The 288,358-nt window shown below is 47.4% G+C and overlaps 1 protein-coding gene across 4 annotated transcripts; it reads right to left on the minus strand.

Moving 5' to 3' along the window:
• Positions 1–11,567: 11,567 nt before the first annotated feature.
• Positions 11,568–233,289, minus strand: LOC127462929 (plexin-A4-like). 4 transcript variants are annotated; one of them, XM_051771857.1, is made up of 5 exons: positions 208,780–208,918; positions 204,734–205,996; positions 185,725–185,907; positions 152,603–152,651; positions 11,568–11,674 (listed from the first exon to the last, which is right to left on the minus strand). In XM_051771857.1, the coding sequence occupies exons 1-4, from the start codon at positions 208,894–208,896 to the stop codon at positions 152,637–152,639; spliced, it is 1,578 nt and encodes a 525-aa protein (XP_051627817.1). In that variant the 5' UTR covers positions 208,897–208,918; the 3' UTR covers positions 11,568–11,674; positions 152,603–152,636. The 4 variants fall into 4 exon arrangements, with proteins under 4 accessions (XP_051627817.1, XP_051627818.1, XP_051627819.1 ...); XM_051771858.1 differs by lacking the exons at positions 11,568–11,674; positions 152,603–152,651; positions 208,780–208,918 and adding exons at positions 141,762–141,941; positions 232,959–233,289; XM_051771859.1 differs by lacking the exons at positions 11,568–11,674; positions 152,603–152,651; positions 208,780–208,918 and adding exons at positions 141,762–141,941; positions 231,814–231,972.
• Positions 233,290–288,358: the final 55,069 nt, after the last annotated feature.

Here is a 288,358-nt window from a genome sequence, read left to right on the forward strand (position 1 = left end):
TCCCCGCAATCAGTCACTGCCAAGTGGCTCCTAATGACCAACCTGCCAGTTAATGGCCTGAGGTGAAAGTCTCAGGGATAGATAATGCTCTTGGAGAGAGAGAGGAAGCCCCTCAGCGTCCAGGAATGGCTTGGGCTTACTCCCTATGAATTTGGACCCTTTTTTGGGATAATAAGAAAGCTGAGATCTACAGGCACGGGCCACACTGCAGCGTTTGGTTTCGCTGCCAGAAAGTGTTCCCTTTTTTATTGCATTTAACCACTAAATGAAATAAAACAAGGACATGGGAACAAAGGATGCTTTGTCCTGATGGAGGCCAAGGCAGTGCAAACGTCTGCCTGTCTCCTCCGTGCCAGTGCTCCGTGAATCCAACATTAATTATGTGGATCACCCTGGAGTTCCTACTCCATCAAAACGCATTCCTGATGGGATGCTTGGGGGAAACACGTGGGTTACCTTCGCTCTTTGGGGCAGAAACTACTGACACGTGAAGTCAAAAGTGCTTGGAAGGTTCCTTCCAGAGAAAGCTTCCCGAATTATGTCATGAGAGCAGGGATCTTGTACAAACACTGTCTTTCATCCTGGAGGAATCCAAAGGGCTTTACAAGTTATAAATACATCACAAAGGCATCCATGGATCCAGACTCTCAGGAGAGCAGGTATTTGGGTAGGAGTTCAGGACGGGAGGACAAGAAATGAATTCATCAGGTGAACTAAAGGAGAGGATTTCTAGGGAGCCAGAATTATGTGAGAAGTGCTCGGATTGGGATGAGAACTAAGAATTTAAGGATCATTGCTTCAAAAAACTCCCAATTTTAACATGACCTTTATTCAGGCAATGACATGGAGGACATTTGGCAGAGGAATTGTCATGTCCATGTGCAACATCCACTGAAGGGGCACCGATTTATCCACACAACTTGGTGCATGGATTTTTCTGTCCCCTCAAATCTTCCCAACCAACCAAACACAAGTTGCTGAGCAGGCCAAGGCTTACACTACCAACAAAAATACAGATATACCCTATACAACAAAGTATTGACCAAGTGCTCAGCTTGCTGGTTCAAAATATCTTTCTAAAGGACAAAACAACAAAAAAAAACACAAAAAAACCCAACAAAGCAAGACAGACTAATTTAGGTCTCAAGGATTCTCACTACTTCTTCATCCAGGTAGGAAATGAAACAAGAAAATAATTTTCAGGGTAGCTGAGTACAGTTGTCTCCAATCACAAACTGGAAAATCACAAAGACTGGAAATAAAACCACAAACCTCGAAAAAAAAAAAATCACAGTATGACTTTAAAGTTATTTTTTTAATAGAAAAGAACATAAAAGCCAGTTTGCCTTTCAAGGGCAGGTTCTGGAATGGATTTCATTTTCCTGTTCCTACTGCACACATCTATGATGATAATGACTATATCAAGTAATATAAACTGATGAAAGATATTTAGCAGGGGCCTTAAAGCAAGAAAGACTCAAAGCCATGAGTGCAGAAGACACAGCAAACTCTGGAGCACAGTTTTCCCTGAGTCTGACAATGAAATTCCTATTAATCCCCACTAACATGGAGCATGCTTAGGAGTTCTGAGGCATCACATGAAAAACAGAATATGCATTAGAAAATGATAACTCTGTGCACTTGTGGTGCAAGGGAAAAGCCCCAAGAGAGCAAATACTTGCTTCAAAGACAGTAATAAGGCACATGAGCCTGTAATGGAAACAACTTTTGAAGCATGTTTAAAATGCAGTAATTAAGGGAACAGTCCCAGACAGCCGCCAGGCACCGATCCGGGAAAGCACTCAAGGATGTGTCCAATTTAAGAGCTTAAACCCAAGAGGTGTGGAAGTGCCTGTGCCCCTGAGCCATGGGCACTGCCTTGCCCAGATCCTCCCTCTCAGGCTGGGCTGGTGTGGAATAACCAAAGCCAGGGGATGATTAACAAGCTGTGCTTTCCAGTGACCTGCAAAGGAGAGATCTGTGCAAGGCAGCCAGAGGAGGAGACCTGGCTGGCAGGGAGATTGGAGGAGACAGATGTTTAATGGAGTCCAGGATTACAGATCTGCCAGGCTTCACATGTAATCACCAGCTTCTTAGGCTTCCTCTTTCTTCTCCCCTTCTTCTGGGTCTGTTACAGGGTCAGGGGCTGGGGGAAGGGAGGGTGGAGATTTTCAGATTTCCAGCTAAATTCCTTGAGCTGCCCTTAATACTCTGACCTATTCCTAGCTGAAACCACAACCTACCAGCCTGGCAGGACTCAGAGAGACAAAGGTGGATATTTTTTGTTGTTGTTGTTTAAAACATGAGAGGGATGCATTTAACTCCAGATCCTTTTCCCTGAACAGCTCTGTAGCTCTACTGAGCAGCCTGTGTGTGACTCCACGGAGGAACAGCACCACAATCAATAGTGCCAGGTGACCTGCACTCCACGTGTCAGGCAGCTCAGTGCCCCAGGGGACACGTCTGCATGGCTTCCCACCTGTCACCCGCTCCTGAGGATCGATACTCCCTGCCATTCTCACCCTGGGAATGACTCTGCAAATGCTTTTTGCATTTATGGCTGTTGCTCACTCCTTCCTCCAGCCTTACTTTTTGTCCTCTGTGCAAGGCAGGGGGTAGCTGTGGGCAGAGCCCCATGAATTAGAGAACCAAATATTCCCACTTAAAAAACATAGTACAGGAGGAAGGAGACCTGGTTAAACTGAATGATCCACCTCATTCCTCATGTCTTGACTCCAGGCATTCCCTTACAATTGTGTCCCTAACATGGATACTTAAAGGCAAGGAGTCCCATGGATGAATTAAACCATCCTCTGCAGAGCACAGCACCTTGGAAAGCCTCTGTGCACCCTCCAGCTCCTGTGCTGCTGCTTTGAGCAGCCTGTGGAGGAACCATGCTGGCATGGGGATGGCTTTTTTGGCAAGCCAAGAGATGAATGCTGACATTAGTTCAAGCTGAAGTTCAAGCCAAATGCAGATCCACAGATGGCACTGTGAAAGCTGTAGTTCTCCCCTCAAATATTGAACATGTAGAAGAGGGCACAGCTGCAGAGTTCAGGCACAAACACACCACCACCATGCCTGAACACAGGTCTTGTAGGGTGAAAGGCTGGATCAGGCACTAAATTGAGTTAATGCACCCATGTGGATATAAGTGCACCCCAAATCCTGTCCCAGGGGTGATCTGGACACTCTGATCTGTCAGTATTCCTCTGTATGGGATGAAGAAAGCTTTAACTCATCTACAGGGGGGCTACAAAGAGGACAATTATTGTCTCAAGAAGCATTTCCCTCTCTGATACCCAGCAAAGCTCAGGCTGGATTTCTGATGGTAACTGAGAAAAAGTCCCTCTGAGCTTTGGGATCCAGCAAAGCCTTGCAGCTCTCATCAGGGCAGGCACACCAACCTCAGGTGTCAGGAGGAGAGCTGAGTTTCCAATAGTCACTGGCAGGTGTTACAAAGAGTTCCAGAAGAGGTCCTGACTTTGGAGATATCTTCTGTACTTACAGGACACATGGAGCTGCAGTGGTTTGCACACAGCTGATGTCATAGAATCATAAATTCCTAGAACATCCTGAGTTGGAAGGGACCCACAAGGATCATCAAGTCCAACTCCTGGCCCTGCACAGGACACCCCAACAATCCCACCATGTGTCTGACAGTGCAAGGACTCCATGAGGAAATGAGACTGAGTCTCCCAAATCCTGGACTGTCTCTCAGCTCCAAACCTTTCCTCCTTTCCAGTGCACTAAGCATAGTACTGGTTTTAGGGTAAAGTGGGGCACTTGAATACGGCATCAACTGGCTCATGAAAGTGTTTCCAAAGCATAAAAAGAGCCTTAATTCAAGTGTGAAAAGGGACAGCCTTAATTCAAGGCTGAGGGGACAGTGGGAGATGAAATTCCAGATGCCCATGCATCTCATGGGATGGACACAGCCCCCAGTGGAATTTCTTCCCTTGCCATGAATGGCTCATTTGGGACACCTCCAATACCTTGAATTAGTTCCTCACCTACTCATCTCAGCTTTTGGAGTTATTTTTGTTCCTGCTGGAACACACAACCAACCGAGACAGAGGTTAAGGGACTCCCTACTCCATGAATTATCCCACCCCTTCTTACTCCTAAATACCCCCGTGCCAGCAGCAAATGAGTTAAAATCAAGCCAAATGGTGACTTTTTTTTTTTTTGCAATAATATGCCTTTTGCTGATAAAGATTTTTTTCAAAAGAGTCGGCAGCTCAATGTGCTGCAGTTTTTGCCAGTGGGCCAAACCACTTTTATCATTCTTGGCTGAGAAACACAGGCACTCACACAGTGTCTTTTCCATCCTGAGCTGAGCATCCATGCGGGATTTTCCATCCATGCAGTCATTTCTCAGAGGGCGTCTGACCTTATTTAACAGGCCCTTAATTAGGTGAAAGCAAATGCAAGGGAGAGCTGAGTTCAGCCTCTGATATCACTGAGGGTAATGAGGGGTGTTTCAGGAGCAGGAAAGAACAATCAAAGAGAACAAAAAGTTGCCTTTGCTGCCAACTGGGATTACACTCATTGGCTTGATAGGGATTGACTGAACTCGAGGAACTGCTCTTCCCTATCTGTTTTGTGCAGGACTGCTCAAGAGCAGGACAGCTGGCAGGGAAATGGGTGCTTTGGAGCCCTCTTCTTTTGGGGATTTAGAGGGTGATGAATGTGACGCATCTTTACAAGACTGTGAACTTCAACCCATGATTTGGGTTTCTTATAAGCTCTGATGGCCCTGATCTTACCTAGGATGTCAGTCTGGTTTAGGAACAGCCAATTATAGAATCATAGAAGGGTTTGGGTTAGAAGGGACCTTAAAGACCATTTATTTCCACCCCCTGCCATGGGCAGGGACACCTTCCACTAGAACAGGTAGCTCCAAGCCCTGACCAAGCTGGCTTTGAACATTTCCAGGGATGGAGCATCCACAACTTCTCTGGGCACCATTTTCTGGTGCCTCACATCCTCTAAGTAAATAATTTCTTCCTAACTTCCTAACAGTTATTCCAAGGAAGAGATGATGCTGCCAATACCCTTCCAGAAGTTGGTTAGTGAGGTCCTGCAGAAGACCTGATTACTCCAAAGAGTGGATGTGCACAGTGGTCATCAATACACACAGTAACCCCTCTACAAGTTGAGATTCAATACTTCAAGACCAGAGCTGAATTACAGAAATTACAGAGATCTGCAACAACAGCAGCAAAATTTACAGTTTCTGGGTGTCTCTGCAGCTTTTAAATCCCCAGGTCAAAAAGTCACACCTATTAGACAATCTCAATTTCCATTTCCAAACAAGATCATTTCTGTCTTTCCTGGTTCTGGCCCAATGATGAAAAAAAACCATGGTCTGCACACAACCTGATGGCTCCCAAACAAACGAATGCAAATTAAAAGGAAAAAAAACCCTCTCGAGTTATTTTGAAAACTTGTGATCTTGAGCCAGTGTTTCTGGGGACAGCCTCAAATTGACAATCCCCTGGAAACAGCCATTCCAAACCTAGGAGTTAATGCTACTTGATATCATGTGCAAAGACCACATTTGGAGAAATTAAGCTGTGATTAAACAAAGTTATTAACGATTGCGTTAACTAATTGATAGGATAATGTAAGCAGCAGACAAGATTTCAATCAGTGGTCATGAAATCAGAAGTAAACTGGCCAGTCCCCACCTCTTCTTTGGCAGCTAATTTGCACACAATAATTCTGTTGCTGGTAGTGACTCAGCGGCAAAGGGAAGAAGAATAAATCTCAGGAGACAAATAGGTAGAAGCCTTCTCCATTTTAATGAGAAACACACACTGAAAGGCCAAAAAGAGCCTGTCAACATGATTTGCAGCACTGTTACTTAATTTTTACCAAATGTGCTTCCTGCCACGCTTTAGTAGAAGTACATATTTATTTGATATTTCACTGGCAAAGTTTAAAAGAGCCTCCCAAATATCCATCTGCTTCTGCTACGCATGACCCTACCAGTCTCACCTCAGACACACTGGAATGGTTTTAGGGAATGATAGCACTGCACAGATGTGATTTATTCCCAGATTGGGGATGGCTTTCTGCTAATTTTCAGGGAAGAAGCACAGCTTTCCTCTGGAGCATGAAGCTGACTCACCTACGTGGAGCAAACCTGCAAATCTCCTCCCTTGAGTCAAACACAGAATGGTTTGGGGTTGGAAGGGACCTTAAAGATCATCCAGTTCCAACCCTCTGCCACGGGCAGGGACACCTTCCACTAGACCAGGTTGCTCCAAGCCCCATTCAACCTGGTCTTGGACACTTCCAGGTTGCTCATAAGTAACATAAGGTTAGTCAGAACCTGGTTGCAGAACAGTCTTCCCTAGGCACCAGTAAAACAGAAGTAATAGGAAGTTCAAAGCCTTGGGATTTAAATAATATGAAGTTGGGGCCTCTTACCATTTGCCTTCTGTGTTTTGAGCCTTTAAGTTCACCTTCTGCAGCTCTTCCCTTTGATCCCTCTGTATCAAAGGGAAGAGCTGGGATTCCTTCGTCTTGGAGTTGCTTCCAGGTTCCGCATCAGCTTTGCAAAACACACCCAGCACTGGGAGAGACCCAGGAGTCCAACATGCTGAAACAGTTATTTAGGGGGTGATGGAGGTGACCTTCCAAGGGCTAATCCAAAGCCACACAAGGGAAATGAGCATCCTGCACCTCCTGGCATGGAGAGCTCTGTGTGTGTGTCAATGTTTGAGTGTGAAGGAAGCAGAGAGGCACGGCCAGACAGAAGTGTGGGGGATGCTGGGAGAGGAGAGAGCAAAGGAACAGGGATACCAGGAGTGGAGGAGCAAGTGCAAGCCTGCAAATGAGAGGACAGGGCCATAAGGAGGGATGGGATCAGACAGAGAGACAGGGTGAGTGGGAAAGGGGTGAAAGAATTATCTCAATCCCTGCAGAGAGTTCTAGAGAGCTTGTAGGTTTGGGCTTCTCAATTGGGAAGAGAAAGAAATTCAGAGATTAGAGGAGGAAGAGGGAGCCCAGGAGTCTGTGCATGTGTGATGGGGAGGGAGATGCAGAGACACTGCAGCAGAGACCCTCCTGTTCCTCCAGCAGCACTTGCCATCTGCTCCTCATCCCCTTGGATCAACCTGTGAGGCAGAGGATTCCTCGGGGTCTGCACATCAGAAACAGAAAAAGGAAAAAGAAACAGTCCAAGCCTCCAGTGATGTGAAAAATCTGGAGGGGAGCTGTTTACAAGGCTATGGAGTGACAGGACAAGAGGGAATGGCTTCAAACTGAAAGAGAGAAGGTTTAGATTGGATATTAAGAAGAAAGTCTTCCCTGTGAGGGTGAGGAGGCCCTGGCACAGGTTTCCTGGAGAAGCTGTGGCTGCCCCATCCCTGGAAGTGTTCAAGGCCAGGCTGGATGAAGCAACATGGTCTAGTGACTTGTACCTCTCTCAGAGCCTTTGTGAAAGCTGGAGCTAAGTGGATGATCTCCTGATAAATCAAGACAGATCCCATGTGTGCTCCAACCTTTCCCTGCTCCATCAACAGGGACTTGAAACACACATTCACACCTAAAATCCACACATGGCCACATCTCTGTGAAATCATGGGACCTTTATATACCCTGTCTCTGGGTTTCAGTGACAAATCCTCTCTCTTTGAATCACTCTTTCTATAAAATATGTATATCTATATAATGGAGCCCCTGTGATGGTGAAAAGCTGTTGCATCCTGCTTCCAAGAGCACTTCATGGCTGATAGTGGGCAAGAGCTGCTTGTCACCCCTTGATGCTCAGAGGAGCTGCAAGGGAGAACTTGTTTCAGCCACAGACCACAAGGCTGAGCTGGGTTCCCTGTTCCCTTTGCAGCCCAGGGAGTTCAGCTCCCAATGAAAACCCCCATGTGCAACCCAAGGACCCCCAAGTGCACTGAGGAAAGTGCTCCCATGCAGAAGTTGACCTTAAAAAAGGTCAGGGGATATATATATATGTTTTTGGCAGTACAAGAAAGCTGCTTCTTGTAGTCTGATTTATAGTGACAGCTCTTTGAAGGTATTTTGGGTTAAAGGTGCCTTGCTGGGACTGCCAGAGCCACGATAGGACTGGGACAAGCTGGAGAAATCGGCTTTATCACTGGGGCTTCTATTCTTGTTGAGGACTGGTGAGTGATGGAGCCAAGACTGGCAAAAACATAGAGTTTGAAGCATAAATCCTATGAAAGCAGCTGTTTAGCCTGGAGAAAAAGAGGTTCAAGGGCACCTTACTGCTCTTTACAACTACCTGAAAGGAAGTTGTGGTGTGGTGGAGGTCGGTCTCTCCTGTCAGGCAACCAGTCACAGGACAAGAGGGAATGGCCTCAAGTTGCACCAGGGGAGGTTCAGGATGGATACTGGGAAAAATTTCCTCATTGAAAGAGTGGCCAGATGTTATAACAAACTTCCCAGGGAGGTGGTGGAGTCACCATCCCTGGAAGTGTTCAAAAAGTGAGTGGATGTGGTACTTCCCAATATGGTTTAATGGGCGTGGTGGTATTCGGTCAAAGGTTGGACTTATGGTCCTGGGGGTCTTTCCCAACCTTAATGATCCCATGATTCTATGAAAACAGCTTTTAATGGAGCAAATATACAGCCAACAGAACCACTCTTATCTCTGGGGCGCAGACAGGGTTGAGCCCAGCAGACAGAGGCAGGAGAAACCTCCTCCTTCCCCAGGGATGGGACGAGTCCTGGAGCCTGTCTATCTTTAAAAAGGTCAGGTCAAGCCATCACCCTCCTGTCCTTCATCTCCAAGGGCCTCACAATAGCACTGTGGGCAGTGAAAACCTCTGATAAGTCAGATCTTCCTCCAGTTATAAAAAGATCTGTATGACATGGCTTGTAGGGTGGATGGGATATTTGCTCCCCAAGGCCAAGCTGTTCCTAATCCTGACTCCAGCACAACCCCTGCACCCACTCTCAGCCACCAAGGCTCTACAAATGCTAATTCATTCAAGCACTTGAAATGTGTTGTATCATGAGCACACAGGCAGTGACTGCACTGCTGTGGTGGCAGCTCTGTCACTCACATCACTTGCTACGCCTCTGATAAAATCAGACTTGGGCAAAGGCTTCTGTAGCATTGAGTGTTTCACAAAATGGGATCAGGTTTTAAATAACAACAGTCCCTGCCCTTTTCACTAACCTCTCTCACAGAGACACCCATGAGCTTCGAAGAAGGGTGGGAGGAGATGATTGAATAAATCACACAGGGACTCAGGGCTCCTGAGTTCTCTACAGGGCTCCATCAACAATCTGGGGCCCCATAAAAACCTGCCTAAGCTTGTGCTTTAGCCAATCACAAAATGCACCCACTCCTGTTTAAGGGTCAGGGATGTGTAGGTAGTCACCATGTCAGCAAGAATATGTTCATAGAACTTTCTGGAGAAAAATCAAATTGCTCCTCTCGTTCCAGATTTAATTTTTTAAGGAAGTGAGGCATTGAACATTGCTGTCCCACTGGCCTTTCCTATAGAGATTTGAGACAGTTCCTGGGCCCAACCAGCCCAAGGGAGCCAAACATCTTGTCTCTGTAAGTCTGAAGGGCTATACAAAGCCAGGGGTGGTATCTGAGGTGACTTGGCGCCAAATGGACCTGCACAAAAAGGACACGGAGCAAATCTGAAATCAGTGGGTTGGTTATTGCCATATCAACATGCTCAAGGGCTGTGACCCCCAAGGAATTCCATTCTATGCAGAAGAAGAAGACAAAGGGCCCACACAGTAAAAGGACATGAAAAAGGAACGGTGTCATGACCGAAGCCTCACAGAACCTCAAGCATCACCTGCCTCCAGCTTCCCACCCCATCCCAGCAGGTGACTGGGACTGTTTTCACTTCAGCACTGGAGATGACATCCAGTTCTTGCCCAGAATGGAGCAGATTGGAAAGCAACCGCAGCCCTGTCATCATGTCCTGTTCTCCTGAGTTATGACATCTCACAGCCTCTGTAATGAGGAGGAATGTACAGAGTTGCTCCCCCCACTTACCAAATTTTAGGTATAAATATCCACAGTAGAGAGAAATGGTCAGAGATATCACAGAGGCACAAAACACTTCAAATGAAATGGTTCAAGCAGAAGAAATGACACTCATAGGTTGGCAAATATAACCTCCCTACTGTGTATGTGGGGAAGCACAACCAGCCTGTCACATCTGAGCCCTTGGATCACAGCAACCCTCTTGAACACCTCCCTCCAAAATATCTCATATATCTCTGCCTTACAGGCCAGGAGAAAACACCTCTTATCTTAGGTAAAGGTTAATAATTCCATTGTTAGCCACGGTCTGGAAAACAGCCAGCTGAGGAGGATATGAGGAAGGTCTATAAAAACGTGGCAGGTGAGGAGGAAATGATTATTCACTGTGGCCTTTTTAAGGCAGGAATTTGTGGGTGGTAAAACTGCCACGGTGGTGGATGAGAAGAGGGGATTTTGTGCCCTGTCCCCATCCTTGAGGCCACTGACTGTTGACCACTGGTGCTGTCAGAGGGTGGGAGCACCCAGCACATCCTGGGGGGGACCTTGGTGTTAGGGAACTGGGTGATATTGGGAGGAAATCACACTGCTCTGAAGGTGGCAGGTGTCCTCCAGGCCATCCATAAAGACAATAAGGAGAATATCAGGTTGCTGTTTTATGTTTGGTGGTGCTTACACAGTCCAAGGCCAGGGTTCAATGAATACTGGAAGATCTGTATGGGTCTTAGTTGGACTGGTGACCTCCACTGAAGTGGTGCTGTAGGGCACCTGCCATCACCCCAACACAGTCCTTCTTTGCTCCCTTTATTTCTGCAGAGCTAGAGCCCCTCATGAGCATTTTTGAATAAACCAGTTACAATAACTCAAGTGACCCTGCACGTCCACAAGTCTAATTATACACAGTGGATTTTTTCATGCAAAAGTAGTTCCTCCTCCTCCCACCCCAACAGCAAACTTCTCAAGGCCAAGCATTCTGCTGAAATCATCCAGACTTCCATGCTGAACACCCAGATTGATCCTTCCCTGGGATCTGGCTGCTAGCATTTGCAAAATAACACAAATAACACAACAGGGACATCACATGAAACTTGGCCTGTACCCTGGCAGGCTGCGCCCTACACTCTTGATCACTGCGTCTCAAAGAGGCCCCAGCCTCTCCAAAAACTCCCCTTGGAGCCAAATGATTCAGCATTACACTTTTCCATGTCTGTGGCAGATGCAGCCACAGTTTGAGTGGGGGTGGAGAGCAGTGTGGTACCAGCAGATGCAGCAGCAGCTCCTTGTCATGCAGCCAGCAGGACATGGACTGCACAAAGCAACGCTGGGGGTGGCTTCTGCCCTCTTAGTTCTCTGCCCCTGGTCCCTAAATATTGCATCAGTGTATAAATGCAGTGTTTTCTGAGCATGAAAAGCCATGAGGTCAACGACAGAGCACATCTTTGTAGGAACTGTGGTCACTGTCAGAACTTCACGTGCAGTCCTGACATCCACAGAATGATGGAGCCAAAAGCTTTCAAAGAGCCAAGGACTGGTGGAGTTTCTTACCTGCTTCTCAGACATGATGTAGAGGTGCTCGTGGTCCACTGAGAAGGCCATGTCCCTCAGGATGGGGCCAGTGTCCACCACCTGCACAATCTCGTACTCCAGGGTGTTCTTGGTGGTGCCGTCCACACGGATCTGAAAAACAAAAGCAGGGAGAAAACATGAGTATTTTTCCTCCTTCCACTGAAAATGTAGAATAATCATAGAATCACAGAATGGTTTGGGTTGGAAGACACCTTAAAGATCATCCAATTCCAACCCTCCTGCCATGGGCAGGGACACTTTCCACTAGACAAGGTTGCTCCAAGCCCCATCCAACCTGGCCTTGAACACTTCCAGGGATGGGGCAGCCAAAGCTCCTTTGGGCATCCTGTGCCAGGGCCTCCCCACTCTCACAGTAATATGTATATATTTATAATATATATACGTAATAATCATTGGAGAAATGCATTGTGGAGTAGGTTTTTTGTACAACGACCACTGTCATCACTAAGTGGACTTTTCCCTTCCTCCTCACTGAAAGGATAAAGCAGATTTAACCACCTCTGCTGGTTCCATCAGCACAAGAGCACTGGAGAACAATCCAGGGCCTGCTTGCTATTATCTGGCACTGTCACTGTGCTGCTGTCATTGCCTGGACAAATCTACCGCTCCGAAAATGATGGCACAAGGGAAGGATTTGTGGTGGTGATGAGTAAAAAGATAAAAAACACACAAGAGCCTGAAGGACTGACTCACTCAAATGCTACTCTGATAATATTATTGCTCCTCTTGCTAATGTTCCACGAGGCAATACATTATTGCAGAGTGTTCAATGCAACACAGGCTATTTCTCTTGTTGATTGCACATATCAGATATTGAAATCGGTCCTGCACGAATATGGCACCTTATGATTTCAGACACATCTCATAACGGGGTGTCACTTAGGAACATCAATAACTGGGATTATGAGGAGGAACAAGACATACAGTTCCCAGTCTATCCCTGACTGTGATCCAGTGAATACAGAAGAAAACACAGAAAACGACAGAGGTTTCTTTACCTGTCTAAAAACGATTTCTAGAGTTGGGTTCAAAAATCAGCTGGAGAAGGTTTGCAATCCCTTTTAATATATAACAATTCAGGATAAACTAGCTATTCACAGGAGTCCTTCTGGATCTTGTGAAGCTCTTTACAGCAGCAGACCCCACAGTCATGCATTTCAAGATGCATTTCCTTATATCCCTCACTATGTTTTCACTGTGTTGCCTTTCACTTTCTGAGAATCTTCTACCCTGTAGCAACACAAACATCACAGTGTCCTTTTCCAGAAGAAACAAAGTTGTAGTAGGTCTGCATCTTGCTCCACATTATGATCTCCATACCTTCCTGACCAAAGCTCCCCAGTCCCTGGTTTGCACTTGTGCAGTTTGGGAGTTGAGTGAAAAGCACCCTTCCCATCCAAAGGGAATAACAAAATGTGGAGAACTTATGGCACCAAGACCAGATCCCACTGTTCCCTGGCACAGTCCTTGAGCCTGTTCCTTCTGTATCAACCTTTCAGCCAAGAAACTGAGCCTGAATCGTCTTCTGTGTTAGAAAGTCAAAGAGAAAGGAAGAGAGGGAGTGGCAAAGCGTCTGGAAGGGCTGTATGAGCAAAGGGCAGCAAGGATTTGCCTTTCCTCAATCTACTCAGATGCTGTGGGACAACACAGAAATATGATTTCCCCAGGAAAGACAAGGAAAATGAAGAAGAAAGGAGTTAGAGGGGCTCCCTGTGCCAGCAAAGGTTGTGGAGGGTGCTCAGGGATGCTCAGATCCTACGTTCTATCCATGGACCTTCACAGAAGTGGGTGCACGTGCAGGCACTGGCTGTTGGGTTGGCCAAATGACACCAGAGGGTCTGCAGTTCATTTGTCATCTTGATGGATCTGGTGATGACAGCGACACATGTCTCAACATCCACACACAAAGAGGTCAGGGCCTGAAGCCCAACTCTGAACATCCCTTCCTCCCACTGGCTCTGGCTGCCTGGGAGGAAAGGGCTCGTTTCCGTGGTCCCTCATGGGTGAATTCAGCTCCTTCAAATCTTTCTTCTTGGAAGTGGACATGGATGTGAATCACCCATGAGGTCAAGGGCAAAGATGCCAACAGGCTCAGGGTGAGTCATTCCCCTTAGGATAGTCAGGATAAGGGAAGGAGAGGGAGAGGGCTGCAGGTTGAGAGCACAGGAGTCTCCCTGCTGGGGCTCTGCCCCGGGCAGCTCAAATACCCCCACAGCAGGAGCCTTTCCCATTTCCCTCTGAGGCTCTCCAGCTCCAAGTTCTCTCTATCAGGGAGCAGTCAGTGAGCTTTGTGTGCTGTCTCCTCTCTGCCTCTCCCCCAGTCCCTTGTGGCAGCTCATCTCTGTCAGAGCATCCTCACCCTCTGCTGATCCCTGTGCTAAACAAACCTCACATCTTCGCTGCTTTGACCTTGATTTTTCAGCATCATCGGGGTCAGATCTGCAGGCCACCAGATATGTAAGCAGGCAATTATCACCCCAGGGCTCAGTCACCGTCCTCAGCCTCTGCTGGGCCCCATTAGAGGGGAAAGAGCTGGGAGATGGAAGAGGCAAGGCTGGAGAAACAGCCGGCTGGAGTTAACAAACCATGGAGACAGGAGGCACAGCCCCCAGGGATCTCCCCCCTGCATTTGGTGCAGGTAAAAGATTGCAGAGGCTTCACACCAGGAACACAGAGCTCCTCGGAAGTGATTTAACAGTGATTGCCAGCCTAATTGCCTGAAAAGTCATTATTTTGCCGACGGGGAGGGAGGGAGGAAGGGAGGGAGGAACAGGGGTTCGTCCCACCATCCGTGTGCAAACACACACAAGTGAGCTCATGCACACACATGTGAGTGCAGAACCTCTCTCTCTAGTTAAAATTAGTAGCTAAAAGAAAAAGAAAATTGAGAAAAAGGCCAGAAAATCTGGCAGACATCAACCCACACCGCACAGACCGTGCAAGCCCTGAGCCGGCAATGAGGTGATTATGGGAGACTGCAGCCAGGAGTCTGGCCTTTAACTCAAATCTTTACCTGCCTTAAACTCTGTCTTTTTTATGTTGGACCCCAGGCATGGAGCCCAAAGGATCTCCAAGTTTCCAGCACATTCTTCACAGTCCTGAGCATCAGACAACACAACAACAGTTTCTCCTTAAGAGAGATTTATTCCTGGCTCCAAGGCTCCCACTAGAACCAGGGCAGCAAAAAGAAAATCAAAAGAAGAGTCTGTGATGGTGAAATGAGAAGATTCTCATCAGGTGATCATCACTAAAGTCGAGAACACAGACACAGTCTCTGCTTGGGAAGCTCCCCAAGTTCCCAATTGCAGGGAATTTGAAGCACACACCAGCCATTTGCTCTGTTCCTGCTCTTCTCTGCTGGCATCAGCCACAAGCCCCACATGGAGCTGGGTGCTGGGATGGATAGAGTTTGACTGAAATATAGGTGTTCTTATATTCAAGATGATCTTATTAGGCTGTGGGATGAGAGCCTGACTGACAGTCCAGTTGGGATTGCTCCTTGAAAGAACCTGTGAACCACGAGCACCTCTGCAAGGCAAGAGGGAGGGGAGCAAGAAGCGATGGAGGGGCTCCAGGACCACAAACAAATCTCAAAATGCTCAGTCTGATCCAACCTCCACTACCAGCTGCGTGCACACTGATCCACAAACACCCTCGTCACCTCCACCACAGGATCATCCACCTGCTCCCGCTGCCCAAACATCTGTCTTGGCTCCTTGGACCCCAAGCTGCTCAACTCAGCCCCCCGAGCTGCCCTGCCCTCATTTAACCCAATGCACATGTGGGAGCTCCCAGGGACCAGCACTAATCTTGCTTCCTGGAAGGCTCCGCTCGCCGGGCTCGGCTCTGCAAAGCCAGCTGCTATTAAAACATCAGCATGATGCTTCCCGAAGGTCAGCTACCAGGGGACCCATTCTGGCAGCTGTTTGTTTGTTTGTCTGAACATTATCTAGGCCTGGGCTGTTTATTTACATCCATTGAAGTATCAGACAATAAATATCCTCTCCCAGTAGCAAACAGATGCTTGCACTCGAATGTTCTGGCGAGCGCTGACTTCAAAACGATCCCCTTAATGAGCAAACAACACTATTAATCTTTAAAGACACAGGCTCTGGCCTTCTCTGAGCTCCCATACTGGCCATGGCTAGACCCACAGGCATCCTGGCAAGCAGCCCGTGGGTCTGGGAGATGAAAGAAGGTGGAAGATACCTTCTATCACTCGACTGGCACTTTTCAGCATTATCTGGGTCTCCCCAGCTGCTGAGGGATCCGTGGGAGGGTGATGCTTGAGCACAGTTTCCCCATCAGGTTGGTGACAGATGCCTCAATGACACTTCTAAGAAGGAGATGGGGTTTGGAGGTTGGGATCATATAGTTGTTGAAGAGAGGGACACAATACCCCGCTCCAAATCATGAGGGTGGACTCAAAATGGTCAGAGAAAGAGCAGTGGGGTTGGAGGACAAAGAAGGAATTGGTGGTAGCAAGAACTTCGTGCCTTTGCTGGAAGATAAACCATGATTAGGGCAAAAAGAAAATATCTTTAAGCTGACCAGAGCCACAGAAACACCTACCTCCCAGACTGGAACATCAATCCTCTCCTATGATCTGACAGGAACATGTACCTCTGCTATCATATTATTCCTCCCTGTAATGGGGCACTTCCTGCTAAAAATCCATCCACATCAAATGTACTTCAGGAGCTTTACTTCAGACCTGTCAAAGCCTGACCCTATTGACTGAATCGATGTTTGGAGCACGTTAACATCATCCAGTTTTGGTTTAATCAAGAAAAAGGCACTGGCACAGGTTGCTCAGAGGGATTTTATACACCCCATCCCTGGAAGTGTTCAAGGGCAGATTGGATAGGGCTTGGAGCAGCCTGGGCTAGTGTCCCTTCAAAATTATCTTCAGACTCACTTCAGAAACACATCCCTAAACCCAAACTCCTGCTACTACCTCACTTCTATTTTATTGTCTGAGCAGCTTGCACTGCTCTCTGGCAGCAAAAAAACTGGATCATTCCCACTGTGCCAGCTGGGCTCAGCTGTTTCCTACTCCGCTAAAACCACCACCTCCTTCCCAGACCATCATTCCTGGCCCACCAGAGTCAACACAAGACCCCCTTCAATTAACATCTCTGTATAAAGCCCTTGAAAACCATGCAGGGTTGTCAAGAGCGTGGCTGGGAGCAGGATCTCGATGCCCAGCTGGGCAGGGCAGCAGGAGCAGACGCCGGGTGGATGATGGTCATTACAAATAATTAAATGAATAACTAAGCAGAAGAGGAACTTGGTGAACCATGGCCAACCCTTCCCTCCCCACCACTCTGCCTTTGTGCAGCGTCAGCAGCCTCTGGGCTGATGAAGTTAAAAGGGAATTCATCATCTCCTGCCCCAGCGCTTCCAGCCGGTGCTCCAGCAGCTCCAGCTCGAGGCGTGCTGGTGGTTTATTTTGGCCATGAAATTGCCCCAGTTCCCAAAGGAGGCGATTAAATGGCTGCCAGGAATATTGCAAGGGTGGTTTTCCAAGGAAAAATCTTTCGGGTCACTGAATCAAGCCCTGCTTCCTCTGCCTGGGTGCAAGGGAGCAGCCACAGCTGTGGCATCACCTTGGAGAGGAGGAAAAATGTTTTGGGGTAAGGAGAGCCAGACCTGGGAGGACAAGCTTTGCCCTTCCTATGCCCTGAGGCATCTTTCCTTTGTCATCCCTGCCTATGCTTCCTACAGGGCATCTCCCTGAAATCCCCGTCATTATTCCTCACTATTGGATTAAGGACCTACAAACAGCATTTCCAGGAGCTCCAAGCAGCCCTGGAGTCCAGCACATCAGTCCAGGGTGCTCTGAGCAGTGCCCAGCCCCAGCCTTACGACTGCACAGGGGCTGCTAATACCTCATTGCTTTTCCAATATCGGTTCCTCCCTGGTTTATGAACTTAATGTTCCCCAGTGGACACTGGGACTGCTGGCTGCTGTTCCTGGCATAGAGAAGGGGCAAAGACACAGCAGGAGGTGCATGATCTAATGTCAGGCTGTTATGATGATCATCTATTCCTGCTTTCCCATTGATCCGGGTTCCATGCTGTAGTTCTATCGATCAAAGACGGGGAAGGGCTGGTGACACTCCATGTTCCTCCCATTTGCCTCTGCTTTCTAGTAAAATAATCTGTTCTAATTTGCCTAAAGCCCATTAACAGGAGATCAATTCCTAATAAAACATGGCATTTCAATAGCCCTGTCCATCTACCGATCCAGAAGGCCTTTAGAAACGCTAATTGAAAAAGCAAGGGGTGAGGTGTCTTTAACTTGTGCCTAATAGTCAGAGCCAGCAGCTCTCTCTCTCTCTCTGCTCTTGGACAGGTGTTGGAAAGTGCTGCTTGCATGGACAATGCCAGCTCGTCCAAGTACAGATCTCAGAGCACCTTCAACCATGTGGAGAGCAGTAGCCTGGAAAACCAGGTGTTTAGTGTTCTTTACACTCATGGTTTCAGTGCTGTCCAGACCTCAGTGTGTCATGACATAGAATGCTTTGGGTTGGAAGGGAGCTTAAAGATCATCCAGTTCCACCCCTGCCATGGGCAGGACACTTTCCACTATCCCAGGTTGCTCCAAGCCCCATCCAACCTGGCCTTGGACACTTCCAGGGATCCAGGGGCAGCCACAGCTTCTCTGGGCAACCTGTGCCAGGGCCTCCCCACCCTGACAGGGAAGAATTTCTTCCTAATATCTAATCTAAATCTCTCCTCTTTTATATTAAAGGCTTCCTCCTTGTTCTATTAGCATCTACCCACGTAAAAGTTGCCCTCCCAATCTGTAGATACAGTTGATCACACACATCTGTTCCACACAAAGCAGGATGGCTTTGCAATCCCTTTGGGTTCCTGATTTATATTTCTTCTGTCCAGATCTAAATGATAGATTCAAGGAATCATACAATCACTGAGGTTGGAAAAGGCCTCCAAGATCATAGAGTCCAATCTTTGACTGAACAAATCTTGTTGTTGGTGAGCAAGTAGGACTTATTTGCTACAGCAACAGCCAAGGAGGATGGTTCTTTTCCGTCCACACAGTTCCCAGGGCTTTTTGTCCCAGCAGCAAACACAGGAAGTTTCAAGAAAACAGCTTTCCTAGAATAACTGCAGCCATTTAATCCCTGTCATCTGCAGGCATTGCACTGTAATCCTCCCCCCTCACACCCTCAGCTGGGTCCTGGCAGGGACACGGTGGCTGTGCTGGGCAGGGGCACAGGGTCTAATCCCTGCAGAGGAGTCACCCACTGACCTCATGTAATCCAGCCAGGCTGAAAAACTGGGTCAAACAGAGATGTGCCTGAGTACTAGGGAGATGATTACCCTTGCACAGCAGAGGAGGGTTCCTCTTGCTTCAGAAGGCCCAGGAGAAACACGGGACAAGATGCTGATGGGCATCTGGTTTCTTTTCGAGGGAGATGTGGGTCACCATGCCTTGACACGGCTACTGCATGCTCCAGTCTCATGATGGGTCAGTCTCACAACAGGTCAAGCACACTGGGATACACTGGAATTGTAGAATGACAGAAGGGTTTGGCTTGAAAGGAACCTTAAACACCATCTCATTCCAAACCCTCTGCCATGGACAGGGACACCTCACACTAAACCATATTGCTCCGAGCCCCATCCAACCTGGCCTTGAACTATTCCAGGGATGGGGCACCCACAGCTTCTCTGGGCAAGCTGTGCCAAGGTCTCACCACCCTCACTGTCAAGAATTCCTTCCTAATATCAAATCTAGATCTATCCTCTGTCAGCTGAAAGGCATTGAAATCCTGCTTTGGGCCAGAGGGTTCTTCAAGCCAGAAGACAAATTCCTAACTGACAGAGGTCCCCTTTTTTCCACAGCCCACAGCACATGGCTACTGTGCCATCTCACAGTGGTTCCCGAAATCCCCAATAACATTTACAGGAAGAGATCCTCCTGGCTGCAGTGAAATTATGATTTAAATTGGACAGAAATAAAAGACCGACCTTTCATTTTGAGTTTGGACATCACCTAACACAGAGGGTTTATGACTGCTGCTCCCAGCACCATAAAAATAATAATTACAGCTTGAAGTGTGTCCAGTTAGGCTGTCTCTGAACTGCAGGGCTCATCCCAGTGAAACAGTTACAGAGCTGGAAAGAGTGAGAAAGAGGAGATGACCAGGTCCTCCTTCTCCCTCACCAGGGAGAGCGTGTCAGGTACGTGCAGCTTTCACATTCATGAGCCAATTGACAGATGACATCATTTTTGAGAGCATGGTTTACACACGCTCCCCTGGCGCTCCCTGATTGATAAATTAGACACTCATGAGCCATGTGCTAATCAATGCAAATCATTAGTTTGTAACAACACAAGGCAAGCTCGGCAGAGCTCATTTTTCAAGGTAATGGCCTGCCAAGAGATCAGTGTTCAGCAACGAGCCCTGCCAGGCAATCCATTAACAGGCTGCTGGCACTCACCTATGGCACAGGGCTGAGGTCTTGCTGTCCACTCCCCAAAAAGGACTGGTCTGTGCTGCTCAGTGCAGGAGTCAGAGCCCTGAACCTGCAATTCCTCCTCCTTCCTCTCCACGAGGCATCCCAGCCCCTGGCTCTGCTGACAGTGGCCACCCTAGACCCGGACATTTGAAGTGCTTGTGCTCTTGTAGTCCCTGAACACTTATCCCAACTCTGAAACCTAAAATAAAACTCATTTGAGTCTGAAATACTGTGCTTTGTCCTCTACTGGTGGAAAATGAGGGAGGGTTCTCAAGGCATTGAGTTGTAGGTCTGTCCTAGGAAATTCCATGCTGGCATCTCTAAGGCTTGAGGTCATCAGGCTGTGTTTGGCCAAAGGAAGAGGTCATTTGAACCCTCTAGATGCCAGATTTACTATCCAAATTTTGGCTTCAGGCTATTACAAGAGCTGTCAGCTGAGCAGGTGCTTCGGGAGAATGAAATGACATCAGGGAAAAACCTGCCCCCACCGACCATTCTGCTGGAGCAAAGGGAAAACAGGAGAGTGGGACAACTCTGCTCCTTCCCCACAGGAGCCCGTACAGCCTCTGTGTCCGCTTCCCAAGTTCCACAGGATTTCAATCCCACGGACAACAGAGCAGCCTCTTCATCCAGGGGTCACTTTATCAGGCACATATCCAACCACAAGTGCTCTGCAGAGCAACTCCAGCTCCTTCATGGAGAATAAAGATTCTCATCTGACATTCCCAGAGGTAAAGTTCAGCACTCACAGAGTGAGTGCAGCACTCCTGCTGCTAAATGCTCATATTTATGATCCCAGTGGATAATCTCAAAGGTCATCCTAGTGCCACTCCAGCACTTTTGTTTCTCTTAAACTGGTGGAATTTCGTTTCCATGGCCAACATTTTGGGAACTTGCTACCTTTTATATATTTACCCTGTTACTGCCACCGGTCCTGATTCTTCATGAGCAGATAGGAAATGGATGCTTTGAGTCACAGTGGTTCTGACTGAGATTAAGGGATCAACAATGAAAAAAAGGATGGAAATTAAATTTTTACATACAAGAATGTGAGTGTCAGCTCTTGAGGTACAGAACCCAAAATGCTCCCCAAACTCTGGTCAGCTCTAAAGCAGGGGTCAAACTGTAGAGAAAAATAATTCAGACAAGCAGCAACACCAGAAAGACTCAGAGCCCTGCATGGTTTTGGTTCAGAAATACCCAGAAGTGCAGAGTGTGTGTGAATGGGACTGACCAGAGACAAAGATCTCAACACAGTCGGCCTGGAGTCCAAATCCCTGTGTGGGATGGCTCAGAAACTGAGGTAGGGAGTAATATGGGATGGAATGAAGACAGATGGATCGCAACATGGGCTGGATCATGAACACAAGTCCTTTATAAGTGCCTGTTCATAACAGAGGGACCAGATTCCTCGCCAGGATGAGCTCATCCCGCCGCGTCGGGAACGCGGTGACCCCGAGGGTTGGGAGTCCTGGGCAGGGGGGTGCAGAGCAGCACCACAAAGGGCCCTTTGACTGTGGCCAGACGGGGTGAGCTTTGAGACACCCACGGGTCCTCACGACACTTTGGCACTTGAGAGGGAGCCAGATGCCCTTTGGCAGTGAAATGTGTGTGGAGATCCGGGCACCGGCATGGACACGTGGGCAGCACAGCACACGTCAGCACAGCAGCGGGAAAGGGGGTGGGAATATTCCAGCAGGAAAAGCAGGGGGTGTGGAGACACCCAGCAACCCTTGCACACACCAGGCTCACCTGCCTGGATTGAGGATTCAGTCATCAATGGATCACGGGGTCTCCATCACGACCGAGGGGTGATGTAAAGATGAACACGCATAAAATCACAGAATCATGAAGTGTTTGGGTTGGAAGGGACCTTTAAAGGTCATTTAGTTCAACCTCCCCACAATGAGTAGGGGCATTTCAACTAGATGAGGTTGCTCAGAGCCCTGTCCAACCCGGGCTTGAATGTTTCCAGGGGTGGGGCAGCCACAACCTTTCTGGGCAACCTGTGCCAGTGATTCACCACTCTCATTGTAAAAAAATTCTTTACAGCTAATCTAAATGGACCCTCCTCAGTATAAAACCATCACAAAAAATGTCCTCATATTTAATCTAAATGGACCCTGTAAAACCATCACCCCCTGTCCCATTGCAACAGGCCCTGCTAAAACATTCACACCCGGCAGAGCATGGGGTGGGAACACACGTGGAGAGCAGAGGAATCCCTTCAAAAGGATCTGCTCCCTGCAGCAGATAACACAGGGAATCTGATCCCAACAGGGGCATTTACACACCTCGGCTGGAGCAGTGCCCTCTGCAGCTCCAGGCATCAGCGAGGGCAACGAACTCAATCACAGCCTGTCACATCCAATCTTGGAGATAGGCCAACACATCTGCAATTTCCCTTTGCAGCATAACAGAGGCAAAGTAAAGCTCCTGCTTTGCTGAGGATTTGGGCATTTTCGCCACTTTCTTTAAAAAAAAAAAAAAAAAGGGCAGCGAATCAAAAAATCGTATCCCAGAGATTGTATTACTGGTCGAAGTGAGATTGGCTGCTCTTGTACTGATATTTGTGTCAGGTGCTGGTGCTAAATGACTGCAGAGGTGCAGAGAGTGATGGGCTGTGAGTGCACCACCGAAAAGAGAAATCTGGGACCCAGAGCTCCTTCCTCACTCCCCTGCTAAGAACTGTGGGGTCTGGGCGGGTTTGAGTGGAGCACTGGGTTGGCAGCAATTCCTGTCAGCAAAGTGGGGACAGGTTATCTCCAAGGGGAACGTGAAAGAAAAGCTCTCCAAGGGAATCAGCCAGCCCAGACTCTCTCCTCAGTCCCTTTTGTCACTTGACATCCCTGGGGCTAAGGTTGAGATAATGAGGTCCCACATATCTCTGGGCCCCAGCCCCACTGACAGAGCTGTGCTCTGCAAAGGTTATTGTAATTCAGTCGCTGATTCTTTCAGCTCCTGGGCTTCTCAATGCCAAGGTGACCTATTAAGAACTTAATATCAGATAAAAAACCATCCCTTGAAGCTTTTTTTTAACCTTCATAATCTATGTTTATCCACAGAAAATAATAGGAGGAGAGAAAAAGAGAAAGCGAATGCTTATCTTCCAATATTGCCTCAGATAAAAGGGAAGTGCCATCTGGGGACAAAACCTCAAGTTTGACCTTTCTCCCCTATCATGCAAACAGCCAGAAAACTGATCCAGCACTGAAACAGTGGATGAGGCCTCTTCCATTCCCCTCCCATAGATCGATCCTCCTCTGAAAGGTGGTCCCAGCAAGTCCCACCTCTTCCATCAGCCAACTTCCATCAAGACCAAATCCCTCAGCAGCCCTCTCTGCTCAGCTGGGTCTCACTGAGGCCTTTGGATTCCTCTCATCTCCCATCAGTCAGGCTCTGCTTAATGACCCAAAGATGTCTCTCATTGTTTTTTTTTTCTTCCAAGAACACCAGACAATTCGCTGGTTCTCTCCAATACAGACTCATAGAATGATTTGGGTTGGAAGTGACCTTAGAGATCATCTCATTCCAACCCTGCTGCTGTGTGCAGGGACACCTTCCCTAGAGGGATTGAAAAGATGTGGCACTCAGGGATATGGTTCAGTGGTGGTCTTGGTAGTCCTGGACTTGATGATTTGGAGGTCTTTTCCAACCTTAACAGCTCTATTATTCTATGATTTTAATTATTACCTCCAATAGCATAAGAATGGCACACATCTCTAGACCCTTAATCACAGGGGCCCTTTGTACATCAATCAGAATTATCGAAATGTGTATTCAAACCCTTTGATTGAATTATCCAAAAGTAATTCAAATGAATTTAAAAATAACAGCGTGGCAGGCACATTTTTAATGCCAGTAAATCACCAACCAGGGCCATCAGAGTGAAGTCCCCATTCACAGAGAGACAAAAGGAGGGAATGCAGAGGGTGAGGATGGCAGGGAGTGATTTCCTCACAGCCAAGCACACCCCAGCATCTGCAGAGCATCAGCCCAGGTCTGTAGGAGAGAAGCTGATCACCCCATGGAGGAAACAGAGCCCTCCATGTACACTTAAAAGGATTAGGAGGTCTGCTGGGAATGCCCTAAGGAGTTGTATGGCACAGAGGGCAAGGCACAAGGCATGTTCAAGGGAGAATTAAGAGAGCCAGAGGGATTTAGGAGGTGAGTGCTGACATATTATTCCATTTAGGCAGAGGTAGGGGACTCCTGGGAGAGGAGAAAGGCTGCCTGAGCCATGTAGTTTGGCTGCCAAGCTGGGAATCATATCCTGGATCAAGCTGTTGGAGAGTTTAAGCTGCCTCATCAAAGGGGTTAGAATGGGGTTCATGAGCTTAACACAACCTTACAGCACTGATCCAGCCAGAACTTCTGGTCCATAGGAACTGCAGGGGAAATATGAAATGCAGGGAAAATCAGAAGGTAGAGGGTCTGGAAAAGCTGAGCATGAAAGGGAGGGACCCTGAGAGACCATGTCTAGGGATGCTTTAGCTGAACCAAATGATGGACAAGGACCACAGCCCAGCAGGGCAGTCAGAGCAGAGCTGAGGGTCACTGTCCTCCCAACAGGACCAGCTTTCAGACCTGCAGCTCCCTTTGGGCCTCACATCTTCCCCAAAACTCTTTATTTACATTTGTAAGGACCAGAGCAATGTCCTGCCTGAGACAAGACATCTGTTGCTTTTCTGGTTCAGGAGATGGAGATGCCTGAGCTCTAAAAGTAGCATCCCATGAGTTCCAGGACTCCTCCATCCTCTAAAGGTCCGTGGTTTGCTATTTACCTGTACAGCTCATCATCTTTGTGTAAGTAATTTATACCTGGCCACGTATCTGTGGAGACCAATAAAAAAATCCTGCCTGAAAACTTCTGGGGACAAAGTGCAAGTGGTTCCTCTCAGAGTAGATACCATGCCCCAGGCAATGGTGCTGAGTTGTGTGCTTGGACAGCAGATTTTGGGGAAAGGCCATGACTACTTCCTTAAGATGCTCATGGCACTGCTCTGTTTGAGGTCCCAGGGGTGCCCAAAAAGGATCTTTTCCCATTATCCCGAACATGTCAATCAAGGCAGAGAGCCCGCAGCAAGCTCAGCTGCACCTTTGGGGACGGAAAGGTGATGGAAGAACAGGCTGGGCATGATGTCCTGTCTCCATAGCCATCACCTGTTCCCCGTGGGTCAGGGAGGGACAGCAAGAGCGTGTTGCTCGCAGGAGCAGAGGGATCACTTTCCTCTGGGACCTCGGGGTAACCCAGGCAATGAAACTCTACCCAAAGCCCTTTTGACATCAGGTCGTGGCTCGAGACAAAGCAAGGTCAGGAGTTCAGCATCAATACAGCAAGTGCCAGTCAGGACACAAAAGCTCAGGGATCAGATGTACCTGCCAAGGGCTGCTTGGGAGGGAGGGCATTGAGGCTCATAATTACTCCTCCTTTCATTTGTGCTGCCCTTCCCCTCGGTTCACACGGGCTCTCCTGGCTTTGTCCTTGCACGGGGTGACTGTGAGCAGGGTCCCAGCCAAGGCACCCCCTCCTCAGCCACACCAAAAAGGGGGTGGCACAGTAACTGGATGATGAGGGTGTCAAAGATTAACCCCCCCCCCCCGTTTGCTGAAGGCTTCGGCAGAATCACCCCTAAGAGCAACCAGTAATTTCTGTGGTCTGCTCCAGCTTTGTGCTGGAGTAAATCACAGAATGGCTTGGGTTGGCAGGATCTTAAAGACCATCCAGTTCCAACCCCCTGCCATGGGCAGGGACACCTTCCACTAGACCAGGTTGCTCCAACCTGGCCTTGGACACTCCCAGGAATGGGACAGCCACAGCTTCTCTGGGCAACCTGTACCAGGGCCTCACCACCCTCACAGTCCAGAATTTCTTCCTACCATCTAATTTAAATCCACTCTCCTTCAGCTTAAAGCCATTCTCCTTTGTTCTGTCCCTCCAGGCCCTTGTCCCAAGTCCCTCTCCAGCTCTCTTGGAGCCCCTTTAGGGATTGAAAGGGGCTCTAAATCTCCCTTAAGACTTCACTCCTCCAGGCTGGGCACTCCCAGCTCTCCCAGCTTGTCAACAAGGTTATCACAGATTTACACACCAATAGCAGCACGGACTCCAGAAGAACTAATGTGGACTGGTGACCACAGCTGAAAAAAGAGGACCTCAAACCTCCAAAGTAGGAGTAACTCCTTTTCCTTGGACAGATTGAGTTAGTGCTGATGTTTCATATTCTCAACATTTGGGGTATTATTTAGTGAAATCCCAAGTCAAGGACCTATAATGTGGAAAACCCCGTGTATTTTGAGGTACACAATGATCTTCACCCAAACAACAGCTCGAAACACTGGCAATGTTGAGGATTTGTTTGAAAAACAGACCTTTACTGGAATTGCCGTTTGCTCCCTCTTTCCCAAAGCCTGATCTCATTTTTAGGTAAAGCTTTCATGTTTCCAGGACTTTGTTGTGGTGAAATTAGATCAGTTCCATGAAACTGAAACAAAGCACAGCAACCCCAGGTTTGGAGATCGTCACACTCCCTTGAGGATGCTTCACAGAGCCCTTGGGAAAACAGACTGGCAAGTGCCTGGAGCTCTCTTGTTTTATTCCCTCTCTCCAGATCTGCCTCATAGGACAGAAAGGGAGGGGGAAAAGGCTTTTTAATAGTTATTTAACCAACCCTTAACAGGTTGCATCAAAGATTTTCTTGGTCCACAGGAGATGGAGAAAAAGGTGGAAGAGGCGAGAGGCTCTGCCTGAACATCCAGCACAAAAGGAGGGGGAAGGAGAAGGGGTCGGGGATGGGCTGCCAATTATTTTTGGTAACTCCTAACCCAAAATGCTCCTTTTTTGGCAGAAGCTTCTCCACGTGTGCAGCAGATGGCGCAGCTGCAGTAGCTGTCCCGCGGCCACCCACTGTCCCCACTGTCCCCACGCCAGCCCAGGGCCCGTCCCAAAGCACATCCCTCTCTAGCTGGGGCTCTAATCCTACCCTTTTTTGGCTGAGCCCTGCACTGGGCAGCCCCCAGCACTGGGTTTTAGCACTCTCTGAGTAGTTTACAGGGATGAAAGCGGGTCACCAGCTGTCCCAAAGAGGGGGGACAGTCCACAAGGGATGCAGGAGGCACAACTCCATCATACAGAGATGGATGCGCCATAAAACCCCATAAAATCGGTGCCCCCTGGGACACTGGCACCATTCACAGCCCTGAGCTCAGCCTGAGCCCTCCAGCCCTCCCTGGGATGTTTAAAACAGGGTGAGACAAAGGACAAGCTACAAAACAGGCCGTGGGGAGCAATCCTGCAGTGGCTCAGGTGCTTCATTTCCATACTAGGAGGGAAGAGCCACATCCAGAGCGCAGGGTGATGCCAGTCTGGGGGATGGAGCCCAGAGCCCAACCAGCTGCCCCAGGAGCCAGAAGCCAACCCCCTCCCACTGCCTTCACTCTTCTGCATTCATGGGAGAAGACTGGAGCTTCTCATCATGGAATGGTTCCCACTGGACTCCTATTTCTGTCCGGGAATGACAGAGGAAGGCAGTGTGAAGCCTTTATTTTTGGGACTCCAGGCTATCTTTGAGGGCTTTGTTGTTTAAAGGGACATGCCTGCTCCCTTCATGACAATCAGCTGCTTCTTCTCTCATCTTCAAAGGCTGAAGCTAAAACTCATCACGCTGCCAATTTTATCCCGGGCCATCGACTCCCCCCACCCCTTTGGTGTTGAGGGGAAGGGCATGATCCTTATTTCTTTCTCTTTCTCTCCTCTCTCTTGGAGGAGGACTAGATGGTCACTTCTAAAAGGGAGAAATCTCTGTTTGTACACAGATCCTTTGGCAGTTGGGAAGGAAAACACCGAGGGGAAAATATTATTCTGTGTGGAAACATCTTGGCTGTTGTTGGCAAACTACAAGAGGAGAGACAAGGGGGGCAGGAAAGAGAAAGAGTTAAAGAAGTTTTTTTGGTGAGGAAGTGGCCATGTGCTTTATCTTTGTCGACAGTTGCCTTTTCCCACTCATCCCCCAAACTGGGAGCTCCTCAAAGCTTCCTGCCCTTGGCCCATGGCCTTGGGAGCAGAGTGGAGGCAGCTACGAGCAGGCTGCCAGCCAGCCAGCTGCCACTTTTGTCCCTGTGGCAGCACTAAAAGCACAGCTGGGAAACGTCTGGGAGGGGGTTGTTCCCCCTTTTTTTTTTTCTTTTCTTTTTTATTCCTAGAACAGTCACTTTTTTCTTTTTCCTGGAAGCACATTTTTCAAACCCAGATTTGCCCAACCCTCCTGTGAAAGTCGCTGCATTTCTTCCCGACAGCCACAGGGTGTCAGCAGCTCTATGGAGTGGGGTTCCTATAGGAATCCCAATTCCCAGAGATGTCCCAGAGCTGGAGCAGTGCTTTGGGAAGGGTCTCATCCTGCCCTGTACTCCCATCAGATATTCCAGTGGGCAAAGGAGAGCCTTGTCCCACAGGCTGCTGCCCAGGATTTGCTCCAAGACCTCAGCACAGAAGGTTTTGGGGATTTTAGGACTAGTGATGTCAGTTCTTCACCAATGGAGAAATGATCCCAAATAATCCAAAATGACCCATGGTGACATGTCCTGACCCAGGAGGGCTTTGAGGGGGGAACTGGAGGTCTGGAAGGGGGAAAAAATCCAAAGGTGACAGGGGTGACAAAAAGATGGGCTAAATTCCCAAATTCCTGTGTTTCTGAACATCTGAAACAAACTCCTGGGAAATATTATTCAGAAGACTTCAGTGGGATTGGGGCAGCCAAGTAAGACCCCAGACATTACCTTGATGGCCTCATTAGTGCATGGGTTGGATGTTCCTAATCAGGAATAAGGAGTTCTGCCATGTCCCGCCTGGGAGTTAAAAGACATCTTTTGCCTTTCCAGCTTCACTCAGTAAGGGAAGCAGAGGGAAAAGCCCCAAGCCCACAGGTAGAACCAGTGTTGTGGTTTAGCCATAATCCCTGGTGTCTGAGGAGCACAGGGCTTCTAGTCCTGTGCCAGTCCCACAGTGCCCTTTCCTGTCACTCATCCTGTTTTGTGTCCCGTCTGTAAAACGGGAACAGTGAAATCTCAGAATCACAGAACCGACGAGGTTGGAAAAGCCCTCTGAGGTCATTGAGCCCAACCTTTCACCCAACACCACCCTGTCACCCAGCCCATGGCACTGATGCCACGACCAGTCTGCCCTTAAACACCTCCAGGGACGGTGACTCCACCCCCTCCCTGGCCAGCCTTTCAAAGCCTGAGCAGCACAGGGAAGGAGCTGCTTTGAGGATGGAGAAACATGGCAGAAACCCTTCAAATTCCACGTTTTCCACAACCACGTCCCGTCTACTCCCCAGAGCACGACAAAACAAGGTGCCACTTGCAGTAACCCAGCTCAAAGCGGGATATTTTGGATGCAAAAAGGGGCAAACTAAACCAACCTAAAAGAAATGGATGAGGAACGAGCAGCCTGGCTCTGTCTGGCTCCAGAGGCCTCTCGCTGTCACCAGTCACCTGTGTGCCCTCCAGGCATCCACTAAACGTGGGATTCATCATGTTTAACATGGTCTTCCTGAAAATTAGACATCTCTCCTAATGAGTCAGGCGGGTTTCCCCTGGAGTCGATGGGAAGAGACAGGTTTCACCATGGGCAGATTTGTGCCATCCTAAATAGGTGTCACAGGCAGATGGAGTGAATTGCTTTCTGGAGGTGCCAGTCTCTCTCCATTATCTATAAAAGGCAGCTCATTTCGATTCAGTACTGATGACCAGCATTAGGGGAGACCAATTTCAGCCTGAGTGACTGTCTGGCATCTCTCACAGATGGGCCATCCACCCTTTCCTTGCTGTCCATGTGGGAAAAGGGGTGGGGATGATTTATTACAGAAAATTGAAATTTTGAGGGCAGTGTTTGCTTGTTTAACATGTCATATTGCAAGAAGGAGAGGAGCAGAGAACTGTACTTTGTCTTTCTTGGGATGCTGTTGTACACAAGTGGCACATGGTGGGATTCTTGGGGCATCCTGTGCAGAGCCAGGAGCTGGACTCAATCCTTGTGGGTCCCTTCCAACCCAGGATATTCTGTGACTCTAAAAAGAGCCTGTTAATCAATTGGGAGTGTTCATAGTCTGCTCAAACAAACCTACAAACCAGAGAAGTTGTGCCCTACACTCCGTACTTCTTAAAATCACCTCCACCTTGTTTGCAATCAGCTTCCACCATGAACAGCTTGTGGTCAGTACTGAGGCATGTTATTAATACCTGACAGTGGATATATCCAGTTCCATAGTGCTGGAATTTGGTCTGTGAAACCACACAAGCTCATCTGTAGCTCACAGGGCTTTGAATCACCATGGGGTCACTCCAACTCATTTCCAGGCCCCCCCGACACCGGTTCCTGAATTTTATGGTTGGAAATAAGATGCCACAGACAACTGTAAGCGTGGATTAGGGTGCAAAAGCACACTGAGCTGTGAAGGAATCTGGAAGAACTTGAAATCATAGAAACATTAAAGTTGGAAAACACCAGCAATATCAAGTCCAACCTTTGACCAAACACCACCGCACCCACTAATCGTATTTTCTCACCATCAGCACATACTCAGCAACAGTTTGGATCCCCAATGAAACACTGAACAAAGGACAAGGGACACCTTTCTGCACCTGACTGGCACTGGGTTCCTGTGTCTTTCTGCAACAGCCCAAAAAATCCCACCAAAGCATCCTGTGCCTCATCAGGTTCCTCCCAATGGGGCCCATTCCCAACACCCCTGGCACAGCCACATGTACCAGGCAGTGGGTCGGCTCCCAGCATCTGCCTGCCACATTTCCCATCCCCTGCAAGGGGCTTTCAGAGCAACCCTCAGCTGGCATGTTTGTACAAACATGTGTATTTACTGTGTCAACACACATTAGAGAGCAAACACATTAAAAGGAAAAGGAAACAGACGACAAGGAGTAGAGGCCTCTCCAAACCTCACTCCGTGAAAGCTCTTTTCTGGGATCTCAGGTTGGTGGTGAAAGTCCTCAATCCCAAAATCTCACCCCTCTTCTACCCAGCTTGTACCTGCCCAGACAGCCACAGGGATCAAGTCTCTCTGCCCAGCAGACACCCCAAGGCTCCTTGGTTATTTTTGGTTCAAAATCAGGAAATACAGCTGGGATGGAGCAGGGAGTGCAAGGGATTACGGTGATGTAAGGGACAGTGGGAAGCTGCACAAACACATTCCTGGTTCAATCCTGATTCCCAGCCACCTCCAGTGCTGTTCTGCCATAAAGTTTAACCTGAAGTCATCCTCCTAGTAGGACTCCCATGAGCCCAATCCCTGGGGAACTCTGCCTTGATACACCATCCCCAGGCAGAAGGCAAGTTCACAGAGGGAGAACCAATATTTAGCAAACCTCCCTTTTTCCCAAATAGGCCGAGGATTTCCAGGGTTACTCATTCCTATGATGCTGCAGGAGGGAAGAGCAGCACTGAGATGTAGCTAAAAAGATGTTTAAAAGGAAAACAATTCCTCCTGACGTGTCACATGCTGGATCCAGCTGTTCCTTGAATTCACTGCTTCCTCTTCAGCTTGGCACACAACTGCACGTGTGTGTGTGCGTGAACACACAGGCAAGACAGACAGAGGTAATTATGAAGCTGAAGCCACCTAGCACTTCCCAGCTGTCAGTCCCAGGGAAAAGAACATCATGATTTAAATGCAGAGACATCCAGCACTTCAAGTAGAAGTAGAATCCCTGCTACAGGATGTGAAAAGCAATTTAAATATGCCTTGGAGAGGACGGCGATCTGGGCACTCGCTGGGAAGTCCAGCAAAAACTTGGACATAAAAAGGAAAAAATATTGAAACTAAAATCATGAGAGTCATAGAATGGTTTGGGTTGGAAGGGAATGTAAGGATTATCTAGTTCTAACCCTCTGCCACGGGCAGGGACACCTTCCACTATCCCAGGTTGCTCCAAGCCCCATCCACCCTGGCCTTGGGCACTTCCAGGGATGAGGCAGCCACAGCTTCTCTGAGCAACCTGTGCCAGAGCCTCCCCATCCTCACAGGTTTCTTCCTAATTTCTAATTTCTTCCTAATATCTAATCTAAACCTGTTCTCTGTCAGCTTAATATCATCCAAGGACATGAGGAAAATCCCCTTGTTGTGCCATGCGAAAACTTTTCTCGGCCTATCCCACAGCACCCATGGCAAAATCGTCTCCTTAATTCCATTCCCTGCCAAGAAAAGCCCCAGGAACATGCACACAAGGCTGTGCTGGTACAATTCCCAGTTCACAGCCAGTGTAGCAGCAGCATATGGCATATCACACTTATATGGGGAGTAGGGATCACCCCATTTGCAGGAACCCAAATCCAAGGCTGATCCTTGAAGTTTTGCATGGCACAGCCTCAAAATTCCCACACAAGCCTGCCTGTCAGAGGAAAGCCTGGCTCTTGGGAGAGGAGCAACAGGGAGCTCTTTAAAGAAAAATCAATGCCAAATGATGTGATTGACACTTCAAAGGGTGTTTGGCACCTTGCTGGGGAAAACTCTCCATTGTTTCCAGGATCAAGTACAGAGGAGGATTCCCTGACCCAGATTCACTTGCCTGCCTCCAGGTCATCCTTTCCAGTGCTTGTGCTCTGCCTGGCAGAGCCTGGACATGGAGATACAGAGTCCTGGATGTCATAGGATGCTGGTGGTGAGGGAAGGAGGGATGCAGGAGGAATGCAGGAGAAAGCATATGTAGGTGAGCGATCTCCAAGGGATGTCACCCATCTGCTGCCTCTGGGAATTCAATCCCTAATTTTCACAGCACCAGGTCTGGAGTTACTCCAGAGGAACCTAAGGCAGTCTGAGCTTTTGTAGGGAGCTGGGGGAAGACACTTGCAAGCCCTTTGTCTGGCTGATATCTCCCTGAATTATTGGGATAAAGGAAGAAGCTTGTTAAATCAGGAAAGGCTGTGAGCAGGCTGGAGAGCCTGGAACACAAAAATGAGCTGGATGAACTAGAAAAAAACCCAGGATTGAACTCAGGGAGGGCAAATACTCTCAGGCAACAACAACTGAGAGCACAGAGTCAGAGCAGGGGAGCAGGGACTGGGTGGCACTGTGGGACTGAGGCAAAAGAGTCATGATTTAAGCACCCCATGTGCTTAAATCAACAGTGCTGGGCTGCTGCAGGACACACAGACCCCCCTGCCAGGGACAGTGGGCACCTGGGCTCAGGAGCACGTGGCACAGCCCAGCTGCCCTGGTGGTGCTGCTGAGGCCACGAGTGGGGCGCTCCAGGACATCAGGAGAACCTGGGAGAACTTCCATGGCAACACAGGAGGGACTGGGGATGTTTGGAGGAGATGGAGGGGGGAAAAAAGAATAATCAGCTTCAAATGTGGAGGAGAAAAACAAAGAAAATAAGTCTTTCTCCCTGGCTGGTAAGTCTGTGGATAACAGTGGGGATGCTGGCTTTGGGCACTGGAGAAGCTTTCTAGCCACAAGGAGCCTTGGAGCAGGCTTGGGGAGCCTGGAAGTTTAATGAACAGGCTGAAGAAGCTCCTGTCAGGTGGGATACATATCCTGCCTTCAGTGGGATGAGCTAGGCAAGCTCTCAGCTTTCTCCCAACCCTATTATCCCCTGTTTATAGTGAGCACCACCGTGCACAGGGGAGGTTCTGGCTGGGACTGACTCTGCAGCTGCTGCTTTGGATGAGAGGAGCTTCCCAGTCCCGCTGAGCTGGCAGGGACCCAAAGCCACCTCCCAGAAATGACAAATCCCTGTTCCTCACCCCTGCTGGCTTCATTCAAAGAGTGGATACTGTTCAAATTAGCAGCCACCTGCACTTCCAGGGAGCCACAGCTCTCATGAGCACATTTGCCCACTTGCTGGTGCACGGTGCTGTATCCCCCTGCTCCCTGTTGTTCTTAGTGCTGCAGGAAAATTAAGCACTTTTTAATTGCTTCTTTCCTCAAACACCATGGGACATGATGGTTATGCTTTTTTGGGTTTGGGGGGGAGAATATTGTGGCAAGATTTTGGGGGGATAATGTGGTGTTGTGTTGTCACAGGTTTCTGCCTCAGCCTTTTCCATCTGCATCCTATCTGGCATGATTAAATAGCACCAGAGGATCTTTGTACTTGACAGGAGATATGAATCATGTGAGACAATGAAGACCAGTCCCTAAAGTCCATCACAAATACCACTATCAGGTCCTTTTCCCAGCAAGGACAGCACAATCCATGGAAAAGGTAACACCACCTGCAAAAACAACCTGTAAGAGATGTCTACCCTTCCACCACAGAGTTTGTTTACTGTGCAACAATGCCCTGAAAACAATTCAACATCTCCTGGTCCCCAGAAAATACATGGCAGCCACACAGAAGTCCTCCTAGGTCAGGCTGAAGACAGGGTGAATCTATTTAGGTGAAATTCCACTTCAAATGCTGGATCTAAGGATGGCCACCCTGGTTAGATGTACAAGAACCTCACCATACCTCCATCCTGACACAAGGCTGGAGAAGGACTGCTGGTATCCATCCCCACCCTGCTCCTCCCAAACCTCCCTGGTGATGGACCATGTTGAGCCTTGTTTGTTGTTAATAACTGTACAATTTACATTACAAATTCAGAGCTTGCTGTACAGCTTCATTAGCACCTTTAATTTATTGTTCTATTTCCTTCAGGTTAATGGTTTGAGGGTTCATAAGAGCTTAATCTCTGCAGTTATTACAAAGTGCTTGTTTCTTGTTAAAATGGAGCCAACCAAGGAGACTTAGAGATGATAAACCGGGCAGAACAAATCTCTTGCCAGGGTGGGCTGAGTGGGTGTGGAAGGGGTGGTGACCACTGACCATTTTAAATGCTACAGGCAGAGATGATACACATCAGAAATGAGCAGACCTTATCAGTCTGTCTTCTTTGGAGACACAAACAAAGCAGAAGAAAAGGCAATTGTACCCCAAAATCCCATCCTGGAGGGAGCAGGCCTGAGCTCCCAGACTTCAAACAAGTGAAGAACACACTCATGGCCAGGGAGGTCACATTTGCAACTAGTCCATGTCAGAACATGTCATAGGGTCATAGAATGGCTTGTATTGTAAGGGATCTTAAAGATCATCTTGTTCCAACCCCCTGCCATGGGCAGGAACACCTCCCACTCTGTCCTACCTCTCTAGGCACTGGCCACAAGCCCTGCAAGGTTTTGGAGGACACAGTCCATTCCTCGTACCTTGTCATCACCAAACACTCAGTGACAACCCAAGGGGGAGCCCAGAGTGGGAAGAAATTGAAATGTGCCTTGAATCCTCAGAGAATCTTCCTGCTTTTCCCTCTTTTGGGATGAGGGAGCAAATTTTTACATCCCGGCAGCAGTTTTTTTGCCCACCTGAAGGAATCTCAGTATCTTCTGCAGACAGAAGAACCAAGGAGCAGCCCAAGAAAAATGGGTTTTGAAGCACAAAGCCTGGGAATAGGACCCAGGTGGGCATGAGGGATAGCTGGCATGTGATGAGCACAATGAGTTTGACCAAAAAAAAAAGGTAATAAACAAGCTTTTCTTCCTGTGATACAATTCCTGCTGAATGGCCAAGCTTGTACCTGCTCACAACCCCCCTGAACAGATCTGTCCTGCAATACATCATTCCTGCATCATTTGCACTGGTTGTCTTTGATAGTTATGCTCCTCCACATGGGTATTTCCTTTTAGTCAGTTCAAGGACAACAGAAAACACCTGAGTATGTATAAAATTCATGTTTTCAGTACATCACGAGACTCAGCTGACATGCACCCTCTTTCTGGAAAACAAAGACATCACACACAAAATAAATTATTCCAATAAGTGCAAACAAATACACCCAGGACATCCTGGAGTTTCATCTGGTTTCACTGGCTCAGGATAATGGAAATTCATGCAGCTGGGTGAATTATGTGAGTACAGAATGACAGAATCACACAGTGGTTTGGATCAGAAGGGATTTAAAGACTGTCTCGTTCCAAACCCCTGCCATGGGCAGGGACATCTCCCACTATCCCACGTTGCTCCAAGCCCCATCTAACCTGGCCTTGAACACTTCCAGGGATGGGGCAGCCACAGGTTCTCTTGGACAACTTGTTCCACCCTCACAGCCAAGAATTTTTCCCTAATATCCAGTCTAAATCCATCCTCTCTCAGCTTAAAGCCATTCCCCATTGTCCTATCACTCCATGTCCTTGCAAAAAGTCCCTGGAAACATAGAATATCCTGAGTTGGAAGGCACCCAAAAGGATCATCGAGTCCAACAGCTTGCTGTGTTTCTACACTCTCTCCACACTTGCTGATGGCAGTTCCTAGAGGCAGGACACAGGAATAGATGAGGGACCTCATGTTTAACCACTGCAGCCTTTCCTGACTTCCTCTTTGCACAGGGATTTGTAATTAAAGCAGTGGAAATTAGTTTGCTTCTGCTGGCTGGCAATAGAACTGCTGTTCCACATGCTCCTGGCATGGACAAGGCAAAAAGTAATGAGGACATGATAGGAAATTAGAACCAATCTTCCTTGGACATTGGCAATCCTGGTGGAGAAATGGAGATGATTATATGAGCAACCTTGAGCATGAACAGCATGAACATGGATGCAGTTGTTGAGGGCATTTTGCAAGGGATGCTAAAAGCATTCAATAGGCTCTTTCTCAGGCTAAGCCACATCAGACTGTGGCAGAATCAGGAGCAGAATATCCCTGGAAGAGTGCAAGGCCAGGTTGGATGGGGCCCTGAGCAACCTGGTCTAGTGTGTGGCATCGGAACAAGATGATCTTTAAGGTCCTTTCCGACCCAAACCATTCAATGATTCTATGATTCCAAACCCCTTCCTGAATGCTGGATCTATTCAATGGCCCACACACACACACAAGGAATCTCATATCCATAACCTGCCTGTGCAGCAGCAGCAGCTCTTCACTCATCTGTACCACCATCTGGATGTCAGGGGGTCATCCCCATCCATCACTCCAACACGGAGCTGCAGGACACACACCTTGCAAGGAGGTGCCCAGGGCCGTGCAGAGAATCAAAAACAAAGCTGTATTTCCCAGTCCTGGGTATTTATCTGCAGATACAGCACAAGGTGCAGTTAAATTGCAGCCTGGAGGCACGAGGCCAGTGCATTCCTCTGAAAGGCAAGTGGAGGGTGAAGGAGAGCACAGGGGCAGGGCTACTTAATTCAGGATAAATTGCAAGAGACTGTAGCTGCCCAGAGGTGGAACAAGAGCCAAGAGGCACTTGCAGTAATACCTGCCACCCTCCCAGGGTGAGATCTGAGCACACACATACGCAGACACACATTATAAAAGCTCTTTCCCAAATCTTTCCCCGAAGTGTGTTATTTTATAGGAAACTTGAGGAAGAATTTGATTTGATTCAGGTGAGATAGTCCCTAGAATAGATGTTGGGGAGGCTGAACAGGTAGGACAAGGCAGCCTGAAAGTTATGCTGTTATAAATGTGTGTGTTAACTGTTCAAGGCCAGGTTGGATGGGGCTTGGAGCAACCTGGTCTAGTGGAAGGTGTCCCTGCCTGTGGCAGTGGGGTTGGAACCAAATGATATTTAAGGTCTCTTCCAACACAAACCATTCTATAATTCTATGATATGCTCAAAACCCAGTGGTCTTATTTAACCTGTGGTACATCTAATCCAAAGCAGAAAGTTGGCTGCAGCATTGCACGAGTTTAGAGCTGTGGGGTAATAACAGATGCACGAGGAGTCCCCAAATTAGGGCCCCAAATAGGCAGAAGAGTGGGACAGCATGTTTGAGTTAAGCTTGCACACATGTCCCACTGCAGTGAGGAATGCAGTCATGTGCTCAACCTCCCTGCCAAAGAGGAGCATCCAACAGCAAGGCTGGAGCAGGAGAGCAGAGCCAGGGCATGTCTGGCATTGCTGGGAGCACAAGAGACATGAACCAGGAGGTGTGGACTGAGGGTGTCTTTGGCTTTGGGACAGTGGTGGGGTAGAGAAGGAGAAGGTGCATTGCTGGAGCCATGCAGAGGGTAGATGCCATATCTCAGAGCACATAAACACAAGGTGCTTCGGAATTTCTCTGTACCAGAAGTTGTTTTCAAATCTTGCCCTGCCCAGGCAGCCACCAAATACAGACCACCTCAGCCTTGATATAACAGAGGTTTGTGTGGCTGAAGTGTTCAATTTTAAGGACACAAATGTGCAGTATTGGAGCGTTATCCCCCTGGGAGGCGGGTCAGGGAAGCTCCTGTAACGCTCTGTGCACAGCAAAGGCAGGACTCTTGCTTCGTGACACACTTCAGCCCAAAGCCTCCTGCAGCACACCCTGAATATTTATAAGACAAGGCTCAGCACACCTACAAGACACAGGTTGCAACTTGGCAAAAGCAAAGATAAAAAAAAATAAAATCAGCTGGAGGACGAGTGGAATATCAGTTCTGGATTTGCCAGCCTGAGGAGAGCAGGAGACAGACAGAGCCAGGGAGCTGCAAGGCCATTTATCTGCTGGCTGTTCCCAAAAAGTTGTGCAGTTCTGAGCCATATTCTGCTCCTGCTGCCACAGCTGTGAGACTCAGGAGAGGCCCTAGGCTGACCACCCTCCAAAGGATGTCTCCTGAGCTCAGACACAAGGGAGATTCGTTGGTATTTACCTTCTCACATCCCAAAATTAGCATTAACAAAGTGCCTTCTCCAGGTTCCCATACAGCTGATGGAGACAGGCAGCTCTTGAAGGTGTTTTGTCCCATCAGCTCCATGCTCCTATTTCTGAACAGGATGAACCACCTGGCACCTGAAAGAGGAATCCAGCCAACCAACTCAGCCTCGACCCACAGATTCCATCACTCCTGACGTTTGCTGTGGGACGGGAAAATGGACTGGATTTGAAGCACCCTGGTAGAGATGATGGGGTGGGAGAGCTGTGGTGTGACTTGTTGGATTAGAAGATTTCCTCTTGGAGTTCCCTGGAGAAGTGCTGCACCCTGCTAGGAAACCAGTTGTGATCCACTCTGATTTGTAGATGATTAGGGAACATCCCTTGGGGCAGAGCAGGGCTTCAAACCCTACTTCCAACTCCTTTGGGTGGGATGTGGCTCACATAGCCATGATGAGTTCACTCCTTTGCCCAGACTCTCCCAAGGAAGCTTCCTCCATGTAATTCCTAGCACATGGAAGCTTCACAAGTTCCATGAAGCCACAGAGCCCTCCATGTGGTGGCCACTTTCCCTGCTTGAACAGCCACCTCACACATCCCTGTAGCCTCCAACCTTGGCATCTGCAGGAACTTGGCTGAGCCAGCCAAGCACTGTGGAGTCAGTGCCTTTGCCATCTCAGGAAGCCACAGGAGGAGTGGGAATGTGGGAAGGGGGCCTTGGCTCCAGAATGAACCCAGCCACCCAACCAGGAAGGGGCTGGTCCTCTTCCTCCCCCAAGAGGCCACTTTTTGTTCTCTTCTCCCAGCTGACTGGAAATCTGCTCACAGGAAGGTTTACACAGTCCAAGGAGCACCAGATCCCTCTTTCCCTCTGAGATTTCCAGCTGGGGAAGAGGCAGAGCACTGACAGGCAGAGTTCAACCTCCCTGGGAAAGTTGTCAATGTGGCAGGCGGAGTCCTCTCCCCGCCGCCCTCCCCTCCCTCTGCCTTGCATGAAGAGCTATTTTAAGTCCCACTTGTGGTTGCCTTTGTGATTTCCCTGGCAAAGTTGCCTCCCTGACATCAGAGTAGAACAACAGGCTGCTGGAAACCCTGGGAGCAGGGAGGCACTGTCCCCCTCCTCGGAACCCCTGCCCAGGGGATGGAGCACAGAGACTGCCCCCTGTGTGATCCCAGATGATCCTTGCTGCAGGACCCAAAGCCCCCTCCAAAGATCCAGGTGTGTGTCACCAAGGGGTTAGGGGAATAGGCTGGACCAGGATGGGTCTCTCTTTGGTGCAATTATCTGTGGTGGTCTCACATGCAGCTCACCTGGCTGATGTACAACTGAAACCTACATTTGGCATCCCAGCCACTGCCAGTTTGGGGTGCTTTCAGCATCCAAAAATCCTCAGACAGTGACAATAGCCAACTATTGAGATACCTTTTGCTTATAAGCAGCCTGAAAAGCACCTTGACTGGCTGCTTGCTCGGTGCAGTTATAGCCAGAACCTGGAGAGTTGCGAGCCCCAAGGAAGAACATTCCTGGAAGGAGCTTCTGGCTCAGCTGCTCCACGGTTTGTACTGGCCCCATCAGCAGAGGGGGAAGATGGATCCACCCAGGGAATCTGTGCCAGTGGGACACAGCCCTGGCTGCCTCAGAGCTGAAAATTTGTGCTTTGAGCACAACGTGGTGCCACAAGTTGCATCAGCTTTTCTTCTCCCAGACACCACCGACTCCCGCCGCTGCCTTGGATCATGGGAGCATGACAGAGAGCCAAATCCCTTCCCTGTGGGGCATTCTCCAGAGAAACAGCTCTGCTCATGCCTTTGTCACTGTCTAATGTCAAAATGGCCTGGAAAATGTTTGGGCTGAGGCCCATGCCTCTTCCTAAGATCCTCCTCTGAGTGACAGCAGGGAAGGAGATGGGCTGGAAGGAGCACTAAACTCACCCCAGTTGGCAGACTTGGTATCCCAGGCTTTGGGAGAGCCATGGAACAGTTGCTATATAACAACTTCATGTTTCCCTCCCCACTCAAAAGGTCCTATATCTATAATAAAGGCAATAACAGGGTAGGAAGGAAGGCAAAGGAGGAAAGAGTTGATGTAAGGGCAACACAGAGATCTGGGGTTGTCACTTGACTTCACACCCCAAATGGTCTTGGAGTCAGTGTTTCTGAGACACCTGCAGAAGCTGGTTCAGATCCCTGAACTGCAGATACAGACAGAATTTGGGGGTCTGAGATGGGAGGGACCTGCAGGGCTCCTGGGTAGACTGCAAGGACCTTGCATCCTCTTTTTCAGTGTTCATCCCACGGCCCAGGTGTGAGAGCCTGTGGTCTTCTGACAGAAAAAGATTGACACTGACCCTACAAGGTCTGTCCTGAGGCTCCACTGCCACAGCCTGACCCAACATCACCCCAACATCCCACAGCAAAACGGCCTTAAATAACCCCTGTTCCCTTCCCAGCCAGATTAGCAGTCTGAATCTCCTGAGAAACAGCACCTGGGAGAGCAGGGGACTGCAGCCAGCATTTGGCACCTGATACTTCTTTTTCTGGAAGGAACTGAAATGTCTCAAGGACACAGTGAGGAACAAGTACAGCACATCCGTGCATGCTTTAGGATTTTCCACCTTTGTTTTGACACTGTGCCTTGTGCATAATTATTATGAAGCACAGCCTGAACTCTCCTGCTGCTTAACAGGGGAAGTCAGAGCATCTTGGCAGGATCATTTTGAGGAAGTCTGATGTTGGGAATAACTTCTCAAAGCAGCAAAACCACTGAGCTCAAGAGTCACCAATAAGATACTGAGTACTTGACTTGGACACCAGGACCATAGGAAATGAGTGTAAACATCAACTAGAGGTTTTGGCCAGAATCATTTGTCCAGCACCACTTGTTATCCAGCACCACTGGCAGTTAAAATGTACCCCAAAGAATTTCATTCCTTGGGTCCTACCCTGGGACATTGGTGCCTCTCTGGTTACCAGCTAACATGGGACTTCCACTCTGGGACCACTCCTTTATTTGACATCAATATCTCCATGCTGACAACCCTCACTAGTTTGGAACCAATCACTCCTTTCCCAGTGGGATGCAGATGCCCAGGGTCAAATGGTCAGGTTGGAGACTGTCAGCTTGGGGATGCAGTGAGTCCTGAGTTTGTGCATCAGGGTTTCTGGTTTAATACATCAGGTTGGAGAGAGTTATCTCAGGACCACCTGGGCCTCCATCAAGACACACAGTGCATATTTTCTCACATTTTTCCCTTTGTGATATAACCCTAAACTGATCAATAGCTTGGAAATAGATGTATTGCACCCTGACTACAACATCTACACACCTCCCTGTCCCTGATGGGTCAAATACCACTGCTGGAGGGATGGAAAATTGTACAGATGGTAAACCTCACATCACTATGATTAATACCTCGTGCTTCACAGTATCAAGTATTATTACAAGTGACAGCAAGACTTGCATGGATGTGCAGCATGTGACCACCATACCACCTCTGCTCTCACTCTAAGTGGGTTTCGTTTGTTTCTCCCAAACCTCAGAGACTTTTGTTGTGCCCCTGACAGGACTCAGGTTTGCTGGTGGTGTAGGAAAAGAGACAGAGCCTTCACAGACCCATGGTGGTTGTTGGAAAGGTGATGATGAACCTGGGGACAGCTGTGCTCTGCGTTCCTTATCATATTCATTGAACTCTGTAGCCTCAAGAACTGAGGTTGTGTCCGACACCGGTGAAATAACTTCCTGATATAAACCCAGCACCAGCTGCAGAAGGGACCCCAGACACAAAACTGCTTGTCCCCTCTGGGTACAACCCCTTTCCATTCTGCCTGGCCTCCCCACACCCTCAGGAGGGGGCAAGGGGCTGCTCTGTCCCTCAGGCTGACAGGAGTGGCAGGGAAATTTCATGCCTGCCATTGTCCCTCGGGCTGGAGGGCAGCAAGACATGAAAGAGCTGCTGCTGCTGTGTGTCCTCCTGCCCCAAAACAACGCAGCAGGGAAGGTCTGACCTCCCCCACCACTGTTCAGCTCTGGCATGAGAGCAGGACTTACAGCCCTCCCTTTTTGTCTCAGCCTTATTCACAGACACCGAGGCTCACCTGGAAGCGGCCTGGAGAGGCAGCTCTGTCTTGAAAAAGCTGCCTTGAAAAGCCCAGCCTGGTTGAGTCTCCCACTGATTGAAGGAGGATGGAGGATTGCAGTCAGGGAGAGGCTGAGATGTGGCTGGAGCTCCAGCAGTTAGGGGCTGAGAATGAGCAAAACTCTTGACAGGGAAAGGAACAAGGTGATAAGCAAGAGGCCATCACAGCTGCCTTTGCCTTCCTGGCTGGAAGAACCTCCAAGCCTTGTCTCCACCAGGATGCAGCCTCAGCCTCTTTGGTTTTGACGATGTGGCAAAGCCAGAGGAGCACAGCAACTGAAAACCATTTGGCTCCTGGTCTCATATCCCTCTCAGATCCAGCCCTGCTTTCTTCTTGGCTTGGTTACTCACTTATTTCTCAACTGTACATCTGAGCAGCATCAAACTAAAAGACCTGGGGTGCCTCTGCTCAGCTTTGTGCTGTCTCTGCAATAAGGGGATGAAGCTGGCAAACCCCAACAGCTCAGAGCCAGTCCCACCTGGCTCTCCCCTGTCCTGTTTTGCTTCCCTCACACGTAGGTGCCTCAGCCCCAGTCAGCAGAGCCTTCTGGTCTTCCAGCTCTGGGTCTGTCTTCCCACTTACCACCCTCCTGTCCCTTCTCCTGTTTCATTCCTGCCCTCACCACCACGGAACACACAAACAGATCTTCTCCAATTATTCCTTTTTGGCACTTTTTGAGAAGGGTTGACCACGGAAAAGGTGTCAAGACATTAATTTAGGGCAGGAGACCTGCCCCACATCATTTTCATGCTGGGGCATGGAGGGAAAAGTGCCAACCTCCATTAACTCACCCACCAATCCCCCTTCAGGGGATGCCTGAGCCTTGGGCTTTCCTTTTGGAGGGACTGGCCAAACCCTTGCCCAGCAGGCAGTGGTGGGAGCCGAGTCCCTCCCCACATGTAGTCCTAGGAGCTGCCCCAGGAGCATCCATTGCTCCTCCATGTGTTAATAAGCAGCTTTGTTCTGCATCACCTCACTATGTAACAGCAGCAGGAATTTATACGGCCACAAATTAACAGCCCAGGCGAGCATCCAGCACGGAATGAGACACGTCCTAATGCTCTCACTGGAAGGGGACAGGAAGACGAATGCTGGGGACACTCCACTTGCTGTGGCCTCTCAACCCTGCCAGCTGGGCTGTGCTGCCACCACTAACAAGTTGCTTCTCTCTGCCAAGGATAACAGAGCCACTGGCACCCTACCCCACGTCAGGCACACTCTGCTCTTGGCTGCCTCAGGAACTCAAGTCAGGAAGGCTGGTTTTTTGGGTTTTTTTGCAGTTGTCATTTCTCAAGTAGGGAGGAACATCTCCCCCAGCTGCTTGGGCTGGAATCCAGATTTTATGTAATCAAATGTGACCTCTAGCTGTCTGTGTTTAAGGCTGCCATCGCCGCGATATCATTCATATGGGCAGGACTAAGTCATCCATCTCCTCAACTATAAATACCTTATAATCATCCCAAAGGACCTGCAGTGCTTCACAGATGGAGGTGCCTGGAGAAAAGGGTGGTTCGGCTCTGAGCATCACTTCACTCCTGAAATGCAGCTGCCTTTTAGTGTGAAATGTGCAGCAGATTTTTAACAGCTTCTGGTTAACTTTGACCAGCAGAAAACCCACGGAAATTGCCAAAAGGATGAAGAGCCACCCACACCCGATCTGTGACATTAATATAAGCACTTTTGCAGAAATTATGTCCGGGCCAGCTCTGCATGTTCGTCCCACATTGCATCCTGCTTTGCAGCGCAAGAGAGGGAAAAGCCATCCGTGCTATTTTAGATGACACCAGCCACTCCTGCCAGGTTCTGCAACGTGAAGTGGAAGAGAGATCAGAGCACACACAAAGCCCTTGGAATGCAGGTTTCTGCAAAGAAACCCGAACTGCCGACTCTTATTTACTTGTGTTACACAGTGTGATGTTAATTCGACAATTAACGCTCGGGCTGATAATGGCTGGTCCCACCTCCTCCCAAGTGTGCACCTGCTCCCCCTTCCAATGCTGCACTCCCCGGGAATCCACAATGAGGTGAGACCGCGCTGTGCAGAGGCTCTGCTTTCACAGCCCCCAGTGTTTGGGATAGAAACGCTCCGGTTTGGGTGAGATGTGCATTAATACAAGCGCCATCGCCTCATCTGCAGCCTGTGACAGCAGCTTTCCCAATTCCCTCCCTTCACAGACATCGCTCTCAGGCGCCAGACACCTCTGCTGAACAGGATCCACTGGCACATCTTGCCTGCAAAGTAATTGCCTCCTCCTCATCCTCCCACGGCTTCTGGGGTAGCTTTTGAGGACCCGGTGGGAGGGGAAGTGCCTCTCAAGCAGGGAATTTCTGAGCAGCCTCTGCCGGCACAGAGGGAGAGGTACAGTGTGCAGGTCATTGCCCTCGGGCACCACCACAATGGGACACTGATTTATTTGTTGGCTGCTGGTTTGGGGCTTTCTTTTTTGTTTTGTTGGAGGGGAGGAGAGATTGTATTGCGGTAAATAAGTCACAACTCCCTTTTCCTATGCAGTTGGTGTGGATTGGAAAAGATCTTAAAGACCATCTTGTTCCATCCCCCTGCCAAGGACAGGGACGCCTTCCTCTGTCCCAGGTTGCTCCAAGTCCCGTCCAACCTGGTCTTGAACATTTCCAGGGATGGGGCAGCCACAGCTTCTCTGAGCAAACCTGTGCCAGGGCCTCACCACCCTCACAATAATGAATTTCTTCCTAGCGTCTAATTTAAATATCCCCTCTTTCAGTTTAAAACCCTTTCCCTTTGTTCTATCACTACCTGCCTCTGTAAAAAGTTACTTTCCATCTTTCTTATAAGCTCCCTTTAGGCCCTGGAAGGGACTCTCAGGTCTCCCTGGAGCCTTCTCTTCTCCAGGTGAACACCCCCAGCTCTCCCAGCCTGGCTCCAGAGCAGAGGGGCTCCAGCCCTTGGAGCATCTCCAGGACTCTCCTCTGAACTTGCTCCAGCAGGTCCAACTCATTCTTGTGCTGGAGGCCCCAGACCTGGATGCAGTTCTCCAGGATTTGCTCAGTGAAACCCAAGGCAGAACGACCCACAGAGGTAAATAAAGCACAGATTGTGCCCACTCCAGCCTGTCCACCAGCGGACACTCACAGGGAAACAGCCCGAAATACATCCAAACCTGCTTGATTTCACATGCAACTCTCAAACATCTCAAACCATGGAGAATCCACAAACACTCTGGGCAACCTGTTCCAGTGTTCACTCACCCCTCCAGCACAGAAGTTTTACAGTAAGAAAGTTTTCCCACTGCTAGTAAGGCCTGGACAGAGGGGTCAGAGGGGGTGAGCCGAGATGTGCAGATCCCATCGAGATGAGCCAGACCAATTGACCAGAGGCAAATGCCCTGGTGAGCTCCCAAATGAGACAGCACTGACTGCAATGACAAACCCAAACAGTGCTACAGTTGGGGAATTATAAATGTTACAGCTACATATTTCACATAAGTTCATAGTTATTAAACTGCTCTGGTGTTTTCCAGCATGACAAGACTTGAAAGCAGCAAGAGCAGCAAGGGAGGTGGCCCAGCCACACAGAGTGCACAGACCATGGCAAGACAGGAGAAATAAGTGCTTTTTGTTTGGGTGTTTACTTTTATTCCACACAGCTAACATGATGAAACACCTTTTAGCACCTAGTGCAGATGCAGTTTAACACCTCCAAGGTGGGATTAGCAGGTCACAGTACACCCCAGGAGGGAGCAGTGTATGTGTGAGCACAGAGGCTTGTGCACGTGGCCCCTCTGCAGAGAAAGTGCTGTGGGAAGGCCCAGGCAGCAAAAGAAATCTCCTTTTAAGAGGAAATTAATGGCATTTATTTCACACTGTCTTAATCCTTTTGTTTCCACGCCATCCTGAGGACTGAGGCTCTGAAGATGCACCTACACCAGCATCTCCTGGTTGTCACCATGTGCTGCACACCGTGTCACACCACAGTACACATGAGCCAAATTCCTATAAGGCAAAACCCAGCCAGAAGATGGGAACAATCCACAGCAGGAACTGCTCATCCTTCGCTCGGGGCCACTAAACTGCAGCCAGAGTGAAACTCCTGCAAAACGTAGGGGGGTGTGTAGGCAGGGATGGGGGGGGAAGAGTAACAGCTGGGATTCTGCACCTCCTCTCCTGCTCCCCTGCCCCTTGCCCAGGGGCACGTCTGCCCCGTGACGGGGCATCTGTGTGTGCATCTGTCACACCAGCCCCGTCCCTCCTCGCCAGGTGTCCCCAGACTGGAGAAGCCTGCTCTGACAGCCTTTGAAGTTCGATGCCACACGGCATTTATCACCATTAAGGGCCCTCCACGGGGAAAGGAACCAGGGTTAGGGTTGTATTTGTGCCTTGTGGAACTTAGCACTCCCTTGTCAGCCCTCCTGCCTCATAAATCTCGTCAGAGGGGGTGTTGCTGGTTTTCCTCAAATGGCAGATAAAATGAGCCACAGCCACTTCTGCTGTCCCTGAATGACATGGCATAGCTTGGTTTTATGTTTGTGTATTCCTTTGCTACCAAAGCAGGGTGGTTGGGCACTGGAACGGGTTCCCAGGGCAGTGGGCACAGCACCAAGGCTACAGAGTTCAAGAAGCATTTGGATGATACTCTCAAGCACTTGGTGTGACTCTTGGGGATGGTCCTGTGCAGAGCTAAGGGCTGAGACTCAATGATCCTTGTGGGTCCCTTCCAACTCAGCATATTCAGTGATTCTGTGCTTACCTCAGCTCTGCTCACTGAGGATGGCTCTTGGTGGATTTTAACTCTTGGAGAAGGTCTGGGCTTAACCTTGAGACACAACGAATTGACTCAAGGTTAAACCACACAGGCAGGTGTGTTGGTAATTAAACAGTGGTCACTCAGTGGCCAGAGGTGGTGTTTAGCATCCTACCACAGACAAAACCTACAAAAATCCTTCCCCCCTGCAGCAGCACATGGCACCACAGCTCCAGAAACAGAGACAGAGGACACACTGCATCCAGCAGCAATGCCAAGAAACACACTCCAGACTTCCAGCTCTCTGGTACGGCTGCCAGCCCAGGAGATGCTGCAGCCCCTCTCTGGAAGCTGGCTGAGGAGTCAGTAAAGCACAGATAAAACTTTGACAGTCTGCCACCTCCCTTCATTATGCACGAAGTGCTCCTGCAGGCTGCTGACAGGGCTGGTGATCCACAGCGTGAACTCCGTGTCGAGAGAGCAGCTCAGCCCCTGTGTCAGCAACCTGCCTGGGATGCTCTGGAGACTCCTCTACAGCTACAGAGGGGACCCATGGGGAAAACTTCGCTGGAACTGGGGCAAGAGATGGGCAGACTGCACCAAGGGACTGCTGTGTGCAACCATCTGTGGATAAATGCACGGGCACGCCGGTAACCTGTTGTAGAATCGTAGAATCATGGAATCGTTTGAGTTGGAAGGGAACTTTAAAGGTTAAATAGTCCAACTCCCCTGCAATGAGCAGGGTCAGAGCCTGCTATTGGCAATGTCAATGAACTTAGGGCTGTTCACCAGATCCATCAACTTTAGGGGCATTACTCTTGCCCTCAGGAGCTCCCAGAAGAGTCTGGGGCTCACCATGCCGGGTGCTCTCCCAACACCAAACCAGATAGCAGAATCTCTCCCCAAGAGCATCCAGATCATCCCAGTCTCCCTGACAGTCATTGCTCTGCTGCCCACTCCTGAATTATCTCAGAACAAGGTAAAACCCAGTATACTGATGATTTCCTTGAACCATCTTTTGAGGAGAAACCCTCACTCACCATCCTTCACAACAGACAGAGCCACAAACCAGCCGAGGCTTTGCCAGGAATTCACATCCCATAGCAGCAGAGGTGGTCCCATGACACTGTCCACTTCTTCTGTCAGGAGGGGACAGAAGAAGTCCCCCTACAGCCTCCAGGTGACTTGTGAGCCACCTCCACGATCCATCAAACCGTGTGCGTCCCCTGCAGCAATCCCTGCCAGGTGACACTGCTGTTTGAGTGCATTCTGCACGATTTTGGTTTCCATATGTCAGGCCACTGCTTAAAACGTCTGCAAGCATTTAAGAGAGCAGTGCACAACACTTGGCTCTCAGATCTGAAAGTGGCACTGATCATAAATGCCGGGCTGTCAACGTGATGTGGGCAACATCTGCTAATCCAGCCCTTCACCCAGCCGTTCTCCACAGCGCTCTTCCAACTGCATAATAAAGTGTGTTGAAGGACAAACAGGATTTTTTACATTTTTAGCCTGTTTGAATGTACCAGTGCTTTGATCCCAGCTGCTGGGTCAAATTAAAAGAAAGTCAGAAAGTGGCCGACGTAGAGGTCAGGCTTTACCTTTAACTACTCACAGAACACACCAACATATGGTAAAGAAACAGAAAACATGTATATGTTGGAGTTTTTGGTTTGCATTCTTGCATAATTTCAGTAATATTAAGGGCATTACATGTGGTTTGTTGCTGTTATGTCCCGAGGCCATAGAATGGTGTTGGTTGGGTTTTTTTTTTTTAGTTTCCTCACAGGCCTTTGCAAGAAGCTCCGAGAACCAACTGTTGCAGAGCGAACTTTTGAACCTCTGCGAAAGCACAACGTGTTAAATTGCTAGAAAAGGGGGAAAACAAATGTATGATGTTCTGTGACATCCACAATCTGCAAAGCTTCACTCCTTTGGACTTCCCAAGGAGAAGAAAGGGATGACTGAGACATTTTTCTGTTTTAAACAATGACAAGCTCAGTAATAGATGGAGGCTTTAGGGCAAACCAAAAGCCTTCAATAACTAGTTGTTTAATAAAGCAGAGTCAATTTAATGTGGCCAACTAAAGAAATTATGCTACGGCCACCCTTGCATGTACAGGGTCTGGTCACAAGGGTGGGTAGAGAAAAATCCCAGCACAAAGCTAGAAATGCCCCCAAACCCCCCAGTGCATTGGGTGGAGTCCTGCACCACTAAAGTGAAGCAGCCTGGAGAAGCTTTTGTGCACTGCTTTGAAAAGACTTGAATAACTCCATCGTTTCCCTATTTCACGGGGCAGAGAAAAAAACCCTCTTAAGCTAAGAAGAGAAGCAACCTCATCCTTGAGGGGGGTGGAAACGGGAGCCTGGCTGCTTCCCTAAGTGCCCCCACCTCCCAGCCTCTCTCACCCCCACGTCCTGCTTTGCAAACAAACCCAAACCCTCCTGACTTTCCAACAGCTGCTCCCAGTCTGCCCAGCTCCCACATGGCACCAGCCTTCTGTGCAGCCCCCGGCATCCTGCCAGCTCCCACCAGTATCGGCATGCCCACCGCTCCAGTCTGTTGTGTCACTGCTGGGGCCTGAATGGGATGAGGAAGGGAGGGGGGGGGATGCTTCAGCATTTGACTGCTCGTGGATTTGTTCCATCATCATGATTTGCCCTCCAAGACAGATTTTGGAAGGAAAAGATTTCCTCCCCGCTCGCTCCCCCCGGACCCTTCAAAGCATCCGCGTGCCTCCCATCCGGATCATAAACACACGTTTGATCCCGCAAGGTGCTGCTTGCTTTCATCTCCCACTGAATTCAAGGCAGCCTTCCCAGCTCAGGAGAAGAGGGGTCCCGGATGGGAAAAGAATTTGACAGATGCTTGCAAAGGATTAAGAGTTTCCAGTCGTTCAAGAGTCTCTCAGAGCGGAGCCTGATGGAGACGCGATCAGAGGGAGAAACCGTGTTCGGACTGCACTGAAAAACTACCTCCAGTAAGTGGATTATTGGAGTGTTATCATCCAACACATCTCTCCTGGCAGGGATGGTGGCAATATTAGAATAATCTGTGCACCTGGTGCAGCAGCAACAGCAGCAGCTCTACAATGAGATTAATGAACCTGCTGGCTGGCACGGAAAACTTTGGGGAACAATTTGCCCTGCTGCTTCTTTCAGTTCCCCCCGCCGTGGCAGAAGGGGGAAGAATGGGTCTTAATTCAAGAGGAATTTAGGGTCGTGCATCAGTATTTCCCATGCAAAGCAGGAGAGGCTGGGAAGGCTGGGAACCTGCTCAGAAGCACTTCACTTCAGTATTTAACCTCCCTCCCCTGATGGAGTGTCTGAGCACGCAGATGGAGGTGAATTCCGTGGTTATTCCCAGGCTCAAACGTTCTGGTTGCAATCCAAGGAAAACGTCTCTTGTTGCTCTTAATTTTGGTCGGGGTTAGTCCACACCACTTGCCTCCTGCCCTTTTCTTACTTAAATGAAACAGTTGTGAAGGGAAATGGGTCAGGTAAAACAGAACAATTTGCCTGACCTGAAGCAAAACCTGTTTTTTCCCTCCTTTCATACTGGGCTTTTATTATTATCATCAAAAACAATGTCACTACCATGCTGATATTAATCAATAATATTACAGTTGGTTGGTTTATTTCAGTGAATTCTGAAGATAAGCTTGGTTTCAAGAAGAATAATTCACAAGTTTCATTTCAAAACCCTAAACACAAAACATTTCCCGAGTTTCTGTCCCAGCCTTGCTTGCTGATTGCTTTCATTGAAAAAAAAAAAAAAAAAATTGCCCTGAATTTGAAGCAAGTTTTTCAGTTAGCATCACCCTGCACTTTTTGGTCATTGAAATAATGAGGGAAAAGAGCTTGCAGGCACTTCCACACTCCCTGAAGTGAAGTGGGATCTCCCAACCTGCTCTGCCGGGGGTTGTGCAGAGCACAGCCCTTCCCGGACGTGTTGGATTTACAGTTGATCCCTACACGTGCCTGGGAGGTGCCCAGGGTTTCTGGGTGGATGGCAGCCAGACCAAAGTCTGGCTTTGCAGTGGTTCTGCTCGCTCCCAAAGGAGAGAAACCCACTGCAGATTTTTACGGAGAATAAAAAAAGGGAAAAAAAAAAAGAAGAAACCACATATGAAAACCACAGACCTCAAATACCACCCAAACAACGATTCTAGGTAGGAAAATGAATATATATGCCCAGAAATCACCTGAAGGCAACTCTCTTAATTCATGACAACAAATTCTGTGTGCAGCAACTGTGACAGCTAGTGCTGTTACCCACAGGAGGGCACACGGTGAGAGTGGAGCTGGCCTGGAAGGTGGCACAGTTTTCACCGAGCCATCACCATCTGGGCTGTTGGACACACCTTTTTTTGGATCTGTTGTGGTTATCCACATAGTATCTAAGCCCTGAGAAGGAAAATCAATCAAAAGGCCGGGTCTCTGGTGGATGTCCTCCCTCCTGAGGTTGGTTTTGAGCATCACTGAGGGGGGTGGGACGAGATGAGAAGGGCAAATCATTCTTAGTTTGGAGAATGAATGACACCAGGACACTGCTGTGCAATTAGAAGTGTCTCAAGCAGATGCAAGTGAAGCTAATCAAACACTGCTCTGCAAGTGTGATCATCAGCCTCATAATTAATATTACTCAATTCCCAAGAGGCAGAGGCAACGGGAATTCTCCTTTATGTGAGGTGTTGTGCAACAGCAAACCAAAAATCACAGTCCCTGCTCAAAAGTGCTCATGGTTCTGGTCATCTGCTTCGTGTCACGTGGTGTCACCACCTCCTACACACCATCCCAAACCAGGTCATCCCTGTCTGGAGAATACAAGCAGGAAAACACCCGGGAATCCTTTCAAATAGCAGCACAACATCAAGGCAAGGTGTTAAATAATTAAGTGCCAGTGACTCCTTTGCCCACGTGGTGAAGGTGGTTGTGATGTCAAAAGCAGATGGCTTTGTCATCAGGGGGGAGGTGGCTGCACAGCAGATGGGCACTTCAGATACAAAGATCCTTTTCATGCAAATTGCCCTCGAAGATAATTTAAAAAAGAAAAAAAATTACAGAGAGAGAGAGAGAGAACTGGAGAAAACATCTGATGTGTGAGCAGTGCAGTCTCTAAATGGAATATTTTCTCATTTTCCCAGGAAGCATCAGGAGGTTCTTAAGCTCCAAAGTGTTCATTTGATTCCTCGAGGCTCCAGTCTCACATCTCCTCTGCACTGTGCTGCCCTAATGTACAACACACTCAAAATTGCTGTCTCTGAGTTTATTTCTAGAAACCCAAACACTTTGCACCTGTTTACACACAAAACCTAATACAGCACAGATTATTTTTTTAAAGGAACTTCCATCCCAAGTGCCTCCAGTGGATTTACAGCCAACACACAAACAATGCTAGAAAACAACCAGTTTATACTTCAGATGGGTACACTGTGATTTTAAACAATATAATCAGACTCATCCTTCAAGATCAGCTCATTCCATGGGCAGGGACATGTTCCACTATCCCAGGTTGCTCCAAGCCCCATCCAACCTGGCCTTGAACACTTCCAGGGATGGGGCAGCCACACCTTCTCTGTGCCAGTGTCTCATCACCCTCACAGACAAGAATTTCTCCCCAATATCTAATCTAAATCTCCCTTCTTTTAGTTTAAAACAGTTCCCCCTTGTCCTGTCAGTATCTGCCCGTGTAAAAAGGTCAGTCAATACAGGGACAACTCCTCTTCTGAACCAGTCCCACTCCATTTATTGCAGTGTTAAGTGAGGTGAGAACCAAGAATAAATCTGAGAATATCAAGATTGCTATAAATTAGAAAGCATAGAAAATCTCTTAATCCACTGAAGAAATGCAGCTAATTCTGGGGTGAGACACGACAGCAACTGGAAGTTTATTAAGCATCTGAAATTCTCCCAGATGTTCCCAGAGTGCCTAAATAAGAAGGGAAAGTAAGTATGCAAACAAAACTATGGCTTCAAACCAAGCCTACTGCAACCACAGAAACACCATCAAAGACATAAGCCATGGAATCATTAAAGCTGAAAAAGACCTGAGATCATTGAATCCAACCATTAACCTGACACTGCCACCTTCATCATTAAACCATGTCCCTAAGAACCACATCTACCCATTTTTTGAACACTTCCAGGGGCAGTGATTCCACCACTTCCTTGGGCAGCCTGTGTCAATGTTTCACAACCCTTTCCATGAAGAAATTTTTTCCTAATATCCAATCTGAACCTTCCTTGGGCACAACTTGAGGCCATTTCCTCTTGTCCTCTTGTTAACTGGGAGAAAAGACCAACTCCCACCTGCCTGCAACCTCCTGTCAGGGACTTGCAGAGATCAAAATGTCCTGGTCAAGAAGAACAGGTGTATTTAAACATTCACCGAGCAAATAACACGTGTTAAGCACACTCCCACATGCCCAGGGAAGGGAAGATGTAAATAATGGATGTGAGATCCATTTCTCCTGAACTGGAGCAGGTCCCAAATGTGTGGTCCATCTCCAGTCTGAGGATGCAAATAGGTAAGACTCAGGAGAGGGCATTTTTAGGGATATCAGAGGAATGCAAGCACAGCAGAGGGCATTTTTAGGGATTTCAGAGGAATGCACATGCAGGGATGAAAGCAGGGAGCTGCTGTTCCATAAGCACTGGAGCGTGGTCTCCCTACAGGGCAGCCCTGCTCTCCAGAGGGGGTGGTAACTGAAAAGTAGGGATGGTACAGCCTCCTGCTCTCAAAGAGCTCAACTAGACCACAAAGCACCTCAACAATGATAAATAGAGGCGTTTATTTTGGGCAAGGAGCTCCAACCCTCAAAGACACATTTGCTGTGAAGACTGAAGCGATTCGGGCAAGGAACTCCAACTCTCAGCGGCACGTTTGCTGTGCAAACTGGAGGGATTTGCTTTTCCAGCTTTCAGCTCCTTCATCCCCAGCTCCCATCCCTTCCCTCTCCCTCTCTTCCACGTGTGATGTGCAGGCAGGGATGCTGCCATCCACCTCCTGCCCAGGGCATCGTGTCATCTGCTGTGCTGAACTGGCTTCCCCCTGGGAACCCGAGAACTACCATCTGAATGGGGCTGGAGATAATGAACCCTCAGCAATGAGTAAATAACCAGCATCCTGCCCATATGCCCAGCTGCATCCAGGACCCTGGTGACAGCTCCCTGACAAGGGCAACAATGTTTTTTGATCCTTTGCCTGCAAGGTATGGTACCATCCAGCTCAAAACAGTGGGGAGTAAAGGCTACAAGCACCAGGGAGCATCCTGTGTTCAGAGATCCCTTTAATTCCCCTGCACATGGAACTGCTGCCCCCATGGCAGCCTGCATACCCCCCCTGCCAGCACCAAGGAGGATGAAAGGACTGGGAAGATGTGGGAAGTGAGATGGGTAAAACATCAGGTGATGCTGAGATTTTGGATGCTTTTCTGGCTTGATCGCCGGAGTTGCTGAGTGCAGAGGTGAGACCAGCCCTGGGTAAATCCCCACTGACAAAGAGCCTGGATGGTACCAAATGTTGCTGGCCTGAATCACAACTCATTTCTTTCCCTGCTGTTTTTTTCTCTCTGCCAGTGCAGCCAAATCCACGACACAGGAGGTTATGGCCAGCGCTGGTGCAGGTGCATCCTTCCCACATGTTACCCATGATTGCTGGTCAAGGGGTTAATGTCGGTTCAGTTAAACTTGTCTGCCCAGATGAATGAACACATGGGCATATAAACACTCACAGAGCTCTGCCAGTTGATTTAGGATATCACATCAATGCCCTCCCGGTCCCTGCTGAGCTCTGGTGTCTGCCACCTCCATCCAAACTTGGGGCTCGCAGTGGCACAAAAGCCGTGGGATGAAAATTAAACCACCCCCACTCCGTGGCTTGCAGTCTGTAAGAGGTTCAAGTCCTGTTGACTTGAACCATGAAGACAGTGGGACCAGAGGTGTCTGCAAAAGATGATAAAGATGGAACCTTTCTCTAGCTGGAGGAGGTCAAAGCAATGGGTCACCCAGCCTGGACGCAGACCCTCCGAGTCCCTGCACACCTACACAAGCCACCAGCCCAGGCAGGGCTGATGTCCCCCTTCACTGCAGCCAAATTCAACTTTTCACCACAACAATCACACCTTCAACTGTGATTTTACCTGAAGCCACCTCAAGGACTGGCTACTCAAAAGAAAATAATAGTAGGCACAAGTCTTAGAAGTCCAAATCACAGACACCAGCAGGTTGGTGGCAGTTTGAGTGGTGGATTTTGGTGCAGGACATCACCTTTGCAGTGGTTGGATAAACTTAGTCTAGTTCATGGTTGAAAGCTCCTCAAAACCGAAGGACTGGAGATTTTGGGGCTCTGGTTTGATTCCATAATAGCTTATATTAAGTCCAACAGAGATAATGTTTGGTTCAAACAGAAGCTGGTTCTAGTAGGAGGCCCTGAAAGCTGTATAAATTACTAACTTTTACTTTTCTATGCTTTTCAATACTCCACTTTTTCCTCTTTCTGAAATCTGACTATGCCTTTGACAAGAAATGAGCCAAACATAGAAAAATGAAGTCAAAACCAGAGTTGTTACTGGTTTGCTTTCACCCCACTGAGCTTTAGTCTGTCACTGCGATGCTGAGTTGGGAATTAAGTCATCTCAGGCTTCCCATCCAGTCAACAGAAAAAAAGACAGGTACCTTCCCAGAGCAAATCAGGCCTGAAATACCCTCTGGAGGTTGTGACCACACAGTAATTGTGCATCGACTTAACTGGTCATTTTTAACACATTTCTAGCAGCTGGGCAGAAGTGAATAATTTCACCTTCCTGGGGTCCAGCTGCACAGTCTAAAGTGAGAAACTGTTTGTGGGCAGCTGCTTGGGAAGGGGTCATGTTGTAAGTAGATATGAGAGATCATCTGTGCTGCTTCCCCAGTATCCCAGTATCTCTAATTAGACAGAGTCAGCCCTGTGCTGGCCACCTTTGAAAATCCTGCTGTGACATTTTACCCAGAAAATCAACAGTAACCTCACATTTAAACTAAAAATCCACTGAAATGCCCCCTCTGAAGCCTTGTGGAAAGGAGCACACGGAGTCCAGGCAGGGAGGACAGAGCTGTTCTTCTCACCATTCAAAGGCCTGATCTCTCCAAAATTAACCCTACACTGTGGAGCTAAAAATCACCTACATACAATTTTTCCCTCCTCTTCGTGATTATTCAACAACATTGATAGTATTTTGCCTTTGTCTGCAGTCATGTCCATCTCATGCTGGCAAGAACTACCAGGTTTTATTAGAGAATTTATTTTCATTTCTATGAGGATGCATCTGAGATGATTCACACAGAGCAAACTTCACCTGCACGTCTGCAGAAAGCTGCCCCTATAGAAATGGGATCCTGAGAGTTGCCTTTATCCAGTTGCTAATGGATGTTTAGCATGTGAGAATCCGTATCTGCCGAATTTTGAACATAATAAGCTTTCTGTGAGCTTTTCATATGAGAGATATCGACTGGAAGTAATTCAGAGAAGTTATTCAGCAATTGCTTGGCACAACAAAAGAGCTTGAAACAGATTTACTGCCAGTTGACAGCCTGCATGCCACACTGGTGCAGCTGCCCACTTCTCCAGGAGAATTCCTGACATGCTGTCTGATCTGGGCTAGCCCACACCACCAAGACACCTTCAGAGAGGTAAAATAACTGTATTTTAAACGGAGAAAACCAGCCCAGTTTATTAATCAAACCTCTGGAGGCAAAAGCCTGGTTTATTTATTAATGTATTTGTAGGATCCACAGGCTGTGGGTGTTGGAAGGAGAAATTCACAGTGAAGATGGTCTCAAAATCCAGCCAGAGAAGCCAGCAACACTCACACAGGGACAGACACACTGCAAGATAATTTATTTCCTTTCCCATCATCTGTCATTTGGATACACACATTTTATCCTTCAGGCTTGCTCTCTACATCAACCATCGCCCCAGCTGCCTCAGTACAAGATTTGGCCAGTTTTACACCCTGACAGGGGGATCTTATCCCAGTATCTCATTCCCTGGCAGCTTTGGCGTGTCACAGTGTCCTGGCTACAGGAGTTTTGAGCAGGTGCAGCCCCACTATGGCTTTATAAGGATGCATTTTTTGCCTCTTTGCTCCGTGACTTGGTGCTTCAGGTCTGAAGTGTTTGTGGGCTCCTTGCCAGGGCGTTGCTTTCACACTGGATCCCAGTTTAACGTCCCTTGTTTTCCTGCCTCCTGCCAGCAAGTGCCATTTTTTTTTCCTTTTGAAAGTCTTCACTGCAGCAGGTGGAAGAGGGTGGAGACTCAGCAAAGTGTGCATGGGAAAAGGCGGGGGGGGGGGAGAAAAAAAGGTAAGAGGGGCCGGGTTCCAGTCTCAGCACCTACTTTTTGTGTGAGTTAGAGATCAGAGAAACTAAACCCAACGGAGTGGTTTGATTATCACAAGGGCAGAGGGTGAGGATGGGGAAGATGAGAGCTGGGAGACCCCCTCCTTCACCTCCTGCAGGGCATCTCCTCACCAGCCCCTCATCTCATCTGGAAAACCCACCTGGTTTAGGGCAGAACAAAAAGATTCCGTAATGATGGTGTGGGGAAGCAAAGGACCTGTATAAAGTGAAGGAAGGGAGGAAAGAAAAAAAAAAAAACCACAACAAAAAAAACAGCATCAAAGAGAGGAGGGAAGAATAAAAGCACTTCTCTGCTGATCCACAGCTGAGCTGGGCAAAGTTATACAAGATAAATAAAGCTGACATTACAAAGCTATGGTTAATTCATTTTTCTACTTGTCACCACTTGGGATAATTGGCCTATACAACAAATGTGGGGGAAGGAGGTTGGCTTTTTTTTGTCTCCTTTTTTTTTCCTTCCTGAGAGGTACAACCAGGATTAGACTGTGTGCTACACCACTGATAACATAAAGGGAATGATCCAAAACACTCCAACTTTAATCCAGAGGGGTCACCAGTGAATAGTGAGAGTGCTGGAGGATGAAGTGAGACCTGGTTGTCTCTATGGTAACTAAACCATCACTAGAGCAGGGATTGACCTGGAGCCTTCAAGCAAGTTTGGCTTTGTCCAAGGCACTGTATGGTGTGAACTATTGTCTGTCCTCCCTCCCAGTTTCAGGAAGATTTTCACAGTAGCTCAGTTTATTCAGAATTCATATAATCATTTAAGAATTCGGGTTGGAAGGGACCTTTGAAGGTCATCTAGTCCAACCCCCCTGCAATGAGCAGGGACATCTCCAAGTTGCTCAGAGCCCCCTCAAACCTGACTTGAATCCAGGCTTCTGGATCCTTCAGCTTCTGGATTCAAGTGATTCACTTGGAATCCCAGCGTTCTCTTCTTTGGGAAAAAGGAAGCTCTGGATGGGTGAGGAAAAGCCTGAAATTATGACCTCACATGCTTCAAAATGAGGAGGGACAGGTTTGAAACAGCCCTCCCTTTTATATGTGCTGCCAAACAGAAGACACCAGCTTGGAGGTCTCAGAACACAAGGACAAACCAAGATAAAGGAAGGGGGCTGGAAGTCACCATAAACACAGAGAAACCAAAAGACAATCAAAAAAGTTCAAATTTATAATAATTTTTAATCTAATGATTTTGAAGCCTGACTTTGTGATTTCAGAGCAGGTGACCCCAGATGGCCACTGGCTTCCAGGGCTGTTTTATCATTCCATGAAAAGTTTATAGAAGCAACCAGCTCTTCATACATGTTCCCTCCTATCAACCAGAAAATTGTCTCTAAGTCATCGAGGGAAAAAAAACCCCAGCTTCTTTTCTCTCTTATCATGACAAAAGCATCTTTTCTTTAAAAGAAATCATCTTCTACCTGTGAGACAATTCTACCAGCAAATGCTTTTTGCTCAGTGCCTAATTCTCCTCGTTTTCTAAATGCCACATGCCAGTTAAATACAAAATGTGTGGGGAAACCCATTTTTAACAGATAGAACATGTGCCCATGAGCAAGACTCATGGTGGGCAGCAATCAGGGTCTTCAGGACCAGCTGATCTGGGGCATCAGCTGAGGTTCAAGGGGTACACCATACATATGAAATTAGGAACTTGTTATTTGCCTAATTAAATCCAAATCTCAAATCCCAATGCCCCTTCTAAATACATGAGTGTTTCTACATTTAGTTACAATTAAATATTCACAGCCCCTAATGGCAAAACTAGACAAAAGTAGGTGGTCCAGGCAATGTTTTCAGGTGGCTTAGTGTGTTCAGATCCTCACCAAGTCTCAGCTTTAGCCTCAGTATTTTCTGTTGTAAAATGTCCCAGGAGAAGGAGACAACGAAGAAGTGTCTGGTTTTAAAGGGAATTTCCAGAGACCAGTGGGTGTCCCTAAGACATGGGCTCTGCCTGGGAAGCCTCCCTGACCAGCTTCCCTCAGTCTGGGAAGAGTGGCCTTGGCTCCACAGGAGAGCAAAGAGAAGGAAAACATTTTCCACTTCAAAACCCTTTAAGGGAAGGACTGGCTTTAAAAGAGAGCAGTGGCATGTAGGAACAGAGGTGTTTTTGGGGAAAGTTGATGGTGCCATACCCCAGCTGAGACAAGGCTCAGAGTACAGCCAACAAAGGTGGATTCAGCTCAAAGACCCATTTCTGGTGGTGAATGAAAGCAGGACTATTCACAGAGAGTGAACGAGATGTTTCCTCATCAGATTAATCTCCCCAAATGGGAAAACCATGACCCTTTGCTGGTAAAAATCAATGTATTGACTTCAATGTGGTCTCCTTCTGACTTGTATCAGCTGAAGATTTGGCTACACCAGGCAATGAATGCTCTATTAATGGTGTGGTCGTGGTGCTCACACTGCTGGGAGAACCATGGAATGGTTTAGCTTGGAAGGGACCTTCAAGACCATCCAGTTCCAACCCCCTGCTATGGACAGGGACACTTTCCACTGTCCCAGGTTCCTCCGGTCTGGCCTTGAATGCTTCCAGAGATGGGGCAGCTACAGCTTCTCTGGGCAAACTGTGCCAGGGCCTCATCACTCTCCCAGACAGGAATTCCTTCCCAATATCTTATCTAACCCTGCCCTCTGACAGTGGGAAGCCATTCCCCCATGTCCTGTCACTCCTTGGCCTTGCCCAAAATCCCTCTCCAACTCTCTTGGAGCCACAGGCAAGGTCAGCTTTTTGCTGCTGGGCTGCATTCACGAGCCTTGGGGAAAGGCAGATAAATGAGGGATGGAGGAGACACTGAGCACCAGGATTGGGGAAGGGCAAGGTAAAGTGGAAGGGAAAGATCCCAAATCATGCCTGGGACCATATCACCTTTCCCTGAAGCCCCTACCTGGACCACAGCAGTGCAGGGAAAGTGCACACATACACACTCATCAACACGAGTTGTGGTGCTACTCAGAGTTTTAACAACATTAGAGGGTGAAAGTGTCATTTCCTTACACGTGAGGCTCTCAGTGCACAGCCTTGGAAATAAATCCATTTCCCTCTTGCTTCTCCCATACCTCTATCTTGCCTCCATAAGCCAGAGCCATTTAAGAAAGTTTAGAGACCTTTCAAGAAGTTTGTAAAGCAATTTATTGGGACTAGGATTCTTGCCCTCTATGAAACCGGATGACTGAGTCACCCTGGGCTTAAATGTGCAGAGCACAGAAGGAGCCATAAAAACCTTGAAAAGAATCCTGAACAGCCTCACTATGCATAGAAAAAAAAAATCACATTTTTATATCTAGCATTTAAATGCTTCTAGGATTAGAAATAAATATGACACATCCTAATGCAGGCCCAGTCCCTTGGATCAGAGAAATTCCACTTCTCCATCTCCTTGTGTCCCTGGATATAAAGACATTTTTAGGCCCAAGAAAATTTGGAAACCTGCCTGTCCTGAGCTATGGGAAGGATTAGCGTGAGAATTGAAACTGCAAAGTTAGAGGCAGAGGAGGGGGAAGTACTAAAGTACTAACTTTGGCAGATTAATTTCATTTCTCCGTGTCCTTGGCCGCTGAGGATGCACAAGAGTTTTTTGGGGTCAGAACGAATTCAGAGGATTGGGTGAGAAGGAAAGGGTCGGCAGAGCATGAACAAGAGTGCAATTAAACACCATGTGCTCCTTGAGATCTAGCTTGGGGTTACCAGCAACAGGGGATGAAGGAGATGACAACTCCCTGCCCTTCACCAGCTCTTGCGCTATTCCAACCTTTTCTTTCCTCGCCGCCCGCCAGCTCTCCCTCCACCCCCAATCCCAAATGCCCAATCCCAGCCATCCATCCCCCACTCCTTCGCCTTCTGCCCCCATCCCTGAAGGATGGATGAGCTTTGCCAGAACAATCTGGCCCTTGCTGGAGAAAGTGCTGAAAGCCGGCAGGCGGAGCGAGCGCGGCAATCGATTGGACACGGGACATTACGGATCCGGGGCCAGAGAGCGGCAGCTTTGTGAGGCTGAGCACACGTGAGGATTAGGGCATTAACAAAGCTCCCTTAACCCACCAGCCTGCCCCAAGGTAGGCTGGGGTGGGGAGAGAAGGGGATAAAGAAGTGGCAGCATGAAGTCGCCTTCCACACATCCCCCGCCACACACCGTACAAAGGAGCAGCGGGAATAAGAAGTCCTGGAGACACAAACTGCCACCTGGGACCACGGAGCCACAGAGCCGCTCCTCGGGGCTCTGGGCCAAATTTCCTACCAGCACAAATCCGTTTGCTGCCAAGAGAGTAACCCAAAGATGAATTGGACCCGATGGGGAGGGTTTATGGCCTTTAGTTCAGGCAGGAGAGAGGGGCTGTGCCAGCTGGGGTGTCAGACTGCCTGGCTCAAAAGGGCTTAGGCACCTAAATCTATTAGGTACTCCCAAAAAAAAAAAAAAAAAGAAGTGTTTTCTCTGATTTTAAGGTCTTTTTTTTTTCCCCCCTCTTTTCTCTTTCCTGAAGGCAGCTTTGAGGACCTCTGTTTACTATTGTTCTTAATCGAAAAATAACAGTAACAACTTGCAAGTACAAAGGGCCTTTTATGTTTCTGCCGAAGCTTTTTATCTCCGCGCGTTTTAGTGAGTGCTACATCAAAATCACCCCGCCCACCACCGAAATTCCGCCGTCTCTGGGCTGCAGAGCAGCAGCTGGGGAACAGTGTGGAATAAAGCTGAGCAGTAGCCCAGGACAGCCAGGAAAGGGGAGCAAGGTGTGAGGCTGAAGCTGACAGACCCCCCCCTCCATCCCAAAATCAGGACTCTACCTCATAGCAGATGGGTTGAGCAAATAGCTGGCAGCAAGAAGCAGGCCCGGGCTTTTATACGTTAGATATGAGGAAGAAATTCTTTACTGTGAGGCACTGAAACAGGTTGCCCAGAGAATCTGTGACTGACCCATCCCTGGAAGTGTTCAAGGACGAGTTGGGTAGAGCTTGGAGTAATGTGGTCTACTGGAATGTGTCCCTGCCCATGGCAGGAGGTTGGAATGAGATGATCTTTAAGGTCTCTTCCAACCCAAACCATGCTGTGATTCTATGATTCTATTTAGCATCTTGGAAAAATGTACCTGCAGCTACAGGCTGCTGTTTTCCTGGGCTTTGAGGGGATGCCCCTACTTAGTTGGTCCTGAAGACCCTGACTGCTCCCACCAGGAGACTTGTTCATGGACACAGGCAGCAGAACATCCTTCCCACATGGCCATGTGCTCTCTGCACAACTCATATCTCGGAGAAGATCAGATTCCTACTCAATCAAACACCTTCAGAGCACACCCAGGCTGACCAGTGCCTGAGCAGAGTAGTCTTTATATCCTGGCAACACCATCCAGGGAAAGGAAGCCTCACCAAGCCTGCCAGATTTCAAGGAGCATCTGGATGAGGCTCTAGGTCATATGGTTTAGTTTCAGGCAGGCCTGTGAGGAACAGGGCCTTAGACTCAATAATCCTTCCAACTTGAGATGTTCTGTGGTTTTGTGATTCTGTGAATGTTAATGCTGGAGGAGCAGGGGACTGTGGTCCAGCAGGACTAAAGGACTGAGGGATTTATGTAGTTATCTCAGTAAAAGAAGTTCAGAGAGCAATCTGTGGGACAATAATATGGCTGTTTGAGAGACGTCTTCTGAAAAATCCTAATTTTATGGAAAAGAATGGACATCTCCCAAGCAAGCAACGGAAGAGAGCACCATGGGCTGCTAATTGACATTGAAACACTGGGAGAGAGGGAGGGCACGGGGAGGTCCAGTGATGGAAACCCTGACAGAGGATGGAGCCAGGGAAAGTGCAAAGCTGCAGCTTCCAGGGAGCATGAAGAGGATGGTGGAGTGATTAAGACACAGGGAATGAGGGCAGAGAAATCAAGTTTGAGGTGTGTGGGTAGATAAGAAGGGCTGTGTCTCTGAAGCCATCAGTGAAAGGCATCTGCAAAAAGCTGGCTCTGTATCTGTGACTGTAGGAGAAGGTCAGATCCTGTGCTGGGACTGAGTGATGGTCAAGGCAACGATTTTGACCACGATGCCTAAGAATAGTAAGGCACAGAAAGCCTGAAAGAGAAACCAGACCCTTTGCAGTCTGATATTCACTGCTTTTCATTACAGATCCCAACCTGGGATGTCTTTAGAGAGACTTCCCACTGTCAACAAATGAAGCAAGTGGAAAAGAGGCAACCTGCTGAGGTGAGCTGTCTGCTGTCCCTGCTTTGGAGAAAACCTTTTCCTTCCCAAAAAGGGAGCATGCATGTGGAGCCCCCTTAGAAAATAAAAAGGGGCCAATTCCCTCATATTAAGCCTGTTATTAGGCTCAGAATCAAATTAAACCACAGGACTTTTCACTAGCAAAGTGCTATTTTAAGGCTTATTAGACTACATTAGGATTGGCATAAATTTCCACTGACATAATATAGGCCTTTAATTGGATTTAAGGGCGAGGAGGCTGCATTAAACTAAAATCAGTCCTCGCAGAGGGAAATTGGGTATTCTCCTCACAACTCCTCTGCTTTCCCTTGGCGTGAATCCCAAGCAGCCGAGCAGGCTGGGTAACCCATTCAAATCCAGATGCAATTGCTTAGAGCCTCCTATATCAATTTGATAAGCAAGCTGGCTGCCAAAACACAGCACAGCCACCACTGCTTCTTAGCCAAAGCCTTGGTGCCGTGGCCAGAGCTCTGGTTTCCTTTGCAGCTCGGGCAAAAAATGGCATTTTCTTGGCCACAGTCTGCCTGCCAGACTCCATGTGAAGTATTTGCCCGTGAAAGGTTATAATAACAAAAATCTCAAAGCCAAGACCTTGACTTAACCTCCAAAGAGCTGAAGGCATCAGAGCCACAGGCAATAATGAAAACATAACCCCCTGTGCTGGAAATGTGAGTCAGGAGTCACTCCTGTGACCCGGGTTTTTTCATGTGTCCCCTGATTAGATACGGGAGGGTCTCGGGAGCTCGGAGGTCACGGGCTCTCTGTGACACATCCCTCCTTCCCCCAGGAATCTGAGACCAGCCCTGAGACGTGCACAGACAGGTCTGGCACTCTTGGCATGAGTGGGGTTTACGCTCATGAGTCCTCAAGATGTTCTCCACTGAAAAAGATATTACAGGAATTAGGAATTTTGTGTGTGTGCGTGTGTATGTTTCTCCTAAACCACCCACCCCTTGTGAGAGACAGAAGCTTGGGAGGAGAAAATAAATCCCACTTAAATATTGAGTGGGGCAAACTGCACCTCAGGTTTAACAAAGGCAGAGACTGAGTGATCATTCACTGATCATTCATCCTGCACCTTAAGAGATGTCCCTTATTTGTGACTGGCTCTACCAAAAGGCATCTGAGCTCTTCTGAAGTCCCAGAGACATAGAGGCACCTTCCACCACGAAAATACTGCTTTGTACATTGCCAATTGATATGATGAGTTTGTCCACACCCTGTAATGTCTTGTGACAACTTTGTCAAACAAACACAACCCTTTCCTTACAACACCAACCACTTCACATCTGGCCATGCAGGGATGGGGGTCTCCTAAACTAATTCCTGCAGGTGGGAAGCAGTTTTAATCTAAGTTCAGCCAAGCTTATGGATGCTTCAAGATTCATTCTTCCAAGGTCACAGAGCTTCTAGATAAGCTTCAGAGTCTTTTCTCTCTTAACCCACAGCCTCCTAAGTTTGGGGGATGCTCTCAAACCTTCCCTTCTGAAGTTGCCCAGTGCCACAGTCGTCAGACACACACTTTCACCAGTAGTGGAATATCAAGAAAATTAATTTGCCGCTTTTTTGAAGAAGAAAAAATCCCAAAGGATGCTCCCAGGTGAGGATTAATATTTTTGAAAAGTAGATTTTTAGCAGAGATTTTGTTATGGCATGTTCCACATGCGGCCATGAGTGGTGTTTTTGCATCACACGAGTGTGTGTGTGGTGAGACGTGACATGTCACAGCTCTGCAGCTGCAGCCCATTAGCAACAAACCTTCAGCTGCCCAAGATGGTGATATTTTTCATCTGATGAAACAAACCTTATTCCTTCTCTGATAGTCCTGGGATTACTTCAAGATGTGTCCTGGAAGCTCAGACAGGCCAAATGGGAGCTGATGGATTCAGGGTGGCCACACACCTCAGCGAGGCTCTGTGCCTTCCAAGCAGATATAACCCTTTTGCTGTTGCTCTGCTGCCACATCCCTTGCAAGTGACCATAAAGGTGACACTCATCCTAATTTGAAGCGTGTGGGACACACCTGCCATGCAGGGATGACTCAGTGGCCAGCAAAAGCTTCATGGGAGTAGCTGGAGCTGGACAAAAAACTTTGATTACACTGATATCTCAACCTCATGCTTGGCTTTGATCATATCCATTAGAAAAGCCCAGTTGACTTCATTGTGCAGTGCCTGAGAAAACCAGGGAAAGGAAAACAAAGCTGGGAACCCCAACATGCTGCTGAATGTCAGGAACAAAGATGGTTTTGCTGGATGACAGTCACAACTATGAATTTGAGACCTAAAGGTCTCTCTGGGCAAACCTTCCCTATCCAGGTACCTTGCCTGTAACCAACATATAGCAGTCTTTGTAGTGCAGATATCGTGGAAAACATGACCTTGCTTTGGGGAGTTATTTCTCAGTGGTTGTAGGAATCTCTTTTTTCCTTCAGTTTGGATGGAGAAAAGCTTACTTTGGAGGTTTAGGAGTTTTTGGTGATCAGTGCAACTCTGCAGATGAGCCACACGTGGGCCAAGGAATGGACCTGCAATGCTTTAAAGAAATTTCTGCAGTAAGTGAGCTCTGTCAGGGGCTCTTCTGGAGAAGATCCATCATGAAAGGGCTGCTCTGGCTCTGGTCTCAGCCCCTGATGGTCCCACACCCGCCTGTCCCAGTGAGAAACAGGTGACTAAAACAGGAGGAGAGAGCACAAACTCAAAGCAAGCAGGAGCTGGCTCCTCAGGGCATTCCTATTTTAAATATTCCACATGATTCTACACTTTCTGGCTCCAGATGGGACCCAAATACCAACAGATCAGGGAAAATGCTGTCCTCGTGATATTTCCAAAGTAGCCAAAGTCAGGGAAATTCTAGACAGAAGATGGATTTTCCAGCTGTAGAGAAAGTAGGTCAAAATATTTGGACTTTTGGATGCTTTGCTGCACTAAACTTCCTCCAAACGCTCTGCTGCTCTGTGCAACCAGAGCACTGCCAGCTGTGCCAGGACTGCTCCAGTGATGCCAGAAAGGCAAACCAAGAAGAGGCAGATGATTTTCCAGCCCTGTTGCATTAACAGACAGCTTTAGAGATGCCTCACAAATGCGTTTCTCTCCTCCTCTGCCCCTGGATGTGATCTCCAGACCTTTCCCAAGTGTTGAGAACAGACTTGCTCTATTTTGCAGCTGCTGAATTCTGCCTCAGCAAGAAAACAGAGGCTGAATATTGAGGCACATTTCTGTTAGTCTGTGGGCTGGTCTCTCCTGAGACACAGGAGAAGTCCCATTGCTTGAGGCATTTAGAGTTAGACTGGCCAAAGCTCCTGGGAGTCTCTGTGGGGAGAGAATCTCGCCCCAGCCCCTGGAGAATGGAACAGACCTAATAAGCCTTCTCTGTGTCTGATTTCTCTGATCCTCTGATTAAAGTGTGTTCATATCATTTGCATTTGAATTTGCTTTTATCCACACACCCCCCCCCCCCCCGATGCCAAAACATGTAGGCAAGGCAATTCAGGAGATGATGTGTTTATGTAACTGTAAACTAGGTTTATAGCAGTTTAATTAGTAATATTAATAATGTCACCTAAGCTTAATGAGACCAATTATAACACAGTAAATATTTCTTATTGGATTACAAGTAACAATATTGAAAGATGAACTTTCATGCTCGGTCAAACTTTCTAAACATATTATTCAAAAAGAGCGATAAGACAGTTTGCTTTTCACGTGTGGATTGCTCTTTTAATCTCAAAAAGGGATAATTATTGCATATAAATATTTGCAGATGGGAAACACTGTCCCATTAGACAGCACCTCTCCTCCTCACGCTTTTGCTTCTACTTATTGGGAGGGTAGAGTGGGTTACCCGCTTGTACCAAGTGAAAACACCTTTTTGATGCCCCAAAAAGTGATTATGAGCCGTTGTGATGCACAGAGAAAAAAGGGTCAGAGATGTGCCAGAGAGGATGATGGAGGTTACATTAATCTGCTTGTGATGTGCTGTATTTCTTTAGGAACTGTGGATGCAGAGGAGCCCGAGTTAGGAAAGACCCTCTGGGTCATCTGGGATGGGTCTTTCATATGACTTCCACTTCGGCCCCAAGGCAGCTTCTGAAGGTGGCAGATGGAACCAGTGAAGACAACTGAGAGCTGTTTAAAATCCTATCAATTACACAGCCTCATCTCTCCTCATACCATGTAGGATTATCCTTGGCAGTGTCTTGCCCCTCAGGAGTACTCAGATCCTGCTCACTATTTCCTGAGCCTGGTGAATTTGTCCCAGTTCTCATTCCTATGCCTGGTTGACCAATTGCCTTTGTTTGGGTACAAGTAATGATCAAAATTGAAATCTCTGGAATAAGAGTTCTCTTTAATATTTTAACAGTTTTATCAATTATCTGGGTGAGAAGATTGAGGACACCCTCAATAAGTTTGCAAACAACACCAAGTTGGGTGGGAGTGTTGATGTGCTGGTTGGCTCTGCAGAGGGACCTGGCCAAGCTGGATCCTTGGGCTGAGGACAATGGGATGAGGTTCCACAAGGCCAATGTTGGGTCCTGCCCTTGGGTCACAACAACCTCCTGCAGCTCCAGGCTGGGCCAGAGGGGCTGGAAAGCTGGAAAAGGCCCTGGGGGTGCTGATGAGAGTGGCTGGACATGAGCCCAGGGGGGCAGGAGGCCAATGGATCCTGGATTGGATCAGGAATAGTGTGTCCAGCAGGAGCAGGGCAGGGATTGTTCCCTGTGCTGGGACCTGGGGAGGCCCCCCTGGAATCCTGGGGGCAGTTCTGGGCCCCTCAGACAGGAGAGACACGGAGGGGCTGGAGCGTGTGCAGGGAAGGGAAGGGAGCTGGGAAGGGGCTGGAGCAGCAGGAGCAGCTGGGGGAGCTGGGGGGCCTCAGCCTGGAGCAAAGGAGGCTCAGGGGGGACCTTCTGGCTTTGCTGCTCCCTGACAGGAGAGGGGAGCCGGGGGGGGGGGGGGTGTCAGGCTCTGCTCCCAGGGAACAAGGGACAGGAGGAGAGGAAATGGCCTCAAGTTGCACCAGAGGAAGTTCAGATTGGATATCAGGAAAAAAACTCTTCACATACAGGGCTGTCCAGCCCTGGCACAGCTGCCCAGGGCAGTGGTGAAGTCCCTATCCCTGGAAGAATTTAAAAGATGTGCAGATGTGGCCCTTGGGGACGTGGGTAAATGGTGGCCTTAGCAGTGCTGGGACTCAATCTTGAAGGCTGTTTTCAACCTAAATGATTCTGTGATAGGATCCTTATTATATAAAATGGAATAATAGAAGCAAATTGGCATCATCCTGACTATGCTTCCTTGATATTCTCTTCTAAACTTGGATTTACTAGAACTGCCTACCAAAACAAAAGACCATTCCAGTTTCCAGCATGAAGTTGCTCTTTAGAATTGCTCCAGAGGCAGCCAAGAATATAATTTCCCTGCTGTTGCTCTTTAGTTCTTTTTACATGGCTTTTCTTCCCTGGGAACTTCCACATCCCACTTTTCTCTCCTCAGTCAAGACTTCCCGTGGTACTCGTTTAAGCAACAGGAGCAGACCTCACTTCCACTCCTCTTATGGAAACTGGGGGTATTTCAACAGCAGTTCAAGGAAAGTGTCTCCCAGGAGCAGTGAGGAGAGGAGGCCTATGTGGGGTCTGTTACCAGTGTAGTTATCAGAGCACTGGAGAACACAACAGCTCATGGGCTTAGCTGGAAACCACATCCTCAGGTCACAGCTGAAGACAAGGCATTGTGCATCCCCCTCAGGAAGTGCCATTGATCCCAGGGAAAGCTGAGCTTGCTGCTGTGCAAGAAATGACAGCTTTCAGAGGTCTGAAATACAGGGATGGGAATCCCCTGCCTTAATACCACCACTATGAAAGCCAGCTGCAAAGAAACCAAGGGATGAGAGGAACCCCCAGATCTGACTTCTCATGGCGGTGCCTCCACCATGCACAAGACATTCTTCTCTCTCTGATGACTGGGTTTTTGATCTTACCATCACAAAAGTGTGCAATGGGGGGAAAACAAGAAGAGCACAAAGGGCTGCGGAGGAGCAGGAAGGGGTAAAAGAGCAGAGGAAGGGAATATGTCTCTATCCACATAATTTACAAGAGGGGGCAACTCATCATAAATAACCCGAAGCTCCTGGGAACAGTGACCTAATCAAGATGTATAATTGCTTGCCTTATCTAAATAAAAGCATCATTTCAGAAATGATAATGTGCATCACCATGGATTCAATTGCTATAGAGTTCAGCACTGAAGGGTAATTATAATGTTTAACAAATATATTCCCTTCGGGGGCCTGTAGTTAAAGATGTCATGTCCCTGTTTCCCCTCATGATGCAAGTTGACTACTACATTTTGAGGGTTTCTCCTTGATTTCCCAAAAATGGGTGGCTCTTTTCATGTCCACACTGGTTTTTTAGGAAGGTGAGAGGCATGGGGAAAAAAAAAAAGAGTTAAGTAAGAAATGAACCAAGGAAAAAAGTAGGTTCTAAAAGGGAAGAAGAAACCAACCTACTTTCCTGCTTGTTTGGCATCTCTGCACAGGGAATGCTGCAGAGATCTGACAACTTTGAGTTAAAGACTGTGACCAGACTCCTACCACCCTGCAAGGAAGGATGTTCTCCCCTCTAACAGCCTGGATATTTGATATGGTTCCTCAAAAACCGTTCTGTTAATTTTCTCCCCTTCCTCCTACTCATATCCCTCTGGATAATGCCTGTCCCTCAGGGGAGAAAACACGGCTCAGATCCCTCCAGGTTGGTCCTGTGCATAATTGATACGTCACACCCAGCAGGAGAGAAGGTCTGACACAAACAGGTGCTTTTTTATATTAATGCATGATGTTTATTTTCTATATTTATTCAGAAGAGGGGCATAAAATAACCAGAAGTACAAAACGGCTTCAGAAAAGGAGATACCAAGCAGGCCAGCAGCTTTTAGCCTGGAGAAGAAAGAAGAGATGAGGTGTCCATGAAATCACAGATCAGAGGCAGGGAAGAGCAAACAGCTCTTTCCCTTTCCAGCATACAGGAATGAGGGATCAGGCAGAGGCACCAGAAGGCAGCAGGTTGGAGACAAAAGAAGGGAAGTACTTTTTCATCCAGTGTATAATTAAATTAGAGAACTGGTCTGGGCAGGATGTCAGGCAGGCCAAAAAATATCAATGAAGTAAAAAAGAAATTACAAATCAAATGATTTGAAGGAGGATGGGCCCATTAAGGGCTATTAAACACTGCTCAGGATATAACCTTCACCTCAGGAAGTCCCTACACTACTATCTGCTGGAAGTGCAGAGGATATCCAGGACAAGGATTACTAAGCACATGCTCTTTTCCATGTGCATTTCCAGCACAGTGTGCAGGGACCACGGTATGTGGTGCAGTTTAGGCACATCAGCTATTCACCACCAACATGTTTTGGCCTCTCCAGAACAAGACCCAACTACCAAGAGAGATGCAGAGCAACAGCAGAAGGAGCTTGGGCAGAGCTGCCTGTCCAAGGATGCTCCAGTTCTCCCTCAGAGGCAAAAGGAACACTGGTTGCTCCACGGAGATGCCTTAGAAAATATCCTGCAAACAGACTGAGCCCCCACTCCACCCTGGAAGCATGAAAACAACCCCAAAAAGTGTGTGCTGCTGCAGTTGTGTCTTGGTTTTCCCATGCTGGGAGTGGGTTTGTCAAAGCATGGATGAGCTCAGGTCATTGCTGCTGTAGGGAGGGATAAGCCCGTGGAAAATAAATATTTTTTTTATTATTCTTTCTTTTCTTTTTTTTTCTTCTTCATAAATGATGGATGAATTCAGCAAGAAAGACAATCTAGTTTAGAGACAGATCTGTCAGCTGCAAAATAGCTGATCCTGCTTTGGGTTATTAGTTGGGAAAAGAAAATTGAGCCAGCACTGTATTTTGAGAATCTTTTTAAACCCACATTAATAAAAAAAGAGAGACAGAAAAAAAAAAAAAAAAGCAGAGGGAAAGAGAGCGAGAGGGGAACTTGGTTGGATGAATAATTTTTGTGTTGTCTCCAACACTCTGATTAAAGCTTTGGTGCCTAAATCAAAGATACCAACAGCAACCTTAAAGGGAGACTGAAAACAATTTTGTGCGCTGCCATTTTTCCCCTCTGCCTGTGTTTCATTACAGAGAAAGTTTTATTTTGTCCTCTTTTGATCTTTCAAAGCAAAGAAGAAGCAAGAGGGAGGTAGGAAAAATAAAGCCACAAAAAAAAATGTGACACCAATCTTGTTTGCCTCCTTCTCCTTTGCTGCATCGATAACTCAATTGGATCAGAAGTGAAGCGCCAGCAGAAATGAGCTGAGCACAGGCACCAAATGAAAACCAAATGCTGGGCTGCAAGAGCAATATTTCCACTAACATGAAATTACTGGGCTGACTCCCCTCCCTTCCCCCCATCACATCACAGCCAGGCTGTTGAGGCCACCAGGGCAAAGTTTTATCTGCCACAGAGGGGACAGGGAGGCTCTGCCCCTCAGCAGCCCCAGGGCCACGTTTCTTGGCAAGAGACCAGCAGCTTTTGGGGGACCAAAACGATTTATATGGAATATAAAGCTTCAATCCCAGGCTGCCTGGGGAGTGTGGAAGAAAAATGGGTGCATGAGACCTGTTTCATTCCCATCTCTCCTACCACGTGTCTTGGACAAGTCATAGAATCATAGAATGGTTTGGGTTGGAAGGGACCTTAAAGATCATCCAGTTCCAACTCCCTGCTATGGGCAGGGACACCTTCCACTAGACCAGGTTGCTTCAAGCCCCGTCCAACCAGGCCTTGGACACTTCCAGGGTCACGGCACCATTCTCCACATAGAATCATGGAATAGTTTTGGTTGGAAGGAACCCCAAAGATCATCTAATTCCAAACCCCTTGCCATGCTCAGAGACACCTTCCACTAGACCAGAGCCACACAAAGTCTATATTTGCAAATTAGGAAGTGTCACACCCCCTCTCCTTTATTAAACCTCAAAAAAACAAGTGCAAGCTGCTTGACCATTCTGAAGTTCTGAAAGTGTTTGCCCTAACCCCCCCAAAAAACCCAATCAGGGAATATTTCTGCTTTCAAAACCCCTCTCTTTCCTCTCCACAATCCTCAGCAATGGGTGGCACAGCAGACTGGCTTCTCAAAGACAAGGTGTCCAACCAACACTCATTGCATCAACTCATCAACTCATTGCAACTCATCTGCCTTTTGATAAGGGTTCTCTGCCTGGCTAGCAAGGCCCTGCAGGGACAAGGGTCACTGCTGAGGCACACAAGAGGATAAGAGTGATCCTTCACCCCAACCCCACCTCCCGTGGCTGCTGTCATTTTTCCTCTCTCCTTTTCCCAGATGTTCCCCTCCCAAGTTATGGGTAGTTATCTTGTGTCTCCCAGCCAACCAACAATCCTAATTCTGGAGATCCATGGCCCATCAGCATGTCCATCTCTTGTCTAAACACTGAATGACAAATTGAATGCTAAAATCCAGAGGGGAGGACCTTGTCACACACCCAAGTACCTACCTGTCCAGGAGGATGTGTGAACATGCATTGCAGGCTAATGCTTTCCTGAGTTTGGTTTTCCCATTTTAGGAAGGTGAGTAACCATAAATACAAAGTTAAACACCATGCTGGCAGCACAGGGGTCTCTATTTCCCCAAATATGCACATCTTCCATCAATGATTGCATTTGAAATCCACAGAGTGGCCCAGTGCAGACTATTCCCAACCCTTCCTACCATCTATCCAGGCACTTAACCTCCAGTGACACAACCCTTTGTGATCCATCAATGCTCAGCAGAAGAACCACAAGCTTCTGACATGTTTGTCTTCACGTGATCCAAGGTCTGAAACAGCAGCCACTGGCTCCCCATAAAAGATAAGGGGATGTCCTCGGGTTTTTACTTTGGCTTCTGATCCAGCACATGGATTACCCTACCCAAAACCTACACCACAGTGCTCACAGCTTGCACATGGGAATACTGTGTGTCACTGGAGCCTGGGAACTTGTCAGGCTTGGAAGTGGAAGGACTGGAGTGACAAAAAGTTGATCTCAATACAGTGATTTTTTTGGGGTTTGTGTAACGTTTCTGTCTGGTGTGGGTTGGGGATTGTTTGGGATTGGCTGTGTGCACATGTGGAGGGAGGGCAGTCAGAGGGAGGAATCCATTAGCATTTTGGTCCTTGCATATCCATGCTCCAAAACACGTGGAACAAATAGGAGACCCATCGGGGAGTCCTGCTTTGCAAAAAGCCCTCTGACACCCACAGCTGTGGCCAAAACCAGCCAGATTCCCATGGCTTGGGACATTCCAGGTCACCTGTCCTTCCAGGAGCCTTTCCACCACTGGGTGTTTTTCCCACTGCTTGAAGTGCACCTTCAGTGCAATTTGATTCTCTGATTTCTCATCACACCCAAAGTGAGCACACTGAGTAGATGAGTCTCTTCTTCCATGAAGCTCCTGCTGATGTGCACAGGAATGGTCTGATATCTCATCCCTGCACATCTCTGAGCAACCCAAGTCCCTCCAACCTGCCCTCAGGTGGTCACACTTTGAAGAAGAGTCAGCCAAGCTCCACAGGGAAAGGGATGCAAACAGGAAAACACACCAGAACACAGCATCCATCTCTGACATCAAGAGTTCATTCCCTTGGTTTTCTTAGGGATAGAAGAGCCATGGGATAACAGTCCAGCAGACTGATACAGGACCAGGGCATGTTCGGGATAGCAAAGATCCCTTCAAAACACAGCGATATGTTCTCCCCACCTTTTCATCTCTGGTCTGTTGGGAAGTTCATTAGAAAGGAAAAGGAAATGACCTTACAACCTAATAAGGTCTCATGGACCTTGCAAGGTCTCTCCAGGAGCTCTGGCATAGGAAGAGGCAATTGTCTCATTAGTTTCAGTTGTATGTTTGTTTTTCTGACCACTGCTGCTCCTTTCAAATCTCATCTTCCCCTCAGGCAAAAATCACTTGCACAGGCTGTATTAAGCTTTTCACTAAGCCTCTTCTTTGATTACAATTCCCAGCAAACCACCAGGGTGCAAGAAACATAATTAAATACCTTGCTTGCTCTGTAAACAGTCGATCCCCAGAGAAGGCAACCCGGGACTCCCCAGATGGCCTACCCAGAAAAAGTCTCCCCAACTTCAAGGTGAGACTAGAGAAGCATTTCTGTCCCTGAGACGGGATCTCACCAGGCCATGCAAAATTCCAGTGGTGGAGTAACCCAGAAAGGATGAAAGAACTTGTTTAAGAGATAAGTGACTTGAACTGATAAAAAGTAATAACTGTGCGAAGTGTGGAGCCAACGCACGTTCCCTGCCCTGAATGCATTGCTTTGAACATACAACTCATCAAAAGCATTTAGTTTTCATACAATTTCTTCAGAATGCCAAATCTAATATCTAATCTGTTCACAACAAAGCCCTGGGAACGGTCTAAGAAGGAGCACAGATGTAGCCCAGCAATGCTGCAGAACCCACCCTCACTAGAAGAAATAAAGAATGATGGTAAACCCTCTTCAGACTTTTTACCTATCTGGAATACCGTCTGGGAATGCCAGGGGTTTCCCTCTTGCTGTCTCCAGAGAGCCCTCACACAGCTCCCAGCCAACACACGGATCTCGGGAGGATAATTAAAGCAACAAACTCGAGGCAGAGTGACGCAGGGATCAGAGCACCTGTGGGAAGTGCTGCAGGGGTGTTCTCTGGGGAGGGGGGAGGTGGGTCTCCAAAGACTGGGGTGACCAAGTACACGGTTTTTAGTGAATTTTAGTGATTTTTGTAATTATACGAGAGAAGGAGATAAAATTAGGGGAGGGAAAAAGAAGACAGAACCCTCAGGCTTTGCAAAGGAAGTTCAGCAGGGAAGTTTGCATCACGTTGCTGGGAAGATGAATTAAGGAGGTTTTTCACTTCCATCTCCAACTTTCAACAGTCAGTGCCAGACTGGGATTGTCCCCCTTTCTGGAATGTTCCACCACAGTATCAGCTGAAGAAAACCTGCTGGAGTCCAACGAGAGGCACTTTTTGAGAAGAGCCAAGGCTGTCAGAGGTCTCCTGACCTCCCAGAAACGTCTCGAGGTGGGCACAGGAAATTTGGCAAGGGCAGAACAGGCCACCAGCTGTGAACAGGAATGTGTGACTGTATGGAGCCATGGAAGAGTGGAACTCCAAAGCTCCCACCATGAAGAGGATGTCACCTTCAGCTCCAAGGAGGAGCTTTCTCAAGCCTCCCCGAAAGAGCCCTGTTGTGCTTCCAGAGCAAACCAGCTCAGGGGCACAACGTGCCTGGTTGAGCATGAAGTCCAGGTGTCCACCTGGAAAAACCTCCCTGAACAACACCTCCAAAGATATGAAGATGTGAAAGCAGAAGGAATTCAGGCACAGCCCCCAAAACCAGCTGTTCTCCTTGATCTGCAAACTCACTTTGCTCTCCTGGAAGGTGGATGGCATGACCCAGCAGTGCTTGGGATGCCAATGGGAATCTTTGATGCCATTGTGCTCATTTAAAACATCAATGGGGCCTTCATTAAACAAGAAAGCATTTTGGATGAGATTGTTATTAATTGCCCTTTTAGCTGTTGCATTAAATAACTAGATACCCATATGGAATTGGAGGAGGGGGAAGCCACAGTAGCATAAAGGAAAGGAAACCAGGGAAATGTGAAACTTTCATGTGAGATAAGAACCTCATAACACTGTTATTATATCCCTCTGCAGTCAGGCAGTCTCCTGGTTTTAATAAAATCTCATTTTCCTTAAATTTTCCCATGTGGCCAACGTATTATGTGTGGAGTTTAATGTAGCAGGATATGATCTAAACTTAGACTCAGGTGGTCTGGGCCCTCTGGAACAGACGGGATGGATTGTCAAGCCCTGATGGGGAATATAAACAGCAAAGGAAAGCGCTTCCTTCTTTTTTTTTCTTTCCCTTTTCCAAGATCTGAAAAGACCTTACTATATTCAATTAATGATCCTGCCAGCCAGCCCAAATCAAAGAGACATGCATGCAGTTGTGAAAGGGTGGGGGGCTGAGGGAGGGGAATATAATCAGCACTCACTTTTCTTTGTTGGAAATAAAAAAGACATTAAAATTAAAAAAGAAAAAGGTTTTGAGATTTTGCAAATGACCGATTCGTGTGTTTTGGTTGGATTTTGAAATTATTTTTATTTTTCAAGGGGATCTGGTTTTGCAAACCTCCCCAGCTCTATTCCCTGCAGAACTCCTTAAGGTTTTCATTACGATAGGGATATCACGTTCATTAGGATCACTGGTCCTGATGAATTCATTTTTGTTGTCACATACTATTCCATAAGTGGATTTCATTTATAGTTCCAAGGGTGATCCTCTGTCACACAGCATCACTCACCAGATCTTTAAGAAAGAAATATTCCTGAAAAGGGGTGTATTTCAGTACAAAGAAACATTCCCCACAACAGCTCCACTCAAGAGCACTGGGGCATTTTGGTTTTTAGTTTTCTTGGGTTTTAATTAAAGAAGTATTCCATTAAATTGCATGTTCCTAAGAGCAGCTCACCAAGAGGAATTTCCAGAGCTGATGCAACACCAAAGAAAATTCTTTGTTCTGGTTGTAAAGCTAAGTCCAGCCAACTTCTTATTTTATTTGCAACATTTCCTGCCCTGTGCTATTCCTCCTCCCTGCTCTTCCTGCACACATTTCCAGAAGGCACAGCCAGGTTGTTGCTGCAGAAGGGAGAACATAGGGGGCAGTTAAGCAAGGCATAATGGATCTGTGGTGCCCTGCTGAGCATCGATTTAGCAATTTCTGTCCGTGGCTGCAGGATTCCAAATATAGGATCTCACAGTCAGAGATGCCCAGGATTAACTGGCAGGACTTCCTGGGTCTGTATTGACTGGTCATCCCAGTCAATGTCAAAGCTCCCTCCACACACCAGGACACGTTGCCACACAGAAAAAGAGCACTCAGAGCCTGGACTGTGTGTTGGGAAGGTTTCTGTGGAATAACTGGGATCAGGTTGATGAATACGGGCACAAAGAAAACACCCAACAAGGAAAGGTGGCACATCCTGAGCACTCAACTGTTCCCCATCTGCTCTGACCACACTCTGACAAACCTGAGGGAACTTCAACCTCCTCTTTACACCCTGTCCTGTGTGTGAAGGTGGGGGAAGTTCAGACACTGGAAGAGGCTTTCCAGGGAGGTTGTAGAGTCTCCTTCTCTGGAGATATTCAGAACCTGCCTGGATGGCATCCTGTGCAACCTGCTCCAGGTGAGCTGCTTTAGGAGGGAGGTTGATCTAGATGATGTACAGAGGCCCCTTCCAACCTCAACCATTCTGTGATTCCATGAGGCAGAGAAGGGTTAAAGGTCAGGGTCTTTGGCAAAGGACTAAGAAGGTCTTGTTTTCCTGCTTTCAGTGTTACTTTGAAATAAGCCATGGAGGCTTTTAGAGGGAGTCAGGTCTCCACTGGAAATCCTCCCTCAGAAGTAAGGCTAATTTGAAAGCTCCCTACCTTCAGTTGCTTGCTCCTGAGCCTCCATCCTTTCCTGGAAAAACCCCCAACCTCCACCACTGTGCCCCTCCATGCAGCTGCAAGAAGGGGAACCCAGAAAACAACGGCCTAAGATAATTTCCAAAAGCAGAACCACAGCCTCGATAAGCAACTTGGTTTGTTCAGCCCGGAGGAAAGGAAGCTGAGGGGAGACTTCAGTAGGGTTTGCAGCTTCCTCACAAGGGGCAGCACCAATCTCTTCCCTCTGGTGACCAGTCAGAGGACCTGAGGGAACAACTGGAGCTGTGTCAGGGGAGGTTTAGGTTGGATATTAGGAAAAGGTTAATTACTGCGAAACAGAAACCCTCTGGTTTGTGTAGTTTATTGTGCTTCTGTAAATGGTCCTGGTCAGCAACAGATGGGACCTTCGGGGACTCATCAAAAGCTATGGATATTTTACATCAGAGCTGGGAATTGCACCTTGAACTCCTAAATTGCAGCCCAAAGCATTAACCAGGGGCTCATCCACTTATATTAAAACAGGGGAAACATTGCCTCCCTGAGGACTTGTCTTCTGGAAAAACTCACAGTCTTTAAATTCACACTCTGTTGTGCTCTGGAAGAACGTTCATGTGTCAGCAGCTAAGCAAAATGATTAAAGATAACTGCTTTCTGTTCCCCTGATTGTAAAAATAAATAAATAAATAAATAAGTAAAATAATTGTATCAGACAAAGACAACCTTCAAATCCCTTTTCCCATTTCCTGAGTGAATAGACACTATGGGGTATCCCAAGCCCAGAGCACTCCCCCATCAACCTGCTGAAACAACTCATTCCCACTTTGCTCTGGTTTCAAAATACATCTGGAAGGAAGAAAATCTTTTTTGAATGAGCACCTTTCAAGCCGTGTCAAGTGAACGCGGACTTTGTGACCGAAGGGGCGTCCAGCAAGATGCAACTCATCAAGGCTGAGAATTGCAGGCTTAGATGTGAGGCCCGGGGGGAGGTAGGGGGAGGCTGTTGCCTTCCAGACCCAACGCTCCGAGGGTTCTGATCAATCTCAGATAACGCCGAACCCCAAGAGGGAAAATTAGTAAAAACTGGTCAACTGATCTCCCAGCCTCGCAACAGCACAAGAGCTAATCTCCCTTAATCTAATTCAATGGGCTCTGCTTAACATCCCCTGCCCTTTCATTCTCCAAACGGGAATAGTGAGGGATGAAATCAACTCCTTTCCGCTCCCTGGTTGTGCAGACAGTGCATCCCCCCCTCCCCTCCTCCTCTCCCACCCACAGAGCAAAATGCCACCCCAACACACTCTTCTCTCCCCCTGCCACCTAAGGTTCCTCCCCACCTGGTAAATAGGGAACCCACCTCTCATTGCCCTGCCGTTGCACCCCACGCTTTGAAGTCTCCCAGAGCTAATTAGATCCCTTGATTTGAGCAGGAAGAGCGGGATACAGCCCGGAGCAGTGTTTGCTTACGGAGTAAACTCGTCCTGCCTTCGTGCTTGCTCTTCATCAAACATGAATGTCAACAAAACCTCACTTTCCTCCTTCATGAATTTTGAAAGAGCTCTTTCTGCTTTCTGTTTATTTTTTGGTTCTAATTTTTTTTTTCCTCTTTATTTCTTCCTCCTCTTCCCCTGGGATTCTTGGAAGAGAAATGGTAGAGTTTTATTACAGAGGTCACTACATGAGACCTGTGAGTTTGATGGTCCAGAGCCTTCCTCGTTGCCGTTTGACCCTGTATAAAATTATTATAAAAGCTTTCCATGTGACATTGGTCCTACAGCAACACACCCCCCCCCCCCCAAGGCTGAATATGAGCAGAGGCTGCATCCAGACCTCAAATGCAGCAAAGAAAAGGTGCTACAGCAATTCCAGGGAAGAAGAAAAGGGCAGTTTTCACTTTCAGAGGCCGGGAACATCCGTGAATGTTTAACACTACTTAAACCCACGGATGAGGACAACACCTGGACAAGGCAGTCTATGAATCACATTCTAATGAGCCATAAATGATGAGAGAGTTGTAAACAATCAGGCTGTGAAATTGCGTGTTTGGCATCTGAATTTACTCTCTCCACAGTGCTGGGATTAAGTTACTTTCTGCACTTTCTTCTGCGGGGACAATAAGATGAGCCTGACTGATTGTAGCTCATTTTAGGGTCTTATTCCAATAGATCTGAGCTGTACTATTGTGAGAGTGTTCCAGACCTGCAGAGGAACATGTTAATTCCAAATAAGAAATAAAAAATATTAAAAAAAAAAAGGTTAGGAAGACTTAGGAGACTTTATAAAACCATGGCTTTTCTTTAAATCATGCCAAAGTCTGTTTTTAACTTAAGACTATCTGACAGCATGGAGATATATTTTTACTGCACACAAAGTCCCCATTAGGAGAATTTCTCCACTTAAGGATTTGGCTTTTGTTTATTATTGCTTTTTAATATTTCTTTAGGAAAACTGATCCCATCTCTATTTTCCATTTATCACCCTCTTTCATTACAAATATCAGTGGAGTGGCTCCCCCTACACACACACTTCTCCCATTGCCCCTTTTTTTTTCTATTGCCCTTTCTCTGTTTATTGATTACAGTAAGAGCCAATCTATTTTTTCTCTTTTTTTCCCCCCCTTTTTTTTTAATGGATATATATCACTGAGTCTTACAGCCACAAAGAACAGGCATTTTGAAACTGGTCTGAGCTCCACATGCTGAGTGGGCCAACAAGGATTTAATTCAAAGGCTCCTGGAATCAATACTAGCCTTTGACTTGTCCTTATTTTATCCTTGTTGATGGTTGATGTCTGTTGTCAAAACTCCTGGAAGGCGTCTGCTGTGATTTGCTGTAGTGGCTGTGGAGACTTTAATGAGCAGAGTCGTTCTTATGTTTGAGATCACCTTCAAAATCCATTACCTGGTCTCACTAGAGAGATCTTGGAAATCTTCCACATGGACGAACAGCCAAACACCTCCTGTTGCACTGTTTTCTCTTTTATTGTTGGATTTATCCTTCCTTAAATTGGCCACTTTGCAGCCCACAGCTCTCCTGACCTGTTCTCTCAGCCCAGGGCTTGCTCCCCAACGCAGAGGGTTTGGGGACACCCAGCCTCCTGCATCCCTTAGAGTCCCAAGACAAGCTCACATTTCCCATTTGTCTGCTAGTTTTCACAGGAATATTTCAAAGGGCATCCCAAGCTGACAAGGAGCCATTATCCTCATTACTCTACCCAGGAGAGGAATCAAAGGGAAAGATTTGCCCCAGGAAACTTCCTTTGGTGAGTCACACAAGCCACAAAACCCCGTTCCCAGCTCCTGGTCTAGCAGCACATCACACTCCACATGAGCTCCTGTGAAGCAAGAGGACTAAACCCATTCCCAACCCTACCTTTATACAGATTGAACAGCCAGACCTCTGATAAAAACCCGGGGTGAGACTGGACCTTTATCACCCTGTTTTGGTCTGAGCAAACCGAGAAACCACATCCTCTCTGGCAGTCCTGCTTCAGCTGAGCAATAAAGGCTCTCACGGCAGCCCCATCCACGAGCCATCCTGTTTGCTGAATGGCTGTAATTTACCTTCTGCTTAATCGTTCTCATGCACACCTTAATTGTCCTCCTACACGAGCAGGGTGCTAATGGGAGCTCAGATAACCCCTCCATCCTACTTTACATGCTGGTTCACGCTTTCCCTTATTTTAACTGGAGCCGCTTTTAATTCCAGTTAGGAAATTGATTATTCACACTCTTATTTGCCTTCCTTAAGAAGAAAGCACGGGAAGCACGAGAGGAATTGTAAATGCTTAGGTTGGGACCAGAAATGGAAATCTTGCATGTCAATGTGGGTGCGTGGACCTGTAGTGAGCACGAAGGGACAGAGGGGAAAGTGTCCTCATCCTGCTCCTGATCAATATTTGGGATGCTTTTTGCAGAAAAGGTGGTGAGGCCAGGTCACCAGGGTATGGGGGATGTCTTTTCAGGACTGCAGTAAATCGGAGAAAAAAAGCCTTAACCCAGCACTTAAAGCCTTGACAATGTTGGGGTCTGCCTTGTTTTTAGATGCAAAGGCTGTGCATGTCTCAGGGGTTCTGAAATTTTAGGACAGAAGCTTGGGAATATGGGGCCAGAAGGGGAAATGGAAGTGCAGTTGAGCACCAGGGGGGGCAGTGAAAATGGGCATAAAATCACAGAATGGTTTAGGTTGGAAGGGACCTTAAAGATCATCTAATTCCGACCCCCCTGCCGTGGAAGGAAACCTTCCACTGGACCAGCTTGCTCAGAGCTCCAGCCAGCCTGGCCTTGAACACTTCCAAGGTCCTCTGACCTTGGGCCACCAGGAGGAAAGTGTGAGACTTGTTTGTTCTCAGCTCCTGCTGGCGGTTTGCTTATGAGCAAACGAGAGTTCAAATCAACATGCTGATCCCAAAGCCCTCAGTGACCCCCTCAGACCTCACAACTACGTCGAAACCCACTAAACTCAGGCTCCACTGTGCTTTTCCTCATCTGAGCTGGTCACTCAGCTCCCTCAACAGCCAACAGAGGAACAGGCAGTTCTGGTCACCATCCACCTGAGCTCTTTTAGATGGGGTGAGACGGTTTGCTGTTCAGAAATTCCCATTCCTCTCCATGTACTACAAAGCTATGGCATGACTGCAGCCTGTGGCGACATCACAAGGCTTCTGGAGACAACCCAGGCTTCAGGAGATCTCTCCCAGGGCATTGTAACTTCTCCAAGGGGGTTACAGAAAGCAGAGGCAGGTAAAAGGATCTGCTGAAAAACACACAGCAAGAGCAGGTTTCAGGTATGGAAAGCAGGAAGATGCTGGGGATGTGGTAGAGAGGCAAATGTCCCGAGAAATCTCCCAAACAAAATGTTTCTCTATTACCCAAGGGGCTCATTTAAAGCTGTAATTTTAGATATCCTCAGTTTCCATGATCCTGTGCAGCCTGAGGTCTCCAGGTGATCACCATCCCTCATGATATGCCACAGTGAGTGGTAGGAATTAGGACATCATGTCATTCTCTGGCAAATGGGGAACACTGGAAAATTCTCTTGCAAATGAGGAAAATTGTGATTCTCTGGGAAACTGGGAACTGTTGTTCCTGGAGCACACAAAACCAAAGCACAGCAATCATTAATCTCAGCTGGCATCTCTTCTTTTTTCAGTATTCTTCTCTTCTTTTTTTTATATCTGTTCTTTTTTTGGTTCTGATGGATACACCAGAAATCTCTGCACAGTCCACATTCTTCTGAAAACAAAAACTCATTCAGTAAAAAAGCTGTCTTAGTGCTAAAAGCAATAACAATAATAAGGAATAAAGCTATTTTAGGCAGATAATGCTTGACTGGCTCTTATAAAAACCTAGAGGAAGGATCCAGAGCCTGACTCTGTGTTCACATGCATGGACAGTCTTGGCTTTCTCTTGCACACTTGATTCCACTGAGGTCAGATCGTCAGGCTGGTTTTATGATGTGGACAAACCCCACCCACAGGCTAAGGAAATACAAAAAAAAGGAACTATTTTTTCCCTTTTGACCTGTTTTAGACTCCAAAACAGACCAGCAGCCAAAGGAATTAGAAGGCAGCATCATGTATTAGTATCCAGCTACTTCCTCTCTGGCTGGACACGCTCCGATGAAGTAACAGCAGCAGCAGGGTCCAGATGCACGTGAGACAGGCTGGGTGTGCAGAACACAACAAACCCCCTCACTGGGCCTGGCAGAGGCAGGAGCATCTTTATTTCTGTCTGGTCTCCTCTACTTTTCCGCCCGAATGCACCGGGAAGTTCCATTATCGGACGTAAAATGTTTGGTGCCGCTGAGCTGGATCTGTGTTCCTGATATGATCAACCATCAGGAACCAGGCTTGGCTCAGGGTTTCTCAGGCACCTTCAGGTCTCTATTAAGCAAGAGAAGAGACTAAAACTGGCAGAACTCCTGGAAGCTGTGGGGATTTGAGAGCTCTCTCAGTCCTTCCCTGAGTATTTACAGTTCACTTGAACCTCCAGCTCTAGTAACTTGATTTTTCAAGCAAACTAGTTGAGGACCCGACTAAATGCTCTTCCCTCCATGCTCTCAGCAAGCAGCAGTGCCAGGGCTATTACCTGCCTATCCTGTCCTTCCAATCCTGTTCCCCCTGGGCTGTGCATTGCTAAGCCCCAGTGGGATGTAATTACTCCAGTGTGGGCTAAAAATTCAAGAATCAAATCTGTTCGAAGAGTTGTGGTTTGGAAACACCAAATTCTGACTGTGCTTTTCTCCCCTCCCCAGGCTGCTGACCAGCAGGTAAGGAGTTACTTTAATAAAAGTGGAGGTGACAGGATTGAGTCCATAAAAAAACATCTGCCCTAAAATCTCCCTCAAACTAAGCGATATTTTAGGTACTCTCTGCATACAATGACCCTCTCTAAAGAACATCTGCTCTGGTGAACATCAGTTATGGGTTCTCCTCCTGGAAGCCTCTATAAATAATAATGCACTGAGGGCTGAGTAAAACCTCATTAAATTTGGAAAGCCTGAGGACTGTTCTTCACTCAGGACCCAGGCAGGGCAGGAAAAGAGAAGAAGCAAGAGAAGGCAATGGCCAAAACTAAGTCCATGTGCAATGTCAGAATAGGAGCCCCAGGGGCACAGCCCTGTTTCAAGGCACATGGATTGAGATAGTGGGGATTTGAGGAAGAGCCAGAGACATAAAGAAACCAGGCTGAGTTCCCCATAGGCAGATGGAAGGGTGGAGGGAGAGTTTTTAGGCAGAGTGCTAACTAGAAAAAAGGAACCACAAGCGAGTTCACTCCCGTTGTTTGCTTGCCAGATATACTCAGGGAACAGAACTTTATGCATCCTTTATACGAGAGCGGGATCTCATCAAAGGGATAATAACTGCATCCTCAATTTCTCCTCTTGAAATGAAACCCAAACACTGCCTGAATGCACAAGCCGACAGCAGTAGCAATAACGTTGCTGGAAAGAACTCCGTAATTGCAGCGCCATAAACCATAATCTTTGTTTTAGAAATAACACCTGCTCTCCAAGTGACTCGCTCTCCGCGGTACCACCTCTAGAAACTCCCTGCTAACAGTGTCAGACGGCTCAGGAGCTCACATAAAACGCTCAAGCACGCCCGTTCCGTGGAAACATATTAACTAAATGGAGCTGCAGGCTTCATTCCTCTTTCCTAGAAGATGATTCTCTGCCTCCAGCTCCACTCCTCGTAATTTATTTTGCCTTTTTAAGTGCTGATATGCACACTCTGACAAAAAAAAAGAAATGCCTTTCTCATTCTGCTGGCGGAGAGGAGGCTGCAGAGCTGCTTTTCTTCTCTGCATGGGAAACTTCAGTTCACTTCTCTCCAGTGAAGATTTCTTTTTTATCTCCTTTGGGTGTTTTCGTTTTTGGTTGGGTTGTTTTTCTGTTGGTTTGGGTTTTTATTTGAAAGCTCAGACGTACCTATTATCCTCTCCATCAAGCAAACTTGCAGCTGCAGAAATCAGGGAAAAGTTGTTACCCCGAAGAGCAACAGGGAACTATTTAAAGCAAAGAGGGTTTGTGCTCACTGGGGACAGGACAGGGATGGAGCAAGTGACCCATCAGAAGGGGGGCAAGTGGAGTTTGTGCCACTCCACAGTTCAGGACAAAGTGAGCTGAGGATTTGTTAAAGGTGCTGGTTCAGTGGTCTGGGTTGCAAAGCTGCTTCTCCTGCTTTTCCTTCATCTGCCTGAGTCCATCACAGAGAATATCCTGAGTTGGAAAGGACCCACAAGGATCACAGAGTCCCACTCCTGGCCCTGCACAGGACACCCCAACAATCCCACCATGTGCCTGAAATGAAAATCCTGCAAATGTGATTGCCTTTTTAATCAGGAACATGATAAATCAAGAGTCTCTGTGTGAATTTGCACTGTGAGGGGGCACAGCCCTGTACAATCCCTGCTGACTTTCTGTTCCCTTTCTGTTCGTGCCAGAGCTGCTGGTGGGAACCACCATCTACTCCTCATCCAGGAGCCAAACACTTCACCAAGACTTGGGTGTAAGGGCTGAATTTCTTTATTCCTCTGTGGGGTCTGCCAACAAATTTCTTATCAACCACAAGGCTTCAAATTGTGTGTTTGGAAACCCCCCTGTGGGTACCACTGGGGGAAACGTGAGACTTTAATAGCACTCACATGGCCAATATGAAAGAGAGATGGAAAAGCACCATGGGAAAAGAAGGGAGTGATAGGGGAATGCTGGCCTTTGCAGGAGAAGGGAATGATTTTTGGGTTTGAAATAAAACTCACCCCATGTTGCTGTAAGAAAATTACTCTGCGTATTGCCTGGAGCCTCCCAAAGTAACAGGAGTTTCCCACTGACTTCAAAGGGCTGCAGACAAAGCCCACAAAGAGTTTCTCACTTCCCTGTGCTGATAGAGAACTGAAAATTGCAGGAATTGAAGCAAATCTTTTCTCCTACATTTGTGATATGAAGGGATTCCCCAGATGGGCCATTCCTACATGACACAATTTAGTCCTTAGGAGAGGCACCAGGATAATGGGCTTGAAAGGAAAGTTGGGAATTCATCCACAGAGCACATAAAGCAAAGGAGACGTGTCTCTGGATCCCCTCCTTCCCCGACCTTATTCTGTGCTTGTCTTTGGGCAGCATCAGCAATTCAGGAGGACAGAGTCAAACTCAACAGCTATGGGGGGGGTAAAATAGTCATAGGAAACCTTTTCCCTCCTCAGCTTGGAATAACAGCTTTGGCAAACCTCACGTCCATGTACATCCCACTACCATTCCCTACTGCTACATTCTGACGTGAGCCGTGATGGGTCCTGTGAATCACAGAATCATTGAGGTTGGAAAAGTCCAACTTTTAAACCAGCACTGCCATGCCCACCACTAAACCACATATTATGAAATCAAAACATCCAACTCTCTGGTCCGAGGGCAGAAGTTTCTCCTGCCCTGATTTAAAGGACCAAGTCCAAAAGCGCAACCCGGTGCTCTCACTACCCGTGGGGTTACACCACCAACCCCAAAGCCTTAACTCCAGCTTTCTCCTCCTCCTCCTCCTCACGCAGAGCCAAGAGAACTGATGTGGCCCTTATTTGCCTCCAGCTCTTTTCCCAGCTCTATCTGTGGGACTTTTGTTCCTCCCAACAAAGGGAGACGCTCTGTTCCCCAGCCAGGGAGCTCCGTTACTGTCTGGGTCCCGATGAAAGGAGCGACACTTGAAACCAACCCCGGATGGCTCGTGCCCTGTTTCTAATTAGCACATCATCTGCTTGCTGCTAAAAACAGCCGCCTGCATGGGAGCCTGGAAGGAGAGGCGCTTGCAGCAGCATCTTGCTCTCCAAGCAGCCTGGAGAGAGGCCCGTGGGGCCACCTGGCCACGCACCGGGGGATCTGCTGTGGTTTTGTGGTGAGCGGGGAGGTTGGTACCTCAACACAACCCAACCCCACCCAACACAATCCAAGCAGAGGAATTCAGACCACTGGGCATTCAGCAAAGCAAAGCAGGGCGTTTTCTTCATCTGAGCTGGCAGATTCCTTGTCCCCTCCGCTCTGGGACTTCTTCAGACCATCAAGTTCTCCTTGAGTTTCTCTCCGTGCTCCAAGTCTCGTGTTGGGATGCCCAGGCTGTGTCTGGATACTCCAAATCAACACCTAAACTGCTTTTACACAGGGCACAGATGCACAAATAAGCAAACTGGAATGGGGTTTTGTGGTGTGATTTCTAGCTGCAAATAACAGTCTAGGTCACGGAATCATAGAATTATTAAGGTTAGAAGAGACCTTTAAGATCATCAAGTCCAACCATTAAGGTGCACGCTCTCTCCTCATTTTGATTCATTCCCTGTCTTTAAAGTGATGCCCTGAACCAACCAGCCTTCCTTCCTTCCTTCCTTGCCTTCCTTCCTTTTCTTTTCCTTTTCTCTCTTTCTTTGTTTTCCATCCTTCCTCCCTTCCTTTCTTTTCTTTTCCTTTCCTTTTTTTGTTTTCCTTCCTTCCTCCCTTCCTTTCCATCTTCCCTTTTTTTTTCTGCTTTTTCTCCTTTCTTCCTTTTTTTGGTTGTTTTTTTTTTCCTCTTTTTCTTTTTTACTCCGTTTTCTTTTTAAGTTCATTAGGCAGCACAGCAGGAGTTCAGCCACTGAGAAACTTTCTGCAGTGCAAAAAAAAAAACCACAACCATGTGCCTACTCAGGGAACAGATATGTGTGGGAGAGAGGTAATTACTGCTCTCCATATCTGTCTTTAGCTCTGAAATTAATCCATGGAGAACACTGAATTAGCTTAAGACCGGAGAGATCTGAGGACTGTTCCTGGCAGTTTGTCCCAGTTGATGCTGGACCTGGTGTGAGTCTTTGGACAAGAGCCAGCGTTGACTGCAAGCCAAAGGCAGGACTGCAGACATGCTAGGTCCTGCTGGAACAGACAGTCTGTGAGAGGGATGCACAGGAGAAATTAGGGAATATTCACTGTCCTGTCCACTTTCCCAGATCACAAGGAAGCCAACAGTCAGTGAGGTTGCATGTTAAAGATCTTAGAGATGAGGGTGACTAGAAAAACACCAGAAGGGAAGGAAGAGTCAGGTCCAGGTCAGAAAGGAAATACACAGGACCAATAAAAGGATTATATTCCTTCCACCCTGGCTTCTATTTCAGATCTGAGCCCAGTCAAATCCAGCCTCTCCTGAACTTTAGTTCTGCAACAACAGTGAAGTGAGAGATTTTTTTTTTTATTATTTTTTTTATTTTTTTTTTTTTTTACTGAGAAACAGCCACTGTGCCCAGTGGAATCTCTGTGTCTCTGCCTGGAGTGAAGCAGGAAGGGGATCACAGACAGAAAATGTCCAGTGTAAGGTGCCCACGCCCATGGCAGGGGGACTGGAATGAGATGGTCTTTAAGGTCCCTCCCAAACCAAACCATTCTAGAATTCTATGAAAAAGAAGTGAATGTTCAAAAAAAGGACAGAGAGTGGATGGTAAAATTCGGATATTTGGGGCCTGTTGTTTCTCCAAAGCTTGGGTCTTCCTTAAACTGAGGAATTGGAGATGGGAAGCATAAATCTGTATCTGTATTACATCTATAGTTATAGTATTGAAATAATGATGAAGTCAATCTTAGACTTTAGGGCTTAGACTTTAGGTAGACATTAGATCTGCTCTAGCCTGGATGCAACTTCCTACAGACAGCAAGGGCATCCTTTGACCTTAGGCAAGGCTCTACATTTTGCTCATGACTTCTCCAAAGTTCGTGTTCTAAATCCGAGTTCAGCTCACAGGAGGAGACACACAATCCTGATCCATTCCTGGGCCAGGTTTCACACCTCCCACTCGGCAGCACTCGGATTTGTTTGGTCTATCCCTGTTCAAACGTCCCTCCTCCTCTGTCACTGCGAGATGCTCCACATACCCGGAGAGGTTGGCTGGGCAGATCCTAAGAATCCTAGCCAGCTCTGCCAGCTTGCCCACATGACATGAGTGTGGCACTCTCAAAAGGTATCAGGGTTTTGCAAGCTGTGAGATTTCCTTTCTGAGCACAGCTCGAAAAAGCCCAAGATGTGATTTCTCTGAAGCTTTGCCCAACCAATCTCCAGCTTGCCCTGAACCCCTGGGGGTGTTCAGCAAAATGTGGTCCAGATGGCACTGGAAGCCACGAGACATCAACAAGTCCCATCCAGGCTAAGACAGTGATGTCCTTACAGAGCCTGCCCATTCCCAGACCATGACAAGGAAAATCAGAGCTGACCTGAAAAGCAAAGGGAGCTTCCCCTCCTCACAACGCTGCTTCTGCTTCACGAGACTGTTTCCAAACCCACCCATTACCTCGCTTTTCCTTTCACAGTTTCTTCACAGCTCCATCTCAGCCAGAAGTTGAGCCATCTGAGCACATGAGAAAGGCTTTTCAGATGTGAAATCTGGCTCGGTGGGAAACCTGAAAATCTCAGAGGCAAACTGGGCACATTTGGTTCACTAGCAAATATCCCAAAGGTTCGTGTGTGTGTCGCCAGAAAAGAGCTGAGCCTCGAACACTTAATGAACCCTCTGAGATTTGTCCATCTTGGCACAAAATCACATCACAGCTCTCCTTCTAAAATCCGTGTTGAAAATCTCCCCCTTATAATCAGCATTTTCTGTTCTCCCTGTCTGCAGTTCATCTGGCAGTGCCAGCTTGGGAGGATTCAGTCCATACAAAAGGCTCTTGAACATTCACAAGCACCCCTGAGGAAAAGGGAGACAGTGAACAGACTCCCTTATATCTCTGGAGAATGAATGCAGAGTAAACTACCCCAGCTGACCTTCCCCACATACCAAGGGACCGTGGCAGCATCTCAAGCACAAGCCTCACCTCCCAGCACCTGATAGAGATGCTGAACAACTCTGTCTCCATGTGACAGTACAGTAGGCACTGATTGAAAAACCCCTGGTATGGAATGCCCTCACATCACCTCCGAGCACTGCTGACATCCCTCAGTCTGCTTCACGCTGGAAAGAATCTGCTGTATCAGTTTGCAGTTATTAGTCACCGGGAGAACTGGGAGTCACCTTCGAAATGTTTCCCTCCAAGCATCCCCGTCCCCTGCCCTGAATGTAAACACAGCCCAGAGCCAGAGCTTGGTTTCCACAACTGTGGCTATTTATACATCCCTGGTCCTCTCTGCATAAAATAAGTCAGTAATTAATCCTTTGCAGAAGCAATTGTGCCTGAGATTATTTGATGGGGGAGCTCCGAGTGCGGGTTCTCAGCGGCGACATCGAGGATATACCAAATATTCCCATCTGTGCCCTGCCAGATCCACACCTCAGCTCTTCCTTCCCTAACAAGGGTGATCACTCACTATTGGGGGATTGTGAGCAGAGGGATTTGGGAAGGTTTAAGCATGGAAGGGGGATTAACACGGCCTTGAGCTGTCTGGCTGGAAAACGCGGGAGGCATGATAGTGGTATTCACGGGATCCAACAGTTCAGTGGGGCAGGACAGTCGCTGCCTTTCTTTCCATCTTCTGCATGGAAATGTAGGAAAAATTTTACATGCACCTCCTAAAGATTTAATCTTTGGTGGGGTTTTCCCCCTTTTTTTTTTTTCCTCAGCTAGACCACAGGTAGATGATGATTTCCATGAAGGGAATGGCCCTGCTGGGAGAAGGGTGGTTATGGTCCCTCCTCTCTGGGAAGAGGCCACTCAGAGGGATTACCTGTTCCCTAAGCCATCTTCTGTTAGGATACTCCATGGTTGAAGCCCCCACAGATGTAGGTTAACACCCCCCTGGTGACAGGCTCCCCATCTGACCTTGAACATGTTGCTTAGAGGTTCATCTCAGAGCCGATTAGGGGATTTAAAATAATTTTCCTTCAAACTAGCAGGAAGGGTTTGCTTATAATTTTTTTTTTCCTCCATTTCTCTTAAATCTGTTAGGTGGCTTTGAATATCTCAGTTCTAATCTGCCTGGGTTGCAGATGCAGCCACTCAGCAGATGCAACTGCTATACCAACAGTGATAACTAATGAACTCCAAAATCTTTGGACTGAGTGCACAGTTCCTATATTAGAATTTCTCAGTCTGACCAAATAAACTGACTTTTCAGAATCAAGTTTCATTCTAAAAATGAACATAAACTGTGGTATCTGGGAAAAAAAATCATCTGTAGGAGTGCTGCATCCTACAAAAAACCACTTTGTGATAGTGTCCAAACAGAGCAAAGAGAAATGAGCTGCAAACACCAAGCAACACGTCCCTTCACACACTTTCACACCAATCATCCTGCTTTGCAGGACTCACAAGACCTCAGGTGACCTGGAACTGGACCAGACTTGCAAGTTCTCCTTGATATTCCCATGGGGCCAGAGCTAAACTTGCTTTGAGATCTATTCTGGGCTCCTCCAAAGGGAGCAATGAGAGTGCAGGGAGGAATAAAAGCGATCAGATGGCCAAGAGCTATATTTAATCTTGTCTCCTAATATTAATGTCTCTTCTGAGCCCAAATTAAACCACAGGATTTTGTGATACTTGGGTGTGAGTTCGTATCTGATACTGAGATAAACTGAAACAGAGCTTTATGAGATCTCATCAGATAAAATGCTGCCTTATTCACCATCACTCCAGCTATGACATTTTTGCCCTCTAGCTACAGGGACTGGGTGATCATAGACTTTATTTCAGCACTGCAAGAACAGAGTTTAGATCTCCTGTTGCACTGTGGATGCTTGTTTTCCTCTCATGTTAGAGGAAAGCTCCAGACAGAGGAATCATCAATGATCTTGGAGAAAAAGGATACCACCTTCTGTGAACCTTTCTGTGTGACCTCCCCAGAGAAAGTCATGTTTCCAAGTTCAGATGTTGTTAAGATCCTCCATCAGTGGAGGAAGACACAGCAGCTGACAACAGAAAGAAAAGTCCCAGCTATGGCTTCAGTGTCAAGGAAATGGGGAGAGGGAAATGATATTAGTCCAAAACACCTCAGGTTTTGGGTGGAGAAGGACGAATTTCATCCTATTTCTCCAAACTGTTCTGAAAAACTCAGAAATAAAAAAGCACTGGGACAGAGATGAGCAAAGCAGTTCCTAAAGTCAGTATTTAACACCAAGATGCCTCTGATGCAAGTTTTTTGGGTTTTGAGAAAGCAGGGAGTGTGTACTCCATGGCAAACTTGGTTTAGATGATATTCCTACAGAGTTGGCATTTTCAGTGGGGATGGGGGGCAGTGCTGGGCTTAAGAGTGAGCTGATATTCTAGACAATACTCCCATAAAGACAGAATAAAAGGGAATAACCATCTTGAAAAATGTAGAACCAACTATTAATGCCTTTGAAAACACCCAGGATTTCCTTTCTGCTGAATCCAGCACATCATCCCCGTCATCTTCCATAAGACCTCTCTAGTGCTCCTAAATTTGGCAGCTGTCATCTACAGGAGTTACATGATCTGGAGCTAATACAATTAGCTGTGACTTTGAAGGCACACAGCAGCTTCTCATCATTCTCAGAAGAGCCTTAGACAACTTGGGGACAGCAGCCAAGCTCAGGATGACTGCCAGGAGTGTCATGTGCTGTTCCAGAGCTGAGATAGTGTCTGCAATGGGAATGGAGCCTTGAACAGATTGGGGAAGGGATGTAGGAGGGAGGGAAGGCAACAGTGAATGAAGACAAAGAGGGATCCACATCAGAGAAGGAATGGACACACATTATAGGGTCAGAGTGCAAGGGGAAGTGAAGGAAAAAGGGAAGGATGGTGGGAATGAAGGATGATGGGACATAGGATATAGGGGGGGAAGGTGAAATAAAAATAACCAAGTGGATTCTAACTTGAGAAAGCACATGCAGTGAGAGGGGGAAGGCAGTGCATCAATATTGGGGAGCTGGGTTTAGTTTGTACTAATTATAAGAAGCTTTTCAAATGCTGTCATAGATGGGTTATGGTTAAACACGGCCTGGCAAAAAAAGGTGAGATCACCAAAGTGTCATCAAATGCAGAAAAGAGCCACTTGTCTGCAGGAGATCAAGTAAATAAATCAAGAAATAGTCCCCGTTGGCCCATAAAACTGTTTTTGTTCATGTGGTTGGGTCTTTTATCAGACTTGACATAACACAAAAACTTACAGCAACTACTTCCAAAGACCAGGTTTTCTTCCAGAGTCTCTTAGAGAGTTCATTGTCTTCTGTCATACTGTTGCCAGAGAGGCACCATTTTTAACACACCTTTACCAAGGAGATCCCAACACTGGTGGTTGTGAGAGAAGTGTCCCAGACACACCCCGACAATGACTTTGTGTTCCCCGGATGTGCCTGAGCACTGGGGAGGGAGGGAGTATTTAGGCACAGACACACAGGCAGGAGCTCTTTAAACTAGACAGAAGGAAGAAGTTGCTCACACAAGTGGTAGGTGTCCCATCCCTGTCCAAGGCCAGGTTGGACAGGGTTTGGAGCAACCTGGGATAGTGGAAGATGTTCCTGCCCATGCCAAGGGATTGGAACTGGATGACCTTAAGATCCCTTCTAATCCAAACTATCCTATGGTTCTATGGATGGAAAGGGTCAAAAAGGGCTGTGATATTGCAGCAAGCCACAGTAGCATTTCTTAGGATTTCCAATCTTATCCATCATTACTGTCAACCCAGAGGGACTTTTAGATTCCTGTTTTTCCCCCAAGGTTTTCCAGGCTGATCTGCGTCACTCCTGAGCCCTCCCTGTGCTCAGTGTGGCTGTGACTTTTGGCTGCAACCTGTGCACACCTAGAGCTCTGACTCTCTGTGCCTGCACACGCCGTGGACATCTGGGTTTCTTGGCCACAGAACAGCCCTTGGTGGGAAGTCTGTGCTTGCAGACAGTCAGTGTATGGCACCTGCAAAGCAGACACAGTCAGAGCCTTTCATCGTGGAGAAGGCTCTGCCAGAAGCCAGGAGCCACGGATAAATGCAGGACTCTCTCCAGCTCCACGTAGGAAAGAACATGCCTTCATATGTTCTCTGTATATGACAGTTACACACAGATATCTTAACATATTTCTGCCCTGAGAGTTGGTTTTTGGAGGCTGCAGCTCCACAGCCCATTGAGCTCTGCACACACAAAGTCCCTTGTGTTATTTTGAGCTCCATAATAAGGTACATGTGAATTCCCATGTGTTTGTTTTCAAGGATATAACGTGCATGCAACGCATGCAAGGACAAGCACAGCCTAAAAACAGATGAGAAGCCAACCAGTATCACCTGTTTTCTGCAGCAGAGCATGGAGCTGTCCCTGGCCAGTGTCAGGGCCCCACTATCTGGACATATTTCACCTTGGAGGGTATCTGATTTTACAACTCCAAAGAAAACTCCACCCCAGAATTTCACACCTTCCAGGAAAAGGAATCACAGAACCATAGAGTGGCTTGAGTTGAAAGAGATCTTAATCTAGTTCCTCTTAAAGATCATCTAGTTCTAACCCTCCTGCCATGGGCAGGGACACCTCCCACTAGACCAGGTTGCTCCAAGTCCTGTCCAAGCTGGCAAGGAATTCATTCACATGAATGAATGAATTCATGTGGCTCTTTCAAGACTAAAGGGCCTGAGGGAGGAGACTGGTGTAATTATAAATCAATCCAGCATCACACACAGACCTCATAAGCCTAAACTCCTCCAGCATTCCATCTTCTTCACCCTTCCCAGTCCACAGACCTCGGTGCCTGCCATGGTAACCCAGGGGGGATGCAGAGAAGCTGCTGTAAACAGATGCTGAACTAATCAGTGTGTTGGGGTTGGGGCAACCAGGCATAGAAAGATAAGCAGGAGTCAACATCCCATCACCTATGACACCATCCATCACTCTGTCAGGCTGAGACAGGCTGTCTCCAGGTGGCAGATAATCCATCAGTGTGGGATGCTGGACCAGCAGAAGGGGCTGGGTGAACGTGCACCACGGTGGTGCCAGCCACGAGAACCTGGAAAAGACTGATGGGGTGGGGGAGAAAAGCATCTTTCTGTGGTTTGCAGGAGGAGAGAGGAGTCTGCCTCTCTTCCTGCAGCAACTTGAGGGATGGGAGTGAAAGGAGAGACAAGCAGCCGCTTGAGATGCTCCGGAGAGACATGTGGTTCAACGACGGTACAGAACTTCCTCTGCCTGAGCAGCTCAGGTAATTAAAGCTGCACAAACACTGTCTGCTGTGCAAGGGGACTGTGAAGTGAATCGTTTAGCAGGGGGAAGTTTAGAAAGAAAAAGAAAACTTGGGAGTAAACATATTTCTTTTCCCCAGAGCAGCATCCTGTATCTTGATGGAAGAAGATGACAGCTCTGAGCCCAACCCTGTGCTGCATCCAGGAGAGATTGCAGCTGGGGGCCTCCATGAGTGGTACCCAGCCTGGTATAAATTAGATGGGAAAGGAGAGGAAAACTGCAGCTAATATTCCCAGAACAGCCAGGACTTGGAGGTTATTAACCCCTATTTTGTCATTAACTTCTAGCTTAGACAAACACTTTTCACTCATCTAATGTATCACAGAGAGATGAGTCACTTCTTCCCCTGCACAGCTGTCAGGGATATTGCTGGGCTGTTACCCCATTGCAGGGAGAGCAGCTTTTCTCTCCTGGGTGCAGCAACGTATGATGGATCAGAACCCTTCCCTGCGCCCTCTCCCAGATTTGGTTGTTTGCAGGGAGCTGGACTCATTGATCCTTATGGGCCCCTTCCAACTTGAGATAGTCTGTGGTTCTATGAGTGGACAAACCCTCTCATTTTAAGCCTAAAAACATCATAAAGGATCATGTTGATCCAGCTCCTCATGTCACCACATGTGCCTTTAATGCAGTGGGTTTGCAGAGCATGAACATAGGGTCACTGCAAAGTATTTCCCAAGTCTGACAATCTGAGGCTAAAAGCTGCAAAATTCACATGCCACAGGAGGAGGGAGGGAAGGACATTGCCAGCACCAGCTCCTTGCAGCAGCTGCTTAATTTGTCAAGTAGTAATTCATTAGGTCTTAATACACAGGGTGGATTTAGAACAATGAGAACTTAGCAGCACTCAATGTACACGTCCCGCGACATGCCAGCAACATGGAACTCTCTAGACAGCCACAGATTTGTTATGTTAATACCCCCCTGTCTCCTTCCGAGACTATCAAAAGACAGGTGCTGTCATGCAGGAAAAAAATTATGGTTGGGGATGGATGGATGTGACTGGTGCTTATTGCTCATGGGAAAGCACTCAAAAGAACGCTGAAAAATCAAGCAAAAAAAAAAGTGTTTTACCATTTTTCTTCTGATTTATGAAACATCCCCCAGTTGGGACTCTCTGGACCAGATTCTTCCTCCAAGAATATGCTGGAGTAATGTCATGGATTTCTACAGGATGGAGTAAAAAGGGTGGGAATCTGCCTTTCCCTCTGTAAGGTAGGCTGCCCTCAAAAGCTGCAAGCCCCAGGGAACGGGGCAGTGTGGGAGTGCTCCGGAGCCTGCAGGCAGAGCCTACAGTCCTAGACAGTGTTCAGGAAGAGCTGCTTTAGTTTTCAAGCTCCTAATTGAACTAATTGAGCTCCTTGCAATTTGCTGGAGTTAACCCTCCCCTCTCCCACCGCGGGAGGCCAGAACCTTGATGCCGGTTTGGTTTTCCAGGGCACCCGCGCTCGCCTCTTCCACAACAAAGGGGAGATGGGAAATGTTGTTGCTCCTGGACCTCTCAGGGTCTCCCTTTGATTGTTGCATTTCTTCCCAGTGTCAGCACTTGTGATATTAATGATGTAGGCACCGGGTCATTAAAAACATTCGGGGAGGGGGGATGCAGCCACCTAACGAAGGATTAGAGCCTCGCCATTATTAAAGGGTGAATATTCACTCTGTCCAATTAAAGGGATCTTTGCCTAATAGCAGGAACACCAACTCCCCTCTGGCAGGAAAGACGTGGAATAATTTCATCACCCTCCCCAGTAAAGCTGAGGAGATATATCAAACAAAGAAACTGTTTTTCAGCATCTGAGATGCCCCACTCCAAAACATGAAAGTGGTGCCGCTCGGGGAATCACAGGCTCCAGGCTGAGGAGGTTCACAGAGATGTTTCAACCAAGGGAAACTGGTGGTACAGCAAGGGGAGACCTCCAATTTCAGTGCTCTTTCATTTCCTTTCAATGTTAATGGGATTAACATTTCAATTGGTTTGAGGTGTGTTTTTGCCTGTGTGAGATAAAGATACACAAATGCGAGTGCTGTTGATGGGAGAGGAAACGGAAAAAGAGGAGGATGAAGAGGCTCTGGTGGCTGGAAGAGCAGCTACATCCATGGCTTCTTCCCTGGGCTTGGGGAAAGCAAGATCTCTTCATTCAGAGCTGTGAACCTGATCTTACCCCTGGGTCTGGAGTGGTGGAAAATAGGTTGTTTTTTTTGTTTTTGCAAGAAACACCATTACTACAAAGACAAAACAGCAATGAGCTGTGAAGTAGTAAACAAGGAGTTTGGTGAAAAGAGTTCTGTGCATGCAGCAGTTTCTCATAGTCGTGTTACCTATGGGGAAACTTACAGGTGAAGGAAAAAGGGCTACAAAACCACAGTCCCCAGTGGCCCCTCAGCATGGCCTCCACCAGAGCTGCTCCCAATTTACAGCATCTTCCAGTATTGCCAGTCCAAGAGGTCAGCACCCACCAGTCTCCCCTCAGGAGATGGCACACAAAGAAAATAGATTCCAGCTTGTTCTCTTCCATCCTTTGCTCTCCTGGCCCCCAAAATGACCCTGCTCCACTTAATTGGACCCCCACCTGACCTCCAAAACCACCTTCACCCGCCGAGCCTCAAGTGACCTGCATTCTCCAAATGAATTCCCTGGCAACGGGGGTCCCAAAATCTGCTGCCAGCTCACGTCTTGCTCTGCCGTTCTCCGAGCTCCCGAAAATCACCTCACCCGGGCATCAAAAGAGAGCACCTCTCCCTCCCCTCTCCAGGTTATCGGCTGTAATCTCCTTGAGTGAAAAGCACAATGAGAAAATACGATATTATTACAGCTACTTTCCCCACCGGAGCTGAATTTAAGGAAGGTAAATAATTGGCATGAGAGAGGCTTTTGAAAAGCAGGTCTCTGTGCCCATTTGTTGTGGATTTGCAGCAAATGCATCACCCAGGCTCTCTACAGCGAGCCACATCACCACCACATGGAGAGACAGAGATTAAAAAAAAAAAAAATAAAAAGCTTCTATTTATTATAAAACTTTAATTGGCTTTAAAGAGTGACTGTCGTGCTGTCTGACACTTTAAAGTGTTCTGTACAGTAGGAGACATAAAACATGAATCACTGCACTTGTTTTCCATCGTCTTTCCTGCCACATTTGCTAATTATTTAATCTCCCGTGTCAGAAGTGGGTCTTTTGCTCTTTTTTCTGCCCATTTCTTAGCTTCCAACTCTCTCCTGCACTAGAATATGGAACAGGTACTGCCCTGGTGCAGTTTGGGTGCCGATGGCATGGGATTTGGAGGGGTCAGGGACTGGGAGGGATTCAGAAAGGGGGTTAAACACATGCATGGGTGGGAGATCATCCACAGCAACTGAACATGACAGTCCCAACACAACCTCTTGAATTAATATCTTCTTGGTGGAAGTTGAGGGTCCAGGCATGAGGCCCACTCTCTGCTCCTATCCCATTCCATAAACATCTCCATGGCCACCATCCCTGGAGGGATTTAAACGCCCTGTGGATGTGGCACTTTGGGACACAGTTTAGTGGAGGCCTTGGCAGTGCTGGAAAAACAGTTGGACTCGATGATCTCAGAGATCTTTTCCAACCTAAATGACTCAATGATTCTATTTATGATTCTAAAAGACTTTTCCAGCACGATTCCAAGTTGGATATGGGATATTGTCCCCAAGCTGGGAGAGCCTCTCTCGACTCTCTTTGATTGTTAAAGTCTAGTCAACTGTAGGCTCACAGATCACGAGGTTTCCATGGGTCTTGTTCACAAGGGACCAAGAAGACCAAGAAATATTTGTGGAACAACTTCCTGAGGCACCAGAGAAGTGTTTCTTTGTTGGGACAGAGCAGCTGCTCCCGTCCAGTCAGAAGAAAGTGGATTCCCCCTACGGAATAAGGGGAGCAACACCTTCATTCAGCACTTCCTACCACATCCATCATCATCTGGAGATAGACACACTCCTCTCTTCATCCCTATGACAGTGTCCTCTCCATGGAAAGAAAACAGATCATAGAATAATAGAATTCACAGAATTCATAGAATTTACAGAATTCATAGAGTTGGTTTGGGTTGGAAGGGACCTTAAAGATCGCCTCGTTCCAATTTCCCTGCCACAAGGGTGAAAATCCTGGTGGAAATCCTGCATTCACTAGAAGCGGTTAGAAGATTTCAGAGAGAAAAAATACGTTATATTTGTAGTCTGTATGTAATTTTTCTAGTTTTCAGCACTGAAACAGAGGTCCTAAAATAATGCAAGATAGTCCAGGGCAAGGCACAGAGAAAAGCCCAGACATAGAGATGGATGAAAGTCACAGTCATGTCTTTAATACTGTAAAAATTACTAACAAAATCCTTCAAAAGCCAAAAAAAACACACTCAGATTTTTAGTAAGAAGATACCGATGCTGATGAGGGATCTATCTTTTGGAATTTACACCAGTCCCTCCCAGAAAAGTGTGGCTCAGCAGGGTCTCTGTGGCACAGTTTTCACTTCCAACAGGGAAGTGTCATCCTTGGCAAAGCCTTAAATAACAGGAATGAGAGTGAAGGAACACAGCAAGCCAGAAAGAACTCATCCCTATAACTCAGAGCGGGACCTGAAGGGTACAGACTTTCCCAGTTGGAAAAAGTTTTCCAAGTTGTTCACTGCCCACCCTGGAAGTGTCCAAGGTCAGGTTGGACGGGGTTCTGAGCAACCTGATCTCGTGGAAGGTGTCCCTGCCCATGGCAGGCAGGGTGGAATGAGAAGAACTTTAAGATCTCTCCCAACTCAACCCATTCCGTGATTCCATGATTTCCATTGAAAATTGGGCTTTCTCCTCTATCTCTATCAACCAGCCCCCAAGGCCTGGCATCCCAGGGGGATGCTCCCTCTGCCAGGCTGAATGCCCACGCTGTGGTTTATCTCTTGGCAGCAGAGCTCCGTGGCACAGCGGCTCCTGATGCACACAACGCCCTCCTGGAGAGATGAATCCAGGAAGGGGACAAGAATGCATCCCCTGGGATGTTTGGGGCTGCTGTGTGGTGCCTCTGATTGCAGGTTCCTGAAAGCTGCCACTGTTTTCAAGCATGGGAGTCAGGGGGAGGGGGGGGATGAAGAAGAGTCTCAGATGTTTGCAGAGAACAAATAATAATCGCACTAATAAGGCTGCATAATTTTATGGCTCCTGCCTCCCCATCTTCAAAGGGCATCCCACAGCTTTTGGCAAGGCCCTGTGAAGCAGAAGAGAGTCACCAGCCCGATGCCAGCTCAGGGTTTAGCGTTAGTGGGATTTAAGGTGACTGTTGATGTCATTAATGTGTTTGTGTTGGGACACAAACGCTGGCTGCCAGCCATCAGGGAGAGCATGGGCCTGGGCACTGCTCACCAGGGGAAGAAACCCTAATTCTGGGTGCTTTGGAGGCAGAGGAAGGGATTTATTCCCCAGTAATTTATTCAAGTAATTTATTCAAGTAGTCACCTTGCAGTGAGAGCAATCCCAGGAAATCACTTGATTTCGTGTGGGACGGTGCCAGAGCATCGCTCATCCTCTGCTCCCCAGCCTGGGACAGGAGCCTTGTTGCCCCCCATTCCCCCCCACCCTGTGCCTCCCTGGGTGCAACCCAGGTGAGAGGTTCAGCCCCAGGTCATCCCTCCCCACCTGAGCTGAGTCTCCCCATCACCCCCTCCAGGTCTATGAAGATGCTCCTGTGCTGCAGGGACAAGAAACTGGCCACGCACAGAACCTTTTCCAGGTGCTCTCTTGCAGTCACAGCCCCAAGCTGTGTTCAACTCGACACTCAAAGGCATCTGAAGAAGGGATTTCTGCACCCATGAAGCCTCTGCAGATATCACAGCCCTGCCCAGACACCTCCTGCACTATGAAAACAACATGTGAAGCGTTATCGGTGAGGGGCTGCTGGGACAACTTACTGACCCATGCAGGCAATCAGCTTATGATATGAGGGATGGGATCATGTTGGCTGAGCAGGCACAGCTGCTAATGTTATTCTTGTTCATCAGAATACTTAATCCTACTTTTTTTTTTTTTAATAAAAATAAATCCTCAATGACTATTTGCCCGAGGCTTTGGTTAGAGCAGCTAATGGGGCAGTCACATGAGCTGAACCGTCCGTGTGGAGCAGGGAACAGTAGCAGGATTGCTGAACTCAAGGAGGGAGGGCAGCAGGAGCCATAATATGGGAATAAAAACACATATGAATGCTCTGCTGTGAATGCACAGGGCTGTGGAACCTCTGGATAAACGAGTGTGAGAAGGTTCACGTGCAAGCCTGTGCAGGGAGAGGTCAGGAATTGCTACAACCCTTGGAAAAGTCCCAAGTAAACATCAGTGTCACAGTCCCCAGGGATGGCAAATGTGGCAGGTTGGAATAAGACAGAGCAGAGCCCAAAGGGGCAAGAGGCTGGGCAAGAAATTAGGCACAGCTCCCCTCTCCTGCCCTGTGGGCTCTTGGCTGTGGGTCACCCCATGCACAGCCAGGCTGCTCCATCAGTCCCAAATGTTGTGATGGTGCTGGAATTCTGGGAGAGAACACACAAACCCTTCCTCCTCCAGATGCACAAACACTCCAGTTCCTGGCAGGCAGCAGCAAATCTCATTCAGGAGACAGCAAAGAGCACGTGCAGCCCTGCTCTGGTGCCAGAGGCAAGTGTTGGCACTGTCCCACTCTGAACGACGTGTCCTGGTGCCCGCCGGACTCCCTGCACCCTCCCAGCATCCCAGGGAGCCTCACACCAGCAGATCCCACGCTCCACAGCCCACCAGCCAAAGGAACCACAGAGAGCCTTGAAAAGGCTTTAAAAGGTTTAAAACCTCAGCCAGCTGACGGCGAGACCTCGGGAAGAGGAATGCCAGAGGGGCATATCCAACCCCGAGCAGGAGGCAACCCTGTTTTGTAGCCTTTTTTCTTCAGTTTTGTTTACAGCCCCCAATTATCCTCCTCTCTGAGCAGCCAGAGCAGTCCACACCTGCTTTGCTCTGGGCACAGAGTCCCTCTGAGCCAAGTTTGAGCCCGTCCCCACAGTGCCACACAAGTCCTGCAGCCAACAAGTTTCCAAGACACGCTTGGCATACAAAGGGAAGAAAAGAAACGCCGGAAGATTAGACCTTGAGCTGAAACTAATTGTTCAATAAGCCATGAACAATATAGCGTTGGTGGGGTTTGCTTCTCTGCCTTTCATCTGTGGGAAGGAAAAATAAACAGCACAGGGAGAAGGGCGAGAGGTGCCAAGAGCCAGGATGGGCTTGGAAAGCCGGTCTGAACCAGGATGGAGCTGGGATGCTCCCTGTTCATCCCATAACAACACTGCCTGCTCTCACCAGTGAGATACTCCACGGAGCCTGGCAGGTTTTTTGGTCAAAGAGGGCTTGATTTAGCTCAGAGTGGTTCACCAGCCTGATTCCAGGGCCAACAACACCCAAGTCTAGCCCACAGAGCAGATGAGAAATAAGACTTTACATTCCAGGCTATTATTCCACGAGCAGCAGCGACTCATTCAGATTAGATTAATTGACAGGAGTAAAAAAGAATATGTTGATAACTCCGGACATGCAGGACGTTTTTATTCATGCTGGAAAGAAGCCCAGATGTAATAGACTTGCCCAGACACCCCCCCCACCTCTCCCCCCTCTCCCTGCAATAGGCACCATCAGCAATTTTTTTTTTCCCTGATCCTTAGCAAACCGAGGGCAGGACGGGATCTGGGGCACCCGGTGAGACGGCGGCATCGACACAAGGCAGATTGCTGGGCTTTGCCCTACTGCAAAAATTACCCATCCACCCAACATATGGGTCCCAGAGTGTCTCCTGCAGAGCCCACTCCTCCCTCCAGCTCCCACCCCCCCCCCCCAAGCAGGATAATCCCCTTATTGTTATTTAGAGACACAGAGGTGGATCTGATCCGCAACCCCAAAATCCCCACGTCTGGGCAGAGCTGAGGAAGAGATTAGAGATTCACCTCCCATGAAGGGGAAGAACTGAAGAGTCACACCCCAGACTGCCCCGAAATCTGTGAGCGTCTGAAATTTGGACTCAGACCCAAATTTCTCAGACACAGCCTGACTCCATCAGCACTTTGTATGCCCATAGAAGGGTTAGTTGCTGCAGCCTAGCAACTAACAGCTGATTCCCTCATGAGCTCCAAGCCTAAGGAAGAAAAAAGAGGATCAACTTCAAAACAAGGACAACCTCCCAAAAAACACCAAAGACTTGAGGCACGTGAAATACAGATATAAGGAAGAATTTTTTTATGGTGATGGTGGTGAAAGACTGGAACGGGTTTCCCAAAGAGGTGGTGGATGCCCCATCCCTGGAAACATTCAAGGTCAGGTTGAATGGGGCTCTGAACAACCTGTTCTAGTTGAAGATGTCTCTGTTCATGGCAGGGGGGTTGGACTAGCTGACCTTTAAAGGTCTCTTCCAACCCAAACTGCTGACAGATCAATCAGAGACATAAAGAGGACCAGCATTTGTAAGTCAAGATTGCCAGATGTTTTCCCTCCAAACACAATCCCAGCCCCACTACCTGCTCCCGTGGCGTGGAGAAGACAAAATCCCTGAGCACAGCATCCAAAGATATGTTGCACCAGCCTGGTGCAACCCTGTGCTCTCTCCTGCCTCATGACTCGGTGTGTTGGACACATCCAGGAGGCAAATCCCAGCTCAGACTGACCAGCTGAGCCTGGCAGGGAAGCAGGGAAGACCCACAAGTACCTGTGTGAGACACCTCATCACCTGAAAAGAAACCCAGAGGCAACTTGATCTGCTGTAAGCAGGAGTGAGATGGCCATGATGTGTTGAGACTGGATGGGGCACCAGCTCAGCTTCCAAAGGTCACATCATTTGGGATATTTTACTATAGAACAGTCTCCCAGATGCTGTCTCCTACAAAAATAATCTCTCTTCCTTTCACACACAGTCTCAGAGCCACCATACAAGGGTCAGGCAAAAAAATAAAAAGCACCTTTTATTCCTTCTCAGAGCCTGTCATTCCTGACAAACAAGAACTTCTGGATTGCTTTGCTCATACTCCAAAATCAGTGCAAGGTCAGATCCAGAGGGAACTGAAATCCAGTGAAAACTTTCTTTCTGTCTTCCAACCTAGAAACCATCAGCAAGTCTGTCAGTGTGCCCCAAAGCAGCCAGGAACAGCGGGGCCTTTAGGGAATATCTTGCTGGCACTGGGAAGTGGGATGCCAATGTGCTGCCATGTGCTGTCCCTGATTCAGTGCCCAAACCTGTTCTACACAACACACACTCCTTGTTGGAGCTAAATTCCCACTTTTTTCCCCAACTCTTTTGGGACTGAGGCAAATCCAACTCATCTTCCCAGACGTTCCCATGCTGTATCCCCAGATCCTCCCCTGGATCAGCAGGGAACCTTATTGACGTGCTGGTTGTGGCAGCAGAATTAACTGCTGGGCTGATTTTACACATCAATCCCATTTTCTATTATTAGACATCTGTGTGTTGTGTCCATTGATCCCGGGCACTAAATTTCCTCAGGGGTTAACAATATTTTTAACACACGGGCAAAAATCCATGGAAGCTTAAAGAACACTCAAGTGCAAGATTCCCAGAGGTCTCTGAAGCCTGTGTTTTCTTCAGTTTATACAGATACATCAATATATCTCCCTGATTTCGTTTTATTAGTACTCCTGTATTGGATGTGTATTCCCCCTAGATTGACTTGAGGGAGTTTTTGATGACAGATGGGAAGATAAACTGTCCCACTCATTAGGTGCACCTTGTGCTTTGGGAGCTTGGTGGCCAGTCTTCAAGACTGGAGCAAAAATGTGTCTAATGCTTTTGGTTTCCACAAGAAAAAATATAGGTATTAAGGTCTCTTGTGGATGCAACATGCAATTCCAAAGGGATCCTATTAGAAAAGTCTAATTAATGCTCTATTATGAAATGAGATCCAATGAATATCCCCATTAGCTAAGCAAAGATGGGCAGAGATTTTAATATGCAAGATCAACAGTGAATAGGTAAATGGAGGCTAAATGAACAGCCAAGGGTTGATGAGAAGAGCAGACAGATACCAGGTAGAGAAATAGGAGATCCCATGGAAGTGCAGGAATAGAAAGAGGCACAGAGTAGCTTGGCAGGATGATTGATGGATGGATCATCAGAAGGAAAACGGGCATTGTTAGCAGCCTAAACCTATCCTGGTCCTTAACCCCTCAGCACTCCCCTACAAAGGGCACTGGAACACCAGATCAGGCTCACAGGAAGGGGCTGGAAAAAAAGAAAAGAAAGTGCTAGAGGACTAAAAGTGCTTTCCTAGAGATGGACACCATTCCAATCACGATCCTGACAACTTAAAACCTAACCCTGGGATCTCACTCATCTCCCAAAGTCCTGCAGAGAAGGTTTAAACAGGTACTGAACATTATATTGGTGGTGAGGGACCAATTTTGCTGCCACGGTGCTGCTCTAAATGTTAAAGAGTTTCTTTTACTCCCGCAAAGTTACACTAGAACGTTCAAAACCCAAATCTGGCCCATTAGAGCTCACATTTACCTTCTGTGCAGAATGCAATTTTCTTACATCTGTTCTAGCTAACAAGCAGACAGAAAGGGTGAGGCACTGAAGGCAGAAAAGACAGGAACAGTAGTTAAATGATGGCTAATGGGCAACTGATTGAGTAGAAGGACAGATGCAGAGAGAGATTAATAGAATAGATAAACAGGCATCAGACCCCAATCTCGCAGCAATTACAGTCTGCTCTGGATATCCTAATCTTCTGCAGTGTGGCTCTCCAATAAGTCCAGTTAAATTAGTTATTATCCCTCATTTGTGTTTGTCCCTGGAATTATTTTGGTGGCGTGGATCAAAGGAACGCCACGGGCTTTAATGCGGCGTGTGCTGCTGAAAAGTCAAAGCATTAGGAAGTGCTCCCCACTCTAATGCATTCCTGTCTCGTGCCAGAACGTGGATCTTTAACTTCTAATTAGTGCAGCCCTGGATCTGTCCAAACAACCCTGCCATGTCTTCCCTGGCAAACACAAACAGAGGAGGTTCCCCAGGGACTCGGAGCCAGCTCAACACCTATGAGGGGTAGAAGTGCTATCACAATTAATAAAGCATGAGCAGGCACCAAGCAACACTGAGTCCCTGTTTGTACTTTATTTTCCCTTTTCCCACTTGATTCGCTAAAAAAAAAAAAAAAAAAAAAAAAATCCCTTCTGAAACTGTACTGAAAAAAAGAAGTTAAAAAAAAAGGATGAAGAGGGGAAAAATAAATCTCATTACAGATTTAATTTAAAAATCTATCAGTGATTAGGATATTTATGGACTGATCGCCCGCCAGATGTTACAGTTTAAATCAAAGCTGTTTGGCAGTGCTGCAATTAGCAACCTGGACTAGTGGAAGGTGTCCCTGCCCACGGCAGGGGAGGGTTGGAATTAGATGGCCTTTAAGGTCCTTTCCAACCCAAACCATTCCATGATTCTATGAGCCATAAAGGAGACTGGTTTTCCTCTGCTTTGGAAAGAGTCACTCCCTCAGAATAACCAGGAAAACAGCAGACAAGGAAATGATGGAAAGATGGATAAATGAGAGTGAGTGTGACAGAATGAGGGGTTTAAATCTGCAGCTGGAGGGAGTTCCCCCGGAATATCTGGAGATCTGTGGTGACCAGCATGAGCAAAGCAGTCAGCACTTATTTATACATCAGTATTTATACATAAACAGAAATGTTCAGGGCGTTCACTGGCATCAGCTGCTGGCTGTGGATGTGTCAATGGGATGAATCCCATCATTGCATCACACACAACTGTCAGGACAACACCTGAAATACAGGGACACGGTACTGTCATCCTTCTCAACCCACCTAAAGGATTGTAGGGCCAAGAGAGGCACCTGTGGCAAAGGGATCCCCCCAAAAATGAGAGAGGCAACAACAGCAGCTTTGAGATCCCAAGGAAGAACCACTTCATCCACAAGAGTGGCAACCTCCCCTTCCACCCACATACCCCCATAAACACCTTCAGAGCAATAAGATGCTCTGAGTATGATGCCTCTCAATGCCCAAACTCAAAGCAAAACACACCTTTGTGGACAGAAGGGCATCAACTGCAGGACATTTGGGGACAGAAGGGAGGTTTGTCAGCTGTGAGGATGTGGCTGAAATGCTGTGGTGCCACTTGAACCAGAGAGGACCACACACAACAACGTGGCCAGAGATCTGCTGGCCAGTCTGATTAAGTGATCCGGCAGGGCTAACTGCACATTTTCTTCTAATTTCAAAGCTTAATTTAGGAGACCAAACAAAATCCAGGCCCTAGACCACAGCAGGAAGGTCTGATCAGGAAGCTGAAGTCAAACACTCTGTTTCTCATCTTGTCTGAGACCAGACCAGCCAGACCTGGAGGAACATCTAGGTGAAAGGACAGCTTGGATTTTCAGATTTATTTTAGTGTTTCCACTTTAAAGACATAAAAATAATTAAAACTAGTCTTGAACAAACAACTTCTTCACATTCAGAACAAGTCCACGTGGAGTTCAGTAGCTCCAGCAAACTCAGAGGCCCCAGTGGAACTGTCCAGGCTATCAGGAATTGCCCAGGGGACAGCCCTAATCTGCTTTCTGACATGCACAACGCCCATAAACAAATGATTACGCTTCTGTGCCTGAGTCTCCCTCATTTGCAAAATGTTGATAATGATCAGGGCTAATTGAAAATTTCCCATCAAGCGTTATTAGGATGGGGAACAGGGATTTTGAATGAGCCATTTGCAAAAAGCCCAATTTCCCCCACAGATCTGATTTTTGACAGTAAAACAAGCAAACAAAAAAAAAACCAAAACACCAAAACTGCCTTAAGTCTTTGGGAAAAAATTTCCATGGGAAACACTTTGTATTTTCTGGATAATTCAATGACTTCCCAGGCTTCATAAGGCTTCTGAGGCTTCTTTTAGTGCTCTTTTAAATAATTACAGATGCTTTCACAACAGGCTCAGTGGAGTAAGCTTTATTTTTGACGATCATGCTCAGACCTCTGGCCAAGTGTGAGTTAAGTCTCACGCAATTATTTGGGGAGAGAGCACTTCATTCACTAATGGGATAGAGGGACATCCAGACGAAAAGCACAAGAATGGCCAATCCCTGTGGTTTTCACACCTGATCCCAGCAGGTTTTTGAAGAGCAGTTGCTGGCAGGGAGAAGAGCAGGGAGAAGGGAGACCCTCCTGCCACCGTGTTTTAAGGAGGACTGGGCGGCTCCATTTGTAGATAAGCAACTAAATCAGATCAGAGCTTATATTCCAGTATAACCAGTTCATACCCACACTCCTACCAGCACAGGGGTTACATCTAAACTGCTGCCTGGGGGTGAAGTCCAGCCCAAATTACCCCAAACCTTGTCTGAGCATCAGCTGGGAGCCGGGAATTAACTCCGGGGACATCCACGGATCAGAGCTTCTGCCTGGTGCATTTTCTGTCCCTGACATAGCCTGGAAAGCTGAGCCAGTCTGGTGGCTGCAGAATTAACTGCTGGGCTGGGAGACCTCAACAAACCATCAGCAACCTCAGATTTGGAGGCTGGTGCTCTTAAGCACCCACCAAAACTGACTCCAGCTGCTGTACCTGCCTTGATCTGCTGCCCAGCCAGGACTGGCCTTCTTACAGTTTAATTGCAGAGGTGACCCAAGGGTCTGGGGTTGTGTCACTTCCATTAGGAAGACTGCCATGTCCCTGGATACTCTGGGCTTTGCCTGGGAGAGCAGGGCCAGGGAGAAACACGGAGGGCAGGAGGACACAGCAGTTGTCTGCATCGTTGGACTAACAAATACACACAAATAATGACATACAGCAATGTTCCCAAGCAGTTAAAAACAGAGAATAATTAGCAGAGCCCTCACTAAATGCACAGGCAGAAACACAGCGAAGTCATGGGAAGACTTCTGTCAACATGAGGGCACATTTTGGAACAGGCACCAAAAGACACATCCATGATTAGTGAATTTTAGACACCTACATCCTTCCCTGCAATATGCCTTCAAGCCTGGCCTCTAGTCTTTTTTGCAGCCTAAAAGGAGCAGAGAGGTTGAAAGAAGCCAGGAGAAGAAATATCACTGATGAGGGTTGAGGTTTCAAGGAAAATTGCTTCCAGCAGGACTGGAGTTGAGCTCAGGATCCCTCTGTCAAATTGGACCTGATCTGAAATCCCAGCTCCCACCTGAGTTGCAGGAAAGTTTAGGTCTGAAATCCCAAGCTTCTGTGCTCTGCAGCTGGAAAATCAGAGTCCTGTGGGACCCCAACTTCTGATTCACAGTAGATCACACAAATTTGAGCTTCTACTTGTGTTCGCTCAACTGGATAAAATGTCACGTTTGGAAGAGTGAGACTAGGAGGTTCATTTTAGTGCCAGTGACTTCACTTTGAGTTTCATTTAAATGAACACGGCAGAAGAAACACTCTTAATAAGGCCAAGGTTCATTCAAAAAGACAAACTCCATGATTTTATTTCCTGATTGAATACAAGGTAGTCACTTCTTTAGCACAAAAGCCCCACACCAAAATGAAGAAGCCTTGGCAGAAAGTTTTCATAGAGTCATAGAGTGGTATGGGTTGGAAGAGACCTCAAAGATCATTTCATTCCAACCCCTTGCCACAGGCAGGGACATTTTCCACTATTCCAGGTTGCTCCAAGCCCCATCCAACCTGGTCTTGGACGCTTCCAGGGATGGGGCAGCCACAGCTTTTCTACAACCTATGCCAGTGCTTCATCAACCTCTGAGAAAAGAATTCTTTCTTGATGTCTACTCTAACCCTCTGTCAGCTTGAAACCATTCCCCCTTTTCCCGTCACCATATGCTCCTGTTCAGAGTCCTTGTTTTGACATGGAAACAAGCTGCCTTGGAATGCCCTGGAAATATAAACATAATTTATGTATATATTAACTCCTCCAAGAACTTCACAGCATCACAGTGCTCATCATGTGCTGCAGGGACTGGCAAAGAGGTGTCTGCCCTCATCTGCCCCCATCCCCACTGCCATTAGGGAGATGTTGCCTCCTGATCATCATCTGTGTGATGCACAAACGTCCAAGCAGGATTTGTCCCTCAGCACAGGCCACCTGCAAACCTGCAGAATAACAGGACAGATTTGCCACTGCAGGAGAAATCACCAGGCAAACTTAAAAGAAGATGTAGCAGAGGGGAAAGGAGAGGAGGGGGTGGAAATCAGTCGCCAAATAGGAGGGCAGAGGGAAGCAGAGAGGTGAGCTGTGCTGAGAAAAGGGATTAGCCACAGTGCACGGCCCCCAGGGCTGGCAGAAAGCCTGACAGAGCCTGGTCCACAGAGCTGTGACCTTCTCAAATCAATCTGGTACCCCTGCTCTGCCTGCCTTGAAGAGACAAGGACATGATTCCTCTGCTGCCCACCTGCCTGCCCCACCAGTTCCACATGCTCTGGAAGGCATCTCCAACAGCCATGTGGGACCCCCTTTTTTGGAGGAGAGAAGGGCAAGGTTCCTATTGTGGCCAAGTTCAAAGTGCAAGGTTATGGCTTGGCAGTGCATTTGTCATGGACATGAAGCCCTGCAGGAACAGGTTATCTAGTCCAATCTCACTGCAATGATCAGGGACACCTTCCACTATCCCAGGTTGCTCCAAGCCCTGTCCAACCTGGCCTTGAACACTTCCAGGGATCCAGGGGCAGCCACGGCTTCTCTGGGCAACCTGTGCCAGGGACTCCCCACCCTCGTTGTAATAAACTTGCTTCTTATGTCTAATCTAAATTGAACCTTCTTCACTTTAAAACCATCACCTCTGTCATATTGCAACAGCCCTGCTAAAAAGTCTGTCCTCACCTTTCTTGCTGCCCCTTTAGGCCCTGGAAGGGGCTCTCAGGTCTCCCTGGAGCCTTCTCTTCTCCAGCTGGACACCCCCACCTCTCCCAGCTCCAGAGCAGAGGGGTTCCAGCCCTTGGAGCATCTCTGTGGCCTCCTCTGGACCTGCTCCAAGAGGTCCATTCATATGTCCCTTCCCAACCACCCCTTCCAGGCAATCAAAGCTGGCCTATGCCTTGGCATCCCAAAACCCTGGGATACTGAGAGTGTGGCAGCCACAGGAAGAGAGATGCACATTGCAGGGGTGGAAAGGGAAGCTCAGTCAGAGATCCCTTCCATGACTGGAGGGCTCTGGCTGCCTGTGATCAGGCATTCAAGATCCAGGGAAAACCAACATCCCATCCCATTCTTGGAGAGAGAGATCCAGCTGCTGTTGCTGTCCATGAATTGCTCCCCTTGCTGGCCAGACCCCATGGGTCGGGACAGAACAGGAGTCCCCACACTCAAGACTTTCACTTTAAAAAAAAAACCAACTACTATTTAATACCAGTTTTCCTGAGTCTCTGGGGAAGGACTCATAAACTCTCACAGTAAGTCAAGGGCTTTGCAGACCTCAGCTGCTCCTGCTGCACGTGCAAGGGGGATTTCTCCGTCCCTGCCTTCCCAAGAATGAACATCTGGCCACACATACATTAAATAAATACCTTGATGTAAAGTTCACCTTATGAAGGTTCATTCCTCCTGCCTTTCCCTCAGCACATGTTTTCCTGCCAGCCCTACCTTGTGGAGTCTCTGGTGTCCTGTAACGTGGCTGTGCCCGCACTGAGCTTTGCCCAGAGTCACAGCCCTCACTTGACTCTCTCTCCTGTGCTCAGACACCTGCTCCCATAAAAATCCTGGGAATGGAAAATCTTGAAGGCCTTTCCCTCCTGGTTGAAATAGAGATGATTTCCTTTGTGCAAAGGGCAGCCACTGGTCCATTAACTGTGATCCCTGGAAACTTTGCTGGCAGAGGAACGGGAGACAATGTGGACCAAAGCTCCCTCCAGCCTCCATCATACTTCTGGCCAGGCTTCAAGTTGCTGATTTAGGAAAAAGCAGCTCAACCAAATCATCTCACATGTGTCCAACTGATCAGTGCTTTGCAGGGATGTAGGAGAGGGTGAGATTTCAGCTGATGATCAGTTGAGGTTGGTCAGCCTTGTCATCCAAAGAGAAGGCAGCCTGTCTTGAGACAGGTCTCTGTGATCCATGAAAAGCAGCTTCTGCTGGTGGCAGAACTGTCTCACCCTCAGCAGCACTGGGAAAGGGACACTTCTATCCATGTGGAACAAGCTTACATGGGTTGCACCAGAGCAGAAACCAAATCAGGTGAGATCAAATCCTGGGTGAAAACTCCAGAAAGTTCTTGTGTCTCCCCCTTCCAGCCCAAACCACAGGCACTGCACCACAAGGATCCAGAGCTGGTTGCCACAGCATGAAAGCACAAAGGTCACAAGCAGTACTTGACAGAATCATAGAATTGCAGAATGTTTTGGGTTGGAAGGGACCTTAAAGCTCATCTCGTTCCACCCCCTGCCATGGGCAGGAAAACCTTCCACTAGACCAGGTTGTTCAGAGCCTCATAGGGCTGAAGGAGGGGTGGGGAAAAGCTTCATTCCTTCACTGATCTCACATAACAACACTACAGAGTCTGGTAAAAAGGGAAAAATGGCTATTTATTTCATTTAAAGGCTCTTAATGTGACTGAGCTGAAGTTGACCAACATGGAAAACTCTACAGGATAGTATCAGCTGCCAGGAGTGCAGTGGGGTGGTGACTATCACTCCAATGAATACCCCAAACTTGATCCCATGCACTCAGTCTCACCAACTGAAGGCCTCAGGGTGCTTGGGACACGGGGGTGGTAAAATGATCATTGCCAAAACTGGAGAAAATGAGAGAAAGAGGATCCTTCCAACATCACCCAGCAAACGAGGGCATTGCCCCAGGACAGTGTTCATTCTCTAGGTGATCATGTCCTTCCCACCAAACCACTGCAACCTCAGGATTCATAATCCCTGGGATTATAGTAGGGATCCTTTAATTACTCAGACCAGGTGGGATTTGCAAATTAACTCTTGTAGGGGTATTGCAGACTTGGTCCAAACCCTCACCCCTGTGGACAGTCCGTAGGCTCTGTGCTGAGTAGAAAGGTCTGACCTCCAAGGACCCTTAACAGTGCAAGATTAAACAGCACCTAAACCCTAGATGCAAGTTTGCAAAGCAATCATTATTGAAAATAATTATAATCGCCTTATTTAAAAATAAACCTCGGCATTTTCGAGCCAAGAAGCTGCTTATCAGAAATCTCGGAACGCTGCAGCTCCAAGACTCGAAATCTCATCTAAAGAGCACATTGTCATTCTTGCAGCTGAAGTGTAGGCCAATTTCTCTTTAATAGAATAAGATCTTCCTTGGAGGAGATTGTGTGTTGCTGATAATTATCTGATGACATGTTGAGGTTTAGCAGATGGATTAATTTCGTTTTACATTATGCTGTTAGTGCCACTGGAGGGGTGTGTGGCTACATCCTTTTGGGTATTAACTTAAAGAGCTAGTAGTGTACTTTTCAGACACCAGAAACAGCTGGGCTAAAAACAAACCTCCACTGATTTTTCTGGGGGAAGGGCATCTATTGTGGATCTCATAGGGAAAGGCCACACTCAGCCTGTTAACTGAAGATGAAGGATGCTCCAGGTGTCCAGGTCCCAGTTTGAGCCTCAGGAGACCTAGGTGAGGCATCAAACTGTGCATCAAACGTCAATCCCAACACGATACCAGCTGAATATTATGAGTTGTGATGTCCCTTAAGGCTTTCTCCCACCTGCAGCCCCGGGAGCTGGGCAACTTTCTGCCCTCCAGCAGCACTTGCTGCCAAACAACTCAGACCTCTTGATCTGCAGGAGCAATCTTCTGTGCTCTCTGCTGCAGCCTGTACACACAGCAAATCAAATGGCTGCATCCACCATACAGAGTGCATGTTTGTTTTAAAGATACTTCCCAATCTATCCACCCCTGCTTCCCAGAAGATTTATTATACACGGGCACGTGCAACAGGGGAACCGGGAGGCTGCTGCTCTCGGAATATTAAACAAATAAATTGGTTGCCCTCTCAGATACCTTTTTTCTCCCAAGATGACCCAGGCTACTGAAAAGCTAATCCAGCTTTCTACGAACTGGAAATGGATGTGTGGAGTTCAAGAGGGCTCAGCTATCGAGCTCAGCTCAGATAAACAGCTAAGGTGGAAAACAGGACAACGAAATGACTCTAAAGAAGGGTATTGACTGATTATCGTGTGGGATGGCTGGAAGAAACCTGAGTGGTATCTACAGAAAATAATACTGAGAGTAGCATCTGTTATACTTTGAAACATTCTCCAAGGAGGGGGGAGAAGATGGGAAACTCCATTACCCTCAGCAGGAACATTCAGGCTGGGCAAAATAACCTTGCAGGGAAGAAATAACCTGGCATTGACTTACATTACCGTTCCCTAAAGCCTTGTGCTGCTGTGATGGAGCTCCAGGGAACTAAGTGGAGTTCAGAGATTGCTGCCACTCTGAGAGGCTGGGCCTCCACAGGGGCTGTAGGGGAGAGTCAAAGTTGGCTTTGTTATGACTTTATGCCCTCCTAATACCAGCCTGCTCTGACACAACAGCCAGAGGCTGAACTGACACCCCCAGGTTTTATAACTTCTCTTCAAAGTCAGGTTAGATGGGGCTTGGAGCAACTTCAGTGGAAGGTGTCCCTGCCCATGGCAGGGGTTTGGAACTGGATTATCCTGAAGGTCCCTTCCAACCCAAACCATCCTTTGATTCTATAAAACCATGAGACAAAAAACATGTCACGAGGCTGTTTTGATAGTGGGTACTCCCACTTGTTTGGATGCATTCTGGGGGACATGGGCCACACTGCCAATCCCAACGTGGTTGGAAGAAGGAAAGCTGCTGGATTTTCAGCTGATGGTCCCTCAGTGACACTGTTGCTCCCTCCCAGCCACAGCAGCTGAGCAACAGCAGCATTCCACAGTGCAGCATGGAACTGGCACTCTGGGTTATTGCTGCACACAGAGTCCCTATTTTGGGAAGCTGTGCTTAAGAACATACTTTTTTTCCCCCCTCATTTATAACTTAGCACTGACTGGGACAGAGCAGAAAAATCCAGCAGGTTAGTGGACAAAATTTCAGAGGCAAGGACAAGTTGTTTAGCCTTGCCAAGGGCAGCAGCTCTCCATATGTCAGCTCCTTTTCCTCCTTCATCTCAAAGTTCCCAAGAGCTCAGCTGGATCTCACCAGACCTTGTCTCCAGCCTCTCTCAGCACGTGGAGACTGGTAGGTGTTTAAGCATTTCTCTTGAAAAAAATGACAGGCCCTGGGGCCCAGACTTGCAGTGAGAAATGGTTCTCATTTCTGAGAGTGCCGTGGGTTCAGCCGAGGTCGGGGGGAGCGGCGCCGAGGGAGAGCCACTGGAAAATATAACTAACTTTCCCATCACTCACTCCCCTCCTTCCTCAGCAGCCTGTGGGCTTGCTGGAGACAACAAGGGAGTGGACAGGCTTGGAGAAACATGGGCAGCCTCGGTTTGGGCTGAGGGATTTGTGCTCCTCTTCATCCAAGGGTATATCCACCAAGAGCACATGTTGCCGAAGACAAGACACGCAGCAAGACCTGACCCCTCCAAGCCCAGCTCATTTAAAACAACCACCTGAAAGTCACCTCACAAATATTATAGGTGCCACAAAATATATATATCCATGTAAAAATACACACCAGCAACACAATGCAGCCCGTACCCTCTGAGCTTAGTGGGCAGAGATGCTCTGCCTGATCGTGCACCTGCACATTCGCTCACATGGGGTTCCTGCTCCTTCCCTGGGTTTTCCAACCTCCTAAAAAAAGAGAATCTCCTTGGAGCATAGTGAGAAACCTTTGCTGTTCCCTAGAGAGAGTTGCCAGTGTCATGTATGGCAAAGCATTCCAGCAGATCACCTGTCTTGGGAATCACCAGGATGAACTTGCAAAATCAGAACTCTGCAGGACCTACTTATTTCAATGAAACATGTCCTCGCTCCAGCCCTAAACAAAGTTCTCCTGCCACTGTGAGTTTTAACATTACTAAAAGAGGGGAGTTATGAGCATGATGACCGAAGAGTGAAGTTAATTGGATCAGCCAGAATTGTTTATTGTTGCTACCACAAAGCCCCTGGTTACAGCTGACTTGGAGCTCACCCCTGAGCTGTGTCACCTTGGCCTCCTGAGCTCCTCTGACTCTGGTTAGAGGGTCTTGGCAAGGTGCAGGTCTGGGCAAGGCAAGCTGCTCGCCTGGGGGGAGATGTCCTGGCAGTCTGTCCTGAAATGCTACAGGGAAAGAGTGAAAGGGGAACAGGGATTGTTGCCAAAGGAAGCACGACAAAAATCCTATGCCATGTTGAAGAGGAACGTTAATTCTGCGAGCAACTCAGGTTCTACATTTGCTTTGATTTCTTTCTACAATCCATTTGCTGCTATAAGAGACAACATCACTAGTAAACTGCAATCAGAGTGGTTTTTTTAACTGTGGGATCCTGATTCAATGCAAAGATTTCTTTTTTGCACCTGTGATTTCTGCACCAGGATTTAGGATTACATCCCTTATTTGTGCTTGGCTCTGCATCAAGAGGAATATCCCATTTTTTAAGGCTGCTGGGGTCACATTTTAGCTGAGGAGATGTGATGTCAGTGCTGAAGGTGCTATGCTCCTCCAAGACAGTCATTACACCCACCCACAGCACTAATCCAAACCATGTGTCAGGGCTGGCTTGTGCATGTGGAGGCCACATTTATTATATTTTATAAGAGTTATACATTAAACTTTACTCCCCAAACTCCTATCATTTTCCTAACAACTTACCACCCTGCACTCATGCAAAGCAGCAAGACTTCTGAAGGGATTATACTGGGCTTTGACATTGAGCAGCAGCTCAATAAGAAGACAAACAGCCCATCCTTTGCTGTCCAAAATTGCTCCCCAGAGAGAACACCCCTCTATTAACACTAATCATAAAATCATATAATAGAACCACGGAATGGTTTGGGTCAGAAGAGACCTTCAACATCATCTAGTTCCAATCCCCTGCCACAAGCAGGGACACCTCCCACTAGACCAGGTTGCTCCAAGCCCCATTCAATCTGGCCTTGAACACTTCCAGGGATCTGGAATCCTTTAGTGACATTTTACCTGGCAGCATAAACCTTCTGCCACATTTCTGGCAAGCCCTTGTCACCCTGTCTCATCATCAGCTCCTCTCTCATGACATAATTCAGGAGGAGCAGTTCTGGGTCCTGGCCAGGTAGACTTGGCACTGGGTGCCTGGCAGGGATGTGGGATGTGCTTCCTACAGCCTTCCCTGACTCCAACCTCAATGCAAATGGAAATAAAGAGCAATCCAGCCTCTGCCTGCAGGAAACACCCATGACAGCTGCATCTGCATGGAGTGTTGTGTTGTTTGGTGTCATGTCACTGTTTAAAGGTTGACAGATTTGGTCCCACGAGGAGCTGCAATTAAGTGCCAGGCTCCCCTTTTTTATTCATCTCATTTCACTGTGCTGGAAAGGCAGCAGTGAAACCCCAGCTCTGCTGGAGGGACCAGTAAAACTCTGACCAGGCACAGACAAAACTTCCCCCAAGGTGTCAAGAACAGAGGGAAGAGTGAGTAGACTCCAACTCCACTTTTCGCCTCCAGCCATCCATCTACTTGGATATTTATTTGATCTTCTGTCACTGCAATATCCGAGTGTTCACAGCACATCACCATTCACGCCAAAGCTGAATGAAAATCCTTAGCGGTGTTTACGTGCTGTGATGCCCCATCAGTGCCCACAGTCACCTCCCCTGCATACGAATGAAAGAGAGAGATCCTCTCCTCCTTCGCACTGACAATTCACACGGGGACAGAGATTTGCCGAGGGCTCCCCGGGTGCAGATTCCTGATCTCGGATGAATAATGGTTTAGTTTATTGGAAATTCGCTTTTCATTTTACTTCAATTAAGTGACCGGCGAAATCAATCACACACCTTCTGCAAACACTAAATCTTCCAGAGGGAAAATATTTATCAAGTCCCAAGCCACCAGCTTTAGTCCCTTTATCCCTCTTGCTCTCTTGAATCGCTTTGCAATGTAGAGGGGGAAAAAAAAAAAAGTCAACTTGACAAACTGGAACTTGAGAGGATAAAAAATAGATTTTGAAGCAGTGATGAAGGTGCTCAATAGAGAAACAGCCTGTGGAGTTTAGCAGAGACAAATCCAGGTGGTTCTGTGCATGTATCTAAGTGTCCCTGAGATGACAGAACCTGAGGGAGCAGCACGAAGCTGTGTCAGGGGAGGTTTGGGTTGGGTATAGCTAAAGGTTATTCCCCCACAGGGTGATTGGGCACTGAACAGGCTCCCCAGGGCAGTGGTCTTGGCCCTAAGGTTGCCAGAGCTCAAGAAGTGCTTGGTCAACACTCTCAGGCATGTGATGGGATTGTTGGTGTGTCCTGTGCAGGGCCAGGGGTTGAACTCGATGATCCTGATGGGTCCCTTCCAACTCAGGATATTCTGTGGTTCTGTGACATGGCTGAGATGAGCCCCTCTGCACAGTTACTATATTTAGTAATTTTTAACATTCTCTGAGACTTCTACTGTAGGTATGAAAACTCCACAAACCAGAAGATGGTTAAATTGAAAGTTTTTTGTTTGATTCTGCAGGACTCCTCCATTTGGCACCAGCAGGAATCTGCCATCGGGGACCCGAAGTGGAGCAGTGACGGCTTTGGCAGACTTCAAATTAAACTGGGTTTGTCTCAAGCATCAGGTCATGGTGAAGCCTCATCTCGTTATACCTGGCTGAGCCTGGCTCACAGCACAGTGCTCAGGGATGGACAGGTTGTCTTTGGCAATACCCACATTCATGGGGATTTACATCTGTGCTGCCTTTTCATCCCAAAGCCGCTGCTTTTGCCAACCACAGGGATCCTGTTCCCATTCCACTTACAGTTCTTATTTTCTGAGTGCTGGGACGCTGCAGGAGCATCACCTACAACCCAAACTCAGCTAAGTGGAGAATTTGTAGTTTCATCCTTATCCACATCCAGATTTCCTTAAAGTGGGATTAATAGAGACTGTGCTTTCCTCACTTCCTTGCTTACACAGTCTGGGATTTCCTACTGGATTTGGAAATGTCACCCATGAAACTGGTCCTCAGGAGAGTGCAGTGACTGCAGACACCTGTCTGCTGGCAGAGAACAGTGGAATTCAGCTGCCCTGCAACTCCCTGGAGGGAGCTCTGAGGTGTGCAAAGGTCCAAACTCCCAAGAACACTGGGGCTGAGATCCTCGCTGCTGACATCCAGGGAAGCAGCTCATTTATAACACTGCAGGCACTGGAGATTCTTTTAAAGAGCTACTGCTTCACCAGATGCTTTTCCACCCTCCTTTTGCACCAGGAGACAACACTGAGTGGCAAAGGACACAAATCTGAGCTGCAGATCGTGTGCTAAATGAGGTTGGGGTTTTACCTTGGACTTCCAAAGCACAGAAGTGGCATTGTAAGTTGAAAGCAAGATCAGACTGCTCAGCAGAATCAGGGTCCCTCCTAGGACCACCAGGACTATGGCACTGTGTAAAATCCTTTTTTGAAAAAACAGCTTTAGAGAACAGAGGCATTTTGGTGAGGGAAACCTTTCCTAGCAACCTCTAACCTAATACATCTGAGAGAAAATGAAAAAATTTGGTGATTCTAGTGTGGACTGAGCAGAACCATTAAAAAACATCTGTCTGAGGAAACACCACATGCAAACAACACTCAACTGTCCCACTGACCAACCCACAGGAGATCTGAGTGCAAACACAGTTCTCATCCCAGGCACAGAGAGGTTGATTCCTAAAGAAAGTCTTTGTTTGGGATTTGACCTGGAGCATGGAAAGCCAGAGGGAGTTGTCCTTCAATTTGAGTTGGCCTTAGACTGGTCACCATGAGATCACTGTGTTAGATACCCAAAAAGAGCTGAGGAGCTGAACTGGATACCCATCCCATTCCATGGTTTCTCCTGCCTCTCCCAGCTGACCCATTCCTGGGATGAGGGAAGGAAATGGTCCAGCCAAAAAGATCAGAGCCAGCCAAAAAGATCAGAGCCATGGGAGGGACCAGAAGCCACCAGCAGGCAACACACAGGCACCAAAGTGGTTTGGACATGTCGGGACTGAGGCTGAATAAATCAATCCAAAACCTTTGAGAAGCTTGAGGGCAGGGCCAGGAGTTTAAGATGTTGCTCAGTGATCAGAAAGGGCTTTCAGGCAGGCAAAAATCAGCAGTGCAGCAGCAGAGACAGCTGGAAGGTTTTGTTCCACATGAGAAGACAACAGATCTCCTGAGCCAGGGACACAGCCTTCTGCAGCCCAGCATTCCCATGGGATCCAAGTGGCTCTCCTCTTGCTTGCTTTGTCCTAAGTTTAATGTCCCACTTCTATCCCTTTGCCTCCCACAACAAACCACTTCTGGGATGTTTCCTTGCTTCATATGCCAGTGTGTAACAACCATATCCTTGTTTCCCATCCCACAACATCCCTGCATCCATTTTCCTGATTCTAATACAAAGCCTTTTTCCCTCTTAAACTACACTAGTCATCCAGCATTCCTCAACAAACATTGCCATCCCAACCTTCAGCCTGCCCATGCAAGCTCCACCTGGAAAACAGATGGATTAGAATGGATATAAGGAAGGAATTCTTCCCTGTGAGGGTGGGGAGGCCCTGGCACAGGTTGCCTAGAGAAGCTGTGGCTGCCCCATCCCTGGAAGTGTCCAAGGCCAGGTTGGATGGGGCTTGGAGCAACCTGGGCTGGTGGAAGTTGTCTCTGCCCATGGCAGGGGGTGGAACTGGATGATCTTTAAGGTCCCTTCCAAACCAAAGCATTCTCTGATAACAGTCAACTGTGCACATTGCTTTTGCCTCCACTCTTTCCACCTCTCCTTTCCCTTCCCACAGCTTTGTCCTAACTCTTCCCTTCTCAGGCATCGACAGTAAGCTGCAAGAAAAGAGAAAAGGGTTCATTTAGTGAAGTTTCCACAGATGGTCTCAAAACTCTTCACATCCTCTCTAGATGCTCCATTTACTACTCCTTCACACACAGCAGCTGAAGCTCTGGAGAATATTATGACTCAGTGTTTTTTTAGGCTCTGGTTCACAGGAAACTTCTATAGCCACACAAAAAGGTGACAAAGAAAAGCAAAGCAATAATAGATACTATAAGCAAAACTTTGTGTATGACATTCCTAACCAAGAAAATAGAGTCCATAAATGCCTACAGAACAGTTAATACCACTCCAGTTGTTTTGAAGGCCTAAGCTGGATTTGGCCAGGATGTTGAGGTCCATAACCTCAGCCTGCTGGCTTGGCCTGTGGGCCACTATTGATTTAAAACAACCACAAGGAGGTCAGGACTAAAATCTTAACAACTTTAGCTTAACATGCCAAAACATTAGTGCAATCCAGAAAATACGATGCCCCCCATTCTGCCACAGCTCCAGCTTCTTCCATTTGGAGTTTTAATGCTCCTGTCCAAACGCTAACCTAGTCCAAACACTCTTAGCTTAAAGGTTAGAGCAAAATTGATGCTTTGGGATCCCAAACTCCAGCTCAGTGCATTGCTCCCAGCGAAACCGCTTGGCTGAGGACCAAATAAATCCCATGCACAACTCCAATAAAGCAATTCCAACGGGCAGAAAGACTTCAGAGATTTATCTGGTTGCAGGACAAGGTCGTCTTTTCATGCAAAAATCAGCAACTTTCCTGTGAATCTCATTTAAGTGGCAAGAGAATAACAATTCATTTCAATTCTTTATGGATCTTCATCCATCGCTTCCTGCGGACAGAGGCTCTTCCAGGCGTGTCCAGTGATGTGTTTCTATCAATGGTTATTGATGTTTTTCAATTACTTCTGTGACACTTTCTGAAATACATTTGTATGTGGAAAGCACTCCATATAATCCCACCCCAGCACTTTCCAGGCTGGGATCCTCTTATTGCTGAGCTGGGCTCACAGCTCTGCAGTTTGTGAGGCAGCTCTTCACTGCTTGGCCAACACGTTCCTTGGTGCCATCCCATGGACATTTTCATTGCCAGGATAACTCCTGCTCTCTCTCTGGATCCAGCTAACGTGGATTAGGATCAGATCTCTCAAAAGCATCCCTATGCACTAAAATTTTCTCAAAATATCTTTGGACTCAACTGCAGTTACATCCTGGAATCAAGATCCCTGCAATAATATTCCCAAGTGTGGTTATTTTGCCTCTCAATCCCTCCCTCCAATATTTTTTTTTTTCCCCCAGCCTTTCCTGCTTATTTTTCTCACTAATTTCTGAGTCTGCAACTGTACTTTCTTTGAAACATCACACTACAGTACCAAAAAAATCTCTTAGCATCTCTGCGTTTCTTGCTACCAAATATTATCCTGCACTGCAGTTTATGCAGAGACTGTTAAATAATTAAAAGCTGTGTTGAATGAAGACTTTGCCTTGCTGGCAGCATTCCCAAAATCCGTGCCCTCAGCTCCCAAGCAGCCCAGTAGTCTCTCCAACGTGATCACTTCTTCCATCAAACTTTCTGCACACCAAGAAATGACAAATGAAACCAGACCTCGGCGCCTTCCATTTTTCGCCTTGTTTCTCTGGGAAAAAACTCAAACTCTGCTGTGACTGCTCCATCCACACAAACCCCTGGATCCTATGCAGGATCGTTCCAAAACGCAGTGCATTTCATCCAAGGAACCAAATGTCCTCATGGAAACTACACAGTTAGCACAAAACCACAGCTCTACCACAAAATGAACTAAACCAGATCAGGAGCTGAACCGATGGGAGGAACATTTTTTCACATTAAAAAAAAATCCTTCTTTGATTTTTCATTCCTGACTTTTATCATAAATTTATGAAATGCCTTCAACACCAATTTGGGGAACTAAAATTCTTATTTTTGCTGAAATTAAAGACCACGGGCAGCACAGAGCCATTGGTTTCGTGGCCAAGCACAGCTCTGCCCGACAGCATTTCCCTTCTGCTCTGGTACTAAGAGCATTTTTTTCTCTCTCTCCCACTGTGGCTACAGACCTGCCTCCTCCACTGTTCCTACCACCCTTCTCAGCTTTTCAGATGCTAATTGCTTTTCTCACCAAATTGAAGGCTTAATTAGATTAAAGGAAGAACAATAATTGTGTCTAACTAGTATTTAACTGGGATTTTGCTGTTTCTTTTCAGATCTCGTGAGGAGATTTCTACAGTAAAACTGGGTGCCTATTTGTTTGCAGTTCTATTTTTTGATGCAGTAGAAGATATTTTGCCTCTTCTTGCAGATTTGACACACCTGTATCATTCCATCAGTCTGGATGCAGAATCACCACAGATAAATCCACAGTAGTAATTTAGAAGATCCATATATATATATTGTTATCGTACCCACCACATCTGTCTTTGGGTTGTTTTATATATATTGGAAATGGACACAGCTAAATAATAAATTAGACAAATAATCATCATTATTGCATTTAATATTTTATAGTATCTGTCAATGGTGGACAACAAAAGGGATTTCTTTACCATTATCAGTGAATCGAGGTGATTTTCCAGTAAACTGAACAGAAACACTGGTGGCAGGAGGGTTGTTGGTGGAACAGTCAAACTCTGAAGGTCAGGACACCCAGGTACCTGAGCAGAGCACTTCAAACAGCTTCACCCCTCACCTCCACATTCACTGTCTGGAGGTATCCCAGAACATTTAGAGAGCTGGAATTCAGGGAAAAAAAACCTCCTGGTTGCAGGATTTTTTCTGGGTAAGCCACAGCAGCCCTGTCCTTGGCAAAGCCTGGCAGGATCCATCACAAACTAGAAGCTATTTTCTGCCTCAGACAGAGACAACCACATCCCTCCTCGATGCTGCCTCAAACTTTAATTGTTAATAAGGAAACCAGCAACTGGCTGAGGTCCTTCCTGACTCTCCTTTCCCATCCCACTTCTTCAGTGCTTACTTAGGACTGCACTGAACTTGGCAAAAGCCCCTTAAGGGGGGAGGAATGTTGTTTAGGAACTTCCTCTAAGCAAACTGTAGGGATTAAAGGTATGAAGAACCCAGTACATCAGCAAGATAAAAGTCTTCCCCCCAACAAAAAAAAAGCCATAGGGGGCTTTCTCTTTGCAGAATAAGTCAGGCAAACTTCTATGTTTGGTCTGCAAAACATCCTCCTGCCAAAAGCTCTGAAAATGGGGTGCAGTAAAGAAGCTGTTGCCTGCCGGGAGGGTTTGATGAGGAATATGAGTGAAGGGAGATAGGAGTTTATCTATGCAAGCTGAAACAGGAGCTGGAGAGGTTTAAATCCTCTGGATAATCAAAATTAGATTAAATTCTTGGTGTAGGACCCGATTCAAAATGAATTGTAATTATAATGAAAAGCTCTACAGTAAAAGCATTTTCTTACAGGGCTTTTTTTTATCTTGAAAGATTCCCCAAGTCACAAGTGGCCTGTGGTTTTCTGCAGGATGGGATGCAGTGCATGGTGATAAACCTTGCACATAAGGCAGATTATTTTCTAGCTGGAAAGAGGAGAAGAAAGACAAACAAAAAGAGAGGGCAGTTTGGCTTGGACATATAGGCTCAGTGTCTACAGACTAAATCACCAGGTAGCTCCACAGCATCATGGAATCGTTAAGGCTGGAAAAGACCTTTAAGTATCTCCAGCAGTTGTAGGAGAGTCAAAAAGAAATAATCAAAAATAAACATAATGCACCATAATTGCCCCACAGGGCAGTGTAACCTGCCTGGCAAATTCAACCTCTTGCCACCTCTAGAGGGTTTTTTAGGAAGGTAGTCAGGTAGAGGTCAAACACATCTGGCTTTGGTCACTTGTGAGACCAGACAGGGAAAACAGGGACTCTGATTCACACTGAAACCTCCTTACTCTGCCCAGTGCTGTAAAATAGATATAAAAAAGATGTAAACATGACAGACATCCATCCCAGCTGACCTAAGTGCTGTTATCCAGAACAGGGTAAGGTGACCTCAGGGCAATAAAGGATGGGTTGACATAGGACACTCAAAACCAAGAATAATTCCCTGAGCAAAACTCTCACCATCTCTTTCTTTACTTGTTTTGAACTTGTACATCTTGTCAGCTGCTTGTTCAACTCACAGTGAGGTCCCTGATCCTCACATCAGCCCAGAGGACGTCATGGAATCACAGAATGGTTTGGGTTGGAAGGAACCTTAATGATCATCTCATTCAAACCCCACTTCCTGGAGCAGGGACACCTTCCACTAGACCAGGTTGCTCAAAGGCCAGGCCAACATGGTCTTGAACACTTCCAGGGATGAGACACCCAACTTTTCAAGACAAACCACAGACTGGAAGGCTGGTGGCATCTCTGGTGGCCATTGGCTGATGGCCACATGACAGCAGATCTCAGCAAAGCCATTTTGGAGGGCTCTGCTCCAACACTGGTTTCCTCCATGGTACAAACCAGACTTGTCACCTCTCCCTCCCATGGTCTGGAGCACTCAGCACTTGTTTACAAAGTTTCTGCAGTTTTGCTTAATTTAGAGCAGGCTCTTCTGGTGAGTGTCACCAGTTCCACTTGGCTGGCTTTGACAAGCTCAATGTGACTGCTGGGAACTGAGACAACCCTTCCAGAGCTCTCACTCTGATTGTCCGTGTCTTTCTCTCCCTGAAGCATCTTTTGAGTGGAAGGAGGAGAGAGGAGTGAATGCTGTTGGATCAAACAGCACAGAGGCATCTGCAAAATGGCCTCAGGGATGGGTCACTGCCCAAGGCCTGAGTAACCTCAGGCGTTCGAGCCTTGCTTTGACAACAAATATTTTAAAGGAAAGAACATTTTCATCCTGAAAGAAATCAGTGGTAACTCCAAGTCAGATGCTTCCAGAGACAGCAATACTCCCTGTCTTTAGGTTAAAATGAAAGTTTCATCTTCCCTGTTTGGACCAAGGGGCAGAAAACACAAATATTTTCCCCTAAATCCCACAGACTTGGTAACCAACACTCAAACAGAGCCTCCATTTCCTATTCTCTGCCTCATCCCTCATTGTTTCACATGTCTCTTTTTACACTGTCTTTACAAGGGCACCATCACTCTCAACGTTTGATGTGTTGGCACTGGCAAGGTCAGTGGCCCCAAATCTCATGTCTCTCATGTTCTTTACACTTGTCCTCAAAAAAAAAAAGGGGCAAAAAACAAAGGCAAGAAACTCAGTTAAAAGCAAAGATGCAAATCTTAAATTCAACACTGTGACTCTCGTGCCTCTGTCTTCCCTGGATCTTTGTGGTGTGTTGCAGCCATGCCCTGCCTATACAAACACAGATGGATCCATGGGTACATCACATGGATCCACCTGGTTGGCCAGATCTTGGACCCACTGCCTAGATCAGTACGTGATGCCCCAATCCTGCACCACAGGAGCTCAGGTAAAGCCTCATCACAGACCACGCTCAGCCTCCTGGTCTGAAAGAAAAGAAAGTCCAGAGGTTTGCAAGAATAGACAACTGCAAACTGCATGACATGAGCCAACCTAAGAGTAGGGGTCCATGGAGCAGCTGTTGGAAGCAGTGGTGTGGAAGGGAAGGGTGCTGGCAGGAGGCACCAGCAGCCCCCTGAAGATTGAGGGAGCACTAATGAAGGAAAAAAACCATGCCAAGAGCCAAACTGGAAAAGCATCAGAGCCCACAGGTGTAGGTTGTGTGGGGACCTGTTTTGTTGTGAAAAGCTGTCCACCTCTGCCGGCTTGGTTAAGAAGTATTAATTAGCCAAGTGGTCAATAAATACACTGACCAAGGTTTGACCATTATCTACTGAAGAGCAAAAAACGATGTGTTTTGGGAGAAAAGGGATAGAGCAGGAAACCTACACAGTCCTGCCCTGTGGCACTTGTCTGCCTCCTCTCCCTCATCATCTCACCAAATACTTTAGAAAACCTCGAAAACAGGTCTCCTTTTCTTCCCTCTGGCAGATTGTGTTTCCTCGTTATTCACAATGACTGTAATTGTATTATTTCCATAACAACAGACTGTGAGATCAGGGAGCTGCAGATGATGGGTGGGAAAAGGAAATCAGCCTCATAGACGATCTTAACTTCTCTGTGGTTCTTGTGTGCTGGGTGGGACTTCAGGAGAAGCTACACTTAAACTACTCCATGAAAAGTCACTGGAGCTACACCAGTATAGTCCAGTTGAGACCCCAGCTGGTGCTCCAAAACAGCAAAGGAAGGAATGGGACAATGTGCAGCCTCCCTGCAGCTGATGCCAGGGTTGGAGGAGGAGATGGCCATGCACAAAGCCTGTTGTTTGTCAAGCCCTTTGTTCATGTCCCATGTTAAGCCCACACTTTGATTTGTGTCACAGTGAAGTCCTTCATCCTTATGTAAGAGGTGGAGCAGGTCAGCATCTCCCCAAAAAAGCAGCAAAGAGGCTCTTTCTCCAGAGTGGCAGGGCAGGATCTGTGGTGTGAGCAGATGGGGAGAGCAAACAGCCCCTGAGCAGGAGCATCCACCCCAGCTCCATGGGTTGCAGAACGTCAATGTTCTTTAAGGGAATGACAAGTGACAGGAGAGGATGTCACCTTAGAAAGCAAAAGTGGCCTCAGTCTTCTCACGCTAACATTCTGTCCCTCTGAAACTGCTTCACATCCCCAGAAAGAGATGGGAAAGGGAGGGAGGGAAACGTGCTGGCAAGAGCAATCAGCAGCCCCTGGAAGAGGCAAGGAGCACTAATGAAGGGAGAACATGCCAGGAGCTGAACTTAAAAGCACCAGAGTTCACAGCCAGAGGGAGGGGAGCTATTTTGCTCTGAAAAGCTGTCCACCTCCGTGGGGTGTGCAGAGGCAGTTGTCACTGTCTCCAGGAGCACAGACGGGAGGCACCGAGGGCGATCTCCCGACTTGTCCCACAGTCACGCGGGACAGACACGTGGGAAACACAGACCATGTAGGCCGTGTCCTCCCTTCACCTTAAAACTGAACATGCACAGAAAGAATCATAGAATGGTTTGGGTTGGGAGGGATCTTAAAGATCATCCCGTTCCAAATCCCCTGTCACGGGAAGCGACACTTTCCGCTCTCCCAGGTTGCTCCAAGGCCCATCCAACCCGGCCTTGAACACTTCCAGGGAAGGGGCATCCACAGGAAAACCTGTTGCAGTGCCTCACCACCCTCACAGCCAAGAATTTCTTCCTAATATCTAAAGAACCCCCCAAGGCCAGATGGGTCAGGCAGAACAGCCGTCACTAAACCAAGTGTGGAAATGGTTCTAAAAACCAGCGGCCGTGGCAGGAAACACTCTTGGCTCTGGTGCAACCACGTGATACCAATGTCCACTTAGCAGGGATTTGGCTCACAGGGCACCTTGGGACTTCAGCCAAGGTGGCTGCTGTGACACTGGCCAGCAGAAAGCCATGGATTGTTCACGAGTGAGTTACTCGTTGTGTCAGCTGAATGGTTGGACTCCATGACCTTCAGGGTCTTTGCCAGCCTAAACATTTCCATGATTCTGTGATCCATGCAACAGGCTGTGCATGTACTTAACACTTATGTAAAAGCAGAACAGACCATTTTTAATCTTACTGCTTTCCCAGTTTTCCCCAGCAAATACCAAACAGTCACAATTAGCCTGGAAAGAAAAATATCTCTAAGACGCATCCGGTCGGAGAGATGACCAACTACTTTGTGGTTTTCATTTAGGCATTTGGTAAGGGGAGAGGGTGAGGGGTGTTTTTAATAGCTCATTAGACAGCTTTCTTGAGCAGTCATTAAAATCTGCTAATTATCCCATGGTCTGAGAAAGAAGAAGAAAATCTCTCCCTCCGGATTATTCCGGCGCTGGCGAAAAATCTTCAAGGCCAACAAGTTGTCACTTTCAAACTTGGAAAATAAACTCCAGGAATTAACCTCATGTTGGGATTTTCGCTGCACCTTTTCTGCCTTATAAATGGTTTCTATGGGGTCAGAGGTGAGTGGGTTTCCCGATGAGTTACACCCAAAAGAGGTGGTTTTAAATGGCAAAGTGATGAAGGTTATAAGGGTTGTGTCAGAGTTTAATGTGGGTCTGGAAGAGAAGATGGAAGAACAGGCATTGTGATGGATTTGGCACCACTTTCACTGGCACTGCTGGAGATGTGACTACCAGCTCAGCCCTTTTGAGCTGTTTCAGGAGATGCTCAACCCAGCAGTTTGATTCAGGGGTCAATGTTGTCCCAGGAAGATCCAAAAATATGGATACCCTGCACCACAGCTCTGGTAGGCATTGCTTAGCCACAGAGAGCTTGACAAGAGCCTTGAATAATCCATCATTTTGTGTTAGTGCTTAACATCTGACAGCAGGGATACATCTCAGCCCCTCTCATGTAGTGCTCGTGGCAGTATTGACCTGTGCAGACTAGTTAAAGACAGAAAAATTCAGGCTTCTTGGAAATATTGGCACAGAGCCTCTTGAAAGATGGTTCTGAGCCCTCATTTTAAATCAAATTAGTCATTCAATATATCTTCATCACATGAAGGATTTCCCTCTGAGCTCTGTGTTGTTTATAAAAGTCCATACCTTGGTGCTTAAGGCCCCAAGCTGAGCATGGGGAAGCTCATACCAGAAAAGCTTCATCCTCTGCTTTGAATTTTGGATCAGCAGGAGCCCCAGCAAGGAGTAGGACTAAATGACAACCCCTGGAGAATGTATTGCCTCATTAGCTTACACCTACAGACAGCTCTGAATGCTCATTTTAAAAGTTGAAGTCCATTTTCCAGCAGTTTCAATGTCATGGTAGGAGAGATGTAGAAAATGGGAGTCACTCCTGGCTAAGGAATCCCCACATGGATTTGCAGGATGGAGTTGAGAGCAACCTATAAAGGTTGTAGGACCACTAGCAGTGAGGCTGGAGTCACAGAAGCAGAGAAGAGAGTGTTTGGCAGGTTGTTAGAACCTTTCACAAGGACAAACTGAGCCAGCAAAGCTTATTCATCACAAAAAAATAGCGTGTTGACTCAGGCTCCCCAAAGAGAAAGGCATTAAAGCAAGCAAGCAAATAAAAACATTGCCCCTGAAAAGAAAGAAAACTTAGGATTTGTACTGTGTAAAATGAGTTGCAAATCCACAGACAGCTGGGGAATCCAGGTAAACAGAAGAAAAGCAAGGTCCTACCGAGGAATTGGCTGGAAGAGAGGAGCTGGGATTTCCCAGCTCTGAAGAAAATGACTCTGTTTTGTTTTTTTTTATGAGCAGAAGTCAAGACACTGATCTTTCTCACAACCAAGGACTGGTTCCCCCTGTGTCCTCCACAGCCTCCTTTTGCTGCACTGAAGCAGAGAAGGCACAAGTATCATCTCATTAACACCTTCCTGCAGCACCCATGAGTTCCATTTGATGCCTCAGCTCAGGAAACCTGAGGAGACCATGACTTGAGGGGCTGTGAGTCCAGGACAGAGACCACTTTGTCACCTGAGCACTCCCTCACAGACAGTGAATCCAGACAAGATGAATCACAGAATTATTTAGTTTGCAAAAACCTCCAAGATCATCAAGTCTAATTGTTCTCCCAGCACTGCCAAGGCCACCACTAACCCATGTCCCCAGGTGCCACATCTACACACAGCTTTTAAATCCCTCCAGGAATGGGGACTCCACCACTGCCCTGGGCAGCTGTGCCAGGGCTGGACAACACTTTTGGTGAGGAATTTTTTCCCCAACATCCAACCTCTTCTGGCACGACCTGAGGCCAGGAGGAGAAATCAGCTTTACTGCTGCTGGAAGGAAACAAGGTCTGCAAAGACCCAGGGGATGAAGGACCTGGAAGAGCTTTAACTGGAAGACATAGAATATCCCAGGCAAAAAACAAGAAGGAGGATGGAGGGACAGCAGGAGTGGTGCAAGGGTGCCCAAATATAAGCGTTGATGTAGGTAAACAGGTTTCTGTATAAATATTTTTATCTGAGACTGAGCCTGGAGGATAATTCAACCTCATTCATTAATGGCTGTGGCCAATTCAGCACCCTTCTGAAATATGGGTGACTCTGAAGGGTTCTTGTAGGTCCATGGACTTCCTGAAATAAGCTGCTAAGTGGGGAAAGGGAGAGGGCTTGTTGAATTCTCTCTCTCTCATTTTAAACACTTGAACAACCTACAGGCTAAGAAAACAATAAAAAAATATAGACTCCATTAAGCTACTTAGAAAAAAAAAACACTGCCTCTGGAGCGTTGAAGCTTGCCAATTTTCTGCCAGTCTCACTGTATTTGTTCTAGTCTGAGAAAGAAAGGAGGAGAAAGGGAAAGGGCAAAAAAAAATAAAGAGCACTAATAACAGATGAAAAACAACTGCGTGAAACACACTTAAATAACATGAGTTGCTCTGATTGTATTTCCCAACAGCCAGTCCTGGGATTGTGCTCTGCAGAAGAAAGTCATGCAAATGTGTAGGGAAAGCAAAGTAAATACACACCTCACACACACACACACAGAGAGAGAGAGAAATAAATAAATAAATCAATCCTGGAATTGGAGAGGGAAATAATTTGCCTCTTCCTGAAGTCTGGAGACAGTGTTTGCAGCTGGGAAGGAACTGAGATTTCCTCCCCATTAGAGTGAGTTTTATTCCAATATCCTCATCCTGACAGCAGCCTCTGCACCCCAGTGCCAGGTGCTGTTCAGGTCTTGGCTTAGTGGGGAAAAAAAGCCCTCATAATATCAGATTTTCTAGTAGAACATCCACCAAAGACTCCTTTGAGGATGCTCTTGTGCAGTCCAGTGTTGGGTGGTCTCCCCTGTTTGTCTGAGATGGGGCTTTCTGTCTGCAGCACCATGGACATGTCACTGTGTATTTTGAGATGGGTAGAATTGCCACCCATCCCAAAAAAGCAATAGCCTACCCTAAATATACTCCAGAGAGCTGTGGCAAGACTGATCAAGGTCATGGCAAACATTTGCTCATGAAGAGGGATTGGCGAGAGCTCTCAGACTGTACATTTCAGAGAGGAGATGAATGTGAAGGGATGATAAAGGTGTATTAGAAAATGATAGAGGGATCTTTTGTTCTTTCTGCCTCATAACACAAGAAAAAGGACAATTCCGCAAGAAAAATGGAATTTAAAATGGGGGAAATATGAAGCTGACAGAAGGAACTGCTTTTTCGCTGCGCTGTATCATCATGGGAACTTCTGAGGCAAAAAGTCAACTGAGCAAAAGGAAGAAGTTGATGTATTTATGCAGCCAACAACAAGAACCACTGCTAGGGAAAATATCTGCCAACCATCCAGTTGTGTGTCTGTCAGCACTGAACAAGTCCGGGATACACTCAGGAGACAGCAATGGGAACTTCTTCAGCCTTGGGCAAAACTGAGCTGCCCTCACGTTCACACAAAAGCAAATCCCACACCCACAGGACCAGGCATTTGCCATTCCCTCACCCCTGGTACCAGCAGAGTTGCAGAGATTACAGGAGATAAGGCCAGAGAGGACTGTGCCAGGGCCTATCCAAACCACCCATCACACCATTCCCTACTCCCTTCTGTCTTTCATCTCTCCAGCTGCTCCTTTGGGCTGTTGTCTTCCCTCTGGTTATTTCTTATCCACCCCTGCCCAGAGGTGGCTGGAGATCACCACAGCTCAAAATCTTCAAATTCCAGTGCAAGCCAGAGGTGAACCACCCCACCTGCAGCCTCCAGCTCCTGCTCCTTACAGCCCCATCTCCCTGACCCCACAGCAGTAAGGAAACCTCCAATCCAACGCTGAGGGCAAACCTCAGGCAGCATTTCTCCTCTCCATCCCACAGAGCCCTGCACAGTAGACAGAGAGGCCAGGCCAGCTGGGACAGAGCTGGCAGCAGCACGTGGAGAAGTCAGAGGGGGTGGTAAAATAGAACAGCTCTGGGTTTGTAGGAGGAGAGGACAGCTCTGATAAATTCCTTTTTCCCTCTCTTGACTGCCCCTGCTTGGTCAGCAGCTCCTCAAGCTCCCAGCTGACAGCACTGTCAGGACACGGGGGCAGAGACTGAGCACCCAGAGATAGGGATGAGGAAGGCAAGTCAGCACCAGCATCCAGAGGTGACACAAAGCCTCCTCCAGTGCCTGCAGCTGATCCCATATGGGTGGACAGTGTCTGCTTTCTGTAGAAAAGATCCCACCTCATCCCATAAGTGAGCCCTGCACATCACAGGGGTGGTGATGTTGCTCTGTGGGATGCCCTGTCCCCCCACAGGACTCTGCTCTCTCCCCCTGCCACGAGAAACTGATGCTCAGAGGTTACACCTGGAAGATCAGGGCTTGTTTTGGCCTTCTCTAGACAAAACTAATAGCAGCAGTCCTACATCCTCGCTTCCCACTGTGCTGCAAAAGAGGAATGTCAGTGAAAGAACAGAGGGATATTAGACCAGGTCTCTGCTGGATCCCCAAATACCTCTGTGATGTACATCACTGCAAAAAACCCTCACCGACACGTGGAGAGTGCGGTGAGGGATGAACAGCAGAGAAAACGAGAGCCAACATAACAACAACTGGTTTCTCTGGAGCTGCACCCCACGGCTCCCCTGAAACCAGCTGCCAAATATGAAGAAACCTCTTTGCAATCCCTCCCTCCCCCAGGCCCCTCCTTCTGCCCTGCGCTCGCCCCCAGATGCACCAAGCCAAAATTCCCTCCTTTTTTCCTTTAATTTCTCACACGCACACGAGCAAACAAACAACTCAGTGCCGGAGGGAGAAGCCCACAGAGTCTCCCGGCGATGGGCAAAGTCCCCCCCCCCTCCCACCCCCGGGAGGGTTCAACCTGCGTCATTGGAGTGCTGGGAAGGAGGAAAACAGCAAAGCTCCCAGGAAGGAGAGGTGTGCAGGGATAGGGGAAGGCTTGTTTCTTCAGTGTAACCCAGATAATCGCATATTCATGAGCCTGAATGAGACATCCCCTGCCAGCACCTCCCAGCCTGGCAGCAGTTCAGGTGTCCCCTCGGTTCAGGTCCTGGCATCCAAGTCTCCACCGTGGATTTATTCTTTTCTTTTTTTTTTCTCTTTTTTTCTCATTATCCTTGCTTTTTCTCTCTCCCTTTCTGGAGATTTGTACTATGCTGGCAGCCTGCCATGCTCACGTCTGCCTCCCACTTCACCCCCATCTGCCATTGTTTCCAATCAGTTTAGGAAACAGCACTGAGAACAATTAGAAAAGATAACGAGGAAGAATTACATAATTACAGGCCACCACATCCAAAGCATTTTCCCAGGCTGAGCTCTGCCTGAGGGAAGGAGAGAGGGACTTAATCACACTCTGTCTTTGCCTTAACTTGACTGTCTTGCCATCATCATCATCACTGGGAGACAGGTCCCCTCTGCAGTTGGACACAGAAAAGGGTTTCACCCAAAAAGACAGTCGGGAGAGAGGAAAATCTTTCTTTCTCCCGTGCCTTATCTGTCTGGGGGAGGTTTCAGCCTCAGCCCTGCCCAGCTGTCTCCCTGGATCTCATCTGAGCAACAGACTTCACCATCGGCAAGAAGGAAGATGCTCAAGGAATTAATCTGCTCTCGAGGTCCCCAGTGGCTCTTATGCAATAGTCCCCAGCTAAGGGAGGCTCTGATGTGCCAGCAGGAAGATCATGAACTGCAAGCAAGACACTGAGAGCAGCTCCACGTGCTGGAACAAAGCTGTGCCCACAGTAGGGGCACCCTCCCAAACCCCCACCCCTGTGAGCACTCCCCTCCCAAACCCTGTCCCTCTAAGGAGATCTCCTTGCTGAAAGGAGCCAAAATCTGGTTGTGAACCTAACTCAGAGCTGTCCTCTACCCCTGCCATCCAAGTCCTGCTTGACATTTCACCTGTGTGGCCTAGGCCACCCATTATTTCAGTATTTTTCCCAAATTCCCCGCTGTGACACCGGAGTCCAGGTTTCTCCAGGTGGCTGGGAGGTGAAGCCAGGAAAGCCAGCGCCGAGTGGCTGCTGTTTGCCTTGCTAAACACCTGCCTAATTTCACCTATCCAATTGCCTCATCCCCCTCCCTACAACAGGTTCGCCACCTGCCAGCTCTTACACTGGAGCTACCAGAGAATATAATGCCAGGAAAGGAGACGTTTTCCCAGGAGAGCACTGTCTTGAATGCTTTTCTTCAGAGGATTTCAAAGCAATTCTCCTGTCATCATCCTTGTGGGGATGGAGGCAGGGACTGCTATGTGAACTGATATTTGATCTGGCTTCAGAGCAGCTCTGAGCTCACTGCATCCTCCTTGCCATCCATGCCAGGGTTGATTTGCTGCTCAGGAGTTATTTCTGGGAGCAAAGAAGCATCTTCGAATTTAAGAATCCACTCATTTGGCCGCAAGCGACTCTTAACAAACATCAGAGTAATTAAAAGCCTCCCAAAAGCAGGGGATCTGGGAAATGCCTTTGATTCTTGCTCTGACTACGGATGCTCTCTCATCCTGACTCAGTGTGTCACAGATGTTAACTGTGAATTCCCCTTCATTCTTTAACCTCCTGAGCTCAGCAAATCCACCATTGCCACGTCCTTCCTGATCGAGGTGTAATTCTGAGCTTTTGAAATTAAACCCCTTTCATGACACCTTTGATTGAGACGTTCCTGCAGAAGGACTCTAGGGCTTCTCTGGTCCCTTTTAAGATGCCATGAAAGAGAGAAACTGTCCAAGCTTTGCAGGAGAGCTTGAAATCTGAAAATCAGGGAAATAACACACAACATGTGGATGTACAGGCTTTCATAGAAGCTTGGAGCAAAAAGGCTGGAGAAGGGGCTTCTTGGAGGTTCCTTCTCCAGTTTGGCTGGTGGCCTTCTGTGTTCCCCACTTACCAGGTCTTGCTGTGCAGGTGGAGCATTAAGTGATCTTTGTACAAAAATCCCCATTTTCTATCATTTAAAATAAATCAGAGAGTGCAACCCAACCTTGGGGAATTACACAGATGAGCGACACAGATATTTCCAAATTAACTCATCTGAGATTCACCATCACAGTGAGTATTCAGACCTGGATTCTTATCATATAAAGTTAAGGAATTCAGGAAATAATCTTAGGAAACTAGTCACCTGCTGCATCAGGCAGATACATGAGATGGAGAAACACTTTTGGAGAGCAGCTCAGATCCAAGGTAGGGACAGACACATCTGGACATACTGATGGCTCAGCATTGCCTGTGGAAGGTTCTAGTGGAAGGTGTCCCTGCCCATGGCAGGGGGTTGGGACAAGATGATCTTCAGGGTCCCTTCCAGCCCAAACTATTCTGTGATTCTGTGAAGCCCAAGGGAGGCCAGGGCAGCTCACTTAGGTGGGTCTGTGTTTCTTGAGGACACGATTCTCAACCATAAATATGCAGCATACAACCATAAATAGACAGGGATTGCACTTTGCTTAACTGGGAGGGGACCAGTCCCGCTGGGGAAGTCTGGACTGGGACACAAGATGCTGGGTAAAATTGTGTTTCCATACATATTAGCAAGTCTGTGGAAGGTTACTCAGATTTCATAGAATCATGGTATCATTTAGGTTGGAAATGACTTCTAAAGTCATTGAGTCCAACTGTTCTTGCAGCAGTGCCAAATCCACCACTAACCCACATCCCCAAGTGCCACATCCACAGGGCTTTTAAATCCCTCCAGGGACGGGGACTTTGCCCCTGCACTGGGCAGCCCCTTCCAATGTCTGACCACCCTTTCAGTAAAGACATTTTTCTCAATATTCAACCTAAATCTTCCCTGACACAACCTGAGGCCAGTTCCTCTTGCCCTGTCTCTTGTTCCCTGGGAGCAGAGCCTGCCTGGCTCCAATCTCCTGTCAGGGAACTGCAGAGAGTGAGAAGGAAGATCTTTAGAAGAGGATTGACTGGCCACCCCATATTTAGGGTTGCCCAGGCCCACTCTGGGTGCAATAACACTCTCAAGCTCTTGCAGGGAGGGGTTTCACACACAGAATTTGAAGAACTCGGGATAGGCTTGGAAAGAGCCAGGGGAAATCCCAGGGAGGGGACAAAAGAAAAAACACACAGGGAGGAGCCAGTGTTTATGAATATGCTTCTGTGATTTAAAAGAGAACACAAACCCAGACAAAGCAGGAGGTTGGTAAAAATAAAAATTCATTGTCTGAAACACGAGCTAAGGAAAATTCTCCTCAAATGAAAGCTCTTCCCCCAAGGTGAGGAGCCCAGGGAAGGGTAGGGGAGGAGGAGGGAGTCCTCTTTTGTCTCAGAAGTGCTCCTTGTGGCACTGGTTTGATTTCCCATTGTTCACAAGATGCCTTCCCATCATTGCCACCATTCTCAAGAGCAGTGAGGTGATGGAGAGGTGTCATTAGCTTAGATGAACACCCCAGGGAAGGACTCCCCTGGTGAAGAGCTAAGATGCCAAGAGCATCCCAGAGGGATGGCTTTGGGGGAAGGGTTTGGTTGGGGTATTTTCCATCACTCCCTCTGGTGACCAGCACCCTGCCAACATTGTGACCCTCCAGGGTCCATCAGACCCCATTTCACCAGGATCCCTACAAGCTTTGCTGCACCTGAGAGGGTCTCCCAGTCTAACCCTCTCTGAGATGAGCAGCTTCTCTCAGTGCCTTCCTGGTCCCAGGAGCCCATCTGCACCACCTCACCCCAGGAGAGCAAATCTCCAACAAAACAACAGCAGAAAAAGAAGCTTTGAGGGCGGGAGAGGAGGGAAAAATGGTTTCAAAACCTGGACACATCAAGAGACTGTTTCCATGGCAACCTCTTGTTCCTCCAGCAACTCAAGCCTGTTTTAATCAGTGGTAGCATTCACCAATAAACTCTGCTGGGGTCTGTACTTCCCTCCCATGGATCTGCACTGGGATGGGTGGGGCCACACGCTCCCAGGGGCAGGGAACACCTTTGGGAAATGATGGTGATTATTTTTTTCCATGAGGTTTCAGTAGCTGCATGTAATCCCTATCCCGTGCCACGGATGGGGTGCAGGGAAGTGCTGTGGGTGCAACCATCCTTAATCTGATTTCTCCTTCTGGAAATTCTCCATCCAAGCAGCTTCCCAGCCTCTTCGACCTGCTGTCAGCAAGTTTAGGCTGTGGTGGCTTGCAAAGCTGCCCCAAAAGCCATGAGGTGCCTTCAGGCTCAACACACACAGTGGAGGAAGGAGGGGTGGGAAAGGTCCGGAGGAAGCTGCTGTGGTGGCACCACATGGTGAGTGTGTCATGGAGGAGGTGAACAGTTCAATCTTCACCAGTGGACACTGGAGATCTTGGTTTTGGTTATTTCCACTGGCCTAATTCAAACCCAGCTTGCTCTTTCCTACCTGGAGCCTGCAAGGTGCCGAATCACACGGTGATACCTCACGGTGGCTTTCATGTGGTTTGTGATGATGTTATTTCCCAGGAGTCCGAGAAGAAAAAGTGGAAATTCAGCTCTGGTTCAACTCCAGAACAATAGATCTGGTTTAGATGGCTTAAATCACCTTCCAGCTCAAGTTCACCTCCATTCCCCCAGGGTTTCTCAGGGCAAGTTTAAACAGTACAAACCCAAGTGATCAAAATTCCCCAGTGCCCTTGGCCTCGGATCTGGAGCAGCTCTGCAAAAAATTCCTCAAGCAGAAAGTGTCACAAATCTCTGTTAAAAAATCCTCATGCTCACTCTTTATACAGCATCTGTCACTTTGGGGTCTGGATTAAAATTGGACAGAGATGTTGACTTGTCATCAATCAACACAAGGCAAGCATTAACCACAGCAAAATACTTCTCAACGTTTTTGATAAGTTTGAGAAGTTTCTTTCTAAAATTTCAGTCTTAAAGTTGTTGATGTTTTATTGCAGAAGGTATTTTCAATCGATTTTTTTAAATGACGAAAATTAGAAAATATCAAAGGGAGGAAGAAAATATTTCATTGAGCTTCAGATATTGAAGAGGGCCCTGTGTTAAAGCTGTGCATTCTCTTGCTGCTTCCTTAAATGCCTTTATTTTAACAGAAAACTGGGGGGAAAAAGTGTTTTAGGTCAACCAAAACATTTTCCATGTGTTTTTGCTTTGAGCCACTGAACCTAAAATCAATTATTTGTACATGTTTAGCCCTGATCCATGACTAGGACTTATCCAGTAATTCAAATAAACACAAATTGACAGTAATCTCATTTTGTTTGGGTTTGCTCTCTGCAGATGTTCCAATGGACCAGTTTGCTTTCTGCAGACGGACCAGTTTAGCACCCGGGAATTTTTTCAGGCATAAACACGGAGCAATTTTCAGGGACTGCCTCTGGAGAGTGAATTTGGAACACAAGAGTCTACGACAGAGCACATAAATAAGTGGTCTGTCACGTTGGACCAACCACAGCCTGAATTTCGTGGGTTTGGGATGAAATACCTGACAGAGTTCTCTGCTTTTTCCAGCAGGGATCACCCAGTGGACCTGATTTGCCCTAAAATGATGGGCAAATTCTTTGCTGTCAAACCATGAAGCTCCTGCCTCAGGGCATCCAGAATGCTCAAGGTCTGCACGGCTTCCAAAGGCAGATTTGGGGAAGAAAAATCCACTGCAGGCATTAAACACGGTAGCAGCACATAAAACCATCCCAGCCTCTCCCCAGGAATTCCTCTTCCCCATGGCAAACTGTGTCCCTGGTGCCTCTGTGCACCTTCACTTCAGCTTCTGCTCACTGTAAATATTTAACAAAGCTTGATGTCTCCAGAGACCCCCTCGCAGCCTCCTCGGCTGAGCATCTGAACACCAGCCAAGGTTAACAAATTTGAGTGAAATGTCACAGCTTAGCCCTTCCTTCCTTCTCTGGCACCCTCCAGAGTGTGGATTCATGCTCCACAAGCCACAGGGTGTTGTTGTATTTGTTTTTTCTTGCAGGGAGCTATTCCCATCTAATGCTTTGCCTGACAGCTGCTGTGATTAATAGGGGACGTGCCAAAAGCCACATACTATTATTATTATTATGGCAACATTTAGAGGTCACAACCAAGAGCAGGGTCCCGTTGTGCCAGGCACTGCACACTGTTGGAAGTGGTGCCTGACTGAGAAAACCTCCATCTAAGCAGGAACTTCTGGGAATAGAGGAAAATATGTTACAAAATCCTGAGTGGTGTGGGGTTTTTCTACAGTTCCATGCACAAGGCAAGCAGGAGAAGGGAATAAATGTCCCCCAGCGTGCTAATCCATGCTGCCCACCAGCTGGGGATTAATGTTCAGGCATCATGATTCCAGCATTGCACAGAGTACATGCACAGGTACAAGGTTTTAGGTTACTGGGTTAGATTGCATCAGCAAGGTTAGACTAGAACATTCATAAGAGGAAAAAAAAAAAATCCAGTCCAAAACAAGCAAAAAATCCCCAAAATATTGTTAGTCAGTGTTAAAAAGCCATGCCTTCAGTATAGACTTCTTATTCCACCCTGAAGAGCTCAACATTCCCTCTTTGTGACATGCATGTTACAGAACTGCCTCACTTCCTAAAAAGATGAACCCAAACATCAAATCAAGGGACTTGACCAAGGTTTCAGAACAATTTGCTGCCAATGGCACACATAAAAACCCGAAATCATCACAGCTTGTCCAATGTGTTGTCACATAGATCCCACACCCTGCTCTGGAAGATCCAGCATTCCTCATATTTCCCTGCACCATGGGCCTTATTGGAAACCTTCTGGTCTCCAAGGTGGAGACTAAAGGTCCTGGCTTGATTTTTGTCAGATGGTAAGAAGTGGAGATTTAGATGCCCAGAGGAAATATTATGTGTCCTGCAGCCACACAGATGAATTCCCGGATTCATTCAGCCACATGAGGCTGGGTAATATTCCATCTCCAGTTATCTGTTTGCCTTTGAATTCAGGTATCATTCCACCCCCAGTAAGATATTGCAGCTGAGAGGGAGAGAAACAACAAAAAAAAGGGTAAAAAATACAGCAGTGGAAGCACAGGCATAAATTATTATTTAAAAGATACAGTTACCTACAAGCTGTAAGCTCCTTATCATCCCAAAATATTTAATTTTCAGGCTTTGTTCATGTTTGCGTCCAGGGGTTGAAATCTGAACCCTGATATCTGCCCATATCCACTTTTCAGCACTACTCCAGAATTGATGGACTTTTCAAGTCTTCATGGACACTTGTGTTGTCAGCATTGGGAAATGTAAAAAGACACAAAAGCAGGTTATGAACCCCCTAAACTGGAGCCAGTTTGGGCAAAAAGAGACCAGGATACCTGAGGATGTGGTAGATTAGTTTTAGGACTGGCCCTGTTTTCCCCTTGAAGGAAACTAGCTGGAGAAAACAGGCAGAGGAATGTTTTCCATCTGAATCTATGAATCATTCATGACAAACATGTGCCCCTTTTCTGTTCTCCCAGCCCTGAATCTCCACTGGCAAGCTATGGACAAGTGCAGCTCTGTGACTTTCTATTCTCTGCCCTTCCCACCTCCCAGTGGAAAAGTCCTAGCTTGGGATCTCAGCTCTGTGTGATCCAGGTGGAGGTCTGGGACCTCACACAACCCTCATGTCATCTCATCTGCTCCCAGGAGCAAGGTCTGTCTCCAAGTGCAAGGTGGGAGCACAGTCAGAGCCAGAGCAAACCCTCTTCCCAGGGTTATTCCAGTCCCACACAAAGGAAGAATTACTGAAAAGAGTGAAAGGAGGGAATAATTTCTGAATATACAAACTGCAACACATGAAAGTCTTGGATGTTGCCATGGACTGGTGCTCCTTTCTCTACCCAACAGGAATAAATCCTCCACAATCACACAGCACAGGGAGCTCAGTGTGGGTTTTGTATTAAGTCAGAGCCACCTTCACTTCAAAATAGAATAAATAAGTAAATAAGAGTGAATAACACAGGAAAGCTGCCTTGGATCCTGGTGGGATATTACATTTGCCTGGGCCTGTCAAAGCAGGTAAACTCGACTCTGCAGAGGAAATTACATTATGATACACCACGGCCAACTGGGGGAAGAAAGAAAGTTGTCCCCCAATAAAACCCAATTTGCCTTCCTTTTGCAGTGCTGTCTCTGAACTAACCAGCCTGAAACTGCCTAAAAAGGCTCTGACATGCAATTTATACCACGGTGGAGGACAATAATTTCCCTTAAAGATGAGAGATCATCAACTGAATCGGAAAACGGTTACACCTGTGGAAGGTGAGTTTAATGTAACAGTTCTGGGAGAATGGAAGAAGTAATTCCACTTTAAAAACAAACAGAAAGAAACCAAAATAAAATAAAAAAAAAAATAAACCCCAAACCCACCACAACTCCCTGCAATGGAATCAATCAAATCTCTCCTCCGTGGCCGGTTGCTGACTGTCCCTTGTTTGTGCAAATAAGAGGCTCAAACAAGATCTGGGGCTTTGGAAGTGCTTCTGAGTTATTGGCTTTTCCGTGCTCATGAAAAATCATCATGTTTATGATTTTTGGAGGAAAAAAAAATTAAAATAAAAGAAAGGAAAAGCATATGGAACATCAGAGGAGAGGGGGAATGGCATGGAGCACAAAGCCACCCTCAGCAGAACCCACCAGCAGCCCGTGGAAATCCTTTCCCTTTATTACAGATGCAGCTGAAGAGCATTAAAAGAAAATAAAAACCAACAAGAAGCAGGGATGGTTTTATCAAACCTCCACAAAAGTTGAACTGCTCCTGGGAGCTTTTTTTCCCCCCCTGTTCTGAACAATTCAGCAGCGACAGAAAGGCTGATTTCTCCTGTGTACACCCCCCGTAATTCCAGCGTGGGATTTGATGTTTCAAAAGGAAGCTTCAATCCCCGTGAATAAAAGCAACTGTTTGAAAGAGATTATTCACCTGCCATGTAACCCAGCCAGGAGGGAGCTGTGATAGGGCAGACTCTACCCCTCCAAGTCCAGACTCAAGCAGAGACATCAGTAATGAATTTTCATCAAGTGCTGATAGGAAGGAAGTTATCTGCAGCTCTTCCTTCTCCCCGTGGCCTCCTCACATCTTGAGTATTTACCACAGCCTGCACTGTCCCTTTCTCCTAAGGCTGATATGGCTTGGCTTTTTCTGAAAGAGCAAAAAAGATTTGATTCAAGAGGGAGCCTTCTTTATTTGTTCCTGTCTGTAACTCCAAAGTCAAGGCTCCATCTCATGGTTTCTGGAGGCCTCATAACTCTCCTCTCACACAGATCTGTTTGTTGCCTGCTCTGAGCTTCCTTCACATTCTCCCTGCTGCTTGACTTTCCCCCAATAACCTGTGTTACAGACCTTGGAAAGAGACAGCCAGTGATAACCTTGGAGATAACTCCAGGTTTTTTATCTACTGGGAGGAGAGAAAATAGCTTTAAATAAAAATGGAAATTTAAAGGGGAGGGAGGACAAGAGGTGATAACAACACCCAGGTCCTGCTGTCAAATAGCTCAGTGTAGTGTTTACCCTTCATATAAACCCATGAGATAGCCAAGGGCTTTATTATCTTGAAAATAGCCAGCACTGGATTCAGCTTCAGCCCATCTATTTTGCAGGTGCTCTCTGAAACCTGTGTGATGGAGACAATTAATTGCCATCAGCGTATCCCTGCCTTTCCAGTTTCCCTCCAGACAATCCTAAAGTCAGTCACCTGACCCTGCTTTCCTCCTCCCTGGGTAGCAGGTCTCCTTTCTGCTCCCAGGGATGACACAAGGAAGCATGAAGAATAAAGGGGAGGACAGTTCCCTTGTCCATCTTCCCAGGAGATAGCAGCCACCTCCAGCTCCTAAGGATCCTGAGAGACCACATCCACCTCTCATGAAAAATTTAGGCAAACCCTGAAGACAATTAGGATACTGGGGCTTAGAAGATGCTTTACCAGACCTGCACTGGACACATGGAAGTGGTTCATCCCCATGATACTCTAAAATAACAGTGAAACCTTGGATTAGTCTCATGTGGTGTCCACCCCAAGCCATACAAAGCATTTCAGAAGAGGGAACAAAACCTTCACTGTGAATCACATAAAAAAATTCCCCTGTGGAAATTAATGATCTAAGACCTGTCTCCAACCTGAAGCACAAAGCTTAAAATTCCCTCAAAACTTTTCCTTACAACACACACTTACTGGCAGCTGGGAAAATGAAGCTTCCTCAGGCTTCTGATGGCACAGAGGGTTGGACTGGTCCTAAAACTGACCCCAACAGTTAAAGCAACTGTGTGAAGATGAAAGACAACTCTGTGTGTTATTAAACCTGTCTCAGTCCAAATAATAAGGATCACCAGGCACCTGGAATAGCATAAATTTCAGTGTAGACAATAAAATCTGCTTCTTACTATGACTTCAGCTTACTTTAGCCCTAAATCTAAAGGTCCATCAAAGCTTGGACTTGATCTTTGAGGTCTTTTCCAACCTTTATGACTGTAAATCAGAGCTCCTTCCATGGGCTTTTTGGTTCCAGTGAGTGGAAGCAGAGGAAATCATAAGAGGACAAGATAAGAAGCTGAAGTATCAAACAAGTGGAGATCAAGATTCCCTTGATATGCAAGAGTTTATCTTCCTGAGTTGTTTATTTCCACCCTCCGTGGGTTTTATCCATATGCTCTTTGTCATGGAGCCTGTCTCTGTTGTCCTTTCAAACCTTATATCCAAAACATGTAAGCTGGAAACATTTTTGTTTTGTGCCTTTAGGGAAGCATCAGGGGAAGGAGAAAATGGAAGAAGCAAAAAGCAGTGGGAGAGGGAGAGAAAGGGGAAAAAACCTAATAAAGGGGAAAGAGGAAAAAATTAAAGGGAAAAAAATATAATTAGCAGAAGCAGAAACTTGTCCTGACACAAATTAATCCTGTTCTTCTAGGCGTTATTCCAGGGAGGAAAAAAGGGTCAGGGAACCCAATTTCCTACCCTTCTTTGATGGAACTTTGCAGTGCCAAGGAAGCAGAGTATTCCTATCATCCCAAGCTATATTTAATGTCACAATATACGAATTTGCATGCTTGAGAAAACAAAAATGCAGATATTCTGGGCCAAATTTATGAAGAACCAGCTTGTTGCTCATCCATAGAACTATTCCCAAAAAGAGCACAAATCACAGGTAATCCTTGAGGTCACCTGGCTCATAAAAGTTTTATTCAGATCCCCAACAGGGATACATCACCTATTTTCCTATGGAACTCTAATTGCTTTGTTCTGACTTAGGAGGAGGGTTTGGATTTTGCTTCTCCTTGGTATTACTGAAAAAATTAATAACTTGAAAATAATTAAAACCTGCCATTTTTCACCCAGAGGTGACAATCTCCTCCCAAGCCAACAGCTTGACACAATCTGCCCACACCCCTCTTTGGGGACTGAAAAACTGGGATTCAGCCCTGTTCAGTGACTGACAAATCCAGTGACTTCCATCAGCTTTGGCTCAGATTTTAACTTTATTAAAGTGATTAATTCTGGAGGAATGCAGCATCTCCTCTCTCATCACTCTTGAAAACATACTCAGATACATCCCCAACCTAAAAAAGACTCCTTACAGTCACACAGCCCGGACAGTCCCATTCCTTTGGAGGAGAAGTTGCCAGCTGTCTATTTTTAAGACCTTCACTGAGGAGGGAGAAGACAACCTTGGATTTTTAGGCAGTTGGAAAGGTTTTGCTGGGTCTAAGTCACAGGTTCAGGGAACAAACAGCTGCCTCTGGCAATGGCCAACAGCAGATGCCAAAGGAAGAGTAGAGGAAAAGGGTGAAAATACAGCAATATGCACCCAAAATACTCTTTTTGAGCATTTTAGGCTGAGGGACGTCCCAAGCCAAGTGTAGAAACTTCACAGTTAATGGACCTCCGCTGAAAACTTTGCTGAAGTTTTTTGTGGCTGTTTTTTTTTAAATCCAGAATATGTCCTGCAGCAGGAGGTTCTACCAGTCCATTAGTTTTTGTGACCTGAAAGATGTTGGGGGTTTTTTTCCCTCAGAACAAGTTTACATTTGTTTCGAACCTGACATCTCATTCCCTGAGAAAGTCCCCAGCTCTTACGCTGGAAAAGACAATAAATAATTGATATGTACACACTTCCCATGGAAGTTACTCCCCCCAGGCCCAAAATGAAGCCAACAAAACCCAACAACAGCAAAGATCAAACAGTGCTAAAAGCTGGATTTTTTTACCAGGAAAAGAAAATAGAGGAATAATGCTGGGGCTGTCTTTTAGGAGACCTCAGTTTTCAGATGATTTTTAATCCATTCCAGCCTTACATCATGGTTCCATGTTTGCTGTTCTTACTAAATAATTGACCCCTACATAACAACATCTGCTTCTTTACCAAAACTTCTTTTTTTCTGGCAAAAATTTACATCTTTTGCTGCCAGGCTCTCCCAGGACTTGATTTTATGGATGTCAGACCCATCTCACTTTCAGATTTCAGCAGCTAAACCTAAATTCAGCACCCCCCTCTCTCTCTCTCCCTCTGGGTTTCTGCACGTCCATTATGCACATTTTCATTAGGAACATTTTGCAAGTGGATCTGTTGATTCATTGTATTAGAATTGCAAACAAATGGCATCATTTTCCCTGCACGCTCCTCTTGGAGAATCCAGCATTGATTTCCCAGCATTGTGGGGCTACTTGACTGACACTTCTGGCTGATTTGAACCCTTTAAGATTTCTTGCTGAAACCCCTTCTGCTCATCAGCTTTTCTGCAAGAGCTCAAGGGCTTGCAGGAGCTCAGGCACCTGTATTAGTTTAAACAGGCTCCACATTTCCCTGTTCTGTACAAGATTTGCCTGGAAATCAGAATGTGACAGCAGAAAGCTGGAAACGAAGGGCCAAATTCAACTCCATCCCTCATGTAATTCCACTGCCTTCGAGGTTTGTCAGATGGGCATGTGCATTTTTATCCAGACCTTCAAAGGGCCCTTGATGCTCTAGGCAGTCAATGCACTATTTAATCCTTCAAGTGCTGGGGTTTTTTCCTTTTTCCTCTGTGTTTTTGTCTTTTTAAGAGATAAATGTGAATTTGCCATGGCTGCTGTTACGTCTGAAACCCCAGCAAAGTATTTTCAAATACTGTCATATTCTTTGCTTGCATAAAGACCCATATTAATGGGTCTCACACACCTTCACAAATATCTGGGGATCCTGATGTGTCAGACTTGCATGGAGAAGTTTAGGATCTTGCAGAGGGACAGCAGCAGCAAATGATTTGTCACCACTGCTGCAGAGCAGGGTCTCTCTGCAGAGACCAATGCCAACAAAACAACGTGTTTAAATGTGACACTTACAAGAAATCAAATTATCTTTTCATTAGAGGGGAAAACAGGATAGAAAAAGTCCATTTGGGATTTCCCATGGAAATCACCAGGAATTTTTGCACTGCTTTTAGTGGGAGCTGTGTCCTGCTCAAAGTTCTCATAATATTTCAGGGTATTCTGCCTTAAAACAATAAGGGTTTGCCACCTTCAGTAGTAAAGTGTCTTCACACTCCTATGAAATGCAGAATCACAGAATGGTTTGGGTTGGAAGGGACTTTAAAGATCATCTACACCCCCTTGTCATGGGCAGGGACACCTTCCACTAGCCCAGGTTGCTCCAAGCCCCAACCAACCTGACCTTGGACACTTCCAGGATGGGGCAGCCACAGCTTCTCTGGGCAACCTGTGCCAGGGCCTCACCACCCTCCCAGGGAAGAACTTCTTCCCAATATCCAATCTAAATCTCTCCTCTTTTAGTTTAAAGCTATTCCCCTTTGTCTTATTAATGTCTGCCCAGGTAAAAACTCACCCTCCCCCTTTTTTTCCAAGTCCCCTTTAAGTACTGGAAGGTCACAATGAACCTGGACAGTGATGTCAGAGATCAGGTCTCCTTGCAAATGGCCAATTAAGGAGGCCAAAATGTCCAGTTGCTAATCTCAGACTTTAAAACAAAGCACCAGAGCATCAAAACCATTGATTCAGTACCAGTACAGAACCCCCAGCTCATGAGGAAAAGGGCCTTTAGGTGACCAGAGTCCAGATGTTACACAGGAAGCAGAAGGAAAGATCTTTTACTGCAGGAAGCAGTCTTTTCAAGACAAGTGAAATTATTTCAGGTCCTTAAAAACCAAATTGTGCAAAGCCCTGGATAGCACACTGATTTGATGCTAAATGTGAGCTCTTGAAGAGGAGATAATTGACAAACCCTTCCAAATGTTCTCCCTTTGCTGACTGGAGAACTGAGCCTTCATCCAGCTGGATTCAAAGGCATCTCGTGCAGAGACCTGAGGGCATCTCAGTGCAGGAATGAGCTCCTCTCTCTGCTGATGTGCCTCCCACACAGATCATCCAAAGCCTGGCCCAGTGCCATCAATAATGATATCTCCTGGGTGTGTTTCCCTTCTGACTGGCTGACTGATTTTATTACTGTGGCAGAGAATTGCAAAATATGAAGTGCTCAGTGCACCAAAGTGACATTTGTGTAAGTTACACTGTAAATAGTTCCTGACACGCTGACGTTGTTGGGAATGTAAGGATGGTAAGAGGCTATTAATTACATTATTGCTTAATCAGCACCAAGCACTGCTGTTCTCCTCTCCAGTCCAGCTGCTTGGCTGGTGACGTGTCCTCCAGAGAGCAGGCTGGGAATGCAGGAGAGCACTGCTGATGCCAAATGATGGTGCACAGCAGGGCAGAACCCCACACAACATCTGTGCACATCTGGAGCTGCCTTTATGAGCCTTAAATTAACAGGGTGTCTGGAAGATATCAGTTCTGTCCCAGCCCTGAACTGAATCTATGAGGAGAAAGGGCCTTCAGCCTTTTCTTGGTTCCTCGGATGAGTATCAGAATTGATCTTTCTTGTTTTTGTTTTTTTTCCCTGCCTTCTCTTTCCTGTTTCTCCACATCCTTAGAAAACCCCGCTGCAAATCTGAGAAACTAATTCTCAGTGCTGGAGTAACTCAGGCTTTCCCTATGCCCCAAAAAGTCGTGTACATCCAGGACAGAAAAAGATGATTTCACCCTTTCATGGATACAATTCTCAGATTTATGTGAATGTCTAAACCTGTGGGATTTATGAACTCTGATATCTTCATTGCTTACTCGAGGAAATGGCCTCAAGTTGTACCAGGGAAGGTTTAGGCTGGATATTAGGAAAAAGATTTTCATGGAAAGGGTTGTCAAGCTGAGGAACAGGCTGCCCTCAGGGAGGGTCAAGTCACCATCCCTGGAGGAATTTAAAAGCAGTGCAGATGTGGCATTTGGGAATGTGGTTTAGTGGTGGCCTCAGCAGTGCTGGTGGTTGGACTCAATCTGAGAGGTCTTTTCCTAAATGACTCTGTGATTGAGTTTTATAAAATCCATTCTTTTACACGCTGTCAAAGTTCCTTGTAGGTCAGATCCAGAATCTCTGAGACTCCAAGAAGTCAGAGCGAGAGGGCAGAAAAAGACTGAAAAGTCATCTGGTCTGACCCTCTTTCAGTGCAAGAAGAAAGAGGCTCCCTTGGGGAGACTGGGGCGAAAGGACACAGAGAGGCAGCTCTGGTAATGGGGAAACCATTAGCCCAATGAGTTGAAAAAGTGACAGACTGATAAGAAGTAGCCTGAGTATGAGGAACAACTTCCTGACAGCAGGAAGTATCAGACTGCAGGAGAGAGGCCCGGGGGGGAAATGTCGAGAGGACCAGCATCGAGCCACTTAAAACAGAACCAAACAAATTTGGAAGGAAACCTGCAATGACCAGGAGACTAAACCAGCTACAATATCTTAGCAATAAGTCTTTTCCATAGCTAATAATTCATGAGGAGATATCAGGAGACCCAAACAATGTCCAGAGAGGAATGCAGCTGAATTACTCGACTTCGCTGAACGAGCGGACAACTACTGCAGTTCATGTGTCCCCTGGGACCTGGTGCAGCTGAACTTGGCTCAGCAGAGAGATTTGCAAAAAGGCCAGAATGGAAATCCCTACCCAGTACTGGCCAGAAGCAGCAGCACTGCAAGATCCACCACTACACGTGTTGTTACAGGCAGGAATGTTGCAGCACTTAAAGGATTTCTAATCTCCAGGTGACCCCCAGAAGGTTGGGAGTGTCATCCAGTGGGGATCTGAAATTTAGGACCAGTCTTTACCAAGTAGAAAGCCATGCAGGAGAGCCTTTGCCAGATCTCTTCCCACAACTCTCAGCTTGGATATTGAGTGACAACACAGTCACTCAGAATCATAGAATTTAGAATCATAGAATGGCTGGGGTTGGAAGGGACCTTAGAGAACATCTAGTTTCAACCCCTCCACATGGGCAGGGATGCCACCCACTAAATCAGGTTGCTTAGGACCCCATTCAACCTGGTCTTGAACACTTCCAGGGATGGGGCAGCCACAGCTTCTCTGGGCAACCTGTGCCAGGGCCTCATCACCCTCACAGGCAATCATTTCTTCCTAATATCTAATCTAAATCTCTCCTCTTTTTGTTTAAAACCCTTCCCCCTTTTTCTCTCACCATTTGCCCAAGTAAAAAGTCACTCTCCCTCTTTTTTATAAACTCCCTTTAAGTACTGAAAGGCCACTGAAGAAGTCATTTATCATCACAACTGTCCCCTGGGAGATGACCCATCAAGGACAATGTACCCATCAATATCCTGGCAGGTCATGCTGATTCCAAGGATAAACCACAGATAGTTGGGAGCACGTTATTCACTTCCAGGGTTGCACTTCTGCAGAAACAACTGGGTTAGGAGATGCTGGGACATCAGACCCAGAAAGATTTGAGTTCATCCAAGCCTGGAGATTTAAGAAGTGAGGGCTACTTGAGTACACACCACAGCCCCTGAATCAAGACTCACATTCATTCACTGGTTCTGCCTCTGACTCGCTGTCTGACCTTGAGAAAGTCATTTAATCTCTCTGTGCCTCAGGATCTGCATAAAAATAATTATTATGGTTGATGTTTTATGGGAAAAGACTGCTACCATATAAAACATCACTCTAAAACGCCCTTTTCAAATCCTTCATTAGGAAAAAAATCTACAGGGGGGCAGAATTTCAGAATCTTATTAAGCATTTCCCAGTGCCTCAGTGTCTTTGACTAACTCTCAATACACACTATGCTACATTTAGATCAAAATTGGGACTATGAATTGTTCATAAAACCTTCTATCTTACACCAGTGGCAGCTTGAAGTTCAGATGATGAATTGTATCTAATTAGTTATTTTGTCATTTGCAAAGATAGCTGGATAATAAATCACTATTTCTAGCTAGAAAACTTTGACTTAGCATCTCCCTTCTTAATCAACTTTTGAGCCATTCATTAGGTTTTCATACGGAAATCCTTTTTCTAACAATTGTCAAGAAACCAACATTTTTCATGTTAAAATGAAGTTGGAGATTGGGCAGTTATTTTCTTATTTTAGGAAAAAAAATCCTTGATTACTGTCAGCCAAAAAACCATAATACATTCAGCTTAAAGCTTATCTTCTGTAAAATAAACATTGCTATGATTTTTCACCCCATTTCAAGCCTTCCAGCCAGAGAGCAAAGGCAGGGCTTTATTGACAGAACTCTTTGCCAGAACAGTTTTCCTCCCTCTGTCTCAGGTTATGATCTCTGGGAAAGATGGCAAGAAAAAGAGGGAGTTTTTGAACCCCTTCATACCATCATCATTCCTCAGCTGGTCATGCAAGGTCCTTCAAAGAGGAACAGTCTTCATCATCCCAACACAGAGCCCAGAAGAAAATGAAGGAAGAGATTGATCAGTTCAGAGGGATCAATTCCACCCTCCCATATTATTTTCCCCTCTTTCATGGCAGAAATTATTAAGCAGGTCTTTAGCTGCCACTCATCCCAACTGCAGAGACAAAAGTCTTCTGCGTGGAGCCACCACAGCTCAATCAGTGTCACCACGATTCCTGTCACTCACATATCACCTGAGTCATTTATATGAAAGATTTTCACCGAGCTGGGACTGTAAAATGTCTCAGCATCACCTGCTTTTCACACAGAAATACAAAGGAAAGGCAGGGCTGTGTTTCCTTGGGCTGTTTGGGAAGCTGCAGTGGTGGCAGTTGCTGGTGTTTACTGGACAGAACTGTCACTGTTAGAGGAAAAGAAGGGTGGTGGGGAGCATGAGTTATGCCTTCAGTTATTTAAAATCAACATGTTGATGTGATAGCTTTCTGGTCACAGCTTGGATTTCCCTCACTGGGTTTCCAGCAGGATCTTCCTGCCTGCAGCCCTGGAGAGTTTCTGGAATTCTACCTTTGCCTCCAAGCAAGCTCCTGTGAGGGATAAGCCAACTTGGAGGCTCGGAGGATGGACTCTCCTTGTGGCCCACACTGCAGAGAAGGTCAAGATGACCAGCCTGATTAGAAATTCAACTTTGGCAGGATCAAGGAAAGTCAGTGCAGTGTGAGATACAATGACCCGTGTACTGAGCTCATGCACCTGATGGATATTCTGGGAGGATATTCCACCTTCAACTCCACCTCTGCCTAATAAGACCAGAGGGAACGTCAGAAGGAGCACAAAGGAATCCAGCATCAGTGTCCAGAGCGTGCTGATGAATCCTAATGGCCTAAAAGGGAGGGAAAGCCATGGCCAGGGTCATCCTCAGTGATTACACGAGGTCTCTGGACACCCAGGGGGGAGGGAACCCCCACATTGAGGGCAGGTCCTTCTGTGAACTGTTGTGCTCTGTATGCTCAGCTGCTTCCCTGGGCTGGTCCTGAGCTTAACCACAATAAAGTCCCAGAACCACAGAATCTGTTAGGTTGGAAAGGACCTCCAGGATCATTGAGTCCAACCATTAACCCAGCGCTGCCAAGCCCACCACTAAACCACATCCCTAAGTGCCACATCTACAAGGCTTTTAAAACAATTCAGGTGACAGAGTTCCAAGGCAACAAATTAAGACAGATAGAAGCATCCTGCCAAATTCTTCCAACACTATTCCTCAGGCTATTGCTGCATGCAGTACCTTTTGCCTTTAATCCAATACCTCCTTAACTTTAGGAGAAGGTTTGATGTTTTCTTACTGCCCTCTATGCAACTAGTCCCCTCAAAATCAGGGATTTAATTTAAAAGTGCACATAGACAACACCAACTCCATGCTTCCAGTTTTTCAAGGAGATTGATCATACAATCACAGAATCACAGAATGGTTTGGGTTGGAAGGGACTTTAAAGATCATCCAGTTCCACCCCCCTGCCACAGGCAGGGACACCTTTCACTAGACTAGGTTGCTCCAAGTCCTGTCCAAACTGGCCTTGAACACTTCCAGGGATGGGGCATCCACAGCTTCCCTGAGCAACCCGTTCCAGCATCTCACCACCTTCTGAGCAAAGATTTTTTTTTTCTTAATATCCAATCTAAACCTACTCTCTTTCAGTCTGAAACCTTTCCCCCTTGTTCTCTCCCTACGTGAGGCAACGAGATCGCAGCAAAGCCTCCCCTGTTTCTCCAAGTTCAGAAACGAGCCCTGGATTCATTCATACGCACTCAAATCCTGGCATCCTTCTCGTGCCTGAAGGTTTTGCAGTCTTCCGAGGTTTCCACTTGAATTACAGCAGCAGTGGGAAAAGACTGAATGAGTCACAGTCTGGAGCTGTGCCCTCCTCCCATCCCCTTGACTCACACACAGATAACCTGAGGAGAGGTTGTGCGTCAGGGAGCACGAGGCAGCCGCGATTTGAGACGAGCCCCCAGCGTCCGATACCAACAGCTCCACATCCAGAGCTGTGGGGGGAAAAGTCAGACACATCTCAGGCACAGGTCCAGCCCTGCTCTCTGCTCTCATCTTTAGGGAGTTCATGCCATGCTTGCAAGAGAATAGGACGCTGCAAGAGAGGGAGATGCCAGTGGGTCCTCTATGTAAAGGGCAGGATCGTGGGGTAGTAGAGGAACGTGTGCAGTCTTGGACGGTCCTGAATCCCACAGAAACATCCTGTGGACTCCATTACTCATCCTCAGGGATGCCTTTAGCTTAAGTTTGTAAGGCTACATCATCTGTAACTGCTAATTTTCCAAGCAGAAAGGTCACAGCACAGATGTGAATAAATACGCCGTAAACTGGGTGTAGTAAATAAATCCACTCCCCAGGAGCAGTGGCATCAAACACAGTAACACTGCAAGAACTGGCAAAGGAGTCTTGTCACTAATTTTCTCATTATATGAATTAATGACTGGAGTGTCTTTGATGTGAGGTTAAACTCCTGGTAAGTGAAGTGTAACTACAGGACTCGTTTTATAAGATGGGACCTCCTGTTTCTCACTGGTTACACCTCAACCAGCTCTGCCAGTGCCTTCAGCTCTGACTTGCAAGGCTGTAGCATCCAGTCCCATCTTCCTTACCATTGTTTTTGGCTGTTGTGTGTCTCCTGAGATTTTCCTGAGCTTGGGATCCTGGATTTGGGATGCACTGGAGGAAAAATCAATCTGCTCCTTGTGCCATAAAGCCCCAGCTCTGATTGCTTTTGGAGGCAGGAGACGAGCCTTGGATGGACTCAGTATCACCAAAATCTTGCCCTAAAACTTGTGACTGAGACAGTTGATTCCATTTTATTTATTTGGACTCTTATTTGGAGAAAATTTGATGGGTCACAGAGGGGTGGAGATGAGGGACTGCTGGGTGTAAGGAAATTATCAGGGAATCACTGAATGGTTTGGGTTAGAAAGGACCTTAAAGGTCACCCCCATCCTGCCATGGGTAGGGACACCTTCCACTATCCCAGGTTACTCCAAGCCTCATCCAGCCTGGCCTTGGACACTGGGCAGCTACAGGGATGGGACAGCTACAGCTTCAAGGTTTATGTCTTGAAATTTTATGTTTCAAGGCATAAGCCAACCCTGGGGGTCCAACCTCATATAGAGAGGTGAAGGGGAAATATTCCCACAGGTTGGAATATCTCATAGAATCACTACAGTTGGAAAAGACCTCAAAAGTCCAACCATCGACCCAGCACCACAACCGTGTTTTTTCTGACAGCTTTCCCGCACCTTTTTCAGAAACAAAGGCCAGAAAACCCCCAAAGAGCTGGACTTCAGATCTGCTCTGATTCTCTGTTTGGTCAGCAACGTTTTCCAGCCTGTGAAGTGCTCAGGTGTCATCTTTATAATGGGAATTTTGGTCAGGGAGATGGGGAGTGGAGAGAAAGCGAGAAGCTGACAATTCTCCATGCGCCACATTCTAATTGGGGTCAAGGGATGCAACAGTTGGAGAGCAGCAAGTTATTTTCTGCATCACTGGCCTGTCAAAATTATGTTTTTACTCAGATATAAGGAAGGAAAAGGACAGAGTCTGGGAACTGTCCAGTCAGTTCCAGGTGTGGAGTGCCAGCAGCTGCCATCCTGAGCTGGGCTCAGCATCCTGGAGATGGTATGGAGCTACGATGGTTAATGGAAAACCTCAACCAGCCACAGTAGAAAAAGGAAGTACAATTTGAGGCAAAATCGTCCAGAAATCATTTTCACAGATAGCTTTTGCCCATGAGGTGATACAACCCTCCTGCTGACATTTGGTGGACTTTAAATTATCAGTCATGTTTACCCAGTTCCTGAGGGCATCAGGGGTAAAGGCTCATCCTTGCACTGCCAGGCAGGTTTCCCAAATCCCATAAAATTCATCTTTACCTCAGTACAGAAGCAGAGCAGTTCCCTCCCCACCCAGCTCACTCCAAGAGAAAAGTTGCTAGTCAGGATCTTCACTGTAAGTCTAGAAAGCTTAAGACCCATATTCCAGTTGGTCAAATGGTATAAACCCAAATCCTCAGATGGAAAAGCCTCTTCCTGATGATAGAACTGCTACAACACTCAGTGTGGATGTGGAAGAAGAAGAGTTCTTGTGATGATCATCTCCAGCTTAGGCTGGAGAGCATGACCTGATTCCATCCTTCCCCTGATGTCTCCCCCAGGCTTATCCATCCCAGCTAAACATACTGAACAATGAGGTATAAATTCTCCCACCATGAGCAGGACCCCTGCCCAAAACAGGGCCAGAACAGCATTTGCTGGATAACTCAAGGCAAACTCCCCCACCAAGGGGCTTTTCTGTGAGGACAGAGGGTCTGAAGGGCAGGAAGCAGATGAGAACAGGGACAGAAAGGAAAAATCTGTGAGAGGCAGAATATAATCCTGTAAGAAAGCCAAGAAATAGCATTTATTTTGTCACACAGCTAGCTGGAATGACAGAAAATTTGAGGTTATTATTCAAGTGAATATTCAAGCGAGGAGAGAGGCTGAACCAGGGATTCCAGAGATAGATACATCTGTGTACCCCTATGGGGGATCCTTTTACTGCACTGCCCCAACAAAGAGGTTTGGATTTGATCCAGAAACATCCCATATCATACTAAAAGCACAGCTCAGTGTTTGGTCAGGCTCCTCTACTGACATTGCCACTAAAAAAGTACCCAGTCTGATGCCCTCCCTGTCCCAGGAGATGCCCAGTCCCCCATCACAAACCAGGAGACACCACAAGCACAGCACCCAGCTAGAAACCAGCTCCATCCTTAGCACACAAAGAGCTGTTCCCTGTGTACAGCTCTTTATAAGCTTCCCCCCTCATAAATGAATGATGAGGCCCCTTTAATTGAATTAATTCTGAATGCTGATCCCAGGATGAATTATCAATGTAAAACAGCAGCGTAAGCATTGGGCAGCTACAGCAGCTCACTCACTGCTCACAAATTATTCCAATATTGTGGGAAGGGAGGAGCCAGGATCCAAGGGTTTCCCTGATAGGATCCTCAGGAGTTCCTGCAACAGCCCCTCTCACCTTCTGAAAACCCTCAGCACTGGCAAGGACATGTCTGGGGGGTCCTTTGGAGCCAAAAAAATCCCTTAAAATCCAGTGTTAAGCTATTGCTTGTATAAGATAGAAATGACACAATGTATGTGAGACAAAAAGATGCTGCTGTTGTCCAAAGAGACATCCAACCACCCCAAGGGATGAGACAGAATCAAAGAATTATAGAATGGTTTGGGTTGAAAGGGATTATGAAGGGAGTGTGGCCAGGAGTTTGACCACAGACATGTGGGACAGGACAAGCTCAGAGCACCCCCATCTCGGTCCGATATTTGACCCGCAGAAACACTTCCCTTTGATGAAAACAAGGTTTTAGCAGCCAGTTCAACCAGCAGCCCCTGAAACACTAAGCCAAGGCTCCTCCTGTCCCACCACCCCGTCTCAGCACAAAGGATCTTCCCCGTCTCGCACCAACGCGCCGCCTCGGAGGGCTCGGAGCGGGATCGCGCCGCACGAGCCAAGCAGAAAGCAAAGCTGTTCCCACGTCTGCTCTTCCCAGCAGGTAGGTGTGAGAAGCCCAGCCATGCAGGAGCAGAGCTGCAGACAGAAATGTGCCAGGCCAGGCTTTATTTCCCCAGGAGCTGGCACAGTTGGTGGGGAGGAGTTCGAAGGGAGGGGGGAAAAACCCCACCAAGCAAAGTGGAGATAAGTGAGCTGTGCGTGAGCAGTGGTGCAGAAAGCACCATGGAAGCAGGTGAGAACGATCCATACCCCTTCTCCCACAAACACTCTCCCCAGAAAATATGCTTTACTCCTCTGCCACAACCTGCAGACATCCCTAGTGCTGTTTGCTCTGATAGTTGTTCCAACAGGACCAGGATTTTACCCAGTCAGTTAAAAAAAGCCCCTACAATTGCTTGTTGCTGCCCAGACACACATCCAAAATAAACTGCTCTCTTGTGAAGGTATTGGCACCTTAGCAGCTAAATCCCTCTCTTTTGAGACAGGATCTCTCTCCTGCAAATTCAGGCTATCCCACCTGTTGCCTCGGGATTACCTTCCCTCTCCAGTTAATCCTTGGCACAGCCATCAGCTCATCATCCTCCCCATGCACAAGCTCTGTCCTTGACAGTGTTTGTCAAAGACTTTTCCTGAACTTCCTGAACAAGTTGCCTAGAGAAGGTGTGGCTGCCTCAACCCTGGAAGTGTCCAAGGTCAGCTTGGATGGGGCTTGGAGAAACCTGGGATAGTGGAAGATGTCCCTGCCCATGGCACAGGGTTGGAACTGGATGACCTCTAAGATCCCTCCAACCCAAATCATTCTGTGATTCCCTGATAATTTCTTGACACTGAACAGTTTCTCAGTTCCAGGCCTCTGTGGCCCACCAGGTTTTCTTCAAATAAGAGTCTAAATAAGTAAAACTGAAACAATTGTCTCAGTCGCAAGTTTCAGGGCAAGATTTTGGCAACACTGAGTCCATCCAAGGCTTATCTCCTGCCTCCAAAAACAATCAGAGGTGGGGCTTTATAGCACAAGGAGCAGGGTAAGTACAGATTGATTTTTCCTCCAGTGCATCCCAAATCCAGGATCCCAAGCTCAGGAAAATCTCAGGAGACACACAACAGTCAAAAACAATGGTAAGGAAGATGGGACTGGATGCTACAGCCTTGCAAGTCAGAGCTGAAGGCACTGGCAGAGCTGGTTGAAGTGTAACCAGTGAGAAACAGGAGGTCCCATCTCATAAAAAGAGTCCTGTAGTTACACTGCACTTACTAGGAGTTTAACCCCACATCAAAGACACTCCAATCATTAATTCGTATAATGAGAAAATTAGTGACAAGACTCCTTTGCCAGTTCTTGCAGTGTTACTGTGTTTGATGCCACTGCTCCTGAGGAGTGGATTTATTTACTACACCCAGTTTACAGCGTGTTTATTCACATCTGTGCCGTGACCTTTCTGCTTGGAAAATTAGCAGTGATTTAGAGGCAGCTAAAATAAAAGAAGATATAAAATAAAATGGCCACGGCATCATTCAGCTGTAATTATTATTGAAATGGGGCCTAAAAGAGATTCCATCTGTGTAAAACTCTTTCTTTAGATACACACACATATATATATAATATTTAAAAATAAACACAGACAGATCTCTTGCTCTGTAGGTGTAATTATACAGCTACATCATCTATACACAGCCACACTGTGTGTATATCCCACAATGCACATACAGTAGGCGGGATAGGCATGAGAAGAAAGTTATAAACTATATTTAAAACATGATCATTACTCAGAGTGTTTTACACCTCGAGTATCAAGAGATACATTTGCACTGAAATCATATTCTATTTGCTAATCACTCAAACAACACGAGCTTCCTATGAGTTTCCTCTCCTCAACAACAGTGTCCCAGCAATGGACTCAGCCATCTAAAAAGTCCAAGAAACATTTCCTGCTTGTCAATTAAAGGCAAAGGAGAACTGGTTGTGCTGAAAATCATAAACAAAACCAGTGCAAATTCCTCTGAGCAGAGGATGGGTGCTAAAAGCTGACTCAGCTCCCCCAGAACACAGAGCAGAATGTAAAGCAGCCATCAGAAAAGCACTTAAAAATCAAACTGAAACAAAAAGGCAAAACTAACCCTCTCCTGCATGACAAAAATCAAAGGAGGCAGGAGCAGGAGCACGTATTGCAGCACCTCCACTAATAAATCCCTTCATCAAATTTGGCTGCTCTGTGTGGGGGGGTGTGTGAGGTGAGCATATGTCTCTATCAAATATTCCTGGCAGAGGCACTTCCAGGCAAGACATTTGTAATGCCCATTTTTTGCTGCTCTTCACAAAAAAAAAAGCCACGGGAGAGGCAATTTCTAAGCGCTGTTGGCAGTGTGCTCCTTCCGGAGCATCAATCCAAGGCTGGAGTCACTTCTCATTGCAGCAAACAGGAGGCTTAGGTTGGACATGGGGAAGAATTTCTGCATGGAAAGAGTTGTCAGGCATTGGAAGGGGCTGCCCAGGGAGGTGGGGGAGTCACCATTCCTGGAGGTGTTCAAGGAATGACTGGATGTGGCACCCGGTGCTCTGGTCTGGTTGATAGGGTGGTGATCAGTCACAGGTTGGACTCAGTCTTGGAGGTCTTTCCCAACCTAAATGATCCTATGATAATGATTCTATGAAACCTGTTGGCTTTGGGGCTGTTATTTTCACCTCCACTCCAGGTTTGGATTACTGTTAAACAGGCAGCTACATCCCACAGACACCTTGCAAAAAGCAGCATTTTGGGGATCCAGGTCTCACCAACTTTGTGCAGAGAGATGCAACGTGCTCTGTTTGCTCTCCCCACACAGGATAGAAAAACCCCTTTGGCCCAACCTCTAGGATGTCCTCTCTGTGCTCCAGCAAGGACACAATCTGCTGGAAGAGGCACATTCCTTCAGGCCAGTCCTTAGCTCAGCTGGGGCTTTGCTGGGATAACCTGTTCTCAGTTTGGGTCCAGCTCAGCCCATCTCTCCCAGCTATATCCCTATATACCCTCAGCCTGCCCAGCCCACCAGCAGTGAGAAACTCTTGGGCAGGGCAAGTAGAAGAAGCAAATGAAGGTGAGGATGGAGCCTGCAAGGTTTGCAATCAGAACCACACAATGTGATGCCAGCAATGGCAAGGGCACAGATTTGACCCAAGATGTGCCTTCCAGTCCTACACCTCTGTCCATGGCCCAGCTCTGCTCCCTGGCCCTTCAACAAGTCCTGACATAGCAGTGTGTGGTCACAAAAGTCCTAACGTGGAGCAGGACACGTTTTGGAGGGGACACTGATGTACCTTATTCCTTGACCTGCTGTGATTTGAAATGAAGCCAATGAAGAAATCAGGAGCTAAACCAGCAGCTCTGGAAATGAAGCAGATAGAGAGTTTTGTTTTTTATTGCAAAGCCCCAACTGTGCAGAAATAAATGCAGAGAGGTGACTGGCAATGACCCTCCGGGGACTGCATGAATGAAATCACGGTGACAAGGGACTCAGAGACATGGAGGAAGAATGGGATACACTTCAAAAAGGATAAAAAACATCCCACTGACACACCAGAGGCTGAGAGCAGAGAACAGGGTGTCTGTACATCAGCACAGAGACATCCCTGACACCAAGAATGCTTGGTCTTCAGAAATCAAAATCACCAGCACTTGGGTAGAAGGGGAGCAGAGATGTTCCCAGAAAGAGAAAGGTGGCCCTCATTTGACCAATTCTTCTGCAAACGTGGTTTTGGGAAGAGCAAAGAGGGAATTTTCATCTCAACCTCACAGATGCTGCATCTCCTGGAAAAATCATTTCTCTTAGGAAACAGAAATAATCACGGGGCCTTGTGTGTTTGTGGTTCAGGCAGTGAGATGAGATGACACACTGCCCACTCTGCCCTTTAAACATTTCTCTCTTGCAATGGGAGAACCAGGGACTCCAGGAGGAGCCTTGGGCAATGGGAAACTGAGGTGGCAGAGGTGTTGAGGAGGCACAAAATCGTCATGAACTCTCCGGGTTGAGGATGTTTTGCTTGAGGTAAGAAATCTCTTAGATATTGGATTCTCAGGATGTTCCACCAACAGTAGGTGATGCCAGAGAGATTTGCAGATCACTTGTCCTAAACCAGCCATGGCTGGAGAAACACAGGACCACTGAAGACTCCTGAATTAAGTGAAAGGTCTGATTGTCAACCAATATGGGGTGCAAAGAGAGTAAAAAATGCCACTACACAGGCACTCTGGAGGCTGAGCACCAGCCCTGCTTTCCCTTCCTGTGTATGCCCTGAGCTTGGAGCACAGCTTCCCTCCTAACTTATTCATGATGTTCTGGCAGCCTTGCCAAGTTCACCCCAACTCAGCTCATGTAAAAAACAAAAGCTTGGAGCGTTACAAAGGGCATTTCCCCAGCACGGTGGAGGGAGGAGGGAGTTCCCAGTGCTTTTCCAAGGAGAGATACAGCTCCAGGAGCTGCAAAGGGCAGCGGGGGAAGGTTATGAACTCAGGCCAGCTCTTCTGGGAAGTCAGGGCCTCCCACCGGGATGCAGAGTCAGCTACAAGTGGGAGGGTTTGAAGCAGAGCCACTGCAGGGAGCTGTTTCCAAACGGGACTCAAAAGGGATCCTGTAATTCCACCTCTGTTACCCCTGCACGTCCCTCCCCACAGGCACATCCAGGCTGAAAAAAATAGAAATATGCTCTTAGCAACCTCCCAGGCCAAAAAAACCCACAAAGTTCATTTATTTTTCTATACTACTCTAGCCACTGGTTATTGACAGTAATGCTCAAGCACATGGTGGGAGTTTGCATCCTCCAGCTGAGCAGATATCCCTGCAACAGGGAGGAGGAGTGTGGTCACCTCGGCCTTCCTCCTGCTCCAGGACACCACAGAGCTGGTGTTCAGACTGGAAAGGAAAGAGTCACAGAGACTCAGGCGCTGAGGCTTCGCTAATTCCCTACTTTTTATCCTGTTGTCAACCCTGGGAGATGTCCTCTCATGTCAGCACTGGAAGGAGGAGATATAACAAATGTGATAATGCCAGATGCTGCTGATAAGGGATGGAAAAAAAGGCAGGTAGGGCTGCTTGCTCCCCTCCAGGGAGAATAAGTGAGATAAAACTGCAGCTCAGAGCAGCCTGTTACCTTCACTGTGAGGACCCTCATTTCATTTACCTGGGATCCTCTCCTCTTACCATGTGGGGATGTTTAGCACTTGCAGCACCCCAAAAAGATCTGCTGGATTTTCAAGAAGGCAGCACAGTGCCCACCCCAAAGAGGCCCTGCTCCTGCACAGAAATGATGCATAAATTTTGATATTTTAATATTATTAGCACAAAAATTATATTTTTAAATATTATTAACAATGAGTGGTAAGGCAAACACAGAAAGTGTAGATGTACAAAATTGCCTCAGAGAGTGTTCCCTTCAGCCCTTACAAAGAGCATTCTGCAGGATACACTTCACATCCTTGCTGCATTTCATTCCCTGCAGGCTGTGGCCTCAGGGGAAGCTGAGGATGAGGACAGAGCCCTGTGGCCAAGGGCAGGGAGAGGTCAGGGTCACCACCCCACCCCAGGCTGAAATCCAGCCCTGCTGCACCCTCTGAAGCTGTGAAGGGGCACCAGGAGGGGAGCAGGTGATGGAAACCCAACACGGGCTCCAGCTGCACAACTGTGGGCAGGGCTGCTATAAATAACATCATCGTGGCCCTCAGGGAAAACCTATGGAATAAACACATCCACACATCGGGAAGCAGGGGATGGACACATGGGCAGAGAGGTGGTTCAGGGCAGATCAAGTTCAAGGCAAACCCAAACCTTGTGAAATTCATTGCAAGTCTTGAACAGGCTGATGAGAATAATAATCCTTGTGGGGTTTGGAGTTTTAGGTTGTTTGGGGGGATTTTTGTTTGGGGCTTTTTGTTTGTTTGTTTGGGGGTTTTGTTTGTTTGTTTGGGGGTCTTTTTCAGGAGGTCTGGGCATTTTTTTCAGGGAATGTGTGATGATCTCCAGCACAGCTCTGGAAGATGTGACCTCTACTCAGCCCTTGTGAGACTCCACCTGGAGAACTGCATCCAGCTCTGGAGTCCTCAGCATAAGAAACACATGGACCTGTTAGAGAGGACCCAGAGGAGGCCATGAAGATGCTCTGAGGGCTGGAGCCCCTCTGCTCTGAAGACAGGCTGGGAGAGCTGAGATTGTCCAGCCTGGAGAAGAGAAGGCTCCAGGGAGACCTTAGAAGTGGCTTCCAGTACTTAAAGGGAGCTTATAAAAGAGAGGGAGAGTGACTTTTTACACAGGCTGACAGTGATAGGACAAGAGGGAATGGTTTTAAACTAAAAGAGGAGAGATTTAGATTTCAATTAGATGCTAAGAGAATATTCTTTACTCAGATGGGGGGGAAGCCAAGGTACAGGTTGCCCAGAGAAGCTGTGGTTGCCCCTGGGTCCCTGGAAGTGTCCAAGGCCAGGTTGGATGGGGCTTGGAGCAACCTGGGCTAGTGGAAGACATCCCTGTCCTTGGCAAGGGGTTGGAACATGATCCTTAAGGTCCCTTCCAATGCAAATAATTCTGTGATATTATGATCTCATCCTGGCTCTAAAAACTATTTAACTCCTTTGCATCCCCAGCCAGAGGAATGGACACATTATTTCCTGTCTTTGGCAAAAAGCTCAGAGATCCAAGGAGGAAAACACCCTGGAAACATGGAGAGTGTGTGTGTGTAGTGCAGCAAGTGGAGAACTCTGAGTAAGCTAAAAATCAGGGAAGGAAAAGCGTGAATTCTGCAGCTTCAAACTTCTCATCTGCCTTCTGCCTAGACCATTCTGATAATGCCAGCAAGGTTCAGCCCAGCTGCCCCTTTAAAATGAGCCTCCCCACATAATTTAAAAATCCCCCACACTCATGCCAGCAATAACTTTGAACCACACCACAATCGCTCTGTATTTATAGTCACGATTCCTTCATGCCACACACCCATGCATTGCCCCCAGCAGCACACCCAACCCCATAAAAAAGGGATTTTGTTATTTTAACAAGCAGTGGTGACACTCATTCCTACCCAGCAGTGAGTTTAGGCCCCACAAATCCACATCAGTACCAGATTTCTCCCCTTCTATTCCCAAGCCAGACATGACAGGCCAAATCCTCCTGAGGGTTAACACAAAGCTACAACCACTTCCATTTGAGCCATAATTGAAAATCAATAGGAATGGTAGTCAGAATGCTCATGTGCTTAAAGCAGAGGTCCAGGAGTCAGGAGCAGGAGTGATTTCTTCTCCTGGCCATGATCATAAACAGGGATTTTTTATTTTTTTTTTGAGTTCTCTAGGCTTGTGATCCAGCACCCATAAAACAGAGATAATCCACTGATGGGTTGGAATTCACTAGAGCTTCAAAACTGCTGAGGCAGAGAGGTGTTGGGATGTACTCACAGAGAGCAAGATATTTTTAAATATATTGAAGTGAGAGGCAGTGAGGGATGCAGAGCCTTCCTCTTTTTAGTTTTTTTTTTTTTAAGAAGCATCAAAGAAAACTCTGCATCAGCAATCCTTGCTCCACCTGACTAATGCCAAGAAGTAGCAGGGCCAGGACACCCAAACTGAGATGAGCATCCAAGTGCTCCCTCAGGTGGAATCATACATAGAATATCCTGAGTTGGAAGGGAAACACAAGGATCATCAAGTCCAGCTCCTGGCACTGCACAGGACAACTCTAAAAATCCCACCATGTGCCTAATAGTGCTTCTTGGACTCCTTCAGGCTTGAGGCACTTCCCTGGGGAGCCTGTTCCAGTGCTCAACCACCCTCTGGGTGAAGAAAATAATGGACTTTGCTACATCATCTGACCTCTGCCCTGTGCCACCAGGGCTCCCAGGAATGGCACTTTATGGATATTGTGAGCAGGCTCTGAAGAACAGAAATTCATTTCACTAACAGGGTCAAAGAACATAGTGAAGGTGAGGGGGGAGGAAGGTGTAATTACCAATTTATCCTAAACCAGGATCTACAACAAGAGAAGAGGATAAGGGTGTCACCAGCTGCATCCTCTATCCATCTGTCTACCTAGGCATTTATCTACATCTCCCTCCTCAGCTGCAGGAATCTCACCATGCACTGCCCCACATCACTTGTCAACGAGGAGGGGGTTTTAACCAAACCAGTGCTCCAGAGTTATCCCAGATTAGGAGGCTTTGCTGCACCATGACACGTTGTGCTCCTGCCACAGGAACTGCTGCACTGTTGAAAGCACTTGAAGAAAACAGCAGGGAGAACATCTGATTTCTTTATTACAGCCCATCAGCACAACTCCTGTGGCAGTCAGGGTTTGTGCCACTGCCTGAGACACTTCACATCTGGCCTTCAGCTCCAAAGCAGCTGCCCAGTTCCTACCAGATCCAATCTGAATCAGTAACACAAACCTTGTGGTCCCTCAGGCACAGGCAGCCTCAGTGGAAACCTTCCTTTTTCCCAGCCCAGCTTGGAGGTGTCATTAAGAATCCAATCAATGTGACGTCATGGGTGTAATTGAATTATATGTATGCTCAGCAGACCCTTTCCACTTGGTATCCCCATTGGTTAATGTGGAATTATGATGGATCATACACAGGGATATATGAAACATGCATGAATAACCCAAGCATGCATTTTTAATGATACAATCCTGATAACTTCCCCCTCCTAACAAAATCAAAATGAATTAAACACAAGTAGCTGTCAGTGGCATTAAAGAAAAAAAAAAAAAAAAGAGAGAAAAACCCCTCATCATTTAAATGGCAACACTGAAATGTTCCCTGAATTGCAGCGTGACTGGAACCGTTTGTTGTAATGATACCAATTAACATATCTATCCATTTAAAGTTTCCAGTGCAAAACCAGAGTAGCTTGGGTGATATTCATGGTAGGGAAGAAAGGTGAAGATAATGGATCACAGGGAGTGAATAGGACTGAAATGAATGGGGTAATTCAGATGAACTGTCTGACAATGGCTGGATAATCCCCCAGAAGAGCATGTCCCCACATCCACTGAAATGAAATAAAGGCAAAACCTGCAAACCCAAAGGTCAGAAATGATCCAAGTGAGGCACAGACCACTTGACTCCAGGGATCTTGCAATGGCCAAGTTAACCTGAACATCCCAGAGGAATGGTTCAGCTACAGTGGCTTTTCTTTGGGGCAGATGGGATCCAAGGATTCCTTGGGGTCACTTCTATATCTGTATTCTCTGATTTAACTGATCGTGATCAGAGAAGAGGGAAGCACCCATAGGAGTGGTCTGGCATCTTGGATTTGTGTTCTGTATCAGGACTGACCTCTTACAGCCACAGACAAGAGTTACCTTGGACAAACTTCAACTCCCCATTCCTGGAAGTGTTCAAGGCCAGGTTGGACAGAGACTGGAGCCACCTGGTCTAGTGGAAGGTGTCCCTGGGGAATGACATGATCTTCAATGCCCCTTCCACCAATCCAAACCACTCTATGATTCTATAAGTAGGCAACACGGACCCAGGTCTGTGTGTCTCCATCTATCAGAGCCATCTTTTACCTTCTGCCCCACCAATATATCAATATCAATTACCTAACACACCCTTGTTGTAAGCACTGTGTCCAGCGTTATAGCTTCAACTACCTGGGCTAACACCTTTCTGATTTCTAAATCCCTGGAAAAAAAAAAAATGGGTAGCAGCTCTGAAAGAAACAAAGGAAAAGAAAATTAAAAAAAAAGGCCAATTCTAAAAAAGTAAGTCCTTGGGGCCTTCTAAAGAATTTCAGTCACAAAGAAGAAAAATTTGTTCGCACTCTGTGGATCAGCAGCTCCTGCCACGTTCAGTGAAAATCAGAGGGTTTTGTCTCGCTGCAGGTTTACTATAAAGCACAATGTCACAGACCTTGTTCCTAATTGCAGACAGGCTGGACACGGTGGCAAAGGATGGAGCCACCAGAGATCCCAGTGTATGTCTTGTAACAAGCTCATTAGCTCCAACATCAGACCCCATGTTCCTCAAAAACTGACCCAGGGCCCCCTCAGGGTTTGTGCTGAGCTTGCTGGAGCAGGAAGTCTCTTGGAAACCTGGAGAGAGGAAGTCAGTATACTTCATAACAGATGAGTGAAGGGTCGTCCTTTGCAATTAATAACGAGTTAAATAAAGAAATGAGAGCTTGTTTATCATCTCTAAGTGTGTGGCTGGCATGCCTTGCTTGTCCTTCTATAAGAATTTGGCATGTCAAGCACTATTTTGAGGTTGGTGGGGCCTGTTTTACAAAAGTAAACCAAAATTCAGCATAGAAACAGAGTCAGGGAATAGCCCTTCTTTCCCAAGTGCAGCAGGATAACTTCTGTGATTAAGGGACCTTGAGGTTCATCCCTGTCCTGTGCCACAACTCACGTAGCTTGTGCAACTCCAGCCATTTCCCTGTGATGTCTCCCATAGAGTCACATACCCCTGCATCACATCAGGAAGGACATTTTCTGACTCTCCCTTTAAGCATTTGACTTATTTATCTAGAAAACAGGTAGGTGTCTCCAGGGGGTGGCACAAATGACGCTTTGAACTCTGCTGACCATACACACAATGACATCCTGGCCAGGAGGTGATCTGAACCACCTTCTTAAAATTAAATATCTACCTCTTTTCCAGGTAAATCCACTTTAGTACAGAGCCTGAATAGTTTTGCTCTCCCTGCAACTCAGGGACAGTCCCACTTCCATACCAGTCAGCACAGCTGAAAGGATAAACATATTATTGATTCTGCAAGTGGCACATTTAGCAGCATCCACAATACCCAGCAGAGATCCACAATTTGGTTGGGGCACCAAATGCACTTCCCTCCAAAAAACAGCCAATGTTTTTTTTAAGGAACTGGTATTCATCAGGACAGTAGGACTGGAAGAAGACACCTTGATTTCTAAGGATTCACGAATCCCAAAATGCCAGAATTTCTGATGCAGCAAGATCTCAGTGTCCAAAGTCACATCCCAGTTTTCCTGAACGCTGCATTTCACAACAGACAGAAGTTTGTGAGAGAGTAGAAGGAAGCACCACTCCATGAAGGGTTTATCGGTGACCAGAGCTGTGAACTGCTCTTTACAGACAAATCATCCCTTGGAAAAGCATTACTGTCTTACACAGGAAAATTCCAAGTTAAGTGAGACGGGGTATTTTTCCCTTCCCTTTCTTGCTTTGTACCGACTTCTGTCATATGTAAATGTTAAATCACAACGGACGTTTTTAACTTAAAGAGAGTCAATTCATCTTTTGTGAAGGAAAACAAAACAAATCAGAAAAAAAAAGATGCTTCGGCTTTGTTAAATTTCGAAAATAAAATCACTCCATAAAAGCTGCTCGAAGATGGGCCATCACTGGGAGATACTTAAAATGCAGACAGCGGGTTTTAAAAGGCTCCCGAGAAACCCTCCCGTTGAACGGAACGAGGGCCATGGGGTTAAAACACAGCCATCACAACCTTTATTGCTTCATTTTGTGAAGCCATTAACGACAGGAGGACCCCAGATGTGCCGCGGCTCCAGCAGCTGGAGCGAAATTCAACCCCCCCCCGCCCATCAGAACCTAATTTATGATCAACCTGTTGGGAGGGAGCAGGGGGGCCGGAGCACGGCATTCCTGGGAGCTGCACGGCAGGAAAATCAGGGATACAGGGGGGTCTAAGCAAAGGTTCTCGTCTCGCACAAACACACCCGCGTGTGCCAGAGGAGCCTCGCAGCAGGGAAGTCTTGCGAGCAGCTGAACCCCAAAACACCCGGCTTTGAGCCCAGGGTTCGGCTGCCAGGGAAAGCTCGGGAGGAAAGCAAAGGGTCGCTGTGCTCGGTGCAGGACACGCTCGTTGAGAGGGAGAGTCCAGTCAGTCCCTGAAAATCTCCCAGGGAAGAGAAGAAGGGATGGAGGGAGGAAAGCGTTTTGCCTGGGGTCATGCTGCAATCAGCATCATCCCGGGAATGGATCAAAGGTTCCCGCTCTGCCATTACGTCATACTGAGGTTTTTCTGACAGACCTTGGCACCCTCATGTTCTCCACGTCACCCCCAACCCAAACTGACCTTTCCCATCAACCACCTGCTCCTCTCCACTCTGGTCCTTCCAAGGAACTTGCTCCTCTCCACACTTTCCCCTTTGGGTGCCCTGCTCCGGTTACTTGTGTCCTTTTGATTGCAAGTTCCTCGGTAAAAGGACTGGAATCATACACTGAAGTACTTCTGGAAAAGTGTCTTAATTGAACCTTTGCATGTCTAAATACTCCCTCACTTCTTTAACCCACCCCATCCTGAGAACTTGAGCCTCCAAAGCATATGGAAGTACGTTGGGCATTCCTAAATATCTTCAAGTGTGTCTTATCACCCAGAGCATCCTGTGGTGCATGGCAATGCAGCAAAATTCACCTGACTGTGACTGCCAGATGTGTGATCCCAAGGAGAGCCCAGCCTGCTCCTCCCACTCAGAACTCCCTGAATTTGCTGGCAGTGCCCCCAGTCACTGCAGATGCCATAAATTCTGCAGGCTTTCTTTCCCTTTTAAGTGAGAGTAAAGGTTTTTCCCTAAGCTTTCAGCAGTTTAGGGAGCATCAATAAGAATCCGTGGATAGGGGTGTTGGGTCTGTTGGCAGCCCCTTTTTCTCCTGAACCATGTGAGTTGTAGCCCAGTGTCTCTATTCTCAAACAACCTCCTAAATATTCTATGCAAACTTCAGGAGTATGGCCCGGGTCAGAGCACCTGAGCTTCACAGAGGAGGTTGGAAAACTCACCTGCAGCAGAATGAAGAAAATACCAAATGCCAAGGGCCAAAAGCAGTGGCCCCATCTGAGCATGTTAATCAAACTCCAGCACGAAAATCATGCATAAAAAAAACAACCCTGCACTGAGCTTTTTTATTATCATAATGTTGGAGCACCTCACGACCACTAATTGTTGATGAGACCCCTGGCAGAGCAGAAAAACACCATTACTGTCACTTTACAGACAGGGAACAGAGATAGAAGAGGTGTTTATATCTGAACAAGTTGCCCTCAGCTCCCCTTATCATTAATGGAGAGAAAAAGACATTTTCGGACATAATTCACTGCCCTGTTTTAGGGCAGTTTCAGTCTCCTGCAGGATGAGATTGTGTTCTAAGAGATCTGATTTCTCTCGTTGGACTGGGAAGGAATTTAGCAACACCTCCTGGGGATGGAAATATCCCCTTTTACTGAAAGGAATCCCAACTCTCCAAAAGGTGGGTCCATAAAAGTCAGTAGCAGAGCAGGAATTGAATTCAGGATTCTTATACTTTAGTCTGATGCTTACATCAAAACACAGATGGGCATCTAAGGTGAACAAAGGCCAAGGAGCCATCCCAGCAGTAACAAAATTGAGGGGGCTTGAAGGAAGCTACTTATGGGTAAGGAACAAAGGGGATGGAGGAGGGAAAACTGAAATATCCTAAAAGAGCAGGTTAAAAGGGCAGTCAGGAAAGGGGACTATTGGAAGAAAGGAAACAGATGACAAGATAGCAGAGTTAGAGGTCACAGACTGTCCATAATACGCTGCAGATGTGGGGAAGATCCAGGGGCAGCACACACTGAATATCCCAGTGAACATATATGGGAAAATCCCTGCTAAGACACCATCCCCAGTCCAGATGGTGTTAAGGAGGAACTCAGTCCTTTCCCAAACACCTTCTTCACACTCCCCTCTTCTTCATTTTAATAACTGCAGGAGAAACAGGGAAAGCAGACAGATGACTCCAGAGATCACATAGGGAATACAACTGGGAGCAGATCCCACCATTGCACTCCAGGCTGAAACCCTGACAGTGAATATCCTGGGAATTGGACTCCAATTCCAAATTCTGCAGCTTATTTTTATTTATGAAAAAAATATACAGAGGTAGGCTTGGAAATGGGATGACAGGGCTGACCTGTTCATCTTGGAGGGGGGACCTGCAAAGTGGCCACCAGCAAGTGTTTCCATCGGGAGAGTGAACACAAAAAAGTAATAGCTCAGCTCTCTGCAAGCCATTAAAGGGCAGTTAATGAAATCACCTGCCACAGAGAATTGACAAAACATAGAAAATCAGTCACTTCAGAGTCTGCCAGAGCATCCCTGGCACGAACAAGGGGCCTGATGGCTGGGGTATATTTAGTGCCAGTGAGATCATCTTTCCTAGCAGGGCTTGCCTTTGCAGGGAGGAGAAGGGCAGCACTTCCATGGCAATGTCAGTGTGAGCCTGAAGAGGGAAGCGCCTGAGATTTCCTTAACAGGGAGGAAAGCAGCACAGAGGCAGCCAGGGCTACAGCAGGGGCTGCAAAGCATGATTAAGGTTAAAACCCAGGGGAAAAAAACCCCACATAATATCAATACTGGTGTGTTGGACAATAGCAGGTATCAGCACAAGGAGTTTGTGGTTATTCAGCTCCTGTTGCCACATCCCAACCTGGGACTGCTCAAAGCTTTTTCAGGAGGGGTAGAGCTCAGATCCCCCCAGCAGGTACCTCTGGTTCAAGCTAAAGATCAATCCTTTTTAGCATATAACACCTTGGTGAACAGTCCTGCACCTGCACATACACACACACACACACACACACACACACATTGTGCTGACAATTTGTTAAAGCAGAGCACTGGAATACTAATTACAACAGATCTTTCAATCCCTTGCCCTTCATCACTGCTTTGCAGCACTAAAAAGAATCAGATTCCTCTCAAAAAAAGAGAGACCTGCTTAAAAAAAAAATAATGAATTAACCATCAATGCTCAGTTTCAGGTGGTTATTATACTTACTATGAGTGTCAGGATGCATTTGGGACTTTCAGTATTTATATGTTACATTTACCTGCGTCTCCCCAGCACAAGCAGCCCCCTCCCCTCAAAATAAAAATATCCCAGTCATGTGCCCCAAAGCCAAAGCCATATTACACCTCTAAATGAACAGATGTAATACAGCAGGGTAGTGCTGCACTACTCACCATCTTCAAATCTATTCTTTTCCTACTATATTATGATAATTTATTTCGCTACCGGGGCTCCCAGGTGAGTTCAATTCTCCAGCTTCCAAGCAGACAAAAATGCTAACCCGGCAGAAGAAGTTTAACAAAGAGCCTAAAGGCAGCAGTCTCCTAAGATCTCCCACCTCTCCATACATATTGCAGGCTGAGACAGACGTGCGAGGAAAACAGAGATAGAAATTTGGAAACGTTTTCTTTTTCTTCTCCGTGAATAGCAAATTAGCTAAAAATTCAGAATTTACGTGGGATTTGGGGAATTAATTTACATCATCACAAGGGGGAGAAGGGGCTCGAAAGCATCAAAAGATTTTGACTTTTCCATCTCGCAGTAGAAATACCTGCAAGAAGAGAGCTAATTAAACAACAGCAAAAAATAAAAAGAAGAGGAAAGAGGAGGTGGGGAGGTCAAATAACCATAAGTGGTTGTTTCATATGCTATAAAACTTTCACAGCTTGTTTGTTGTATTGAAAAAGAGGAGGGAGAAAAAAAATCAGTTTTGATTTGGCACCGGGCTGGGTTTGGGCTGGGTTTATTCATTCTTTCTGAAAAATTTTTCTCTGTTCTGTGAGAAAACAACAAAATGAGTGTGAGAGACACTCCAACCTAACATGATGCCAAGGTCCTATCCCTTACAGACTGTCTGAAGGGCAGGAGAAATGCCTCAATGTGTGTCCCCATCCCTCAGGGCAGCTTATCCTCAACATATTCCCTTAGACCCCAAGGATATAAATCAGCTGTGTACAAAATCCCAGAGAAACCCACAGAAACTTGTAGGCAGTGGGGAAAAGATCAAAGTGCCCGTAGTGTGTGAAACCACATCCATCCCAGCAGATATCACAAGTCATAAACTCCCCCTGATAACCCAGCCTTAATCAACCAGATGACAAATGAGGCAAACACGGGGAGATTTGCACAGTGGCAGCCGAAATGTTTAATTAGATTTCATCAGAAGGGGTTCTGAAAAATTCATATGATGAGGTCTCTGCCAGTCTCGATGATAACCTTTTCCCTGACATGGCTGGAATTTATTGCCAGCTTCAGTTTAAAAAAAAAAAAAAATAAATAAAAATTACCAGAAGTCAAAAGGAAAGATGACTCCAGACCTCATCTATGAGCATCCCAGCAGGGTGGGATACCAGCAGGGCTGGCAGGAGGAGCAGTGGTTTGCATTACCAGGATGCCATAGATACAAGTATGCTGGGGTCCTTTGCCAATGCACCACAACAGCTAAAAAAAAAACCCCAACCATCAGCAAAGCTTCCCAAACCCACCAAAGTCCCTTAGGAGCTCCTGTTTTGTTATCCAAAGGGACCCAGCCCTGTGAATCACCAGCAGAACACGTTCAGCATGGCAGAGTGTAACCAGAGCTGAAACCCACAGATGATTTGCTCCCAACTTTCCTCTCCAGACTTTGGCACCCCCAGGGGCCCAACCCATCTCCCTTCAGAGCCTTGGAGCGTTCCATTTGTTTCCAACACACACTTCCAGGCTCACTGCACCAAGGGGGATCCCAGCCTGGTACCTACTGGATGCAATGCTACTGATACATAAAAATAAACTCTTACCAGGAGTTATCTTCCATGGGATTAAGGGATATCTCTGTTAACAAGGTCCTGCTGCCTCTGTGGGCACCAACCCAGCTGGGAAATCTATTTTTTGTGGTCTTACATTGAAATATTACTCCAACTCTTCACAATATCCCATGTCTTTTTTAGTTTAGGAGATGAATGATCCTCCTTGGGATCACAGCTGTTGTAACAAAGGCCAGTATGGAGACAGTCAAGCAACGACAAAGTCAAATTCATAAAAAAGTCATCATTGACATCAACCTAGATTTGACACCATCAGGTTTCAGTCATCTATAGGGTTACCTGTTGCAATCACAGCTGGGAAGATGCTTTCTGGTCACCCTGGGCACAACATCCCAAGGGGACTTTGCAAATCTCATCTTTGATTAACTGCCCTGGTCTAGTCTTCAATCTATATTTTTACCCCTCACCCAGCCAATCAAAGCTTTTCTAATTCCAAAACTGTCCAGGAACCTGCAGCTCTTCCATATGGTTTCATTTAGAAGAGGTGAAAGGCCACTGACAGGGTTTTGAAGGGTCAAAAAAAAAAAAAAAAAAAAATCAAGACAAAGCAAAAAGACAAGTGTGAGACCAAGCAGGAACAGATCCCTGAATCCTGCAGAGCAACACACTTCTTCACTCCTGCAGACACCAGACAGGCTGGAGTCTACAAAACCCAGCACAACTCTCTCATTCCTCCCCCCAGGCTTCACACATCAGTCCTACAACCAGCAACCCATCGAAGTCTGATTGCTCTCAAGCCAGGCTGCCACCACACGAGGGGGGGAAAGATCAAGTTGGAGAGGGACAGGGTGGGTGTTATTCCTGCTTTCCTTTCTCTTGGTTTTCCAAGCCCCACCAGCAGCATTCCCAACCTGTGGATGTGCTGATGGCATTAAAGTTCCCTGACAGGGGCTCACATCCTTCCCTTGGATGCTGAGGGGCTGCTGCACACAGGGGTGTCTGGGTGTGTGCTGGGGAGAGGTGGAGAGAGACCCTTCAAATTATCTCCAGCACATTCCTTTTTGCCTTTCAGTTAAAACCTGGCTCATAAACCAGAACTCTTGTCCCCACACTTTGGTTGCCAGTTAAGGGAAGGGCTCTTTTTCCAAGGCCCCCTTATACAAAGTGTGGTCCCTTCTCCAACTGCAGTAATGTGACTAATTACACCACTTTTGTTTACTCTTATGAGCCCACCCTGCCTTTGCCAGACCAGGAATTGGACTCTGATCACTGCCAGAAGTGCCCAATTATGGGTCACAAACGGAGCAAAGCCTCTCCCAACTTAAACATCAGCAGTGGGGGGAGAAAATTCCTGTTAAACTAAGCATTTCCCTGTTTTTCCTCAGGGGTATCCACAAATTGGTTTCAAATTAAAGGGTTCCTAGAGGTGGGCTGGGGGAACTACTTGTGGCAAACTGTTTCCACAGAGCAAAAACCAGAGAACAAAGCCTGAAAGGCTTTGTTTATTTAAGAAGTGTTGGTTTCATACACCCCCTCTCCATATATATATGCCCATTTTAAAATACATTTCAAAATTCTTCATCCATGGCTATTCTGTTTTCAGCCAGTCCAAGCCACAGCCATCTTTGTACCCTCCTTTGGATGCTCTCCAATAACTTTATATATATATTTTTTTATACTGTGGCACTCAAAGCTGCACAAAGGGCTCGAGGTGAGGCTGCACCAGCACAGAGGGACAGTCACCTCCCTCAACTGCCTGGAGATGCTAGGCCTGAAGCCCCCCAGGACATTGTTGGTATTTTGGGCTGGCAGAGCACACTGTTGGCTCATATAAAACTTGCCATGGACCAGAGAGAGCAAGGCATTGAATCTGGACCTCATTTTCATGGTTTACTCCTCACCAGTGCTCAGCTTCCATCCTTTCTGATTCCTTCCTGCAGACAGGAGCTGCCAAATAGTGATATCTCCATCCACCCCTACCTGCAGCAGAACCAGGGATCAGTCATCTGGCCAAAGGGAGAGGGAGGAGGTGGGACAGACCGTGGAGGTGATTCTGGGCACAGATACAGCCACAGGATGGTGAGGGGGACGGCGTGGAGGATGCTGAAAGGAAGAGATGGATGCACAGTGCCTTATCAGGGACTTGCTGTTCTTTCAACTGGCTCCCTGATAACATATGGAGCTTAATCAAATATGCAAATGATGTCCTATCTAGAGACAAGGGAAATAGAGAAATAAACCCAGGGCCCATGCATGAAAACAAGCCGATAAAATGAGGGAGTGGGGAGAAGGTTTCCTCTTTTTGATAAAATTCTTTCAAAAGATTAAATTAAAGCAAAACTAATTAGGGGAACCGCACTTAAGACGACTTCCCGTAAGAAGGGTCAGCAGGCAAGAGGCGTTCAAATCAAAGGCAGATGCAAGAGGCACTTCAAGGGCTCCCTGAAAAGTCATTATCCCAGTCAAAAAGGAAGGGGATAGAGAGGAGGAAGGCATGACAAGAGCCTTTTTGGCTGGGCATCCATCCTGGCATTAGGTGGAGTTAAACAGCCTCTCTTTGTCACCCCGGAGAGCAGAAGTAGCAGGTGAAGACCAGAGCTGATCACCTGATGTTCCATCCACAGCACCAACCCAAGAACAAAGGGACAAAGGGAAGTAAACAGACCATGGGGACATGGGAATATATTTGCTTTTCCTTGTATCCCACCCTGCGTGGTTTCCACTGACAGCACAGCCGTGCCAGGTTCTGCAGCCTGAACACTCCACACACTCAGAGCTACTGACACCATGCAGAAAATCACCTGCCACCACAGGGCAGGTGACAACCAGCAGCACAGCAAGCTGTCCCCCAGGAGGCTGCAGGACCCACGGATTTCAGCAGGTAACAGGCAGCAGGACATTGTCACCTGTCTCTTTGTGTCTGGTTTTGTCACTAACGTTCCCCCTGCCTGCACAGCACATCCTCAGCCCGCTGTGGGGGAATCCAGCTCAGCTGCTCTGCCACTGGAAACCTGTCAAATGCAAGCTGCATTTAAAGGAAGAGTCTAAAAAGATGATGGTACAACCTGCTGCCTTCCCTGCTGCTCTGGATCCACTGGAGCTTGCTGTTCCTAGTGGAGTTGGGAACAAAAACACACAGTGCAGCAGTGCTGATGTGGAATTTGGAGGGATTAGACAGTTATTTGCAAGTCTCATTGCATGATCACAAGATCCCATCTCTGACAAGACTCTGAGTCACTGTTTAACCAGAATCTCCAAAAAAAAAAAAGAGCAGCACTCAACACATTTACACAAGGCACCCAGTGAAAACACAGCTCAGCCAGAGCCTGAACACCAGCACGGAGATGGCTGAGTAGTCAAGAAGCAGAGAGGGGTGCTTGAAGGAGAGACATGGAAAATTAATAGCTCTCTGCCAAAGAGCAGGCTCCAACCCTTCCTGCCAACAGCAGTCTTTCTAACAGGAAAGAAAACCAAACAGGGAGTTTTCCTACTGCAGTTGGACCCTGCCATGGGCAGTGAGCTGGTTGCAGTGTGTGACACAGGCAAGTTGTAGCTGGAAGTCCCAGAGCAATGGAAATGAGGGATGTGGGAGTCAAAGCAATCACCTGCAGTGATGGACCCATTAGTGGGTACCTAAAACAACTGTTGTCTGCACCAGGATCTGAACACAGGCACCCTGGTGTGGTTTAGGGCAGAGGATGGATCACATTCAGGCTGGAAGGCACCTCAGGTGATCTCTAGTCCAACCTCCTGTTCAAAGCAGGGTCTGCCCGGAGATCAGACCAGGTTGTTCTGTCTATTCAGGCCTTGAAAATTTCCAAGGATGGAAACTGCACAGCCTCCATGGCAACCTTCTTCAAGGATGGGTTCTCATGGGAAAAAGCTTTTCCTTCTATCCAGTTGTAAGTGCTTTCATGTCAACTTATGCCTGTCTCACATCCTCTTCCCACCCATGAATGCGAAGAGCCTGTTTCCATCTTCTCAATAACCTCCTTGTTGACATGGGAGTGCTGTTGTTAGGTTTTCTCATCTCCAGCCTGAATAAGCTCATTTCTCATCCTCTCCTTTCAGGGCTGATTTTCCAGCTGCTGGCCAATCCTTTCACCCTTTCCTGAACCTGTTCTTGTTGATCAATAACATTTATGTTCTAAGGAGCCTAAAAAACTGGGCTCATTATCTAGATATGGCCTAGCAATGGAGTTCAAGAGGATTACCTTCCCCTCTATCTACTGGCAGTGCCCCTATTTGCATGGCTGAGGATGTTGTTGGTGTCTCTCTGCCTGGGCACACTGATGGCTCATGTGAGGATGCCCAGGTACTTTTCTGTGGAGCTTCTCCCCAGCCAACCAGTCCTCAACCTGAATCGTTCCAAAAATCCAGTCCTGCGTCTTTGATTTCACCCTTGGAGACAGTATCCATTCACCCAACACTTTTAGGCCATGCCGGACTTCATTATCACCAGCTATTGGTGATTTTTACATGAGCCAGGACAAGTGGGTCTCACTGCCCACACTGACTCCCACCCCCCCAACACGAACATCAAGTGCCAAGTTCACCACAGCCGAAAAATCCCAAATTTCTGAGTGCTACAGCCAGGAAAATGAACTGCTTTTCAGGCATCTAAGCTGGCAACAACATCTCAAAGTGAAGCTGCATATCAGTGTAGGACACAGACAACCACAGCCTTCACAGATGTCAAACTCAGACGGGAATCAGCATCGCTCCATCACAAGTCAGTGAAGCACTCGGACTCCTGCTGGTTTAGGAAGCTGTGAGGAGAGGCCAGGGTGAACAAGCCCCTCTTGCAGAAACCATCTTCCCAGCAGGAGCCAGAGCCTCTACAGCCTGTTTTCAGAGCAGTCAAGTCCACTTGCCAAACAGCTGGGGGGAAATAAAAATGAAATTCAAAAAAACCCCGACTCTTTCAAGGCAGTGGAGGGAAGGAGAAGGAAGCAGAGTTTCCCTGCTGACATTCACACAGAGCTGTCAGCAGCAGGATACCCTCCAGGGAATATCAAAACTGAGCAGGGTTTCTTGGTTTTTGTGTATTCAGAAACCCCCTTGCCTGGAGAAACAGTGAGGATCTGCCTGCAGGTACCATGAGACTGTCACCCTGCTCATGGTGAACTCTGGGTGCCACAGTAGCTCCAGCTCCTTGGATGAGAGGTGAGGAATCAGAGGAGAAGAGGGAGATACTCCTCTTCATGCGGGTACATTATGACATCACCAACGCACTCAGAGCTCTGCTGCCTGTGGGTTTCTTCCCACCTTTTGAACCCTTTTACCTTACTAAGACTTTCTGCATGAAAAACAGAATAGTTTGGGTTGGAAGGGACCTTAAAGATCATCTTGTTCCAACCCCCCTGCCATGGGTAGGGACATCTTCCACTAAGACCAGGTTGCTCAAAGCCCCATCCAACCCAACCTTGAACACTTCCAGGGATGGGGAAGCCACAGCTTGGCACTTGAGTGCAATCCAGCTTGGAGGAAGGACCTCACATGCAGCCAGTGCCACCAGGATTCATCTGCTTTCTGCTAAACAGAACAAATCCTGCTCTGGGAAGGGATCTCACCCCACATGCAAGGGGAAAATGATGGTGGCAAGAGGACCCACCACAGTAATCACACAGAATATGCTGAGCTGGAAGTGACTCACAAGGATCATCGAGTCCAGCCCCCAGCCCTGCACAGGACCATCCCCAAGGGTCACACCATGTGCCTGAGAGGATCATCCTAACATTCCTTGAGCTCTGCCAGGCTTGGGTTTGTGCCCACTGCCCTGGGGAGCCTGTTCAGTGTCCAACCACCCTCTGGGGGAAGAACCTTTTTCTAGTATCCAACCTAAACCTGTCCTGACACAACTTCAGGCCATTCCCTCAGGTCCTGTCCCTGGTCCCCATAGAGCAGAAATCAGTGCCTGCCCCTCCTGAGGAACTGCAGTTGTAGACTGTAATAAGGTCTCCTCTCAGTCAGACCTGCAGGTCTGGGTGCCCTTCAGGGTTACCTGGCTAAAGTTGTCCTCACCCTACCACAAAGCAAGGTGCATCTTCTCCAACCTACAGGCTCCATCCATACCTATCAGTGGTTCCCACTCCCCCTTTGAGGCAGGTGGGCTATAAATAGCACTGTAAATCCAACCAGGAGAGCTGCCAGGGACAGGGCAGCCCCAGCTCCACATCCAGAAACCTGCAGGGGCTCAGACTCACATGTGCTTTCCAATCCAATTATGTATTGGAGGAAGCCAACCTTCCCCAACACTACCATGGGCCGAAAGGAGAACTGCAAATCCAAGCTCTCAGATCTCATATTCTCCCTGTGGTGTTTTGTCTCTGGATCCAAGGAAAGCAGGGTCTCGAGGGTTCAGGGTAATCCAGAGGGTTGTTCGTGGAACTGATCAGTACTGAGAATTTTCTACTAAATGGAGTTGATACCTGTTGGAAGTGCTGGCCATATTCCAGAGCTGTCTGATGTGAGTGAAAACCCTCACCCCCAATGGCAAGTCCAAATCTAAAAAGCCCTTCAAAGTCAGCAAACTGATGGGATTTGATGAAAAATGAAATCCAGGCCACAGAGCGAAAGTATTGGTTTTTAAGCCAAGGTTCTATCTCTGCGAGGAATTTAGCATAGAAAAGGCTTTGAGTGAAATATTTGGATGGAATAAATAAACCCTATTTCTTCTGGGGAAGTTTCAAATAAATGGAAATTTCTACTGCTCCATTTTCAAATAAACATTTCAAAATGGTCCAAGAGTTTTGTCTTGTTGGAAGCAGAATTCCTAGGGCTGGTCCCAGGTTGACATTTGCAAACTCAGCTCGCCCTTTACACCTGCACCTACACACAGAATAATTGTAGGTAAGTTGTATTTCTTTGACTGGAAATGATCTGCACAAAAGCAGTGACCCATAAATTAAATGCCTAGGGAAGGAATGCAAGGAATATGGAATCCTGCTATGCTCCCTTAGTGATGACAGGTATTAGTGGCACATGATTCGACCAGACACACCAGGAAAAAAAATCCAAACCAAGCATAAAAAACTGTGCAAAACATCTCCATGGGTACATCTCTGCTTTTCTCCTGCCACTGCAGTGAAGAGCCAAGCATGTAATGAGAGATTGAGCAAAGGAAAAATCAAAAGCCAGTGGATTTTGGCACCTGGCTGTTTTACAGCATAGTTGTTTGCAGGAAGGACATACCCTGTTTGCAGGAAGGAATTACTCCTGTGCTGTTTGCAGGGAGACAAAACAGACATTTGTTAAACTCAAGTGGGTTTTTTGTATCTCCTGAAAGAAATCAGTAAAAATTCCCAGGGGTGAATTTCAGCCATGGGTGTTGTCCCAAGCATTCAAGGAAATAGGGATCCACTTCTAAGGAAGCCCATCAGGCACCTGGATTATGAAGTTGTGGCAACTCTTACTGACATTGTCCTGGGAACACCACAGACCAGCCAGCACAGGAGGTAATTACAGATGCTGGGTTCAAACCAAAGCACTGGCAGATTAAATATTTCTCATTAAACAATACCACAGCATCTTTAATGCCCACAAGTGGTCAGGAGCTGGTTTTCCGTCTCATCTGTTGAGCTGTTTGATACGATCATACACCTCACAACACTTAATGCATTCATTTTCTAAAATGATCTTTGAGCAAGGAAAACATTCCCTAACATTTGCAGGAGAGACAAGGAGTGAAGAAGACACACCAGGAGTTTCTGGCAGAGCAAAGAACCAAACCCAGGTGTCTCCCAACCCACTTCTCCCTGGGCCACCCATCTCCATCCCCATCCATGGAACCTTTAATCCAAGGGCAGAGGCCTCCATGCATTAGATATGGGGGAGATTTTTGGGGGGATTTTTCTTTTCCGTAGCTCTGCATTCTTATCCTATTTATTTCCTCATTCTGCAGGGCTGTGGACGAGCCAGCAGAACTGGAGGGAATATTTCTCCAGCACGTTATTCAGTGCCTTCCTGATGGGCTGCACAGGCAGCTTTGTGAATGAGCAAGGGTTGCAAAATGCATTTTGCCTGGGGCAGTGAAATCGCTGGGGCCAAGCAAGTCATTTGGTTTCGCTCACACTTCCCCTGCCCTATCTCTATCTTAGTTTTTCCCTTTTCTTTCTCCCTTTGTTGTCTTGGTTACACGGGCAGATTCCTGATACGCTGCTAGTTTTCATTTTAATGATATGCTCCCGTAAAGCACAATATTTTGCTTCAAGTTGTGTGTGCCACTGGATAAACTCCTCTGCCACGTGTGACATTTGTGTATCAACTGACAGATATTGCTTTATGACTGTGGGTATTTTGCAGAGAACTCACAGATCACGTAAACCAAAATCAGATATGCAGTCTGCCACTTTCTTAGGAAAATACACACAGAGAGGAAAATGCTGGAATTGCGGGGGGGGGAAAAAGAAGGAAAGTCTCTCCCAAACCATCTTGCAGCAAGTCTTCCAACCACTGAGTAAATCCTGCTATCTTGGAGATAGTCTCCTGACTCTTTCATGTTATCCAAAATGTTCCACTGCAGCTTGACTGAGTAGCTGCACTGTACCAGAAGCAGCCTGGTAGGAGCCAACAGCAGGAAAAAAAAAAAAAAAAGGAGATAATTCCTGGGATTTGTCCACTGGTACCTGGAGTTTCATATAATCCTACAAAGTTCATCCTAATTTAGTACTGTTTTTTAAACAGAACACAAACACCATGCCAACATAATGTATTATGCTGGAGTTGCAATCTCAATGCAGTATTTTCCTTGCTTCCTATTCAACAGCACCTGATGGATGGAAAACAAAGCATGAGAAGGCCCATGAAGTCTTGACAGGGGCCAAGGGGAATCCAGGGGAAATCCTGAGTGCCAAACTGGCCTTGTGTAGCACCCAGAGGGGAAACCAGGCTGGTGTCCTGAGCTCAGACACCCTCAGGAGCACTGGGGGAGGACAATAAGTAGAGGAGAGTCAATAATTGCACAAGTCATAGCAAGGATGGGGCTGAACCTGCAGGAACTAAATGCTACCAGGAGTCTGGATCAAGTGGTCCAAAACAATGCCACATGTTCAGAGGAGCCCCATTTTGCTTTGTGTTCTGCCTCTCTGGTGGAGATTTACTCATCCAAGAAAGGTCCCAGTCCAAGGCTCCAGCCCTGCTCCAACTCATGCACCCAAAGCAGTAACAACCACAGGCAGAATATTCAGCACATGAGGAAAAAGGGAATGAAATGAAGCTTTCTCAAATTACATCAGCCACTTCAGCTCCCCTCTTCTCATTCTTTACCCTATAAGGCTGTCCTTGCTCCCTACCACACTCCTTGAAGCACGGAAAGCTCTCTCTCCTATTTTCCCCTATTAAAAAGGAATCAGATCTTGGATTCTGCAACGTGACCCGCAAAGGCAAAGAGAGCTGTGGCTGAGTTTGCTTCTCCTGGAGCCAAAGGAAAAACCAAAGGCTTGGGAGTGCAGGGAGGCAGCAGTCATTAACTGTTAAGGTCTTTTGGATATTTACCATTCAGATCTCAGCCACCCCATTTCCCCCCCCCCCACTCCCATGCAAGAGACTGACTGGAGAACTGAACAGTTTATTATAATATCACAGATGACAGGGAAGCAAAACCTAATTAGTCAGGGGAGGAGATTATTTTCATTATGACCATTTAAAAAACAATTTGGCTCCTTTTCCACGTGCCTGAATTAAAAAAAAAAAAAAAAACACAAACAAAGAAACAAACCACCAACATATTCTCTTTTCAAAAGCACAAGCAGCCTTTCCTCTGTTGAACAAAACCAGAGACATTTGCCAGTGGGCAGGATCTCATTCCCCTTGCAGCCCTCCCTCAGCATGGGGAAAATGCCATCTGAATTTACAACCCTGGTTTTCTTTTCAAGTGCAGAGACAGGTAGAGGAATAAAAACAGATTTCAGGCATTCCTTAAGCATCTATGAGCAAGCAACTCCCTTCCCCTTGTCCTCTCTTCCCATCCTCTGCACAAGACACAGTGGGTCACCTTCTCAAAGCACCTTCCTTTCCCCAGCTTGGAAGTCTTTACTTGCAAGAGGGATTCAAAGAGAGAACAACACCCAACACAACCCCCAAGGCTCTGCCCAACCTCCCTTTCCCAACCTCTCACCATTATCATGGCAAAGCCACACAGTCTCCTTGCACATACAATATTTTACAACCCTCCCTGGGCTGAGCTTTCAGACAAACATTGTCAGACTGGCACAAAGAGGTTCAAATGGAGGCAAGGTCCATCATTAACATGAGAAGGTCACTTTTAACACCTCTTCTTCCCTTGAGAAAACCACAGGTAGATGATTCCACCTCGCAAGCCTCTCTTTTATTGCCTTACACAGCAAACTGCAGAGCTACTGCCATGCAAAGGGCATTTTCTAGTGAGAACACACAGGGAGGAACATAAATACACTCTTTATTGCATTTGAGATTATGTGGCATCAACCATAAACATAAAAGCTCATTATCCTTCAAGACACAGCTTTCTTTTGATGAAAACACTCTTCCTTCAGCACAAGCACCAGGCCTGACACAAACAGAGCAACCACTAATCCCATGCTGGACTCGTGCTGAAATCACAGCCCAGTCACATTGAAAGACCTCCAGAGCATGAATCCTGTTGCTTAAGCTTCAGCCACAATCAGTTTTCCTCCAGCATGCACAGATACCCTGTGACCAACTGCTTAATTAGAGATGGTCTGAGCACAGACAACTCTGTTGGATGTGAATTACATCAAGCCTGTCTGTGACTGGACGTGTGGTTTGACTTCAGAAACGTTCATCTTCTGACGAGTGACAATTTGGAAGAAGGATTTTTATCCTTGTCTCAGATTCTCTCAATCCCTCAAGGGTGAAACACAGGGTATTTTTGCCAACCAAAACATTTTTTTTTAATCCTCAAAACAGGAGAACCTTAGCATAAAAACTGTTCTCAGGCTCAGTGCAACGCAGCAAATCTCCTCAAGAACATGAAAATCTGGAGTTAGAGGATCACATCAGGTCTTACCTTTTTGAGCTTCCCGCTCTTGGTGCCCACAAAAGCCAGGGAGTGGTTCTTGTAGACGTAGGCAATCACAGATGTCATCCTGTCTCCATCCTCAGTGTAAATGGGGAGCCCTCTCACCATGGATGATACTCCCAAGGGGGCATTCATGTCCAGGCCACAGAAATTGTCATCGATTGTTAACAGCTGCAAACAAAAAGAAAAAGAGGGTGTAAACAAGTGAAGTCACCCATTCTTTAGCCATTTGGGAAGTGTCCACCCGTTGCATAACAGGTCTGTAATTTAGGCAAGCTGACAAACCCCTGAGGGCTGGAGAAACAGAGAGGTGGAAAAAAAGCTTGTCCAAAAGTTGTGTGATGAGTTACAGGCAGAAGGAAAACTGGAAACTTGGTTGTCTTGAATGACAGCCCAGCAGGATACATTACTTTAAGCCTTTTTCCTACTGCTTTACCAGTCAGTTCAACCAGTCAAGACCCAGCAGTCAAAGACAAAATCTGCTGAAAATGCCTTAAACATATCTAATTCTGTCAAAAAAAAAAAGTATGCACATTATTCCCATGGGATCCAGAATAAGAATCGCTGAACTAAATCTGCCCTGGCAAATAAAAAAGACCTTGACCTGCCCTCTGGGCCCGAGATCCAATATAATAATCACATCTATGAAATCTAATTAATCCTCCCAATTCCAAACTCTTTAGGATTGCTCATGCTACATCTTGGACATTACAGTCCTCCAAGGCATGTCCAGGAATTGTCTGGGAGAGAGATGGTCAGCCCAGGCCAAATCTGCAGTAGAGGCCATCAGAAGAACTGAACTCTATAAACTTAGAGCCCCTTCCTGTACCTAAAGGGGCTCCCAGAGAGCTGGAGAGGTATTTTGGACAAGGGTGAATGGCTTCAAACTGACAGAGAGGAAGGTTAGATTGGATATTAGGAAGAAATTCTTTCCTGTGAGGGTAGGGAAGTCCAGAAAAGCTGTGACTGCCCTATTCCTGGAAGTGTCCAAGGCCAGATTGGAGCAACCTGGGATAGTGGAAGGCATCCCTGCCCATGGCAGGGAGTGGAATGAGATGGTCTTTAAGGTCCCTTCCAACCCAAACCATTCTATGTTTCTGATTCTCCATCTTGCAGGGATACTGCAATTCACTCAAGTTCTTTGGAGAGGAGGGAAGGTTTCACAGCTATCAAGGAAGCTTTCCAGCATTTGTTGGAGACACCCATGAACTCCCACCAACCAGAGGAAAACCCCTGTTCACTAATGCTGCTGCCTAAGCTCTAATTTAACCTGTTGCATTTGAACTCCACAGGATTGTCATCAGACAGATGCTCCACTGGGATCCTCTCACATGAATGCACGTGGTGTCTGGATATCTCTGAGGGTGTTTCCTTGGGCTTCAAGGAATTATAGAAGCACAGTGGCAGTGAGGTACAGACACTACCAAAGTAGGTGAAGCTAATCCAAGTTACACATCTCCACAGAATAAGTCAAATAAAGCTGAAGCCCCAAAAATCCCAGCACTCAACTGCCAAAGCAGTTGGACTTTATTAACTTCTCTGTGACCACTCACAGATTTGAAGTTAAGCATTCACTTAAAATGTTTTGGTAGACTATGGCCTAGGAAGGCAATAATTGACTGTACAGGCAGGTTACCTAATTTTGATGTATCAGGAATAAAGGACCATGACAATTTTCTTTGTGTGAGCTCACATCTTCCTGGAAACATGGCTAGAATTTGTGATGCTCCATGCTTGAGTTCACCAGCAGTAAAAGCCTGATAGCTGATTCACTTTATCCTCACCCAGCAATTACAGGCAATAATTACAGATGGTTTTTACCGAGTGGAAGAATAATGTGTCCTAAATGTGTTTATAAATACATAAAACCTATGAGGAATTCGAAGAGCCATTAGTAAGGATCAGCTATCCTGAGCTCTGGTCTGCAAGAGTCATTAGTGTTTGTGGACTGCCCTTTCAGAGCTAAAACACCGGCTCAAAGAGCAATTACAGAGCAGATCAACAGCCTCCACCAGCAGCAGACAGGACAGCTACTAGTGCATAATGCCAGCACAAAGTCTAAGGTAAATCTGTATCCCAGCTTTGTCACACAGGTCAGGATAGAAATCCATAATCAGCAGAGGAAAGATGCATCATACTTGAAAGGCCCCCTAATGTCCTTCCAACTTGAATTGTGCTGCAGATGTAGGATCTGAGAAGAATCCAAGTCTTCAAGTCAGACACAGTTTGACCAGAAACTCTTAAGCTCTCAAATTAGCACAATTTGTGTTTCAAGGGTATAATAAAACTGCATAAGTGCTCATTCTAATGGTCTGTCAAGCTGAAAAGAATCATTTCAGACTGAAAGCAAGAAATTCCCAAATGGCAGAAAGAGGGGAAAGGGAAGAAAGTTTTTAAGGAAAACAAGACAGCTTTCCTCCCCACCGAGAGCATGAAAAGCTTAATGGTGCCAGCAGACGCCTTACCTTGGGTGCAGTGCACAAAGCTCCATCTCCAACGAGAGGAAATTACACTGACAAGCAGTGAAATGATATAAATCAAGCAGAGCTGGCACTATCAGAGGCATCCTCCTTAGAGCAGCTCACGTTCCCTCCCTGCAGCACAGCCAAAACCAACTACTCCAGCTAAAGCACTTGAGACCAGAAAGGACCCATGGAATCATCTGGCTGCCTTCCTGCATGATCTAGGACTTCCAGTCTCAGGCAGGAGTCTTTAACAGACTCACAAGATATAGAGCCAGAGATCCCAGCATCAAGCACAACCACCTGTGGCTGATCTGCAGCTCATCTCCCACCTGTTGAGAATTAATTTAATTGCCCCAGGTTAACTGCTCCTCCATCAGATTGGACCCAGCTCCAGCTGAGCTCACACCTACCCTTAATGGGGCTGATATTATGTTTTTTCCCCATATAGACACAAAATTAATTTAAGCCTATTATTTAATCCTATTTCCCTGCTATTATTTACAGAAGGGCACATCCTTATAGGAAGGACTTACAAAGAAATACTGGCACAGATTTTTGGTAGGGTCTGTATCAATAGGACAAGAGGTGATGGCTTTAAGCTAAAAGAAGGTAGAGTCACAGTAGATATAAAGAAGAAATTGTTTATGATGAGGGTGGTGAGGCCCAGGCACAGGTTGCCCAGAGAACCTGTGGCTGCCCCTGGATCCTTGGAAGTGTTCAAGGCCAGGTTGGATGGGGCTTGGAGTAACCTGGGATAGAGAAGGTGGCCCTGCCCATGGCAGGAAAATTGGACTAGATGATCTTCAGGGTCACTTTCAACACAAATTAGTCCAGGATTCCATCTCCACTCATGTGTTGCTGGGTGGGTGCCAGAGCAGCAACCCCAGAGCTGCGGTTTGCCGTGTGGACAGCCCTCCCCCAGCAACAGGAGCCAGGCCAGCGAGCCACACGCCACATGAAAACTATTTTCGTTTAACGTATTTGGGTTATTTCCTCTGGGGGATCATCTGCCAAAAAAACGCCAGCAAGCAAAACCCTACAAATAAACACCACCCGGCTTCTGCACAGCTGTGGCTCTCAGCTGCACACGGGCCTTTGTAAAGACAGAAATACAGTCATCTTCTGCAGCGAAGAGAAACACGTAAGGAAGTTTGGATTTATGATGAAAGGGTCAGGAGTTGCAAGCACAGGTTTATTTTCAATTCCAGACACTCCTAGCAGCAATATAAAGTAGCCACGTTAAACTCTCTGGAGCTTCTCTGCTTGGCAATTTTGCGTTAACGACTTTCCAGAATGAAAGAGGAGGTGAGGACATGAATTCACTCTGCTTCTAATGCTGCTGCCACACCGGCTGGGATAGCAGGGAGAGGCAAAGGGAAGGTTTAAAGAGGTGGGAATAACATCAGCAATTCTGGCATCCTGAGCGGTTAAAATCTAACCCAGAGAGTCACGACACACTCAGCAGGTAACTGGGAAGGAATTGCGGGCTCGTGGTTGGGATGCTGGACTGGAATCAATCAGTTCATCATCCCACACCAAACTCCTACCTGCAAAAGAGGGAATATTGCTCACCACCCCTCTGCCCCAGGAAAGCTGCTAAACACAGGCTTATAAGGTGCTCTGCATATCTGAAATATCCTCATCTCGGACTGATTGGCAGCTCCCAGGGTAAAAATGCCCTCACAAGTCCCACCAGCTGCCTCTCCATCCCGGGCTGAAGGGAAGGGGGACCAGCTGGTGGGAGACTGGGGTCTGCTCCTGCCACCACTCCCTGTGTCAGCAAGCGGGGGGTTCATCTGCAGCCGTGACACCACGGCCAAGTGTCACATTCACCAGTGAAAAAGGAAGGATGTGCAAAAGAATGGGCCTGATTTCCAGGAGGGTTCTGGCAGGCGTTTGCCTCCTCCAGGATTAAGCCTGTCAAATAAATAATTAACACATCCAAGCCCTCCTGCAGAGGATGGTTTTACGAGGCTGGTGCTGGCTCAGTCCCTGAGGGATTCACTGAGTCCCCAAAACCCCAAATTCAGCAGAAGGGTTAGAGATTTGATTACAGCACCTCCTTCCCCGCCCTCATCTGATTCCCCAGCAGGAGTGAGCTCCTTGGCATTGCAGGAGTGACTGAAGCACCAGGTATCAGGGGGACAGTGCAGACAGTGCTCATAATACATCAATTGTCCCTTAAACATCTGCTTTAGCCATTTGCCTCTGAAACAGCCCCTGATAATCAAACACAGCCTAATCCATGTTTGGGGAACAGCCTCAATAAGGGATTAGCCACCCCTCATTCCTCCTTGCTTTCACTCTGGAGAAATCTTCCTCCTCGATCAAAGCACCTTTTTCCAGATCTCTCAGCAGGCTCCAAAGCAATTCCACAGACTCACTGGGGATAAAGGCTGTCCCAATGGCCAAGCCTTTGATTTACAGCTAATACCTAACAGCCCTGTCTTCACACGGTGGCAGGTACTTGGCTTCTCACTCCTGTTATCTCAGGCTTGGCCACGGCAAAGGATGGAGGGAACACATACATTAAGGGCTGTCTGTGCTGCCAGCAGGTCCAGGGAGCCAACAGCAATAAGAAATCAACAGGAACACACATTTCAGTCTTTGCAAGGAGATATCCAAGGTCTTTTCCATCATCTGACTGCAAGATCTCCTTTCCTTCCTACAGCAAGGACCGTGTGAGGGTGAGGGTGGGCATGTGTCCACTCCACAGGGTATTTAAAAATCTAGACAGGTGGAAGCCCTAGGAAAATCTCTAACCAGGAACTTCATGGTACCTGAAGAGAGACAAGCTAGGCAATTTAGGGTCTAGATCACCTGGTGGACCATAAATCCTTATCCAGTGGAGCTGGAAATGAGGGAAACCATCTCCCACAAACCACAGGTCTTTAAATTCCAACAGCAGCAGGATGGTACTCAAGGCTTGTGCTTCTCCTGTTTGCCTGGGCATGTCCTCTTGGTGGTTTCAGCACGGTGAACTTCTGGTTTGCCCTGCCCATGGCATCAGTACTTTGCATTCCTGAAGCTGGATTTACTCTGACCTCCTGCAGTATCTCTGCTTCTGGCCATGCTGCATCCCAGTGTCTCCTCTGACTCCTGTGAAATAAGTGGATTTTGGTTCACGTCCCTTCTCCCCCTGATCTGTGCTGTGAACTCAGCAGAACCATCACTTTTCAGCCCGTTGGCCGTGTTGAGCTGTGAAATCCTTGTGCAGGATGGACAGAGCCCCTCTGACTTTCACCTCGTGCCACATCATTCCCATAATTTGATGCCTGTTACTGCCCTCCCCACCCCATGCATTCCTAACACTGGGTCAGGAAAAAACCGTGGACTTTTGCCATCTGCAGTTCAAAATTTTGTGCACAAAGAGATGGCCACTGACCAAAGACAGCACAGATCACCAACCAACCCACTCTTCAGTGGTTGGCCTGCAGTTCTAATGACATCCAAAAATACCCAGCACCGTTTCCCCAGGGTGCTCTGTGATATAACAGAAGCTGGATAAAGAGCCAGCACTTGGAAATACATTATAATTGCACTCTGCTTTTCACTTGTGCACCCACAGCAGTGGTTACTGTGCAATTACATGTCACCATATACAAATGACAGTGCAGTTACAGTAACTTTCCCAATTATAGGGAAATTGCACCCACCCTGCTAAGAGGTTTTCATTCGAACACAATTCAGGAATGCAAGAACAGAGGGGAAAGTTACTCAAATTGACTAGAACTGGTGCAGTCCTTTGGTTTTTAGGTCTGTAGTTTAAGCATCAGTTCAAGGACTGGTGTCAAGTTTCCAGAGTGCTGCAGAATCTTAATGTAGTACAGATTTTTATGCCTGTATTTATGTCCCTGCTATGCTGTGAGCGTAAGACTTCCCAACAGTCTATACCAGGCACCTCCACATCGTAAAATTTGCAATTTCCTGAAGAGCAGGCTGCCTTTTTACAGAGACCAACAGGTTTCTTTAGTGTTCAGACCTCTAGCTTAGCAGAGCTGGGTGATTATTAGTAATTGTGTATAAAAGTAATTGTGCTATAAATTTAACATCCTCTAAGTCACAGTTTGCTGAATGATTACAGTGCCAAAAGATGTGTACAAGGTAAATCAATTAGTGAACCCCTACAAATTTTCTAGACCCCAGTATTACGGTCTTTAAGCAATTCTGGCAATAAGTTTGCTTTTTGCATTTCTTGCTTCAGACCTCGGAGATGCAGACCCCAGAATTTAGCATCTGCTGATTCAGTCACAGCCACAGAGCTGCAACTGCCAAGAGTTTTCAGCCCATGGATTGTTCCCCATCTCTGGTTCCTACTTTTCCCAGAAATGTTGCCTGGGACTGGTCAGCAGCAGCATTTCTGCTCTGGAAGCAGCACTGGCTTATTATGGAGCTCTGAGCAACACGGTCCAGTGGAAGGTGTCCCTGCCCATGGAAGGGAGGTTGGAACTATATGATTTTTAAGGTCTACTCCAACCCAAGCCATTCTAGGTTTCTGTGATCAGAGGGAAATGGTTCATGCCCCCATGATGGAAAGCCCATGACTGACTATCCAGAGAAGCACATCGTGGATATCAAGTGTGAAACACCTTCCTCAGCAGAACCACCTACTCCCTTCTTGGTCACCTGCAGAGAAGACAATCCTACCACAACAAATGAAGAGGTAATTAGGGATCCAGCCTGAAAGACTATCAGGTTAATGAGTCTCTGTTTCTGACTGATACCAGCTACATCAGATTCCTCAGGTCTGGTGTCAACTTCACCTCCAAGTTTCTCCAGGAGAAACACTCTCACCGAGCCAAGATAAACAGGGCACGGTGCAGAACTGACTTGGATTCCTATCAATATCTTTCAATGGGATATTTACACTCCCTGTGTTTGGATATTGTAATTTAAGTGATATTTTAAGTGCCTTAATTAGACCCCAAGGGTCTGATGTAGGAAGGGAAGAGGGACAGTACCTTCAGCAGCAATGCAAAGTCAGACTGAGTTAGTACAAACACTCCCATTCACGGAGTTCTTCCCATCCCACATCTCAAACACCATCACTGTGTCAGCCAAATCTCCCTTTCGTGTATTATATTTCTACCCCTTCAAAACCTTTCCAGCATCACCATAATTCCACATCTCAGCATCAGCATCCCAACCCCTGCAGGCAGAGTGAAAATCAGATCCCAAAGGTCACTGGAATTCATCCTGTCACAGGTGGCAACTGTACCTACAAACAAGGAGGATGGACGTGGCCTGAAGAGCAGCAACTGTGACTGCAAAAGGTGTAAAAGGAAGCTGAGCTCTCCTGTAGTCCCATAAATATCCCCTTGCTGGCTCAGAGGATCATATGGATGAGGCACTGAGGGATAAACAGAGGAATATAATCTCAGTGGCTTTCAGACCGGTGCTTTAAAAAAAATTCACTTAGAATTTTTCACACATGCACACACCCCCAAAAAAAAAAAGAGAGAGAGAGATTATTGAGTGTAGACACTCTGCCTTTGAAACTGCCATGGACTAGTGGGTAAATAAGCATTTAGGGATTTTTCAAAAGGGAAGTATTGATCAAATAAGCTGCTAGAGCTCTTCTGCGAGAACTTATTCCAGCAGCAAAGCTGTGCTACACACCTGAAGCACAGCAGCACTGACTTTTCCTGGTTCTAATGTAGCTGAGATGGGGGAGAAAGAGTCACAGATAGGGGAAACCTTAGGTGAAAAGGGGATTTTGTGTAAGCAGAGAGACATCTCTGAGAGAAGGTGCTGCATTTAATCCTAAAGTCTGTCAAATTTCCTGATCAATCAAAGGCTGTCTACATATCAAGCTTCTAGAAACTTCAACTGCAGTGGTGGGAGAGGTGTAAGGAGAGATTGGAGCTCGGTCCTCTATGAGCTGTGCCCTGTAATCCTGAACATCCTTGCCATAACATGGGTTTCTCTCAGGCATGTCCATCCAATAGAGACCTCTAAAAGAGGGACATTCCCTTCCCCAAGTTACAAACTCTCCTGTCCATCAGATACACTGCAGATCTCCTCAGGTCCCCACAACAATATCATCACTGCCTGTTGCATGCAATGCTGAAGGGTGCAGGATCCTTCTCCTGCTGACCTGTCCTCCCTTTCACAGTGTGCCTGACCCACTACCTCTATTTATTGGCAGCAAAGAGCTTAAACGACATTTCTGGAGCATTTCTGGCACTCCTCGTTCCTGTTTCAGTGACACACACCAGCACCTTGCTGGACAGAGTCCAGCTGCCTCCCCTACGCCGGCACCACCAGCGATTCTCCACTGAATTCCTTATAATTATTATTTTGTTACACAGACAAAATTATCATTTGGGCTGCAAAGTGCCGCGTGCACCAACAGAGCCGTATAAATGAAACAACATCGCTGCTTTGCATGCAAGCAACACCTTCACCCGGAGAGCCCCGAGCCCCTTAAAAGCACTAATTAAGCCTCACCGTGGTCCTGCAAAGGTAAGTTAAGTGCTGTAATGAATGGGATGTATGTGCTCGTGAGAGCTTGGCTTGCTCAACAAATAACGGGGATCCAGGGCTGTGCATCCGTATCGGGGAGAATCAAGACGTGTCTGGGCTTACCATCCCACAGAAAATGAATTTAAAGAAGCCCCCGTTATCAGTTTAAACAACAAACCAAAGCACTCGAGGTCTGAAGAGAAAAATCTCCCCGATTGCTGCCGCTATCTGGGCAGATCTCGGTACTTGAGGAATTCAGAGCACTTTGTATCAGGCGAGTGTAAATTCACTCAAGCCATTAAGCTCGAACTCCTCCCGCATCTGAAAGTGGGATGGTGCAAGTGGGAGGCTGCAGCCAGCCCTTGGAAGCAGGGACAGCATCACAATTACAGCCCTGTGTTTCTTGGCTCGGGATCCCAACCAACAGCCCCAGCCCATCCATGAGTGCTGGGTCATTCCCTCATTAGGAGGAGTAAATTTTTATTATTCCCTTATGCAAACTCCCTCGCTCTGCCTCTCCCCCCTCTCTCCCCGTGTCTAAATACGTGCCTGGCTAATATTGCTTGTTTACAGGATAAATCAGCTGAACAAATCCTATTATATTTTGGAACACTGACAATGACGGGGTAATGACATTGAAACAGGGAGAATACGATGTTGTTCCTGCTGATCTAATGTCACCCATATGTTCTATCAGTTATAGCAGCTCCAATACTGCATGGAGAAAACAGAGGTCCCTCTGTCTTTGCTTTTAGTTGCATATCTGTCTAGGTGTCTTGCTTTTCCTAGTTTCAAATACTTCTTTAAATATTTTAAATATGGAATCATAGAATGGTTTGGGTTGGAAGGGACCTTAAAGCCTATCTCGTTCCACCCTCCTGCCATGAGCAGGGACAATTTTCACTAGACCAGGTTGCTCCAAGCCCTGTCCAACCTGGCCTTGAACACTTCCAGGGATGGGGAAGCCACATATTATGAGAATGTGCACCATAAATATTGGGGCTGCAATGATTACTGGCCCCTAAATTGAAGGAATGGGGGGGCTGGTGGCACAAAGGAGATGTTAAGTCCTAGGTACTGTGTAGTTTTCTGCAGGAGAAAGATGCAACAAAGATCAGCATTTCAGCAAGACATGTTCATCCCATTACAGGCATTTATCAGTGCAACAAAGCAGAGCTGAAGAGAAGAATGATATGGAGGTAGATGTGTCCAGGACACCCAGGTCCCCAGGTCTATCCTGAATTTGAACATATCTATCCAGCCAGATCCATGCTGGCTCTGCAAACACCACATTTCATCCCAAAGCTGTTGTTATATTACCCAAAGATTGGGACAGTGTTAACAAAATGCCTCTGAAACAAACTTAGAGCAAAAACTACATCCCAAAGTCATGCAGATGCCAGGCTGGGAATGTCTGGGGCAGAAATATGGTCAGATGTGATTCAGACATCTCTCTGTGGGTAAAACAGCCTTTCCCATCTCCAGTCTTCAGGACACTGCTTCCAACATCTGTATTATCCTACCTGGTACAACGGGGACCCATCCATGGAATTTGGGAAAGTAGAGAAACATGAATAGTTCAGAGAGAAAAAAAGTCTTCCATGTTTCCTGGAGTATAAATAAATAGCCATGCCCATCACATCATTCCCAAAGGCTCAAATCCTTGCTGGTTCCCCAAGCACTAAGACAGACCCTGCCCTGTGTTTCACCCCGATAGCTACACTTGCATCAGGCAAGGGAGAAAGGGTCTGCAGAGGATTTATCCCAGAAAGCAGTGCTGGATCCAGCACCCCCTTGGCCCCCTCCTCAACAGAACGGGCATTGTCCAAACTCCCACACTCGGCTGTCCCCGCTCCGGAGGTGCTTTAAATAGCATCGTGCTCACCAAGGGAGCTGGAGTCACTTTGCTTCTGGCTCTTCCAGGACATCTGGGGTTTGCTTTTTTGCCTTTTTTTTTTTTTTGGTGGTTTTTTTTGTTTGGGTTTTTTTTTTAAAAAAACCCTCTTGCACAAGCGTTCCCCTTGACCTGCAAGGCAACCTCCTGGAGAGGCAACACGAGGTCAGGTTTGCGGAGTCGCTGATCTCCTGGCGTGGAAGGAGAATGAGAGGAGAACATATGGAGCCCTCCAAAAATGCAAAGCTGAGCCACAGGCGACCACAGGGCTCGACCACAGAAGAAAACAGCCCGAGCTGCTGGCAGGGGAAGCAGCAAAGACCAGTTCCCAGAAATAAAAATCTAATTGTCCACGTGGCAAAAGCACAGTGGTGGAGAATTTGGCACCAACTGGCAGTGGTGGAGAAGTTGGCACCTTGTTCACCTTCAGGTTGAGGGACCACCAGGACCTGGGGGTGATGCTGAGGGATGCTGAGCTGCTCAGAGAGAGCCAACGTGGTACAGGGATGGGAATCAGGATGGGGGAGGGAGCTGAGCCTGGAATATCTCAGACACAACAGCGACTCCACAGCCCTGGGTCCTGCTCTGCCCTCAATGAGCATTCTGTGTGAGCAGGGTCACCCAGACATGAGGAGAACAGCTCTGTGAGAGGGTTTGGCACCCGGCCACTTAAAGACACAGGGTTGCCTCCTGCTTTATGCTTAGGAACTAAATAGTTAGTTTTGAGAAGGAGGTTTTTTCCCAGTGCGTGTGTATTTTTGTTCCCAGTGAATGTGTATTTCCCTCCCCCTCCCAGGGCAATGAGGATCTTGGAAGGAGAGGTTTCAAGATGGGGGTGGGGGACGATAAGAGGGTAATTAATTACTGCCAGCATTATTTCTGCATCCACCGATCTGGAAGTCTCTTTTCAAGGACAGGTGTTTAGTACTGAGGAACCTACTTAATACCTCAAATGCAATCATCCTCTCCTGCAATTAGGCCCTGCTTTACAGCCTTTAAGTGCAAGCTGCAGTTGATGTAGGGGATTAAGAGTTTTTGTTTTTCTCTCCTCCAGAGCCTCCTGAGGAGCCCCTGCAAAGGAGCTCTCACCAGGCTGGGATATACATCCCCACCTGAATAAATGGTGGGCTTTTGAGGATGTCTGGAGGACTGGGGTGTTGCCAGCAGCCATTTCCAGCTGAACTAAGAGCTCATGGAGGTGCTGGAGAAGCCCTGTGGTGCTCATGCAGCACTGCTGAGATGTTCCTGTAACTCCATTAAATCCCAGCCATTGTGTCTCCAGCAGGAACACCAGGCATGCTGCTCAATGGCTTAGTGCTAATTAATTAATGAGCCTGCTGCTCACCTCAGAGGGGAGGAGGTGGGGAGAATTTCCTAATTCTGGTTCCGAGGGGCCAGGAGGGGCCAGGACCTTGCTCGGAGCATTGGAGCTATGGAGTCAGCTGCTCTCCATCAGCCTGAGGAGCAGGGCCCCAGACATCCCTGGCCACTTCCACCCCTGACAACCCTCATGAGAAACCCCAGCTGGGTCACTGGGGAGAGCTCCCTGAGCTGCTCATGTGGCAGGATGACATTTCTCCCTGCTGGAATGTGTTTCATCCCAGAGCACGTCCAGTTTTGCAGGGGAGATGATGGTCAGGCCTGTTGGACATGGAGAAATGAGGAGAGGGAAGGTGCATGGGGGAGATCTACAAATCACGGGGCTCTACCTCTTGTCCCTCCTGCCTCCTCAGCTCAGCCTCCACCCTCTTCAGCCCCCAGTGTCCCTGTCACCTCTTATCAAAGTTTCTGAGCGAGTCCTTCAGACAACACGCTCAGCACACACATACACACACACACTTCCATCCAACACAAACTGATGTGACCAACTATACAAACAGAGATCTGGCAGCCACAGGCCTGTTTGCTCCGTCTGCAAGTCTCCAGTGGGCATTCCCAGAGAGGCATTACAGTATTTCCCAGGGTACTGCCTTTCCAAACACTGCACTCTGTCATTTTTTTTCGGGGGTTTCCTGCTCTTTATTTGCATTTTCAGACAAAGAAGGAGAAAACACTGTTAGAAGCTGACCAAGAACTGACTTTGACTGACCATGAACCCTTTGGATCGGGAACAGGAGTCTGTATAATTTGGGGTAAAGACATGTATGTAAAACATGTACCCAAAACTCTTGTCCATCCAGCTGAGATGAACAAAAAGACCTATTGTGCAAGCACGAGTGGCATTGACACTCAGGATGACTTAGGATAGCCCAACTGGCAAGCAGGGACACTACAAGGTCTAACAAAACCAACAGCTCATTCCTGTGATGGAGTTATTCCCATGGGAAAGTGTCAGGATCACTTACAGACCGACCTTGCCAAGAGGAACAGGCAGGGGCTGTGTGTGCAAAGATGTCAAAGCACCGGGATCACATGGATCTCCTTCCACACATGGATCTCCTTCCTAAGAACTAAGCAAAAGCTAACATTCCCTTTTACCCTCATCTTTCCCTTTTGTGGGAAAATGATGGGGGAAATGACAGGGATGACAATTCCTGATTTTATTGTACTTTTTATTGTGAAGTGATTTTTTTCCCCTTAAAACTCTGCTTCTTTCCAGCAGCTCCAGCCCACATCCTTCTTTCAGGATGACCCTGTTTTTATGTTCACCATGCTAGAGGGGTATGCAACAGCAAGGATGATATTCCCTTTTCCTGGGAACAGCACTAAGATCCAGGAGTCCCTGGGCTATGTTTTACTGTGCCTTACCCAACCCTCCTGTAAAGCAAGCATAATGCTGCTCCCCATCTTGGTGTCTTAGAGGTTCAGTGTGTCTTGTTAACACCAGTGATGGCAAATCCATGCCCTGGGAGGAAGAGGAAAATCATGAAATAAGCTGTTTATAGAAAAATCTTGGCCATATCACCAACTGTGGCCTTGCCAGGAGTCAAATTGACCATCCCATCCCATACACAAAACTCTTCTATTACCTGAGCTAGAAAAGGCCCTTCCTAACCTGGTGACATGGAGCAGAACAGAGCCCCTGGATCAGCCCCAGTGTTCATCCTGGTTGAGATGCTCGTGCTGCCCAAGGAAAATGCCTGTGCACCCAACTGGCATCCAAACGTGCCCAAAAACCATTCATGGAAGGATTACTCAGAAATATGCCCTCCACAACTTCCTCCTGCATTCAGCTAAATCCCACCCAAACAGTAGTGCTTGCTTGGTGAGCATCTAGGATGGGCAGGGGGAGGCAGGGAAAGCAGAAGAGAGCAGGAGAGCAGAGCCCACTTGAGGAAGAGATGTATGGAGGAGATGCAGGACTCTCAGGGATCATCTTCAAAAGAGGTTTTGGGGAATTACACACTCAGGCACCAGAAGCATGGGAAGCCTTTACAGCCAAGTCACTTGCCAAACAGTGACATGGGTCCCAGACATCTTCTTCTGTTAGCAAAGCATTGGGAAAATATTGCCCAGCTCTTTACACAAGGCCTTTTGTTGGCCGGTCGGCTCTGAAAACATTTCATTTCTCCCCCAAGTGACAGCGCTGCCATGAAAAACAGGAAGAGATTGAATACAGTAATTTAAACAGTCGAACTCCATTTCCTGCCAAAAGGAAAAGAAAATACCGGCAAGAAGGCAGGAGATAGTTGGGGACAGACACTTTGATTATCAGGCAGATATTTGTGCTGTGTATCCGGCGAAAGCTGCAGCGATGGAGGTGACACCTTTTCATCTCAGGGACTGGAGTCTGTTAGGCTGCAGAGCAGCAGGTGATGCTGCAAGACACATCAGGCTGATGAGGAGACCAGGATCTCCCAGGAGAGCAGCCCTGGGATGCAACCAGCTCCCGAGTTGACAGCCAGGAGCACGTGGCAACAGCACATTGTGTTTGGGGCTTAGCTGAGAGACAAAGGTCCAGCAAGGATTCCATCTCCTCTCCATCTCCCTTGACACCTTTGTGCTGCTTTGGGTTCAGTCTCCAGCACCCTCCTCTTCTCCATCCATGTTTGTATGTCCCACACAGCCATCCACCTGATTGCTCCCCAGGGCAGAGGGGAAGCCTCCCCTGCCTCCACTGCTGAGCATCCCAGTAATGGAATTCTCACTGGGCTTCAAAATGAACCTATTAGTCCTATTTCATAGTAATGATAATCAACAAATCCCCCAATGATCAATTTCTGTACAAAAAGGACACATTTATATCTCCATCCTCCTCTGATGTTGTGGTTTTTTATTATTTATTTTTAAGAAATCCAGTACATTCCAACTGTATCATGGAACCATGAAATCATAGAATCACAGAATGGTTTAGGTTGGAAGGGACCTTAAAGATCATCTCATTCCAAACCCCCCACCATGGGCAGGGGCACCTTCCACCAGAGCAGGTTGCTCAATTACAAAGTCCATGAAGCCTATTTAAACCACAGCCTTCTCAAGCCAACATGAAGTTTGCTTCCTGCTTTGAGAAGCCCATTTTTTCCCCTTGAGAACAGCCCTTCCTTCTTCCAACACCCTGCATGTCCCCACTGCTCCACACATTTTCGTGCACCAACCACACTGCAGTGGTTCCTTTTCCATGACTGTATAACAAGAGCCTCATGTGTGAAAGGCTTTGAAGGTGCCCTCTGACTGTATAAGCAGGAATGGCTTCAGTATCCAGAGAGGAGATTTGGATTTGACATGAGGGAAAGCTTCCTCACAGCACAGGGAGAGAGAGGAACCTCTGTCGTCGGAGGTTAAGAACAGGTGAGACAAACATCTGTCAGGAATGTTTTAAGTAGGGCAGAAGGGCAAATCAGATGACCTCATAAGAATCCTTTTTTTCCCAGCCTCATTTTTCTCTGATTATATGAATTTTTAAGCGTTTGGGGTCAAGTGTACTCTTTAAATATTAGCTATTATCCTGCATTTGCAGAGAGATATTACCTGAAACCATTTATCACCTGAGTGAACATCACCAATTTGCAAATCAACTGCCCAGACATAAAAATCTATCATTTTTTCCCGATCTGTGCTGAAGATTACAGGGAGGACAGCTGTAACACAGGGATAGGAGAGGAATGAACATTGAGGATTCTCCATTCATCTCTGGATATTTGCTTTTCCCATTCTGCAAATGCTTCTATCACACTACCAACATCTGCAACACGCACAGGAACTTGGCACAGGGGAATAACAGGCTCATTACACAGTTGTGTCTCAGTCTTTGCCCTCATATTGTGTTTGCAAACCAGGCCAGGGCAAGTTTCCAGGACATCCAGACTTGCAGGGCATCTGGGGACCCAAAGCCTCCCACTGCATGTTGACCATGAGACACAGTTTGTCCAGCTCAGCTTACCAAGGTCCTGCCCGACCTCAAATCTTCCAGATCCAGCTGCAACCAAACTGCCTGACCAGAGAAGGTACAGACTCTACTACCAGCAGGGCCAAGAGCACTGTTCTCCCACATCCCTGTAATTATCTGTGTGCATATTGCAGGTTAGGAGAGCTGTGCTGGGAATGGTCTCCAAGAGATTTCTCTTGCTCTGAAGTGGCCCTGAGCAAGCATTACCTCAAGGCAGGAGCAGAAGAATCATAAAATGTGGATCCCCTTTGAGTCAGTTATTGCTCTATCAGAAATATTAGAAAAATTGGAAGAAGGTTTGTTACTAAAAACCAGACCTGACCAGGCACCAAGAGGTCAGGATAATGCAGTGAATCCAGCTCCATAACCCTGCAGTTAATACCATAAAGAATCACAAAATAATAGAATGGTTTGAGTTGGAAGGGACCTTAAAGCTCATCTCATACCACCCCTTGGCATGGGCAGGGACACTTTCCCCTATCCCAAGTTGCTCCAAGCCCTGTCCAACCTTGAACTTCCAGGGATGGAGCAGCCATTGCCTCCCTGGGCAACCTGTGCCAGGGCCTCACTAGCCTCTGTGTAAAGAATTTCTTCCTAAAATCTAATCCAAATCTCTCCTCTCTTAATTTAAAATGCTCAGTGGCAGGCACATCAGCTGTACCCGTTCACATGCAGGATTTCAGCTGCTGAAGGTAGGGCAGCAAAGCTGAAGTTCAGCCCAGCCTGGATCTCAGGAAGGTTAAGCCTCTGTTTGCACCAGCAGGGAAACATTTGACATCCACACAAAACCAGGGAAAAGTCTCACTGATGGCTTTGTAATTGGTTTTAGAGCTGCTCCAAACACATGTGCTGAGAGGCAGAGCAGCAGCGCTGGGGGCTGGCTGGCAAGAGGACATCAGCGAAGGAAACAGGGCCCTCACAGACACATATCCAGGCTCCAAAATACTTCACCAACCATCAAATATTTTCCAAGCTTAGCTGCTGGACTCTGCAACCCCTTGCAGCAGCCAAGTCACTAATACCTCTTCCCTGGGGCAGCACAGCTGATCTCAGGCAGGGCTTGCCAGCAGCTCTAAGTAGGCTCATTTAAGGAGAGGACAGCCTACTTAGTTACACTCTTCAGACTCCCTTCTTTTAATTCAAGGATCTCCAGGTTCTTTTCCAGCTTAGCATTAGCATCTCTGATTCACAGGGAAGAAATACTCTCCCAAATATGCTCTAATATTTTTTTTCCCCACTGTGTCACCCAGCCCTTGGCTCCTTGTCCTCTCTCCTACTTCTGCAGTCTGGTCCCTCCAAGTTCAGTCTGAGACATCAGTCTTCTTGGTTTGGGACTCACCCCAAGGGACACAAGAATGCTGGTGGCCTTTTTGCTCCTGTCTAAAGCCACAGAAGCCAGGACTGAGAGGTTTCAAACCTCCTAATTTGAGAGGTCCAATACTGCAAACGTTAGTATGGAGCACAAGCAGAGCAGATATGCAAATGCATGGAGAGGCTTAGCAGCCCAGGAAAGAAACTCCAGTGGGAAGCTCCCAGCTTAAATCTAAAGGCAGCTCTTTGAATGTGCAGAGGCCTTGCAGCTAAACAAAAAAAAATCAAAGCCAGATTTGGGCACAGCCTTTCTCCCTGTGCAACACTCCACTGGGAGCTTTATGGGTCCAGGCAGGAGATCCCAACTAAAATGAAGGACTTGTCCCTCCACAGATTCAGTGTGGGAGAATGAACTGCAAGGTCAAGCAAGGACTCTGAGGGCACTGGCGTAAAGGGGAATTAAGGCAGAGTAAGGCAGGATCAGTCTCCCTGCAATGAAATTCCCACCTGCATTCCTCTTGATCTGTCCTCATCCTGCCAAGGAACAGCATCAGGAATCCCCCAGCAAAGGAGGCTTGAGCACAAAGGAGAGCTGGAGCAACCCCACATCCCGAGCCCTGCCTGCCTTGAGATTACGGGGCAGGAAAGCGCTCTGGTGTTCCTCATATTCCCTTTTCTCAGACTTGAACTTGCCTCTCACTTGAAAGAGCTAATTAAGACTGGGAATCAAAGCCTGGAGAGGCAGCTCTTCCAGCCCTAACGCCCATGCCTGTGCCTGCTATCAAAGCCAGCCTCAGGCTGGAGGGGCTGAGGCACATTCCTGCCACGACACTCGAGTGAACCCACAGAATAAACCAAGACAATTTCCTCAGACCGTTTGTAGGTCAGCTCAACCAGCCTCTTCCCCAATCCTGCCCTTAAATCTTGCAGTATTTAATCCTTGATCTGCAGCCAGGCCTTAATTTTTCAGAGCAAAGGCGATGCGGAGCTGGCTGGAGACCGGAAGGAGAGGGGCTTTGATGGTTAATGACCAGTGCTCCTCAGCCCTGGGAGAAATGAAGCCCTGGCTTCACAAAGCTCCCTGAATAAATCCTGCTCCAACTCCAGCCCAGGGAAATAAAACTACACCAGTGCACACAGAAGACGGTAGAAGCCGTTGACACTCTCTAGGTCCTGTTTCGGTTTAGGTTTGAGCCAAAACCGTGCTTTGGGTCAAAATTATTTCACCCCTATGATTTGCACAGTGAAGTAATTCCAACAGGCAAATTCCTCCTGAAGTTTTCAAGGCCCCTTGGTTTAGCTCATGAGCAAACACAGCACGATTGTTGATACCTTCATTAGCTTGTCCATGGGCAAACTGAGGTATGAACTGGTTAAATTAGGTGGTGTGGTGAGCTGGAGGCAGAGCCGGGACTGGGACGAGGCAGCCCCAGTTCCTTGGTCCCTGTTTTAATGGCTGAGAAACATGGTTATCTGAAGACAAGACCTGTGAGCACACAAGGAGGTAAAGTTTGGGTGCTCAGGGGCTTCACTTACCGCACTGCTACAGGGAATGTCCTTGACTTTGAGCCAGGCCAAATCTAACGTCCCCTCTCCCCTGTAGCAGGACTGCAGTCTGTCCTTGATGCGGTCGTTGATCTTTTTCAGGACAAAGATGCAAAGAGCAGACTCATCCAAGGACTTCATCTTCCTTTTCTGCCCCTTGGAGAAGACTGTGAAGAGGATATCATCCTCAGGGCCAACCTCCAAAGACCTGGCTAAGATGGCTCCAGCCTTAGACAAGTAGGCTGCCTGGAGCAATCTGTATTCCACCCCGTTCTTCTCACAGCCAATGGGCACCTCCACATAGGAGTTAAAGGCTGTGTCCTCCTTACAAAGCCGGACCAGCTTGGAGGTATAAACCTGCTCCTTCGTGGTGGAGCCAGGTGGAGAGATCATCTCAGGCTGCAGAGTCAGGAAGTAGACAAAGTTCCCACTGCTGAAGCCATAAATGTAGTAGATATCGAAGTCAGGGATGATGGTAAAGGTGTCTGAGGGGATCTTGATCATAGAGGCCACAAACTCATCATGAAAGACATATGCAAACATCCCATCCGCCTCGGAGTTCTTGGTGAGCTTCCTGCTGGAAATAGTGGGGAAATACTCCGGTTTCCCGTCCACGGCGGTGGCGATGAACAGCTTGTCATCCATGTTGCTGTAAGAAACAATGACTCCAAAAACAGAGCCACTCTCATTCACCCCAGAGAGATAATGCTCCTTCTTGTGGAAGGGCTCCCCGAGCTTGAAGAGGTCATCCAGCCTCAGCAGCTTGCAGATGCCCTGGTACAGACTCCCACAGGCTATCAACCGATTCTCCTTGTAGTCTATGAGGAGCATTTTGTTTATGTTGTTGGTGGGTGTCAAGGGTTCGTTGCAGGTTTGGACTATCCTGGGCGGATAACACTTGGGATTGTCGTCATCAGGACCAGTCTCGTGGGTCACCAGGACCTTGAGGTCACTGGAGAGTTTGTAGATCCTGTTGACGGCCCCCAAGTAAATGTGCCCAGTTCTTTCGTCCACCACCAAGTGGTTGAAGTTTCCCTCTGCTTGTTCTCCTGTAAAAGTGATGAAGGGCCTCTTTGGATGGGGTGGCTGCTGTCTGGCAAGAGGTGACACTGTGGTGGACAGCAGGAGGTGAGAAACCAGGCAAGTCCACTTCCACATGGCCGGTGACATGATTAGAGAGGTTTGTATTCCCAAGGGAACAGGATTAAAAGCAGTAAAATTCTTCAAAACACCAATTCCCTGGCAGATTGTGTCCTACAAGGAAAGCAAAAAGAAAACAAAAGTACATTACTATGGAGTATTCCTTCCTCCTCCCCCCTTCACGACCATGCCATCATCAGAGCTTATTTAATTGCTAATCCTCCCTTTCTGAGCTCTCTACTTAAAACCAACACAAAGGGAGCCCTCCTGAAAGAAAAGATGCTGGTAGAAAGAGCAGAAATCACACAGCAGAGTCATAAATCAGCACCCTTTTCCTCTCCATCACTCACACACGTGCCCCACGGTGCAGCACAAATATTCCCTGGAAGCCAGAGAGGTGCAGAAGGCTCATGGTGGGAACATCAACCAGCGTTGCTGTTTGCACTGCCAATGTCAACCCAACTGTGTATTTGCTGTCTGAGACACCAGAGCTGGAGAAGGATTATTATCCTGCTCTTCTGGATGAAGGACTGAAGCCTAGAGAAGGTCAGGGCCCTGCCTGCAGGGACAGGTCCAGATGGATGCTGAGCTCTTCTGCAGCCCTTGGAGTTTGCCAGGAAGAAGTCAGCCCTGGTCTGACATTAACATCCTTCCAGGGAGACCTCAGTCCGGAATGGTCCTGTTTGAACAGGATCTCTGGGGCTTCCAGATCAAAGCTACCTCGTGCTGGTCCAGCCTGGAGTACAGACACAGGAGCTGTGCTGTGCCAGCTGTCACAGCCACATCTACGAAGGGCAGGTGGCCAAGCACAGAGCAGGCTGAGCTCTGGGTCTCCTCCCTCCCCTGGGTTCTCACCACGAGACCACTCTCCACTCACTTCACAGCCAAGAAAACATCATCCCGAAGAGAGATACAGCTCCCCTGGGAATCTCAGGTGACTGAGGAGAAAGGGGTTGCCTACCTATTAGCGGTAATAAAGTCTAAAGGGCCATGAAGTAAGAAAACTAATGACCCAAGGACCAGCCTGGTGATTTTCCAAAGAGCAGCATGATTGATTCCTTGCACCACTCAGTCTCTTAAAATTTCCCAAGTTTTAACCAGGGTGTGAGAGCAGTATGGGGTTCAAACAGCCTCTGTAATTTGTTGAGCACATCACCACACCCCATGGAAACACATCTTCCTGCTCAACACATCCATCTGCTCCCTTTCCCTTCACTTTTTTAGTTGCTTCTGCACCAAGAACAGCTTTGGCTTTTAATGGCCCCACAGAACACGTGGCAGATGGAGTCCTACCACCTCAGATGTCACAAGCCAAGCTCCTCAGCGAGTGCTGACCACTGGTGGCCAGGCTGAGGACACAAATTTCTCCTCCCTCCATCCCACTTTAACATCCACATCAGAATTTCACAAAGCTGTCCTTGATCTCAAAAAGAGCACAAGGCAAACCCCAGCCCTGCTCCTGCAGGCCAGCGTCCCATCACCTCTGTCACAGAATAACTTTGCTGAAACCAGGAGTGATGACAGCCAGGCTGGCACAAGCAGGAGGTAAGGAAAAAATCACTGTTTGCAGATCCCAGCAGGGAGGAAGATGTGACACAGGTCTGGATTTGCAGCTTTTTCAAATCTATGCAGCTCTGCTAACGCCAGCGGGACTGAAAAATTTCCTTCAAGAAATAACAAGAGAGAATAAATCCCCCATTCTTTTGACCTGTAGGCTGATTAGATCTGATAGTGGAAAGGGTAAGTCTGGGCTCGTAGAGCAGCCACCACTTTTATGCCACCCCGAATATTTCAAAATTCTCACAGCAGCCAGAATTTCAAAGCTGTCGCATGATCACCTTCACCTCCCACTGCCCTCCCAGCCACAGCAGCCGCAGGCATTGGATGGATGATGGACAAAGGTCATCCCACATTTACTTTAGGCATGTTTACCCTGTTCTGCTCTGCCTTTCTGGTCAAGCAAATATTTAATAAAATCAAGCTTATACTGCAGAGTTTGCAAGACTGCCTTGCAGGCTCTGCAGGGACAGGCAGGCTGGTCACGTAGGCTTTTAATAACCTTTAATATGATAGATGGAGCAGGGATGGAACGAGCTCCCCCTCCACACAACCACTCCTCTTTCAAAAGAGCCCCTCCTTGGGAGAGCAGCAGAAGAGGGAAGCTGTCCCTGTTTGAGTCCTGTGTTCAGAAACATCACGTGGCGACCCTGAACACCAGCCCCTGTCACTTATGAGTTATGACCCATGTTTCTAACACACTGGCATGATCAGGAACTAGACAGATATAGGACGAAATTATTCTTTTCAAATACTAAAAAGATAATTTTTTTTACCCCAACATTTTGCTGTATTTTGCTCTTCTTTTCAAGTACTAAAACCATAATTTTTTTTACCCCAACATTTTGCTATGTTTTGCCATATTTTGCTCTGCAGAGTCAGCACAGCTGCAGGGCAGGGCAATGGAAACTGTCACAACCCAGAGACTGAAGAGGTAAAGAACAGCCCCTCTCTCCAAGAGGAGCCTTCTGCCCAAAGGTCATCACAGCACCAGGACAACAGCACCTGCAACAACAGGAGGAAATCTGCCCATTAAAACAAAGAGCCAACACAAAATCAGAAGAGACACACTCCAAGACATGAAGTCTTCAAGGCCCAAGTAGGTGAGAATCATTTTGAGGTGAGACTATCACTCCTAGAGGAAGGGAATGGCAAGGAAAACCTTCTTGGTCCCTCCCAACCCAAACCATTCTGTGATTCCTCCGGGGAAAGAGAGCAAATTCGACCTGGAAACTAGAGACACCCCAGTGAGAAACTCCAGGAAGGCTGGATGAGGAGTCCCTTTAGTAGCAGACAAGGGCACTTCAAAAACACTGAAACTCATGGAGGAAGATGCTCACCTGGAGAGAAAAGGAGATCAACAGTGTGAGAGCACCAATAGCCACCAAGCACACACAGGAGCCTTCTGGGACAAAGCAGGGAGAGCAGAACCCTTGGGCTGCCTTTCCATTTTCCATCAGCCATCTGAGTGGCTCCAGGAGCAGGATTTTCCCTCTGTACATTCCTCTCCCATCTGCTCGTGCTGTTTGCCCTGCACCCTCTGTCCTGGAGCATCAGTCAGCCCTTGAGCCTCTGAGGGCTATAATTTATAATTTGGCTCAATTAATAAATAACAGCAGAGGTCAGGGGCAAGGAGGCCTGGATGTTTAACTTGCAGAATAGAGCAGGTTTTGTACTACCCCTGAGAGGATGCACTAAGGAGAATTACCCATGTCTGGATAGCAGAAAACACAGCAGCTGGGAAGACAAGTAGTCCAGTGGCACAGACATACCCAGCCTCTTAGGCTGCTCAAATTACAAGAGAGTAATTCTATTCTAAAAACAAAGCATATAAACCAAAGGCCTCAGCCAGCAGGCAGTGAGTGTGGTCTGGGCTTAGGTTCTGAGCTGGGTATTTCCAAAATAAACCCAGACTGCCTTCCCACAATGACCAGGCTCACTGGCCTTTTCCACCAGCGATGCCATGACCCACCATGTAGGGTTCCTGTGTGAGATCAGATCACCCTTCTGCTGTCTGCTACAACAGCCTCTTCACCAGCACATTCAAGGTCCCTGGGAAGGTCACAGAGCAAATCCAGCTCTTTCAACAGTGTTCCATCCATGGTCAGAGGAAGATCTCAGAGGCAGCTCCCACAGAAGGTCTCACACCACTCTCTTGCCTGTGGAACTGGAGGCTCAACTTCATGGCTCGCAAATAACACATTCCCCATAGGATGCCTTGAATTCCCAGAGTTTGGATTAAGAACTGTTTTCCTCCTGAAGGACAGAAAGTTATGGTGCTGCCCCACAGTGTGGTTACTTTTTTAGTGTTATTGGCCATTCCTAGCAAAGGGTAGAGACCACTGAGTTAGAGGATTCTGCTCAGGGCTCTCCAGGACACAATTCCAAGACTCCAAAACATGCAACTCCGTGGTAAATAGGTGGAGCACCTGGACAAGGAAAGTTTGGATGTGAAAAAGCCTAAGAGGATTAAACTTTCCTAACTTCTTTTAACTCTGGTTATTAGATGGGAAAGTTAGGGAATGATAAATATGTCCTCAAAATGCAGCAGGTTTCAAGGGGACAAAGTCAAGAAGGAAGAGCTATGGATAAGGAGGTAAGAATAAATCAGGAGTAAAGAGGACACAAAGGACTGATCTGTCAGCTGAGAGGAAGGGAAAGTCTTGGGAGAAGTGTACAGGGAAAGAGGGAAATGGGACATTCAGTTTTTGACTGACAATCTCACAAAAGCCATGGTCATGTCCCTGTACTAGAGGCTGGAACAAATCCATCCCACTCCAATGACAGGTCCTGAAAGGAACGTGTCACTGAGAGAACATGGGAGACAACAGCATCTCCCCATTTCACTCACACACACACACAACCCTCCTGCCACCAAAGCTGGCAGACAGAGTCACATCATGTCCCCTGCCACGGTCACACATTGGCAGCAGGGACACTGCAATGTCAGCAGCACGAGGAGTCACATGGAAGAGCCTGGATACAAAAAGCCATGGAAGAAATCCCACCCCGGGTCCACCTCCAGCCAGGGGCTCTAGAGCAGAAACACATATCAAAACCTAGAACACAAAAAAAAAAGTGCTGAAAAACAGCACTGGGAGGGGAAGGAAACCCACCATGTCGTTCTGTACAGTGGGTCTGGCACAACCCCGGAGTCCCACGGCTGGTGGGATGGACTCAGGGAGTTCTCCACCAGGCAGCACCTGGCTGGAGGAAGCCAAGAGCAGCCAGGACTCAGGGACAATTCCAGTGGCACAGGCTGGGCGGTTAATGAGGCCCAGCACTAATCAGGCAGCACGCTCCTCTGTTTACTTTTGCTGCACTCAGGCACAGCCATTCATTTCCCGGGATGCTGACGAGGCAGACGCCCAGAGCTGGAGCCAGCACAGAGCAATTCAGCACCAAGTGCAGCTACACAATCCTTTTAATCTCATCTAAAGACTTTTTTTCATGGCTTCCTTTAATAAACCCTGATTACCATGGATAGAAGCTTTTCTTTGGGAGCCAACACGGCGAGAAAACTCATACGGAGACATTGTCAACAGCTTCCCCAACAAAGCTCAGCTTCTAACTTGAGCTAAATCCTTTCTAACTTGGCCTAAATCCTTTCTCCCTGAACTCACAACCTGTCCAAGCTGAAGGCAAGTCTCCCTTTGAGGACATCCCACACCAGAGCATCTTTTCTTCAGAGCTCCCTGCAATGAACAGATCCCAGCGGAAGCTGCAGCTTGTCCCAAATAAAGAGATTAATTTCAGGAGTGGTTTGTTTGCAAGGGAATTAAGCTACAGCAGGACAACACAGCCTTCCCTCATCACACAGATTATTCTCCTCAAGCACTCAGATGCTGCCCATCACCTTGTTACCTGTATCTGTGCCAGAAGAGTATTAAATGATGGGATTAACACATGCCATGAGTGGGACTTTTTTCCTTTTCTCCTGATTCCCCCATGTGATAAAACTGCATGTAGAAGGTTTTCCTTCCTGCACTTCAGATTTGGTTGCCTATCAGCAAAAGCAGGTCAGAGCTGTGCTCCTCTGTGCTTGGAAGGGAGAGCAGAGAGGTTTAGTAATGATTTCTCAGTTCCTCCAGGAATTTGCTACAGAGACTCGAAAGAAAGAACACAAATATTCAGTGTCACAGAAATGAGAATGGAGTTTTGAGGTCACAGAAATAACCTACAAATCCAGAGACCGGAGTTAAACTCTCTTTTCTGGAGCAGACAGGGATGCTGTAGAATCATGGAACATCCTGAGTTGGAAGGGACCCAACCTTCCAACAACGACACCCTCCATGACACAGGTAACAGTATTTCCCAGTCTCCTGAAAGCATCCTGAGGATAAATCTATTAAAATTATTGCTTCTCACAGTAACTGGGTAAATGTAAACCCCCAGACAACCAAACTATTGTAGCAGGAGCACACAAGGCCACTGATTTTAACCAAACCATGCCACAACAGTGCCTAACTTGGTTGATGTACCTTCAGGAATGTGTGCATGAGATCAGACAGTTTCAAAGCACTGGAAAAAGTATTGCCAAAATCCAGAGTGTCAGGTTGACTTCTGTCTCAAAGTCTCATTCTTGCCCCCAACAAAGTCATTGTACAGTCCTGGGACACAGTTCTCCCCAGCACAAAGCTTTTCTCTGCTGTATTTCCCTGAAGTGCAGCTCTCATGGGGTTGGCAGTTCCAAGCTGGTCAAGAAGTTAAAACGGCGTGGGACATCCCTTTGGCCAGTTTGGGGCAGCTGTCCTGGCTGTGTCCTCTCCCAACTCCCTGTGCACCTCCAGCCTTCTCCCTGGCAGGGCATGAGAAGCTGAAAAGTCCTGGAGTTGGTATAAACACAACTTAACAACAACTAAAACCATCAGTGTGTAATTAACACGATTCTCATACCAAATCCCAAACACACCATACCAGCTACAGGAAGGAAATTGCCTCTATCCCAGCTGAAACCAGGACAGCACTTCACAGTGAGGAGACCCTGCTCAGCTCTAGGCACAAAGAGGAACAAACACAGCCACTGCCCCTAAAGGAATGATGAATATTGAAAAGAAAATGAACTGGGTTTCATCCCAGCAGGTCTCCCCAGCTTGTGTGTCAATGACAGCATTTTAGGATTGCCTTTTCCTTCCTCAGAAGCAAAGCTTATGCTCACATTCCCTTCAAGGCTTTGGGGTCTCTGAAGAGACCCCACATGAAGTCTTTAAATTTTCCAGGTCTGGTTCAGGCAGGAGTCCTAAAACAGCAGGGAAGGGTCTCTGACCTCAGCTTTCTCCATGAGTCAGCAGGCAGCTGTTTTCTTGTTGGCTGAGGCTGCTCAGCACAGTTTATGTTGCATTGGATGCCAGTGGGTGGATGTTTCCCCCTGCTTGGCAATCTTGGGAAGATCTGTGAGACACAAGTCCTCTCTCTCAGGCTGAAGTCTTGTAATTAGCACCATATAAATCCACAAAGAGCCAAATCTCATAAGACAGAGACTGTATTTCAGCTTTCTCCTGAAAGCCTGGCAGAGAGAGTAACTCCATATTCACAGTGACTTTGTGATCACTGGATATTTGACTTTCAAGATCTGCATGAGACACTGGCAAGGATAAAAGGTGAGACTTAAAGGGAAAAACAAAACCTTTAGACTTTGATCTACCGGTTGTTGGAGCACCAAGATCTATATTTGGAGGTGAGGAAACCAGTGTCAAAGAAGCCAGGAGAAAATCCCCAGTCTCTGAGATTTCACAACATACTCAAAAGGCATCTGGAGCAGGGTGGTCTGAGAGACATGAGGTAAAAGCATCAGGATTGGGAAAATCAGAGGTGATACCTGGATCATGGAACCACAGAATGGTTTGGCTTGGAAGGGACCTTAAAGACCATCCTGACCCAATCCCCTGCTATGGGCAGAGACACCTTCCACTAGACCAGGTTGCTCAACTCCTGGATGGTTATGGGGAATAAAGTTTATAAATAAATCTTCAGAGGGATGCGAAGCCAGTGGGTTTGCAGCACAGGATCAGGCATTCTGCAATCCAGATGAGCTTCAGTTACCAGTGACCAGGGCTTGATGGTTCAGAGCTAATGAGAAGTTGTCCCAAATGAAGAGTTCACAACTGGCCAGGCCGAGGTGATTAATGCAGGGCACAGCTGTGTCCTCACAGAGAGCCAGGATCCCCAAGAGAAGGACCATCAATCCTGCAACTACACCAAACCTTGCAGTCAGAAACAGGCTGGGCACACAGCAGGAGCAGGAACATAAAGAAAATGCTGTTAACAATACTGTGCTGCTGGGAGGAAAGAGTCAGAGGTGTGGTAATTTCTCTTCAGTGATGCAGAGTTTGCAGCAGAGGCGAGAACAGAGTCTCCCTTTGTGCTTTACTCAGCATAAAATTTCCTCCTTTCATTTATGGCAGGTATCCAGCCCCTTTTGGAGCAGCAGCAGCCACTAGCTATGGATGGGGCCAGGGAAAAGATCTGACACAGCAAATTCTTCATCTTCAGCTTCTCATGTGAGCTGCTAAAGGGAGCAGAGGAGCGAGTCCCATAAAACAGGAGTGGCTGGACCATCTCATATCCCAGCCAGCTCTCCAGTCCAACACACACATCACCACCAGTGGGAAGGAGCAGTGCTGAACCAACATTTGCTCTCCCAAATGTAAAAGAAAGATGCAGTTTACTGCAATCATTAGCAATATTTTTACAGTGGCATCTGTACTGGAGATTAAGGGAAAAAAAATATTAGACACCTCCTTGTTTTATTTTCTCTTCGCACTTCCTGACTCTGACCAAACTCCTGAATGCTTCTGAGGGAGGCTTTAGGCACCCATGAACCTCCTGGGCAGACATGTTATTTTATCACTCTGCCTTCTATCTAACAGCTATTCCAGCAACTGGTCTCTGTCTTTCAGCCCTCAAGAGGTCAGATGAGGTCAGGTGAATCTTCTTCCGTGTTTCTGTAACACCCAGGGCAAGTAGGTCCCAATTTGGTAGTTCCAAACTTGCACGTGTCAGCTGAAGTAAACTACTTCTGCTGTCTCCAGGGGCTTGGAAAGACATCTTGAAGAGGTGTCAGAAATCTGACTAGTCCATATTTCTGCCCCAAAGCTCCCCCTCCCAAATTCCAGGCATCTTCTGCAGATATGAGATTGCTAGAGAGCACAATCTCTTCTCTACAAACAAAACAATGCAGCACCAAATAGGTATTTTTTGAACAACAGTAATCTACTGCATGCTTTTCTTGGCTTTCCCTTCCAAAGATAATAAAAACTGCATTACAGTTGTTTATAATTTTTAACCATTCTGACATAACAATGCTTTTTGTGAAGTTCCAAATGAAGCAGGGCTCAGAGCAGCTGCTGTGCTCAGGGCAGGACTCTCCCTGAGAAGAAACTACCAAGATCAAACCAAACAAGAGATGTCTCCTTCAGAGACTCCCCCTCAGAGCATTTTGGTTAAAAGCTTCTGTCCCCACTTGAGTTGGATTTTTTCAGCAGGCTGAAGGGCAGCTGAGCTGCCCCCAGATCCAAAAGACAGAGGCAGGGACAGGGCTCTGATGGAGAGCCCCGTGTTTGCCCAAGCAGGGACATCCAGCTGAGACACAATTTCCAGCCCAGCAGCAGCACTGGGGATGGACTCTCCTCCCTGTGCTGAGCTGTGATGAGGCAGTGTGGGCACAGCCCTGATAAGCAGCAGCTTTGTGAAGGTTTCAAGGGGGAAAAAAATAAAATAGAAAGCAGTCTGACATCCATCCCACCACAGTACCATGATGTCCCTTTTTACAGATGACACAGGACGACCACAACAGGCACTTTCAGCAGAGAATCAGCAGCAAAACTCAACCCCCCATTCCAAAAATAAATACTTGAATAAACTAATACTAAGTGTTGCTGTTAATTTTCTCTTCCAGTGACTTTGTCACAGCAAGGCAGGACAAGCCCAGCTTCTGCCAACACACACAAAGGCCAATGGGAAGTTATTCTTAGAGCCCTGCCCGGCTGTTGCTGCAGGATAACTAGTTCCAAATCATGCTGGAGAGTCTCGAGATACTGCTGAGCTGGACAGGCCACCTATGGCCAGGATCAGAGACAGGCAGGAGACAGAGCAGTGCTCACATGGGTAAAAAAGATAATCACATGTTTTGTTTGTTAACAAGCAGATTAGAAGAGAGCTGCTGTATACACACACACACAGGCTGTTTTTGCAGGGAGGTACACAAACCCATCCTGTACAGAATGCACACACATTTATTTTTGCACAAAATTATGTAATTCCAGTGCAGGGCACTGTGTGCATGCATAATTCCAGCCAGCATTAGCAGCAACACCTAGAGCTCAGGTTGGCTGACATGTTCCGTGCCAAGGCTCAGTTTTAAGGTCCCAATTACTTTGACAGACCTGAAACACTCAGGGGACCTTTTCCTGAGCCTAGTGTCTGCCTGGGGCTGACATGGCCGTGGAAAGCTGCATTCACAATTACTTGGGCAATGTTGAGGACTAAATTAGGAGAAAAGTTTTAGCAAGTTACTGATTTTAATTTTTTTTTTCTATATTTGACCTCAGTTGTATTCTTTCCACTGCCTTGCTGGAAAGCTGCCATGCTTTGGAGCAGGTAGTAAAAATTGGGAGGGTACTTCCCTTCTGGGCATGATAAAAGTCTGTCTGAATTTTGCCAAGTTAGAGCATCTAATAACACATATAAAGCAAGGAAAGATTTTGCCTTTTCCACTGGTCTTAGGATGGATCAGACAGCACTTGGGCTACCAACATAGGAGGAGTAGGACATGCTCCTGATGAGCAACCTGGCCCAGTGGAAGGTGTCCCAGCCCATGGAAGAGGATTGGAACAAGATGATTTTATGATTCCTTAGCCACCAGCTCAATCCCAAGATTCCCACAGCAGAGTCTCAGTCCCCTGGTTCCTTTCAGTAAGTTAATTGTGGTGCTTAATATATAATTTATCATACAGTTATATGAGATATAATACATAATATAATATATAATGCGTTATAGATCACATATTATATGTAATATATAAAATGTAGCACGTAGTATAGAGTATATAACAGCCCAAGCTGGGTACCTCCAGGATCAGGAGCAGCAGCCCTTATTTAGAGGTTATTCCCATATATGTTAAATCCACATGGATGCCCTGGGAGCATGGGGTGGCACAGAGCCTGATGACATGAGGCTGCTGTTACTTTGCCTTCCCACCACAACTCACACCAGCACATCACACCTCGTCCCCAAAGGATTGTTCCAGCTCCCCCCAGTAAAATAACACATTGCTGCTTGCAAGGGCAACCAGGAGCTCTTATCAAAGTGTCCATCCTAAGAGCACAGCCCCACCTCCAGAATTTTCAGTGTAGGAACACCTCAGAGAGACAGAGGTCCAGCAGGATGAAGAGGAAGTGTCAGAGGCCAGGTTGGACAGGGATTGGAGCAACCTGGGAAAGTGGAAGTTGTTCCTGCCCATGGCAGGGGGTAGGGACTGGGTGAGCTTTAAGGCCCCTTCAATCCAAACCAGAGAATCAATGATTCTCTGACTTGGCTGAGGTCACACAGAGCCAGCAAGACAAACACAGAGCTACAGCCCATGCTGTAATTCCAAACTCAGGGCCACAGCAACAACTATTTTGCAGCACCAGGGGAACCTCCTTTGTCGCTGATTTTCTCTATTATCATCTCGTCTGGTGCATGTTTGAGGAACACACATCCTAATGTCTCCAGAGTGACAGATTCCCATCGGTCTCAAACCCATCCACTGCACCAGCACTTTGCCAGCATCAGCAGAATTAGTGGCATTACACACTCGGGTGTCGTCGTTGGAACCGCTTTAAATAGTTCGGTGGTCACCGTGTTCAGCTGGGAGTGTGCATGGATGCACCCAGGCTGTCCTGAAATGATAGGGCTCAGAGTCCTGCTGCTGGCACCCAGCCTGTGGGGCTGAGGGAAGCAGGGAGGAGGTGTTTGACCAGGCCACTCTGCTGCTAAAGCTTTCTGCAATTTGTCCCTGTGCTTCCAACCTCGAGAGGAGACACTGCCAGGCTGCCATCAAGCAGTGGCACTATGTTGGCAGCTTGCTGCTGCTGCTCCAAAACACCCATATAAAAGGTAAAATCTCCCCTTTTCCTTCCATAAATATCTCCCCTGGGCCACTCAGACGTGGCTGGAAGCTGCAGGTGCCCTGCACTTCACAGATCTGACCCTTCGTTTGCACAAATCACGCCTAGTGCTAACAACAACCCAACAAATCACCCCAGAGCAGCCACAAGGAGGGTGATGCAATTGTTTTAGCTGTTTGCACAGCCTCATAATTGCAGATCCATCACCACAAACCATTAGCTGTGTTAGGATAGGTGTTCCACAGAAAGCCCAGCACCAGAAAGGGGCGCATGAGCCCATCAGTCTTGCAAAAGACAGTTTATGGGTTTGCAACAACCAGGGGGTTCAGATCTGGGTTGTGCTACCCAGAAGAAAGTTACTTGTTTGCTTGGTCAGCTGCAAGCAAAACTCTAATTTCATCCAGATCCCAACACCATCTGCTTTGTTCATCTCTGCTCACACAGGCTAAAGGCACCTGTGGCTGAGACAAGGGGTGTTTTCAGTGTGAGGGGTGTGGAAAGGTCATCTCTGTTCATAAAATCCTGCTCATAGGAAATGGAGGCCTTGATAACACACAGGTTTTAAGACCTGAAGAAACACTATAAAGCAGCTGCTCAGGTGTTGAAAGAGTAAGACCCACAGAGGACTGGATCCACGTGCAGTCCAGCCCCCCCAAGCCACACTGCAGAGGGCAAGCCTGCCCTCCTGCTCCCACTCATCCCTCTCTCCAAAACAGGACTTGTTACACTCTTCCCTCACCCCACAGAACCCCACAGCTGCACTTTGAGTGTCACACAAGTCTCAAATGCTGTAAAAAGCTGTAGACCTGTGCCCAGGCACCTCTGCCCTCGGGGATGCAGGCACAGCTGTTCCCACACAATGTAGGATCATCCTCCCTGCTCATGGAAAACATCATCTGTGCTCCAGCCCTCAGGGGTAAGGGGTTGGAGGACACAGTGCCTTATCCTGGCTCCTGCATGACCTGGACACACAGCTTGGGGCCAGCTGGGCAGGTTTGGGTGCCTGCAGTTGGATTTTAATGACATGAGGCATCCACTCAGATGGGAGACTGAGCTGAAATTTGCCCTTGATTCAAGAGTTAGAACCTCTAACTCTTTTGTTTTGATTAGAGGAAAAAAAGGCAGACGGGAAGAGGGAGGGAAATGAAGTTTGGGTTGTTGGTGGTGGCATGAGGGTGAATGTCACATTGGTCTGTACCTGGTGCTCTTGGGCTTTTCAGGGCAGACCTGGGGAGTGCATCCAGGGGCCACTTCTGGGCTTACCTACTTATTCTAGCTTAGTGAAACAAAAACATAGTGGCAAACAGAAAAAAAGGACTTCTCCAAAAAGGACTTTTGGCAAGGGCATGGAGTGATAGGAAAAGGGGGAATGGCTTTAAATGGAAAGAGAGTAGGTTTAGATCAGATGTTAGGAAGAAATTCTTCCTTATGAGGGTGGTGAGGCCCTGCCACAGGTTCCCCAGAGAAGCTGTGGCTGCCCCTGGAGCCCTGGAAGTGTCCAAGGCCAGGCTGGATGGGGATTAGAGCAACATGGGATAATGGAAGGTGTCCCTGCCCATGGCAGGGGGTTGGAACCAGATGATCTTTAAGGTCCCTTCTAACCCAAAACATTCTCTGAAAAATCAACAAGTCCACGTAGCAACTCCCTTGGCCAGACTTCCTGTGTCGGTGTCAGCAAACACGACTGGGAGCACGGCACCAAACCACACTGCAGCAAATCCATGGTCATGGCACACCAAACCCTGCCCTGTCCTCTGTGCCTGTCTGCAGTGATTAGGAAATCCCCAGCAGCTGCCTGCAGGAGGGAGCCCACAGCCCACAGCTGTGCTCCTGCCAGACACCCAGCACTGAGATAAAAAAACACGCAGCGGCAAACACAGGTGTAAAATTGCAATTCAATGGGTTATTAATAACAAGACATTTCTCCTCTGTGGCCATCTGCATCCCATACACCCCCACTAATCCGGCGCTTTCCTCTCCCAGTTATAACGCTCTCTCAGCCTCTCATAATTCCCTTTTTTCCTCTGCCTTCAAGCCATGCAGGAAGGTAACGCTCAACGGGCGGTTTCCCCGCGGCAGCCCGTGCAGACAGACATTGTGCCAAGCACCACGAACTCAGAGCAGAGGTTTTTCCACCAAGGTGCCAGAAATAATACAAATAAACTCTTCTTCTCTCCCTGGCTTTGTATCTGCAGCTCCCACACATCACTACCAGCAGGGCTTTAAGACTAAAACAGGCTGGGGCCTACGTGGCCTGAATTTATTCTGGAAATTTATCTCTTCTTGCTGAAAGCTCTATGTTTGCTTGATCTTCCTGCCTTCCAAGTCCTAGAAGTGCCACATGTTGCACAGCTGGATTCCTGACAAAGAAAGAAAACAGGAGGGAAGAGAGAAGAGATATTATATGTATATATATTTATATATATATATACATGAATGCAATGGCCGAGGGTTTCAAAAGTCACCTGTGAACTTCAACAAAGTAGCTTCAACTATCTCCAAGGGACCCATGAGCAGGAAGAACAGAGCTCTTGAGCTTCCAAAAATCTGCTCTCCACAGGTAGAAGAGGAAGGAAAAGGAAATGGGGCTCCAAAGGACTTGCTGCTCTGAAGGCGCTCAAGACCAGCTCTTGCAGGAAAGGATTTGCAGCAAAAACCATATCAGGGAAGGCTGGAGATAAGACAGCCAGGAGGAAGAAGGACAGATCTGCGTGGCAGTAAGGAAAATGAGGAGGATTTTTAATTCTCAAACTTGCTGGGGTGTGACTACTAAAATAGTAATGTGTTTGCCCAGCTCCAGGAGAATTTGTAGCAGGGGAATATCCCTGAGCTCCAGCATAGCTCATGGACCCCCACAGACATGGGCAGTAACATCCACTTCCAGTGTGACAAGTCATGTATAAAGCACAGAGAGCCAAAGGGAAGAAAGTCTGTTCATCTTGAGCAGCATTAAAAAAAAAAATCACAGCAAAGGAGAAAATGAAGAAAATGTTATTTCCTTTGAAATGGAGTATTGCACTCTGTAACAGGAGGGAGAGAAAAAAAATCAAACCCAAAGTGAACTAGAGATTCAGTTCATAAACACAAGAGAAGGTCAGCTTCCTCCTCACCAATAACTCGGTCCCACAGGAATCCAGCTTGGTATTTGATATAGGGCAGATATTTGATTCCTTCCTCTGCACGGGGAGGCTGACACACACATCCTCCATCCTCCATCCACCTTCCCCACCACGTCCCAGCCCTGCCACGGGCCACCTTGGGTCCCTCCTGCCAACCACTCTGCTTCAGCAGCAGCATAAAACAGTGGAAAATCCTCTGCCTCCTAATGCTGGGTTGAGGAAGGGATTATTTTTCTCTGTGTTTGAGAACAGGCAGTTGCTGTAAAACCTTCTGCCTCAGCCCAGCAACAGCGAGTCCTTGGGAGAGGCTAATTATGGGTGGTGAAATAAGTCACCCACTGGCAGAGAGCAGTGGAGAAGAGACAGGAGAGCACAAACCTGCACCTGGAGACCTTTTTGCTTATTATAAAATAAAGCTGATTCTGCTGCCTGTGTTACCAGGGAAGAAGAAGCAAGACAGGAGAGGAGACAACCCCCAAGTGAAACCAAGAGGCAAATCACCAAGAGAAAAGCCTTCAAGCATCGCACTGTAACTTTTACATAACCTCATGCAGGTATGGAAAAGCATCAAAATTATCCTACACACACACAAACACCTGGAAAAGAGGGGAAGCAGAGCAGGAAAGGAGCCTGTGTGGCCAGTAAGACTGTTAATGGAGGGAAACATGGACCAAAGCATCCTGTGCATCGACCAGCGGGAGCCACAGAGACGTCTGTGTGAGCAGGAGCCCGTGCACAACCAAGGACTGGGAAAGCAGATTGTCACAGAGCTGCAATCTGCTTGGGATGTCCTCCAGGCTCGTGGCACCTTGTGCTGCCCCACTTGAGTGCTCGTGGCCCAGCTCCAGCCGAGCCACTTGGAGGGATGAGAAGCGGTGCACAACCTTCATCCCCCGCCCCTGACAGCCCCCCAGAGACCCCTTTGCCATCAGCAGAGCCTGGACCAGCATCTTCTGAAAAGAATTAAAGCAGCCAAGCTCAATGGAGCCACATTCCCAGACACAAAGGTTTGTCCAAGATTGCTCTATTCATTCCCAGTTCTGCGGTGAAGCAAAACCTCAAACTCTTTCCTTTCTTCCCTCTCCTCATTTCAGGCTGGAAAACATCCCTCTCCCACCAGCGTCTGACCAAGGAATGCTGGAGAAAAAAGGAGAACTGGGCTTGTCCTAAATCCCTCCCAACTCTGGCTTGTGCAGAAAGGCTGCTCTTCTTTCTCCAGAAATCTGGACCTGCAAAACCTTTCCTGAACTGTGAGGGGAAACTTGGCAGTGATCTGTGAGAAGTGCAGGGTGAACAGATTGGCATTTTCTAGCCATGTGTAGTTTGCATTTGTGTGTAGCAATGTGCATATAAATGTGTATTTTTATGTATATGTATAAAACATACACATATATATATATATATATGGATGCACGTAGTTGTATTTAAGGAAAAAGAGACCACAACTTCCACTATGAGACAACGAGAGAGCTGGAAACGTGCAGGCACCACGATGCAACCCAAATCTCTTGCTTACACTGAGGACAATCAAGACTTCTTCTCTGAAATGAATGCAAAAAAGGGCTCAAACAGCTGGAAAAAGGGTGATGCATGTGAGAAACTGCCTTTTTTTTTTTCTCTGTGTCTCATGCATTGCAGAGTGTGTGTGTGTGTGTGTGTGTGTGTGTGATGAGTCAAAGTCTGAGGGCTGCCTTGTGTCAGCCATTGACTGTGCCAATGACAGCAGTTCCCGACAGCCTTTAATAACACCACTCACAAACTCCAGAGCAGGGGGAGGAAGATAAGGGGGGAGCAAAATGCTTCCCTTGCAGGCTGGTGCACAAACCATCCCCTCTCCTTGCCAAAATGTGTTACAGGCACCCGTTGATGGCTCCGTAATTGCAGCCCACGCTACAATGTGTTGTTCTAAGAGGCAACAGAGAGCACAGCCGGGAGAGGAACTTTGGGAACACGGGAGTAAAGGGGGGGCCCCGTGTCCAGGAGGATGTGGGGATGCGCTGGGGTCAGGTAGGGGTGGAGCAGGTGGTGATCTGGGGGGCTCATCCCAGTGCAGCACCTCCCCGTGTTCACACTGCAAACACCCAGGTTTGTACTGGGAAGCAACCAGGAGACAAGAAGTCATCTCTGCTTCCAGGCAGAATAGATAAAACAGAGAGAAATACGTACAGGACACCTATGGAATACACAAATCCTGCTGCCCACCTGTGCCTTGATTCCCTTGTATGAAGCGGGGAAATAAATCGCTACCAGGTCTCGTGGATGCTGGAATGTTCCTGGAAGGCTGGAAGGCTTGTGAAGATGCTAAAAATCCTCAGCTTAGTCCAGATTTGGAAAGCTTTGGGAAGAGCTCCGGAGCGCATCATGTTCTGATTATTTACTTCTCCCAGCTAAGGAGAGACCCACTTCACACACCACCTCCTGGAGAGGCGGAAAAATCAGGCGTGTAAAATAAGAAGGAAATGGGAATCGACTTGATGGCTCCTTCCCCTTCCTAATGGGTAATACTTACCTAATTAGGCCCGCTTGCCATCTCCTTTCCTTGCTTTCTCTGAGACATTATGCGGAGAGGAATTTGTCCTAAAAGTTGTTGCTTTCGTTCGGAGGCGTCCCCTTGAGCTGTTTGCCTTGCTGAGGCAGGCAAGGGCAGCAACTCCATCATAAAGGAGGAAAAAAAATCCCTCCTGAATGGCTCTGAGAGGTGGTTTAAGCATCCAGCTCCTACTGCTCATGGCTCACCTCTCTCACCTCCTTTCTCCATCCCTGACCCAGGCAGAGGGAGCAGCTCCAAGGGTGCCTCGTGCCTCCTGCCCTTTCTTGGTCAAGGGGAGCAGCTCCTGCTCTCTGGAGCCACCATGGAGTTCAGGAAGGGAAAGCCAGAGGCTGCAAAGATGTTCTGAGTCCAGTGGTCAAAAAGAGTCTTCCCTCAGCAGGCTTTTGGAGAGAAACCTGGGACTGGATGGTCCCACAGCTGGTGGGATCCAAGAGGACTCCCCCAGTCAGTCCCAAGTCCATGCCACCACTTGGATAACTTATCTCCAAACGCACATATCCAAGCAGCTGCAGCTCAGGGTGGAGAAAAAGGGGTGATAGAAGCAACACACAACCCCTCCAGACCCACATCAACATGGGTGACTCTGCCAAAACACAGCCAGCTTTCCTTTCCCACAGTCAGCTTCCCTCTTTTAGGAGAGGAGTAGGGGTTGGCACATGCAGGACATGCAGGGGCATCTCCCACTCCAGCAGGATTCTCCCAGCCATCAGTACAACAGAGACAGTCTAAATGTGACTCTACCCTAACAACAGCTCTTGCAGGATGGGTTGCAGGAGTCTCTGGCACAGTGAGGGGTCAGCATTCACCCCCAGGCTCCTACACTGGACCCTCATCCTTCCCTCCACCTCCAACCTGCACTTCCCAGGAAGGCTCCCCATCCCCCCCATCCCCCCCATCCCTGTTCTTGCACCTCAGATGTTTTTTCTCTTCCCCACAGGGAGCTCAGCTTCCAAGAAGGAAAATACAAAGCCCAAAGGGATTGACTTCAAGCAATGAAGCAGGCTCTGCAAAGGAAGGTGTTTTATTCCTGCCAGAGGGAGTGCTTTAAAGAGCCTCCTTTTGTTTCCTCAAAGACTGGGGAAGGTGGAGACCTGGAGGAATTCAGGGAGCTTTAACGGCCACGCTCTGCAAGCCACAGCAGAGATTCCCCCACGCCCAAGACTTTCCATACCCAGCATCCTGCACTGGTCCAGCCATTCCTGCATCCCTCCCCACCCTGTCCCCCGGGAGAGCATCTGCAAGGACTGCAGGGAGAGCCCAGCCCTGCACCTGCAGCACCTGTGAGGAGGAGCTGAGCCATCCCCTGCAGCTGCACCAACCAGCCCTGAAACTTCACCTCTCAGTTGTTAATTCTGCATCAAGAAAATGTGTTGTTTTCCTTCTTTTTTTTTTCCCTTTTCCTTTCTTTTTTTTTTCTCCCCACTAGGCAATTTCCAGGGAGCTGGGAGGGGGAAGAAGAAAGAACTGCACAGCTAATCCCTGCTGCAGGCAAAGCCAAGCCCTCCCCTGCCCCAGACAAAGAGGGAAAGCAGTTCCATTCCTCCCAGTGGCTCTGGACATCCCTCCATCCTCCCAGCCTTTTGTCCCCAACAAGCCACCCCTCTGCAGTGGCTGCAGCATCTTCAGGGCTGCCAGGGTGTGAAGGACAGCAGGAGGGAGGGAGGTTTCCTTGCAGAGCCACCTCTGCAGCACTTCCAGCTTTGAGGGCAAGCCATGAACCCAGTGGCTCCAGGCAGGGGACCCAGGAATCTGGCTTTGCATCCCTCCTGCACTGCCAGCTGTGCATTCCAAAATCAGTGGATGTGTCCTGTATAAATCAGGTCCACTCAGGACCCTCTGCTGCAGCTCCCAGACAGAGCATTGCTCAGCACCCAGCCTACAGAACATACCCACTCCATCCATAGGGAGCAACAGCCCCAAAGCAGGATTTATCCCACACATGGCAGTTGGAAAGTGATGGTGAGGGCAGGCAGGGCGATATTCTGAGCATCACTTGGCCCTGTTTGGGACCTTTAGGCATCCCTGGGGGGATGCCCAGCTCCAGAGGGGCTCAGGCAGAGCAGGACTTGGGCACAGGGAGCACTGGAGGAGCTTCCCTGGCTCCCAGCACGGAGGGACGGATTTGCAGAGAGGGAGAGGGAGGAACTCCAGCAAACAACAAGGAGCAGCACAGGCAGAGATAAGAGAAGGTATTTACCAGGCAATCACTACAAGGTCCTGTGAATACAGTATTTGTGATGGATGAACAGACATATTATTACAGAACTTAATGCAAACCCTTTGCACCAAATGGTGACACGCGATTACCAGTTTGGAAATAACTAAGCTCATTATAATGAAACGCTTCACTCAAATCCCCCTCCAAAGGACAGATCCAACAGAGGAAGGAACCTGTGACGGGAGCATACTGGGGGGATTTGTTTAACCAGATCAGCCTGCTGGGCCAGCACAGCATGGTTGTTTGCCTCCAGCGTGGCTAAAGCCTGGAGTGCTGGACAGCTTAACCCACCATCCTGCGTGGACAGGGTGGGCAGTGTCCCACACCCAGCTCTGGGGTCTTCTCAGCACGACCAAGAGCTGAAAAGAAGCACCTTTCAATAATAAATAATAATGCTAACTCTGAGTTTCTATAGCAACTCATCACCATAGCAGCTCAGCGCAGGAGGAGAACTCAGAGCTCATCCTGCCGTCTTCAGGGTGACGAGGCAACTGCCCTCCTGGAGGGGGCTTCAGTGGCGGGGCTTTAATCAAGAATTCACCCTCCAGATTGTCTCTGAGCACTGCCCCCCCCAGGGAAGCTTTCTGGGAGGGGGCTGGATGCTCTGGAGGGGTGCAGTCAGCGGTCCAGGGGGTGATGGGGGTATAACAGCCTCAAAAGCACCAGGTATGGAGGTGATTACAACCCTCTAAATCAGTCCTGGGATCCAGGGTGGCTGGAAGGAAAGGAGACTGTGGCAGGGGACAGCCCCTCCCTCTAGCCAAGAAGGCACCACGAAGGGGAGAGTACAAAGGGTGAGACACAACAAAACAGAGAAAATGCCCAAAATTAGCCATGCAAATGACAACCCCCTCCAGCACTTACACGTCTGGGGGTAACAGCTTGCAAAACTCCACCTGTTGCTCTGCTTTTAGCCAGAAACAGAAATTTGCACTAAAACCCAATAAATAAAGGGAGTTTCCCAAAACAGAGCAGAAACTGACTTTTTTTAAGGTAGCACATCAAGCAGACCTGCCCATCCTAATTTGGGGGGGGGGGGCTGTTGGGTAGGTTTTATCCCCTCGTAGATTGCTCTATAAAGAAAAATGCAAGCAGAGCCTTTGATTGGCTCCACAATGGGTGTGGTTGTATTCCCCAGCTCACCTCCTCTCCCTGGCAGGGCTGTGGTGACAGAGCCTTTGCCTTCAGTATAGAACAGTCTCCTGCTCCTCACCACCTCTGAAAGCCTCTTCCCAGTCAGCAGAAGAAGGTGACACTGCCCAGGGGTGGGACAGGGGCCATTAGTGACTATTAACCATGTACATGCTGCTATTCCTCAGGCTGGTGAGTGAGTTCCCAACCAGAACCTCCCTGGTTTTATCGTCTCACTTACAAAAAGCGAGTCATTTGTAAAGGTCATTAGAGCAAAACAACTGCTAGATGGTGGCTGAAGGGACAGTCACTTCTAGGAGACCACCCCCATTTGAGAGATGAGCAAACAAAAAGCCAACAGACCCGTTCAGGGCCATGGGACAGCTCTCCAGCAAATCTGAGAGTCCTTTTGGCAGCCCAGGATAACTTTCCCCGAAGTAAAATAAAGCTGTGTAGCAGCACACCAAGCACTTGCTGTTCCATCAATAGGCAATTGTAAGAGGATACACCTCCTTAGTCTCTAAATGAGTTTTCTTTCCAGCACCACATTATAGACAAATCCCCTGTCACAAAAAACAAATAAATCCCTTTTCCTGATCAAATATGCTCTAACCAAGTCAAACAGGGCCACACGCACGTGCGGCGAGTCTGCAAACCTTGTCCCAACTTCCCAGCATGGCCATCTTCCCTTTGGGTCAGGGAAAAGGAGAAAAGAAAAGGAAAGAAAGAACATTTAATAGAAGGAATGAGGTGGCATTTCCCCAGTTCAGCTGGGAATCCATGTGTGGGCTCCTCATGGCTGCTGTCTCTAAGCCGACAAAGCCTGGACTGACACAACACCAGTGCTTGACTTACGAGGGCTTCATCCAGGCAAGATATTTTTAATTTAAATCTTGCTGTAGTTGAGGACGAAGCCATCCAGGCTTTGATTTACTGCTAATTCACTGCTCCCATTCCTATAACTCCAAACTCAAGTCACCAAACAGTTGAACGCCAAGACACTCAAAAGTGAGGCTCTTCCTGAATGAGCGTCAGGGGGCTGCTGGCAGCAAGTGCAAGTTCTCATTGAGAAGAAACAGCAAGTATATAAATATTAACCGTCTCCACACAGCCCCTGAGTGGAGCATCACGTCACTGTTTCACAGGAAAACATTGCTGGGAATAAAACACCTCCACCACTCTCACCTTTCCTCCCTCGTGTGGCGTTTTATGCTCAAGGAGAAACAACACGTGGGTCGTGGTGGCTCATTCCATAAACATTTACATGCCTTTGGTGCAGGGTTGGTTCACCAAGCATCAAGATTTATCCCTCTGGCCCTTCCAGGAGCGGGGAGGAGGGGGAAGTGTGTGATATATATCATGCAAATGCCTGTAATGGAAACCTATCCCATATTATCTGTGTTAGAGCCACACATTCGTCCTGTCAGAAGGACAAGGCAAATTCAAGTGCCAGTCAGCTCCTGGAAATTTATTGCCAATGGCTGGGTGGGAAAGCCCCAGCAGACCACTCGTGTATGGATAATAGAGCTGGAAGGAAACTCAAGAGAGCAGGATGAAAACCAGGAGAGCTGGCAATTTAAGGTCTCCTTTTTGGGTCATCAGTGCAAATCCAGCCACGTTTAGTGGGAGGTTTTGTTTATCCCCATTGCAAAAGAAACCTGGGAATCTCAGCCTCTTGACTTTTGCATCTGGATTTCTGTTTCCCAGCATGAAGTGTCTAAGGAATACAGGAAAAGCCTCTCAGCAGCAAAGGCTGGAGTAAAAGAAAGTCATAGAGTCTGCAAATGACCTCTCTCTTTCTAGTGATTCCCCCAGGTAAAGTCAAAGCCACCTGCTGACAGAAGGCATAGTGGAGATGGGGGTTTCAACCCAATCACTCAGGTCTTCAGGCTCTGAGAACTTGGTGCCTTCTACAAAAAATTTGAGATGGAAACAGCTGGGAACACTATATTGCAGCAAAAAGCTGGTTTCCCATGTTCCAGGAATCACCTGGCAAGGTTCACATCAGCTGGAGGTGCACAGGTTTGCAGGTGTCTGAAGTGGCCATGGGGTTTTCAAAACAAAGGGTGCCTGTTCAAAGCCTTCACAGCATCTCTAAGGGTTCACAGAGGGGTTTTTAATAAAGGAAAGGGTGCAGGGCAGATGCCACCATACTCTGGTTCCTGTTGCAGGGGATGTAGACTTGGCACCTCTTCCCTGGGTGGCTGCTCAGCACCTCACAAGGTTCAACCACTGAAGGATGAGGTAAATTTACGGAGCTCATGCACACGTGAAGAACAAAAAAAAAACCCAGACAGTTCTTGTGGGATGAGTCAATAAAACCCCAAGGAAGAATGCCAGTTCCAGAAAATCACCACACACACTGTAGGTATCTCAACACATCATTTTTGCAATGATCTCTCCATTCCCAAAGGTGACTAAAAGCATTTTGTACCAAATTTTTCAAAGACACAAGGACCAAGGTTCGTGAGGGCACAGCTGCCCCCAGGCCAGTCCACTAACCCAAGATGTTTGGCTGTCCCTGCCCATGGCCAGGGGTTGGAACTAGATGATCTTTGAGGCCCTTTCCAACCCAAACCATTCTATGATGTTGTCTCATTTCAAAGCACCCATTTGTCATTTTAATTAAAAAATTCAGTCTCAAAAGTGTCCCGTTGTGACCAAGGACTGCTCTTGGCTGTTGAAGCACAGCCTTGAGGGCAGGACAGCACTCCCTGCTCCCACCATGAAACTTGGGGTTCAGTTTGCATTTCGTGGTGATGAGTGAGAATCCCCATCAATAAATGTCAACTGAGCTTTTTGCCTCTCTGTGCCTCGGTTTCCCAACCCACACCGTGGGAACGAGAGAACACTTTCCCACTGTTTTAAAATCCTTCAGAGCCTGAGCGAGAAACATCCGGGCGTAATTCTATGTAATTCTTTTTTTTCTCTCTCTATTTTTTTTTATTTTTTTTTTTGGTCACAGGCTCCTTGAGAGCTCAGAGCTAAAGGATATAAAGCACTTCTCACATGAAGACAGTCATGCAGGGAAGCACGCTCATCACTGATGCCCTGCAGTAAGTCAGTGGGTTGCCCAGACTCTCTGCACAGACGGGAAGTCTCGTTGCCTTGGGCGCCTGGAGCGGTTGGTGTCCATTAACTGAGTCTTGCAAGCAAGAAGGAGCAAGAAAGAGCCCTCTGAAGCCTTTAGTCACATTGGTGGGGACCAGAAAGGGCTTTTTATTTGAGCATCAAGCAGTTTGAGGGCTTTACCAAGGGAAACTCATAATCCAAAACACATCTCTGGTTGTAGAGGGGAATTCGTGGGCAAGACGTGAGACTTCTTGAGTCCCCTCTGCAAAGGGGTGATGTGGGGTCTCAGTCTCAGCCATGGGGTCTCAATCTCAGCCATGGGGGACCTCATAAAGGAGTACTGTGAATAATAAATCAGGACGAGCCAAGTGATTCCCAGGGCAGCACACCGATCTTGCTCTAAAACACGTGTAGGCAGTGCCAAGCCACAAACTTTGGCACCTCTAACTCCGAAACTCAACAGCTCTACCTCCAACACCCTCCCCACGTAGGATCCCGAAGCGGAGCACGAGCCCACTGTGCCAGCGCCGTTCTCAGCTTTGCAGGGAGCTTCTCAGAGCTCCCTTCCAAATGAGAGATTAATTCCTACACGGCGTTAACCCTCAGCACGCCCGAGCACCGCAAGACCTTGCGGGGCTCCTCACCCTGGGGCGTGTGAGCGCGCGAATCAAACCCCGGCGCTGCCAGAGGGAGATTTGGTTTTACTGCAGCCGCTCGGCATCGAGGAAATCGGGAGGCAGAAACAAAGCGGTTGGGTAAAAGGAAAAGGATGCAACACAAAAGGGGCTCCGGCGTCCCTCCTCCCCTCCTCAGCCTCCAAAAGTACAGAATTCGACATGAAACCGGCTCCGGCAGCCCGGTGCCCCCCGGGATTCGGCTTCCAAAGGCGGTTCCTGCCTTCCCGGCGAGGGATCTCAGCCGCTCCCGTGCCTGTGCTCAGCCCTTGGCTTTGCCACATCCACAGGCTTGTCTGGCACCAGGCTGGCTGCGGCGCAGGGAGGGATGCTGGCAGGTGAATGCGTGGGGGAAGGCTCGAATATTCCCTCTCCCTGTGGAGAAGTTCAGCATCTCCCTCTGGATTTGCGAGAGCGCTCATCCCTCCTGCTCGCCAGGTGCTGGGCTGCTCGCTGAGCAGATTTAACACCAGCCCTCGGCGCCTACAAGGCACTTACAATCATCAAGCAAACGCTTCCCCAACAGCACCGTGACTGATCATCAGCCTGGATTTCAAAACGCCCGTCTCGGACATAAACAACACTTAGATCATGCGGCTGTCAGTCATCGCGCATCGTATCGATATCGCCGCACGTTTAAGAAGGGACAGAGGGGAAAAAGCCTTGGGCTGGTCCTTTCGGAAAGGAGACACCCCCACGGAGGATGGGTCTGGGCGCAGGAGGGATGAAAATCCCAGGCTTCCGTGACGGGGCTGGGATTGCATGTTCAAACCTGGCTGCACACGGGAAGCAGACACACATCTGTTGCACCGCTGGAAGCCCGGCTCTGGCGAAGGATCCCGCACACAAACAAACAAACACACGCTTCCCCAGGCAATTCAACCACAAACAAAACGCTGCTCGCACCCCCTGGATCTTGAGCCAGTGGCTTAGCCAGGGGAAAAAAAGCACCTAATCTCGCACTGAGAGGCACACGCCGTAATTAAAATCCCCGAGACGGCAAAGGCAGAGCAACCCCTCGCTCCGCTGGTCCTGCCCGCTTACGGGTTTCACCGGTTTCTATAAACAAGACCCGGGTGAAACAGAGGATAGATAAAGAAAATAAGTTAGCACGCTTTATGCCTCCCGAAATATTTGTGCAGGACTGGTGCGTGCTCAAGATAAGTCCCTAGAAGGCTGCGAGCGGTTGCATAGGCTGTAAAAATCCCCTGACACCATCATTGTTCCCGCGGACCAAGAGCATCCCCCAGCAATCTCAGGGGTCCCGATCCAAACCTTCCCTCCGCACCACTCACCCCCACCACCCGGAAAGCCTCAGAACCCGCTCGCTTTCCCCAAAACCTCTCATCCCAGTCATCGCATCCCGGCAGCGGAGGGAAGCCATGGAAAATCAGGTGCGTTTCCAGCGAGCTGTTTGGCACGGCTGCCGGGCGGCAGGGCTGGGAAGCAAAGCGGGGTGGAAGTTTTACGGGAGAGGAGCACGGCCACACGCTCTCCACCTGGTCCTTTCCATGCAGGCGAGTCCTGAAGGTCCTACATCCGCATCCAGCGCCGCGAACGCTGGCTGCATCCCTTCCCGGCACCGGGAGCAGATGGAGCCCCAAGAGGAGGAGGGTTTGCTCTGGGCTGGGGATGGAGCAGCCACATGCAGCCACTACAAACCCAAACAGCACTTAGCCCTGCTGGGGCTGAGCAAGTGGGTTTGTTTATCTGGGAGGAACTCATCTGCTGCCGGAGTATTAGATTTCCACCAAAACCATGTGCGGCTCGGTGTTTAGATCACTTCTCGCTGTCTACATAATTTAAGGGCATATGTCTGATAAACGCAGAGCATCAATACGCAGGTTTCGGTTGCAGCACAACACATGTACCGAGGGAAGGAGGGAGGTTTAGCAGCGCTGACTCCGCAGCCGGGATTTGGGTAGGAAAACTCTCCAGCACCTCGCAGGAAGGGAAAGGACGGAGGTCTCCCCTTCCCTTCTAGGTGCTCACCACCGGGGGTGGCCCGTGTCCCCATCCCTCGGTCACCCGGGAGGTGTTATCCTCCCCGGGAATAGGGCTCTGCCTCCAGCCCCGTCCAGCTGCAACCTCACCGGGAGCAGGAAAAGTTTGCTAATGCCTCCAGCCCCTCGCCCAAGGAAAGCGCTGGAGCATCGAAGGGGGAAAATACCCCCCGAGGGGAGGAAAATCCACAGCCGGGGGTGATGAGGGACGGGCTGCGCCGCTGGAGCCACTACCCCCGGGGAGAAAAGTTGAGCCTTGTGCATGGGGGAAAAAGCCATCGGGGACCCGGGGACGGGGCGACACTGGGCATCGCGTCCCCTGCGCGCTGGGGATGTGGAGGAAGGGGGCTCCCCTCTGCGACCCCCACCCCCCCCAGCATCCTCGCAAGCCGGGCCGGGAGGGGCGGAGGGGCCGTGCCCGAGCCCCCCGGCTCAGCCCGCTGTCCGCGGGGGTCCCTGCCCGCCAGCCCCGACCCCTCCCCAGGAGCCGGGGTTGGGGAGCAGCCCCTCCCAGGGCCCCGCTCCACCGCCGCCAGGTGTGCGGGGCAGGTACCGCTGCAGCCCCGCCGGCCCTCCCGGGGCATCCTCCGGGGATCCTCCCGCAGCCCCTGCCGCCCGGGCGGGGCGGGGGGGCTCCTTACCTGGCAGTGCTCCTCGCTTGCTTTGGGTGGGTTTTGGTGTATATGTATATATATTATTTTTTTTTCTCTTCTCCTTTCCCCCCACTTCAGTCTTCAGAGCAGGCGCCGCATTGACACTGCAGATGGTCTCCGTGTGCGTGTGTGTGTGTGTGTGTGCGTGTGTGTCACTCTCTCCAATCCCAAATACTCCACGGAGGCGGAACACGGAGCCCCTCTCTCTGCACTGGGCAAACCGTGTCTGGCTCGCCCAGAGCCGGGGGGGGGGAGAAGCGCGGGGCGGGGTGGTGGGGGGGGAAACGCAGCTCCAGTTTTCACTCCCCCCCCAAATCACCCCTTCTCTCTTTCCCTCCCTCCCTCCCTCCCTCCCCCAGCCCTTCCCTCTCTCCCCCCTCCCGCCTGTAAATCAGTAAGGAGTGGGGGGGAGCCAGGCAGCGGAGCAGGCAGGCGGGGTGCAGGCAGGCGGGCTGCAGGCAGGGGATGCGCTACGGGGCCATGCCCGTCTCGGCGCCCGGCACCGCGGCCTCCCGCCCGCCGGGGAGGGCTCGCACTGCGGCTGTCTCGCCAGCCCTTCCTCCCCAGCCCTCCTCCTCGCCAATGGTGGCTGCTGCGGGAGCGGGCTTGGACACCCAGGCTCTTTTGCCAGCGCAGGCACACGCACAGGCACACACCCCTCTTCCCCCCCCTCCACAAAAATAAATAAAAAATTTTAAAAAAGCCGGAGAGGTGTGGAAGTGCGGCGGCAACGCCAGCCCAATACACCGGGGAAGGATAATAAAAAATAACAATAATAATAATTAAAAAATTAAAGCGATAATAAAAATCCCTTTCTACCCTTTTTCTCTTTCTTTCCTTTTTTTTTTTTTTTTTATCTTTGCAGAGAGAGTGGCCGGTTGCTCCTCCTTTTCTCCAGCCCACCCACCTCTGGGAGAGAGGAGAAGGCGGAGGAGCGCAGGTTGTCTCTGGAGGGAGGTCCCCCGAGCAGCTTTTCGTCGTCCTAAAGTTTGCAGGGGATGGGGAAAGGGATGGGGATGGGGACGGGGAGGGGAGCGGGGCCGCCTCCCGGGGCTGCCACCGCCGCCGCCGCTCTCCCACGGCTGGAACTCCGGCTGCCTGGATTCCTCCTCCTGTGCCTTCCCTCGCTCCTACTCACTACTGACACCTAGGATCTCCAGCCTGATTGGGCTAATTGGGAAATGTCTCTGCCCAAAAAGAAAAAAAAAAAAAAAGAAAAAAAAAAGAATAAAACCCCAAACCCACTCAAGGAATCAACCACCGCACCTCGCTGCTTCCCCCCCATTCCTTCGCCAGAAAAACCCTTCCCGGCCCTGGCATCTGTTTTCCCTTCCCTCTCCAGCCTGTGCCCCGCTGCTCTCCTCCGGCTTGGACACACCGAGGAGGAGAGCGGATCAGAGCGGGCGTGGGGAGGCTCAGAGGAAGATCAATCTCTCAGCCTGGGTGAGCAGTAATCCTGGAGAGCGGCTGCAAGCTGCTCCGCTCGCCGGGGCTTCCTTTAATTCCCGGCAGCCGCAGGAATAATGGTATTTTTTTAAAAGCTGTTGGTGCTTCCTGCCTGACTTTGGTGTCCGGCAGGATGCCCCACGGAGCAGATCCCGCTCCACAAGTTCATCCCCACCGTGCAGAGACCCGATGTCCTCTCTGCAGGTAATATCCGAGCTCTCCTCCGGCCAAAAGCGGAGCAGACAGCAGATGGTGGGGAGGGAGGGGATGCTCTCAGGGTGTCGATGGCAGCACGCAGCAACAGGGCTGCCTTCCCCTGGGAGCTCTGATGCCACGAGGATGGGCACCTTGAACAGGTCTAGGGAAGAGTGGAAGTGAAGAGATTCTTTTCAGGAGTGTTGGCCCATCAGGACAGGAAGGGGAAAACTCTGGGGGGTGATCCTACAGCTTCCCTCTCCCCAGTAGAAGGCATCCAGCAGGGATGCAGGGGGTGGCTGGTGAAGGGGGTCCCACCGCTCGTGGCAATCAATAGCCATGAACAGAGGCAAGGATTGTCCCTCTGGAGGCAGGAATTGCCTCTCCGGGGCAGCCTGTACAGCACCAGGCACAGCAGGACTCCCCCTCCTCCCCACAGCCTCTCCCATTCACAGAAAATCAGGCTTAATCCGAGCTTTGTATTTTTAATTATCTTAAATTTATGCCACGAAACACGGGGGCCGGGGGCTGTCTATTTGCATCCTCCAAGATATTTATTTTTAAACAATATCATGTTTTCCTTAAAACAAGTTTTATCTCCCGGGCTCGTGCCTGAGCGCGCCTGTGTGTGTTTTGCCTGAGCTCTGGTTTACATTTCCTGATGGATGGATGGGGATTCAGAGCCCTTTTTTTTAAGGTGGTGCATAAAATGTATTTATTATTCTTTATCTCCTGCCTCTTGCAAGGAGTCATTTGTTTTCATTCAGAGAAATGAACACTATGTGAAGCCTGAAGAGTAATAACACAGCAAAATGACAATGGAAGAGCGAGACAGAAATCTGAGAGATACAATGGCAGGTTAGTAACCTCTAAAGATCACTTCAGCTGTAAGCAATACAGTATTATTTAATGTCCAGTCTGGCTTGCAGCTCCATTTAATAAAAACATATGAAAATCTCTGGGAAATTTGGTCTTCCATTTAAAACCAGGCTGTTGGGCTAAACAGGGATAATCTGGATATGCCGAGATTACTTCCCGCTATCTGGTGGGAAGGAAGAAATTAAGACGAGTTCTTTCTGCTTCTTAAGACAATGGCATGAGTCAATATATGCCTGTGCTGTTTGGGTTCATGAAGGAGTGAGTGACAAATGGGACTTTATTTATAGGCCTTTTCATGAACTGGGCAGCGGGGGTGGAAAAGGGTTAGGGCTGGAAAACCCAAATGACCTCCCCTGACCCGTGAATAACTGCAGTAAAAAGGCCCAAGGACAAGGAGGGTTCAGGCTCACCCTGTTGTCATCAAGTGGATATTTTTCCCCCCAGGTCACAGCAAAAAAATCAGGGAGAGAACCTGGGCACCCCCACTGCTCCATTCCTGGGGCAAAACCCACCCAACAGCACCAAAGCTGCTCTCAGCATCCTCTGGGAAGAGGCAAAATCATATTGTCTCTATCCAAACAGACTGATTTCCCTCCTGCTGCCCCAAAACACCCTCCATTGCTCATGAAGTCCTGAATGCCAACAGCATCTCTGCATCCCTCTGCAGTTCCTCCCTCTCCAGCAAGCAGGAGAGGGACAAGCAGGCAGCAAACAGCACACACATCCTTTCATTTCATGCCTTATTACCTCAGCCACACACAGGGATCACTCCCATCAGCACCCAAAGAACAGAAAACACCTATTCCTTCCGAGGATATACATCTGTACACTTTGAGACTCCAATAACAAAGCAGAGGAGCTAATTTAAAGAAAGAAGAACTAATAAAAAAAACAGAGAGAGAGAGAGAGAAAGAAAAGTAAGAATCTAAATTGGGTTTGGGGGGTTTATTATCATTATTTTGCCCCGCCATTTTACAAGTTTGTTAAACCAACACCGTATTTAAGTTGCTGAAAGCCGGAGCTGGTTGTTAAAAGCTCCGGGCTTGGGCGAGCGCAGCCACCGCTAAAACCCAACATCGCAGCGCCACCTGCAGCGACCGCGCTTGGTGGCAGCTCCAAAATCCCTCAAACCCGGCGAAACCTTTAAAAAACCCCAAACAAACCAGCCCGGGGAGAGGGCTGCTAACTTATAATTTTGTTCCTCTAGGTCTCTTTTTCACCCCCTTCTGCCATCCGGTGTTTCAGGTCCTTCCGACTCGCCCCTTTCTTTTGACGCAGGAAAGAAAACTGTCCCCTCCTGGGGAGCTGTCACCGTCCCCGCCGCTGACAAAGGATGTCTTTATCATGCTGGTGGAGGGGGGAAAATTCATTGCGAGCCGGTTTAAAGCTCGTCCAGGGCTCTGCGTTGTCGTTGTGACATCCCGGGGAGGGACAGGGTGAGCTCAGTTCTGGGTTCTGGCTGCCGAGAGTGTCACACTATAAGATTTTGACAGCTTTACCAGCTTCAGGAAGGGTTGTGTCGACAGAAAATGAGACAGAAACGCTGTCAAAAAAATGTAAGAGAAGTTCCCAGGGAAGAGGATTGTGTCACTTGGTCGCCTGGCCACTGCCTTCCCCTCTGTTTGTAGCATCTTTGCAGCCAATTTCTAACGAGGGGTAGAGAAAAAGCCCTTGAGAGGGTCCATCTCGGCCACTCTCCATTTGTGTTTTGTCCAATATATCTTTGGAGTCTCGGGGGTTTGCACATTGGTCTGTTTGAGAAACCCAGACTGTCCTGGTACGGAGCAGAGCTGTGCAAGGTGCCCTTTCTCCTCTGCCACTGATTTGCTGCACAGCCTCAGGCAACTCCCTTAACTTCCCTGCCAGTCCTTGCAGGGACGATTTTTTTGGCAGGTTTCTTAGTAGGGCATTTATTAAATAACATTTTCCTCAGTTATCTAACGCCTGCCCCTTCCCAACCCTTTAGCAGTGTCAAGCAGAGGTGAGGTTTACCTTCCTTTTTTTAACCCCACTTGTTTGGATGTTTTTTGTGGGGAAGCAAAACCTCCTTTCACACTGTCCCAGCAACTCACAGAAGCCTCACAGCCCTCCAGGGCCTGAGTGTCCCCTCCCTCTCCAGAGCTCCTTCCCATCGGTGTGTGCTCCAGTCCATGTCAGCACCTGGACTCAGACACTCCTCAGCTGAGCTGCAGGAGGACTTCCAGAGTTATTCAGCCCGAATTTCCTCTCTTTGTTGTAATTTCATCACTTTTTTCTCCCTTCTCTGTCCCTTCCCATCTCCACCTCACCAGCAAGGTGCCGTGGCAGGTGGAGCCTGTCTTTCCAAGTAGACCCAGGGATAAGAAGGATGCTCATCCCACATTCCTCGCCCACCCAGAGGGGGATTTATGATGTACCGAGGCCGACAGCATCATCTGCACATCTTCCCAACCCACCCACCCTCTCCTTGTCCCAGCCTCCCCCCTCCCCGCCAACTCCGGAGCCGTCCCGCAACTCACCCTCTGCCCTCCCCCTGGAAACTCCCCAGGGAACGATTTTTCTCCTTCTCCCTTCAAATATTTGCCGACCATTATCGCCGGCGGTCACACCCAGGCTGTCGTTAGTCCAAACAAAACAGAAGGGGGATGGACACGGGAGAGGGGCAGATGGACGGGGGCAGGGTGAGATGGGAGCCAGGGGAGCAGTCAGCCCGTAATGATAAGGGGAGTATAAAACACAGGCTGGGGCTGTCGAATTAAATGAGGGGACGCCAGAGAGGGGCTACTTTAAACGGCAGGAGACGAGTGAAAGGGAGTAATATTGGGAGCAGGCAGGTGGAGTGATAAGATACAACCGGGGAAAGTCAGACAATTTCATTGTTTTTTTCATTTTGGAGGACAATACCAATAAGAAGAGCAATCAATCCCTGCTCCGGAGGGCTGGAGAGCACTGGGGGGAGATAAGGAGTGGGGAGGTTTTGGGGGTGGAGGGATGAGATGGAGGAATGGGTAGAAAGGCAGAGGAAAGCAGGGCAGGGACATGCAGGAGGAGCTGGAGTCTGGGAGGTGAGAGGGGAAGGCTGGATGCCAACACTGGGGGCACATGGCATTGAAAAGGGCTGCTGGTTCAGCTAAGGAGGAGCAACACTCAGATCAGAAGAAATCCAAAAGAAAACAGGACATCCTAAAGAGAGGAAGGGACTAATCCAGAGATCAGGGCTTTAATTTGGGATTTCAGAACCTGGGTCAGACTTGCTGCTGTGATGCAGCTCCTGGGGGATGCTCCAGTGGGTACCACAAATGCAGGAGACAGGATGGGAGCCAGGCTAGAGATTTTCCCAGGATGACCCAGCCCTGCCCAGCCCTTGCAGTTGGTAATAATCTATAAAGGTATTTTAGGAAGTTTGCCTCCCTCAGACATTGGGAAAAGGATATGCAAAATACACTTCACAGCCTCCAAAATCTCACAGCTAATTGTGGACGTCACTCGTGGCTACTCCTCAATAGGGATATTTATAAAGCCTCTTTCCTACGTAGCTTTGGCATTTTCCTCACTCAGGGAACATCCACCCAGCCACCCACTCCCAAAAACTTTCAGGACTAAAATCATCTCACTGCCTGTCAAACTGCCCCAAATCAGCAGTGGGCCCTGATAGGCAGCACACGGTGAAAGGTTTGTTTTGTTAGAACACCAGGCTCAAAGAAAATAACTGAAAATTATACAAACCAAGCCCAACATTTGTGATTTTTTTTTTTTGTTGCTGCAATTCATGATTTTTAAGCCAATTGCATGGGGATAGGAGGGAGGGAGGAGGGGAGGAAGGCTAGCCCATGTTTTTTAGCATGTGGGGTTGGCAGCACGCAGAGTTACCCACTTAGTGAACGTGGGAGACAGAGAGGGGGAGAAGCATAAGCTCATCTTGGGATGCTGTGGGAACCCCAGTGAAGAATAGCTATTCTTATATGTCAGCTCCATCACCATGGTATCAGAGAGGAAGAACAGAAGGAGAAATGACAGAAAACAGGGGGGAGTGGAGCAGGGTGACTGAAGACATAAATGGGAAGGGGAAGAGAAAGACATTTCCCTGATGAACGAGATCACTTGTTAAATAGTTGGTACACAGTCACACCAGCACCCTGGGATTACAAACTGGGCTCTTTAAAAAGCTCCCCTTATCATGCTTCCATATTCCCAAGAGTGTGTCCTCTCTCTAAGGCTGAAGTGGGGCTTGTTCAGCCAGCCCTTCCTAGAAGCTTAAAAAAACCCATATATACACACGTATAACAACAGGCCAGCTGCCTTCTCCACTTTGTTTACTGGTAGGACCTATACAAAACACATTGACTTGCTCTCCTGCTACCCTGTGATGGGTAGATCCACCTGTGGTGAAAATTGGCTGTGCAAGAGAACAGCTTTGAAGACCTGGGACCCCTTTGCAGAGCTATAAACTGGTGGTGCAGCACCTCAAGAGTACAAATCCCAATTTTTTCCCCCTCTAAAACCAATTTTTTTAGCTCTTTCCACCTCTGAGTGGTTACAAATTGCCAAGCAAATCAGGATAATGGTCTGGAGTTCAGCCTTTGACCGTGGCCACTGAGGATGTTTGGAGCCACCACTCACAGTCACATAAGCAAAATCTGGGACAAGAGGCTTCCCCTCTATAGGGGAACACCCTCAGAATTTCTATATTATTCCTCTGGATGTTCCCATCACCAGCACTTAATTTGTCTCTAAATCATGCTGAGATCTCCACCTCTCTGCTTTTTCCACTTCCCAACCTCATGGGAAGAGCTCCTTCAATCAGGGACAGCAAAAGTGGCAATAACTGACCTTTCTCACACTCATGATTATTTTGGTTATTCTCTGCCACCCAAACCATCATGTGCTCCTCTGGGGGAGTCTGTCCATCCCAAACTCCCCCCAGGTGGGTGTCAGTCTCTTCTCCCAGGCCACCAGCAGTAGGACAAGAGGGCAGGGTCTCAAGCTGTGCCAGGGGAAGTTTAGGTTGGACATCAGGAAGAAATTCTTCACAGAGAGAGTGCTCAGCCATTGGAATGGGCTACCCAGGGAGGGGATGGAGTCTCCATCCCTGGAGGTGTTTAAGGACAGACTGGATGTGGCATCAGTGCCACGGGTTGGGAACCACAGCGGGGTTGGATCAAGGATTGGACTGGATGGTCTCGGAGGGCTTTTCCAACCCGGTTGATTCTGTGATCCTATGATTCATATTTTGGATCATCTGCAACACCTACTTCCCTCCCCTTTCTCTTTCCACCCAGACCAAGCTCTCTGGCTGCAGGGCTACCTCACATCATGAAGTTGCTCAGCACTTGAGTCAAAGCCTCTGAACAAAATGACTCAACATCATCTCTTTAAACCCACATCACCTCGGGCAGCTCCTGGCCCCGATGTCTCCATTAGGGCCCGTGAATTAAGTAGCTCCACTCCATCTCTTTGAAGCCATTTGACTCCTCACCCAACAACCAAGCAGCAGCATCCCTTCCCCTCCTCCCTCCCCACCTCCTGACACCTTTGGACAAATCCTCACTGAAGGAATAACAGCTGCTGGAGGTGTAAGCTGGCCATGCACATTGTAACCCTTTATTATCTGGGGCCCCCCACTCAAATGTACAGAGAGATAATGTTAATGGAATGATGCATTTGGTCTGATCTGGAGCTGTCTCAGAAAGATAAATGCCGAGGCAAAGCAGAAGTATTTAATCAAAAAATAAACTACCTCAATATGTTGTGTATTATTATTTTTTTTTCCTCCTAAAGAAGCAAAGCTTGGTCCTGTCACGGCATGTTATTTTGCCAGCATTATCTCTGTTATTTCTAAATAATTCCATTTAGTGCTGGTGATGGGTAGGAGGGCTGAGATACAAAATCAAATTAATTAGAGTGACCCAACAAACTCGTGTTTGCATTGCGAGATGCAACATGGCAGCAAATCTAGCTGAGAACAAATTGCATTCCAATTAATTTAAGAAAAAATAATTTGGGGCATATCAGGTTTATTTAGGATCAATTTTAATAAGCTAAAATAAAGTCAAGGCAGTGGGTGATACCATCAGCCAGTCAAAAGCCAACTTTGATAGAGGTTTATACAGCTGAATGACAGTTACTTTCAAAGCCTTTATTAGAAAAGCTGGGGGTTTTTTTGGAGTGGTTGGAACAATTAAAAGAGCACCTTGATTACAGCCTCTGGAAATATTAGTAATGAATAAATTATCCGGCAGGTTTGACCCTCCCTTCCTTCACATCATTTCCAAATAATTAAATTCCCTGCCATATTTCGAGACATTGCTTTCAACTCACCTGCAGAGGAGGATGAGTGGATCCAGCTGACTGGTGAGCAGTGCTGCATGTTCTGATAGATCAGGTTTTGGGGGCTTTGGGAGGGGGTTTCCAAAGCAAGGTTTTATTTTGCAAGTGTTTTCCTGACACTTTCCCGACCCAGTGTTCCTGCACAGGTCTTTTCCCAACCTTAATGATTCTATGATTCCATGCAAACAGCAGCACCAGATCCTGGATGTGTAAGTCTTCATGGCCAGAGAGGATGTGGATGTGTTTGGCCACCTCCCACCTGCATCCCAGAACATCAGGAATAGACTCCTGGTGGGTTAAATCATCAGGAGAGATTAAAGAACATCAGATGGGCCTCAGCTGAAAGAGGCAAAGCCATGGGGAGTCTCAGGATGTTCTGCTCTGCTCCAGTCCAGGAGTTCTCACTGAGACTGGAAGCACCTGGTACAGGAGCTCACTCCAGAGGCAATTTGATGAGGATTATCTCCAGGGCAGCAGGTCTGGACCACACAGGACTGCAGGCAGCATTCCCAGCCCTGCCTTCGCTCACCACAGGAGTCATAGAATGGACCAGGACAGAGCCACAGATAAAAATCAGGGAATCACAGAATGGTTTGGGTTGGAAGAGATCTTAAATACCACCTCATTCCACTCCCCTGCCATGGACAGGGACACATTACACTAGCCTGGGTAGTTATTAATCACAGTTTCCCCTGTGCTACACTTGCTGTACCAGAAATACCATTTCCTCCAGGACACAAGCCCCAGTGTTCAGGGCTTATTCCACCAGGACATTTTTCTTAGCTTGATTTAAATGTTGCTTTCACTCCTTCCCCATTATCAGAGAGATCAGTGTCTGATGGCCAATATTTGGAGGTACCTGTCTCTCCCCACTGAAGCCAAATGAGCATGAGATTGCCATCAGTACATGCCAGGCCAGGAGACATTATAGAAATTTAAAGGCCTCTCAGTGATTTATGGCTCTTTAATCAAGGGCTTTTAATATTTAATTACAAAGCTACAGGAGTTGTCTTTATTTCTGAAAAATCTGTTTGGGGGGAATTGGGGAATGTGAAACTTGACACATTCTGCCATCCTGGGACCACAGAGCACAGGGAGAGAGGGTGGGCAATGGGAGAAATAAAACACAGCTTTTTCCTCGTGGCTTTAAGATCCTGTAGTAATTTAAGGTGATAAATTAGCCTTCATTATCCTCAAGGAGCTTGAGAAACCACGAAAGACTCATCAGAGGATCATGCTAAAGGTGCAACAGGCAGCATCTTGCAGAGAAAATGTCCCATGCAGCACAAAAGACTGTCAAATGTAGAAGATGATGATCAAGGCCAAGTCTATCTTACTCCCCATCCTTCCTGTGGCTCCTTGTGATGCTCCTCTGACAGGTGGGAGAGGGTTCTCCAAATTCCTGCTGCACCTGGGAAGGGGGAGTGCTTGGATTTGGGACATCTACAGCAAAGTGGTCACACCTGGCACCCAGCTCAGCATCACCCCCCTGCAGATATCACTCAGCCAACACTCAGGGGCTGCCATGTCCTGGATAAATGCCTGAATATTCCCTAAAAGGCTAAAAAGGACTTTTTTCTCTTTTTTTTTTTTTTTTTTTGCTGAGCACCAAAGGAGGCTTTGAGGTGAGTATCTAAAATATAAACATCTCCAGTTAAATGAGATGAATCCTGCCCTGTGACTGGTGTAGCAGAAGAAAAACGACCCCGTGAGGTTCTTGCTGGGACATCTTGCTCGTGGTTCCTGCTCAGTGAACATTTTGTGATGTCTAAAGAGCAGAAAAGCAGGAAAAAAAAGAAGGAAAAACAGAGTCTCTCCCCATACCCCGAGCAGGTGGTCCATGAACTCAGGTCTCTCACAGCCACAGGCTGAAAAAGTACTTCTGCCCTTGCCAAAACAGCCTGGGACGAAATTGCATTATTTTTTTTTCCTGACAATTTTATTTTATGCCTGAAATAAGACCAATTGCCAGCTTAATGTCATTTGTATGCTGGGTGGTGGAGGCGGATCCGGGCATCAGGAGGGCTCAGCTTTGCCCTGGCAGGCTGGTGACCTTCAGATGGGAGCATATCCCTACTTCCACTGCTTCTCTTCTCAAGTTTGGATTTAATTTTGGAGCTGTTTGCATCCAGGGCTGCCTCTCATTATGTATGTGGGTGCTGCCTGCCATGGTAGAGATGTGATCTTGCTTGTGGCCTCTGCAGCTCCTCTAGTACAAATAATAATTTCCATCCCATCTATTCTTTTGTTTGCTACTGATCTATATTAAACAGTTGGTGATGACTACATTTATGGGTGATTATTGCACTTATGCTGTGTTAAATCTAAATGTTTGTTTGTCTTTGTGTGGTCCCTGTGTATGTGTTTGCCCAGCTTTTAACTTTATGTATTGCGGAGTTCCTTAATTATGAAATCGATAAATTTTTTAAACTTGTGACTCCTGCTCAGAAACCCACACACTGCCCGTGGCTGTTTGTGACAGTGATTCTTGTCTTGGGCTTGTGGCAGAACACAAAACTCTGCTACAGGAATAAACAGATTTTTTTAGGTTGTTTGGTGGTTTTTTGTGCTGGTAGCAATTAGTTCTTTGTTAGCTTGGCTCGTCCTCTAGTTCTTATCAAAACCTTCCTCCTGCAAGCTGTTCTCATCTCCCTGGAGGCTTGTGGACTTCCATGACAGACATGACCAGGGAAGGTCACTGCCCAAAGGAGCCTGTGGAATCAAAAAGCTTGGAGAGAAGGGTTCAGTGCCCAGCTTGGCCATCACTGTCTCTCGTTTCACAGGCCACTGACAAAGATTCATTCCAGACCTTAAGTAGCTCCAGTTTGCTCAGTAATTAATTTCTTAATATCCCATTTATCCCTGCCCTCTGGCACTGGGAAGCTGTTTCTTTTGTCCTGTCCCTCCATGCCTTGTCCCAAGTCCCTCTTCAGCTCTTCTGGAGCCCTTTTTTGCCCTGGAAGTGGCTCTCAGCTCTCCCTGGCTCTTCTCCAGGTGAACATTCCCAGCTCTCCCAGCCTGGCTCCAGAGCAGAGGGGCTCCAGCCCTGGAAGCAGCTCCGTGGCATCCTCAGGACTCTCTCTAGCAGCTCCACACCCTGATGTTGGACCATAGAGCTGGATTCCATGTGGGATCTCACCAGAGCAGAGCAGAGGGGCAGGATCCCCCCGTTTCCTTACTGCCCACACTGTGGGATCAGCCCACAGGGAGGGTTTGGGCTGTCAGTGCACAGGGCTGGGTCATGTGGAGTTGTATGAAGGAATTAGGTTTAGCTGAGCATCAAAACCATCTCTCCCTCATTCTGGGAGCAACACACAACACCCAAACCACCCATTTGCTTGATTTAAGCTCTGCTCCCACTCCCGTTTCCCCCTGGCTGTGCCTCATCTTCCCCTGTGGGGTTGTAGTAACACGGAAGCACGTTACAATCATCAGCATTTCTCCCACTCCTGAGAGTCCTGAAGCTCCTCCAGACAATTAAAACCTGTGAATTGACAAATCCATCAGCCAGTGCCCACTGCCCAGCACTTGGTGCTGCCTGTCACTGATGAGGAGCTGCAAACCTCCCACGAAGCAGGAGCTGTAGCCACTCATGTAAACACGAGCTAATCAGCAACCAGCATTAGAGAAGTGTAGTCAGGTGGTGACCCCAATTTCTTTTATTTCAGCCTGTATTTCTCAAGCAGCAGCAGCTCAGAGCAGCTCTTACTGTCTCTTTCTTTGCCACTTACATCTAATTAGGATCCATGCACACAACGAGCTGAAGCATCTGTAGTTAAACCAAACCACAGTTCACTGAGGTGGCTGAGTGTGGCAATTTTTGGCATGGCTGGAGGCCAAGGGTTTGGTGGGAAACGACCACAAAGCCTCTAACTGTGTTCAAACTGCTGCTGGGAGTCCTAGAAATGCACGTCAGTGGGGGCACACACTCCTTCCCAAAGTGTTGCCCAAAGGATGGGTCTGGAAGGGCCATCCTGGGGTTGTTAGTGATGCCACAGCCAAGATTTTGGTTAAGCCCTGTGCATGGGCTTAACCAAATTGCCAGTCACCCTCAAGCTCAGCATCTTTAGCTTTGCAATCCTGTTTTGCCACCATTTTAGGGGTAAAAATGAGGAAGGAAAGCAGAGCCGTGTTAACACACAATGTTAACTCTCCCTAAAAATGTGTTATTTACCCCTGTCCAGGAGTATTCTCTGCCAGCACAGGTAAATTCACACACACCTCCCCCCATATAGTTAATAATTACAATATGATGTTTGGGAATGTGCACATCTGAGATAAACCTGGACTACTGATTTAATTTTTAAAATCCCCATCTTTAAGCACACTGATTCCACCCCCAGAAAATATCAACACAAACATGTTAAATCTCGTGCAGGCTTGCCTGAGATTGGATAGATGATTCCCAGAATTGTTAAAAAGGGGAAAAAGATCACTTCACTTAGCCAAAATCTGTTTGGTATCACTACACAGCTCTCACTCTCTCCAGCACCAACCTGAAATTACCTTTCTCACGTTAAATCAGGAATAGCGAGGGGTTCTAATCGTGGCACTTGGGTGAGCTGAAAACCAGGGAGAAAGAATTCCAGATCCAATGGCAATTCTGAGGGAAACGTAGGAGCATAATTGGTGTCCAAAAGCAGCCTGTGGATGTAAGTCCCTGCTCGGAGCCAAAGGCAGGAGTCAGGTGTTTCCAGGTCCCTCTGGTCCCACGTGGTCAGAAATGTAATATTACGACTCATTGGAAAACCTCAATTTTGTTACAGCATTAAAACACACCAGTGGCAGAGGCATCCCAGGGACTGGGTAATTTGAAAAAGACACATTCCAGCAATTACCTTTTTTTTTTTTTTCTTTTTGTCCCCCTCCCTTTGAAATAAAAACTGATCTTAATGGTTTCAATTATTTTTCGTCCAGTCGCTGCCCTAGGATGGTGTGGAGTTTTAAGTATGGGCAGGAAATAATTTCCAAGGGGACATTAAATGTATGTTTATGGAGTAAAATATGTATAAATTCAGACCATAAGAAATGGACTGCAAAGCATTTTATGGAGCTAATTCCACCAGGGGAGGGAAGGAGCCCACAGGTTCACTTGCACAGTTTGTAAGGTCAGTGCAATCCCTCACTGGGAATTATTTGCTTCTAAATAACTGTTGCCTGACTATTTTTCTGAAGCAAATCCTGAGTCTTCCAGGTGGAAACTGATACTGGGCTAAAAGCTTCCCTGAGCATAGCCTGCTTTCCCTCACCCTGAGAGGAAATGTGGCCTCCTGAACGTGAAACCAGAATCCAGGAGCTCCAACATTCTTGGTACTGGAAGATGTCAGGAGCTACAAGTCTGCTGGGTGATATTGGGAAAGACTATTCCAGCTCCAGCCTGCCTCCTCCTGCGAGAGCTGCGAGGAAATGTTTCACATAACTCAACCCACACTGTTTTAAGAAGTCAACCCAGGAAGATATTTGAGGTTTTGATAGTTTTCCAAAGACAAGGCAGGTTTTTTAAATTTTTTTTTTTAAATTTCTTTTGATTTTCCTAAATCTGGAAGATGTCTCCTGAGACAGGAGGATGACTTCCAAGCTGGTTCTTAAACCATTCATGCTCCATGTGCTTTCAGATGAATTCCCTGTGAATCCTGAGGCTTCAGGCACTTGGCCAAAGGGAACTGCAACCTGCAACCTACAGGTTACTCCTCATACCCCAGAGCTCCAGGCTCACATCCCACCAATTTAGCCATCCTGAGGAAACTGGGACAGATCTGCTGATGGAATTGGGATGTATCTGCCCAGGTTGCAGGGCTGGAAACACCTCCCCAGCTGAGCTCTTACTGGGGAGAGCTCTGATATGAGGAGACCACCATCCCCAGAGAAATTCTGCTGACAGAGTGCCCAAATTAACAGATTCTTGTGATGAGGTTTCTTCCCTGTGGAGACCTCATGGACAGTAACAAAGTGACTCAGATGAACAGGGAATCCTGCTCCAGCAAAGTCAAAGCTTCCCCAGAACTGAAATCCGTGGCAATTTCAAACAACAGGCAGCTATTTTGGATGCTCGACCCATTAAAATTCATAATTCCCTTTATAAGATTGGTGCTGAACTTACCCAGGACAGAAGAATGTTGATGGGACACTCAGCAGAGGTTCTCTGTGGTCATTCAGTTGGCCTTAAATTCCACGGTCATTGTCCCTTACAGGAGTTTCAGGGGGATAAATCAGCCACGCTGACCGAGCAATCCTGCCAGATCCTCGGAGATTGGAAGAGGCACAGCAAAGATAGATGGCTTTGTGGTCAAAACACGGGTTTATATCAACAGGAAGAGCAATTCCTGCCACATCTTCCACTGCAGCCTCACTGCAAATCAAATTAGAGGGTTTTGGGTGTTTGGATCAAGAATTGCTGGAGAGTAGGAGGCCAGTCCTGTCTGCACCTCCCAGAGGGATGGAGCAGCAATTGTGCTTGGTATATGTAAAATTTATTGCAATAGCATGAATAATAACAATTAGGTCCTTTCTTCAGCCTTTCTGGGGTTGGTAAAACCAGGGAATCTCTGGCTGAACTGGGGTTTTGCACTCAGAGAGCACAGGGGATTGATTTAGCCAGGCTGTGGCTGAGGATGCTGCACAGATTTGGGAATACAGGATAAGAGATGAAGCTACAGCCTCTTTGAGCTGCCTGGGATTTGGTGCCTGCAAGAAAACAGGGAACTAAAAAAGCAGAGCCCTATGGACCTGCAACTGATCTTTTCCTTTATTTTAGCCTCTTGGGAACCAAAATACCTGCCTTTTACTACACCTGAGTCCACATGACAGTGGGGTCTTCCCCTCCCTGGGTGAATCTCTCTCAGCTCCCCTTAGGAGGTAAAGATGACCAGGATGGATCCTCCCCCTCTGAGGGGATCTGCACCCAGGGGATGTTTGTACTTCCCTCTGTCTCATGCTCTTTTCCATTCCCTGCATGTGCCGCTCGCCTGTGCCAAGCCAGTGATGTAGTGAAGCTAAAAACTCACTGATGCATATTTATGAATGCCAGATAATATGTTAATTACACTTTGCAAACACATTCGATTAAAAAAAGCAAACCAAAACAACAAAAATCACAAGCCCAAGGCCACCTTGTTTTGAATTGTGCTCTTCCCAGTCTCCCCAAGGAGGAAGTACAGGTTCTACATGTCAGCTCCTATTTTGTCCACCCACTCCCGTAATTTGTTTCATATTTTTGATGGTCATAACTTGTTCTTTATTTTAGGCAGGCCGTAAATTTCTGCTCTGACTGGACCTTTGTGCCTTGGAACTGGTTCTCCTGAGGTTGTCCATGCTATCCATGATGGTGGAGTACATCTGCAGAGTCCTCTTTGATAGGAGCCATTCCCAAATGGGTTTGCAAATATACTGTCAGGACCTATGCCACGATTAAATGTCTTTTTAAAGCTTCATGGCTTAAATAAACACAACAAAAAGCAAAGAAATACTGTTTGGGGTGGATTTGACCAAAACTCATTCTTCTGAAGAGGGCTTCAAGGGACCTGGAAAGGACTTTGGAAAAGGGCATGGAGTGACAAAAAAAGGGAAAATGGTTTCACGCTGATGGAGGGCAGAGTTAGATGGGATATTGGGAAAAAATTCTCCCCTGGATCTCTGGAAGTGTCCAAGGCCAGGTTGGATAGGTCTTGGAGCAACCTGGGCTAGTGGAAGGTGTCCCTGCCCATGGCAGGGGGTGGAACGAGATGATCTTTAGGTTCCCTTCCAAACCAAACCATTCTGTGATTTTGTGATTCTCAGACTCACCGAGAACTGGAAATAACCAAAGCCAGTTAGATGCATGTTGACCACAACAAACTCTTCCCTTTCACCCCTGAATATCTTTAAGAAATTAAAATGTTGACAAAGAAGGGCCATTCTCTCTCCTTGCACTCATAGATACCCAGCTAGGTAAGGTTGTTTACCTTGATGTCAAAAGAGATCCTATGTGGGCACCCGTGGACCATCTTAACTGGATTCAAAACAGGGATTTAAACAGGGCTTTATCCTCTTTCAGGGCAGTTCTACTGAGAGAGAGAAGATAAGGCAGTGTGGGGTGTAATGTCTGCAGCTGAGAGAGGATGGAGTGTGAGGAGGGGCTGTAATGAATCCATGGCTTTGAGTTCATTACATTCCCTGTCACACCTCTCAGTGCACCAGATTAGGGGCAGTGGCTCAGAAAGGATGTGGAGAAAAGAGGGTTATGTTCAGATGTTATCCAAAAGGCATTTGGCATCTTCTACCTACCCTCAGAGCAAGTGTGACCCTGGTCAGCTTGAAAAAAAGTCTCAAGAGCAGCAGCCAGCACCTTGCTGCACCCTGGGGAAGAGTCTCCAAGCAGGTATCAATGCCCTCAAAGGGCCTGGTGCTGCTCACCATGGTGCAGACAGAGGCCTTTGCCCAACCTTGGGTTTCCCCAGTGGGATATATTCCCATGAGGTAATCAGTTTTTACCTAAAAGTCCATAAACAAAGAGCAGTTCCCAACATTTTGCAGCAGCTCCAAACTGGACACGAACACAGGGATTGCATCTTTCCAGCTGCTGCTGACCCATGACAGGCTGCCTGAGCTGCACAGGTGTTTTCAAACCTTTTTTAATCAAGCACCAAGAAAAGATACTCAAAAACCCTTTCTGAAGTTGATTCTGTTGTGATCACAGAACCACAGAATATGCTGAGTTGGAAGGACCCACAAGGATCATGGAGTCCAACTCCTAGCTCTGCATAGGACCATCCCCAAGAGCCACACTGATGTTATAAAAGAATTTGAAAATAGAAGTATAATTCATGTGTTGCTTTCTTTTCCCCCATTTTGTTTGTTTGTCCATTTGTGGGTTCAGGCTTTTGCGGATTCTTACAAAAGGAAAGGTTCAAAATCATGTCCCAGAGCTTCTCTGGGGGTCTGTAGCAACACTCAGACACCCATCTCTCCACCCAAAGGCTTTGCAATCTCCCCACAGTGTTTGCATCCCCATGGCACTGCTTTTCCCGGCCCTTTCTGTCCTGGAGGAGCACAAAAAACCCCCAAAAACTGGAGCAGGATGAAAAAAATCCCGTGAAAGGGAAAGAATGATTTCTGGCCGGGATCCATCCATCCGACTTCGTGTGTCATCAGTTGGGATGCGTAAATCTGAACGAGTCGTCTAGACAGGCTTTTATAGTCGATGGAGAGAAAGAAGAACTTCCAGGGTGCAATTGAGCCCAGCTGGGAGAGATGAATTGTGCTCCAGAAGGATCCATCCCTCTTCTCCCGGCCGTAAAGCGACGTGGCGGCGATAAAGCAGCTCAGACATAACCGCCCACCTCTCAGAGAGCTGCAGTCAGCTGTGAAAAGTCCCACTCAAAATAACCCACAAACAACTGCCAGCTTCCCTAAACAGAAATTAGGGAACAGAGTAGGAGCATCCAAGGGGAGAGGACTGCATTGTGGCTGTCGGCTTCCCTCCGGCCTCAAAGCACAAGTCCCTGACCACGGTGAACTTACCTGACCTGCTCCAAACCGTGGGTTTGATGCACTGGACCAGAATTTAGGACCAGGATTTGGGGACCACGTTACGCCAGAGGGGTTGTGCTCGCTCAGGTTATGGTTTGGTAGCAGTGGAGAAGTTGGAAAGCAATAAAGAGAAGGCAAACCCCTGGTTTTGATGCACTGGACCAGACTTTAGGACCAGGATTTGGGATTGTGTTGTACTAGAGGGGTTGTACTCGCTCAGGTTATGGTTTGGTAGCAGTGGAGAAGTTGGAAAGCATTAAAGAGAAGGCAAACCCCTGGTTTTGATGCACTGGACCAGACTTTAGGATCAGAATTTGGGATTGTGTTATACCAGAGGGGTCATGCTCGCTCAGGGTTATGATTTTGTAGCAGCAGAGAAGTTGGAAAGCATTAAAGAGGATGCAAACCCTCACAGGGTGGTATGGGCTATGCCATGCTAGGAACATCTAACTCTGTGAGATACAAGGACAGACCACTGAGTTACAAAAGGGCTGGAATATCGCTGCAGATTTCCCTCACAAAAGAGGCTCCATCTTTTCCTCCTTCCCAAACACGGGAAAAATTCTGAAAATATTTTCTCTGCTCCATCAGAGGCTCCATCAATACAAACACACACACACACATTAGATACACAGTCATTCTCCAGGTTTGCTTTTCAGATTTGCCTGTTGACATTTCCCCTCCCTCCCTCCCTCCCTGCATCTCCTGATTTTTCACTTCCCCCACTCCACGGAGGCACCGGCGCCACTCAAGTCTTTGTATCGTTCACCATCACTGGGAGGGCCGGTTCTGCTTTGAAAAAATATAATGAAAAAAAAAATTAGAAAGCAAAGAAAGGGGAAATAATAACAATAATAATAATAAAATAAAAAAAATAACAGGGAAAAGGAGCAGAGATGGGAAAAAAAAAGAATGCATGTCAGCTCCAACCCGGAGTGCACACAGGTTGCCTTTTGCTCGGCGCACATCAATGCCTCTTATCCTCCGAAGTTATTTCCCCTGGAGTGAACCTATCAAAGATTTTCAGCCTCTCTGGAGAGAGCAGTTCCAGATAACACTGGATTCCCTTGTCAATTTTTTGCCTACCAGGCTCTGGCAGCATTTTCTACCTGACGCTCTGATCTTGACACAGGCGGGCTGGAGCAGCATGTGTGTGTGTGTCTGTGTGTCTGTGTGTCTGTGTGTGTGTGTCTGTGTGTCTGTGTGTCTGTGCTTCTGGAGCTGCTTCCCCCTCTTTACAAGCAATGCAGATGCTTTCAGACTGCAGAGAGGAAGGGAAAACCCAGTAACAGTTGGCATCTGTACACACCCTACTCATCTGTGATTCCTGTAGTGTCTTGCCCTGCTTGTAATTACAGTAATTAATATAATTATACTAATAGTAATGATTGTTATTTAGGGCGTGCCAGATCTTTCCTAATACAGCTCTTTCCCTGGAAATCCTGGGCCTATATTTGTAAAAGAAGTCACTGTAAGATTTCCAAATAAACTCTCCTCACAAAAATCCTGCTACTGCAACAGCTGGGAATTCAGAAATATCCATCTCCTCTCCTCTCTTGTCTGTGCTGGAAGGACCAGCAACTCCAGCAGGTTCCCAACATGTCTCTGGTGGTCAGACAGATCTTTCTGGTGACTTGTGATTTGGTTTTGGTTGTGGGGGAGAGGTTGGTAGGATCTGATGGTACTGACAGCCCAGTTGGGTGGTTTGCTCAGCCTTCCTCAGCGAAGGAGCTGAGGCAGAGACTGGTGAGAGGAGAGGCTCAGTGCAATCCCTAAATCAGCATCCCAAGAAGCCATTTAATTACCTAGAGAGCCCAGAGCTCGTTAGCCTCAGCAATAAAATCAGCAGTTTGTAGGTGCTGTAACTCAGGCTGGACAGAAGGGTCACCACGAGGTGCACGGCACAGCTGCTGGGCTGGAGCTTCCTCCTCAACCAAGAGCTTCCTAAAGCTCCAGCACAGCTCACGTCTCCTGTGCAAAACCAGTCCCCCAAAACCTAAAATCATATGTGCCAGTTGATGACTTCCTTCTGTTTTGTGGTTTTCCCATGAGCTCTGTATCCCAGGATGACTCTGGTGTGTCACCCAACCTTCCTCCTCCCTCTGCAGCAATGCTGTCCCCATCCCATGGTGGAAGTCACTGCTCTGTGATTATTATTTGCACTGTGTACGATCTCCCAGCTTTCTGCAGGTCACCCAGGTCCTGCCCTGGAAGCAGCACTGCCCCAAGGGCAGCTTGAGACCCCCTGAAGGTCTCAGTGGTGTGGGAGGAGGATCCTTGATTGCAATTAAGAAACACTGCTTCCAACATGAAGTCACTGAATCACAGAATCACAGAATGGTTTGGGCCGAAAGGGACCTTAAAGACCATGTGATTCCAACCCCCTGACATGGGCAGGGGCACCTTCCACTAAATCATGCTGTTATTGGGGGGTGTATGGACAGCAAATGATTCCTGAAGACCTCCATGCTGAAACCAAGAGCTCTGTTTGAAACTCAGTGGAGCCCCTCAATAGCAAATCCAGGCCTGGAGAGGATAGTTTTAACTGCAAGCTCTGCTCAAGGGCTCACCTGTGTTACTCCAGCCCTGTAAATACACGCTGGAGACCTGGGCTTCTGGCTGTTCCCCTTCTGGGAATTTCAATGTTTGTCAATTCCAGGAACATCCAATAACATTTTAAAGGCAGGATGTGAAATTGGATTAAGTAGGACTCAGCCTTTGAGCAGAGAAGGGGTAGCTGTCCTTAAAGGCCAAAAGCAATCTCTCCTTTTTCCCTGCCTGGGACCTTCAGTGAACCTTGAATGCTGAAGCACACAGTTATTCCATTTCACCTTGCAGCTCTCCTGCTATAATTGATTATCTTTTTCAGCTTACTTTTTTTTTTTTCTCTTTTTAATGCCATGAATGGATTCGTGCTGCACGTCCCTGTAAACCAGAGTCGCTGCCCTGCAACAATTGTTCCCTGTTATGCTCCGTTTTGTGCTCACAATGGGAGAGATGAATCCAAATAGGACAGAAAAATATCACTCTATAAACCCTGAAGTAGGTGTGCAGCATCTAATCCAGCCATCCATCATCTCTCTGCTCTCTAATCTGCCTAAAGTCAATGGGAGGCAGAGGGAAGAGGCAGGCAACAATAACAGTATCATGGTAACGGGGAGAGCAGTGCTGGAGTGGATTGTCTGCTCAAGGGGCACTGGGAGGACTGTGTAACCTCATGCACACCTTCCCTGGGCTCTGTGCCCTGGGTAGGCATTGATCAGACACAAAAAGGCACTTGCCATATAAGAATAACTCTGCTATTATTATTATTTACTTCATGTAATGCTCTGGCTCTCTAGGCGGGTTGCAGCCTTGGTCTGTTCCTTCAAAGCCCAAAATAGCCAGAGGAGTTCATGGCTAAGAGCATATTTTGCAGCCCCATTTCCAGCTCTGCTCAGGGATGACAGTTTGGGGTCAGGCAGTCAGGAGGTCGTTGTGCCCCTGGATATGGGGTGTGAAGCATCCTTCCCTCCCGGAGCCCCAGGAGATATTCCCTTGGGGAGCAATGGCTGCCTTCATCCCACTAAATGTGACGTTATGAAGTGAAACGGGGACAAGATCCAAAGCAAAAATTCTCTGACAGTTTCAGTTTTGCAAAACCTGCATTTTCCCATGGAATATCATTTCACAGAATCACAGGATGGTTTGGGTTGGAAGAGACCCTAAAGACCATCTTGTTCCAACCCCCTGCCATGGGCAGGGACACCTTCCACTAAACCAGGTCAAAAGGAAGCCTGGAACAAACCAGCTCCCTGCTCTGCTCTGAAACCCATTCCTGGTGTCCCAACAAGCTGCAATCACGGCCTGACACTCCTGTTGTCTCCTCCTGTCCCAGGATGTGTCTGATGGTGTCAGAGGGAAGAACGTTGGCATGACCTTCTGCACTCAGACCTTCTTCAAATGGCACCACCTAATGTGAAATCAAAAATAAACAACCATCTGGGGGTTTGCTTCCATGGAAATCAGGCATGAAAGGCACAATTTAATCTCCTTAGAGGGTTGTTGGACTCCTCTAGTCCTTCCTGATGCTCAGGTACCCAGGAAGAAACAAAGGGAATCTGCTGTAGGAATTAATAGGGTGCCAAGGAATAGGATCTTTAGAAATTATTCCAGTAAAAAGCAAAAAAAATGAACAAACCAAACAGAAACAAACCCCAAATAACCAACCAGGAGCACTTTGGGGCTGCCTCCTCCTCTCTTCTCCCACCTTGGTCTCACAGTGCAGGCTGCCCTCTTGAAAGAGATGACAAAGACAAGAGGTGAGGAGAGATATCAGAGCAAACACACATCCCCAAGGGCTGGGTTGCAGGGCTGGTTCTCTTTGAGGCTTTTCAGGAGCTGCAGGGATGTGACAGCAAAATGCAGCAACTGGAGCTCAAGAGCTGCCAACATCCTGATGGTGGAGTGAGAACAAGGGACCCAGAAGGAGCTGTTAATGCAGGGTAGGTGCTGAAGCAGCCTTAATCCATTTGGCAAATTGGTGCCTGACACTGCATAAAACTGTGCATTGAGAAATCCAGACAGTGTTTGGGTGAAATTTGGCAGGGTGTGATTTCTGTTCGCTAATGCACAGTCTGTGACAGCAAGAGAGACAAACCCTGGTGTATTCAGAAGAGACAAACGCTGGTGTATTCCTGCCTCTGCAACAATGAGGCATTTTAAGGGCTGCTCAGGCTGTATTTGGATGGCAGAGGTGGCTCCCACACTGCTCTCTCTGCTCTGCTTTCAGGACAGATCTCTCCAGTTTGCACATTTGATTTTAAGGGCTTGGCTCTCCAGCAGATCGTCACACTCAGTGGTTCATGGATGGGACTGAGCCCAAATTCATGTTCTGGATACCCAACTCTGCCTCTGCTATCAAACCTAAATAACAGCCAAGTTTAGTGGCTGCAAAAGCTGCCAGGTCATTGCAACTTTATTTAGTCACAGAGCAGGTGCTTTTTGGGAAGTGAATTTTGCAGTCTTCCCTTACCCTTTGTGTGCCCACAGCCTGCCTGCAAGGTTAACCCACCCCTGCAAGATTAGGAGTGGGAAGAGCAACCCTTTCCCCCTCTGGTAGCCAGCAGAGGACCTGCTGCAGGGAGTCTTTGTGCTGGAGGTGTTCAGGTCAGAGATTTCCCCAGGGCCACTGGAGTGTCTCATAGTGGGTTTGAGAACTGGTCACCAGTCTCAGATGGGATCTGAAGGCACCAGAAGTCCTGGATGGGTGGATGGATGGATGGATGGGTGGATGGATTAATAGGTGGATGGATAGATGGATGGATGGATGGATAGAAGGATGGATGGATGGATGGATGGATGGATGGATGGATGGATGGATGGATAGATGGATGGATAGATGGATTAATGGGTGGATGGATAGACAGATGGATGGAAGGATGGATGGATGGACGGTGATGTTACCCAGCACTCAAAATTGCCTAAACCCCAGAATTACCACGACAAATTCCCATCCAGCAAGGACCCCACTACAAACACCTGGGAAAGGGACCTCTATATTTAGGAGGCGTTCAGAACTTTTGCTTTTCTCTCAGGACTTTGCCCAGCAGCTTTTTGAACCCGTGGAAATACCTGCTGTGAGAAAGCAGCCAGCAGAACCACTCCCCACCCAAAGGATGTCCTGACATTTGTTTTCACCCGGCATTTGTTTTCAACTTGCTCTCTGCAAAGTGTTTTCTGCCTGGCAGAGCTGGTGCCTCCTGGTTATTGTGTTCCTCGGTGGTATTTATGGCTTTACAGATGTCTACAGGATGTCATTCCTGGCTCTAAGCCACAAACTGAGCAAGATTTGCAAGGAAACAAGAAACTTTGTCATGGTTGTGCTCCCGGCTCGCTACAACTCACTCTTGCCTCCAACAGCAATTTATTTTGCAGCTCTGTACAAACTACTTGAAGGTGGATTCACCTCCCCTAACTGTTGAAATCTGAGGCATTTTACAAGCCATAGACACCTGCTTTAAGGGAAGATAAATCCTTCTGTAGACTGTCAGTGGACTTCAACCACCAGCTCTTGCAGAGTCACCCATATCTTGGCTGGCTGAATCCCACCTGTAGGGCAAGGAGAGGGAAATTCAGCCTCCTCCTCCTCCCCACACACCTCCTTTGCCTCTTTGTACAAACACAGGCAGTTTTCCCACCTTATGGCATTATTTAGAAGCTCAATTAGTTAATGGCTGCAAAGTGCTGGAAAGATGGATAGCACTGTAGGAACACTGTTCTTGGGAAGTACTGCTATGACTTTTTTAATAAAAAAAAGAAAATTTGTGGCTGGAAGAGACCAGGATGTCAAAGAGATGGACAGTGAACAACTGAGAAGGGGACTGGATTTTAATTCATCTTCCATTTGGCGGTTGTTTCGTTTTTTTCTCCAGTTCAAGTGTCTAAGAACGAAGTAAGAGGAAGGAATTTTGTTGTTGACTTATGAATGTCTCTGATAAAGGGCAAAAAACACTTCAGTGCACAACTGAAACCCTTCTCTGCCTTTGCTGCCTCTTCACAGTTTTACTATTTCTAAGGTAAAAAGCAGGCAGGGAGAAAGAAAAACCAGCTGAAAAAGACCTCCTTAGATTAGTTTTAATACTATAAGTGGGAAAAGATGCTAAGATTTTAGTATTCTTTTCATAGAATCATAGACTTATAGAATCATACAATCATGGAGTCATAGAATCATTGAATCACAGAACAGTTGGGGTTGGAAGGGACCTTAGAGACCATCCAGTGCCACCCCCTGCCATGGGCAGGGACACCTTCCACTATTCCAGGTTGCTCCAAGCCCCGTCCAACCCAGCGTTGGACACTTCCAGGGATCCAGAGGCAGCCACAGCTCCTCTTTTTGAGTTGAAACAGGTCAGGAAGGTGAAAAATTCTCTCCAACATGTTTTTTTTTATTCTGCTTTTGACCCGTGGCCCTTTCTCTAAAAGCCTGGCCGGTGTCACTCTCCAGCGCTGAACACGCTCAGAACTTCAGACCTCTTGGAGCTTTTTCTGCAGCAGCTGAACTCCTGTAATACCTGAGTCAGGGCTGAGCCTGGTGCAAATCCCCCCCAGCAGCCAGGAAATCCAATTTTCTGGACATGGCCAAACGTGTGCGGTGTGTTGGTGGATTAATCCACGGAGCTCTTTGCCTTCCCAGTGCTGTAATTCCAGCTCTTTTCTTACAGGGGAGAGAGGCAGGCACAGGGATATTTTCACTCCGTGGGGCCAGTCACAAGCACCACGGTGGGTTGCAGGAGCAGCAGGTAAGATTGTGCCTGGCTGGAGGTCAATATGACTATTATAGTGCTGCCAAAGGTTTTGAGTGAGCAGCCCAGATGGGTTAATTCTGATTTCACGCATATTGATGGATCAAAAGGTTTCCAGCCACTCCAAAGTCTGTATGAATGTATTGTCCATTATGGGGTTTTTACTGAATAGGTATAAACTGGCTTAAATCAATAAGTCACACCTGCTTTTTTGGATCAAGATGGAGAGGAAAAGCTTTTATTTAGGAGGCAACACTCTGGTTACACTGTGGTACTGCCCCTTGACCTTCTGCTCTTTGCATTTGTAGGGTTTTCCCTTTGTGCCTGAGGAAAGCTGTAGGTTTTTGCTGTGCCTTGTTGGTGTCCCTGACCAACACCACTCCAAAGCCTTTTATCCAGGAACAGGTAGCACCAGTGCATCCCCTAAAAGTATATTCTTAGTTTTTTTATCCCAATCAATCAGCATGGAGAGGTTTTTGAGAGTTAAATTTAAAATGTGGGGAAACTGGAGAGATGGACTGAATTCCTACCAAAAAAACCCAACATTTTGGGGCTACTTTAAGGGAAGTGAACACACCATACAACCACTTTGCTCAAGGTGTGTGATGTAACAAGACCTTTGTATGAACAAAATTCAGATTCAGCCTCTTCACAAAGACAGAGCAATAAGCCCATCAAAGGAGATTTATTCATTTTGTTTCATGTGTAAGTATGTTTCAAAATATGTGTAAAACCCACATCTTTCTGTTCCCAGTAAAGAGGATTTTTCCACCTTTTTGCCCTTCCTCTGAGCTCACCTCTCCTCAAATCCTTCCTTCTTTGTTCTTTTACTCAGTAATTTTTGCATCACCCTCTGCTCCCCTCCGATCCTACATCGTGGGTTTGCCCCGTTTCTCCAGTCCCTAAAAGCCTCAAAGTTTTTATTTAAAGATCTTTGAGACAGTAAACATGTTTCTGTGGATTTTCAAAGCACTGGACAAATATGCTATTATTATTATTATTATTATTATTATTATTATTATTATTATTATTATTATTATTATTATTATTATTTTATTAATTTTCATGGCTTGTGAGCAGGGCTGTAGCTTTAAAACCATCAAGTAGTTTACACCATCTATTTTAAACGGTGTGACTATTTTAGACACTACTTTAGACTCACTATTCTAGATAATTCCTCATCCATGTGCTACTTATCCAGCTTATCAGAGAGAACAAGGAATGCAATGTCCTGCTGCTGGATATGGTGTTGTGAGCAAGGGATGTGCCCCAGGTCACTTATTAAAGTTTCTTTGTTATTTACTTGGACATCCTGACTTGTCCAGGAGTAAACTGCTACCAATTTACAACAACACAGTTGTTGATAGCAGAATTGTAGGACTGAGTAGGGTTTAATGGACAAAATGTTTTTATAAAGACAGAAAACAGGAGTGACAGACACTGCTGGTTCACAGGACACAGGGTCCCTTTTTACTCCTTGCATCCAGTGATGCTGCACCAAGACCAGCTCTGGTGTTCCCAAGCACGTTGCAATAATGTTTCCTGCCTCCAATGCAAGTTTATCCCAAAAAATACAACCAGCTTGGCAGGGATAACAAATATATCCCAAAAAAATTCAACAACCTCAGCATGGAAAACAAGTAAACAAATAGTTGGAGGAGGGAACAGGGTGACAAGTGCTTGGCAAGCTCTGAGAGGGGATTGCCTGAATGATCCAGGAGCACATCTGGATCCCACAATAATCCAAGGAGTTGTAATCATAACCTGACACTATGATTGTTGTTTTTATTACTATTACAAATGTTAATTAAATACTGAGGACTGACATTAATTCCTTTCCTAGCATCGTGACCTCAAAGTCTGCTGGAAATCAGAGGCTCCTGTTGTTTCCAACAGTTTTGGGACCAGGACATTTCACCCCCAGGACAAACCTGTTGCATTTCAGAGCTGTAACAAAGATACCAACAAGGAAAGAAAAAAAAAAAAAGGCAGAGAGAGAGTTAATGATCTGCTGTGTGAGGCCTGAAAAAAAGCAAATACTTCTGTGAAATAAATGGGGACAAATGTTGAGACAGTGTTTGCAAAAATGGCATCCATTGGCCACTTGTTCTCTTTCTCATTATTCCTCATTTGTGGAACAAAATCAGGCATTATCTCCAGGGATGTTTTCAGACATAAACAGATGACTAGGCATGTCCAGATGATTTTTGCCATCGCCAGCGTTTATGTTTCATATCGTTTCATGGGCACACTTCAATCAGATTGTATCAAAACTCGTGGCCAGATCAGTGGGGTTTCTGACTGAAATGAAGATAAAATGTTATTCAAGACGATTTACAGCTGTCCAAAACTAGATCTGGGAGGAAGCTGAGCCATTTGTGCACTCTCAGAACCTCAGGGGTAGGAAGTTTTGCGCAGATTTGTATTTTTTTTTCTCTGTAGTTTTACCAGCACTCACTAATAAGGACAATTTCTCATCTCCTCAGTGTATGTTAGGATACCAGCATTTCAGTCTTTAAACCAGGGCTAAATATGAGCATATTTACATCTCAGTCTTACATCTGTGCACATCCAGAGTATTTGATGGAGTCACAGAGTCTGAATCAGTCCCACAGTTTCAGGTCTGCAGAGTCCCCTCCCAACTGTGTCCTCCTCTTTGTCACCCAGATGATTTGTGCTGGACTTGAATCATACCCAAACATAGCCAAGCTTTGGTAAACTCAAGCTCTCAATTCAAGTTTTTTCATGATATATGTAACTTTTTAGCATATTTTTCCTCAGTCTCTTGAGTTACAGCAGCTCTCAGGGCTTAAGACACAACATTCCAACAGGACTTTGTTACTTGAATAATTTGGGGTCTGATGGGCATCACCACAGTTATTCTAAGTTATCACTCAAAGTTTTCCAAAAATAATCTGTCATTGAGGACTTTTTGCCAGGGGAAGGGTTCAGATTGGGTCACCATGTGAGCTGGGTGCTTTTGGAGGCAGCCAGAGCACTCCTTGGTCCATTCACCTTCAAGTTTGGACATTATTTCCTTGATCAGATCTAAGTGACTCTTTGGAAAAATTCCTTTTTTTTTCCATGGTGCACAAGCTGATGGGTAAAGAAGGTCATGAATTTCCTATGGATTTGGTTTCTTAGGGCAAAAGTAGAAGTTGTTTTTCTTGCTGCTCAGTCTGGGGGTGCAAGGAAAAGGCAAGGCAAGGACTCATCCTGCCAAAGGAGAAGGATCTTCTTAATTTGCTGAAAGTTTACAGCCCCTTCACGGTGCCATGGGAAAGCTCTGAGACTTTTATAGCTCTTCCACGAGACAAGTTGGAGCCACCCTCATACATAACTGGGGAAAACACATCAAAAGAGGGTTCCTCGATGAACTGCATGTCTTAACTTAAATTAGATTTTTTTATTATTGCTTTACTTTATGCTGTTGGTTCCCATCTCACGGCCCTTTTGCTGTTCCTGGCTCTCTGTCCCCGGCTGATGAGAACCAGGGTTGTGCATCTGTCCCTCACTGTCGCTGCGTGAAGAGAGTCTTTTCCGTCACATACAGATGAGACTCAGAAGGAAATCCACCGGAATCACAGCTCCATAAGTATAAAAAACATGAAGGAAAACAGGTCAAACAACAGGCTGGCAGTTTGCAGAGAGCTGGTGGAAGGCACTGGTGCTGTTCCGCCGGAGTTCGCGGTTTTCCTGCCGGCCCCGCGGAGTCCGGTGGTGTCTTGAACCAGGGGAAGGATTGTGTGTTAAAAAGCAAAATGCAGCGTGGTTGTGGCTGAGGAGCAAAGCCAGGGCACGTGAGCCCTCCAGGCTGTGAGACCAGAGGGCTGCAGAAGGACCCCAGGTGTCACTGCTTTTCAAATCCCGTTTTCTTTTCGCCCCTCGGAATGGCAACGGCAAGATTAATGCCTGGGCCGTACCTGTGTTCTCCAAAGTTTCTTGCTAAAGTGTCTGATCCCTGAAGATTATCCCCACATCTTCCTCAGGCTCTTTCTATTTAAACATTTCCTTTACAGAGCCAGCTTTCAAGCCCTGCATTTGAGAAAAAAAATATTAAGCTGTTTTGACAGAGAAGAGACACATATCAGAAAGGGGCCTCTCTCTGCAGCAAGTGCCTCAGACCTCCCCAGCTCCTATTTATGCTGCTTTTTGAGCGTAAGGAGGGTTTGCTTTTATCTGTCCAATGGATTTCTGTCGCTGTGATCATTTCTCCCCTGGGAAAGGTGTCTGTGGCTCTTTCCACCACCACGGAAACACAAAAGACCCCTTTTCTTTTTAGTCAGGGAGCCAATGTGGAGAATTTCCTACTCTCTCACCTGGGGGTAGGGACTGACATGCAAAGAACATCTCAACTGAGTATTAGTTTCCCCAGATGAAATACCACTTTACCCTCCTCTTCCCAGTGCCATCAGCACAAATGGTCTCTCCAACCACTGTATTTGCTTTGTGGTAGGTTGAAGAAAAAAAAAAAAAAATAGAAGAGAAGAGAGCAGCTTTGTTGATTTGTGGTTTAGAGGGATGTACAATCCATGTGTCTCTCCAGCAGATATTAAAGATGACGGATTGCCAGCGGAGCCGCCGAAGATGAGCACTGGGGATGATAAATTGCCCTCCAACTTGGAGCAGAGCTGGATCGTGGCTCAGAGCGCAGGGAAAAGGGAAGCCAGGAGACCCAGTCCTCACAATTAGTGTGAGCATCCATCCTACATGTGTGGAGTGCTTTCTGCTTCCACGTGGAGGTAAGTGAATTAGCGTGCTGGGGGCTGATAGCCCCACTAGATACCCTGCTTACCTTTAATGCTTTGATAAAAGGATGGTGACAACAAGATAGATAGAGATAATGCTCCAGGCTTCTTGCAGGAGAACCATTATCATTACCAGCATTAATTAGCCCATAATACACTGTACAAAACCCACCAGATACAGCCAGTCTAAAGGGAAGTAACCTGACAATTGTCAGTAATGTGATAGCTTAGCATTAGCATACACTGATCACTGAATGTCTTTATCTTCCTAACCTGGCCTTTCTGAAAGGGAAGAATTCCCAAGGCTGCCTTGCAGGCAGCATCTCCAGCCAAGTCATTAAAAAGATACATGATTATGGAAGAGGGAGCCACAAGGTTGGTAGCAGACTCCAGAACCTTTTGCTACCAAGGCAGCCCATGCAGGACTAGTCCAGTTGTACACTTTGGAAACTATTTGCACTTAAAGGCACATTAAGGTGGACTGAATTGTTTCTAAACCTGACAGTCTTCCCCTGAAGAGGCTGGTAGTGCCTTTGGAAAGCAACTCAGAGAGATCTGAGAAGGCAGAGATTAACCCACAGGAGGTAACATATAGAAATATAGATAGAATTAGAATTAGAATTGGAATTAGAATTAGAATTAGAATTAGGATTAGAATTAGAATTAGAATCAGAATTATCTATATCTCTATAGAGATATAAGTAAAATTAGAGTATAGACCTAGACTGGGAGGTTTTACCCCAAAATCAACCTTATCATCCTGTGGATGTGCAGAGATGATAATTTATGATAAAGGGGAATGAAGAATTTTACTCTTACCCTCGGTGAGCAGCTGGACAAAAATCCAAGGCTCATTCTAAGAAGAGAAATTTACTGTGGAATCAGGTTTTTTTTAAGGCAATCATCTTTCTTTGCAAGGCATGTATCAAGCCCCAGAACTACAGAAACACAGGTGAGTCCCTTGGCTCAAAGCTGAATCAGGGCTGTGTAGATCATGCTCAACAGAAGTTTATCCAAACTGTTTGTGAAAACACCTCATCACAGAATTTTACAGCCTGCCCTGATAAGAATTTTGTTGTGAACATGAATTCTAGTCTCCCCCAGTGTCCAGACTAAACCTTCTTTGCTGAAAATTAAGCTCATTTCTCCTTATTTTTCTCCCAGTGGCCCAGAAGAATTGCTCTCGTTGCTTTTTTGAGTATTTTCAGCCTCCTGGAAGGCTATTATTCTGTGTCCACTTGGCTTCTGTTTCCTCAGCTAAAGAAATACAACTCCTCCAACGTGTTTTGCTGATTACAAAAGTAATCAAACGAAAACTACCAGAGCACTGCCTTGCTCTGAGCTCAAACCCTCTCTCAGTGAGGAGCCCTGAGACTTTCTCTCATCAAGCTTTTCCCTCATGCTGCTCCTCCAGCCTGGGTGATGTTTTATCCCCACCAGCACTTCTGTGCTGAAAGGAATGGGGAGCTTTAATCTGACTGTTCCAAGTATCTCAACAGCCTCTGGGAACCCTCCTTGGGCTGTGGGGAGGTCCCTGGGCTTTAGGCTGAGGTTTAGGCTGGTTTCTAATTGCCTGACACTGGAGGTTATCACAGGACTCTGAATCAGCCTCAGCTTTGAGAGAACTTTCACAAGGGAGCTCCCAGGAAGAGTCTGAGAGGGTTTTAAACTCAGAAGCCCCCAGTCTGACTTTAATAAAAACTCAAAAGTGACATCTCTGGGGGATGTTTGGTCCCAGATGTCAAACTTGGGCTGGAATGAAACTCTGCTGCTGTGGAGAGAGACCTAAACTTTGCTCAGCCTGGGTACCCAACCTTTAGATGGCCTACATTTGGTGGGATGGGTTATGACTCTTATTTTTCTTCTTCTGTCTCACAGGCAGCTCCAGTCCAACTGGAAGGGAGAAGTTATTTATTTATTTATTCAGTTATTTATTCAGTGATAGAGACCAAGTTTATGTTGCCTTTTCCTTGGGTTGCAGCCCTTTTACATCTAAAATTGTTTATTTTGCTTTCACACAAACAGCTCCAGTTGAAACAGATGATTTATTAATTTCTTTTGTGATAGAGGCAACATTTATACTCCAAATTCCTTGGGTTCCTGCACTTTTATATCTAAAAGCATTTCTTTGGCTACTTAAATGGGTGATTTGACCAAACAAATCCCTCCAAAATCCTTGTTGGACTCACTGTGTACATGATCCCACACAGACTCCAAGCTCAGCCCCCTCTGCCTGCCCATGAGATTCCCAAATTCCTGAGCATTCCACACCCTTGACTCCAAACCTGTGGCCACCAAAGACAGCCTGTGGGATCATGAGCAAGGTGCTCATGAACCCAGTGAAGAAGAGGGACAAGTGAGAGCAGGATGTCCTGGCATGATGAGGTGGACACCCCTCAGCTGGGTCTTTGCAGCTCCATTTTCCAGCTCTTCTGTTTCCACACTGTCCTTCCCAGAGGGAACTGAGCTGGCAGTGGCAGGGAAGAGCTGTGGTTATCAATACCACCGTTTTTCCTGTGATTTAGTGGTGGGCTTGGATTAATGATTGGACTCAGTGATCTTAGAAGTGTTTTCCAACCTAAATGATTCTGTGGGTCTCCTGTGAAATGGAGGAAAAAAACTGTTATAACAAGGAAATATTCCTTTGGACCTCAGCTCTTGCACCAAGGAATGGTTTATTCCAGCATTTTGCTGGTCGTCTGGTAACTGCTTGAGTGAGGAGCAAAAAGAAGTGCTGCCCATTCTGCTGGGGAGGAAGGGAGGGGAGGAATGAAATCTTCCTTGGGGGATGGAAAACACGGAAAATGAAACAGAGCAGGCAGCAGAAAGTCTGACAGCTGGAGCCTGCTGGATCTATGACTATTGACTGTAAGCTTGGTTAAGGTGGCAGTTATCAGTTATAGCATCAGCCCACCTAAAAGCAGGAAAGAAATATCAATAATGAAACGTTAAAGGCACGAGGAGAAAAAGCAGAGCAGAGAGAGAATGTGAAATAATGGGACTGCAATGATTAAGACAGACAGAAGGTGATGGTGCTGAAACAACTCTTGGCAGCGCCGGGAATGAAAGTCCACATTTCTTTGTGAAAAAAACATAAAAGGAGATGGATTTGCTCTTGTGCTGCCTGCAGATTTTGGGAGACTGTAAAGCAGTTTTCCTGGATTTGCTGAAGGAATTGCTTTAAGCAAATATCCAAGTTAGGAGGGTTATTCTTCTTTTTACGAAAGATACCTGGATATAGTACCTACACCTCCAGCTCTGGAGCAGAGAGATGGATCCACACCTCTCCATGTATATTATAAGGTCTGAAATGGCTTGAGGTCAGTGGTTTCTGGAAAAAAAAAATGAAGCAATCGGTTCTTTCTACTTGAACTTGGTGTGTATTTCCCATTTCTGGAGGAGAAATTCAGCCCTGAAACACTGCACATGCATCAGTGTGTGTGAGCAGGGGTCAGGTGGGCACAGAGCATTGTTATAAATAAAGGGAAAATGTGTCTTTCTGCATTGTGCTGGGAACCAGGGCTTATTTCCCCAGAGCTCCACATGTCCCATTTTATTTATGATCTCTAATGGCACCATCCCCAAATGATGGCTACTCCACAGATGGGCCTCGTTCCCCGAAGGAGACTGTCCCACAAATGCAGCTTTTCAGCAGCACCAGCAACTCCTTCCTCAGGATTTGGTGCCCAGCAGATGTGCTGTGATCTGTGGACACCCTGAAGAGCCCCTTCCATTAGGATCAGGCTCATTTTTTCACTTTTTAGAAGAAATACTGGGCAGGCACAAAACTCGAGGGTGTTTTTCGAGCACAAGACAAAGTTATATTTCATGCAAAGAGTTCCTTTGCAGTGAAAGGTTTTAAGGTTACAGCTTTCCAGGGCTTTCCTGTACTCAAAATCAGCATCCTAGATCCAGGGATCTCCTCCCCTGTAGCATGTCTAGGTCTGTGGGTGTTTCTTACAGGGAAATCTCACAGAATCTCTTTTCCTGGTGCAAAATCAGCTCAGGAAACCTCTGCCTCACTGTCCAGCTCCTTTCTCCCACATCCACAAAGTGGGCCAGGAGAACCAGCTCGTGGGACCACACCAAAAATCATGTCACTGAAACATCTGGGCAAAAGAGAACCTTCTGTGGGTTGTTGGTGCTCTTTTGGAAGAGGGGTTGTGTATTTAAGGGTTGTTTTCCTCCAGGTTTATTTAGCAGATTTTCAAAATCATCCCTATTCAAAAAATCAAGTTTGTGATGGAACACTATCTGTCCTTCCCTCCTAAGATGGAGGCAACTGCTGTCCCTTATTCTTTTACTCCCAGACCAGCCCCTGAAGTCCCAGAAAGGTTATAAAAATTAATGGTGACAGCAAGAAAAATGCATCTGTCTTGACTATGCAATATCTTACCCCTACAAAACCTGTGAGCAATGCCTGTGGTGTTGCTGATGAAGAGCCCTCAGGAGAACATCCCTTCCATCCTCATCCTGCTGAGAAAGCACCCATGTCCTCCTAAGCACCCAGAGAGAGCCTTGCTTTAGGTCTGGCTTATGTTGCTTTTTTAAGATGAATGGGAGGGAGAAATGGGGAGAAAATCTTATTTATAGTGGTCAGAAGCAAGACCAGGGGGAGCACTTATCTATGCAAGAGCTTTCATGCCCATCTGAGGCTTTGCTTTGATCTAGCCCTGATTTTTTTCTTGCCTGGTTTTCAAGGCTATTTCAGGTGCTAAAGCCAACCCTTCCTGCACTTTCCACCTCCTCTCCCTTCATTTTTCACTGTGGTTGGAGAGAAAGGTGGAAGCCAGATTTCCTCAGCGAGGTAGAGGAGACCAGTGCTGCAGTTACAGCTCTCAAACTAATATTGTGCAAAGATTCTTGTTAATAGTCAAGTCTGTCCATAGAATGGGTTTATCCTGTGTTGTCCTAACTCTGTGCTCAGTTTTGGGCCCCTCTCTGGAAGACATTGAGGAGCTGGAGCATGTCCAGGGAAGGGAAGGGAGCTGGGAAGGGTCTGGAGCAGCAGGAGCAGCTGAGGGAGCTGGGGGGGCTCAGCCTGGAGAAAAGGAGACTCAGGGGGGACCTTCTGGCTCTGCAAGTCCCTGACAGGAAGGGGGAGCTGGGGGGGGTAGTTGAGCTCTGCTCTCAGGGAACAAGGGACAGGAGGAGAAGGAACAAACTCAAGCTGTTCCAGGGGAGGGTCAGGTTGGATATTGGGGAAATTTTCTTCATGGAGGGGATTGTCCAGCCATGGTACAGCTGCCCAGGGCAGTGTTGGAGCCCCCATCCCTGGAGGGATTTAAAAATCATGTGGATGTGGCACCTGGGGACATGATCAGTGGTGGCTTTGGGATAATGTTTGGACTTAATTATCTCAGAGGTCTTTTCCAACCTAAATGATTCTATGGGTGTCTTGTGAAAGCGAGAAAAAACCCCTTTTTTACCAGGGGAGTATTTCCTCAGCCGGCACAAACCACTGTAAGGACGCATTTCCAAAGGCCAGGATGGATGACAAGAGCCCCAGGATTCCCCAAAAACCTTCCCATATTCTGGATGAAACAAGCACAGTTCATTGCAAGTCCTTAGCAAAACAAGCACACAGCTTGGTGCTTAAATTTCCCCACCATCACTGCTATTTTTATGTACAGCCAGCCAGGGCCATATTTATTTTCCCAGCATCGGCCCCTGCTTGTTTTACAGGAGCAGGACTTGACATACAGGGTGTCAGGCAAATAACTCGCCCGGCGCTTCAAAAAGTCACTGCCAGAGTCAGGAATCACAGCCTGGCACCGTGCAAACAAACACATCTCTCCTCTGGCTGTGTGGAAAACTGCAGGCGTGGGATTTAAGGGAAGGTGGGAAATTGGGAGTGGGGAGAAAGGTGTAAGGAAAGGAGCTGAGAGCGGCGCCTGTTCAATGAGTGTATTCGAGTGGGAGTCAGTTTAAAGGCTGATTTGTGATAACTGCATCACTTATCCACATTCATCTCTCTTTAAAACAGTTTGAGTTTCCTTTACTCACTACCAAGGCAACTAATTCCTGCAGGGAAACGGGGTGAGCTCCCACAGACTGGTTGTAAACAGCAGCGAGCACAGACACTCCGTGTTTATTCAGAGACAGGGGCCGGGCCCAGAGCAGCTCAGAAGATACAGAGAGAACTTATTGGCATCTAAAACCCTCTCCCCACAGACCCTTGGGGTCGACCCATTGAATCTACAGTGCAGGGTCCACTTGTGTGGACAGGTGGACCCAGGACTGGTGGGTCAGACGTGCTGCTCGGGTGCTGATGGGTGCTCAGGCACACTCAGCTTCAGTCCACGGTGCTGACAGTGCTGGCAGGAGTTCTCCTCCTCACATCAGGCTCCAAACTCCTCTCCCCCAGCTCAGCTGCTCTGAAACCTGAGGAGGGAGAGGTGGTTTTGAAGGAGCTGGGAGCAGGGAGTGAGTTACACAAGGCGTGTCTGCTCATGCCATTAACAGGATTGATCTGACTCATGGGCACTGCAGGTGTCACAGCCTGGACTTGACCCTTGGCATCCCACACTGGGACAGGGACTGTCCTCAGATGTCCTGGGAGGAGTCCTGAGCCAGGTAGCCCATGGTGACATGACAAGGAGGGGCAGCTTTGGCTGTCACCTCTCCCAGCAGGGCTCCCAGACCTCAGGGAGGTCAGGCTGGAGCTCAGCTGGTGGGGCCTTGGCTTAGTTACAGCATCAGTGGTGACCCTGTGGCCTCTGTGAAAAAGTGTGTGGGGAAGGTTGGACACCCCTGGCTGATTTATCCAGAGGCTCTGACACAGACCAGCAAGGTCCCAGCCCGGGGAAGTTTGTGGAAGATGGATAACATGGCACTAATATTAATGGGCCATAAGGGAAGGAGGCACAAAATGGGAGGAAGATACTGTACCTGACACTTGCCTTTCAAACATAATTGCCCCTTGTCTGGGTGATGGAGGGGTTTGAACCTGGAGTTTCTTATAGTGGAAGAACAAATCTCTGGGGGCTGCATGAAGGAGTGAGGACATCACTGCACTGACCCATCTTCCTGAGGATCAGACCTCGAGCCTCCAGCCAGATATTCCCAATTAACAACCAGAACAGATGAGAGCATCTCCATATTAACCCATCATGGTTGTCTGCCCTTGGACAAGCCTAAGAGCAACAGAGAGTTTCCACCCACACAGCACCAGCCTGCTGGGCAAGTTTGAAGTCACCATTGACACAGCCCCTTGTTTGTAGCTGTGCTGCAATCCATGGATGCTAAGGGTGGGTTTCCATCCCTCCAACCACATCCAAACTGATCATCTGGTGCTCCCTCGGGACAAATAACCACAGGTAAGTGTTACTCAAAGCACAGATGGTAAAAGAACCAATCAACCTGAACCTTGGCAGGAGTTTTCCCGTTTTTCCTGTGATGAAAGGCTGAGAGGATTAGGATTGTTCAACCTGGAAAAGGTTCCATGGAGAGCTTTTTGTGACATTTCAGTGCCTAAAGGGGCTTCAAGGGAGCTGGGGAGGGACTTTGGATAAGAGCATGGAGTGACAGGACAAGGGGGTATGGCTTCAAACTGCCAGAGGACAGGGTTAGATGGAATATTGGGAAGGTATTCCTGGCTGGGAGGGTGGGAGGCCCTGGCACAGGTTCCCCAGGGAAGCTGTGGCTGCCCCTGGATCCCTGGAAGTGTCCAAGCCCAGGCTGGATGGAGCCCTGAGCAATTTGGAATAGTGGAAGGTGTCCCTACCCCTGGCAGGGGGGGGGAACAAGATGATCTTTAAGGTCCTGCCAACCCAAACCATTCTGTGATTCTGCAATTCTCCATAGACTAGAAAGGGAAAGAAGGCTGATGAGCTCTGATGCAACATCTGTATCATAAGACCTTAAAAAGTGTTGCTGTAGTCATGTCTCATGAAAAAGGATCCCTAAACCACAGCACCTGAGAAATTCCCACTGCAGAAATAATGCAGAACAGAGGTAGGAAGATGTGATGAACACTAAAGCAAAGAGGTACCAACAGTGCTGAAAGAGAAGCCCACCACCCACTGCAATGTGAAGTCTCCAGCCAAGTGGAGGAGAGGTGGGAATTTATTGCTCTGCTGGACAGGACAATACAATGCATCCCAGCTTCTGGCTTCGACCTTTTCTTGACAAGAATTCTCCAGTTATCAAAAGCAATTGGAGATTTTTGGGTGCTTCCTTCCCACAGGGCCTATTCCATGTGTATAAATAAGGATGGAGCTTCAGGAAGCACAAGCCTAATCCTCTGAGTGTCAAAACCCTCTGAAGTGTTTCCCACAGTCCACCTAAACCTTAAGTCCTCCAAATTCCCTCAGAAGTTGATTTCCAGTCTGTGTGCTCCAGTCTCCACTTGATTTTTCCATATGTCCCATCATCTATAAGGCCTGACCCTTCTCAAGGTTTGTCCACTGTGTTTCAACTGGAGATTTTGAAGCAGATTGAGGACAAATGGAAGTTTGGGTGCTCCTCCCTCCCCATTTTCTGCTGGCACCATGATTTGTCTTTCCTGAGACACACAGTGTTACATGATGTTTGATTTCCAGATGAAAAATGATAATGAAGAAGACAAGAAGAAAAAGATTCACTTAATTTTTCTCTGTTAATATGATTCATTTCGTACTCCTGCCTCCCTCCTCCTGTTTACTCTGAGCTTTCACTGATTCAAGGATCTGTTCCTGGGTATTCACTGGAAACAACTCATCTCTTCTTGCTGTCTCTGCAGGAGGTACTATTGCCTCTCACAGCTTAAATTCATTTTTTTCCTGTTTCTTTGTCTTTCTCCATCTCCAGCCTTCCTCCTTGCCCCATTTCCTAGTTGGAGAGCACCTGGTTATTAAAACTACTTATGAGACAAACCTTATTGCTTATCCTTAGTGTGCAAGGATTTTAAACATGTGCAAGACAAAGGGGGAACCTTCAGAGGGTCTTGTTTTGGTACCTCAGTGGTGGAGCCTCACCAGCCAAGGGCTGCTCACTGACTCACCTCCCCTGTAAACCAGGGGAAGAAAAACATGCAACCCCAAATTTAACCATCTGCAGTTTGAATCACCTGACTATGAGACAAGACTTGTCTCCCAGTGACACTGGTAATGGATTTTAGTAAGACAAGGATGGCCTTCAAGCAGAGAGGGAATGGCCACTAGACAGAAGACTTGACAATGACTTCACACATAACCTTGGACATCAGGAGGAATTTCTTCACAGAAATGGTGATTAAACATTGGCAGGGGCTGCCCAGGGAGGTGAGGGAGTCCCCATCCCTGGAAGTGTCCAAGGAATGACTGGACATGGCACTCAGTGCTCTGGGCTGGGGGACAGGGTGGGGCTGGGTCACAGGTTGGACTTGATGATCTCAGAGGTCTTTTCCAACGTAAATGTTTCTGTGATTCTGTGACCTTCACTTCCATGGTCACCAACATGCCTTTGCTGTTTTTCCAGAGTGAGGGACACACTGCCAGGAGAGCAGGCTGGGACATAAATGGATGTATGGCTGGTTTTGAAACAACAGGAAAGCTGTAGCTCTCAGTGATCAGTTTGATCACTGATAATTATAAGAACATTTTAGTTTTATATTCCTCTTTTTTCTGTCCTGGTTAGGAAGCACTCCTCACCTGGCTGTGCAGGTTTCCTGGGATCAGTTGTAGAGGCTGGATTCATGGGCAATACCATTAGGATGGGCAGCAGCCTGTTCTCCTCCTCCAACATTCAGCTGTGCCAGAAGAAGCTCACCCCAATTTCAGTGAAAGTACCACCAGTCTGAGGATGCTGGGTAAGGCTGATGGTCTTTGCCACTGCCTCAGTGCCCCTGTTTGGGTCAGCTCCTGTTATCTCTATCTATCCGTTTATCCATCTATCTATCTATCTATCTATCTATCTATCTATCTATCTATCTATCCATCTATCTATCTATCTATCTATCTATCTATCTATCTATCTATCTATCCATCTATCCATCTATCTATCCATCCATCTGTCTATCTATCTATCCATCTATCTATCCATCCATCCATCCATCTATCCCTGCCTAAAGAGACTTCCCACAGTGGTGGATGGAGAGGGCACAACTGACCCAGCCCATTGCAGGATGCCAAGGACAGAGAGCAAAGGAGTCCCACAGCCATGGCAGAGCCAAGGGGACAAAAACGGGACAGCTCAGCAGGGAGACCTGTGGAAAACAGGCTGTCATTGCCTGCACTGCCCCCTTCCCTCAGCTGAGCCAACGCTGCAGTTTTCACTTCCAGGCAGCAAGCTGGAAACCTTTCCTTCCCTGCCTGCAGATGCCAAAGGTGCCTGAGCTGAGACAGGAGCTTTCATCATGAAATGCACCACCACAAACTCTCCCAGGGCTGGAGTGGTGCTTTTCCAGGCACTGTTCATGTGTTCTGGCTTCCTGCACCGCCCCACTCAGCCTGTCAGGAGCGGGACAGCCACAGCCTTTGCTTGTCAGACTGGGATTTCTCTCTCTCCCTGTCTCAGTGCCTTTGGTGCAATGCAGTATTTTCTGCTCTGGCTGCTTTACTCACTGGAGCCCTGCAAGAGCTGGAGGGAACAAGGGGGCTGCTCTACAAACCTCTGTTCGTGCAGCCACCATCCCCACCTTTGGTGGGTCCATGATTATTACCCCAGTGACCAAGCAGGAGCACGAGGAAGGCGTTTTACACCCTGGTCCTGCTGCTCTCAGCGAGGTGAAGACTGGGAGAGGAGGACCAGCAAAATGTCCAGTGGAGGGGGGGGGGCAAATTTTTGGGGAGTTTGTGTCCAGAGCAGCTCAGAAAACATCTCAAGATGCTTCTTCTTGTGTCAGCCGATGTGGGGAGGGATTACAGGAGACACCAGCAGTGCATCACTTGTCACATGTAGGGTGGAAAAATGGCAAATTCCAAGGATTTCTGGCCATGTGCACCTCCTTTGTGGGGGACAGGCCATGGCCACACCCAGAGCACCAGAGAAGGGCTTGTGCAGGACCCTAAGGAACAACAACCATGATTGGATGGATAGGAAAGGTTTGGGAAGGTTTGGGATGGGAAGGGAAGATTTGGGAAGGTTTAGGAAATGAAGGTTTGGGAAGGAAAGGTTTGGAAAGATTTGGGGAGGGGAGGTTTGGGGAGGGGAGGGAGATTGGGGAAGGGGAAGGGGAAGGGGAAGGGGAAGGGGAAGGGGAAGGGGAAGGGGAAAGGGAAGGGGAAGGGAAGGGAAGGGAAGGGAAGGGAAGGGAAGGGAAGGGAAGGGAAGGGAAGGGAAGGGAAGGGAAGGGAAGGGAAGGGAAGGGAAGGGAAGGGAAGGGAAGGGAAGGGAAGGGAAGGGAAGGGAAGGGAAGGGAAGGGAAGGGAAGGGAAGGGAAGGGAAGGGAAGGGAAGGGAAGGGAAGGGAAGGGAAGGGAAGGGAAGGGAAGGGAAGGGAAGGGAAGGGAAGGGAAGGGAAGGGAAGGGAAGGGAAGGGAAGGGAAGGGAAGGGAAGGGAAGGGAAGGGAAGGGAAGGGAAGGGAAGGGAAGGGAAGGGAAGGGAAGGGAAGGGAAGGGAAGGGAAGGGAAGGGAAGGGAAGGGAAGGGAAGGGTTGGCATAGACCTCCATTTCTCTCCTCCTCACTCCTGTCCCTCTAATGAGAGGCAAAGTTTCTCCTTCCCCAACAGCCTTGGAGCTTGTTTGAAGCAATTTGGAGGCAATTGAATGCAAAGGAATAAATGAGTGGATATTGCAGTTTCTGGATGGCTGAGTCAAACCCACAGGCAGTGATTAGAGGCCCACAGTCCCTTTTATGCCCACAGTAAGAAAATGACTTAAATTTGTTCCATTTTAGCTCCAAACAGGAGGCAAAGTTGCAGTGGGCTGGAATGTCAGCTATGCCACCTTTTAATATTCATCTGGAGGAAAACCAAAGCCGAACAGATTTTTTATTTTAATTTAAACAAAGTGTCAGCCGATCCAAAGCAAATTTCTCTGGCTTTGATCCTCTCCTATTAGTTGAGATGCAAAGAAATCACGGTGGGGGAAGCAGAGAATACACAAGTACAACTTCCCTACTGTTTCTTCCACCTTCATTTGCCCTACAAATAGTTTCCAAGGCAGCTGTTTGCCCACCTGGTCCCTCTTTTAACACTGTCTATGGTGGTTCCTCACCTTTTTCCTCACCTGTTTGCAGTCCCAGCCCAGCTGAACAAATGCAGCTCCAAAGTGTGGATGAGATGAGCAAGTAACAAGAGAGTTTATCTAAACTCTAGTTTAGATATTAATTTTCTAAGTAAGTTTGGGTAAGCCACTCGATTTTTTTGTTCCCTAAAAACATAAACCTGCTGGTTGTACTGCCATAAAGCAGCATAAAATGAACTTTAGATGATCTTTAAGGTCCCTTCCCAGCCAACCCATTCTAAAAACGGCAGGAAACTGGACTGGAAAAGGCAGGGCAGCACTTTTGATGCTTTAGTTGTCCTTCTGCAGCTGGGACAAAAAAAGAAACCCCAGTGCTTCACCTTTAGGGTTGATCCCAAAAGATCTCTCAGACCTCATTGGTGCTGCCTTGTGGCCAGGGCAGCTTTTTCCCACTGGGATCAGAGCAAGGTGCTGGAGAAGGAACGGGGGAAATCTGGAATTTCCTCCCACACAAAGCTGCTTTGCAGTCTTGGCATCCTTAAACTCCCTTCTAAAACCTGAGATTAGCTCAGTTGGTTAGACCATAGTCCTACTAACACCAAGGTTGGGGGTTTGATCCCTGAATGGGCCCTTCATTTAAGAGCTGGACTCGAGGATCCTTGTGGGTCCCTTCCAACTCAGAATATTCCATGAAATGAGAGGAGAAATCTTCTCTCATCAGTGTTACTCTCCAGATTTTGAGTTGTTTATTTGTTAACGTGGAAAAGACACAGCAAGGTTTAAAATGGATTTGTCAACTTACAGCTCTTACAGCCCTGTTTTTAGGTCTCCTGGGATGTATCTCCCACGGCATCCAAGTCTGGATCTGGACATGAAACCTCCTCCTTTGCAAACTGATGGAAATTTGACGTTTTTCGAGTCTTTCAGAGAAATTACAACTCAAAAAAAAAAACAAGAAAAAAAAATCCAGAAAGCCACAGACACTTAGAGCATCAGCTGCTGAACAGATATCACATTTTCGAAGGATAAAAAAAGGAAAAAATAAAGCTAAACACCTCCTGGATGATGAGTCTTCTTGCTGCCATTAGTAACTCTCATTCTGGTCCTAAGTGCTGCACAGTATTTGTGCTGTTCTTTTGCCAACTTGAACGTGCTGGTCTTTTTATTTTTATATCTCGTATTTTGCAAAGACAAAAAATATGATTCCAGATTAGATGGGGAGGACCCTCCACACCAACAGTATTTTCCAGAGATAAAGGTAGAGTTCAAGGTGTAGTGTGGGAGGTCAGTCCTCTCACAGCTTCCTTCTGTTCTTTTCCCAAAGAACTCAGCTCCTGAGTGAGCTGCAAAGCAATTTTCTCACTCTTGTAAAGCAGGTTGAGGTTTTGTTAAAAAAAAAACCAGACACTTGGAAACAGCATATTTCTCAGTTTTTAAGGAAACTGGAGCTTTGTTTTTGTTGAAAATTATTTCTGATTAAATGTATGCATTTTCAGAGCCCCTTCTTTTTTTTTTTCTTTTTTCTTTTTTCTTTTTTCTTTTTTCTTTTTTTTCTTTTTTCTTTTTTCTTTTTTCTTTTTTCTTTTTTCTTTTTTCTTTTTTCTTTTTTCTTTTTTCTTTTTTCTTTTTTCTTTTTTCTTTTTTCTTTTTTCTTTTTTCTTTTTCTTTTTCGTTTTTCTCTTTTCTTTTTTCTTTTTTCTTTTTCGTTTTTCTTCTTTCTTTTTTCTCTTTTCTTTTTTCTTTTTTCTTTTTATTTTTTCTTTTTTCTTTTTTCTTTTTTTTCTTTTTTCTTTTTTCTTTTTTCTTTTTCCCTTTTTCTTTCTTCTCTTTCTCTTTTCTTTTTTCTTTATTCTTTTTTCTTTTTCCCTTTTTTCTTTTTTTTTTCCTTTACTCTTTTTTCCTTTTTTCTTTTCCATTAATTTTTTCTTTTTTCCCTTTTTCTTTCTTCTCTTTCTTTTTTCTTTTTTCTTTATTCTTTTTTCTTTTTCCCCTTTTTCTTTTTTCTTTTTTTCCTTTACTCTTTTTCCATATTTTTTTTGTTTCTTTACTTGTTTTCCAAAAATAGAAACATCAACAGAAATCAAGCAAACAAACCCAAGAACAAATCCAAGAACCTCTTATGAAAAAACCTCCTGACCAAGCACACACGTGAGAAGATCAGGTTTCCCAAAGTACCTGCAGGAGCCCCCATTTTTATCAGGAGAACTACATCCATCAGAAACTGTTCCTGGCTTTATACAGTCAAAACTCTCTCTGTTTTCCTCTCCTTGGCATGTGAGATGCTGTGGTTTGGTTTTGGGTGGCCAGTGTAGGGGTTCCATCACACAGGAGAAGAATCATGGAATTATTTAGGTAGGAAAAGACCTTTAAGATCATCAGGCACAACCATAAATCCACCGTTGCCAAGCCCACCAGCACTAAACCATGTCCCCAAGTGCCACAACTACACAGCTTTTCAGTCCCTCCAGGGATTGGGAATTCCCTGGACAGCCTGTCCCAGTCCTACACCAAAGGCCAGAAGAGATGGATACCGTTCCTGTGCTGCAGCAAACACCAGTCCTGCCAACTGCAGAGTGTTGGGAGCCACTTTCCCACCTCCCCGTTCCTCACAAACCATTTGGAGCTCAGCCACAGCCCTGGAAGGGAGCCCAGATATTTATGTTCCTGGACCTTGGCTCATGGTAGCCAGTGTTTGGTTTTGAAAACAACTGCTGATTAAACAGAAATCCCCCGCCTAGCAAACAAAAAGAATCCTTTTTTCCCCCCCATTTTCGCCCATCCAGTCCTGTGCTTGGGCTGGAATGGGGATGTTTTGCCAGACAAACTCTCCTTGGCCAAGTCCAGCAGCGTAGGCACTGCTTTGGCTCACACCTGTGCTGATGTTCCAGGAGACTCAGAGCCAGGGAGATAGTTTTGGACGAGGGAAAAGGCTCTTCTCAAATAGCTAAACTAACGCTCAGTCGAGCTGATAGGTAAAATCCCAAATGGTCTTCAGTGCTTTCCATCAACCTGCAGGGTTTGATTTCGGTCCCCAACACCAGCCTTCACTGGTGACAGCCCACAAAGGGCATCTTACCCAACCCTCAGCTCCTCCAAGATAAAATGATGGTGTGACAACCCTGCAGCTGCCATTCCACCTCCAAAATAGCCGTGATTTGGCCTCCAAGTGACCACAACTGCTCCTTCCATGCCAACCCAACGCTTTGTTATCCCCAGCTGGAGTCTGTGCCTTCACACAGGTTTTGGTTTGCATTGCACGTGGCCCTGCTGCTTTCAGCCTTGGTGAAACTCTGTAGTGCGTGAAGCTGCACATGCCCCAGCCATTTATAGAGGAAATAAAGCAGGCAACGTTTGGGAACAAAAACAATGTGCTGTTTTGAAGAAAACTGTGGCTGGAGGGTGGCAGTTTTTGGCCATGAGCTCCTCCACAGTGCACTTGTTAAAACAGTCTTCCACAGTCCATAGAATCACAGAATGTCCTGAGCTGGAGGGACCCACAAGGACCACTCAGTTCAGCTCCTGGCCCTGCACAGACACTCCAACAATCCCACCCTGTCCCTGAGAGTGTTGTCTAAATGCTCCTGGAGCTCTGGCAGCCTTGGGGCTGTGCCCACTGCCCTGGGGAGCCTGGTCAGTGCCCAACCACCCTCTAGGGGAGGAATCTTTTCCTGATATCCAACCTAAACCTCCCCTGGCTCAGCTCCAGCCATTCCCTTGGGTCCTGTCCCTCCTCACAGAGAGCAGAGATCGGAGCTGCCCCTCCTGAGGAAGCTGCAGACCCCGATCAGCCTCCCCTCTGTCTCCTCTGATGTGCTACATGTCACAACCCCACCCTCACTGTTTTGTCCAAAAGTTGTCCTCAAGTGGGAATAAAAACTGGCAAAACTCCCTTCCCAATTCATCTTCCAGTTGACACCATTCCCATGTCTCTGGAGTATCCCCTTTGTGCCTGCAGAGCGCTGGACCACACGGACCATGTTCCTCCCACCACACACTCTTGTCCTTGACCATGGATTAAGTTTGTGCTACCACATTTCCTGAGTCAACTGTTAATACAGGAGTGTATCAGACTGTCTGGGAAGAGATTTTCCAGGGAGGTTTTGAAAAGGAACCTCAACAGACTGATTACTGAGCTCATCTGAAATCCTGGGAGCTCTCAAGGGTCATGTCCCTTCTGAAAACCTGAATCCTTTGGAAATCTTGTACCATAACTTAGTCAAAGTGTGACAGGGACCTATGGAATAGGTCCTATGACCATAGAGGAAGATGCAGACTAACAAGATAGTCTAAAAAAAGTGGAGCAATTCCCTTTAGGCACCAGAGAGTGGTACATTGGAACAGTGTTTCTTATTTTCCAGCCTTTCCTTACCCGAGTTAATATTTTCACTGAACCGAAAATTTCTAGGAGTGAAAAGATAGAAATTTTTTCATCCAACCATAACTGCAATGGTATTCCATGCAAAAAAATAAATTTTTTCCTACTGTCTTTATTGAAGTTAGTTCTTGTAAAGGGAACTTGGGATCCTGTTCTGGAATGACAGCAAAGATGCTGGATGATTTCAGTGATGCAATTTCTCCTCTTTTTGCCCCGTCATTTCTGCTTGTCTCCGCTCAAGAAGCTGAAAAAACATTCAATTTGTGTTGGACAAGTGAGCATCTGACCTGGACAGCAATCCCTGTCAATGGAAATATCCTTTGGTTGGTCATTGGTTTAGTCTGGATGGACTCTGGAGGTGAAAGCCTCTGATGTTCCCTTACTAAACATGGTCAAGCCAAAGGAACTTGTAGGACGTGGTTTGAGGAAAAATAGTGGATAGCAAAGCACATGCACAAGCATTTTGAGTCCTAAATGTCAAGGAGCCACTAAATAACAGAATAGTTCTGAAGATAATGTGCTTGTGGGGAACTAAGTAAAGGAAAAGAAGAGCTTTATCCTGACAAATTTCTTGGAAGGCCATGGAGCACCTTATCCATTCAAGATCCATTCTTCTTTCCATCATGGTTGCACCTCTTCCATGGCATGGCACACTTGGTGGGCAGGTAGCATCAAGGTAGGCATATGTTTAAATATCTTGTTCTTACCCTGATTTGAAACAGCCCAGAAAATCTGGAGGAAATTAATGGCAATGGTTTAAAAATCAAGTGTCCTTCTTGGAAGAATTGAAAATTATTTAAATTGAGGGAGTGCCTTGGGCTGAACCCATTATTTGGGAAGCTCAACCATCTATAGACACTGCTTTTGGATTAAGGTAACTCAGGGGAGGTTCAAGGGGTTACCTAAAGAAAAGTTTCTCTTAAGTGCTTGAGTTTGATGACTTAGAGTTCACAGGAGAATCTTTCCCATCCTCACTTCCCCTTGGATGGATAATGGAAACAGGAGTGCTTTGCTGTGTTTGGTTCCAGAACCAAGAAGTTCAAAAACAGCATTAAAGTCAGATATCAAAGGGAGGAAAAAAAGGGAAAAAAAAAAAAAAACAAAACCAAAACCAGCTCGATGATGATGTTTGGGGCAAGTCTTGCTCTCTTCAAAATCCATACCCCCAACCCCAGTGATTTGTCTGCAGAAAAAGCTGGATCTCAGGAGCCACCAATAAATGGGATACAAATAAGAAAGGTCTTTAACAGGGAATTTTCTTTCCCCAAAACCGGGAAAATTCAGATGACTTCTCTTGCCTTAGGCTGGGATGAAACTAGAATCCATGCCCATGCCCAGATCTCAGTGGTGGAGAACGGTCTCCTGCAGCTTTGCCTCTGAAATTTCTATCCTTTGCAGGATCACCCTCTTCCTTCCGTCTCCTTCCCAAGTCCTTCACCACCTAAATGATCCAAAACAGGGGAAAAGCTGCCCCTCACCCACTTTGAGGCTGAATTTCAGGACAAAGGAAAGCAGTTGCCTCCAAGTGTAAGCCCAGGACTTCAGACGACTATTGAAGAGCCTCGTCAGCGTTTTTTTTTTTTTTCCGGCAGTTTAAAACACCATCAAGGCGTCATCAAACTGCCTTTCACTTCCAAACCCAAATGGCTGTGGAATGGAGCCCAGAGTGAAATGCTAAATTGGATCCTATCAAATCAGCATCAGATCACACAGGCTAAGGGGGAATGAATGGCCCCTAACGACGGGAGTTCATCATTATAAAGTAATGACAAAGGATACATAAGCACTGAGGTCTCCAACAGAGCAACCAGCCACCACCCACCCCCTCCCCTCGCTCTGTCTCCTCCTGGATTTTTCCTATTAGGGTGAAGCTTTTCTTGTGGGGAGCGTTTTTTCTCCCTTTAATCAGCGAAGGGTTCCGGGGGGGGGGGGCTCGCTCGGGATAAATTATTCAGTCTAAAGGGAGACACAATAAATCTTAAATGGCAAACAATGGATGGTTCTCCCTTTAGACACACGGAGCCTGCAAAACTAATCTCCTGCTAAGCAATAGGGTGTCCCACTGCAGCTGCTGATGGCAAAATTTACGGGGGTAGCATTCGTTTCCTTCTGTGCCTCTATATTTAGATTGCCACGGGGCCTCCCCTTCCCACAAGGCAACCCATCGTTGCTCGTGTGAAATGGTCACCACGGGAGGGAGAGGTGGAGAAACAGTTCACCAGCCCTCAGTTTGGAAAAGACTGGGTCATGCAAACCTCCAGCTATTTTGCTTGTTAGATAAGGACACTTAAAAGTGGAAGAAATGACAGAGCAGTCTGTGGAAGGGAATCAGTATTAGCAGCCCCGTGTGTTGTCTTGCTGAGATTTAAGCCTCTCACATAGCAGGACTTGTACTTCTCTTTTTGGAGAGCATGGGCTTGGCATGAAATCTATACTGTTTAAAGCAATCTGATGCACTCTGAACCCAGCGGGCCCAGTTGGAGGAAGGTGAAGCATCAGTCCCAGCTACAGCACTCAAATCTCTGCTCCATCACCCAAGCCAGCTCCTCCTTTTCCCTCCACCAGAATTCGAAGCACAGACTAAGTTTGTAGCATCTGGAGGCTGTTGCTGCTCCTTAAGGAGAACCAGCTCAAAACAGAGAAAACCCCCCAGCAGAGATTTGGTGCCAGAAACCAATTGAAGCAACACTGTGGCTCGCACCAGCTTCGGCCACCGAGTGGAAATAGCTGTCGGCGGATCCTGGGTAGAGCACATTTCCCCTGGCTGAGGGAGGAGTTGGCCTTCTGTGTTTAAATCTCTCATCACATTGCACACCCACTCCTTCCTGCCATCTGCCAGGCGCGCCGTGCCCCGGGCCAAGTCTGGTGCCGGCTGCTTCTCCCCTCACAAGCCTCCCCAGCCCAGATATGCCCAAGTGCTTCTGCACGCTCCAACTGCTCTTCTCAGCCCGGGAAGGAGCCAAGTTGGGAGCTCTGCTGCCATTTCCCCTACCCCCACATCAGCTGTGGCAGGAGTGAGCAACTGCTTTGGCTTCTCTCTGCCTCCCAGGGCCATCTGGACAACCTCAGGCCTCGTGTTGAGGGGGATGGATGGAGGAGGGCCAACAGCACCTTCGTGTTGTCAGCTGGGAAGAAAGTTATAGTCTGGAAGCAGGAGGTTTATGTACATACATGAAAAACTCACGGCTTCCTTGAGCTCCTTTATGTCTGCCGAGCCCTCTGGGAATGGCATGGACTCCTAATGGATGCTGCATTAGCTAATCCAGTGATTCAATTACTTCTGTAAATACTCTCTGGTGGCAGGGGCTACTCTTCCTGCTCACTTACTGGAAATAGTTGCTCTTCCAGAGGGAGGGGAGGAGAGCTTCCATTATAAGAAGCATCCCCCTCGCTTTGCTTTGTCTTTCCACAGGTGCTCCGCCTCCAAGGGCACACATGGAGGCAGAGAGATATGAGATCCAGTAGCTCCATTCCCTGTGGGACAGGTACAAAGCCCTCCTGGCTCCACCATCCCAAGTGAGGAAGGTAGGTAGGTCACACCAGCTCAGCCCCAGTAGCCACCAGCTGCTGGGAGCTGGTCCATACCCACCTAGAACAGGCTGAAGCCAAAGGTGGTGTCAGAGGTTGCCTCATCCATTTGCTACATGGTCATCTGTCCTCTGCACAGCACTGTGTTCACTCTGGGGCCTCTCACAACCAGAAAGACATCGAGGTGCTGGAGCATGTCCAGGGAATGAATGGAGCTTGGGAAGGATCTGGAGCAGCTGAGGGAGCTGGGGGGGGCTCAGCCTGGAGCAAAGGAGGTTCAGGGGGGACTTTCTGGCTCTGCAACTCCCTGAGGAGGGTACAGCCAGGGGTGGGTTGGGCTCTGCTCCCAGGGAACAAGGGACATGATGAGAGGAAACAGCCTCAGGTTGCACAATTGAAGATATAGATTGGCTATTGGGAAAATTTCTCCATGGAAAGGGTTGTCCAGCCCTGGCACAGCTGCCCAGGGCAGTGTTGGAGTCCCCATCTCTGGAGGGATCTGAAAGCCATGTGGATGTGGCACTTGGGGACACGGTTTAATGGTGGCCTTGGCAGTGCTGGGGGAATGGTCAGACTCAATGACCTTAGAGGGCTTTTCCAACCTAAACCTTTCTATGATTCTATGATCACTGAAGGGGATGGGAAAAGCACGAATACCAGGCTGGACAGACCTCTATCCAAGAAATCCCTATGTATTCTACTGCCCAAATTAATATTGTGGGTTAATTGGGACATTCCTTCATTTCCTACCCTGCCTCTGCTTCTGAAAGAATACATTTCAGCCATGCTCTCAGGTGTATCCATAGGTATCACCCGTGTGTCACACAGCAAATCTAGGCTCTCTTTTCTGGTGCTTTGCTGTATGGACAGAGATCCATAAGCCTGAGATCAGCATTAGCCTCAGTTCTTGAAAGCACAGATGAGATGAAAGGTAAATTCATCGTGCTCAGAGGAATAAGAAGCTCGTGCCAGAGAAGAGCAGGTTTGATCCTGCAAGGAAGGAATGCTGCAAATGGCTTCATCTGCTGGATATACACATGGAAATTAGGGCTCCCCTCTGCACAGTGATCAGCCAGGCCATGGGAGGGGCTGCCATCAGTCTCCAGTGGGTTTTACATAATAAAACACCTATTTCTTAGAAACAGACAGAAAAATGAGGAGAGATTGGCACAGAATGGGAGTGTCAGGTACACTCCTTTTGATTTGTCAGGGATGAGCCATCAAAGAAGATCCACTTTTGGCTTAACTTTTAACATTAGGATTTCTATGTTCACTTTTGGCCAGGGAAGAGCTGAAGTATATACAAAAGACGTTGTCTGCGTGGCCTTAAAATGGAAAGATAAAATCTAACAAGCTTCTACCAAAAAAACTTCATATGGCCAGAAAACACAAGACAGACATTGTTGTGCTGGTTCACAGCCTTAAAGAGCAAAAGAGATCAAATGGATACATAAAATAATTTATAAAATTGAAGTGTATTAAAAATGAAAATATAAAAATGTATTTTAAAGTATGTATAATATATATATGTGTTTGTACACAAAGATATATCTTCAAACAAGTAACTTCTTGCTCTGGAGAAGAATCAGGGTTTTTGCAACGTGCTGTTGAAGAACATGCAGGCAAGTGATGTGGAACTTCATTAATCACAGTCGCACTCAGTGCTTGTCCCAGGCTTGGGCTCTCAGGGAGGAATTGCTATTTGCAGGTGGTTTAACACCCTGCTGCTGCTGATCCCAAGTCTGATCCCAAGTTCCCAGCTCAGAGGGGCAGAGAAAGTGCTGCTCAGCTCCCTGCTGCTTTGAAAACGTCACAGCAGTGACCCTTTGCCTGAGTGACTTTCCCAGGAGCAAAATGTGATCAGGAAATTCAAATCTCAGCTAATCCCTGTCCAGACAGCACAGGACTGAAATTCAAGGCTCTGCCCTTCAGAACTGGTCCAGTATTTTCAGGAACCTCAAACTTAGATACTTGAGTTTTGAGGGAATTAAAGATGTCCTTTGTGTGAGGACACACCCAGGCTCATTTTGGAGGGAATTTTGTGCCAAAGGATGTTCCCAGCAGATCGTTGGGATGGAGCCATCCTGTTTTTGCAGGAGAACACAGTTTAGGTGTGTGGATGTGATATTGCCAGGACAAGAGGAAGAAAGGCCTCAAGTTGTGCCAGGGCAGGTTTGGGTTAGCCATTAGGAAAAATTCCTTCACTGAAAGGGTGGTCAAGCCCTGGAACAGGTTGCCCAGGGAATCACCATCCCTGGAAGTGTTCAAAAGGCATTAGGATGTGGCACTTTGGGGCTTGGTTTGGTAGGACTTGATGATCTCAGAGGTCTCTTCCAACCTTAATGATTCTGTGACCTGTGCTGGGCTGCCTGGTCTCACAACCAAAGACTTCAGTCTGGTTTACTGAGATATGTCCATCCCATGGTCCTACGAGGACCTTCCTGGACAGGGTGGGATTTCCATGGCCCTTGGGGACAGTGTTGCCCTGCCAACACATCCACACTGATTTATTAGGATCTGGGTACTGTTTAAGGGTAGCAAACAAGGCACTCTGCTGTAAAAAGTCCTTGTTTAGTATCAACAAAAACATGACTCCTTCCTCAAATATCTTTAGGGAAAGCCCTTAGGATAAATCCTTCAGTCATAGATGGGACAGGTTTAACATGGAGAGGATGGAGGAGAAGGAGGTAAAGGCAGAAAAATTGCAACACAGGACAGGCAGAGGATATCATAAATTCAAGGAAAAAGAATCAGATACTTCTGATTCAGATTTCAGAAATAATAGTAAATTTTCTTTGTATTGTAGAACTATTTCAGAGAGAGGATATTATGAATGAGGAAGGATTGTGATTGGAGTCGCCTTGGAAGATGAAACAAAGTAAAAATAACTTTGCTCCTCTAACCTGGGAGGTGCAGAGGTTGTGCTGTTCATTGCCTTGGTGGGTCTGGGGACAACTCCCTGGTTGAATGGGGATCACTCAACCCCAAGGACAGGCAGGAGGGGACAGACATTCCAGACTCTGTTTAAGATACTTGCCTTTGAGGGAGGGATGGTTGTTAATTTAGGGCTGTACCACGGAATTTTGGTTCAAGAGAAGAGTGATTCTGACTTTCTGCAATCCAGGGCTGTCAGACCATCATCTTCCTCTGTCAATGTAAAGAGGTGGGAGGGCTGTCTGAGCAACCCCCCTTATCACACATACCCCAAACACGAAGCTTATGTCCCTCTTCCAACTATAGGGGAACCTGGATGTGGTGACAAAGCTGCCCTTCCTCATGGGGAAGCCTGCTGTGCACAGCAGATGGTACCTGGAAATTATAATGTGGGTATGACCTTCATTTAAGGACATTCTGGACCAACACACAACTCCACAGCCACAAAGTCCTTCTCAACCCTCCAGAGCAAACCACAGGAGTTTAGGGAGAGCCAGAGCATGACAGGAGGACTGAGGGCATTTCCCACCACTACTTGTGCACCTCGTTGATGGCAGTTATGGGGTTAATTCAGCTCCCATCTCCACGTTGAGCAGGCAGCTTGCCAGAGGCTGGAAGTCTGGTAAATAAGCAGGCACATCTTGGCTCCCTGGGAACAGATTGTTAACTCGGTTCAGCTCAGGGTGAGCTGCTGTCCTTAGTGGGGAGGGTTCAGCGGTCACAGCCAGGCCTGCAGGGGACTGGGGGACCTGGAAAGAGGAAATGGGTTTGGATCTCCACCAAGTCTTGCAGTCCTTGCTCCACCAGCACTCCCAGTCCTGTCTGGGTGTAACCTGCTGTTCCATGGGTGTTCTGTGTGCCTCCTCTGGCAACCCACGAGCATGCAAGGCTGATGCAGCTCTGGTTGTGCCTCAAGGGCTCAAAGTTCCCCAGGTCTGTCCACAGCCCTTCCCTTTGTGCTGATCCCAATGCAAGGAGCAGCAGGTCTGTTAGGATTGCTGATTTATTTATCCTGGTGGCACATGGGGCCAAAAGACACCATCATCATCATCCTGACATGCTCTGGCAGAGACAATACAGTGGATGCTGCAGCTTGAGCTGGAGCACAACCAGTTTAGTTGAGTGACAGGGCACTGACAGACAACTGAAACCTTGTAGGGTCCAGGTGGGGGTAAGGTGGGCACAGCAACCAGCCCCTCTCCAGGCAGCCCCCTCACCCAAAAGACCATGGCTTGTGGACGTGCAACTGAGCACCTCTGTCCACCCAAGGGGCATCTTCCCAAGACATTGGACAAGATCCAGGAGGGAACTTGTCCAATATTGTTCAGTATTGACCAGCCTTCTCCAGTATTGTTCCTGGGGCAGAACCATCAACTGAGCTTCAGCTGGTGGAGCCACATCATCAAATCCCCTCCTAAAAACTGCCAGATCAGAAAATACAGCCGTCAGGGAGCCCGTGCACCGCAAGGGTAAACTCTGCAACAGGATCCATTTGGGGGGGGGAGGAAAAGAACAATTCCACAGCTCACCCTGAGCTGTTCCCTCGGATGCAGAGTTATGAGCCTGTTATTTGGGCTAAAGGAAGAATCCATCAGCAGTCCCGGGCACAGGGCACACAGTGCGCATTGGAGCAGCTTCAGCTCCCTGCAGCCGAGGCCGGCGGGGGGAATCCCATCTGCTCCTGCCCCGTGGCAGTGCCATGCTTGTGTTTTATTTGTGCATCCTCGGTGCCATTACCAGGATCTACATGGGAACCTTCTCTCCGTGCCCCGTTTGCTCCCAGCGTGCGGCGAACTCGAAGCTGCTCATCCAACATCGCCGGGCGTTGGAGCAGAATCGGCCGCGGCGTCACGAAATCAGCTGGAAAGTTTGCAGAGCTGCAGCCAGGCAGGCAGGCTCATTTTTCTCACTTGATGAAAAGCCTGAAGAGCATTTTTATTAAATCCATTGAGGGGAAACCCCAGGATGGGTGGCAGAAGGGGGCAAGGGGTTGTTGTGGATAAAAATCCGCTCGTAAACTGCACAGAAATCGTGGAGAGAGGCCCAGCGGAGGCAAAATGAATTATGAAAAATTATCAACAACTTCTAAAAATGAAATGG

Source organism: Manacus candei, unplaced genomic scaffold (genome assembly GCF_025592945.1).
Source record: "Manacus candei isolate 608988 ecotype Guabito, Panama unplaced genomic scaffold, ASM2559294v1 h1tg000146l, whole genome shotgun sequence".
Lineage (NCBI taxonomy): Eukaryota > Metazoa > Chordata > Aves > Passeriformes > Pipridae > Manacus > Manacus candei.

Excerpts from the sequence above, each read along its gene's own strand:
- LOC127462929 (XM_051771857.1), bottom strand. The coding sequence starts at position 208,896 with ATGGAAAATGGAAAGGCAGCCCAAGGGTTCTGCTCTCCCTGCTTTGTC. Across the intron at positions 205,997-208,779 it reads TGATCTCCTTTTCTCTCCAG|GACACAATCTGCCAGGGAAT; the intron begins GTGAGCATCTTC and ends CTTTCCTTGTAG. Across the intron at positions 185,908-204,733 it reads ACATTCCCTGTAGCAGTGCG|CTGTTAACAATCGATGACAA; the intron begins GTAAGTGAAGCC and ends TTTTGTTTGCAG.